The sequence below is a fragment of the Trichoplusia ni genome, chromosome 8 (assembly GCF_003590095.1).
Source record: "Trichoplusia ni isolate ovarian cell line Hi5 chromosome 8, tn1, whole genome shotgun sequence".
NCBI classification, from domain to species: Eukaryota; Metazoa; Arthropoda; class Insecta; order Lepidoptera; family Noctuidae; genus Trichoplusia; species Trichoplusia ni.
Window position 1 is genome coordinate 7,907,390 of NC_039485.1, and position 277,198 is coordinate 8,184,587.

The 277,198-nt window shown below is 34.6% G+C and overlaps 1 protein-coding gene across 5 annotated transcripts; it reads right to left on the minus strand.

The window, feature by feature from the left end:
• Positions 1–70,007: 70,007 nt before the first annotated feature.
• LOC113496878 (homeotic protein antennapedia) lies at positions 70,008–237,987 on the minus strand. 5 transcript variants are annotated; one of them, XM_026876251.1, is made up of 4 exons: positions 237,471–237,987; positions 105,622–107,331; positions 84,797–85,652; positions 70,008–71,148 (listed from the first exon to the last, which is right to left on the minus strand). In XM_026876251.1, the coding sequence occupies exons 3-4, from the start codon at positions 85,452–85,454 to the stop codon at positions 70,898–70,900; spliced, it is 909 nt and encodes a 302-aa protein (XP_026732052.1). In that variant the 5' UTR covers positions 85,455–85,652; positions 105,622–107,331; positions 237,471–237,987; the 3' UTR covers positions 70,008–70,897. The 5 variants fall into 5 exon arrangements, with proteins under 5 accessions (XP_026732052.1, XP_026732055.1, XP_026732054.1 ...); XM_026876254.1 differs by lacking the exon at positions 105,622–107,331 and adding an exon at positions 165,603–165,654; XM_026876253.1 differs by lacking the exons at positions 105,622–107,331; positions 237,471–237,987 and adding exons at positions 165,603–165,654; positions 188,271–191,591.
• Positions 237,988–277,198: the final 39,211 nt, after the last annotated feature.

Genomic DNA, 277,198 nt, shown 5'->3' on the forward strand with positions numbered 1-277,198 from the left:
TGAACATTTCGCAGTGCGAGTCGCCCCTAAGTCGTCCCTCGCTGCACAATCATTAATCAGGGCTTCGATCCTGGACTCCTTACAATGGGGAATGTTCAGAATGCCCGTGCGATCCATTAGAATAACAATAATTACTCTTCTACCGGCGCGGGTACGTCATAGCTCGACGAATCAAAACTCTAAAGTGACGGTCATTTTTATATTAGCTGATGAGTCATGATAATACTAAAATAAAAAGGTTGTAAGATTATGTAATAACTATTCTTTATTAGAATCTATAAGATTTTTATAGATTCTAGTACAGAATAGCTTCCTTTTTCAAACGGTAGGTACTATACAACAGTTCTCTTTGAATATGAAAGCCGCTGGAAAATATCTTCATCGTATCCAGAGTCTTACGAAAAAAAAATAAAAGAAGACCAGAGCCATTTAAAGAATTCACCACAGCAACCCCAAAATTGAATGTACTTGTTAAGAGTCAGAAGCAATTTTTTGAGCTTAGCAAGCTCAAACAATTGGTTACAATCTAGATGGTTATAATCTAGAAATGAATAAAACTTTAATTAAATTAGCCTAGAACATATACCCAAAAATATATAAATGTAGGTACGTTTATTGGCTTTCAATACTGTCAGTAAGCAGTTACGCGAGTATTAAGCTACCAAACTCTATTTCCAGCTTAAAAAATTCTAAACGACAATAATTTCAATTTATTTAAAAACACATTTAGATTACGTGTAAAACTAGTGATAAAACAATTCAGGAGTTGTAAATCACAATCGCAGAAGCAGCCCAGACGGGGTGTGCGTGATTCTAAACAAAACATGGTTGCCCGGCCGCTCCAAGAAAAACACCCGACGACTGATTTACGAGACAATATCATTCGAGAAATGTGGCCAGAAATAAAATTAAACGTGAAAATACCAGATTAACATAGATTTGCATAAGAAAACACGTAGAGGAACTTTTGAAAATAGTTTTCGTTGTATAATGTAGGGAAAGGAAATTAACTGGTCTAAGTAAGCTGTTAGAACTAGAATTGTTTTGAGTAATAGCAAACAATGCCAAGGATTTAAATTTCAATAATTTTGTACTTCTTTAATAAAAAGCAAGAAAGGTATGGCTCTACAAAATGAGAATGAGATCAAGTTATAGGGAAATTAGAAGAACACTAGGAAACTACTCAGTCTGAATTTAAAACGAGAACTATGGGGATAAATTATTTAAAGTTTTTTTTTTTAATATTAACGATAAATACCAAACGTTGACAAAAAGAGTAAACGATTATCATGAAAGGGTTTAATAAATATTTTTTTTTAGTTTAGATAATTAGTCATGGAATAATTGTCTCTATAAAACATGAAATGAGTTAGTAAAAGCTAAAATGCTTACAAATTTTTGTTATCAACCATCTAGTTTTCAGAAATGTGGACAATAAATCGATAACTGACTAAACATATGAAACAGTGACGAAGACTGATCGAGATTCGAGAGTGGCCGATTAAATCATTCTGTTTTTTTTTCTCGACGCCTTACTATTCGGCCTATGTCTCAGAACAAAGTTTCAGAAGAGTCGACATTATATCAATTTTACTTTGATAATGCTGTGTGTGATGGAGCTGTTTCTACTAAGCATCGTAAAGTGTAAGTTTTCTTTAAATGACAAAAAATTGTGTAGAAGAGAGACGCTGCATTACGGGGTGTAGAGCGCCTTCACGCTTGCACATCTCTAAAAATATTATTTTAAAATGTGGCTTTTTAAACTCCCGAAGATACACTGCGCAAAACCCTGAAATTTCTGTAGTGTGTTTTTAATTCAACTAATATTATTAGTTGATATTGTTGGTTTATAATTCAATATTTGTTGTCCTAACTAGGAGATAGAAAGGTCTGAAAGAGAAAAGGGAGGAAAAATCCTGATTCAAAAGTATATATGAAAACATGGTAAGTTAAAAAAAAACTTAATATATTATGGTTTAAAAATATTTGCCGAAAAAAGAGAAGAAAAAAGTTGAAGCTAAAAGAAAGTCCAGTAGAAAATAGATGAATAAAAAATAGCCCCTGACATCTCTAAGCATGTTTTGTTCGCAAACGTTCGAAGGGAAAGTGCGGTAGCCTATGAAAATGATATCACTGCCGACATAGGAATACACTTAATGTTTCTTTCCCTCCGATATCTTCACTTTCTAACGTAGAAGTCAATCGATCATGTTTATTCGGCGACAGTCGACAATAATTAACGACTGTCTAGTGATGCGTGACTCTAACTTTTCGCAGGAGTCAAAGAAAATTCAAATTGTAAGGTGTTTTTGTATTTCTTTCGGTAGAGTTTTAGATACAAACTTTGGATCTACAACAAATCTATATTCATAACGAGGCAATGCCTCTTTAATATGAAAAATAGTTTTTTGCCGAGCTGAGAGATACCACAGGTTAGGGGATGAAAACAGTAAGAGAGTTAAAGAGTTGAAACACGTATGAAATGGATATCTAGATAGCTCCAATTTTTTATCGTTTGATTTTCTATGAATTGCGTTAAGTCTTGTAAAAGCTCCGGAAAACATAAAGTTAACAGCTGGGCAAGACAAAAAGACCCCTCACTTCGATATACACTCAAGTATGTAATATTAACATTCACGCAAATAATCCTTTTCGTTATGCAATAGACGTTTCCAGACAAATTAGTATTTGTACGTAAAGTAAACGCCGGCACTTAGCTGTCTAAATGCAAATAACTGGCGAAGGCTGCAATAGATTGTACTTCAAATGGAGATAACAATCAAAGCTAGTTTGAAAATACCGCGGCCAACAATAACATGCATTTGAGTTATGTAACAAATTAACTGCCTGCATAATTCTAAGTTAGGCGATATTCGTACTCGCAAATGCATTCCGAAAAAGACCAGATAATGCTTCTAGATCAACTTTTTCTGTTGTCTTGGATAACTTAGCCTTGTCGGATGAATCTGCCTTTCATTGAATCTAGCTAAAAACAACGTAGTTATGGTCAACACATTGTTCGGATTACAGCAAATAAATATTCTGTGGCTGTCCAAATGAGAAATGCCAACCTGAAATTGCAAGTTAATCATCTATTGGAACCAAAAATTTGGAAATTGAAAAAAAGAAAAGTATACAGTTTGTACAGTTCCCAATCGATTTCAATTAAATGAATAACATTTTCACTTACTTCTTAAGCAAAATACGTCGAAACATGTTGTTATGTATCAGCCATCAATAATCGCGAAACATCGCGGGCCCGGCCGAGACGCGCGCCCACATTCACTGCAGCGTTGACTAACGACCTGCCAATCAGGCCCTAACTTAATTGGAAATCCGTGTTTGTGGAGCCACTCCCCGTTTCGCCTTTGTTGCTAAAAATTAAACGTTCTATGGTTATTTGAATAATATGAATGTATATTGAGCTAGGTATTGGCTATTGAGTCAGTGTTTTAGGGCTTATATTAATATCACTGATATTTCAACCGATACTAAATACACAGTCCGAAACTATCCTATCCTATCTTTATACAGTACTCCCGCATTGAGGAATTATATCCTTGTGTCGGATGGACAAATCTTTGCATCTTCTAAAAATCGCTGTGAACTCTCCTTTTTTTATTTGCAGTATCGTACTTATAGATAACTTTTTCAATCCGGCACCCCACTATTAGGTCTTGGGTCAGGTATTTTGTAAAAGGTTTCTAGAGGCGCAATGAAAGTTCTGACATGGACTACATTCAAAGGGTGTAAGCCTATAGAGCACGAACCTTGCCTTAGATATTTCTTTGCATATCTGTTTTTTTCGGGAGCCATTGTCTAGGATGCTAAAAGTTATCAATCGGTATTTTTCTATATAGTCTTCATATATTTCCAGTAGGAAAAAACTTGAAAATGTTTTAAGTGATTCGCTAACGATCTCTAAATCATTGTGTATGAACTCATGCAATCTTTATTTAACCTCACCCTTTGATTTGCCTTAAGGATGAGTGGCGTTAAGTGGATCATTCCTGCTTTAACTATAACTAAATATTAAGGCTAACTGCACAAGGAGTATTATTTGCAGTATCAGTAACAATATTGCGGATGCTTGATTTTTGGATCGTGGGCGTTTAAAGAAATACATTTCTACAAGTAGAACTTTTGAATTACTCTAATGACGAGAAGGAATGGTTTTTTTTCTTATGGCTACCTGCTGATAGTTTCAGTAATATCTGCTAGTATCGTTTAATCACAGAGGCACAATAATGTCACTACTCTACATTCTTAGTTGTTACCTTGTCTAGGCTCTTACTTACGTTGACAGTACAAATCTACTTGATACCATTAAAATTATGGATAGGGATTAAGAGCGAATTACTTGTATAGGTAGATCTATGTATTCTTTTGTTTAATTGCCTCCTAAAAGTCTTAAGCAATATGCTGTCCCAAATTTATCCTAACAACTATGTATAACAAGATGGAATGTTTTCCTAGAACGTACGACATCGTTGCATACCTACTATGTAACATCAATGTTTTACAACATAGCTACCACAAACGATCGTACTATCCCTTTCCCACTTATGTAAACACAATAATAGAATGAGATAGGTATAGTCAGGGTCGCCAAGTGCATGCGACAAGTGTGTATGCTAATTCCGACCACGACACGTATTCTCACTGTCAAACTGGCGAACTGTTAATGTCGGTTTCGTGTTGTCTTAGTGTAGACATGACCGTGTACTGAGGTACGGATTTAAATTTCTGTTGTAATTGTCGAAGGTTGTAAGGTTTGGAGCTGGTTACGATGGAGTTGTACTTATGCAGAAATGAAATATACGGTATGGTGTATGTTAAATCTCGTAACGATTGTATAAGTAGGTACGAGTAAGTCAATTATAAATAGGCATGTATCGCATTTGGGCGATTAAAGCAATTATTTTAAAATTAACAAAAAATAATTACGAAATATGGTGTTGTCATGATGACATCTCTTCCATCCGCATAAATTAGGCACTGAAGCACAGTTATATATCAATTTATTTTTTTCGTTGCAACGTCACAACGCCGCATCCATACTTTTCAAACACAAGATGGACTTGCCTTCCTTGTTTGGGGATATTAAAAAATTGTTCCGGCTAGCGTGGCTAATCTACGACAGCCGGCGTTTGGCCCCAAACTTACACTTCTGTTCGAATTTACAATAATAAAAGCACTTGAATTACGAATACGCAAAAATTTTTTAAAAAAAATTCAATTGAATTAAAATTATGGTAAATGCTAAGCTAAATAACTCATTGTTATATTTCTTTTTTTAATACTGGAGATAATATTTCGACACAAATGACTGTCTTATTTTATCTTCAATGTCTTCCATATATATTACTATGCATCGCATTAAATATAGTAAATGAAATAGTAACTTAAACTTTTTTAAATTCACCTTATCAAAAAACAATTACGTGATACGCTACTAACGCCATCTGTTATACTTTAAGCGAATTACGTTTACAGCGCCATCTCGGTGAGGTATTGCAAACCAGAAACATCCCTTGCTAGCTAGGGGTTGCGAAAGAAAATCTGCAAAATGGCGCCACTTGAGGATATCAGTAACATGAAAAGTGGAGGGAAATATGAAACGGGTTTTTGTAAAAAAAAAAAACCTTTTTGCGGATACTATAGAGATACCATATAGTCGTGAACCATTGGTGAAGTCAATTTATTAAACCAAGAAGGTCTTAAATTTGCAATTGTTTTATAAAATTACATTCTAACTTGTGTATTCTAATTTCAAAGTCACCTATGTACTGACTTGTTACAATTCTCACTGACAATAGGAATCAAATGGATTAAAAGAAAGCATAAAACAGTGTACCTATATTTATCTTTTTAGATTAATATCTAATACTTAAGCACGTACTAATTAGCGCTAAGTACTCACACATCAAATTAGAACATAACACGAAGACAAAAACTCATTGACGAATTACGAAACGAGGCTTATGAGAATCAAAGAGCATAATCTTTCGTAAGCCAGACAACCTTGCGCAAAATATTTTCATGACTCGTTCCGAGACTTGAATTTAAATCTTCGTGATGTAAGAAAGTTTTTGTGGAGCCAAATGGCGAGCCGAGTAAAGTTTTAGAGTTTTAATACGTTGTAATGTTGGAGATTTGTGGCGGTAACGAGGTGTCATTAGCTGAAGACATGACCGTGCCAGCAACAGCCTTAAAACCCGACAAGTTATAATTGACTAATTTAAAAATCGAGAGTTGCATTGTTTGATTTTAACAAAAGATTTGTTTTTGTTTTTTTTACTCATAGATAGTACTGTGTCGTCTATTTAGTGGATTATGTAAGTTTTTGTTACAGGTTACGTTTTTAGAAACTGTTAAGTTTGCAAGATATTTCACCGTAAATCAGATGATTTTGTCAGTATTTTGCTATCTATTCTCCTGAAACCAACGCTCCATCTCTCGGATTCAAAATAAGTGTATCGGAAATAATTATATTAGTGAAGTTTAATAAGATTACATTATTTTAATTTATTTTCAAATTGCTTGCGACTATCATCAAAGTGAACATCTTTTTCTCCAAAATTTTCGTCCGCTAGTTTGCAACAAACTTCTGCATAACACATTACCGCGACAATTACAGCCGTGTGCCGTATCTAAGGAGTTTGTAATCTGAATCCAGAATACGTAATCAACAAGCCCCCACAAGAGGTGAGAGAGGAATTAAAACCTCGAGAGAGAGGGCCGGTACACCACAAATCGCTTAGTGCTGCCGCCTGTCCTAATGGCACGCCAATTAAAAGTTTGCGCGGCTCACCCTCCGAGGATTGTTAGGTTGAGCTGTAAAACTGAACAGCTGAACATCCCAGCATAATGTAGTTTATTCGAGTGCGCCGTAGTTTTGGTATTAGCATTTTGATGTCGCGCCAGCTGATCGTCAGGGATTTGTTTATCGATGTTTTATTGATGGTGGCTTTCGTTTGGGATATGATTGTAATTGGATTTGTTCGGAACGTTTGGCTAGTAAATGAATTAAGAGAGCTTGTGTTCAGAAGGCTGAAATGTTCAAGTTTCTTAAAATCCTAACATAACTAAAGTTATCCGTGAGTTGAAACTGACTTCATTTAAAACATACTGGGGAAAGTATTTTGAAATTACAAATCGAATAGTGAAATTCTGTAGAAATGTGTCGAAACAACAATATTCTAAGCATGTACATAGAATGTTCCCTAGAAAAAACTTACAAGAATTACAAGACCAACTACTTATTTCACTAAATTAAATTTCAAACAATCATTACCCACGTCTTAATAAAGTCAGGGGTATTACAGAACAAGTGTCATTTTGTTCAACTTAGCACTCTATTATACCTGAGGTTAATGTTAAGTTTTAATAAGACTCATTATAAGGAACGACTGCTGATACGTGTCCTGGTAATAAGACGGTGTAGAATGTAGAGTCCTGTTTAGGTCCTAGTGGAATTTTGGACTGGTTGCGTTGTGCTTGTTTGTGCGTATCAGTGTAGATTGGAATAGGTTGTTTTGATATTCTTCTGTTTGGTATTCGTTAAAGGATTTTTTGATTTGCTTTTTAAAGAAGTATTTTTTTATTTGTTTTTCTCGTCTTGGATATTTAAAAAAACAACAGTTTTGAAATGCCCGGTTACCTACACCTATTACATTTGTATTTTATGTTCAGTTCAGTCTGAGTCCGAGATTAAATTTTGTGAGTTTTAATTTTTTCAGTTACAGTTTGAGTCTTAGAACTTTACCTAAATTTAGCAAAACAAGAATTTAAGTGTTATAAAAGCAAACAGTATTCAATCTAAACCGATTAATATACCAAAATATTTAAGTACACATCAATAAATTTAAACATATATAACAATTACACATGTCGTACACCAATTAATCCCAATCCTGAATAATTATCAGTGGGTTTGATTAAATCCCATGCACGACAAAATAATTTAATAAACACCCCTTGTTTTTGAGCTGTGCAACCCACGCAACCCTTTCCCAAGTTTTCCTCGAAGGCTAAGTGGATTTTCGGGTCGGCTGACGTTTGGATAACGGCCGTGCACTTTCAAATCGTTAGCAACGCTCACCTAGAATTTTACAGGGTTGTTACACCAATGTTTAAGATTTCCTCATTGAATTTTTGCGTATGTTTTTCGGTTGTATAGGCTTTGGAATTATATTAAGAAAATGAATATGCGTTTAATTTTTTTTTGCTTGTGTTTTTGGATTGGCTGGTTATGAAAAAATCCTAATAATCAAATTTTCTATTCTGTTATTATAACAAATGAGAAAATTAATAAAAGTTGCCCTGGTTATGCTTTTGTAACTAAAATACCACCAAGAAGACAAAATAAGGAACACTGAACCACAAGTATACGTGTTTATACCCCTATACGATCAGGAAAGACACACTGTTCTTATTAAACTAACAAACTGCCAGGCTGAGCATATCGCAGTCTTAAATACCGGACTGGTTTTGCTCAAATGCGTATCTAGCTAAATGGAATTTTGGGTCATTCCGCCTTTGGATAACTGTCCGAGACTCCGAGCACTTGACTGCCGGCTTGGTGACGTCACTTAGACACTTGCAGGGTTGGGAATATTTTAGTAGATTTTAGACAGGAGAATTAGTTTCGTTTCATCACTGTTGGCAATTTTTCTACTGTAAATAATACGAAGACGTTTATGTATGCCCCAACAATATCGTTAAAGATTTTATGACAAAAAACCAGAACCAAAAGAAACTGATATTGTCTTATAGTAAAAAAAAAACCAAATTAAGTCAATCATAAAAAATATATCATAATTCAAAATATACAAGTGAGTCAGTGTGGCCAGTGTATAATGTTAAAAAAATACAGTATATTATGAGTACAATTTTAAAAAAAAATATAATTATTAACAAAGAAATGGGGAAGCAGTATAGTGATCGATATCTACTAATACATGTAAAGATATACGCACAACCACAACCACATCTACAGCACATAAAGGGGTAGCTAGCATTGTTCTATTCATATTCAAAACGAAGTCCATTCGAGATTAAGCAGCAATGTCATCTGTATTCATCGTTTAATCACTGTCTAGACCGTAGGGAACTTCTAAGCCCCCTACATGTCCTCAATTTACATAAAAGGTGCAAGATTAACTCGTCAACAATTTGCATTTAACATCAAGATGTTTCAATGAGCGATCGTGTATTGTTTTAATTTTGACAGGCGGCACTTTGTTTGTTTCTATTCATATTAATGTATGGTAGAGATATGGATGTGATTGGTGTGACTTTTTTATTATGAGAAGATTTAATGTTTGGTAAAGTTTAATGCGATAGTCACCAGAGGTAGGTACAAAGAAAGTACCGAATTTAAATTCAAGATTTAAAGTCTTTCATTTAAAGGTTAAGTTTAAACATATTAAACTTTTAAACGTAATCAAGCTAAGTGTGATATTAAATTACATTTACTTTAATAAAAAAATACCTTTATGTTATGAAGTTTACCATAACTAATTTTTTTAATAGTGACAAGCAAAAGTGACAACCCTACTGTACCGTAGCCCGTTTATCTTACTGACTAATTATTAAATGTGACGAGTAAACGTCTCACTTCTAAAACTCGACACCATTTTAGGTCACACTCCAAGCTCGTGTGCTTTTTCGCGTTTCATGTCTGTTTCAATTTATTTTGGTTCTAACATGAAGTTAAGGCATGTTTGGCTTAAAGTTGTATAAAAATAGATCGATAAAATTTTTGTTTTGTAGATATCTTTAGAACAGGCCTGAGCAGGTTCTAACAAGAACAGAATAATAAAAGTGACTATTAAACTGATGGACTGACTTTAAACTTAAATGGCCTTAAAAAAACTTTTGCTGAAAGTAAAACCTTTGACTAAACAAGGTAACTAAATAAAAAATATGCCTTCCTAACAACAGTTAAAATTTTCTGGTACATTATGCACTTATTGCGTGTTATTAAACTAGATATCAATTACAAGGGGTCCAGTAACAGGAAATGTATTAAATTAATGAATAGCTGAATCGATTTCTAAACCGCACGGCTACTGGCCATCAGTGCGGCCGACAATGTTACTGTAATGCAGTGAGCCTGTGTGATACAAGTTATGAAGGAAGAGCGTTCTCTAAGAGTTTGGCTGTGGACTGTAACACGAGTAGTCAAAAAAGGAATTTATTGCAATGTCTTCAGAATTCATTCTTGTAAGTTTTGAGCTTTTCTCTACTTCATAAGTTGGAATGTCTTTTGATATGTTGAGGATATTGTTAGAGCCTGTAGAAACAAGCAAGTGACAAGCTTTACTTATAAATTACGAAAAAGTTTCGAGTACTTTATCTTTTAGCTGCATCAGGTAAAATGAAGACAGTAAAATAGTAGAGTCGAAAATGAGATATAAAGTCGATTGTAGTTACAGTTTTCTAAAAAGGTAACATACCATATCACTCTCAAGTGTTATTTATGCGCGGTAGCTCCTTCAACCTCTTTCGTTCGCACCAAACGCGCTCAACTGAAAGCGCGCACCGCAAAACGGTCCGTTTCCACACCTCATTGCAGCCCGACGCGGCGTTTACAAATAGCCCTGTGATTATAAGACATTATTGTAATGGAACCGCGCAATTAGAACAATCGACTGCACTGGCTCCGCAAAAACTTATGCCATTGTAAAAGTTGGGCGACAAATTGATGGAAGCGGAGTCTAGTTCTTGGTTTGATTGATTCGTCATTGCGATTGTGAATAATACGTACTGTAATTTTCCACGGTCCGAAGGTTCTGGAAACTTTATTTATTATTCAAGGAAATTATCTTCTGTAGCCATTGATTTAGTTTTTACAGTTGTCACAATCTATTGAGGTTTGAATTTGTTTCAATACAAAGTGTAGCATTAAATAATCAATTCAAGTTCACTGCGTCCAAAATTAACAATATAAAGGGAAATTCGAAGTAAAAAGGAAAAAGGCAAGTTAATTATGCAAAAAACTAAATCGATCGTCACAAAACACGTTTAATACAATATCGCGACGAAGATAACCTCATCAAGTCATCATCGAAAGTCGTAGCTAATAACACAAAATTGGTTCTTTTACATAAATTATGATAATGAAAATGCCCATCACATAGTCACATATACATTCGTATGTAGGCTCGTATACAACCAAATTACGGTAAAAGTTGACGCTAATGACTTTTAGGTAACGACCATTGGCTCTTACTAATGATCCGCGGGCCAGCCCACTTTTTTACCGGCCGATCCGTTTTGGTAATTTACGTTTTTCTATATGACTACCGCATGATGCGTAAAAACTATTCGGTTCGGGTGGACGATGAAAAAACGGGAAAATTTATGCCTTTCTCAAGATTTGAAGAGGGCAAATTGCATTTAAAGCTTTTCTGGGTATCTCAAAAAAATAAATTCAATTTTACGCTATTTAAGGTTATCTTTTGTTTTCTCCTTTAATTAACATTTTCTTTCTTGTTCGCAAGGTGGATGTAGTGCTTGTTGATGTGTCTGTGAAATTTTAAGTCTTTTTAGTTTAGCTCGTTTAAAACTATCGAGTAAAACATGGTGACTAAAACATTGTGGGCTACGAGCTACGAATTCGTAATGGGCAAAAATACTGATGACACCTGAAAAAATCTGTAAAAAGGTTTCATGACAACATTCAAGAAAGAAAAAATCATCAAACCGATATTTACAAAAGTGAGAACTGAAGACTAAATAATATAAATGTCCAAACAATTCTTTTATATCAAATCCGACACCCATAGCTACCTAAAAACGTTACCATCAATTGTTTCGCCGTCATACCGATTGGTTACGCATGCACGATGATTAGTTACCGTCGGATACTACTGCCTTTCACTTCACTTGAAATATTATATTGTAATGGTGATGAGGCACTATAGTATTTACTTGTAACAGAACAACGAGCTGCTCGCGGGATATTTCACGAACCGGGATATTTCCGAATATTTCGTCAAACGTTTGCAGTGCAGAGCGCAGGGCCCCAATTCTGCAATTTACAATGGCCGATGACTGCATGAATTTTGGCTTAAAATTACAATTTTCGTTTCGTTCAGTTTTTTGCACATCAGTGCACAATAATTGTAAATTCAGTACGGAACGGGACACTCAAGGTAAATACAATTAACTTCCAGTTTTGGTAAAATGCTTGAGAGAATAGGAATGATTACAAATTTAATCCAATTGGTATTCATTCCTCAGCCATGGTAAAAGGGAAGAATCGGGACCCAGGTGATGCGTTGTGCGAACTCCGAGCTTTGATTCTTCAAAACTGTTCAAGTAAGTTCTTAATTGCTGTGAACATTCTACCAAACGTTACATTACTCGTCAATGCTGTAGTGTATCAACACCCTAATGCAAGTCAGTCGGTCTGCCTTTCTGTTCTGGATTGCGTATGATGACATTTTAAAAACTAATTTCGTTATGGTTTTACTAAATTGTCTCTGATTTCTAAACTGAGGAAGTTGTGTTTCCTGTTATAATAATAAAAATAGCGTTTGGATTTTAAATTTTATCGAATGCAGTCATTTGCTTTACGATGCGTTTTCTTTTGTTTTACATATGCTTTTGCGTCACTATGTATTGGTATATGAAAGCGGGTAAAATAGCGGGTCTTGTTGAAGAGTAAGAATAAATATGAGAAACAGATGTCATTTTAAAGACATGCCAATCATTTCTGATTTGTGTAAATACATTTTACATATTTCTTGATTCCTAACCTATGTTTTATCTACATAATAAGTATCGTAACGGGATATTACCTCGGTGATTTTGTTTCCTCGTAATTTGTTTCTTGTGAGACTTCAGTAAAGTTTAAAACCTAACGCTGAACGCCCATTTACTGTTTAAGCCAACTCTCTCTGACGTTGAAGTGCTCATATTTACATCATAGAATAAGAACACTAGATGTGACCTGACTAAATTACACTGCATAATTTTTAAAACTCAAATGGTTTACAACTGATTTTGTCTGGTATTAAATACGATTATTGCAATGGTTAAACTTAAGTAATAATTTTGGTTATAGTGGAATGGGTCATAAACTAATAAGCATTGAAGTGTGAAAAAAGTGTGATAAAACATCCGAAATGTAGAGTGTAAAAAGCTCTATAACTCAGATATGTTCTCTGTAACGTCAATTTTACACGATAGGTTTTAAATAGAAACCATGACACTGTCTACTTTTAAAAAGGAAAGAGTTGGTAGGTATTTTTGACGATTTCTGTATATCCCATAAAACAAAAAATTCTAAACATCTATAAAATTCTAAAATATATCCATTCTAAGGTACCGTACGCTTTCACATCCATGCTCTGCCAGTACCCTCCAGCGGAACACCTATACATCAAGGTACCCGCGTTGCTGATGAGAAGATGATGACCGTAATTTGCGACGCACCAAGACGTCTATGTCTCGTGTTTTTTCACCGTGCTCAGGTATCACCCAAGTACGAAATTACAAGTAATTTATCGTCCGTACAAGAGGATAACACCGCTGGAGTCTGTAAATATTTTCTTTTAAAAGGTTTTGGTACTTGTGATGAAAGAAATTTTGGTGTTCTTTCGTTTTTTGGATCGAATATATTGGATGTTTGTGACTATTGTATAATTAATGATATGGTATTGGTATGAGTAAAATTACCAATTTCATATGAAACCTTTTAACTATTCTAATGTTATAACGATTTTATTTTCTGCCATTGAAAGCTTGTGGCATTTGGGAAGAAAGATATTTCACTATTACACTTTATAAGTTAGAAATTTTGAAGCATCGTTTAATATTTATATGTGCAGTAAGGATAAAGAACAGTAAATATCTAGTTAGTGGGTACAGGTACTTCAACTGTATGAAACTAGCCAATCATTAACAAATCTAGGTATAATCTGAACCATATCATGATTAATGTGTAAAGTTATGTTTGTTTATTTACTTAAATACTTTGATAAATTACAAATCCACTCTCGTTGATTATGAAAAATATACGTCAACATAATTCTAGTCTGGTACTAGCAATTTTATAGAGTACCTAAAGCAAATATAAATTACTCAAAATATGTATTTTATATATCTTCTATACTAATATATAAAGCTGGAGAGTTTGTTTGTTTGTTTGAACGCGCTAATCTCAGGAACTACTGGTCCAAATTGAAAAATTCTTTTTGTGTTGAATATACCATTAATCGAGGAAGGCTTTAGGCTATAAACCATCACGCTGCGACTAATAGGTGCGAAGATACAATGGAAAATGTGAAAAAAACAGGACGGGTATAAATCGTAACTTATATCTTCTTCTACCCACGGGAACGAAGTCGCGGGCAACAGCTATATATATATGTAATTATTAGAGTAATTTTATTTCTATGAAGCCTTTTGAAAGGTTAACGTACCGATACCGTATGTAAATGATGTTTGGTTTAATTCTTAGGTCACTACTAATGATTTGTCATGATTATAGTCACTGATACTAGTTTTAAGACTTTGATTCAGTTCTCTTTCAATGTACCTACTGAGTGGAACTTTACTATCAACTGTCAGAGGAACCGGCTTATAAGTGAGTAAATAAATAAAATGAAATCATTTTTTCTATAAGTAGGATATATCATCAAATTTACATGTAATTACCTGTCTGACTACCCTTAGAAAAAATGTCGATTCAAACTTTGACGTTGTAGTAGTAGTACGAGTATTACGTCATAACTTCGTGAAATATACAAGCATAATTTTCGAAACGACAAACACAATTACACATTCCAGTTACGTTGTTATGTTTCATGCCTATTTTGTAAATAAATACGAGTCGTTTCGGTGTTCTTCACAGGTTGATATTTTTATAATGACGGCCTTTTCATTATTTAAAAGTTACAGCCTCATGTCCATCGCGGCTCTACCAACTGTTTATTTTGCCTTTATTCCGATTCCGACACGCCGATTTCGTGGTTTTATACTATACTACATTTACCATAATGACCATTGCAAGGTAAAAATATTGGCAATGAATAACGTGACTTAAATGTAAACAACATAGGGTCGATTTTTGTTTACTCATAACACATTAACGATATTTTAATTGAGTCGATCCTGACGTAGAGTAATGATTGGATGTAACATCGATTTATTTCGACTTCTCGTTTGTGATTGGCGGTCGCGATAAGTTTATATCTATCGTGTAATGTTTTTATAATCGTCGTACACTGATTTACATCGTATTCAGTAAATTATAGCTGGGTTAACTAGCGTTTTCTGGGATTTAGTTTTTTTACTAGACATGTCATTTTACATAATGGGAGTGAGACATATCTGTTATGGTTATTGTGTAATAACTTATGTAGTACAAAGACCATCCGTAACGGCCTATTTTTAAGTATCTACACAGATTTTTGGCCGCATTGACACATATTACTGTTACATTTGCTTTAGAAATCGATTAAGTTTCTATAACCGTACTGCGATAGCGATATTTTCAGGTCATTTTCCACTTCATAATTAAAAGTTCTTTTTAATCATAAGACTTTTTAAAGATTTTAAGGCTTTCCCAATATATACCTACCGAAGTTGTCCAAAGAGTCTTTCCTAAAACTTAATTCCAGTTGTTCCTAGACAGGTCTTGAATCAAAGAGTTTTCCTTCAATATCCATTAGTGTGTCCTCGTGACGACTGGCTTCGTATTGAGACCCTTAATCCCTCGAGATTCAACCAGATTCTACCCTAATGAGGCTCTCGCTAACAAATGGGTGTTCGGGCCCGCCCTCTATCGGCGATCAGCGAACTATCTCGACTATGTCTTGATACACTTTGCACTTTCAGTCGTTTCTTATGATTGTCAGATGGTGACTAACTTTATGTATTTGAGATTACCGTTCAGTTTTTCTCGTATTTGAGTTCTACCTGTAACCTTCCATGTTTTACCGACCACAGAAAGTATAAAAATAGAAATTTCAAAGTCTTGGTCAAATACCGAATTAAAAATATATTCTTTAGAGTCTATTTTAATTTTGGCTATTTAAATTCTATTTTATTTAATACGTGTGAATAATTCGATTACAAACCTCCTTTCTGTTTTCTCGAATTACCCTAAACTCATAGCAACTTTCCTTTACTAATTAATCTAAGCCACATACCTAAAGCTATCTAAATCCAATCAATTACAGACAAACTTAACATCTACATCTAAAAATACCTCACTATCACCAACATTCACTATCTTAATTCAATTTTTCGTCATCCCACTTGAATTCAAAGTTAAATTGCTTTCATCCGTCTACACGTGAGAAGCGCGAAAATCTTAATTAACAGATAGGCGCTACTCGTTAATCATGTCGCTATGTGATAAGGTGGCGCCCCCTACTTCCAAACTCAGGTAACGATATCGCTAAGCGATGACAGGAGTTATTGATGGATAAGTGAGTTAATGATTCTTGTTGCTACTGTGTTTTTGATGATGATTCAATTATTGATCCAAACATCGTCGGTAAAAAATTCTTGAAGAGTTTTGGCAACCAAAGCTGAAATATATTTTACTGTTTACTCATTAGTATTTATCGGGATTACCAATCTAGTTTTAGACCCAACCGGAGTCCTCAATCATAAGCTGACGCAGTGGTTTTTACTTTGCTTTATACGGACTGATACACTGATTGTAGAGCTATCTTATGACTAAGAATAAAAGAAAATCGATACAGTATTCAAGGTTTAACGATCTATATGATCTATAGATAAGTAAAAAAAAATGTAATGCGGGAAAAAATGTCTTAACATAGAACAAAATATTTTTGACAAATATCACTTATCAGTTTTTAATTCCAAGAATAATTAAAGTTGAACAAGAATTAGTACAAGTTTATTACTTTGCAGCAACATTTAGCTACAAAACAGCCGTGTTGATAGGTCAAAGCGACAGAGCTATTTTAGTATTAATGATTCCAATTCTGTACTTGATACGTAGACATACATTAACCGACTACGCCTATACAGTATTCCTCTTGTTTTACATGCGATCTACCCGATATTACTTGTACAAACGATAAACGAAACTCTACCTTATCCCGTTGGTATAAGGACGATGTGAATGTCATAGTGTTACGTACTTGGATGGTCTACTATACTTGGAGCATATTGTATATAGTTTTATTTGCGTCTAGCTTGTCGGCAATAGTGTTTAGTCGATAACTGGACAATTATATCAAAGTTAGGTGTATTGTCATGGTGTTGCTTGATGAGGCCATTATAAGTAATCTAAGCCATACTTGAGTTTAAAAACGTAATAAATAAGCATTTGTCAATTGATTCTGTTGTTAGGAAATAAAGTTAAAACTCTCTGAAACGGTAGAAGAAGGAACTATCCAAAAATAACTCGGTCACGAACTAAAAGAAAATATTTTTTAGTTTATATAACGTGAAAACCGTATTAAAGCTTCCGATACCCGAAAACATATTGACTGCGAACAGAAAATCGATCTACACACGACAAACACTAACAAAATATATTCGTGATGCAATGAAATATTACAAGCAAAACATGACGCGTCAAAATTAGGCGAGTTACATTAGGGTGCTCTATAATTAAACATCAATAGCGTTACAAAAAGTAAATAAACAGGGTATGTGCGGGGGGTGTGCGGGGTGGGAGCGGGGAGGGCGGGAGGTCTCGACTATGACTAATATCCCGCGATCCGTCAGTGTCACTCGCGGGTTGAAGGGGGCGCCACTCTCGACAGGGCCGGAGTTCGGTATCCTTTCCCAGCAATATTTACCCTACGATTTCTGATATACATCTGTATGTTAATATGGATTTCTCGGGCTTGTATGTTCTTAGTTACGAAATGATCGATATCTCAAATATTTGGAAAGAAAATTAAAGATTTTATGATACAATTTGAGTCACGACTTTATACTCCTACAATCTTGCATTCCTTTCTTATTCAATTCCCGATCACTACACGTATAAACTGTAAACTAAAAAAGTCTACATGTATAACAAAAACAAAATACGCTAGTTGCTATGATATCAACGGAAAATTACTTTACAATTGCCCCTGATTACGTGTCACCCTCGATGTGCCAAAAAAATCTGAGCCAGCCGACTCTGTACTGTTTCTGGGTCTTTTGAAATTGGTTTCAGCGCAGGGCAGCGAAGTAGATACTCCGCGACACATCGCCCCATCTCTGGGGCATACCGCGGGCACAATTAGATAAAATAAAAAAAGAAACGAGTAATCCTGAGCCCAACTAGATTGCTTTCGGGACTGTTAGGGTTGGATCAAAAAATGAGATAAAAATTTGCAAAATTGGTTTTTAAATATACATGTCATGTCCATGGTTGTTTTTAGTTTAGAATCATGTGTGATTTAAGCTTTTATTAAGATCAAAAAAAGCACGGCAATTACTATGAAAATCACTGAATATTATTATTACTGGTACCTTAAAATGAAATTTATTGGGTAGTAAACTGTACTGACTAGATTTAAGATGATTTGTCTGCTTTTTTCTCAAGCCTTACACACACATGTGCAACGTTTGTATTATGTCAACTATGAAAATGTAAAAAACAATCGTAAGAAAAAGAAAATCTAATCACATAATCTTTCATGAATACATAAGTAACGTCTTTCAACAATTCTTTCCTCATTTCACATAAAACCTACGTGGAATTTAATAACAGAAGGCGGACATACAGCCAGCGAACGCCAATTATTCATACTGCTTTTTTTTCCTTTTAATTTCATCAAATTTATTTCACTCGAACAAATGGACGATCATTAATATAACATTTACGGGATACGATTATTTTACACTGACTGCCTACCCCAATACAAATGAGCCTCTGTAATGCATGTATATGTGTAGTAAGTATGTATGTAAAAACATGTTTGCCTGTATATAATACATTAAGGTTTTCCGAGAAAATGGATTGACTGTCATTTCCTTCAGTACGGCTCAATGTTATAGATATTCATTTGATGTTGTACGTGAGAGTTCCTGGTTGTTGGTTTCCATGCATGGCTTGATTGACTGGTAGAGTATTATCACTCATTATATTGTTATTTTTTAGTACTTTATGTATGCACAGAGTTGTAAATAGAACAGTAATTTTACAATAGTAAAAAGTTTGGTAGTTTTGATTATAACCTTCTTAGTTGGCCTCCTAGTTTTATATTCAGAGGTATAAAAATGTTTTTAGGGCAATAAATAAAAGCTCTGTTCAATTGAGTTCTAGAATTGTGATTAAATGAATATCAGTCTTCAAAAATACGTATGTGTAAGGTGATGACAATCTTATGGTCTATGATCATTCCGTTCTGATGTAGACAATTTAAAAAGTACCTAATATATAACATTATTATCGTAACTGAGCTATTGATTAAACCTCGGGCAACAGAAGCCCTGTATAAGTTACTATTAATTAAAATTATGTGTATTGAATAAACATGCGCACAATGAGATAAATAATTAAATTAATTAGTAACGTAGCACAAATACGGCAAGTTTTAATTCAATACCCATTGAAAGGAAAGTTTGCCGATCAAAAATCAACCGACTAACATTCTTGATAAGTTTCATTTTTCATTGCAAAAATGTTTTCGGAAGCTTACAAAATGAGATTTGGGTAGCGCAAAACCGAATGAGCTCTATAATTTTGCACGTAAATACCAATTTTGCTTAGCACAACATCAACAGAAGATTTTGGAATCTGTTTGGATGAGGGTATTGCAAAACTATCGTTAATGGTGGGAAAATAAGGTTGAGTTTTCTAAGTTTTCCCCGTTGGTTTTCCCGCCCCGCTCTTCAGTGCCTTCCCTTAGACAAATGACGCAGCATTTGTCCAAATGATGGCGCGGGCGGCGGAGAGAATGAATTTAAATTATCATTCAGTGGTACCAACATACAGTGCAAGAGTCCAAATTCGGTTCTGTGTGGGTGCACACATACTCTGCTTAGGAGCCAAACTTTATGTATATGCAGATCTCAGAAACATGTCTAGGCTATAAATGCTATATAATCATGAACCCGCAACGCAACCTTATAGGTGTCGGAATTAACGAATTTGTTTTCTGTAACAATTTATGTCATCAATCATGATTTGATTGATGACATGTGATGACACGTGATACCTACAACGTAAACTTAAAATATACATAAGTTATCTAAATGATGTATATTTTAGTAGTTTCTAGTAGAAACTGTAGAAGCAAACTTATATCATTTCCCACAACATATTCCATCATCATCATCAGCCTATCGAAGTCCACTGCTGGACATAGGCCTCTCCAAGTGCACGCCACTGAGATCGATTTTCGGCTTCTCGCATCCAGCTCCTGCCAGCCGTCTTGCGCAAGTCATCACTCCACCGTGCCTGAGGACGTCCTACACTACGTTTGCCGAGGCGTGGTCTCCACTCTAGAACTCGTTTACCCCAACGGTTATCGGTTCTTCGGCTAATATGGCCAGCCCACTGCCACTTCAGCTTGCTGATTCGGTGGGCTATGTCGATGACTTTGGTTCTCTGACGGATTACCTCATTTCTGATGCGGTCCCTCAGAGAAATACCGAGCATAGCCCTTTCCATAGCCCGCTGAGCGACTTTAAACTTGTGAACCAGCCGTACCGACAGTGTCCACGTTTCGGCTCCGTAAGTCATGACAGGTAGGACGCACTGATTGAAGACTTTTGTCTTTAGGCACTGTGGGATCGACGATGTTAGGACTCGACGTAACTTCCCAAATGCAGTCCAACCCAACTGAATTCTCCTATTCACCTCGTCCTCAAAGTTGTTTCTACCTAACTGCAATGTCTGCCCGAGGTATACATATTTCTGAACAACTTCGAGAACGGCGCCGTGTATCGCAATCGGTTCCGGTAGAACATGTTCATTGAACATGACCTTGGTTTTGTCCAAGTTCATCCGTAGGCCGATGCGTAGAGAAGATTCAGCCAGGCCGTTCAGCATCTGTTGTAGGTCCTGCAGCGTTTCCGCCATGATGACAATATCGTCAGCAAATCGCAAGTGAGAGATGTGTTCGCCATTGATGTTGATACCGCGTCCTTTCCAGTTCAGCATCTTGAACATATCCTCCATTGCATTAGTGAACAATTTCGGGGAAATAACATCCCCTTGTCTCACTCCTCGATGCAACGGTATGGGCCTTGTTTGCTGATTCTGTACTTGGACGGACATTGTAGCGGCTTCGTAAAGACATCTCATCACTTGGATGTATCGCCAATCTACTTGACAACGCTGCAGGGACTCCAGAACAGACCAGATTTCCACCGAGTCAAAGGCCTTCTCATAGTCCACAAATGCTAGACACAGGGGCTGATTATACTCTTCGGTCTTCTGTATAATCTGCCGCACTGTGTGGATGTGGTCTATGGTGCCGTATCCGCTCCGAAACCCGGCCTGCTCCGGCGGTTGGAATTCGTCGAGTCTTCGCGCAAGTCGGTTCGTGATCACTCTTGAGAACAGCTTATAGACGTGGCTTAGGAGGGAAATGGGTCGATAGTTCTTCAGCTGGGTTTTGTCTCCCTTTTTGAAGAACAGGACGACAACACTCCTACTCCACGCCTCTGGAGTTCTCCCTTCAAACAGGACGGCATTAAAAAGCTTTTGGAGCTCCCCTAGTAAGGGGTTTCCTCCTGCTTTTAATAGCTCTGTTGTAATGCCATCCTCGCCAGGGGCTTTTCCATTTTTGAGCTGTCTCAGAGCGATCTCGATTTCGCCACTGCTGACTTCTGGCAGGTCTTCGGTGAAATGGCGTGTTAATGTGGCTCTGGGATCCTCATTTCCGGGATCAGGTCGAGATGCATGCGATGCGTATAACCGGCCATAGAAATTTTCCACTTCCGTAAGGACTGCCGGCACCGAAGAGACGACTTCTCCACTTGTTGTGGTCAGCTTCGTCAAGTGGCTTCTTCCAAGAGATTGTACGAACACCTTTGACCCCCGATTCAGCTCAATTGCTCTTTCAATGTCTAGAGTATTGGAGCACCGGAGGTCGCGTCGTACGTGCTTGTTGATCTCTTGGTTTAGAGCCCGCTTAGCTGACGAAGTGACAGGCGGGTTTTCACGTCGTTTCTTCATAAGCCCTAATGTCTCTTCCGAAAGCTTTGATTTCCTGCCCTTACGCTGCATGTTACAGAATCTCGAACCTTCCTCCCTGAGGATCCGAACCACATATTCGTGGTTCTGGTTAACGTCTGTTGTGGTTTCCACGGCGGCAAATCGGTTCTCCAAATTTGACTGGAACGTTTCAGATCCTGTCATGGTTTGGAGCAGTGTTGGTCGGAGCCTGGCCTTCATCAGACGGAAACGTTCGGCCTTGAAGTTGATATTCAGAGAGCCTCGGACAAGTCGGTGATCGCTCCCGGTATTAAACCTATTGATCACGGAGACGTCTCTGAATATGTGCTTCTTGTTCGTCATGATGAAGTCAATCTCATTTTTAGTCATAGTGTCGGGGCTTTGCCACGTCCACTTCCTTTGAGGCTGCTTTTTGAAAAAGGAGTTCATCAAAAAGAGCCCCTCGCGTTCGAGGAAGTTGACGAGCATTTGCCCCCTATGATTCCTGCTTCCAAATCCATGGGATCCTACTGCCGATTCGCCGCAAATCTGTACTCCCACTTTAGCGTTAAAGTCCCCCATGACAACGGTGTAATGGGTCTTTGTAGTGAAGTGGAGGGCCCTTGATATATCATCAAACATATCCTCCACTTCATCGTCTGAATGTGTCGAGGTCGGTGCGTACACTTGCACGACCTTAAGGCTATACCTGTCGGTGAGCTTTATGATAAGGTACGCTACCCTGTTCGACACACTAGACACCTCCACAACGTTATCAGCTAGGGACTTATTAACCAGAAACCCAACGCCACCTTGAGATTGTTGGTCTCCCTCTCGGAAGTACATTAGGTGACCTGATTCGAGGGTTATGGTGTCCTCCCCCTCTCTTCGAACTTCACATAACCCTAATATGTGCCACCTAATCTTCCCAAGTTCCACCTCGAGTTGCGCCAGATGCGAGTCAAGCCGTAGCGTGCGGCCGTTGTACGTCGCAAGAGTCAGATTTGTTTGGTGGCCTCTCGTAACCCGGAGATTCTTCGCACCCCCTGTCCCGCCGTAACCACGGTCGCCACCGTGACCGGGAATAGCGGGACTGCCGGGAACTAGGGGCCGTGGCTTTTGTGTGCTGCCCATAGAGGTATTTAGCCTACTGCTATCACGCTGGCCAGACGGGTTGATAGAGGGTTTTTTTTCCGAGTTTTCCTTCTCTCGCACTGGTGTTCGGTGCATTTTGACTCCATTAGTCGACTTCTACGACACCCACTGGAAGAAGGGGTAGCGACATATGTATTCTTTAGCCGTCGCTACACGGCACATATTCCAATACTTATTTATTCAGTCATAAATCAAAACGTAGCATCAAACCCGAACACTGAAGCGTCGCGTCTCTATTCCGCGTTCTAAACGGTTGTTTGAATTCTTTCTTTGAATTCTTTTTACGCGTTCTTTTTTGGCGGGAAAGGAAATTGAGTAATGGCGGCGTCACAGATGGCATCATGGTAGATTGATAACTGGGAATGAAGAGCACCGTTCTATTGTGGCTTTGTTGCTATACAGGACGGTAAAATATTTTACCTGCCAGGAATATCGTAGGATTGATCGACAATTTGTTTTGGACAATTAATAACGCTAATACACACGCACTTTGAACATACCCTGTATAAAGTAAATAATATTTTTAGTGTAAATAAGCGAGTATCGATATCCTATGATGACAAGTCAGAGTGATAAAATAAATGATAGCAAGTATTCCCCACACCTCGGACCGCTATCGAAGGGTCACCGTCCATAAATATTATTAACAAGTATGTAAGAATTTTATATTTAAGTACACAGATATTTTTATCTCGGAGGGCTAAGCCGTCGATGGGCCTAGCCCCTGACAAATGGGCATAGAGACAGGAGAACACGTTTCCCAACTCCGAAGCTGTAACAGAAAACAATCCCGCGTGTGGTGCCCAAAGAAAAAAAACAATAGGGTCGTGATGAAGACGTAGCCATTGTGAACAACGAGCAAGCAATATTTCACGGCTTTGTATGCCTTCAGAGCCCGATTAATTCTAGATATCTCCATTCTCCTATACGTAATAGTGTGATGAAACCTTTTTGATTCGGCTGATGTTAACAACGATAGCGTAGGTTGAAACAAGCGTAAAATATATACTACAAACTTTTTGTAATCAATTCTCTACGTTATATTTGTTCGGCTAAATGCCCATACGTTCAATTAAATTACAGCTTTTTCAAATGGAAAATCAACATAAATAATCTATTTATACACTTCAAAGGACAAACGAATTGCGTTCCCATTCAGTGAGATTTCCATACTCACCTACTTTAGAAAGCAGGCGCCATTATGCAAATAAAGTAAATTGAATTACCGGAGTTAAATGTCGTATAAGATAAAAACGACGACGCAATCTACAACCCAATGAGGAGACGTTGTATTAACATATTCAAACCCCTATTGAATATTTATATTATGTAGGATAGATACTCTCCGACAACTGGTGTCGGCTCTTTACTCAGCCTTGTAGCACTAATGGATGCCACTATCTTTCCCCTGTACGCGTCAAAACAAAAACAAAAAATTAGATTAGCGGCCAACCTTTGTGGCTCTCTCCCTATCTAATTACAATAAGAAAAACAACTGGCGATCTTAGGAGAAAACAAGACATAAAAATGTGCTCTATTTTCAAAACTGTATATCACAGTACTTGGCTGTTATCTAGAATTGATATAAAGAAAAACCTATTTACTTAAGATTTTTGAATAAATCAAATGCTTTGCACTTCTTATTTTTTCTTTCGTCTAAGAAATGTCGAGTGATCTACATACTACATAAATGTGTTTCTCACAATACTTCATATAATATATCATGGATAAAGAAATAAGTTTAACACATTTTAAACCCAATTTAACTAAACACAATAAAATTACGGCGGTAACTTATGATGCCTATGATTGCGTATTTGTTAACATCGCTTCCCATATAGGGATGGTTTGATCAATGCCCAAACAATCTCTATAATGCAAATAAACTTCTGCGCAACTGATGGACATACCTATATGGACTCATATTATTGTTTTAATAATGAACGCATCTGAAATCGTTAATAAACAAATTGCCAAAAAAAACCTCAAAGAGTATTTAGTACAAACGTAAGTTTTCCTTAACCTCATAAAACCAACGTCTCGTCTTCGGTCCGTTATGGTCATTCAATTAAATTTCATGCCGGCCGCGTAAGGCAACTTATTAAAAAGCCATCAAATCGTTTACTGCCTTAAGGTTCCTTTACTCAGTAAGACCTGAAAGGTACTTTCCACTTGGAGTCATTAATAAAAATCTGATCGGAATTACGTCACAAGACTAATAGGGTTCAGTGAATGTGACTTATTAGATATTTTGTAATTATAATTCTTGATAGACTTTAAATTATATTTATAAACGATTTGTTAATTTATTTGACTAATTAAGTGTTAGTTACTGTGGTTGTGTGGGTGGTGTACCATTAACTATTTTAATTTTGTAATAAGTATATAGAAATAATGGATAGCTTTTCGATTTTTATACGCTTTCATTTGAAATTAATAAAGATTGATAATTGAAAGATTTAAGGAAGCCTTATAATAAATGTTAGTTTGTTCTCTATATGGTAAGACACCTTTGCCAAGAAATAAAATATGCACATATTTTATTGTTATTATAAATAAAAAGTGGAACGTTTAGCGCTTCTTAATTAATTAATGGTTGTAAATAAATTGTTATAAACGAATTCCTTGAGGCGTAGCTGCTCTATTTAAATTAAAACACGGATCTTGAAAATACTTTTTTCATTGAAAAAAAGATACAAATTCCAAACTTTTTTTTTTAAACAAATCGTAGAGCATTTATAATATCTAATGAAATTTGAGATTATTAATCTCGAAGCAGAGTTGGAGTTGAAGTAAAGTCAAAGTACAAACTTACCTGATACTGTCGGTGTGGTCCCAAGTGGAGCACACCTTTTCCCGAGTGCTGTAGAGTTATGCGCGCATCTCGCCTTACCCGGGGCTAGACTCGAATTTTGCAATCAGCACGCTCGTGTAACCTTTTATTTTTAAAAACAAAATACATATTAATAAAATATTAATAGCCAATACCTCGTGTAGTAGGTACTTTGTTATTTAATACTGGGAACTTTGAATAGAGGAACAAATTATTGATAATAAAATAAAGTAATTTTAATAAAGTCAATATTTTACTACTAATAAAGCATTTTAAATTATAAAAATATCCAATATTTTAAGTATTATACTTACAAACAATGGAGGATTAATTTTACGATCGACGCATGATCCCCGTTTGATCTTCTAGTAAAGTCTACTTAGCGTTTTACTTTGCTATAAAGGAAGATAATTGTGCTGATCTGTAAATATAATATAATTACAAAAAAATCTTAGGGAACTATATAAGTATGTAAAGTAATTTTATTACTCAGTCATTAACTTAAAAATAAAGAGCAAATACTTATCAAATACATCAAAAGAGTTTACTTAAACTTTACTTCAATTATTCAAAATTATCCTAAGTTGATGTAGTCACTTGACAATAAAAGCAATGCAATGGTAGGCTCATGAATAAATAAAGTGGTGTTTATGTAACGTTTGGCCGGGATTAAAATTCAAATATTCTGACAAGTCAATCTACGGCGTTCCCGGGCGGTCCCGGGAGCGGACAGCGTCATGCACAGAGTGTAGTACATGCAAAGTCTGTAGATACTTCGACGACAAAGAGTTTTTGTTTTCCAGTCAGTAAAAAACTATAATTATCAAGATTTTTTAGCGTTTAGATCAATGGCTAGTTGATTTAAGACTTCATGATGTGTTCACATTGAGCTCCTTACCTGTACCTATATGTCCTTTAAGCGACTTCACTAAATTGTAATTACATCTTGTCCGCCTTTGTCCTTTAATATCCCAAGTGTAAATAAGTACATGAGAAGTTAAAGTTTTCAATATTAAAATTAAATACGAAATAGTTAGGTCATTAAAATCTTAACACTCTCTTAAAACGATAGTGCATATTTTAACAAAACCTTAATCAGTTTAACTTTGTACATCAGAATACAAAATTGTAAAAGTTGTCTCAAATCTATCCGATACATGGACATAAAAATCCGGAATATCAACACCGTAGTCATTTATTTCCAAGCGAATATAAAAAATTGAAAATTGATCTGCAAGGCCAAATTAAATTGTGTATCATATTTATCGTTATATTTCGCGTATTCTACACCCATTAAACACATTCAGTGCATTTGCATACGTTTCTACATGGAGTAGGTACCTATGACTGCTGGATTAATACCCTGTAATCTGAATCTTAACATTAAGCTACTCCGAGATATAAATTAATTGCAAAATTAATTACACCTCTGATATTTCTGCCGAAGTTATATTTCTTTCATATAAAAATTAATGTCAGTCAGCCGATTAGGTACAAAAGTTAGTAAAACAGGTTTTTGTATTAAGTCATTTTGAAATAAAATATCATAAACATTATAGTTACAAAAAGCTCAATTATTGCTTACCAAACCCAATCTTCTAAAGTTATGCTACTAAAAAGTCGCAACAAAAGAAATGTAATTAAAAAACCAGACTACTTTATTAACAAAAATTAAAACGTCAAAATCAAACACAAAAGACGCCATATTTGGTCCGCGGGCACGTAGTGGAACACGCACCGCTAACAGAAAATAAGGGACACACAGAAAGACAGGAAGGGCCCGTGCGAGCGAGAGAGAAATATTATAGGCCCTCGGACGAAAGGGAAGGCGATAGTGACGCGATGATTGAACGCGCCACAAGAAAAATGATCACCCGTCAAGCGGCGACTGAGAGAAACTACCCCTAGCGGGGGAGACAAGGAAAGACATACTTTCCGATAGCGCGCGCGAGTGGGACAGAAAGCACCAAAATAGGGGTGACGTACAGTGATGGATTATGCTTTTCTCTCTAAAGAAGGGAGGGGCTCACAGGTCGTTATGGAAAAACTGAGGGAAGTGGGGACCGACATGTGTCGGAGACGTATACCGAACCGATGGTGGCCTTAATTGATTCCTGGATTAATCTCATTTTTTGTTATTAATTAGATTATATGAATACATGCGTTTTGAATAATTACGAACATTTATTTTGATGAAAAATTGCTTTTACCAAAAACACTTCTTTATTTGTGCACTTGAATAACAGGTGAGCTTGCGGGATCGCACAAAGTTTCGCAAACGCGTCAAGCGCATTAGCTCTCTAAATTAAAAAAAAAACTAAATCATCCAAAAATTAAAAAAAAAATCTTTACAAAATCGAACAGTTGATTAAGTCCTTTACTGTCCATGATTGAGATATTATTTAGCCAACATGCCAAGAGGCATATCAACATATTTATTGCGATAACGTAACCAGTGGTCATTCGGAATGTGTAACCAAATATGTGTTAGCATAGTGGCCACACAACCAAAGAGCCACCCCACACATATTTTTACGAGGGACATCTAAAACGCCACTCACAGAAATGCCTTTGTCCATTTGAAGGGCGTTTATTGTTTTATGCCTTTGTTGTGTTAAAATTTAAATCCTTAATTATTCATAGGATTGTTTGGCCGACAATATTTTCACAATAGGCCCCGGTTTTGCAAGGGAGGTAATCGGTTTGATTAATAAATTGTCAAGTTGAATCCAGCGTTAGAATATAAATTGTTACCACAGATATTTCATTCCATTATTATGGCGAGATCCCGTTCATTGTTTTACGAAATGTCATATCTCATTCTGTCACCTGATTGTTTTGGTTCAGGTTTCAATGGAGGTGTCTTCTAGTTTATGCTTGGAATTCAATGTATTTTGGGGATTTTGCAAGGATTTATCGTGTAGGCTTTATGTTTTGTTTATTTACTTTTCGAACGCAAAAATTGCCTTCAACGGAATAGGAGGTCAATTATGTTGAACATCAAGTGATTTTTTTGTCAGACTATTGAGTGATAAATGAAAGAATTGTACTGAAAACTATCAATTCATTATCAACGTTTTATGGATAATAAAAAGTATTGATGAGAACAGTACTTATGACTATTATTCGCAAGGGGTTATTAATATTATAATTTCTAGCATTTTGTATCTAAAAAAATTAGCGGATTGTATATAGAAATTGACATTAATGAACAATTATCTTGAATATACAGTTACACGTAATTTTACAAACCAAACAATGACAAACCAAGTCATCATAATAAAATAACAATAGGTATGTAAATATAACTACTATACTAATTTTAACCTTCACTTACCATTTGTGCTGAAGGTCGAATTTAAAATAAAAATTCGTCTACATTTTTAGTCTTTAAAACAATGTTCCGAGAGCGTTTTCAAACAAATTAATTTAGACAAGAGGAAGATGTAAAAAGTTCCAAACAGCAATTACATTTTATTGTAAGTCATTATATTAATCATCGGCAAAATTAATTTTTCATTTGGACAAATCGCTCGGTGGCTTGTGCGATCGTGTTTTGTTTTTGATGGATAGCCCCGCGTTTTCGTTGATAATTTTAATTTATGCAATTGTTGCAAATTTATTGAAAGGATATGACAGGTCGTCAAAAGTTTATTAAGGTCAGTGCCAATAATATTGAGCATAGTTATACTTTTGATACATTACGAAAAGTAAATTAAAAGTTCCGTTATGTTTAACTAACACAAAATGTAAAAAAAGAATAACAAAAGAAACTGAAGGTTCAATTAGTTAGATATTTCATTTAAAATATTACTTAACAATAAACAGTCGTTAAAAATATAACACATGCTTAAAATGATAAAATAGTTGAAATACCTGCTCAATATGGGCATCATTTCGAGGCTCATTAGCCTCCCAAACGCTCCATATTCAAAACGTACAACTGTCAAAAGCGTAAAAATCAGTGAACGCATTGTGTAATTGATTTACCGCTTATTGTCCACAAGTCTCGAGCACAACCGTCTCATTAACGATTCAACAGAGCAAATTGTGCTACCTAATTACCACTGAATGGGTAAAGACAAAACAGTATTTATGTTCACTAATTTATCACACAATGAGCCAATGTTGCGGCCGACCGACGAACATTGGACGCACAATAACCCAGAGAACCTTAAAATCGAGCTTAGAAAAACTATTAGCATTTAACAAATGTTAAAACGTCAAAAATATGACATTGCCAGTGCACGCCGTTCATAAAAACAAAAGGCGACGTTTAAAAAGTATAAAGAAACAATTGCCTTTTATGAATGTGCTAATGAGAACGTTTTAGAGCACGCGCTCTACACTTGTATGGCGGTCTGGGGTTCGACGCCGTTTCAATTAAACGATGTTGAAATTAAAGACTGCTTCCTGATTAGTTGTCTCTTGATGCTTGAGTAATTGAGAGGCAGGTCACGACTCTCTACTTTGTGTATTTATAAAGAAGCATTACGTCAGGTTTCAGTTCAAATTTACATTAATATATGTTTAGATATAACTACAAAAAACTTCTGAATATTTCTTCGTTTTGTTCTCGAGTTAAAGAAATGTAAAGTTTGACTAAAAAGTAATATTATTGTCCTTGATACGCATAAGATACCAATATTTCACATATTTCCAATACGGCAGCAGTTAATCATAGGAAACTTTGTTGACACCACGAATCCATTATACATGAGTATGCGATTATTTTGATGGATTCCATGAGAATACAAGCATCAGCACTCCCCTAAAATCTCGAAACCGAACAAAGGGAACACGTGAACTCCCTTCGCATCCGAGGCTAATGCTCACCCCACAGAGGAAGGAGATGTAGAGAAAAATGCGTATTTATAGCAAATACTCGTACTCAAACAGTCCTACATTGTGTACGAGTCAAATAAATGAGTCTCATTTTTCGTCCTGTCAAAAAAATCTGAATGGAAAAGAAAACGCGGCGGCGAAAAAACGGCAGGCTGCGGGCTTTTTATTTCGTTTTTAATGTAATACTGATTTGGGATGTTTCAGATTAATTGCGCCTTACCTGAGGCGCGGCAAGGGTGACGCCACTGAAAGAGTTCGGAGACGCTGATCGATCGCTCAGCGCAGATTGAAAGGAGAGACGTGAAAGGTAATTATTCATTTGGCGACTAGAATAGAACACTTTTGTACCTTTATCTTGGAGTTTTTTCGATACTTTTGCACGAAATTTGCAAGTAAATGGCAGGAATGACACGGTGATTTGTTTGGTCCGACGCCTTACACTTCCCACGAATTCGATTCTCGCTACTTGCGTGTGTTCGTTATAGAAATGGTAATGCGACTTCACTGAACCTGCGAAACACGTGATATTATCATATAAGTGCCCAAAATTGCCCGTACTTTGAATCTAGGCACTACAATATAAATAGATATCAGACATGCAACCCAAAATTTTAGTTTAGTCAATTTGTTTTCTGTTACGTAATGGCGACAAGCAATGCTCAAAGCTTTGCGATATTCAAAATAGAACAAAAACTGAACAATGCAAAAATCAAAAGCGAGCACACTTTCGAAAATTAAACAAAAAATTAGCATGCCAATATGCTGACAATAGGCTGCCGCAGAACCCGGAAGATTGCACAATAAAGAACAATGAACTGGAAGCACATGTTATCCTGACCTGATTTTACAAAATCCTATTAAGGGACTACTGCGAGACGCCAGGAACCTTTGTCTCCACAACCTTTTATGATTTATGTGACGTTTCTTTGATGTTTATGGCACATGCCTCATTTAAATACGTCGACTTATGCTTTGCACATTTTAACGCTCGCCCATAGAGATTTTTTCCAATAGAACTGCGCAAGTCCACAGATCCTTAGCATTTCAATGAACATTTGGTTACCAGATTAGTTTTCTATGAAGCGAGACGACGTGTGTAAACAACGAGTCACATTGACTCATTAACTTATATTCCTAATGTGTTATCCGTGGACAAAACAACGGTCACTTTACATGTCAATAAGCGAGGATACTCACTCATTTGTATGATAAAATGATGTCCGTCCCTGTGGCATTATGGCGGGCTTTCACCATCGTTATGTAACCGAAAGCCAATGATTACGGGCCTATCCTCGGCAAAAAAGGTAAAGTTTAAAATATCAAAATGAAGTCTTCAAGTCGCTCAACGTTGTTATAAAATTACAGGCAGCTAGGCGGCGAAAACTGGCAAATTATAGTCCGGGACCGCAGACATTGGCCGCGGTCATGGTGCGCGCTGGCGATACAGATCGCGATGATTGCGTGCTCGACAATTGTGGACGAGTATTATGGTGACTGAGCTAAACAGAAGATAATAAGTATTAGCCAAAATGTAGCTTTGTTTACCCGATTTTATCGAGTAGCTGTATATAGGACGAAATTTCATTATATCATCCATTTTTTTATCGACTTAAATTTTGTGCAGGTTGTGTAGGTATTTAATACTTAAATCTTAAGTTAACTTTACTCTAATCTACGCGCAGTTTACTTGTATTCCGTTACAGAAGAAGCAGTTCAAATATGGTTATCTTCCATTTGCAGAATGTAAGTGTATTAATAATACATGAATTTTGCAATAATCACGATTCGCCCCAAAGCGACTTTTGTCAGACTCCTTAAACACAGAGCACAACCTGTTAAATAAAACGAACGTTGATGTTTATTTTTTCAAAAGTTCGATGCCTTAAAATCACCAGGTTTAGTGATCCGAAACGTCTCAATACCCAAGTAACGAGTTGCCCATTAATACGGGGATGTATCGCGAGATAACTTTATTCTGGTAGCCGACTGCTTTGTATGCGGCCGTCCAAGCGTCCGTCATTACCAAACGACCACGTTAAACTTACACTTGCAACACTCAAATCTAACCTTTACAGTCTTGAGGATAAAGTTCATAGGATGTGTATCAATTCGTTTGCAAGCGCAGCCCTCTCGCTTTTATCTTATTGGTCAACCATTACTCCTAAATTTAAACTCTTCATTATAATGCCGCAGTGAGAAAACTCGCGATAACAGACGGCCACGTGAATAAAATATAGGTAATGAATTTTGATAAAGGAAGCCTTGTGGATAGATAATGTGGTGTGTTAAGTTGTTTACTGGAAATGCGATCGAGGTATCGATAGGTCCTATTGCTTATAAAGTAAATGCCTTCTCCATAAAGTATTTTCTGTTCGCTATTTGTAATAGCTCTATCTTGTCAACTGTAAGATAATTTTTCAACTCTATAAATGTGTTGCGTTTTGTAGAAGCAAAATTATGTGCAATGGTGTAAAATATAAGTTTATTTTACAATAAAAAATATGAAAACACACAGTTTCCATCAGTAACTAACAAATAATAGCCTTACTTTAAAGACAAAAGCGTTTCTATTAGATCTTGAAATCTTTTTAATTATCTTTCAAAAGTAATAAGTAAGTACATAATACATTAAATAGAGGTATCATTAAAATTAGGTGAGTTGCCTTACTTCCTCCAGTCACGAAATATCGCAAAAGTTGTATTGAGAAAAAAAAGACTGATGTTACCCAAACATACTTCACTGGCAACAACCCACACGACAAAATATCTAAATAATATAAATACGTCCTTACAATTTAAAGCTCATTTTTATAACTTGTATCATAATAACGCGAAGGCTCAATAACTGTAATTTGTTGGAGCTATCTCAGGGCTTGCAGAACCTTGATTAGGGCACGACGTCGATAATGCTGTTTAGTATCTTACAGGGAACAGCTTATAGCCATGGTTGACGTGACCTGGAGGCCTGCCACTACCTCTCAACCAAAGAAAGCTAGAAAAGTAGAAGGAGGATACCGCTCTACGATTTTGTAGAGTGCCATCTTGCTTCCACAACTGCAACAGTTTAGTTTTTGAGAATTGTGGTAGGTATGCGTAGCTCACGGTGGTCGCGCCTTAATAGCCAGTACTTACCTATCTGAACAATATCTACAGGTTTGTGATGGGTTTCGAAGACAATGTGATGTGCGATTTCCTGTTTTTTCAACCTTATGACTTCATTTTTACGATCAACACTTCACAGCTCTGTAAAAGCTGATTATATCTGCTAAACATGATGGCTACATGAATCGGCTCCTCATAACATCCCAAAGGCTGATGTCGATGTTAAAATCTTACAGTATAGCTTATACATATTCAATTAAAACATCAAAACAATCGATATACGCCCCAACCGAAATCGATTACCAACAATCGATATTCGCGTCCCGAGAGGAGGTCGGGGGAAAGGGAACGGTTGTCGGTTGTCTCTGCACCAGGCGTTGACTAATCGCGGCGCGTCCGCGTGGAATAAGACTGATTGCACCGGGGCTTGCCTATGCCTGCCTGTTATGTGGTTCGCCAGCCCTCTACCTACACAAACCGACATTATTTAAGAAATCAGCTCGCTCGAGCGGCAACAAAGGGAGTTTTTACCGCCCACGCTACGTGTTTTTGAAAGACTTATTACGTAAACTAAGTAGTGTGATTATAGAAAGTCTGCTAAAGTCGGCACGGAGTTTTATGAAAGAATCCAGCGAAGTTTAAGACCTCGAGCGTTCGAGTTTCAAATTGTTAGTACAATATTAATATCAATGGTTTCTGAGCATTCAAAACATATACAGACATAATGCTGCATTAATTAATTTCGTAACTTTTTAAATGATATATTCTGATACATGTGAACTTTACCATACTGCACACAAAACATACATAGGCGTATTTTAATACAGCTAATTTGCAAGTTATAAACAATATCTACAATATTATTGTTGCTTTTCTATGATTTCTAATTTCTATTCCAACTTATTTTTTATTTCAAGTACCTGCCAACTCATCATTCAAAATAGCAAAGCATAAATAAATCTTTAATATTGATGACTAGAGTCCCACGAGGTAGTTAGACCGCGACGTAATAAAAATCAAAATTAATTGATATCTTAATTAAGAATACATAATTTATATCCATCGCAAATCAGTATTGAAGTAATGGCGATGTAAATGATTGCTGTTATTAATCTATAATTTCCACTCAATAAATGCAGCAAGCACGCCCACTTTCCTCATTCACGTACGTTGCACGGTGTATCGGACGTGTTTTTACCGTCTCTTGTTAATTACATAAGAAAGAACGAGAGCAAAGATTCGTGACGAACACGGCAATCATGATATTACGTTATAATTGTCCGATTTAAATTGGTCTCGCGAAACAATCTACGAGGGAATAATTTACACGCCGATGTAAGAACAAAAACGGCGCTTTAATAATGAACTGTTAGATGCATTATATTTTATAATGAATGGTTAGGCTTTTTACAATTACGTTTACATCTGTTGGGTGTCAAAACACATTACTCTTCGGCGCATGCTATGTATTGCTCTACACTTGTCTACTCTCCTGGTACGACCAGAATATTTGAAACTTTTCTCGCTTATTTGATTACATTACTTGGTTTATTATTATGTTAAAACATAAGAAGTAAATAAAAAACCAATCAACAAAATATCAATATATATTGTTTCTTTTGAAGTTTAGCAGCGTTCAGCAATTAGCGTGCAATGTAATACTGTACACATAGTTGCCTTCCAAAGACATTTTCAGCAAATTTTCGTCGACAAGCTTTGATACAGAAAGTCAAATTTCCAAAATACTTTAACTGCGTTAAATGTAGAGTCAAAGTACATAATTTATTTAAAAAAAAACGCATAAAAGAAATAGAATAGATTTCTTGGACACATTTCAAAGAATTTGTTTACGACTATAGCCAATAAACATACCATTTTATTAAGTGAGAGATCTTACAAAAACATATAAAATAAATCCTTGTAATCCTTAAAACCATTCCGAAACCAAAATCTCTTAATCCTAAACAATAATTTCTTCTTGTTTACAGTTCAACGAACATTAATGGGCTATTAAAAATCTGTGACTTTCTTTCTTTCTTTAAATGGTTATTTATTGGCGATATATCAAACAACAGTTGAAATAAAACAATTACCTATTAAACATAGTAAAGGCAATCGGCGTGTCTGGGAGGTAGAGTGATGGCGAATGCGATCGATGGTGACAAATGAACGTCGACACACGAGTATTCGGCCGGCCACAAACTCCAGACAAAAATGTCGTGGTAGATAAAAATAGGCGGGCTAATGGGATTTGGGCGGCGATGGATTATACAATCAATATACTGACAATTATTGAAGCTTTTGTTTTGTTTCGAAAACTATTTTGTATTTATTGTTGAAATTATTGATAAAAATAAGAAATCGCTGGAAATGTTTTTCTTTTCAATTACATCATGCTTCAAATGCTTGCTGCGTGAAATGAAAAATACTTATAGATTCATCACTTTAAGCAATCGACATCGAACTCTATCAATTTTCCAAATAATCATCACTGGCCCAAAAACCCGAGAGAAAAATACTTCAATATTATTGCAATTGAAGTAGGTGTCATAAAAGTCGTCGGCGTACCTAAGGCCTGTTGTACACGCGATCGGTATGCGGCGTGCAGTTGTAACGAAACGCGATACGATAGCGTGCCATAGTACATGAGTCAAATGCCCGCATGCCGTAGGGTGAAGTCCCCTATTATTGGACAGAATTATTCAAGTCATGACACTCAGTGACGCCCGATTTTAATCTAACTTCCTGCCTATGATTTGGACATTGTACTTTTGTTTTGCCGTAAGATTTATATGGTACTGTGTACGGTCTCGATGTATTTTTAATGGGGATAGTTTAACTGTTAAATTTGTAATTGAACATTATTGTCATTCTTAGAATGTCACGTAAATTATGTTGTTGTCATGTTGTGTTTTTTTTTCTGTTAAATAAGTTAAGTTCAGATTCAGGATCTTTAACGTCGATATGATATGAATTGTAAGGTTTTTGTATGCTTTAATTAAAAGTGCAGCTTTAAAATCGCAAAACACTAAATTACCGCGACTAGACAAGAACAAAGACACCGCACTCGATGCTCTTTTTTATCGATACTAAATATCGAGATGTTATTCGAATCAGGCCCAGATTGATGGCCGCTTGGATATATCGCATACCTATCAGTTTTATGTTCAGGCACTTACAGCTAATGCTTTCAGAAATGCACGACATTAGTTAGCATGTCGATTTAGTCATTGCTCGTTTGCTTAGTGATGAGCAAATTGTTATTCGATTAGGCTGTTAAATGATCATTTAAATTGACGCAAATCGATTATTTAATTGATACTTATTAGCCTTGAGCGAATGAAGCTGCGTGTTAATGGACACACGAACTGTTGGATTTGTCTTTATTTAGCCTTTAATAATTGTAACCCCTACTTTTTAAGCTGCTCTTTAAAATCATAGTAGAATGTGAGCGCATATTTTTAACGAACGATCTTATGACTGCAACAACAACATTCAATCTCTCCGTATTATATAAATAAAAAAACAACTATTTCATACAAATACCCCTTAATAAGATAATTTTCCATTCACTGAGCCCTCAACAGAAATTATTACGCAACAAAGCATTTACGAATACATATCACACACTAACAAACCAGGCTAGCCCCAAAAAACGTAAAATTCGATACACAAGTGTCGGCATAACATTTATAGATAGATAGATACTGATTAATGATATGGAAGTGAGAAGGGGACGCTTCCCGCCATGATTGATCGTTCACAAACTTATTAGATAATAGTATTTCAATAGAATTAGGAGCTTTGTTCTTCCTGCCCTTGCGTCGCGGGTCAAATTCGAAAGACTTTAGACACGTTTCGTCTTAACGGTACAACTCTTGTATTTATATGTTTGATCTTAGTTTCAAGTAAAAATAGACGGCTTTAAAGACGGCGAGGAATTTATTTATTTTTTCTTTCTTTGGTTTTACTTTTTTTAGATGGAATTATATGTGTATTGACGTGTTAATGGTTGTCTATATAGTTTTAGGTTTGTTTTGAGAGAGTTTGATATAAAAAGTAGCCATATACTTATAAATTTTAAACATTACATAGAACAGACACTGAATATCCTGAATACTGAATATCCCTTCTGTCCATGACAATACAATAACTTTGAGCAAGAATGTAATGTTCAAAGTAACCGAAGCTACTTTTTTACAAGTGGGACCCAGAATTATAAGTCTTTTCTTATTTAATTTATGTAATAACAAATTCGTAGATTTCCCGCAGTTAAATTTATATAATAAAACGAAATCCGTATGTTAACAAATAGTTAATTCGTATAGTATTAATAACAGAGAAACATCTGTTATTGCGGCCAGCGTTAATGAGTTATTTAAGGTAAGCTATGCATATACAGCTATACTATATCGATTCCACATGACCCACAATTTAATTATCTAATGATAATTTTATTTAAAAATACACGGAAAGTTGAACAAATAATAGCCATGCAAATATTGAAAACGCCATTGGTAATTTGCAACATAATTATATGAATGTTTAGTGCCATGTAATGTTGAACTTAAGTTTTCCTCTATAGTCCGATAGCACAGGCAAAACTTGCTAACTACATAGCTTAGTTTAAAAACTCTACCTCACTAACATTACTTTAAGCACAGAAACATGAACAAGAGTTAAGCATTATAAAAAGAAGATATAAGACATAGATTTTTTTTTCCTAGCCTACTGTGTCCCACTGCTGGGCAAAGGCCTCCCCCAAATCCTTCCACGACTCTCTATTCTGGGCCTCATGGAACCAGCCTGGTTGGTAAGCGTTGAGGTCGTCTCGCCACCGCTTCCTAGGTCGCCCACGACGACGCCGTCCATCCGTTGGCTCCCATAGTGTGGTGGCTTTGGCCCAACGATCGCTGTCCATGCGGCTAACGTGACCCGCCCAATCCCATTTTAGCCTGGCAGCCTTTTTGCCGACGTCTTTAATCCCAGTTTTGGAACGCAGCTTGGTGTTCGGAATTCGGTCTTGCAACCGTAGACATAGATGCAAAAGTAAAAATATGTGAAAAATACGTTCATTCTTATTTGATGTATAAAAACAATATGTAGGTACATATTTGTAATCGTTTTATATTTATAGCTTAGTAGGTAATACAGTGGCACCCTTATAAACAGATGCGACTAATATAAAAGAGATACTGTTTGAAAACGGAAGGAAAATTTTATATTCCCAATAAACAGTGAATTCATTGACTAGAATTATAATTGCTAATAAGTACCAAAAGTACTTCTTTAAATAGAATATGTATTTATCATATTATAATAAGAAGTTGATTGAGACCTTGAAAAGTTTTCTTGATGTTATTACGGTATATTTATTTACTTTACTGATGAGGTTATTTTATACCCTCGTAATGCAAAACAGTTGTTATATAATTTGATGCCTACAGAAATAGTACAGAATGAAGGCAGCCTCTGCTCTCCTGCAGTGGCCCAATACTTATTGACAGAACAAATCAAAATCAAGGTTCAAATCTGAATACTTCTAGAAATACTACTTCTGACCATATCCTTGTATTCTAAAAATCCACGACGTCCTGTAAAAATAAAAAAAAGGTTTTCTAGTCACCGGCTCTTTTCATTTCACTTACAATAATTAATTGCAATAACACTTAAGGTAACCAAAGGGTGCAAACAAAAAAACGCCAGCATAATTTATTGCAGCAGAGCTGTGCAAAATTGTAACAGGTACTTTCTTTTCATGGCACAGCAAAAGAAAGTGTTTACTGATTTACAACCGCATTAAGGGCAATGCGGCTAGAAACACACAACAAATACTAAACAAGAATGAAAAAATATCGAAAGTAAATGTGTTAAGGTGTAACGAAATTCGCAAGAATGCGAGCGAAAGTGATCTCGTTTTGTCAAAGGTTTTAGACAAAAGTTTATTGTTGCTGACCACCTGCCGATTGTGAACAATTTGCATATTATTCGCACATGACAATGACGCAGTTTCGTTTTTACTTTTCGAGTTCAGTTTGTTTCTATGCTTTGGGTAAATCAGTGCTAAGTTCGTGTTGTATTTGAATATTGATGTCTAGTGATTAAGTGAATTTAAATTACATATATCATCATATAAACTCTACATTTATAAAAGTTGGTAAAGAGAAAATGAAACAGCAAGTAAGTAACATTCTCCAAAATTTTAAACTTTATATACAACTAGTTTTATGTTTAACGAAATATGCACTCTATATGTAACTAATTTCATGTACCTAAAACTAAATATGCAGTTTACTAAAATATAAAGCTCGGTACACAACAGCGAAAAATATCCGAAACTTTCAAAACAGTTGCGTTTAAGCTGCCGGCGGAAAAGTCACGCATTAAGTATACCGCAAGACATGTTTGTAGCGTTATTGATGTCAACACGAAATGCTTACTTACATTATGTTTTTCCGAGAGTGGCTTCGGCAGGTAGGCTCATATAAACGGTTTTATTTATAAGGTGGTGTTGGTAATGTGGAATGCTGTGGTCGCCGACGGTTGGACGTCGCGGGAGGGGGCAGCTCTATAGGGTGTTCATTTGAAGACGTATCATGTGATAATGTAACTCATAAGTGCTCTCATTAATATGTTGACAGTTAGTATAAGCGTGTAAGGCGAAAATCATGATAAATATTTTTATGTAGGTACTCTAGTTGAATATCAGATGATATAACATTAAAATCAATTAAAATTTATTGCAATAACTTGCTTTTGAGGAATACGATGCCATTATCAATAAACAGTTCAATAAACGCGGGTATTGAAATACATAAATCGAACGAAAAATGTGTTATGTACGACAATGATTTAGGAAGAAGCGCGAGATAGAATCGACATAAGGACACCCCGTACAGCGGAGAGTATGATATCAAGGTTAGGCTTAGCGGAACACTCCACATGTGGTCAACCTTAATAAAGTGTGATAGCCATACACAAGGACCCCGCGTGCGACAGAGACAGATATAGGAGCTTAGCGGCCATGTTGTATTATGGATGCCTATCATATTTTGGACCCGCTCCGGACCGGATTATTCTTTTTTCTTTTGCGCCTCCATCTCGAAACCGGTCTCCGAGCGACGACCACCATTTATTGTAGATTAAAGAGGCTTGTTGTCTTAATTTTAAGCCACGCTTTAATTTATGGCCACGTATTAATGTAGTCTCCGCCATTTTTTCTGAAGATAGATACGTCATTGATTTCTTTATTTGTATTGTCGTGTTTATTAATTCCATCGCACTAGTGCCGACTAATATTTACGTGCTTAACTTAATGATTTGGCAATTAAATTAAATTGTTCTCGTTGTGGTAGCTAAATTAAAATTTACAGCGATGAGAGATTTTAAGCGGTGCGCCATCGCCCCCGCTGTCGACTGTATATATTTGTCATGTCGGCGCTAAGGGAATTTGCTTCACTGTGTTTATGTTTATCGATAATAACGCGTTTTAATTAACGCCCACGTTATTTGTACAGCCTATCAAATGATTTATTTATGTTTATGCAAAAACTACGGGTTCAATGTCGAGGTCGTTCAACTGTGCGTCATCGGCGGTACAAATTAATCATAAATTCTCTGTACAAAACAAAAGCGAAATGAGCAAGTGCAAACTCCCATGTCCGAGTGAAAAAAATGACAGTACGCTCGGGCAAACCGAAAGGACGCCAGCGCAAAAAGCGCTACCGGTGAAAAAATATGATTTATAGCGTGAAAAATGTGGAAACACACGCAAAAAGGGAGAACGGTGAAAGCGTGGCGTTTCCACTAGACAAATTTATTAATCCTATCGGCCGGCCGCTTTTATTTGTGTGTTGTATCGGCTTTTATTTCTGTAGCTTTTAGTGTCGCTAAACACTGTTTCCATTTCTATTCCACCATCCAACCATTATTGAATACGCGCACGTTATCAATAAATGCCGCAGTTACCATACGCGCAATTTATTACTGCTTACCAAGCAAATGAGGGATTAGTAATTGGAGCAATAAAAATGATAGCAGATCAAACATAAACGTAGTTCGCAGTTCGTAAACACCAAATCAAAGCAAATCATATATCATTCCTCCAACGTCTGTATTCAGGTCTCTCGTTATTCAGAAGGTATCATTTCGATGATAAAACCCTTTTGCAGTCAGACGATCGCTATCCAAGCAGCACGTATTAACACGTACACATTATTTGCCGGGGTATCTCGTATTCGATCTGCAGTAGTATAAAATCAACATTGTATGGGCCCGTGGCGTTCGTACTCTGTAATTACGCTACCATTCAATAACAAACTGGTATCTTAATAGAGTGCTAAGAATGTTGCTGATGTCTGATATAATGCTGCAGTGTTGAACGTCGTTTGTACGTATTGTGATGTATGAGCATTTGTGTTAGTTTATTTTACCTTTTAATTATGTTTATACGGAAGAATGGAGGTTATGATATGACTTAGCGCCAGAGCTACACAGATTTTAATAGGTAGAATTATTCGTGTTATTAATTATTAATTGAAGTAACAAAAATGAATACATTGATTTCATATAACTTAGATATATACACCCTTCTTATATGTTCTAAAAGTATAACTCTTATAGAATAGAAAACTTTACAAAATGATAATTCCTCACCCGAAAATAATCCCAAATCCCTTTTGCAAACCGAACGGAACATCGAACAGTAAAACGATCACAAAATGTAATCCACACGTAATTAAATTCGTCGCTTCATAACCTCTGCATATAAGGCGTAGTTCACACAAACATAATATATCCGCGGATTGTATATGTCCGCTGACAGATACGGGGACGCGCGGCGGATCTTAGGCGGAAATTAAAACTAATAATTCAAAAAGTTTCCGCGCGACCGAGCCGCCGAGCCAGATTTATGTTTCAACCAGTCTTGTGAATGCTTCCTACGTTGTTCTAGCTGCTCAACGGGTCGCCTGGAAGGGATTGGATTACCTTTTTGTGGTGATGCAGGTAATAAGACTGATTTTAATTTTATTAGGCTACACTACACGTGAATATCTGTGGCAATCATTTTCAAATTTTCATCCATATTATAAACGAAAGTTATTCGTTTATTTCTTCAGCGTATATAAAATTTCGAATATACCAATCTGCCATGTCCCTAAGCGTATGTCCTAGTGTTTTTACAACTATACTTTGAATATTTTTATTTGACGATATACATATGACCTCTCTTCACATGATGAAAGTAATTTTACATAAGTCAGTTACACAAAGCACCACTATGTATTATTGCTAAAAAACTTATTATTATAAAATATTCAAGTGACAGAGTAGTGAATGGAAAGTTGTAGTCAATTTATTTAATTACGAATGAAAATGTTTTATGTACCGAATATTCTAAGCTAAGTACATTGTAACAAAAAAGAGATAACTTAAAGCCAAATATTCATAGGCGAATTTAGACGAATTCTTTATTTAAAATTTTGATAGAGCTGTTATGTATCGGCCCTTAGAGTGATTATGTAATTGACGTGAATTAAATAAACAAGAAAAAATCAACTCATTTTAAAATGTATGCTGAAGTAGAGCAGTAATATTCCTACTTTACCTAAGTATCATTAAGCAGAGCAACATTCACATTCATAATTACGTTTATCTATTTCGCGCTGACCAGTAACATCGTATAAATTTAATTCTTCGCTCCAAGTTTCCTATTACATAGTTACCTACGAAAACTTTCCTTTTTGTTTCTCGCTGGGCAAACGAACAAGTTGTTGGCCACTATTCGTTTTTCCCTTGCTAACTGTTTTAGATTGCTTTTGCTGAAATTGACTCTTTATAAACAATGAATCAGCTTTTGAAAATGATATATTTCTTTTCTACCTTTTGTTTCAGTTACTGTGTTATAATGAAAATTTTGGAACAGAATTGTATTTTCTATTTGGAGGTCTTATATTTAGTATTAAGTTTCATAGAGTACCTAACCATTGATTGAATTTCTCTTTTGTTTCATTTGATCGCTCTATTTTATTATAAACAAATTATTTATGAAAGATTTTTCTCAAAACAGATTTAAGAACTTTACACTCCTTTGCTTAAATATAATATATTGAATCAAATAACCATTTTCATTTGCTTTCTATCACCTTTCACACACTTACATAAGTACGAAATAAAACTTGATTGGGGATACTGATCATGTATTCTCAAATCAAATATTCCCTCGATGTCCAGACAGAATACAATCTAACACTAAAATAAAACTCCTTAAACTCGGACACAGACTAACAGTAGTCGACTGGGATCGCATTGACATTAGGTACATAACGATTGCAATACGTCCACCGGCGTCGGTGCATCAATCCAATGCACAGCGGCCCTGAGGAAATGCATCAATGGACTACACTGGCATCACTACGTAATACGACACACCTCTGTAAAACAATTCCTTACTCTTATTCGTCGTACATTACCGCCTTTGTTCAGTAAATATTTTTGCAGTGTAAAGTTAACAAGCAGTGGAAGCTAAAGTGAACGTTCAGTTGCAGACGGACTTATGGCCAAGGTATTTGTATCCTAAGGTCAACGAAAGAAGTGTAGTTTTCTGTCCTTCTTCGGCTATTTGTACCTGCCGTCGAATCTCGACTGTGAGAAATTCTGCATTTGTTTTATTAATATGTAGAAGTCAGTTATTCAACGCTGGTCCAAGGATTACTTGTAGATTTTGCTGTATATTGTTTTGAGGTCATTTATTTATTATAACGTTACATTATTTTTGCTAGCAATTGTTTGACGCTACTAGAAAACCATTTCTATAAAAGACAGTTTTAGTAAACTTTTTTTAGCTCACATATAATTTTACCTATTTATGAATTTGTATATACGGGTGTCCATTACAATACTACCTCAGCGTTCGCGTCAATATGTTCTATATACCATCAAACCTTCGTGTATATAAATTACTTGTTTAGCACAACAATTTACTCATAATGGAACTACGGCTTAAGCGATACCTTGAGGTCAATACGATCGCCAAAACGACGCCGACGGGTTAGACCACGGACCACTATATATTGTTGGTACGTACACTTTACACTTAGGTATATAAATATATTGCTAATATATAAAAGTTAAAACGTATATTTTACAATGTCATATTTTTTTCCTTCTTTAAATTAGGAAAGCTATTCTTTTTATGGGAACGTATTATCATCATTTCAGCACAATTTTTTTAAGAACATATTCTATAACTAACAGTATAATTACCTACCTTAACAGTCCAATCTTATATTCAAAATTAAGTCGTCAAGTAATTGTTTTACAAATTTTGTCATATCGATACTTATATATTGGCACATATATAACATAGTCTGGGTCGTAGGTAGAAGAGCTGTTTATTATTTAGAATGTGTAGCGGTGGGGGACGCGACTTGATGCTCGCTCCAAGTGGAAATCTTTGGGGATTACGCCGCCGTCAACCGGACGAGGCTGTGAGTACACTGGATGGTAGAGTACTATAATAATAATAAAATGTTGGATATATTTTGGTCAAAGTAAAGTAGAGTTTGCGTAGGATACAGGTGTTAAATAATAATAATGCAGCACTACAATCAGCCTATTATAATTCCAATTTGGTTATTTTATAGGCGAAGGTAAATGTTTTATTTCTTATTACGTTATAAAGAAAATTTAAGTTATATGTACAGCGATAAGAATCAATGGAAGCGATTCGTCTAAGGTTTTTCTTGTAAAATTATGTTTTCTTTGTCTGCAAGGAAAAAATAATATGATCTTCGTATTCTTTTTTGGCTTTTATCTTAATTTATGATTTTCATTCACATATGAAATTGAAAAAATGCAATTTTGTATTCAGGTTAAATAAAATTTACAACACAAGGATGTATAATAATCCACTTTAATCGATCCAAAATAAAATAAATTGTAATTCACATCATGATAAAATCCAGTAATCCAATCCCTATACTAATATCAAAAGCTTGCTCTACATTTCCACTCTACTAATACAAAACCTCACGAAATCTCTCAGTGTGTCCCCTCCTATACTATCTGAAGCGTAGCGCTATGATGTACGAGAAGACGACGCCTGGCGAAACCTAAACCGAAGTAAAGCCTCCATCACGTCAAATGAATACTAAATCACGGGCGGCCATTTGAATTTCAATATCTATCCGCTCTCAGTGTGCCCGCAGCCTTAATGTTTGTGGGTTTTTGATTTGGATGTATTACTGAATGTATCGTTGTCTATATTTCAGGATAAAAAATAAATTTGTAATTTTTAGTTTTGTGTATTTTGGACGCCTTGTATTGTAGGGTATTTCTTTAAGATGTTTATTTTTATTCGATAGTATGTATCTATCTTGTCAAGGCTTTTTCAAAATTAGAGTCATAACGCAAGATATAACTTGTACGTAATACTGAAAAAAATCCCTACAAAATTCCAAGAATCAAATTATCTTGCAACGAGATACCAATACCAACTCCATAATTTTAAAAATTTCGCGCAGACTTCCAAGTCTTTTTAACCTGAAAATGATGTTACATTGTTGCCAAGATACGTTTACGTCACGTGCCTCCTTTCTCAGCGAAAGTAAAAAAGCTTCCACCACTAAAGCACTTAATGAAACAAAAGGAACCCAGTTCCACTGAAATAGCCAGATACATATTCCGAGCACATTTATCAGTGGAAAAAAGAGCGGAGCTGAATCAGCAAATATTTTTTCTAGACGATTAGCGGAAACTCTCTCAAAATACCTACACCGCGACAAAGTTACAATTACATCTGGGTAAATTTTCCACTATTGACTACTCACCTCTGTTTCCAAGAATTAAGGTGTATAGTAAAGGAAAAGGTGCAGTTCACGGAGTGAAAATAAATCTTGGTATTTGGTCGTAGGTTCAGCGTGGGAACCGCCGCGTCGCATTGACCCCTCCGATGCTTAGACAAATGATTTCGAACCAAGTATTTTCTTCAAATGTTTTTGCGTTTCGATGTTATTCGGGTTTTCGTGTAGTCCGCGGGCGATTCATTTAGCTCTTTGGTTCTATCTTATATATAAATATAGTAGTTATTCCTTGTGGGCCTCATCTCATCAGATACTTAGCTGTGTACCATCACGACTTAAGCAATCACGAGTTAAGTCGAAGCAAAATAAATGACGTTTAGCTTTTTTCGCAGGTGGTCGCGTCTAGTTTTAGAAACCAGACAAGTTTAAGTAGGTTCTCTCTAGTCCATCGAATCATTGACAGAACCAAATATATATTTTATTTAAATGATACATAAATTTTTCACCCTTTGGTACATCCCAATCTCATAATAGAAAATAAATTTAATATGAATTGCAAATCTTCTCTAGCATTTATCAAACCAATCTTAATATTGAATATTGGTACATTATTTATTTAGCACCAATACCCTTTATGTAAACCAACAGTCTGTTAGGGGAAGATCTTGGACGCATCCTAACAATTTTTCTCATAAACCGAACATGACAGATTCGTCAGTGATTGATCGAGCGCGCGCAGTTCATCTGATGGGGTGCCGAATTATAATGCGAAGGGTGTTTTGGTACCCGGAGACGTTTGCGTTCATCGATGGATCTGGAATAACATTTGTGTTTTGTTTTTGTTGTTGCGAGATTGTCAGTTGTTTTTTTTTTGGTCGGTCTGATAAACTTCTCACAAGTTCCATGTTCCATATATAGGATTTTTTTATGAACTTGGTCTATCAAAAGTCATTAGGACAAAAGCTTATCGTCTGGAAACCAACTTCCGAAATAACATAGGTAGTATGCACACGCTTCAAATGACCGTCCTAGTAAATAATTCTCGGGTCTTAAAATATAACTGCTGAAGTGCTTAGACACGCGTCACATTATTGTATATTTTACATTAGCGGTAACCAAAATTCTGTGAATTAAAATAAAGTATATAAGCATTTATTTCAGACATAAAAACAATTTGATAGATGCGTTATTTTGCCTGAAACGCAAGGGAACAACAATTCTGAAGAAAAGCTTTAAAGCATTGCCGATTCTTCACAAAAACCGGTATTTGTCAAATTCCAACATTCGAAAAATTGGCTTTGTTTTTTTTCTAATTAAGGCGGTATTAAAGAGTTTAAACAAACAAATTGCATTTTAAGCTTCTTCCAATTTTTTTTCCCCAAGCGTCCAGATGAAAATCCTTCGATGGAGGGCGAAGTACCCTTAAAAAATATAAAAAGTATTATTAAAGAAGGAGACAGTTCGGGCCGCATTTGTAACTGTCGTGGGCCCTATGATGAAAAATTAGTTCAGTCCTCGTGACAAAGGCGAGCTAAACCCACTATACATGGTTATCTCACTCTATCTTACGAGATGTATAAAGCAGAAAAGAGACGGATAGACGCTGCGTTTCCAATAGCAAATGACACAGATAGCTTAGGGATGACCGTAGGAGCGAACAGCAAGTTTTTGACAGGGCCCATTTATTGTGTATTGAATATCAATATAATTTCCGTGAGAGTCGATTTTTGTCACATAGTGTGTGTCCCGGGAGTGAGGAGTTTGGGCACACAGATTACGGCCAATAGCAAATATTGTTCGTGATTGATGGGGGCGAGACGCCTCCGCGGATCTGCCATTTCTTTGCTTTGTTCTTTTGTTTTTCTTACGCAAATTCCAATGAGTTTGATCGATTGCAGTCGAATGAAGGTGACAAAGTGGTAGAAGAGATCAACAAAATTAATTTTGTTTTATTTTTAAACAAATAGTTGGTCGTTTTTGTAGTTTACTGTAAAATGAATAATATAAGCTCGAATGTTATGAAGTTTTTTCTTTTCATAAAAAATAGACCTTTACTCGATGCCAATATTTACCATCGAACTCAAATATCCGAATATTTATTAAAGCTCCAAATTTCTTTTTTATCAAAAACAGCATAACAGATACGCCTCGTTCAAAATCAACATTTCTGATGCCTTCGTCTACTTCTCAATTTCATACACCCGGTAATTTATAAAACTTTAATTTCAAATACCTCTTACCGACATTTCTTAAACAAACCTTGACCCTCAAAGGAACGCTATCCGGAATGTCTTGTACTCGTACGCAAATGGTCGGGATTATCCAGTAATGGTGAGACCATTCCATCTAAGTGCCACTACAGCCACCGTACATAATCGATTGTCTTGCTGCCGTACTACTGTTAGTTCACACAGAGAAGTGGATTTACGAAATTAGATTAAGGAAATTTTGAAATTGTATAACATTTACAAATAATTATATACCTTTACTAGCTGACCCGTCAAACGTTGTTTCGTCTAATAAATTATTTCTAGTTGTATATAATTTTTAATGCCACATGATAAAACAAAAAAATTCGTAAAAAAATTGTGTGAGTAATCCTTATCACTTAGGGGTATGAAAAATAGATGTTAGCCAATTCTCAGACCTACTGAATACGCATATAAAATTTGGTAAAAATCGGTTTAGCCGTTTCGGAGGAGTACGGTAACTAACATCGTAACACGGGAATTTTATATATTAGATATTTTTCGTGGATACAATATCTAAGATATCATATTATGATTAGAAGTAACTATTGAAACATTATTATGCAATACTTTTGATTTGAAAATGTACGTATATTTTTAGATAAGTAGATATCATTAAATATTTTTGTGTATTATGAAAGAATGACGCAACTGGAGTCCTTAATCATGAGCTGACCTGCGATAGTTACATGACATGACGATGAGAAACGCAAAAAAATATGGACTGCATATTATATTACTAGTTTACTATCATAACTACATATTTTATTAATGCACACGTCTGCAAATAACAATTCTAATAAAAATAACGTACGAGAAAATTAAATGTATCTAGATTATAAAAAAGACAGAACATTTTTTTAACGACGCTTTAATAAAACTAGTTACTAGATAACGTTTAAACGAATGTAGGTTTAGTTAACTATGTTATGTAGTACTGTATCAGCGAGACAGCAACTCATATATCTAGCTGCGAACATATTAATTTTAAGTTAAAAATACTCTTGAAATAGATATCATTGGAATTCATAAATTAGTTCGAATGAGGTATACACCAAAGAGTGATTATACATTTAAACAGCCTGCAACTATAGAACGTAAAGTACCATTACCTGAAAAAAAATGTTTGAACTGTTTTCACAGCAATATTATTACAAGTGAACAAACATGAGAGCTCAACACGACGTAGAACAACGTCTCCTTTTCACAAATTCAATAATATAATGTAAATAGATAGCGCCTTAATAAAAAAATGTATTATATAAATAAAGCCATCCAATTTTACCATATTGTTCTAATCACTTGATAAAAAAAAAACATTTGTAGGTTTATCAAGATATGCACACACGGTGTCTTATATTACATAAGCCATCCATTCCAGTAGTACAAGTCATCAAAGCAAAATCACAGTACTAGCGAGTACACAATCGGTTGACCGTCGCAGAGCAGCCGCAGGCAAATGACAAGGAATTAGTTGGTAATGGCGAGACCATTGTACCTAACTGCCTGTGGCCTTACCTACACACATAATTGATTATCCTACTGAACCCTTTTGTACAACTTACAGTTTGAATTTAAAATGTTTTTTTTTATTCGGGGAAATGGATTTAATTAATAGTTTAAAGCCAAATAATTTTATAAATAACTGGATTAAAGTAATACAAGATAATTATTTGTTAAATATTATAATGTAATTCAAATTTAGAACTGGATCACAATTTAATTACGCCTCGAATTTTAAATTATTATTTTTATGAAATATTTTTGATATAATAATATATTATAGACTTTAAATCTTGATTCGAATTTTAAATACGTCAGTTTTTTTATATAAAATGTTGTTTATGTTCAAAGAATGTTCATCGCCAAAGATGACGCTCATTCAAGTTGGGATTTCCTTTTTTATTTGATTTGTTGATTGATTAAAGTGGCATGAATTTAAATAATGTCCGTTATGATTCAAACGTGAAACTCGTATCCTTGCTAAACGATAACAAATAATGATTGTTTGAAAACGGAATCTGTCAAATTTTCATACGCATGACTAAGCATGTTAATAAAACCAATTTTAGTTTCACTTCATTAGACTCGCCATTGAGTTCAAATACATTACAAAGTCAATTTTATTGTTCTTTACTATTTTTAGGCTCTTTATGAATTTAATTTTTCCATTAAAATGCAGTGTATAATAAGGTACATTGGCGTTCAATTACTTTGCATTTTACACCTGCATCGTACGGTATGTGTAATTATCTCCAAGCCTTTAGTAAGACGAGACTGCTAACACAGCTCTCTAAGGACCCAAGAAAGTTGCGACGGGATTCCTTGAATTACTTGTTTTAAATGAACGAAAATTTTTTAATTGGTATTGCTTTCACGTTAAAAATGGTATTTCATAAAAGTAAATAAACCTAAGTATTTTATTTTACACTAAAATATGTCGTCAATATGAAAGTCCTGCATAAATATTCTTTTGCAAAATACATTTTTGTTAATTGATATTTGTAAAAATGAATTTATGTTCTATAGCTAAGTAGCTTAATGTAATAATTTAATTCTTAAAACGCAAGCACACAAAATAAATATCGAAAAGAAAAAACTACAAAATTATCATATTTAGAATCTCAAAAAAAAAAACGTCTAAGGCACATTGTGAGAATTCAGGTAATTAAATCAAGAACAAAATTCAAGGTTGGAATATGGCTGAATAATATTTATCTGTGTCAAACGCCGGCTTTTTATAAGACGGATCTGTCACAGATTATCTCAAACTATTACTCATTCCTTTGGTGAACGACCAATCTGACAGTTGTCTTAACCCTTTTTAACCAATGAAATGTCATAGGCTCACGATTTACATTGAGATGTGTTTTTTGTCCCCGCTTAGTTTATTAAGTGTTTTTTTATTGCATTTTAATATCCTTCTTTTTTCTTTTGTCGGTTTATTTGACTTCCTATCCTCTTGTTTTTTTTTTGTTTTTAACGGATGATTATAACGAATTTTAGCTAACAGTGTTTTATAATGTCTACATGATATTTGCATAGATTTGTGATAACTAAAATATGAAACATAATTTAATATAATTACAACTAATTTAATAAAAACACGTGTAAATACATTAAACGTTTCATGAAACTCTCATCAATTAAATAACAGCAAACATTAAACGCAACATCTATTACCTAAAAAAACAAGCAATAATATTATTTATTGCAACAATAAACACATTTTAATTAACGTTATCTATTCACAATCGCGTAATTAATAGCAGCAATAAAATTAACCCGCCATGTTTCAAATAAAACGTTCGAAACAAAAGTTCCTAACAAAATAAACGATACTCATAATACATCATTTGTGTAGCTATCAATAAAGCGGCCGAATCTTAACATCTCACTAACATCTCAATTTCTTGTATTGGAAACAACAATAATATTTCCTGAAACAGGATATTTATTTAAAACAAGGCGTTGATAAAGTAATTTTCTTTTAACCTTAACCATGTCTTTATGGAGTGGTCATTACTTAGCAATGGTACACAGCCCGCTCTGAGCAATGGCTACGTATTAATCAAAATGCCATATTTTCGTCTCACTCTTTTTGTACTTCCGTTCCTTTCTCACTAGTCACGGATATCTCGTTTTTATTTGTTGCCAAGTATCTTTCTAAAACCTTAATCTCATCAAGGGAAAACAATCCGTAATTGTTTTGGTTTTAGTTCTAATTTCAAGTGGATGATTACGTTGCTTGTTACGTTCTTCCTTGGTTGGTGATACTCAGGTTCTGCAGTCTTACTCTCCTGAGACGAAATTCGGTCTTTTTTTTCGTCTCTCCATCACAGATCCTTTTTTCGCTTTTTCCGAATAGACGTAGGAAAGCGTTCCTTCCATCGTCCATTTCTTACGCATTATCTCGTAATCATTAGTTTCACCATTTCCTTGATAGTATAAAAGGTTTTTGGACAACTCAATTAATGGATCTATTACTTTTACACTTTCGTTTTACGATCGTAAATAATATTGTCGTATTGAACAAACTTACTCTTCATGTACATATAAGTAAGTAATTAGTTTGCGTCTCATAAAAATAAAGATACAGATCTATTAAACAATTATAATATTATTTATTCAACAGCGACGCAAAAAACAAAGGCTGTTATTTAAATGATGTATGTGTAGGATAATTCAAACCTCTAATTATATTTCAATTTGATACCATCATCGACGAGAATCGACCAATCCCACATACGACAACTAAAGAAATCAATCTGACATATCTCAATTCCAGCTGCATAACTTTTTATATCTTTTAAATGATCCTAAGTAAATCCTTACCTTTATATGTTTATTTGTTATAAACAAACTGATCGGTTATCAACACTGCGCCTGCAGGCCCACATGTGACGTGTCACCGCTGACGCCGCGCTCTCGCCGAAGTAAATACGTCATCGCCGCCATGACACACACCTACCTGTTTCTATTCGAGGGAAGATGGTGGATAAAAATTTGAAGGAGTTTGAAGTTATTGGGAATTTTACGAAGTGATATTTTTTTATTAAATGGTTTTTAATATATACATAAAGCTTTTGAGATGTTATTGTTTTTTTCTGATTCTAAAGCTATAAGATATTCGCCAACATTGTCCTTGCAGTTTCTTTATTACTTCATTCTTGTTCGTTCGTTTTACTTCGTTAATGTAGTGAGAACATGAGGTGCAGATACATTTTTTCAGGCAATCGGTATAAGCATCACCGCTAAATTATTTTAAATCTTAAATGCCAATCAAATCTCAATGTTTAGAAGAGTGTTTTTCTACAGAAATCATATTTCTTCGAAATCAAAAAAATCCATTAGTTACTGTTCTTATAGCGCAAAATATAAGATAAGGAATCCAGATATGTACCCATTACTAGTAAAACGTGTAGGCGTTGGGCATCACTATCAAATCGAAATAATCTTTAGCTCAACTCACCGCAGAATGTGACATTCAACGCCTACACTGTTGGAGGCCTCAGGGTTCTAAAAAGAGGCTTTGGTCATTGAATTATATGCATAACATGTCTATAAGCTAAGAGTCTTTTGGCTACTTTTGTGGGTCCAAGTTGGTGAATGATTTGGCATGCGATTAATTATTTCTGTTGCATCTTCATTGGTTAGTTTATTGAACTGGTAAGTGGTCAAATTAAGAATAGGGGTTAGTGCAGTTTCTGCTGCTTAGGTGACGTGTACTAAAATCAGAAAATCAAGTTTATATCAAAAACCCAAAAGTTTTTTATTTTAAGTAGGCAGTTTTCCAGGGTCTTTTAAAAAGTTAAAGTAAGAGCGCGGATCCAAAATGACATTCCTGTGAAGAAGCACCGGAAATGAACTCCATGTATTAATAATGCATATAATAGCACTCTGCCTATAAACGCCTGCAAAGAGTAAGATGAAAGTTACATATACAAAAAAATCCAAAAAAGTACCACCAATCTTCGAATAATTCCCAAAAGTGTCAAGTAATCCATCTTCAATACCAGTGGCGTGGTATTTAGATGGTGATCAGTGTTTTATCGCGATGGTGGCCTGTTGGTACACACTGGTGAACATTTGCATATAATGGTACGATGCGATGCCATTCGTCAAATTGTGTGAGTGACACCACCTGTGTACAGGGCGTTAAAAATATTCCATAAGGTATTCAATGATGAATTAATTTTAATATTTGTAGCCAATGATCCTGATTGCTACATTATGAAGTACCTAAGTGTGTCTATAGTCAAACTACAGCTAAAAAATGAAGGATAATATCTTATTAAGGGCATTTCATGTTGAATTACATATTTATTATTTTATTAAGACACATACCTATACACTTTATTTAACTATTTTGTTACTGAATTTGAATTGTATCAAAAGGTAATCAAATTGTTTGTATGACAAATATAGGCTCTTCCATAATATAGAAGCCATATAACATATTCTGTTATTGGTTCAATTATTATCGGGTTTAATTTTTTCCCATGCTCCTGTGATTATTATTTAAAATTATATAGTGACTTCTTTTACACAACAAAGAAATACATTTCTATTACGTTTCCATTACATTTGAAAATAAAACAAAATTAATGAACCATCATTAATCCTTATTCAAATTTTATTGCAAATAATTCACTCATTCATTCGTCTTTTCAGATCTTGGGAGCGCGTCACAGCATCATCTGCAATCAAAAGAAATGTATTAATATATCTATGTAATAAAGGAACACCATGTAAACAGAAACAAGGGAAGGGTAAATAAAACCTATAGGCAGAACGCATTAAGGTATTCGGGCAAGACGCTATTGTTGTCATATCGTGGATAAACTATGACATTAATCAATGGACGACAACAATGGTACCGCTCACCTCAAACCGAACTCATCTCACCAGTGTAAGCTGAGCCCTAACGCCTTCTGAATACTGTACTAAGAATGAATATTACGGTAGACCAGATAACACAGGTTAGGAGTATCGAGTGAATACATCTACATAATGTGGGCAACAGCACAACACTAGATAACGGTTATTGTGACGACAATTCGATACTACCCACACTGGTAGCTTAGCACGAAGTAAAAGTTCCAAATATAATTTTCGAATGTCTTTAAAATAAAGTGACTTTCACCTTTTGAGATGTGTTCTAGTTTAGTTGAAATAAATTAATGAACTACAGGTGCTGCCAACCACACTACAAAATCTTACCCCAATAAAGATTTTAAAGAATATTTACTAATTGTTTTAATTATATCATCACAAGTAAATACGAGTACCACCTATAATACAAATCCTAAAAAACAAAATCTCACCAGAAAAATGGAACGTTTCACGACCTATGTACACACCCATTTTTTGTATAAAAAAGTTCCAGTAGCAGGCAATTTAAGAAACTTGGTGATGACAAAATGTCTACACGATCAGTAGCTAAAAAAATATTCAAAATAGACAGTAATAACACACTCACTCATGGCATTAACGTCGTTGTTGGTGACATCGACGATATTGTATTCAAATAATGTTACAACAAAAAAGTCGTTTTTGATGATACTAGAATTGTAATGGGTAAGAATAATAAAATTTTCGAGACACCACCAAAAATATGATGAATTAGCTATTTTAAACTATATGAAGAAAAAACTCTGGAATAGCTTGGCAAGAGGCAGAGGATACAAAAAAAACGAACTTCACAGTAGGCAAGATGATATTAAAGATTATGAAACTAGAGATAGTAGAACTCCACTAATCTTGATCAATTTCAGGATAGTCATGAAGTTTGATGCTGACTTGCTGATAGCCCCAAAGAGACTGTACGAAGATAAACGTACAGATTGCATACAAAGTGATGTTTATGAACCTGTCTAGCCAAGTTTAATTTACCGCCAATGCAACACTTTACCTTATCATAAACATAGAGAGCTAAATAGGTAATGATAGGTTGCCACTGATTGTATATCAATCAGCATTAAGCGTGCAGTTATTTGCATTTATGAGTCTTGAAGTAGTTGGGTCTGTTTGGAAAATTGTTTGAAATGTAGCCATAGACGTATCATCTAAATTTGAGGGTTTTTGGCGAAATTTTACGGGAGAGCTATTAATAGCTGCCAAAAATTCTTTGATTTTAAACTCCTGATCTTTTTTTGTTGCGCATATTCAGGATCACTTATTCCCTTCTAGAGCATTTCATTAATATCTTATGATGACATATTTGTTTCGTATAAGTATAAGTTTCATATCACATTTAGCTACACTGGAACCTAAAATCCACTCCCACCAACCCAAAATTAATTTATGATATGCAAAATCAAATTTGTAACATTCGAATTCATTCCCCACCATTTCACATTGCTCGTTAATCACGAGGGTTCCTTCAACGAAGACAGATGATTTCATTAGTAGATACGTGGCTGCGTATGTATTGGAGGCTGGGTTTACTGAAAGTTAGCATTCATCATATATAGTCCCTTTGTCTGTAATCTTGTCACTGATGTTCATATACTGTTTGCAAGCTTATTTCACTTGAAATGTTAAGTGAAAATGTTTGGGTGTATTTGGATTAGTATCTGTACCAAGACTTGAGTATATAGTTGGATTGCATACTTCGCATGTTTTTCGATGATATAGTTTGTTAAAAATTACAATCATCAATGCAATTGTTTTGCAAACTTAGTGATTATATTACGAAGATAAATATATATAAAATGAACTCTTTCAGTCCATTATTTTTGGCACCTAAGAGCCTAAGTTAAATGCCTTTTTTTCGTTTATAATTAGGTAAGTGTATCGCAGAGTTTATCACAGAAAGGAAATCAGAATACAAAGTAAGTATATACAGTAAAAACAAACACCAAATATAAGTATAATAATATTAAAAACAAAAACTCATTTCAAAAATAAGCAGGAAGCCTAAACTCAATTATATTATTTAAATTCTCGTTTCATTTCTTTTTGCTCTCGGGCCAAAGTTTCAAAATGTAGGCAAAGGAAATAAACAAAATGTGGGGCAACAAAAATATGAGGATACCCCGCTGGGCTCGTTCGAAGACACGCAGTGATATTAGAGAAATCGGAACACCGTATTATTGTAGCGACGAAAGCTTTGAGAGAAGCAAAGTGGAGGCGGGGCGAGGAACAGCGAAAAAAATACAGTCACTTGTACCCATTTGAGGACATTGTATAGGTATTATATAACTAAACCGAATGGATGACATCTCACTGCAAATTATTGTGATTTATAAACGACAGTTTTGCTATTTTTCCTCTACATTAATTTAGTACTATACAAATTCATACTCCCACTAGTAATATTCGTCAGTCAAAACATTCGAATTTTGAAAATTGAAAGTATTGGTTTCATGAATTTTAGAAAAAAAAAACAAATTTGTCCGTCGTAAGATATCTTTTATCAATGATTTGAAATAAGATTAAAGATCATTGATTTTGTTACCAAATCTTTGAATCTTATACATCTTACAACCCAATAGGTACTATGTACGTGAAATGATTAAAAATAAGCGTACATTAGTTAAATCGTAATAAAATAAACACTGCTTCTATATAAATAATCGTACTTATTAATCTTTTTAACACTTAATTAAATGATGACGTAAGAGCTTGTGTTACATATTACGGTAATGTTTTTTTCTCTTTTGATTAATGTAGATAATCATTGCAGTAATTAGCACCTAGACTACTGTAGAACTTTTCCAACTTATTTGATTTGGTAGACCGGTAGTAGTAGTCTACAACAAACCTATAAGGTTTTATTAAGATGAAATATTTCTCGTTTAACCAAATAAAGTCACTTGATTAACAGCATATACTATTATGCTTCTTTTAGATTTCTGGTTTTTCAGATATCAGCAATTGAAGGCGGAGGATAATGCTAGTAAAAATCAGGTTTTATACCCAAATATACAATGCTAGCTAGCAAAACCTAGCTTCATAAATTTTACCAGAATTGACAAAATCAAAAATCATAAAAAATATGGGTTTACTCAACAACCAAAACAATTAAACAATTAAAATCCCCATCAAAGATTCATTTGACAGCCACCTTTTATCAAGGCGAGTTCTTTCTTACCTAATTTAATAACAAATTTTCAAAAGTACAATTTTTCTCGATCATTTTTTCCTTTAGTGATCCCTCAAGACTTCCACCCACGTTACAACATTATCTATACTACTATGATTACGCTCGCCAGCCGGTATCCGCGGATTATCTTTATTGAATGCCACACGCTGCTCACAGCACGCCGTCTAACATAACTTACTGCGACTACGGACCGTGCAATAAGGGCTCTACATCGTTATTTTCTAGGTAACGGTTACGTGTGGAGTTTTTTCGAAAATTAACTAGATTGGTTATTTATTTTTTATGATTAAAAAGCTCCTTTATGAAATTAAGTTTGAACATGAGTGATGAAAATATTATTAAGAAGTTTATAAGAGAAGAACGGATTACTGAAACCATAATATAGGTGAAAAGGAATGCTGTGGAAAAGATTGAGTTAAGTATTGACGACAAAAATTCTATAAAATATAAAAAGAAGCCGGGATTATGAAGAATTAAAATGATTTCTAGCATTACAGCTTCTGGATGCAGTTTAATTCGTAGTGAAAGCAATGGTCACTTTAACATGTCTTTTTTGACAATGCACATATTGTCATAAAATCATTTGAAGCTTAACCTCATTATTGATGCTCTACTAACACTCAAGCATGAATTATGAGGGTATCTAATTATACTCTCTTAATAAATTATACATTACATTAATTGTATTTTTCTATGTATACCTGTATCATTAGCAGTCGAAAAAAAAACTAGACAGCAAATTAGACTAACCTGTAGTATAAAAGTACACTTAGCGATATTGCGATATCATCGCTATTCACCCATCACGATTCCAATTCAAAACTATTCTCACTACACTTGATTGGCAATTGTTTAATACCTACCTATCAGATTTAGACTAATGAAACATTGGAGCATCGTAACAAAGGGAATTTGCTCTGATTCGTATCAAGTAAAGATCGGGGCTATTAAATTTGTGGTGTCTTAGGAGCTACCATATCCGTCATAAACGAATTTTATATCTATAAGATTTAGATGTGGAAGAGAGAGAACGGTCATGCGGCTCGTGTCACCCTTCCACAGCTGCAATGCTTTAAAACTTACAGTAGTCCTGCAGTGATATTAGTAGTTTTAACTTGTACTATCTAACCCTCTCTGTTTTTCTCTCATACTCTTCGTTTACCTAGTCTGATTCTGTGCCCCGATTCTATTATTAATTTCCATTCATTCATTGTCCATTGTTAGTAATTGTGGTCCTGGTTGAAATAAACACTTTCCTAGGTCTCAATCATTTGTATCGATAATTATAATCAACATTATCTTTGCGCCGAATTTCATCCAAACTCATTCAGTAGTTTTTGCGCTAGAGCATGACAAACATTTGAACAATCTTAAATTTATATTATCAGTAAGATTCTGTATGAACGTAGGTAGACATGAGTCTTGGAACGCAATGAGTGGATCCGGAGCGGATATTAATATGAGGATATTCGACAGACTTGCTGCGTACTGTAATGCTTTGTGGTCAGTTTACTTCGTGTTATATAAGGAGAGTTTAGTAGTTGGAATTCCTTTGGACGAGTCCGGATTGCGAGTCGAGACGAAACAATTTTGCCTCGGTGCAAAAAAAGAAGATAAAAGAAGATTTCCTGATTTGAAATGAAGTGATACTATCTTTTCTCCTCCATTTTGAGTCGATGGTAATTTTTGTATACGATTCTTTTAAATTCTTATGCGCCAAAAAGTAATTGGCTACCTAATAATATTACAGAAAAAATATTCCAAATATAATATAACATTTTTGTTACAACAATTTGCACAAAAACTTCGTGTAAGTAGGGCAGGAGTAAAAAGAAAATTTTATTTAATGCAGGAATTTTATTAATATCGTAAGTAAAGAAAATGGCTTTTCTGTGGAATAAAATTAATGTGCTGTCCGTTTATAGGACGTGTGTTATCCATCATTGAAAGAATTATCTAATCTCTTTGATTTGGTGCCTCCAGGACACATATTCATCTTACTTAATCTTCTATAATTCTGTCACCGTCTCAATTAAATAAAAATAATACCTAAGTAACCGTTTTAAATATGTATTTACCTTCTTATGTAACAATCCCCTATATTATTTTGTTAGTAAATGAAGTATTTGAATCAATAGCAATCTTTAAGTAATTATTAATGAAAATAATAAAATATTGACGTATAGAAAATTGTATTCCATTCTTATTGTTAGAAGAGCAAGTAAACTGCACCTGGCTTCTAAACAATCCTCATCTGTTGCCTTATCCATGGTAAAATAGGTAGGTACTATATAAATAAAGTGTCACTTGTTTTAAACAAGCCATTTTTATCTGATACTTATTAGTAGCGATACTTACAATATAAGTTAAGGAAAAAAAAAATCAACTCAAGTTACATTTCTACTAGAGTTCATAATTTAAGGAATCACTTTAATTTGACATATCTATGTAGTGACCGACTTATGTAAAAGATTTTATAATATACTTTTTCTGAATTCGACTTGTTACTTCGCGATTACGATGAGACAAGCTTCGGTATGTCAGCATACCTAATCCTAGTAAAAAAATAATATACGTATGGAAAAAAACTTACAGTTTCCTAAATATTAGGTGCAACTTTATCACCAAGCAGAAGATTAATGATGAACTTGCAATCTGTAAAACAAACAAAGAACATCAGAAATTAGAAAGTGCATTTTGCTCAACTTAAGATGACATCAAGAGATCGTGACTACACACTTCGCATCGCGGGATGCCTATGCAAATGGTGTGAACCAACCTTGAGCCGACAAACAACACCGGCCATTGTATTCCAACTACACAAGAAACTAACTCTCTACAAAATAACTCGAACAAAACACAAGCGGTTTTAGCACAGAGGAACACCGTGTCGATTTGTGAGGCGCAATCATCAATCATTGAATGGATACCGTTAAATAACATCACATTATATTTAAAGATTATTAGTGTTTGTAAAACTGCTGCGAATGACATATGGTGAGATTATATGTGTGTTTAGTCTGTGTTTGTGTGTGTCTGTGTGTATTAGCATGAACTTTTGTTTGGATTAATTCTAATATTTTCGCATTAGAGATATAGTTTTTCTTTTTATTTATAACCGCTTTTATCCCGTCTACAAATCGATGAAATATTGAAAATCATTTTCGTCAGAGTGAGGTATCAAATTTAAAAGAATACTTTATTATGTTTTTTAATCTTTATTGATTCGAAGTTATAGATTCGGAAAGGTGAAAGGTACTTTTATTCTAGTCAACCTTAAATATTGAAACAGAATTTTAACTTACAAAGTTACACAAGTATTATTCAAATATGAATATGGATGAACGAGACAACAAGGGGTTATTCATTAAAACTAAATCCACCTTGTTTTAATTAACTCGAATGTACTAACTTAATTGGATAAAATTATTGAGCATACATACAATCTTGATGAAATATTTTAAGTGAAATATGTTTGACAAAATAAAATTGGATGCCTACGCCATATCTACACGTTTTTTTAATAAACTTTACCTACTCTACATTTAAAGAGTAATTAACTTGTACAGTTCGTGTTAAATATGAATATAAAAGCTGAAGAATTAAAAATAATTAAGAAAATAAAAGAAATATTCTGTGTTGATGTCTCCAAAAAAAATATTAATTGAAGCGACATTTTAGTAACCACCAAAATATCAACTGCTAGAAAAAAGCCAACATTAAAAAATAAAATTAAAAAATATTCTTCTTCCATCCTTCATGGTAGTGCCACATTTACCGTCGGCCGGCTGCCATTCCTTAACACCCGTCGGTAACAAAACCTGAACAACACAAAAAAAGAAACTTATTCCTCTCAATCAAGTACTCAGAAGTCGTTTAGCTATATAAAATATCAAACAGGTAATCAAACATGAAACTTGGCAGCTTTTCAAACAAATTGACAAGTAAATCGGAAGTGACATTAGCAATCCTATATAAATACTAACAAATTGGAGTCAGATATAAATACTTCAATTACCAATCAATAATAAGGTCAGCTTTCATTAGTTGCTAATTTGTTTTTTAATGATACAACACTGTTTAGTCGTGTTGATGTATTAATAATTCATGTAATGAGTTTATGAGTAAGGCTTTTAATTGCTTGGTTTAATGTTTATCGGTTTAGCGGTTAAACATTATGATTAGGTTGATTGAATTTTGCAAGGTTTAGTTACATTTTTTTTTAAGTTGCTATGGTTTTTTTCTCGAAAAAATATAGAGTTAGTATTAAATTTTAGTAGGCGCATGATAAGTGTTTTATCTTTATTTTCGAAGTAATTTTATCATATAATATTATTCCGTAACAACTTATTCTATCTGATCGACAGCTGCAAATTTGTTAAAGACAATAAAATACTGTAGTATTCAAGAATTCCGCAGAACAAGTTACAAAATTTAAAAAATTATAACCCCTTATTACGTTTGTCTACAAAATATTCACACACAAATTCTTTCTCTACTACCACATTATACATTAGAATCAAATCCAATATCCAATCAATCGCTACGTCTTATTTACATTAACTAATTTAAATGTCTGTGAGTAATTTATCTATTGCATGCAGATAGGTCATCTAGCAACATTAATTAAGATACGGGAACGCATCATTGACAAGTGGTATTTGGTTTTTTAAATTGTCACGTCGAACTATTTATTGGTTGATACCATTAAGTAATTACGTTACAATGTATGAAAGGGGAATGATGGCTGCCAAGTATTGTAATGATCGTTTGTAGGTGAGATAATGTTGGTGCGTGTAATGCGTAATGTGTGTGTTGTTTCGAAATGGTTTCTTATGTTTTGGAGTTCTGTTAGCTTTTTTGAGTGTGAATGTGAATGTTTGAACGTAAAATGTTTTTTGCTACTCTACTTAATAAAACCTCTAAATTTTCTTTTCATACCTGTCTTGTTTATTTTATCCGACACACCTACTTGTTTTGAATTGCCTTTGTTACTTTAAATTAAGTTTGTTATTAGCAATCAGTATTAAAATTGTGAAAGCTTTTAAGAGTGTTTAAGACGGGAATGCGGTTTTAGTATTTGTGCTGTGTTTTTTAAAATGTCTTAATGTGAATAAATTCTACAGAACCATACCATGTTTCTCTACGTTTTCTTACAAATCGTTTTATAATAGCAATGCTATTTATATGTTACATTATAAGTTCATATTAGCTCATCTGCAAGCCTACTTAGAGAAATATTCAGGTAATCATACGAATTTTGTACCATCCGTAACAAAAAAACATTTTTTGTCGTGGGTTTGAGGCGACTAAGAATAACTCTAAGAAAGTAAAGTTCATGTTGTATCAAAATAACTAAAATTTTAACTTTTAATTATATAATATATATCTATGGTTATTAGTTATAAGTCAATAAGATGTATTACAATAGGGTATTTGACAAAAAATATGTTTAGTCCGTGAAACAGGTTGTCAAAAAATAAAAGAAAAAATAAGTAATTAACTTATTTTTTCTTTTATATCTTAAACAAACAGTAAAGAGGATATTTTAGTCTACACTACCAAACGGAAGTGCTTTTTATATTCGTTCCTTTTTAATATTGCAATAAGATGAAAGATACGTATTTATATAATTAGATTTAGACAAATAGTTCTAACAGTCGGGTTGCTATTGTAGTTGGTCATGTAGATGGCCCCATAATGTGGCGCTGCATGACCAGACATCGACCAGCATTTAGTTATATAAAATAATATTTAATTAATTCTAGAGTAGTTTTCTGTTTAGAATTTATGTTATACCTACATAACTATGGACTATTATGAAATAAGTCTGAAATAAATATTATTATTATATTATTATTTAATACCTTATTGACTACGTAGAAATACACATAATCTGTAAAAAAAATGATAGTCGAAATAAAAAGGTATAAATACTTTAATTATACGATTCACAAATGTCCATAAAAGAGTAATCGTGTCTTGTTTTTGTTTTTCAACCAAGAGTCTTCTTTATGAACGATTAAGGAACGAATGATAAATGATGAATGGATTGAGTGATGAACGATGTGGGTTAGAAGGTGTGAATACAGATTTTATGGTTATTAAGAATAAATGAATAATGAACTCGTAGTTTTGAAGTAGGTATATGAGGATACCTATACCTATGTGTGTTTTATTTTCAGATAACATATTCTGTTCTGAGAGTGATATTGTTTTGTCAGCTTTTGAAGTTTGCAAGCTATGCAAGTCAGCATAAAGGCGTACCTACTGTGAACCTCAACATTTGGTTGCTTTTAAAACACATTTCTTGCAATAACTTGCTGTAATAGTTTTTCTAAGTCATTTCTGCTACATTCTTCGTAAAAGAAAATGCACATCCAAAAACCGTTTCTATTTCAGGTTTTTTCTTCAAGACTTGTATACCTATTCCATTTGTGCTCGAGTTAAAAAATTCAAGAGATCGCTACACAATATAGTAAGTTATACACACTTACCGATATACCTACGTATAGTTGATACGTGCTTCCCTTAAGTGACGTAACAGCTCCCTTGCGACCGTTGTGTTTGAAGACGAACTGACAAAAAGTGCTAATTAAAAAGGACAGAAATATATAACTTGCCATATATGGGAATAGGACGGTAGTACTGCTATCGGTGTCATCTTCGAGCGCAACGCCTGACGTGTATCTAGCGGCCACAAGTTTCGCTTCCAACTTTGATGTTAATGTTTTATTTTATATTTATTTGTGATTGGTGTCATAATTTGATATTAATTATTCATAGTATTAAGTTATAAAATTTTAGTGGAATTGTAACTCATTTTTTTTTTGTTTTTTTTAAAATGTCGTAGTATCGACAAGCTGCCATTTACACCATAATCATTATCAGTCATGGTTTGTGAAGTTTCTATATTTAACAGATGTCTCGGAATTGATTTTGTTATGGCAATAGCATTGGTATGAAAAACAATAATGTAACTTGTAACAGTGGCGTTAAACTCAACGTCCAATTTTAAATAATAACTCTCCTACACCGATCCGGTTCAGTTGATAAGTTTAGATAGTTTAATGTTAACGAATATTAATTAAATTTTGTTCAAATAACTTAATAAAAAAATGTTTTTCGGATTATAGTTATCCTTTTAAATTGTATTTAAATATACAAAATCTGTTGTATTTTTATAATTATTAAATTCTTTAAAATCTATTCCTTTGTCACGACAGCAACCTGTTGGGTTTACTGTACACTATAACAAATGAGTTGGGCTGCGTCCGAGTGGCTGACGCGTGGGAGTGGCGCCGCGGGGCGGGGCGAGCGGGGGCAACGCCTCATACAAAATGGCAGCCGCACGCGCGCCAATTTTTGAATTTCAATTTGGAATTGTCAAATAAGTTGTAACGGTTTTTGTACAAAATGTAAAATATTAGTTAGTTTCTTAACTGATGGCTATTAAAATTGATTGATAAATACCTACCTATCTAACAATTGTTTAAAAAAAAAGATGTATATGTATAGCAATTAAAAATATAATAAAGGCAACAAAACTAATAAATAAAACTAAGAAATATAATGTCATAACCTATTTTGTGGCAGGCCCAACAATAGAACATTGTTGTAAATTGATTTGTAATGTGTTAAATTTTGCTGATAACTTTAATAAAGGTAATGTCTAAGCTACAATTATGTAAATGAACACATTTATCAAAACGAAATGTCACAAAAGTTAACAAATGTGTCAAAAAGCCAATAAAATCAATTACCAAGTTGACTTATATCTTAACATAAGACCATAAATTAAAATTATTTCTACAAAGGATCGCCGACAACATGAGTATCTATAAACAAATCGTTATTGCGATTTAAGGACCCATTTAAAAGTTATAAATTTCACAACTCAAAGTAAAACGAGCTCTAAAACCAACACGATAAAGTCCAAAACCATTTGCTAAACTGCGACACCTTAGCTCTCATAAACTATTTTCAGTAACAGCTAAATGAAGAGGCGACTTTTCCATCTTGCTCACACTTGCCCAAAACGAGGCAAGTGAGAAAAGGACGGTGAATATTTACGAGGTGTTTATATCGATACAGCGGCGTTGATTTAACCATTGCTTTGGTTTATTGCAGTCAATAAAATTGAACGTTATGAGGCAAGGTCGTAAGTGAAAAATCTTCAATGATTTATGTCTTCATCTTGGGACAGTTAAACGTCGAAGGACTTTTTAATATTGTCTAATAAATGTATGTTCACATTTGTTTGACAGGACATTTGAATGTTAGCCAATTAGTCATTTGTTTTCTTTTTACTTGGCTACCGAATAGATACTACTAGACAAATGAATAAACGTACAAAATAATGAATTATTTAACAAACAAGTGACTATCAAACAGAGAACAGTTTTAAATAATGCATGTTATTTAATTAACGATACGTTCATCTGATATCATGCGAAGCGAAAACCAATAGGAAATGTCTATTTAGAATGATGACGATAAGAATCAGTCCAATTAGAGGACTAAAAATAATTTGAATTGGAGAAAAAGAATACAACAACGACAGTCCACTTTTAAATATGGAAGAAAGTATAATTTAAAAAAAAGAATAGTAAACTTGGAAGTGTAAAAAAAACTAAAGACATTAGTTAAGAACATTCTATTGATGTTTCATGTAAATATGCGAGCCACAGATTTAGAGTGATTGCTCCAATTGCCGGCAATATGTAGATGATTGTGTTATCTGCTCATGACCGTGAACCCAATCTGTACCAAGTGCAATGGCACATTGACGAAGCTCATAAATAACACTTATCGTCGTTCCCTCAGAGGATACACCAACCAGTCTACAATGACCCCTATCACAAAACAAATTGATATTAGATCCCCTCGCTATGGAAGATCTAGTTGTATTGGGAGTAGAATTTAAAGAAATTGGATTGTTTGCATCCGTTGGTATTTGATAAAAATAGTTATTGACGCCAATATTTTTTCTTTGTTAATAAATATATGCGAATAAGTCAATAATAATTGATTAATAAACACTTTTAAAAGCGGATACAAAGCAAAAAATACTATCACCAGACATTTGAAGCCAAAAATGAGATCAAACCTCTTACAACCCAAAAACGGGATTCTAGACTAATGTCCTAACAATAGTTATAATAACTTCCGGCAATCTCTGAAATCACCAGACAAAATACATCCCATTTAAAACCCTGCAAAATCATAATTGCCTCAATTTCAAACTTGTCAAAATCGCATTAGTTGAGATCGCATACGAGAATAATGTTTCGCCTTCAGCGCTCATTGGACGCAGGGATTATTTAAAACGCATTAGAGAAGCCACACCTAAGAAGGTAGGTATATAAATAACATTTGTAAAAAAAAGTAATTTCGAGATTTGTGAGGGGGTTCAACCAATCAACCGTGACTGACACGAAAGGTACGGCCGTATCACGCAAAATCATTATTTTGTCGTTAGGCTAACGTATTATAATGATGGTATCTAGAACCACGATCTGAAAGAAAGGTTTCATTTTTTATACAAGTTGAAATATATCCTGCATTAGGCTGCTTTAAACCTTGACCTTTTTGGTGTTGTGTTAATTTTGCATAATATTTGCCTCTATACTTTTTGGTGGTAAGTTGTTACATGCATTATAAGAAATATTTTCTGTAGAATAATTTTTGAATAAATCCTTTTTAATGATTACCTTATTACATGAGTCATTTTTTCACCTTATTAGAACAGTATTGGAGTTTAAGATGTGTAAACTTAAAACTAGTAAATATATGATAATGTTGCACAGAATCTTCTAAGCCATGATTAGAGTCCATTATAAGATGAGGTTCACAATAAAAATCTCAAAGTACAATCATTATGCTTTATTAATTTCATGTATTTATATATTTATGACAATATCGTCTCGCCTAACCTTATTATGTTACTAATTATAGTTATATTCCATAAATTTTGAATCGATAGGACATAAATGGTAAATAAAATCGTTTAAATTAGGTACCAATGTCTCTCTACAGACCTAATATTTGAGTTTTGAGGACAGTTCTTGACAGACTTAAAGATCAGAACTTAATGTATAAATACAACTAATTGTTTAAAATTTTACATTTCGTACTCATAGGTTTCCATCTGGCAAGGGATTGAAGTATGTGGAACATTGCACTGAGAATGTTTTACCATCTAAGAGGGTTACCGACAGTTAAGTGACGACCTTACACATTGAAGTACTTTTTAAAAGTTACAACAAATTAAAACACTGCTTAATACTATAAATAAAATTACAACACAAACATGTGAATTGAGCAATTAAAAATAATTCAACAAAATGCATCCCAGCCAGACAGCTATTGAATATTCCACCCAATTGCTATAGAAGAAAACATAAGCGAACCTAATTAGCGAATCAATAAATAAATATTGAATATATCGACAATATACAATTATTACAATTTACATTTCACTTAACGAACACAGCACAAAATTAAAAAAAAAGAAAAAAATATTTATAGAACCGGCTCACTGAGTTCTTATTAAAAACATTCACTAATTACAATCTATGTGAAAAATAATTTACAAATAGTACTTTTTTATACATTATTACGAAAAAACGTATAACTTGAATCCTGACAAGTTCAACCTTTCTATCACTCGCCAATTTTTTATTTATTAATAATATTCGTAAAACTAACGTGTTACGAGTATATATATTAGATATTTTTTTACGTATATCGGGTTTCTTAATCAATGATTTTATAAAAATACCTTTTCAAAATGATGTATTACGGGTATACCTGAAACGTCAAGCGCCCTCGTATCTACGTATATTCGTTCGTATAAACCCCAGTTTATTTCCTAACTTTGGTATACTGTGAAAATGTAACTTCATACCTACATTCCACAAGAGATTTATAAATCAATGTATTAAGTTGTGCACCTACGATATTGAAGGTAACTTTTGTTTCATTATAAATACGTGTTTTTCTCTTCCATTCGATTTCCTTTCGACGTGTCCAAGTGTTCACCGAGTGGACAACCTTCCCACAATAGAAGTTCAAAGAATATTTCTTTTATGTTCTCATTAAGTATTTTCTAAATTATAAGCTTCGATCTCGTAACATTTTACAATAATAATAGATTTCCTATGACGTTTATTATCAGTATTAATTACGTATATGTGTCATCAAAAATCGTATACATTGCACTTGTAAACTGGCCTTCCCGCACTACTAGTTACGCATATAGAAAAAAAGAGACGACCCACAAATCAAAAACACTCATACCGCAAAAAAACAAAACACGAATAATCGTTGTTCCTCAGATTAATCTCAATAATTAATTATTCACACTAAAACAATTGTACATCATATAATCTAAAAATTATCATGTATGTATGTACAGAATAGTATTTAGATAGCTTAATTAAGAAATAAAACATCAAATATATTAAATAATAACAATATGGATACTAATTGCCTTCTTATCAATGGTTAATTATAAGAGGTCCTTATGGTTTTGTGATTCAAAATTGTTAGAGATATTTTTGTTGTTTTACATAATTTCTTCCATAGTGATTGATACTGAATCAAACAATAAATTATGGACGTCACAATTTTCTTCTTTATTTATCACCAAATTGATAGTAATACCATTGATGCCAATACTTACAGTAGCTATGAAATAAATATTATGAAACATGTGGTATCAAGCACTATGCCAAGAACTTATACAAACGTAATGACCGATTGTAAATCAGTAGTTAATACCGAGAAAATGATAATTAATCAACTATATAATCACATAAATGATGCAGTTTACTAATCATATACACTGCGTTTTTGGTAATTATTGGTATTGAGATTGTTTCTATAAATTAATTTATACTTAACAACTGTAAAAATCTCTTCACACTATCATTACTCTTTATTCGAAATCACTAGGTTACGTATTAGTTATAATGTAATATTATCATGAAAAGTCCAACATACAATTTATACAAATTAAACTGTTCTAGTAACTTCGGTCTCGAGGCGTTTTGTTTCAGATTTGAGTTCGAAGCGATCGAACCTAATTCGTATACACAAAATAAAACGCGGAGAACGGAGTTTGTGATTCGGGCGAGGAAATCTGAAACAAGCCACCCCTAGCTTGGACCGCGCAAACTAAGCTAGAGGCCTTTACTGCGGCGAGGTGGGCGGACTCATGTTGTCCGGCTCGTCCCCGGAGCCGGGCTCGCCTTTGGTCTTGTTCTCCTTCTTCCACTTCATGCGGCGGTTCTGGAACCAGATCTTGATCTGGCGCTCGGTGAGGCAGAGCGCGTGCGCGATCTCGATCCGTCTCCTCCGCGTCAGGTACCGGTTGAAGTGGAACTCCTTCTCCAGCTCGAGCGTCTGGTACCGGGTGTAAGTTTGCCGACCCCGCTTCCTTTCTGGAATTAGATAACGGTACAAGTTAATAAAAGACAAAAACAACAGATTAAATTAAACACGGGGCAACCCTGACAGACGGCAGACGTTAAAAACTGCATAGGCATTTCTGATAAATGTTGGTTATTTGTAAACGGCGAACACTCCCGCGCCGAGTTAATTGAAAATTGTTTTGAGCTTATCAATTTGTTAATTGTTTTTGCTTGTTGGGTATCCCTCTTGTCTGTCGGAAATTCTGAAGTCTCGTAGAAATCAGTGTGCTAAGAGATGGTAATCTAACTTTGGGAACGTTAATTCACCATTGATCAACTCAAGAGAATTCTTATCTCATTCTTCAATATAAATTAATGCTTCTAAATCACTGTTGGTTATTCAATTTTCTTTATTTATAGCGATTTTTAATTTACACCTCTCTGCTATTGCTTGTAAGTTATCAAGAGTAATAAGAGCCAAGATATGATCTAGATCATTTATTTAATATAATTCTAGCAAATTCTCATTCGGTATGAATTATATTTTTAGCTGAATAAACTATTCATCAATCACATCAGACCTGAGAATTCTCACTACCGGCAATGATCATGCTTTGGTCTTAGTTCCATAATTACATGCAGCTATTAGTGAGACATAAGTAGACGCCTGTAATAAATTTACAGATATTTAATAATTCTGATATATTACCGACTATACGCATGTGTGTGTGATATTAAGTGTATTACGCGGAATGAGATGTACGTGTGTTTGTGAGTGAATACTCGGCCCAAACCGCTACCGAAGCCAATTAAAATAATTTAAGACGCCGCAGGGCTTTTTCATTTTGTAATCATTATTCTTCGAGGAAGATGCGAAGCCTATTATACACGGTTTAGATGATGCACTGAACTGTAATTTATTTAAAATGTAAAAAGACAATTTTGTGGATACAACTGCGTGCATCGAATGGGATTAAAATTACATTAACAGATGACAAATACAATAGGTAAGTAACAAGAAATGATAATAAATCCTTTTATGTAATTAATAAGTTTTGCTTTACTCAAACAAACAAAAGTATAAATCCAAAACAACAAAATAGGAACAAAGTAGAACTACATTCAGAATTGAAATAGAAACAGGAGTTGAAACAAAGCAAAAGTTAGCTGATTATTTTCAGTTCAACTGTACCACGCGAAACGGCTTGCTATACAAGATAAACACGCTAACTTCGAAGAAACACACAGACATGAATCGCGAATTACATTGCGAATCACACCACCAACCGTTTCTAAGAACGGGAATATTCATAAAGTCAAAAAAACGAAGGAAGTTGATGACAAACAGGACAGTTTGTTACGAGTTGACAAACGAGCTGTACTAAGGACTATAATATCATCAATATAGATAACCTCTGACCGTCAAACATAAATCTTAAGACTTCAAGAGGAATTTAACAAGTGATGTAAAAGAGTCAGGCAGTAGGGTTGGTGCAACGGATTCAAAATTATCGCCCACTTGTTGCTTGGGAAATTGATAACAACCTCATCGTGCTGGCTGGGTTTTGGGACGCATTCAAGTACTGCTCTGTTATTTCAAACGAAAACGACACATTGGTGAAGTCGGAAATGATAGATCGTTCGCCAAACCCCATGAATTGAGAAGTCGATTTCCTCTAACACATCTCAAAACTTAATCTATTTCGTATTGCTGTTTTCTACTTCTCTCTACTGACACATGATCGAACAATGAAGGCCACAATCAAAAATATAAAACCTATCATTACTTTGTGGATATGAACGTAATTTTTAACGTTATAATAGTTGTTATTGTAACGACAGCACGAATAACTCAGTATTCCATTACGCAACGAAGCGAAAACATAATCCAAGCGACCTTAGTTTTCACCCCGTCCTAGACCTTATATTTCATCAAGAAAACACACGATCTCATCGGTCATGTCGCGCCGAAAATTCCGAAACAATGTCGTATAGCGATATAGCTCATGAAATCCCCTTCCTAGAGGGCTTTATATATTACAGCAGCGGTTTCATCGCACACTCAGATGCATAAAACATGATCCCCCCGTCAGATTTAAACCGTCCGTAATAAGAGCATTAAAGAGGGCACGAGGCAAGCGAGATGCTAGCGGCTAGACGATGCTGATGCTTAATTTAAACTTGTAGAGAGTATTTAGAATTGATGTGATGTTAATTGAAACTGCGTTGTTGATTGTACCGAAGTTATTGAAGATTAGGTTCGTCGTAATCGCAATATTTATGACGATGAGAACGAGGTTCCAAAAACGATTCCATTAATTGAAAACAATGAGAACGTCATATATGAAGTGCTTCCGAACAATCTGGTAGAATCTTTAATCGACGTCCTCATCAATTTAATTTAACGTAATGTTGTGTTGATACATTTCAAAACGATTTCAAAGTTACAAAACCAAGTCATGTTAGAATAATCCCTACGTGGGATAAACTCGATATTTTCTTAACCCAACACACGGGCGTCGTAACCACAGCGTCCCAGCCGCCCGTTTGTAGCTCCCAAATGAAATCGCAGCTTTAGGAGCGCCGGGCGCAGCGCTGCATGTGTCGTCGGCTGAACATAAATCATCTCGGCCCAGGGAAGGGGCTTACTTTCACGACGATGTGGACAAACACCGGGCATTGTTGAAAATTGGCTACGACCCGGGGAAAGTGATTGGTAATGATGGCAGAGTTCCTGAATAGAAATACGATATTGATATATAGATTTCCATTTCCGTATTTACAGCTATGAGAATAAATATAAATATCTATAATAGACTATTATTGTAGAGTGTTCTAACGTGCCTGGGGCAGACACCTACGTACTGTGGATTAAACTCTCATGAATGACGTGCAGTAGATCATGGCGATTATAGTACTGCGCTACATGATTATGATGACAGTTTAAGTGTTCTGTAATACCTCAACTTTCTTCATTCATTTTAATATTCTTATAATCGCACCAAAACATTTTGGTTACGTTTTGAGCCGAGGTTTTGTCAACGATATTTGTTTGCTTCTAGTTTGAGAAGTATAAAAGATTTATACTACACATGTGGATGTCGTTAGTAATGAAGTTCACGAATGCGTTTTCCACGGCGCTTACAGAATCCTTACGACTAATCCCCTGAGAGGTAAGGTTGGTTCACATTTATCCAGATAAAGTGCGTGCTAAAATATTGAAAGGCGTGCTATCTCACATCGCATTTGTACTGATTACAGCGTTGCGTGTACAAAGGTAAAGGGTCGAAAAATGCGGTCAGCTGCCCCAAACCGGTTGGTTCTGGATAAAACTGAATTGAGTTGTATATTCTTTTTTAGACGATTGGTATACAATTGCATTATAAAGAGGGACCGTTACAACCCATAAATCTTCCAAGGATTTTTTATTAACTTCGTAGATATAAAGTAAGGGCAGCAATATTATAATATATTATGTTGAAAAAAAACTGTTGGTAGAAATGTGTTATTGAATATGTACAGTTCTGTAGAAACTATTCATGGATAAAATTGTTTGCAAAACTTTTGTTACTGCAGCAATTAAGTACGAAGGATTCTGCGGTTAAAACAGGTGTTTCTATAACTCTGCGAACTGCACTCAACTCGTAAAAACTACTTTTGATAAGTACAGAGGGAAAATTTCCCACTTGTGAATATTTTACCATCTTGAAAACTCCACAACCATTTTGATATTCAAGGATCACCATGTAGATATAGGTAAAAAAGTGTGTAAAAGTAATCTTGTAATAATAGTAATGTAACAAAATAATCACGAACATTTTCCGCAACCGCGAAGTAAAAAAATAATAACACCGAACGCGCGAGCCTAAATACCAAATTCATCAAGGGATGACAAGTGAAAAGAGCTTTTAATTTAATTCGTTGCGGTATCGCCACAGGAACACGAAAAAAAATACAGCAACAGCTTGAAGCGATATCGACAATCCATAATTCATGTCCTACAATTTCATACATTTCGACTTCACGCGGACGCTATATTTGGGCATCGAAAACCAAACGAAATTTGACTTTATTCTCAACGTGACTGAACTGTAAATGCTTCGTAAGCGTTTGTTTGTTATGACCTATAGCTATGTTGGAATCACTCAGTGTATTGCAACATCGTACATGATATCAAACGGGTATTCAGATTAATGCAATTTCTCTTAAACGCTTACACGTCGTAAATAAAATTGCTGGTTTCCAACAACTTGGTACCGAAGGTCGATCCATGTTTATAGTGTTTAATTGATACTGCAATCGTGTAAAAATATATAAATGTCGTTGTGACGATTGTTCGGCTTTTAAGCTGCCGATGAGTTAAGAAATATAAAGGGAAAATTAATCATGCTTCCCTAATTGGCGGTTTAAGAACTATGTTCAGTAAAAATCATTCGATCAAACTGTGTTGTCCTTTATATAGCGCAGACATTTGACATAGTAATGCACTTTATTCCAGATTTCTTGAGGCGTCGATATAGTACCAGATTTATTACAACTCGTTTCCTATTTACATCATTTTTTGTTGAGGCCTTACTGGAAAACCCACTACTGACAAAGTTCAAGGCTCTTGAATTCTACAACATTAATTTGGAGGTTTGTTTCAAACAGTAGCTACTAAGGTTACGTTGATTACGAGTGATATCATAAAAAAAATCTTTAATACCATTATATAAGCAGTGGCATTGTAAACCGGCATTCGTAATAACATGGAGCATTGATAAAATCCACGGCCAAAATGCGATGAATGACAAAACACGCGACATAATAATTACGAGTACCTCATGCATGATTAATGTGTCGTGTGTGTACATATTTAACCCTACATTTTAGTAAAATTATATTTTACATTTTTCATTGTCTATACGTAGGTATTTTGGTTTTATGAATATTACTTGATATTTGGAGCACGTAATTGATATGTTTAATCGAGCAGTGTAACGAACTAAAACTTAAAATCTGAATATCTTAAAACAAAATTATTATAGTATATGAAAATGAGCATTTGAACCAACATTCACATCAGGTTTTTCATAAATCGATAAGGAAATCATTAATCAAACACAAAAGGGAAAGTGACACATAGTAAAAAAGAACATGGCCGCCTTACAAGTTCTGATAATCATTAATCATCGGCGAGGTTTGGGCGGGTTAGATTATGTACAGAAGATTACCAGTATGTGCTGCCCTAATGACTTTTGTTGTAAACTATTTATGTACACGCACCTTTTTGTAATGTAGGGTAATTCTGATAACAATAAATACTTTCGTTAAACTCATTTTTGTTTCTTTTCAGATTTTGGAAACTTAGCACCAAATGGTTTGGTGGTTATACTACAGGCGACAGGAAAAAATTATTCATTGCCATAAAACGAATGCAAATCGACAAAGTACACCAAAAAGGCTTCATCACAAATCCGAGCGGATCTCAAAAAGAATTTATAACGTGAACACACAGCCATCAGTCAGTGTTGTGTTGACGCTGATACCCGTCGTGTTTCGCATCCGAAATGGAATGTTATTCACCGAAAATTTAGCTTTGGTGTATGCTAAAAATTACGCGCACCCCGCCCGGGATTGAACGAAATACCGCCCGCAAAAAAGGTGTCAAATGAAATATTCAAATATATTTTAATATAATTCATGCGGCGGGCGTTTCATTTCTCTCCCTCGTAATGGAATGCTAAATTTTCGGGCGAACAAAAAATATATATTAATGCGCGTACCTAATAGCTTATACAAACTCGTTTGTTGGGTATTGTTGCGCACAATGGGTGCCATAACTCCGCGTCGCAGCCACGGCCGGTGACGTCTTTGTTAGGCTCGCACAGCTTTGTTCTGTGCCCGACTCCGCCTGTCGACACGACATCCTATCCCGACCTCTATGTCGCTACCCACCTACGTACCTCCAGTACCTCCAGTACCTTCGCACATCCATACGAAACCATCCAACTACCGGTAACAGACATACCGAGGAATTCCCCATTATAATATATAATTTAAACCATCAATTAGGTTATCATATTTTGAGAAACATAAAAAAGTGAAATATAATGACCCGAAGCTTTTATAAAAATGACTGCCTCCCTTACACGTAGGGGGCTAATTACCAGTTTTGTTCAGGCCATTACTATAATTTGCAGTAGGAAAAGCACGAATGAATATTTGAGATGGCGATAGAAAGTGAGTAATTGCCTTGGATCACGAAGTGAAAAGTTATGAAAGGTGCCGGTGGGTGGGCGATTTTTCAACGCCCGCCCTGTGAAAACGAAAATCTTAATGAAAAAGAAAATATTCAATCATGTTACTTCAGCTTCGATATTAAAGGTCTGTAATAATGGCGCTGTAAAAACGTGAGCTTGTGTGCTCACGTATCAAAAACAAGTAGTGGTAGTGGTCTGTGGCCGCCTAAAAATTCATCTCAACATAATGCCGAGCGCGGAACGCATTAGGGCTCCAAGATGAGCTTCGCCGCGGGACAGCGTGCCCCAGGGGGCTTCCCCTGCCCCCGTAAGCCGGGTGGGAGGCGATCTCCGCTCCAGAGAATATTTGACACGGGTCTGGCAGATAGACAGGCCGGTCATGTGTGATCCCCGGGCAGGAAACGGGGGGGCTTTTTTCCGCTCCTCCATCGACATGGCTACTCCCTACCTACCGGCACAAGTACAAAGATACGGTTTATGATTTATGTGGCACCGTCGACTCGCACATGTGCACGCATCATGTGACGCTACTTTTTGTACGCATCTAATGATATGAACAGACTTAATATCACATTAATGAGTATCGAGCGACGATAGAATACAATTTCGAAATCTAACATAATTAGCTCAGTGTATATTTATGACCGGAAAAAGTTATAAGTCATACTTTTTTAATGTCTAATGGCCAGTACGCGAGCACTTATTGAATTAGAAGCTATCATTCCATAATGTTATGGATCCATTTCAATTTGGAGCGGTTAGTGTTCGAAAATGGAATTTTAATACCACATAATAAGTTCGGCTTCATCGGCTTAGCGGCGGTCAAAGTTTGATTGGCGTTCTATCCCGACGTTTAATTAATGTGGGCCAAGCTAACCTAACCTCGAGCGAGACAAGGACGAGGAGAGCGAGCTAAACAGAGAAAGACAATTTCTGCCGATGTTGCCAGTTAATTGAAGGCAAGTTACTTTTGGACGTAGTTCGGGGAAATTATTGGTCTGAACTTGAAAGAGGGTTCAAGAAAGCCACATTATAATTTAGTGAACTTCAGCTTAAGTTTTAAAACTAAAGAGTGATCAAGTTATTTGACTTAAATCAGTTAGAGACTCCAAAAAGTAGGTAATGATGAAGGAACATCTTAAAAACTTGTCAATGCGTTTGCGTAACAAAGTTAAAAATTATACTAACTTATAGACTTAATGAAGTGGTTCTCATAATAATTTGAATAAACCTGTGTTAAAAGAAGATTTTTAACTAGTTTTTCTACATATTATGAATAAGACTTATTCTATTTTCATTTAATTATGAGCACTAAAATGGTCGAGACATATTTTTTTCCACAAATTAAGTTATTAAACAATAAGGAAGGTAGCTGTAAATTAATTAAGATTTATCATTCATCTACACAAATGGAAATTATGTGAACTTTTTGTACAATGAGTTAAAATACTATTTAAAAATTATTTGAAGACTCAAGAAGGCACACGAATTAATTAATAATTATTGAGATAAGCCGGTTTTTAATAATGGCGTTTGGAATATTTAGCGAGATTTTTTACTACAATTTACACGAATAATGAAATATTTGAATTTAGTTGTTTTTTACATATTAAAATATTTTAGTAGTTAAGTGATTATTTTTACAGCAAAAAAATATTATAATATCTTCTTAAAATAAAACGGATGATAAAACGGTTAACTTATGAGAACGTTTACATTAAGTCAAAACAATGTAGTTAAATCATGTTATAAAATCTAGTTCATATTTTTTTACCAGAGATTAACGGTAACAAAAAAATCTGGCAACACTAACACGCACACAACCTTAACGCGTCATCGCATTCGACATGTCAATGTGTGAGTAACGTCGTATTCGTGAGAAGGTAATCGTGAGTGTTTGTAAATCGAGTCGTTTGTATGTGTGCGTTAGACATATATTAATGGGATTGGTGTATTTCGATGTGGGTGTATGTAATTATAGGGCCATAATGGTTTTTTAATAAGCTCCCAACTTTTTGCTTTCTTGTTTTTTGTGTGGTAGTAATCATATTCATATTTCCACTAAGTATATAGCTATACATTTATTTTGTCTATGTGGTTATGAATGGATGAAGTCTTTTTGGGTTGTTTTATTTTAAGTGAAACAATTTTCGAGACGTTTTGAATATTCCCTAATAATTTAGGTACTACTGTAAAAATATCCCAATCTATTTCAATACTTTGTTCTATTGATTCTTGTGCAATAATTAGATTAAGATAGCTTGGTACTATTAAAAGTTAGATAAGTTTTGTATGCAATATAAATAGTTTACTATAAATCGATAGTAAAAGCCAGCCCAAAAAACTAAAACTTAAACATGTTCAAAAGTTGCTTTCAACGCCATCTTGCAGGCATGTGAGGAACTAACAAGTATACGCTAAGCTCTTCCGAAGTAGCTTTAAGTTACGAGCAGATATTGACGTAATGTTTTTTTTTTTTGTTTTTGATTGTACTCACATACCTTGACTTATGTACATAATTTACAAGTTTGAATAACAAGTACCTTAAATAATTAGATAAAAAGGCAGAAGTTAAATCTCTTTCCCATGGAAAGCTTATATCGAACCCTATAAAATATGAAGTAACTACTACAAAGTTATACAATTTTTTTTCATATTGCTCTTGAACCAACAAAATTCCTGAACAAACATCGAAAAAATAATATCAAAAAGCAGTATAGACGCCATTCGTCAACGTCGCACTACCGGCGCGAACCGGAAAGTCACCACCGAACAGAATTAGAAATATATTTTTATCCCTCTACCCAACTCTACCCTACTGTGTTAAAAAAATCTTTATGCAAATAATAGCACGTGTAAATACAAGGGGAAGTTGGGGAAATGCGGGCCATCTCCTGCGTTAAATAAATAAAAACATTTGCGGAATTCCCAACTTTATCATTCTAGGTTTGAGGGCTTAATGGTGCATATCTCGTAGACAAATTAATGTGTAATTTGAAAGGACTTTTATTGGAATATGATTGAGGGTCCCACTTGGCAACTGAAAGAGCAATTGACGATCACACTGTCTCTACAGGCGTTGTGATCGTCAATTGTTTCTTTCTCTATAAGTTATTGTAGAAGGAGTTATAGTTGACGCTCATAACCAAAAGTCAAAGATTTAAGTTTGATTTTAATACTTTTGCAAAAAGATTTTTCTAGAAAGAAAAGTTTTAAAAGAAATCACATGAAAGGTAGAAAGCTCAGTACAAAAAGAAACCGAACTCCAATCTAGTGAGGCATTTATCGTCATTGTTACTGCACGACAATCGACTATCGATCAAGTCAAACGTACCGACAATGGGACTTATCGCCTACTCAACTTTGAAAATCACTAGGTTTTGTCAGAGGTGGCGAGGAAATTACTGGATAATGTTAAATTGTGAAGTGAAAACACATTTGCTTGGTATAACAAAGCTCTTTGCATACAAATAGAAAAATGATGGGAATGTCTGAGACCAGAAGAAACGAAAGAACATCTTAGGATTAAAGAAACTGCGACAAAAACTATATTGGTTTGAATCAGACTGGTCTCTAAAACACTGACAAACGAGATCATAATTGCATAATGGGGTAGATTATTGCCTTTAAAAATATTAACTTAGATATTTTCAATCAGTTCTTTAGTCTAACTAGTAATATTCGAAACTACAAAATTCGTGATATAGGTATCACAATATATGTTGTTCTACTAAGTTACGAAATAACACTTGTCTTGTCTGTCAATATTTCTTATTCCATATCTCATTTACGACCTGTCAACGGAATTCACGTTCGATGTTTGCAAGAAAAAACAAACAACGAACCGTAACACATTTGTAATTGTATTATACGTTTCTATGTTTAATATGAAACGATTGGAGCTTTCAGAGGCAAGCGGGGAAAATCAGAAGCAGGCACGAGAACAAATACTTGTATTCAATCATCTGGCATTCACAAAGGCCTCGGGGCTGATAACTGAACAATGAAATGTAACAAGTCGTCTATCCGGCATTGTATGCGAGGGGGGCGAGGGGGGGTGAGGTGGCTCGTAGGGGGGATTTCCATTATATTTCCATTTCCACCTCGATTCCCTGCGACTTATCGCGGCCTACCTCTCGGACTAGGTAAGTCTATCTTTCTATGCCGTTAGTCAGTGCGGCTATACGTCAAATCGTGAAGAAATAAAGGTGTTTTTGTGTGGATTCTGGAAATATAAGTATAACAGCTACGATATTGGTTCACGAAAACAAAGTCATATCCACTGTTAACTATTTTTTGTATTTTTAAAAGGAATCAAGTAAAATTTATTTGGGTTCAGATCCTTATCATCTTTGGCTCAATATTTGGTCTCCGTAACAAGAAAATTCTTTACAAATAGAATCAAATTTTTCTACGTTGCAATAGGTACACCTCTCGTCAAAAATATATTACTTTGAGACCATCTCAATTCGACATGAAACATTTTGATTAGCATCCTCTTGATGTAAAATAAAAAGAATGATACAGATTTATCATTAGTCTTAAATAACTAATGAGTCACATAATTCTATCACTAAACCCTGTGATATGTTTTAACACGCATTCTCATTAGACTACATCAGCTGAATAATCAAACACTAAAGTTTGTCTTTGTCAGTACAAACATACTACGTTTTCCTTCAGGTTTTCTCGCGTAAATATTATATTTTTTTGTATAGTGCTCTAAGTGTACAGCTTCTTGTCTGCATGTTAAGGCACTTATTTTTGTGTAGTACATTATTAGACACACATACACATTCTATTAGTACATAATCATTGCGTACCCGTTCTACAGTTGTTCAATGATTAATGATTCGTAAGCTTCAAACGGAACGGCGTTCTATTTTCAAACAAACGCAGGCGGTGTTCTTATTGGTCGGTTTTTTATTTCAAAATGGCAGCCGATATTTGAAGATAATTAATGAAGGAGCGTTCTCAAGTAGATAACATAAGAGCTATAACGAGGTTTCTGTTTAAGTGCGACTATTTGCTACCGTATGCTTTAAGCACGTATATTTTTCATATGCTAAATAGGCACGTCTGGTGTTTAAGAGATAATATCCGAGATTTGTTTTTTACTCGACTCGTTTTGGTGTACCCTTTTCGCTTCGTATCTGCTGTTGTGCAATTAATAATCCTGATGTTAATTGCAGTCACAAAAACATGGATACGCACTAAGATTTAATTTATGATGCACTAAATATAGATAAGGGATCATTTTTATCGGTGACTGTATATTTAGGACATGAGAACACAATTGGTCAGGATTCGAACGACAAGTAATCCGAAGAAAGAATATAATTGCTTCACAATCATCATGACATCACATTATGGTTGCATTGTGTAATTAAGCACAAACGTATAGACAGCACGTAGTTGTCTGCTGACTACATAATTGCGCATCATCATCCAATCATCATACAAAAGGCGTTACAGCTTGCGTCATTTATACTTCGTGACAATCTATCTCTGCCTCATCAAATGATATCGAAGTTGGGAATTAATTAACAACGACAGCCAACTCGGGCCAGGCTGGCACACAGAAACTAAGTCAAAATTGGCACGTCTTATCTGGCATCTAGCCGCGCTAGATATCAGTTATGACATGGGTTAGTAACAGTGCAAACTGTAAGGATAAACTTCGGAAATGGAGCTAAAATTAGATGGGATTTTGTTGGTACAGTTGCTTTGAGATTTTAACTGAGTGACTATTGGTAGGTAAGTACATAAAATTTTGAAAACCAATGGTTGGAAAAGGTAGAGTTTTCCAAACTGAAATCTGTCTTATCAGGCAGAGAATGATATTGAAAGCTATCTGTTTAAAATGATGTAAAATTGAAAATCATTGAATCCAACAAATTAAAGTGTAAAAGGAAACTAATTAACGACAATTTTGTGATAACTGTTTGCATGTCCAAGTACTAATGTAATGAACAGGTTTATTCATCAAACTAACAATTAAACTATTAAAATAATCGAGTATCTATCTCCTCATCTCTAGTCGGTACGTAGTTGGACATAGATCGGTCGACATCCTACGCGATACGTAGGGATAGTAAAAGTTGGCGAACGCTGATACCATCTTTTATGATTTATCGTAACAAGATTTATATGATTCAAAATGTTTGGATTTTGTTTTGATAATTACCTAGCCTTTTATTAAGTAACTATTTTAGTGCATGTTTTGAAAGCCAGGGCCTCTAATCATGTGAAATTACAGCTATTGAACCTCCATACTGAATCATATCCAAGCAGATAATTGTTCAATTGTGTCGCTCCTTTTAATACCTACTACATCCTCATTAACCTTTGTCGTTGGAGTTTTAATCTACCTCATATATCAGACTAGTTCAAACTCTCTGCCATCTTAGTTATTTATTCTCATAAAATCCCTATTTATTTAACTTTATCCAGTACCATGTGTGACTTTCCGTCTATTCGTGCTGTCGCTACAAAGCCGTCATGACATTGGAATGCCACTATCTGAGATTGCATTCAATGAATAAAGAACATCCTTATCGTATCGTTTGATTATGCTTGAAAAGAGGTATATTCTTACCAACAAAAGACGAAGGATGGATTTTTCACCAAAGGCACACGATAAATGCTGCACAAACGATGAGAGACTATTCGTACCCCAAATACATTGAACATAACTTAACACAAAATTTTACTGAAAGGTCAAATTAAAACGGACTCATAACTTTCGCGAATAATTACAACTCCGACACCAACCGAAGTTAAACTATCCCGCTCAAATATGCACGCAAAACTAAACTCCAAATTCTAAACAGCATCTATTTTGCGAGTGATATCGCCAATTACAATAGAAACCCTAAATCAGGCGGTACTGTCGTAAATTAGATTTCAGACAAATTCAAAAACAGTAGGAGATGGTAGCACAACTTGAGGGCTCATTGTTCGGGATCGGCGTCAGCTAAACAGAAGGTGAACGCTTTTGTGTCGGCAGTTGTAAATTTTATGAAAAGTGAAATTCCTTTTGAATACCTCTTCGACTCATAAATAATCCCCGAACAGTAGGCAGGGTATTGTTTCTGGCACTTATTGTTTCTCATCAATGCGCACGTGAAGCGAAAGTGTTTTTGCAAATTGTCGAATCTATTTTGGCTACCTGGGTTTACGTATTGTGCAAATTTTGTCGTTGACACCGGAATTTGCTCTCGCTGTCGTTGTGACGTGTTGTAAATCAATTACTATTGAACGACTTGGTTTGGTCTCTAAGGAAGAGGTCACCAAAGAGATCTTGTATCTATTATACATCGAATAGTGAGAGAATGTTGAAGTTAAGAGATTTTTTCACCTGCCTCTAATGGACGGACTTATATTTTCAAACTGTAGGTTTAACAATATTAATACGAGAAAGAAGTAATGCTTACCGAATTGACTTCGCATCCAAGGGTATAGTGGGCTGGGCAGCGAGGCATTGGTGTTTGGCGGGGGCTGTTGTGGGGGTGGCTGTTGCGCGTGCATGGACTGCTGGTGCATGGGCGGCATTTGCGTCTGATGCTGCATATCATCCACCGGGTACATAAGGTGCTGCTGGTGCGGCACCCCATGCTGCACCATGTGCTGCTGTGGGTGCATGTGATGAGGCATCTGCTGCGCCTGCTCCAGCGGAGGACTGCCCGGCACACCTCCCGCCGTGGCTGCAGCTGCCTGCAGTTTACACGAGGTATATACCGCGGGCGCTGGGGGCTGGTGACCATTCGGTCCATACCCGTCCGTCTTCGGACCCATGTGCCCCATCTGAGACGGACTATCAGGTCGATAGCCATTTTGCTCTATCTGTTGGTAGTAACCCAGCCTGTCGTAGGGCGGAAACCTCGGGTAGGGCATGCCGGGCGCCGGCTGTGCGGGGTAGTGGTGTTGCGCTGGCCTGAGCTGCTGGTCACAGCCATCCATCTCGTGCCCCTGCTGCGGCACGGCGCCATAGTGCGCGTGCGCCTGTTGGTGTTCATGGCCGCCGCCATTCCGCATGTCCGGCATGTATGCGTTGGAGAAGTAGGTCATACTGTCGCAGTTGTTGGCGCTCATCGCGGGCCCGCAGCCCGCGCGGCTCGCGTCCGTATCTTCCGTTGCAGATTCTCGGCCCCTCGGGCCGACACTACCTATCACAGTTTAGTCACTACACAAACACTTCGGATTCCATTCACTACACGACAACGATCGATCTCACTGATGAGCTGCTCGGTGTTGACGGACGGTGTCTCCTCATCTGATTCTTCCTCGAATCTGAAAAGAAAGATTGATGTACTTAGTATAATAAATATTTATTTAATTTGATCATCTAAAAGTGCGATCAGTAGCACCTTTGTTTTGGCCAGCTAGCGGTTAGCTGCGTCAGTCATGGCGAGCCGCCGTCGACCTGCCTGACAGACTGACACGTGTCCTAAGACAGGGACACACACGAAGTCATAAAGTCTCATATTCCGAGTAAAACGCCTATTAGCGACAACCTGTCTGCGACACGGGCCCCCGTTCGTCAGAGATAACTAAGCGCATTCTTAAACGCCGCTCATATTTGAAATCCGTCTTTGTCTGGCTGAAGGAAGTATATCTTGAGAAGTGAGACGGCAGATCAAATAGTGTCACGTCTTGAGATCGACATGTGGCTGACCCGCCGTCATACCCTCGACATTTCCCAGCAGTTGATGGAGCATGAGTGACAACCATGCCGCTGCCCGACGATATAACTTTACACGGACGTTAATTTGTGTGCCGAGGGACAAGTGTCACAGAAACTACCGCGTTATCACCGAATCTTGCTCTACTGGTTTAACGTAGGAAATTTATTGCGTACTTAAAACGGCGGCTACCAGAATTTACCAAGTAGCAAACGCGATGAAACAAAAAATTCAATTAAGCAAATAAAAAATGAGAATATTTAAGAATCTTAATTACTTCAAATGTGTGCGTGCGTCATATTTTGCAATTCTATGTTTAGCTATTATGAGAGGTGGATACTTCCTAAAGATCATGTTTGGAATGAAACCAAGCATCGTTTCAAAGTCACATCGGTATATTTTCGATATGCTTTATTAACATCATGTACTAAGTAAAAAATCTTTCGAGCAGTGCCGCCCCTGAGGGCTGGCGCAAGTTATTTAAAACCAAAAGCTCAAGCCTCATTAGCGACATTTAATGATGGCGGCGGCTCTCGAGACAATGTGCTGCTTGCAGATGCTACTGTTTTGTTGTGTAACAATATTGGCATGGGAACATGTAATATTATTATCCTGTACTATATTTAACAACTGAAACACTGGCGCATTCCAAAACAATATTTCATGTGCTTAACGGTTTCCATCAGTTCCAAATAGCATTCATTCCATTCCAAACCAGGTTCAATCTCCCTGTTCATGACGTATGAATTCGTGAAAATTCTAAGGACAATACATAACAGCGTTAATTAATTTTGAAGCGCGCCTGAACTGAGCGTCGGTACAACAATTGAAAGGCATGCCTACTCGGAAAATTTGCATGTACAGGGCTGGACAATTTAAATTTACGATTTCGCCACCCCCCAGCGACGCGACCCTCGCTTTTTTTTAATTTTCAATTTCCATTTGCATTCCGACAACTAACTCTCATCCTATAGATGTAAGTAGATGTAGATGAGAAGTGATTTATAGGGTTTTATTCGTTTAAGTCTTTTTTTATTTAGTACGCATCTCGAGTAAGCCAGTTTTTATTACGCCTGTTGTCGAGAACCAATAATTACGAAAGCGGGCGACGAACATTTACTTGGACCAGGACAGTATTAAAGATAGAGCTCTAATTAATTCTCTTCCAAGTATAAACAAAGACTAAAGGTCAACTTAAAAATCCGGGTACCTAACTTTCCTGGTAAAAAATATCGTAGTCATGCATTTTCGGCGAAGAGACTTTAACTTAACACGTGTAATAATTATAACAGTATCTCATAGTGCTGCTCTACCTGTGGGCACGTACCGCTAATGTTCTAGCCGACAATTACGGCCGAGATTAAAATCTCGAAGCTGAACGTCGTTCAAGGAATCTTTAAACTGACCGACGTCGAAATTAAGTCTCACGTGCTTTTGATAATTTGATAACGGACGTCTACACTTTGATTTATTTCCCAAATAACAGGTTTGTGAGTCAGGCGAGGTTCGTTCTCATGCCCCTTGGTTCTATGTAAAGCTGTGGTCATGTTATTAGGTGTGTGTCAGAAGGTTTATGCGTTGTTTCTAGGTACGTTGGGACTATTAAAGATACTCGTTGGACAAGGCTGATAAGAAACCAGTTGGGATTTGAAAATTTTGTACGAAAGCATAATAATATACTGGGGAAAATGTGGTATTGAGTGTGACAATGCTATAATCACTTGCTTTTTGAACTAGTTTAGTTTAGGACATAAAGGTTTTGTATATTATATCGAAGCTAATAAGACCACCCTGCTACCATGACAACAGACAAAACTGTGGTACAAGGAAAAAAAATGATTTAATAGCTCCTTTGACAATATATTAACGTCGAAATTGTTCTATGAAATGTTTGTAGAAATCATGTTCGTATTGAATTAATATCCGAAACGCGTACATAACATTATTTTTAAACACATTCATTGAAGAAACTACGAGTAAATCATTCAAAAATGTTTTAATCAGACGTAAAAACTGCGAAATATTCGATGGGCTATCTTCTGGCTTGTTTTATAACAGTCGTACAATAAATCATACAAAAATACATGGTCTAATAGACTAGAGACCAAATTAAAAAGAAAATTAATAACATTTCGCGACCACAAGTCGGCAGCTGTTAATCAAGCCACGATCAAAGGATGAGTATTTTGGGAAAATTCCCAACGCGTGTATTTATCATTTCTACTATTTGTCAATTAGAGAGCTATTGTGGGAACAAGGTACTTTGATTTATACACCCTGTATTGGTTTAATGTGATGGTACGTAAGAAAAGTTGCTCCACCTTGTTTTATTGCAGTGTTTTTAGTTCCGGGAAAACGGTCCCATCTATCTCAATAAAACCTCATTGTTGACGTCAATTTACATAGAATCGCTTGTGCATAGTTTTTGTGAAACCTATTTTATGGTACTTTTAATTTAAAATATAACAGCGCTAGATGACAAGCGCGATGACATTAATCGTTGTTCGTTTAGTAATTAAAGTGATTTAAACCAATTTTATGTCAACGTGCGCGAACACCCACAATATTATTGAGAGCGATAGTTTTAACGATCACAAATAATGCAGCCAGATCGTTAAAGGTGAGTGATAAATGTTAGAAAAAAAAAAGTTTTAAGACAACGCGATGTATTGTCGTCGTTTATGTTGAACTATTTTATATAGATTTATGACCCCGATTTCATTTTTAAATATATTCTTGAATTATTTTTCAGGGACTAAAATGAAGTTGAGCATTTTTCGTGTTGTGTACATCACATTGGGAGGACGTCTCAAGAAGGGAATTTTTCATAACCCGTTTCTTTAGATCATTATAGATGTCAGTTTAATTTCTGCTTCGAAAACTTTTCTTTTTAAGGTCATCGTGAACTTTGAAGTTATTTTTGGCCAGCACAGATCTGGACTGGTTCGTAATATGAATGTTCATGAATTAATCTGATATGAATAATTATATTAGTATATAAGATGGAAGATAAAGGAATTGTTTTAATTCATTCCGTTCGGCTGTGTTCCCGAGTATGCCAGACGATACCAAGCCCAGATATAGGTACCGTTCGGTCCTCAATTGCATGCCTAAAGATCGAAATCTGATATCAATATTGTTCTCAGGTATAATTATTAATCGTCGAATATTAAAAGTATTACATTCAATAACAATTTTATTAAAAACCGTTATTAATTATGCTTTTGTATGTTTCACTTAATTGTTATAAGTTAATTAAAAACAATTATGTATTTTTTAGGTGTTAAAAAAAAACTTTGAGTGAAACTGTGATTCATTCTCATTTTAGTTCTAAAATGTTATGAGAGTATCTATTGAATTTAGCAATGAGAATATATCGTTGAAAATGTTTACTTTAATAAAAAAATCATTACTTTTAATGAATGCCCAAATAACTATGTTCATACATTTCGAAAGAATTTCAAACTGGCATGCTATAAAAAATGTTTCATTTTAATTCGCCACAATTTTTAATGAAACAAAAACTTTGTTTTTAGAATACAGGTAGCCAATTAATTTAACAGAAGTATTAATATTAGTTCCAAAGTCTACAGAACATTGGTAGCTACATTTATTATACACGGCGTCCTATTAATCTAATGTTGCTTGCTCTCTGATGTTCCTATTATTGTGTTGTGTTAAATTAATCCTTTAATTAGATAGACACCATGTTTTGCAATCGAAATTTAATGAAGGGCTTGTCGTTTTTTGTTTTTGTACAGTAATGTTGTACTGTGTTGTTATTGTAATAATTACCAATGTAGAAACTGAAAAGCGTTGTGAATTGTGAATTACCTATGAAAATTGATGACGTAACTAAATTGCCAGTATTATTAGCAAATATTTTATCAATTTACTTGCTGAGGATTCATAAAGCGACGTGTAAGGCTAACTTGAATCTGATCATACAACATAACCAGATTACTACTGTAAAAACCCTTTAAAATCTCATTAGACCCACCCAAAAAAGTCATCAAGCCATCCATTATTAACACTTAAACACGTCATATTCCCCAACGTGACATTACGCAACTCTGTATTGAAAAACGGACGTATTTTTCCGGAAAGCACAACAGCCCCTGGCGTAAATCCGAGGCCACTAAGTGAGGCCTGAGTGAATAGCTATGTTCCCACTAATTACACCAGCCAACTTCTAAATTTAATCAGACAACTTATGTAATTTTCGCGGTGGGTCCATAATTTTTCATGATGGGCCGAGCCGCCGGGACGGGATTTTGTGATAGCTGTAACGTCGCACCGTGTTTTCGTTGACACGTATGAGGGTTAAATAGACTTTATCATACCTTATTATTATAATTTGCGGAACTTTGAATGTGTCTATAATGTTAAGAACTTTGTTGAACATGGTAACAGAAGCTACCCGCAAGTAAAATGGCAAGCTTCTGTGAATTTTCGTTAGTCTCTTCTACTTCTATTATTATTAATAGTTTATTTAACATTAAATACTACCTAAGAAAAAAAAGTAAGGTCAACTTGAGACAATCGTAAAAAGATTTTAAGCAGAAACTTTTTAAGTAGATCAGTGTATTCTTAAACAGAAATTAAGACTCCACTTTGAAAACGACTTCCTTAAGTCTTTTAGTTTGTGTGTTTTTATTTCTAAAGCTTTCTTCGCGACTATTGAATAGTAGACACCTTCTTCAATAATTATCAAGTTATCATTCGCTCTGTTAAAAACACTTAGATATTCACACCAGCTGTCGTTTCATAGACAGCTGTCAAAATTGACAGGTGTCAATGCCAACACTGACAGCTGTCATTAGATTTTCATTTATGTCGTTCGTTAGTTCAAATTTTCACCAGCAGTACCAATAAGTTTGTTGTGACATGGTCGTATCGTATAATTTATGCCACGTTGTACCGTGTCCACGCATAAAAGCTCTGTTTTGTCGCGGACTATGTAGTTTTTGCAGTGTTGATAAAATGTTGGATAGTGTTAGGTAACTAAAAAACATTTTATGAATGGTGGCCATTGAAGCACGCACTGTTGCTTGCGGCTCTTAAAAAACTTGGTTTGAAGAATATCTCAGGTTTGAAACCAAAAAAATAATATTCGGCTCAATAGTAGTGTTATTACTTTAATGGTTTAATTCGTTTATTCGTAAGTGCCCTTTTCCTACCTACAATTTAATTATAATGACGCACTAAGACCGTAATATAAAAATTACAAGTTAGATTCAAAACTCTTATTTGAAAATAAATTTCAAAGCTTTCACGAACCATTCTCAAACAGATTTACTCAAATTGAAACCAAAATCTTATTAAGCTCAGAGCTAACATAATAAACATCAAACCGGGCGCTCCGCAGCCGAAGGAAATAATTCATCTTTCAAAACTAATGGAAATTATATTTCTATACTCTGTACAGTTAGCAATGAAATTATGTATTCACTTAGTTCTATTATTCAAATGTCAGTGGTAACAAACGAATTGCTGAAACGTCAATGATTGAGAATTAAGGAGGTTTTAATAATAGTGTTCCTCTTTTACGATACCTATATAGTAGATCTCAATGATAAAATAATATCTGCTTAAATTTTTGCTCTCAATGCGTCTATTTTTTTTGTGTCATTAAGAGCTTCAAACTTGCTGAAACAACCGAAGCTCTTAATTTGTATTCATTAAAGAAAGATAGCTATCTTCTGATCCTATAAAATTTCATCAAGGTTGACTGACTAGTTTTATATAAAGGAGGTTGTTTAAGTGGTTAAAAATATTATAAAAGTACCGATATCTTTATTTTTACTCCCGAAGAATGACTGATTAACGAATCAACAATGAGATCAATATAAAAACAGTTCATTATCCTGTATTTTTAATTCCATCTCTGTCTTCCACTTGAACAGCTTCTGTTAAATGTACACAAACTACAAATAAGTTACATAATGTCAACGTCTAGAACTAAGTAATAAATTGAACCAGTAGATATGAATCTGATGTATTGCAATATAATGTCGCGTGCAATTCATAAATAAACCTTCGATAATTGTTTACTAATCGTAAAGGTAATCATTAACGGTAAATCAATTGATTAGCCGTTAATGATTGATACATACTTGTTTACCGCTTTTGAGATCTTTAGAAGAAAGTTGAACTTTGTTTCTTTATTTACAATGTCCTACAAACAGGTATTAAAATGCGAAAGCCTCTGTATTGAGATGTAATTAGCCTTTTATGTGGAAATTTTTAATATTTTTGTAATAATTTGGTACTAAGATTTTCGAAGCCAATAAAATTATGATAAGCATTATGTGACTGGTACTTATTATAAGCCACAAAACCTTATTTTTCCTTTATGCATTACGTGTACAGAGGCGGACTTAATTAATTATCTCTTAATGCTAACCAAAGTTAGCTTTCAGAAACAGGTGATTATCAGTAATACCTTGTATGGTACAGGAGTAGGAGACAATTGAAGGTAGGTACAAAAAATCTTCTACTACAAGTCTTGGTAATTTCAAGTCCAAAAACCTTGATCAAAATACCTACATCTACCATCCACATACATCCAATGCAAATGGTCCCACATCACCGATTACGAGGTACAGTAAGCTGGAATCTGTTAATCAAAGCGAACGCAATCAATTACGGGCATCGCAATCAAAATGGCCGGCATTCCACAATCCGCACTTCGAGCAAACGTCGCTACGTCAAATGTCCGTAGCTACCGTCGATTAAGCTACGAAGATAGCTTCGGTAGTCACTTCCCTAATGAGAAGAGAAAATATCGATTTATTGTAGATAATATTTAGGTACGACAATTTGATTGGTTAATTTTATTAATAGGTAATAAAAATAAAAGGATTAGGATTACTTTTGGTAACCATGAGTCACGGGTTTTTAAGTATCTTTACTTATTAAGCGTAGATAAAACAATGCAAAACGAAAATTATGTGATTTTTTTTCTAGTATCTAAACTTTAGATGGTTACTTATTAAAGTACCTGTCTTAAATAAATCTAAAATGTAAAATTATTTCATTAAATTACCTAATGAATACTTTTGAAACATCAAAAAATTAATTTACTAAAGTAAAATAAATAAATAAAACAACAATCAGTTTTATCTTGCTGTAATTTCCATTTAAGTGCTTAATGTTTATCGCGTGATATACCTACATAGGTATTCCAATGAAAATGTTAATTCAATTATGTACTAATTACATTAATTACACTGAATTTAATTTGCACTATAATTACGAGTTTAAAAATTATACTAATCGTTGTTGAATACAAGACCGCGTGTAACTTGTACTGGTGCGTTTAGTTCCGAATTTGGCCACACAGGCGCTGCGGTCGCCGAGTTATACCCGTTTAATTAACATTGCTATCATACCGGCTAATTGTTATATCGCGCAAAGCTGATTTATGGCGAGATACAAACGCCGACACCTTTGTAATTGCCACACGTGATTCAAACATTGCATGCATACCGCATATGCACGTTCAAACAATAGGAGCGGGGGTGAGATGTTATGACAATAAGTAGGCGGTACTGATTTTCAATTATCGTTCTCACCGTAATTATACACTATACTAGTTTTAATTAGTTAAACAATGGCTACTAGAAAAACTCTGGAAATAACAAAAAAGAAACTCCGTGTTTCATTGGATTTGAATTCTCAAATCAGCGCCATCTATAAATAATGTAATGAACTACTAAGACTGACAGCAAAGTATCTTTCAAGTTCAAAATGTACAATCGACAACAGCGTGTCTTCAAGACTAAAAAATATTTTGTTCTGATATATAAGGAACCATTTTCATAGGACTAAAAATAAATTACGGATTGAGCAACCGCTTAAAATAGGAAAGCGATTGTCTATCAAGTCTATTAAAATTCCTGTCACGGTCGTTTTCCCGCTACATTGAATAATTCGAGACGCAGTCTGAATAATCAGCGTTTCCCTTTCTCTAAGTTTACCTATTGTTGAATTAAGGTTAAACACGTTTAGGAACTTGACTTACTAACTAAATTGTTTCTTATGAACTCAGTTTGTCCCAATTTCAAGTCGAGTAAAATGTTTTAATTATTTTGATTAACAATATGAAGTATATGACGTTAAATAAATAAGTATATGTTTTTACTGGAAGGTTGTCTACTTTATTAATAGAAAACAAAAATATGACGGCAAAAGTTTATCCTGTATTCGAAAAAAACATTTTCATAAGCATGTCATCGAAACCGTAAATTGGGACTTTACATTTAATGTAACAGAAATGTAAGCGGAAACGTGTCATGGGCGGGTTAATTTACGTGCAGCGGCTGGTCTGGGCGGGCGGTATCTGAGAGTTTCCGCCCTGGCGCCGGTAGCGATGAAAATCATTCATCAAGCTTCGGTCGAGCTTGCTACTCTCAATAAACGTTCACTTGTGATAGCTACTGGATGATACCGTTGATTTACGAGCATTCAATCGCTTTAAAATACTTATCTGGTTTTGAAATCCAGATAGTTTGAGTGATTCGTTACTTATGTGGTGTCTAACAAGATGTTGATTTCTTATTAGTCTTGTGTCATGAGTCCAATAGTAGCGAAATATAAACTCCTCTGTCTTTTTATATCGATACGATGATTTTGTTACAGAAGTAAGATTCTTTAAATTATCTATATAAACTCTACTTAACATTATTCGTAACAAGTCATAAATCTCCCTATACATAAATATTAACTTCACATTTTGCTAAATACCTTCACGCACTATTAATATTTAGACGCTGTCAAAATTGACAAGGGTTAAGCTTTACGATTATGGAATTTAAATTCGACCATGTACTCGAAATGTCCTTCGAATATTACATAAATAAACATTTCTGATCAAACATTTTTGTTCTTCACTATATCAAGTAAAATCGATACTTTCTGCACAAAATAAAATTCACGCAACATTTGTTTATAATAACACCATCTGTATAAGTTTTCATGAACTAAATGAAGAGATAGTTGACCAAACTTTTAAAAACCCGCGCACTACTGACCTCTACCGGTGAGTAGGTGAATTAGTTGAAGATTGGACTTGACTTTGACGAACGATTTTGTCCGATGACAGATGGCATTATTGAGGCATGAAAAGTATTTTATTTTTCTTGAAGTTTCGTTTCTAAAATAGTATATGTATGAAGTAAATCTTAGAATTGTAAAAAAAAATACAAATGCTTTCCTACACTTTGTATTTATAAACTCCACAACGAAAACGGTTTTATTAATTCCAACAAGAGAAAACCAATAAGAGCTGTAAAAATGATTAATAGATAATCCAATACAAACACATTTGTCTAAATAAGTGGATAATAATATAATCCAATAAGTCTATTTGCTCTAGTTTTGTAAAGAAACACCTGTGACCACTGTCATGACCTTCTGTTACTATTAATTTGTAAGATGTTCAAGCATTTCTGCATTATAGATAACCTATTTACCCTCAAATAATAGAACTAATCTAAAGAAAGGAAAATATCCACGTGAAGTCTTGGCAGACAAATTATTATTTTTCTTATTGGAATTAGTTGTGCAAATTCTGTGTAGTTCTAAATAATTTCGGACGCTTTTCTTTGTTGTTCATGGGACTATCAATTAATAATATTAATATGTTGTAGGTTTCATGAATTTATTGAACTTTGTTACCAGATTCTCTAATATTTTTTCTTGTAACAAAGCTAATATCTAGTTGAACAGCCGAACCCACAAATCCCTAGTCTCCAAATAAATAATTAAAAATAAAATAAGAGATTCCCTCCATCTAAATTCAAATTTTGAATTCCACGACTCGATTTGAAAAAAGGACGGCGGCGATAGGGATGGGATGAGCAACGCCGCGTCTGTCGAGATTTTTTGTGCGATTTTTTCGACGTTATTATTATGAGAAAAAATGCGGAGTCAGTAAAGCGGAACGTAGGGTGGGGGCATGACGAGGGTTCCCCGGTTTGATTGAAGCGAGGAGGTGGGGGGCGGGGCGGTGACGTCATGCTCTCATAATAGGCCGTGGCGTGCAGTGATGGCCGCCGTTTATCAAGAACGAGTGTTAGTTCTCTGCACTTGGACTATTTCATTCTGACTAGGAATTGGTTTCGTTGTGATATACGATTGAAAGCTGACTCGTTGTGTTAATTGGTTCGTTCTGATTCCAATGTAAACGTTATTTTGAGTTAAAATGATGAAGTCATTTTGTACAATGCGGTTTTAATTTATAAACATTCTGAAGTACTGTTTTAGCCTATGATTAAAGATGGTATTTGTCTCTTTCCGGTTCGATGCAACAGCATTTCGCTATAAATAAGTAGACAGAAAGCAGAATGCACCGTTACGTGTAAATAATACTGTTTTCAAACTGTTGTTTCCTAAAATTGGAACAAATAACAAACATTATTTGTTGCACGTGGAAGTCGGGTTGTTCAATATCAAAACATGACCTGAAAGATTCGTTAATCTGACTGGTTTTGATTTCATCAGGTCCGTGTGGAAACAGAATTACTGGCATAATTAAGTAAAGTAAAAAATGGAGTTGGCGTTTCAAAAATCAAGCATTAGCGTGCGTGAGGATGGGCGGAGCGGTGTTCGCGTGACGGTGCGCAGTTAGCGCGGGAACACCTCGCGCGTGGCACATCACTAGCAACGCCTATTGCGCGCCGCCGGTTGTTGGCGGTTGGTCGCGGTTGAGTTTCAAAACGTTGCTGATGTTACATTTGTAACGTTTATTTACATGCAAAAATAACTCGATACTATTACACTAACTGTTTCGCTGAAGAGGATGCCGAAGACTGAGAAATGGGGAAGACTATAAGAACGGACTTGATCATGTTGCCAAGCCCGCATAGAATTGTCTACATTCAAACAAACTTATCTTGTAAAAACACCGAAAGAGAGTTCCACTATTTTAAGAAGAGTTATCAGTTCATCTAATGAAATGATTAAATTATGCTATAAAAAAAAAAACTAAGGTTTGGTAGATAGCAATCAGATCGTAATTACAGGTCGGTTTTCATTTAATTTTGCACCCAACGATCATCGAATATAATAACATGGCCGGATGGTTGCAGGAATCAATCAATGTCCAAAACACATAAATCTTTAGCCCGTCAGTCTCTATAAACATACATAAAAATAGACACATAAAAAATTTAAGAATATCGAAGATTCTACTAAGCATTGTCGTCAACATACCGAAATTAAACACTGGAATTGAATTTGTATATCTAATATTACTTTTGTACTACTGTAAATACCGTGGTAAAATCTTTTCATTTGAGAAAGAATTAAGTATTGAAAGATTTTTTTTTTTTGTGACTTGAACTGTTTCATTCTGAAAACGATTTCTGAACGGCAAGTTCTATCATAAAATGCCCTCTCTTATTGAGGTACATGATACCGAGAAATGAGTTGGTAATCAGAGATATTAGACATCACCTAATCGATTCCAAACATAATTATGTAGTTTCGTATTAAACATTGTAAATATAATTATGAATGTATGAAACTTATTACAATGTGTGTATTTGAACAGATGGGACGCGACATTGGCGGTTACAGAAATATACAAATTGGAAAAATGACCTACAAATTAGTTTTAGGTTATCAATTAATGCGTATTGCTTTTGTTTGATAGTTGGCCATAATACAACGTGAACGAATAAGCGATCTTTTTCAATTCATTCATATACATTGCTCTTCAGAAAATTTTAAATATGTAAAACCTTCCAAAATCTTATTCCGTAACGACTGTCTTACGTAACTTGGAATAAAGTTTATATTATACTTTACCAAAGTAAACACAATTATAATATTATTAAAATGTACAGAAAAAACTTACTAACAACATTATTTATTACTCATTACTTAGCTTAAAGTTACGCATCGTGGTTCCATCTTGTTAATTTACATTAACATTTTAAATATTTGAATTAATAATATTGATTACACCTTTTCTTTAAAACATGTGCGCAACAGAACAACGATTTAAAAATATTGTTCGTTGTAACAATGAAATTACACGGCAATAAAAAAGGGAATTTAAATTAAAGTTAATCGATACTAATTTAAATCGATTATAAATCATCACATCACTCATAGATAGGTCGTCGGATAGAATTCGTCGATCGATCCGAAATAACGCAATCTGAGATCGGACCGATTAAAAAGGCAAAGGCTGAAATTATAGAGAGGAGAGCAGTGTTCGTGGCCGCCGGGTATTCAAACTTGTGTAACATTGATGTATGAGAACTATGTACTTTGTTCTATAACACTCGAAGATGGTGTAGCAACACTAGCATTCCAATGGCCGCAAATGTGTCAACCATTTACTCGACAATTCGTGGTACAGTGTCCCAACACTAATACCAGAACAACTGTTCAGCAAATTACTATTGAAGGTACGTCATTTACTAAGAAATGCTAAATAAAACACAGCAGTGTCGATACTGCAGTGACCAGTAATTAAAATTTATTAGGTGTCGGAGAGATCAATCCATAATGTTTCTTTCCCGTTTTAGGAATGAAAGTCTTTACAAATGCACATGTATTTAAAATACTCATTACTTAGACAGACTTTAATTGGAATTCTAGTTTCTATACACAACAACTGGTTTGTAACGTCAAAATAAACGACATAGTTTTAGCATATTTATAAAAATGTATATAAATAGCTTAAATTTACAATGTCTTAGGAGTATTTTAATTTCTTTTTTTATTTAACTCCTTTACATAAAGTTATTCTAAGTTTTATCACCGATTCACTTCCTTATTTTTTATATATTTGAATTAAAAAACTGCCAGTACAGTATTTATCATTGCAAATGTACTAAAACAATCAGGTTATTTTATGTCTTGCGGTACTCTAAAAGTGATTAATATATAAAATTTAGATCGGACGTAGCTACAAAACACGTTTTTAAATCAATTAATAGTTGTCAAATGCTAATTAAACTTGTTTCTCAGTACGAAATCGCGAGATATTTTGTTGTAATTTAGTTCTTCCTGTGATACTATCTTTAATTTCACTTTTGGAAAGTTATGGAACAAATAGTTGCACTGAACAAGGTTAAGAACTTATTAGGCGGTGAAAGATGCTGTGTCTGCATTTCTATGGCTTGAAATTAATTTCCTTGCAAACATATCGTCATCTGCCTACACAATTCACTTCTGGGAGCAATAAATACTTGTAAGTTTTGACATACAGAGAAATAGCAGACGGAAAGCAAAAAGTTTACATTACATTCCTTGTAAATATCTGATGCGTCAAATAAATTCTAGTCCCCAATATGTTGCTTATATTCAGGTATAAAAATATTGATTAATTCGTGGGAGTAAATTTTATTCAAATATTAAATGAGGCTGGTTGGCTGTCGTTGTCTGTCGGTATCAAACAATCACAGGCCGCTTTCCGAATCACTTTGGTGTTTCAAGGCCGTATCATTCAAAAGTAAAACCACATTTAACAAGCGTCTACTTTTGTGGTTATAAAGTGGTCAATTGATGCAGATTTTAAAGCGACTCTACCTAATACCTCTTGTGATATTAGATCTCTTCTTGCTGTTTTTTGTCCTTGACGAAAGTGATTATAGAATCTGTATCCTAAATTTGAATTGTTTAATTTATTTATTGTAATTGCATAATATATAACTAAAATATTTATAAGAAGTCAAAACACAAAGCATTGAGCAAAAGTAGAGTCACTTTGGTAAACATAATTTTACATGCTTGTAATAGAAAACAACCTTTTAGTAACAAAAGAACGTATACTTCTAAGTGAATTTCATTAGATACAATTTACACCTATATTTCATTTAACCACACATGTTTATAACGACTATTTGAATAACTCGTTTTGAACCCAGTAACTTCATTTAATCTCTGACAAACTAACTACTGATAAACCTTTTTATTAGGTTATTTATAACGTTTAATTTTATGTGACTACATGTGTTTTCGAAATATTTATTAGTCAGTAGGTAGTAGTTAGAACATTTCCATGTTTATTATATCTTTTTGATGGCAGCTGTACTAGTTGGTGTCTATTGTATTAATATTGTGTATTAAAGCAAGACCTTAGTAACAATTATAAAATAAATAAAATTTAGGTATAGAATGCATCTTTAACCCAATAGTTTTATAAATCGAATACCTACGTTACTGTAGATACCTACTAGCCGAATGATACAGCAACACAATATTTATTATAAGTATACTACCAGATTTAAAAATTATTGAAAAAAAAAATCTTGTTGATCGGTTTACATGTAGTTGTGCTTAAGAGACAACAAAGGTTCAGTATGAATACGACTTGTAAATCTTAGTTATATTTAATGTGTTTTTCTTACTGTATTTTGGTTAAATGAACTATTAAAGAAATGATCGAAAATCCGCCATGTAAAGTACGCGTAAAAGCAACAAGCTAACACTATTTTCATCAGAGCTTGGGAAAAGAGAGTAGAAGAAGTACCATGTAATTTTATATATATAGATGACATTCAACAAAAGCTAGATAATTGAAATCCATTATCTAATGTAATCTCCACTCAAATAAACAGTATATCCAAACGAAAACAATAAAAAACAGTTGTCACCTCATCACTAATTACATTGCCATGAACTAACACAAAAGTTTGAAACAATAATGAATTTGAATACGGTACCTACTAGATTACATAATAATGTATATTTTTCACGTAATATTTTGGTTTTGTTTTATATTAGCTTTAGGTTTGTCTACTTTTATTTCATAATTATGGTATTTTTACTTTTTGTTGACGCTCATCCAATTTTTTCCAATTATTCGAATAGAAACTTCTATTCGAATAATTTACTTGACAAAGTCATCGCCTTTTGCTATTACAAAAATGAATACTACGATATTTTTTTTGTGACGGTCCATAATAACACATACCAACTTACATATTTAAAACAATTCTCTGAAAGTCTGACAAAGCTTAATAATTCATATTTAAGATGCATTTAATATTACAAAGACTATCACAGCAAACTTTCTAAATAGATATTAACAGAATATATATTACAGACAAACATTACCTAAACATTTTGTATTTCTCTACTCTTACTCTTTCTCTCTAACTTGAGGCTCTCAGCAAACAATTCAGCTCTACTCTACACACCAGCATACATCATAAACAAAACTACATAACTTATACATACATACATATATATTTATATAAACAAGTCTGCCAGAGACCGGTCACCCTCAAAACGGTCTTGTCTAACCCAACTCAAACGTTTGAGACGCAGACGCTGTATCTAATTAGGCATTGCTTACATAACTATAATTAGTTAGACATCTCTGTTGTCCTGCACTTTGATAGTATATAGATATGCATTATATAATATGTATTGTTTTATAGATTACTGATAATACCTTGGCAAATTTAAAGTACAGTATAAAGATTGGTAGAGTTATAGTTTGTATATCTATATTTTGCACGATTTAGAAAGTTTGGTAATTGTAGTTCAATTGAAATATTTCCTTTAAGAATATATTAACTTACAAGATCGTTACGGTATGTTATAAAACTTCAATTGCTTTATTCTAGTGTTCTGTTAAGCTTTTTTGTGCTCTTTAAGCACGAAAATGTAGAGTTACTTACAACTATCTACATCTAAATTATTTAGTCTTGAATGCGCTGCTCTGCCTTATATTTGTATTTGATAGAAGACTTGATATAGCGTGGCTTTAGGAGCTAAAATAACATTTATTCAAATAACGTGTATGAAAAATGTTCTCAGAATAGCGGTTGAGCAATAGAAAATAGCCCTTCTAACCGTTAGAAGCTAAAAACTAAACACATGCAAAAATAAAAAAACAACGTGGAATTTATTTGAATAAGTTTGTCCTGAAGTTAAATAATAAAAAAGGTTAATTCGCTAACTCATGGCCTACATAAATTTAAAGTAATGCTTCACATAGCAGCAGCTAGTTAAAATACCTTGGGTTTGTGTGAAGTATTTACTCGGCATTCCTTTACGTTATTTTAGAATTATTGTAACGGTCAATTAGAGCCGTGTTTAACATTGGCTTTGATAAGGTGTTAATTCTTTTACCTTCAATCAGAATTAATCAAGCATTTTTTCATAAGTAAAAGTAAAAAACTGAATATAAAATGTAAAACAGGAAAAAATCGAAGGAGAAATTGAATGAATGTTATTTAAAAAAAAATAGAGACGAGTATTATTTACTACATTTTACACAGATGTTATACCCATGTTTTATTTCATATTGATGTTGTGTAAAAAATCACAATCCTGTAAAAAATAAACTTTACAAGGCCGTTAAGTTGTTAGGTATACAAAATGATTAACGTTCGATATTTTTAAGCTATCAGAAAATGTTCGGCGGACAAAAACTCGGTAATCTAACGAGCTCGATCGCCGGCGCGGGCGCATCTCAAGATTAATATTCAAATCGTTCCTCCGATAATTTTACAAATTCGCTTCAACGATCGGGTGTGGGCCTATAATACACATTAATATTGCCCACTTCACATGTCAAACCACCAATCCACTTGTTATTATCTTTATTTAGCGCTAATTTATAAACAGAACAGATTCTGAGAGATTTTTTAACGTCAAAGTTTAGCCAGATTTGTTAGTGTCTGGGGTAATTATAGAAGTTCGATGAATGAAAGAACTATTTCAGGAATTCGATAATATTTGATCTATTTTTTATTATGACTTCGATTAAAACGATTTTGACGGGCCTGTTGGTCTAGTGGTTAGTGACCCTGACTGCTATACCGGAGGTCGTGGGTTCGAATCCCGCCCAGGACAAATGTTGTGTGATGAGCATGATCATTTGTTCTGGTGTCTGGGTGTAATTATCTATAAAATGTATGTATTTAGAAATATATAAGTAAGTTTATCAGTTGTCTGGTTACCATAACACAAGCTCTGCTTAGCTTGGGATCAGATAACCGTGTGTGAGTTGTCCCAGGATATTATAGGATATAATATTATAAAAAATACATTCCTGTATTCAAATACTTCCTTTAATCGATAACACATCGCATCGTATTAGTCATTTGTCAGAGCTAAAATTGCTCTACATTTTGCTACCGACTTTGCTACTTCAACGTGTGATAATAAACCAGTTTTGGACTAATATAAATTTCTATTAAACCTATACGGCTGTCGCTTGTAATTATCTAAAGAGATCTATAAAACCTATGTCAAAATATTACTCATATGACCACATGTCGGACAGGACATTTATATATTTCTGACATTTACATGGCCGTCGAAAGTTAATTAAAATATTTAATGAGAAGCCCGCTTTGTTAGTGGGAGCTGATGACATAAACGAATGATATTAAATTAACGACACACAAAGGTGGGCGTAATAATTTTCGATCGTCAAATGTTTGGTGACGCCGATTTTTCTTTTTAATAGACGTCGAAAAGGATTTGTATATGATTTGTAGCTTTTACTGTTTACTTCTTGGTTTTCGCTACTGTAGCGATGTTGATGTGATAGTACTTCTATTAATCTTGTTGAAATATTTCGTTAAGTTACTTTACGACTAAATGAAAATAGTTTAGGTAATAATATTTTAGAATGATATTGGGAATTATTATTTTGAAATTGTGAAAAAGTCTAAATATGATCTTCAATGTTTAAGTATTAACGTACCTAATAAGAAACGTTATTTGATTTCGACATTAACCTTAATGTAATGTAACTTTCAACACAAGAACGCAAAAGGGCACAACATGTTAAGGCCGAAAAAAATTACAGAGCGATCTCTAAAAGTCCACTCATAGAAAGTCGTGAGCGCTCAGTCACGGCGTATTATCGCACCGACCAAATCTACGGGTCTACTGAACATTACAATCTTACATGCTGCTCGCTTTATTAAGGCAGTTGAAAAAAGCAGTTCATCAGATGGTCAGAAGATAGCGGTGAAAGGGACCGTTAGAATAATAGCCGCTAGGAAATCTCCGCCTAGTTTCGTTGCGACTATGTATCTGGATTAATTTATAGAGCCGTTTTGACGGCTCAATTTTTTGCCATTGACCTTTCAGCTGATTTATAACATTGCATCGTACACGTTTAATTGGCTCAATGATTAAGTATTTAAATACATTTGTAACTAAATGTAGCAAATGATTTGCGTAACGAATGTATGAAACTAATATTGATTTAGTGACGGCCGCTGTAAAGCAACAGTTTAATACGCATTCATTATATAGATTAAAACATGTTGAAAGCGTTATTTCCATTTGTTTAATGAGACAATTAAAACCTACATTAGTGCCGAATTTGAGCGTGATGTCACGAAATTGTGTTAAAAGATGGAACCGTTTCAAATTCAATGAAGACTTTATCATTAAAACTAGCAATAAGTGTGATAGGAGTTTAATTTAGTATTATTTTGTATTTACTCTGAATGAATATGCTCGGAACAGAAATAAACTAATATTATGTTACTGTTGTCATCAACTAAATCTGGTTCAATCAATATTATTATCACAAATAAATATTAATTAACATTTATGACAGATAATAAGATGCGCTAATCATTTAAATCTAAATATTTTTATTAGGTGCAATATTATTAGGACATAAACATTGATTTACGGCCATTTATTTGACGCGAATGGACGTTTATAGTAACATAACACTTGATTGTATTAAAATAGATGAAAATTTTAAAATTAAAACAGACTTCTTGTTCATATGACGTCGTGGAGACAACTAAATGTTAGTAAATATGTAAAGAATGTTGTAGATATGTAGATAAAGGGAGTAGCCCTGATTATTTGATTAATGATCTTTGTAAGGGCGCCGGGCGGGACCACACTTCAACCACCGCACATCTCTATCTAGCTCGTCGTCATCAAAAAGGTTACAACGATTTTGATAAATGACCGCCAAACCTTTTTACCTGCCTGTCGGCGACTCCCACAAAAAGATCCTTAAGAAGTATATAAAAGAAAACAATAAAATTTATGCTTATTTGTGTTAATGTCTATATTAATCTTTGTGACATGTGCACCTTACTTTTTTATTTTAATAATATTCATTCTGGACGTTTTAGCCGACACAGCTGTTTTGTTTTTACATTTTTATATTTCCGTCTAATAAATAGTTCTTATTTTAATTTTTAGAACGTTTCTTCTTGGATTTTGTTTAAGTAAGTAACATAAAATTATGCAAATTGTCCTAAATTAATTTACAAGAGCTTAATAACTGGGTAGGTACGTGTTAAAAATAATTCATATTCGTTTCGAGTTGTAAATGTTTCAACGTAATTTTATGTATACATTTATTTACATGATTTATTTTTCTAGTGACGTAGTTTTGATTCATATTTTGAGAGTAAGGAACCACTAATACGTTAACAACTGTGGTAATTATCATGTGCAGTATAATATAATTGTTTAAGTGTAACTGGAAGATTTAAGCTACTAGCATGTTATATAGACTAGAGCAATTCATTTTGTTCATTATAACATACAAATAAATAATTTGTTCATTATGTATAACACTATATGGATGTCTACAGGTTTTCAAAACTCACCGGTAGTGTGCGCGGCAAAACAATATCCAGTGGAAGTTCCCAAACAATCCATAAACTAATCACTCAATCCGGCTAACTCTACTTATAATCACTGTTTATAAAAATATATTTATTATACACTAAAAATGTTTCAAAATAAATGCTTTTAATCAAAACTAAAAATATCACCTCTTTTTTATCATATTTGATTAATTTATTGTCTTCTAGGCACTTTAGTTAGAGTCGTGTTTATTTGTATTTTCCAGTCATGGAATGTATATTTGTTCCGTCTAGTTTCAACTGCAAAACATCCAATGATTTTTTATTCATTCCGTTACCCCTCGAACAGATTTTCAACGAGCCGTATCTAATTGTGACCATCATAATAAACGCTCCTTGAGACCGGGCATATCACAAATCAATCGTCAAATTGGGCTGACTCCAAAATTCAGGAGAAACACTGAAGTTCAAGTTCGCGCAAAAATTAAGTTCAACGTAAAACACTGTCACATATACAGGCGGCGTCACAACACTTATGTCTTTATCGTACATAAATAAAACTGTCAAATATTTCACGAAAATTACATCGGTCGGCGTATAATGAACGTCTGAACCCGCATTGAGCTAGCTGTCAAATCTACGAGCCGTCATAGTCCGCTGCCATGAGTGGGCCTGCACACATCGACGCGTGCACGTGTGCCGATGGACACCAACACACTGACAGACTCCAGCGGAGCGCGAACGTACGGGCACTCGCACATACGCAGCTCGTGATTCATACACGGGCCGCGTCTGTGTTGTGGCGGGTGGGAGTGCGAACATGCAGCGTGCTTTTAACGCGGCCAGACGAAATGATGCCTAACTGCAAAACGGAGTTGGGACTGTATCGGTTTTATAAAATGGCTGGTTATGCGCGTCTATGTGGCCGATCACATGTGAGATTAGCCGAATGCGTGCGAATGCATGTAGCGCAGCGCTACGTATGGGCGGGAAACGCTATGAGGAGATGCGCCGCTGACGCTATCATTGGGATCGAGCAATCATTTCGTTTGGTTCTTTAAACCGAGTTTCATTCACTGGCATTATTAAGTTCCGGGACTATGGTCACAAACTGTAACTTGTAACCGTTTAACATTTTTTTATTCTACAATCAATGAAAAAAATTATTAGCAATAAAAGAACTGTGGCACGCTATTAACGTCAAAACAAATTGCTTAATTTGTAAACGTTTTTTTACTCTATTTCTGTTTATTGGCATTTTTTATGAATTAAGTTGTTTCAGTCATTATAATGTGACATTTTGGTTTTAAAGTGCGTAATGTGATGACGGACGGTTAATACATGTACTGGTTATTTAAATTTATGCTCTAAAAAGCTTTATTTATTCGCCTGTGATTGTAAGTTGGTTCCAACGGCTCTAAAACGTGTTTAAATCATAAGAGCTTCAACAAATTCAATTGATTTTATACAATGTAAAGTTACCTCAGACCAAGCGAGACAGAAAACTTCCTTTTGATTTTCAGCTGTCGTACCAACACACGTGCATTATATAAACAGTTCAAGCTCCGCGCAAAATTGAATTACGACTTTATGTTAATTATCACTGAACTGATAATCGCATGGCGAACTCGTGACAAAACAAACGATCACTTCACACACACGCACACAATTCGCAATTTGAATTTCGTACATATTTTCTTAGGTTCCATGCGGCCAGGAATTCTTTCTTACCTGCAACAAAAAAGAAAACGGTCAGTTGAAAATGGAATGTCATTTTGATTATTAACTTTTATTAATAGAGATCCAATTCGACCTCGTTGACGAAATTGTATATGACTCTATCAAATTTATGATATTAAATCAATTTTTTAATACATTGAGAGATTCTGCGAGACAAAAATGTAAATAAATATATTCCATATAGTCACAAAATGCACGTGATAATATCTAATAGATTCCTAAACGAACGAAAAAAAATGTAGAACACAAAAAGTCTATATTTTCATTAAACGTTTAAAACAGCCACAATCAGTCAAAAAGCGAACGTTAATTAATTAATTAATTAATTAAAATTTATTGCTAATCCATTAACCGCACAATCTACTATTGATGAAAGAATTATGAATTAAACATTGATGTTTATAAAAATAGACTATAAACAGACACGTTCATTGTGATGCATTCTTATCGTGAATCAAGGAAAAAATATTTTCAAAAAGTCGTTGCCTCCTTATATCTTTGACCTATGACAATATTATCATTGCGGCGATATGGAGACAGGGTCAGGAGTAGTACAGGAAGATAAGTAGGTCAGTGCAACAGTACTGTACTAAGATTTTGTATTGTGGTCAAGTTCAGTTTTATCTAACTCGTTTATATTTCGTTCTGAAATCATTGTTCGGAATAACTATGGAATACAATAAATAAAATTGCTAATTATGCACATAGTACACATGAGAAGTTTAAGTTACGTTCTTAGGGTTTTAATTTAGAGGAAGTATAATATTTAAATTGACAACTTAAATAGCTACTGGCGCGTCTAATCCTAAGGCTTAGGGATATATAAATAACAATTCAAATTGACTAGATAGTTAAGTAGTACTTCTAATTAAGTGCAATCGCGGTCAAAACATTTATATTTAAATTCCTTCCGAATCAAATTACACATATTTTAGCATACGTTTTAATTATTGTAATCCTTGATTTATTTCCCTTTCAGTTAATTAATATTCAAATGTCAGGTGTTTCTTTCACGAAACTTCATCCTTTTTCGTTTTAAATATCAATTTACGGCTGCTTTTTATTCAGTTTAATCACTGATAAAGATTTCTTGTAAACGTCTGACGATTAGTGCTCAAAACTCAGGCAATTATTGTTTAAAACAAACACAACACGCCATTTATTTCACTTACATTTATCACAAAAAAATAATTAATTATTTCAAAGTTGAATTGCAAACCTTTAACACCAACCGATATTGTAAGCAATAAATTATTTAAAAATAACGCTTATTTTAAACTAGATTATTCTACAGTTAATTAAAACGATAGATACGTATTTTGTGCAATAAATTATTTGTCGATTCGATTTGTAAACAAAAGACGACGAGAAAAAAATAATTATTAATAAAGACTTATTTTATTGCGTTTCCTTCGGTTGCGTTTTAAAATAAACACTTAGATAAAAATCCGTAAACATTGAGGTGAACGGTTTCTTCGGAATTTATGGGTAACAATATTGTTTACCTAATGAAATTACGTAGCAACGTTTCGCATAGCTTTTTTCAACCTTGTGACGTCGTTTTAGATAACAAAATATTTCTTGTAACGAAATTTCCATAAATTTAATAAGTTTTGACCGAAAATCGGCGTTCAAACATTTTTTTTCAGTAATCCACTTGGTACATTAACAACCGTTGGTAATAAACCACATAATTATGTCATATAGTGGTTTTAAAACTAGAATTGACCCACCTCTACAAGTTCATTTGCTTTGAGTACACCTCTATTGTCAAACGAATTGTGGAAACTGAAATGGAGAGCTAACAAAACAACCACTCGAAACTTAATGAAGACGTTAACAATTTTCCACGATCCCTGCATGATGTATCTACCGTGAAATTTTAGAAAAATAACACAACAACTTTAGGAGCGCCCTAAGAGAATAATTACATTAATATATTTACCAAACACGCTCCTATTATTACATTTTCATGTACTCGTTTGCGCATAAATTAAAAAAGTTGTCACTTTTTCTTTTGTAACCCAACCCTTATTTGGTATTCATATTTGATACTTTGTTAATACAAAGGGACGACGCATTTTGAAACGAAAACACACGAGAAAAACCTGTTTTACCAACAGACTATGCTAAAGATACAAATTGTGAAAGAGGCAATCGTTCATGCGATGTTTCTTTATCTAGAGGTACGTCACCGGTCCACTATGGACTCTCGCGGCCAAGGAATAAGCGTCCTATTCTAATGAAGTCTCGCCGATCACTTCAATTATGGTCATATTGAATGAAATATGAGTTAAGTGAGGGATATCAAAGGGCGACGCGAGGCTGTTTATGAAATGTGAACTTTGAAATATGTACAGCAATAATGCACCCTTTTTTAATTTGTACTAAACTATGAACCGTAGCAAAATGGGGTCTCGAAAATATTTTGAACCGGTTTTTTGTCTAGCGATCGATATTTCGTTCGCAACTATGTATTATTGGATAATTTGTGACTATTTCGTTCGGAATTTTCGTGTTTCTTATTGCTTCCGCAACGAATTTCGTGCGACCCAAAAGTCGAAATGATTGAACCTATCGGGCATTCGCCGGCAGCGGCCGACTCCAATTTAGTTTTTCGGATTAGATACGGCGAACATAATAACATAATTGCTCTAATAACAGACCGTGCTGCGGTGCTCGCCGTGCCTTACAATTCACTTTCCAAATTGGTTTATTTTTTTACCTTTGCTCTGTCTAAAACTATTATGATTTATTATCAAATTTTCGTGCAGGCAAATTACGGACTCGTTTTTCATGAACGACTCTGTCCCTCTCTGACAGCATAGTTTATGGAGTGTCAGACAAGGATGCCATCAGTGCTATTGTGTTTCCTTGAAAGCCTTGCGGCGTTACATAGCTTAGACCTGTGGATGGAATGATTTACGGGGCCATTTCTAATTTACTCTGTACAATAATTAGTTAAATTAACATGTTCAGCAAGGATATTATTCAACGTCACCGAGCTTATTAAAACCTTAAAATATTAATTAGAAACTTTAAACTATTTCGGAAGCTACAAATAAAAAAGGTTGCATCTTCATTAAGAGTCTTTATTGATCTACACCATGTAATATAAGGATTGGATATGGAATATTAGGATTGGATAATTTTATTTGTAGTAAACTGAACACGATATTATTAACGATGAATTTCGAAATGATATTCAACATTTTGTGCAAATGTTTAGCAGAAACTAAGCTAACAGAAGTACCTACGGCCGTCTGAAATGGTGCAACCGACAAATGTTCATGACATAGCGGTTGCATTAAACATGAGACCTGCCACCGAGCTATATTTACATATAAAAAACTTACTTTCCACATTTCTACGGTGAATACTGTACATATAAAATATTCAATAACCGGCTTTGCGGCCGTTAACTCATTATAAACAATTATGAGACTCAATTTCACTTGGAATTGATCGCAACTTTTATTTCTAACGCACACTTTTTTTTGTAATTTATTGAATGAAAAGTATTATAAGGGTTTGACAAAAAAATAATAATAGAAAAAACACATTAAGCCAGTTTAATAAACTGTTCTTGTGTTTTATTAATTGCTATAATTATTAGACTTAGCGACACTGAAATATACATCTGTGATATGCTCACCTGACAAGAAATTATGAAATAAAATAAATAAATGACAAAATTTTAAATCCATAGAATATAAAAAGTTTTATTCTTAACTACATATTTATTTATTTACACAACGAGTATTTACGGCCCTTAGGGTTGTCACACTTGGCAACTGTATCTACTGATTATTTCATAATTTATCTACTGTCTTACTCTACTCTTTAACTAATGTTTTTACCTACATCAATATATAAGAATTTAAACCTAAGAATTACATTAAATCCTCGTTAATTAAAATTCTTATTCAAAGACACACAACCTGTATTATGTGCTATCAATATGAACTTCCAAACTCCAAACAAATTGAATTTCAGAATCGAGATACAAACTCTATTTATACAGTTTCGGTTGTGTTAAGCAGTTGTGTTCATTTATATAAAACTTATCCCACAACTCGGTGTTCATGAATATTCGGATAGAGGGCGCCACCTCTGCGAGATATCGCGCGTGGTGAAGCGGAAGAGACCTCCGACAAAGGACTGTGACAATGAGCCTGAGCCACTCGCAATAGGGTTGATAGCACGTAATAAAGCAAATATTTGCATTCGCTTATTGTTCTATTCAATAGGCGGTAAAAATATGTGACAAGGGCTTAGTTGCGTATTTTTATTAATATCGCGAAGATGAATAGGTTTCATTATGTTATTGTAAATGTTTTTGGTTATATTAATAATGTATGATTAAATAAACAGTCGAAATTCCGATGCATTTTTTGATGTATGATTTTACAAAAAAAAAATACCCAATGCTTTTGTAAATAAGGGTTTGGCACAGCCCTACGTTCGGTTGGCGCGGGCGTCCAACACGGCGGCCCGGACACGTTTCAGGATCATGAATTATGGCGCGAGCCGATGTGACTTTTCAATTTGAAATCATCAACCTGGAATTAATTTCATTTTTGAACCCCATTATTTCTGTTATCTACGCGCGAATCGCACAATATGCGAGTTTCGCATTATTGCCGTTTCGACAAAAATATTTTGTGGCAGCGCGCTCAACGGATATTGGTAATTTAATTTTGTATATAAACCTTTTGTTTTAATGCGGACTGATTATTGTGAAACTGCAGCGTGGTAACCGCAGACGATCGGTTAACAAAGTTTGTGTTAAATAAATAAATACTCAATTTATTTTGTTGTTACTTCAGCCAGTAAGGTTATTATATTATGTTTGATATTATAGATTTTGTAATACTAACACCACAGGGACATTCACTTGAATAAATAAAAGTGTGTTTGTAATAAAAGACAAACTAATAGTCATGTAAATAAATTACGTAGAAAACAAAACTAAATCTATCATTAAACCAAAAAATAGTGTTCCGGAGCTCAAAATTCATTTGTAAAACACAAATCTGTCACTGGAGTCAACGGTTAGCCGGTATCTGTAGGCGCGACTATTCATAGTCCGCACTAGTCACTTCCCAGCGGGCCGTTGACGAAAACCGAACCGAAATAGATATAACACCAATAAATTAGAAAATAAAGCTACAGCTTTATTTCTTTGAAACCCGCGACGACTTTTTATTGTGATTATCGGGGGTGTTAAAAAAAATTCTCTGAACCGTGAAGGTCAACGACCCCACATTTTTTCCTACCAGACTCTAATTTAAATTATTGAAGTGAGTCAACGTTGCGAATTAAAAATTTCATCCGACTGTAATGTAGTTTTTGTCACGTATAAACTAACGCTACTAGATAAGCGCCCACACAATAAATTCGTTTTAATGAGATCGAGTAGCTGTACTGTAAGTTAGTATTGGATGTCTGTTAAATTATTACAAACGTTTTTATTTCTTAGTAACACGTGAACATAATAGAAGTCCGTTCTAAAGCGTTACAAAGTATCTACGCAATACGCATGCATAGATACAAATGATAAACAAGTATTCAATGACAAATTAGTGTAGGTACGATTGCCAATTGTACTGTAAACAAGACTAAGAACTTGCTGAACACAGCTAAGACAACACGTATTACGAAGAAACATTCAAAACATTACTCCAAAAACTCGCGCTTAAATCCCAAAAGAGGGACCTTATAACAAAGCTAATATTAGACAATCATTTCCTGTCAAAAGGGAGGCGGGCTCCCTCCCCGACGGATCGGCGGAGGGCGGCGGAGGGGGCACATACCTCCTCGTCTCACCAGATTTCGCAGTCGCCGTGTTCCAGTGTGAATCTGAATTCTTATTTTTTGCTGTTACAGTGATGAATGGATTTTTAATATCCACTTGCAGCTGTCCGGACTCAGTGGTTCCGCTGATGAAAAATGTTAGTAAAATGGACTTTTTGTTATCTATCACAGTTTTACATCGTGCTGTGCTTACATTTGTACGTATCGGATGTTTTAAAAAAACATCGGAAAAATAAATGTCGCCGTCATGTCGAAAGTATAGTATGGACAGGCAACAAGACATCAGCATCCAGACGTCTCAATACTCGACGAGGCTTACGGTCGGCAAAAAACTTGGCGGTGGCTCTCACGGCACGACTCTATTACGAGTCGGCCGCGAATAAATAAAACATGACGGGCCCTTCTCACGTACACATATGTACATATTGTTTATGTATGTGTTGCGGATGTTAACTGATCTTGATTCGGCGTATGTGATTTGAGACGCTTTCACCGCGAGCTTTGGAAATCTTGAGATAACTGGCGCAATTATTTTCTATATAGAGACCGTAACATCGAATACATCACTTGTTAACCGCACGATCCAATAATTTTAACGAATGACAGCGAGACCTCTCCTTAAACGGACAGCTTTAATAACAAGACTTATTATTTATGTTTGACGAGGATTAGACAAGACTTCTAGACGCAGTTCTTTGAATCTAGATTCAGATCAGGTTTAATCAAAACAATGGAAATTATCGTGAATTCCGATACAAGATTGTATCGCAAATTGAAGTCGTAAAAGTAGACAGTGTTCGCCAAAACAAAATAAAAAAATGTTTCTATTCAGACAGAGTCCGTTTTACGATCTTTTTAGAATGTGACATTTATTATAAGCATCAAATTCACACCAAACGACTATAAAGCTTACGAGAATTTAAGTACAAATAATTTAAAATATCAAAGAACATTACAAACGAACTTCGACACTCGGACAGAAAGTCAGAGTAACTAGGCTACTGATGATCGATTCTAGTAAGTAAGCTTTGATGTCGTAAAGGTCTCAGGTAGCAGCGTGTGTGGCATTACCGCATAGATCGACTAATAGCTAGATGACTCTTGCGCAGACGACAATAAAAACATGCGCACGCATAGACGCTACATTAACGCGCTCGCCATAGTTGGCACCATACAAACTCCGCCCGCTGGCAACTAAAGCGCATCACAAAGTAACAGTAGTGATGGATCGCACAAATCACGCCTGTCGATAAAAAGTAACATTATTATCGATAGCCTATTAGCAACATTGGAAGCATGCAGTGATGTCCATAAAATCGAATTTGTTGCAATTTGTAGAGTTACTTTTTTGTTTGTAAAGACTAATTATTAAATGAGAAATTCATCATCATCACGACAAGTGCTGAAATGATTAATAACACAATGCGTTAAATGTGCTGTGACACGCTAAGTAGGTATAAACCGATTTTAATCGAAATATTCTACGCTTGTCATCCAAGGTGCTTTTCGATCGACGACAGTGGCGAGTGATTCGAAAAGAAACCAAGAAAATTACAGTGGCTTGAAGAATCAGATTAATTGTCCTCGCATCTCAAGAATTTAGCAGACGATTAATGGTACCCGATGAAGTGAAAGAATGCCATTAAACAGAAGCATGCATTGATAATTCGTTGCAGGTGCAAATTAACTATAAATTAAGTTAGCAACACTCTTAGTAATTTATTCAACTTACAGTTGCGTATGACGGATATACGTCGGCTTTCTATCGGCTGCAGCGATACAAATGAATCGACAAGAGTATGACACGTCACTACGCACCTCAGATACGATACATTTTAATCATCGTAGCTGCGACTTCCTTCTATTATTGTTTTTCGAATTTCGGCTACAAGACAGATGGTAACAGTGGCGGGGAATTTGTATTACAATGGCCGCCACAATCCCACCAATGAACGCTGGCACGGAGTTAACGCGGCTGTTCCTTTGCTTCACTCTACTTGGCACTCAATAACTTTCGTTGGGTACCGGTGTCGCGGGTGGCAGAATAATTTGTGAGTTCGCCACTTCTATGTGAGTAATTGATTAGGGCTTGTTGCTGAAAGATTTAATGTAAAAACAGCGAAAGCTATCAACATCAAAATAAATACTGTAATGTTGTCCGAATTTCCAATTTCCAAAACTTCAAATTTTGAAATTTTTATATATTGATGAACATTCACACCCTGCTAAAGCAGTACAGCTGAACAAAAGGAGTTTCATAACAGTAGCCAAAGCGATCCATTAACCGTGCAACGAAGGATCTGTTATGACAGTAGCATCCAAGTGGTGGCACAATATGTCAGGAGTGGATGTGGCGCTCTACGACGAATATTTATTTATTTATAACATTGAGGGGCTGTAAATTAGCAGTAAATTTACGGCGAGGCGGAGAAGTGATCGCACGCAGTTTATTTTCGGCGCATGCGCGTGATTTAAGCAGTTCCCGGTGTTCTGCCTTTAGAAATTGAAACCGAGCAAAGAAGTATGATTTAGGTAGAGTAACTCTATGCAATGGTGTCATTCGTTAAGCCAATTATAATATGATAATCACGCCGCCTCATAGGTGGTCACCAGAACCACATTCGAGAACATTTATCACAGTTTTGGGATCCCCATTTGTCATCTGTTAAAGTAATTGATTTCGAGACGCAGAATGCTCCAGTTTAAATTTATGTCGTTGTTTCTAAGCTTTCTAGAATTTATTAAAATAATGGTCTATATTTCATTAGCTTGGTCCATTAACCCAACCGCAGGAAGTTACATATCAGTTGGATTTTGTATAATTATTTATTCTGGCAGTACCTGTCAGGCTGGCTTATCAAGTTCTAGCCAAAACTGTAGATCGGCAGACACTTAGTCATCAGCTGATTCCGTTTATAGTGCTCTTCCAAAAACTTGTTATGCCTTCTACGGATACTCGTTACCCTTGAAACCTGTGAATTAATCATATATTTTCCCCATATTGTGATATGATCGCATCAGTAGTTTACTGAATCAACAAATACTTTCTGTTTTCTAAAGCTTAAAACGTTTACATTTTTTTTCAATTTAGGATTTACTTTTAGGAGCCATGTATATTAAATTTAGTGAAAGTCCTAATAAATTTATTTATTTAGTAATCGTTATTTCCAAACCTAATTATATACGTATTTACCCACATAATATCGATAGCCGATCACAAAATGGTTCCATTGTAACGAAGTCACGAAAACAACATATCTGGGTCCACTTAATATCATCCGACGGACGTGACCTCAATCCTTTCTGATTTTGGACCTTTCGCAACGATAGTCACAGCCACGAACAATCTTAATGATCTGATAAGTACATATAAAACGTTTAGCATCGTAATATAGATTATACTAACGGAAGCTTATTTTTTATTAGTTCTATTTCATTTTCAGTAGGCCATCAAATTTTATGGCACGTTTCGCTGCGTATCTTTAATCCTCTTTGTATTTTATGATATCGTCGTCATCACCTATATCCCCGTTTGCATTATAAAGTAAATACTAATTTGTTGTCTTATCTGTACACATAACTTTAGTTTTAATATGAGTAGGAGATTCACCTGCAGCGGAAGGTGTTTCCTTGATTAAGTAAAGTATGGAATATATCAATGTAAATAATGCAATGTAATTTTCTTTTATCAGCTTTCTCGAATATAATTGCTTCATATGAAAAAGTATGGAAAGCTGCTATTCCCTATGAAACGTTAACAACAATAATTTCTAAAAGTTTGCTCGATAAAGTGACAGTTATTTAAGAGGTACACTACAAAGAAATTGTGTCAATTAGCGGCCTAGGAAAGGAATAATTTAGCGCTTTAATATTTAAATAAAACTTACCAACACTTCCACTTATATGTTAAATTAACTACAAGAAGTTGTTAAACGTTTCTCTAACCTTTGCAAATAGTCCCATTACTCGTTCTTTATGATAACGATCGAAAAGAATGGTATAATCGTAAATGTACATCATTGGCCGAGCAAAAACAAGATATATGGGGGACGAGCAATGTAAATAGAACTATTAAAGAATATCGGTGGACGGTGGCAAGCATGTAGTGAATGACAGTTTAATGTTTCCTAAAACCATTTCAAACAATAAGTACTTAATTTAAACTTATGTGGCGCTCGTTATAAATGACAAATGATTAAAAACTCCCGGTAATTGATGGGTGAACGTGCGAATTAATAGTAATAGTGTTCGATAATGATATATAGCCCGTGAACAAATGTTTGACGGGTAGATTAGCGTCTATAGTTGGTTCGCGGTACGACTGTATGATAATGTAGCACCTGCTTATTGGAAACGGGCTTTGTTCGCGGTTTTTCTCGTGTTCATGTATTTGGTAAATAAAAAGCTATTATTTATGGTATCGTTTTTGTATTACGACTACAGCTTTTGTAGTTATCTAGTTCTACGAGCCATTATAAGAGTAGAGTATTTTCCATTAGAAATTAATAGTTTACTGTCACTGTTACTTCAAAAATATCATAGCTAGGACAGGGTGTCAAAAACTGTGAGATCGAAAATTAACACATGATAAAATGTATTATTGTGTATTGATTTTGGCCCTGTATTAAAAAAAGCAATGAAACATAGCTTCTTTAATCATTCAGTAAGTATAAGATATTTTTATTTATATATACTCGCCTAATTAATATTTATTAAAATTATATCGATAGTGTCACTGCACAATTTGTCGTTGAGACGTATTAAATTTATTGTAAAGGCTTATGTCTGTCTTTACGTTTCTACAACTGGTAAGATTCTAATCGAGACACCTTGCGTAAAGGTCAATGCTTTTCTTTGTTTCGATATTCACAAGTAGGATCAGACCTTAGACTAACACGGTAGTAACGCAAAAAAAATCATTGATTAGGTATAATAAAAAAACTTCGCTCTAGTGTTCGGAGGTAAGGTTCGATTTGTTCTCATTATTTGATACGTTTATAAAAAAAAAAATGTATTTTTTGTTGATATAAAAATCGATTAGCTTAATAGAGCTTAGAATTAGAGGATCAGTATTTAGTAGGGGTTTATGCTTGCTTTGTTCAAACAATTTCTTTCCGAGCTGCACAAAAGGTGGGGCATTCGACCAAAAGGGAGATACGTACAATATTTTCGATTTACCAAAAATTCATTGTACTTGTAAACACAAAAGAATATTCTAGCAAATTCTAGAGCGAAGCGCGAACACGCCGACCCGGTGACATGCTATCGGCCACGTTCGTACGACATAAATCACCGACGCCGCTTGTTTTACCAATAAAATTGATTCTTTCGCGAGCCGAACAAACGTAAACTTTTAGAATTTTATATTTCAGAATATTTTTGTTTTCCTTTCTACATTTTTCAGACCAAGACAGTGATAGATAGTAGGCATAATTCGCAGCAATCTCCGTCACAGATTAGTTGTTGATGTTAGTTTAATTTGATTTCAAAATTAGTTTTATTTTTATTTCTCCCTGAAAACTGATCAAGAAAAATGAAAGCGTGTACTCATTCCAAATTAAATCAGTTTAACACGACGCGGACTTAATATCCCGATTAATTAGAATGACCAATGATAAATATTGGCAACCGTTACGTTTTAAATTAAACTTAAATTTATTTCAAATTGATATAAATTGAATTCGATTCTGTTTACGGCTGAACGGTGTATGTCATAAAGTAGCCATATTTCATCAACGGCTCATCAAATGTATCTCGAAAAAAAACATGTATCTTAAAAAAAAAGTTTTTGAAATCACGAATTACGCGGCAAAACTATAAATCAATGCGTTCACATTCGATATCAATGGCGTCGCCCCATAAAACCGGCCTATTTATCAGTTGTACATAAAAGTGCACGCGTGCCCACCATTGATCAACGTAAAATCGTATCACTGACAATATATCCCTTATTTTCGATAATGATATATTACTATTTCATATAAATAATGTATCGATGCTAATAAACGACTGAATATCGGTTAATAGAATATTAAACCTCTATAGATCAAATCACGACTTTGTCTGCATTATATCTGCATACGTAATCAATGTGGGTTCGGTTTTACGCTCGTTTTAAGATTCGATGAAATAATTTATTATATTTGGATGTTCTGTGAATGAACAAAACTGTTCTGTGGTTGTTAACGAGGTTGTAACGTCAAAAAGAATTACGATTTTTTAATAAGTATCAGTTATCATTTTTGGTAGAACGAAGTTGTGTGGTATAAGTTATTTTAAAATTATTATACGAAGCTATAACAGGGCACATGCAAACAATTGACATTAATAAATGATTCTATCGGCGGACGAGACTTGAGTCTAATCAATGATAGAACTAAAGGTCAGTATTATAATTCTTATAGATTTTTGATAAGAGAAAATACGTTTGCCCTTTAAGCGAATTATTCAAACAGAAAGACAAATTATAATGTGAGTCCGCTAGTCACAAAGTTTTACATTCCTAACCTTCTAAATGCGACGGGGCCCGTTTGCCCCTAACGATGTGAGAGACATGCGAGCGAATGTTTTCTACACAGTCCAGTGGTATGGGCTTTATTATTTATTATACGGAAAACAGAACAAACTAACCAAAAGTGTCCACGGTACGGAAGCAGCGGGACGCAACAAAACAGAGTGGAATAAAGAAAATAGAATGACGCGTGTTGTAACAGCGAAACCGTGGAGTTGTTTTCGTGTGGATACGTATTTATTTCTTTTATTATTTTATTTTTAACAGTGAATTTAGTTTTATATTGTGTTAAGTACACATAGTTTTCTTTGTTCTTTTTTAATTTAATCCTTCAAATTTGATTAAAGAACGTTTGATTTTTTAAATGCCCTTTTTAAATGGTCTTAGTTTCCGTGTAATGTGCGAAGGAGACGGCTGTGTTTGTAAAGGAAAGCGTGACAGGAAAACGAGGCAAAAAGAGTGGCGTGTACTCGCCTCGGCATCGCTCTGCGACCCTCTGGGGACTTGGCAGGATTCGTACGTAGAAAATACGTACAATTATCACAGTAACTCAAGTTTTCCTCGTATGCAACACTTAGCACGTTTCTTTGTCTTAAAACACAGTTGAAATGTAGAAAGCCGCGATGGCTAAGAGCACATTAGTCAACATTGTGATACGTAACAAGAAGTTACTAAAATATTTTGTGATGTAAACATTTTTTATATATTCTTTCTATTTTACTTTTCAACATTACAAAATAAACTGTGCTACTTAGTTATTTTTTTTATTCCAATTAGTCAAGAACTCACTCATAAAGTTTGAAATAAAATCATGTATTCGGTATTTAAAAGTCGTTGTGGAAATACAAAGGAATTTCAACCCTTAAATGCTATGTCATGTCCACTCGGACGGCGATCATAACGCCAAAGTTTTGAGCTCGCAGCACATATGCGGCTTTTTCTTTTATTTTTCCTCCATTTTCCATTTCCACTAAAACGAAAGCGACTTTCCACGGTGACTTTTTCCACTGAAAAGCTGCGAGGAATTGTGGCAAAATAATAATAAAAAAACAATGAACGAAGAGAAATGGAAATAAAAATTTGCTTTGTCATAAATCATGAAATGCTTCCGGCTGGTTGCTTTATTACAAAGAAAGTTTGTATCAATGTTACGAAGCTTTTATTGTCCACGAGGAAATGAAAACGCTGCTAATTGTATACATACCTATTATGTTGTTTGTTTACAACATTTTTGGTATAAAGTACAAAACAACGCGGCTTTTCGGAATGGTGTCAATTAAGCGAATGAATGCCGAGATTCTGGGAAAATGTTTAAATACGAAAAAAAAGAATAGGCTGTACAAATCTGCCACTATAGGGTATTGTGAGTAAGCGGAACTGCTTAAGGCATCGCTCGACACAAATCCCAAGCGGAAAGATTCCATTAAGAAAATCAAAAAAGGTCTGTTCAGTTCACGGCTCGCGACTATTTTCATTTAGCAAAAACAACCCATAAATTGTCATCTTAACGAGATTTCTGTTTTTGCAGTATTCGCACCCTCGAGTGTTCGGATCCTAGCAGTTTGGTGACGTCCCTGTTTTGTGTTGCACGGATTGTTACGTCAGCGGCTTTTGTTTAACGACGCCGAACATAACGATGATATTTCATAACCAACAATTTTCAATATAAAACGTATGGTTCTTTTCCAGATTTCGTCATATAAATGAGTTTATCATAATATATGTAAATATTTGCAAAGCTTCACGAAGATTTATTAAAACTCCTCAATTATTTTCTTCGTCTATTCGAGTTCACAGATATAGTACGCGTATGTGCTTTGGCACGCCAAACGGCGCATGCGTGTCAAGACATCAGACGCTGCGCGCGAGTGCGTGCAACCGCCTCGGGTTATTTATTGCCTTTCTGATGAATTAGTTTTGTTTATATAGCACATTTGAGGGTTGGCTTTTAAAACGCCAATGAATATTTTATTGAAGTTTTTTTGCTTTAAATTTACATTTTATAACACAGTCGTTTGGAATCACGTTGGTTAACTAATTTAATTATTACGTGTAATAAAACTTCGTCTTTGCCACCGTAAAAACTAGGAACGAAGGCTTAATTAAAAATAGACGCACTAATTATTAAATGCAAATATGAGATTTACATAATTTAACTCACAAAATTATCTTACAGCATCGGCCTAACTACATAATATAAATTAACTAGATACATCTGTATCAAACATTCGGAAACTCAAAGTGGAATAAACTCGAGAATATCATAATTAAAGTGCCGTTTCAGAGTTCGGGTCCCGTCACGTGATACCGTTGCCCAAATTATCCGGGCCTCGTGTCATCTTGTCCCAATCCAATATGGCGCCGTAAATCCTCGCTGGGGGAGATGGGCGGTGGAGGGGGTACGTCACTCAAACTTTCTCTGTACTCCGTCTTACGCTCTCTCGTCTCGGTCTAGGGGTGGGTACGGACAGACCCTCACACGTACATTTTTTATTTTACGCGGTCACGTCGCGATGACGGGTTGAATTTTATTTTATTCTTTTGACATTTCTTTTGACTTTGGCATCGATATCGAATAAAATACAAAAAGTTTACTATGAAATAGTTTCTATAGCTAAATTTAGACTTTTTATGACCTTATTAGTATTAATATCTATAGCTAAGTTTTTTATTGATCGTGGTTAGTGGGTACGTTGTTCGGTATTGTATTGTTTGAGATGCTGACGCTACAAGCCCCGAGGTGCGGCGGTGCGCTTCGAAGAATTCTCAGATAGAGTTCGAGCATCGGGATGAGTAATCTCTTTTGTTTTTCTAAGAACATCGCAAGCGGCCGCGCGATTATCGGCATGTTTTCCACACTCAAGCTTTTAAATAAAATTGGTTTTATTAAACATCTGCTCTCATATGTCGGTATATTTGTAATTGAGAACGTATTATGTGCGTCGAAAGCTTTTTGTTTTTTTATCGAGTTTTATATACTTCCAAAGTTAAAATAGAATGCCACACAGATACAAAGTAGGTATTCGTTGGTATACAGTCAAGTTTTTGTGGTCTGTTTTGCATCTATCGGCGTTCGTTTTGCAAACACCTACATATTTGAATATTAAATGAAATATATGAGTTACATACAATTTATGATGCCGGCATTCTACCTCAGTTGTCACTACAACAAGTATAAATTAACCGACGGAATAAATATACATTTGCCGTTTACTTCAATGCCTATTACGTGTCTAGTTTATTATGTAAGTAGGTACGTACATACATTTTATTACAATTCTGTCTTTTTATTCAAGAATCTTCATAAGTCATGTTTTTTCTACAGGAAATATCAAAACCAAGTGGTTCTTTGATACTGTTCTAATGAATTATTTCATTTATTTATTTACTGTTGCTTAGTGCCTTAGAAGCACGGCATTGGCCAGGAAATGGCTTGTTCTTATCTAAAATGAAGTTAAGCAAGAAAGAACAAGAGAAGTTTATGATTAACTAAATGTATTTAGGACGTCTTGTTTCTACCTAGCAAACTATGAAATTGAATAGTTTTGTTTTTACATGTCAAATTCATTTCAGCTAGCTGGCTTCAACATTTGCTATCTGACTGCCCTGAGACGACGAACGACGAATTTAAATACAAGAGTAAATTCCAGAAATCTCATGTGTTAGTCCACCAAAATAAATTAATGTAATCCTCACAGATCAACTCTAAGGTGAACACAAACTGAATAATGTGAGTTGATATTCTGAACAACTATTCAAAGCATGCAATCAGGCCAACTAAAGACTTCCTTAAAAAAGTGTTTTATTAGAAATTTTAAGTTATCAAATCTTATGTTAAAAAATGTGTTTTACCAGTACTAAAAATCTACATGTATAACAGTACGCCAATGACGTAAACACATTGTTCTAAATTAAAGTGATGGAAAAAATACTCTACGAGCGTTAGACAATACATGACAGAAGCCCGACGACCAATATAATCTAATATTATTAATCAAATTGGGGCCCCACAGTAATCCCGCTAATACTTGCGTGACCAGCCCCTATGTGAGACTGGAATGAAACTAGGTATTGGTTTTCAATAAACTGGTCATCCATCAAGCCGTCTTAGCGCTACGGGGGGCGACTATATTAGAGAACCTTCGTCAGATGCGTCTACACCTTGAACAATGTAATTTTATATGTGGACAGATGCTACGGAAGTAATAGATACATAAGCGAAAAAGTTTGGTAACTGTAACTTATGCAAAAAACTTTTCTGGTAATTTACCGCGAATGGCAGTAAAAACGGTGAAAATCGAAATTGCAACTTCTCGTTAATACTTTTCGGTAATCTATGAATAAATACCGAGTCTTGTTTAAGTGATTTCGTTACCCTATGAGCAGTGTATCATGCTTCTGTTTAGGATTTAAACATCGCTTCAATTAAAGGCGCCATAGACTCGAAAATGAGGCAGATTAAGATAATATTTAGATACAAATGTACAATGTGAGTGTGTACAATGTAATTGTAGTTTTACCAAAGTTATATATCAAAGATATGTTTAAAAAAATACATTGTGAAAATCTGAATGTTATTTCAGTACACGGTCGATGACCGAACTACACACAAGAAATAATCAAAATCTTGCATAAATTATAATAAACCATAACTCAAAAAACCTATTCTCTTTTTCAGCGCACCAGCCTTAATTAAGTAATTAAAACATTAAATTAAAGCGCAAAATAACTACAACCAAAAAACAATGTTTCCATGATACATCACTACAAAATGTAGATATTAAATGCAAAAGAAACAAATTATTTATTTCGTTCACCATCGACATTCTGTTTAAAAAATGTTTCATGATGGCCAAAACATAGATTAAATAGGAACGAAACGAATTATTTATTTCGTTCACCATCGAAATTATATTAAAAAAAACTGGATACATAACAAATAAATTCAGGTATTGTAGATTACATTCCGCATCAAAGTAGCAAAGTTAATTGTTTAATTAACCGTCTAAGTTAGTAAAAACATTTTTATGGGGGGTTATAAAAGTTGAGTGTATCTATAACGATCGCTAACAAGCCAAAGCCAGAAAAGGTTCACCTTTGTTTACAACTTGTACTCTCCATTTTATAGCGTGATGATATTTTATGATCCTTGTTAGTTATAAAAATGGGTCTAATTGATTAAAATTGAATTAATTATGTATTATGAAATGTTGTAGTGTATTTTATTGGTAGTTTTGTTCTTGTTAAATTGGTGTTTGTGTTTTTCTTGTATAGTGTACTTAATGATTGAGGTATTAGACGTGTACAATGATACTAGTTATTAAATAGACTTTTGTGGAATCCAATCTTATGTAAATGATAAAACTGTTCATCATAAAAATTTAAATCACTGTCTTACTTGCAAATTATTAGGATTGTAATTGAATCATTTCAAATCCTAAGTAATTACTTCGATATAATATGAGGTCTTTGCACACATTCTACACATTTTTTTCAGTATAACTAACGGAAACAATAAGTTAAAAAATGTTCGAAAATAGAACAGCGAACAGTCGAGCGAATTTATCGAACGACACTTAATTCAGTTACATGACATCCATTTAATTGAATATCAACATTTAAATCATTTGTTCCTACAATGTTCGCAACCAGTCAGGTCGGAGATCCGCGATGGCAGGTGTGAACCAATATGAAGACGGTCAATGGAATGCATCGGCACGCATTCCACTGCGTCTGAAATAGCACTTATCACGTGACTGTAGACAGACTTGGATTTTAGAAATACATTATTGTTGTAACAGATTTGGTGTCATCAATTGTCAAGGCACATGTGGAAATTGTAGTACATTTGTTATTGAAACCAAGTTTTTTTTTTTGGGAAAATTCATTTGCCCAGTAGCGAAATATTTATTGAGCAATTAAATGATACATCTTTTTTTTATATTTCATTATAGCAATAATTATTAGTTTGTAGTTCATTGAGTTGCTATCATAGATAGTAATACTAAGCGTGATTGCCTATTGACTCTACCAAAATTTCATATGGTCAATATATACATATATATAGCTATATTCATGTAAATAGCATTTTATTATATATAATACTTAAAAGTCGAACATTATTAGTTTTAAAAAAATAGTCATTTTTACAGTTTATTCATAAGACGTGCTTTCTGATGCTAATATTTATAAAAGACAACCAAACTCGTGTTTTTGGTGTATGTTTAAATGATGTTAATGATCTCAACGTTCAAGATTTTTAATTTGAATTTATACACTTACATTGAGTACTTAAAAACTGCCTGCAGACGGCATCAGGTATTATTTACAAGCGCCATTAATAATTTCGAAATAACGAATTAATTTTGTGAAAAAAACACAAACGGAATAATAGCGGACTAGTAATTATAATTTTATTCTTTTTAAGCATTGTTTTGTAAATGGAAAAAAATGTGTAAGAATTAGAATGCGCGGAACAAAGATATTTTCAAACAAATCTTTTTGCGTGTTAAATGCTAAAAATAGACCTTGTTGGGTGGCAATAAGGCTCAATGGATGTGCTTGTTTAAGTTTGTAGATCGGTTCCATAGCCCGCTGAGTTTACGAGAGTAACGGTATGGGATCGTGGTCGAAGTGAGTTTGGACGAAGAATTAATTATGCAAACAAAAGCTCGGGTTATTGTTTCTTCTCACAATGCTGGACATGTTTGGACGTTTTGCGTAATTTGCGGACAAAACAGCTATGTCACATGCTAGATTTTTTATTCGAAATCCATAATAGACTCTAATTTTTGTATTGTTTTCGACCATGAATAACAAAACGCACATGTTTAAAGCTTTTAGTGTCTAAGTATTGCCTGTTTTGTAATGTTTTAAGGAAAGAGGGAGAGAGAAAATTAATATCTCCGAGTGCTACGTTAAAGTTCGAGGTAAAGCCGTATTGGAGCCCTTCCAGCTTCGTAATAGGAAAAGTCGTGCGAAACGCCGATTGACAGAGAACGAACGAAAATTCGATTAGTTCCACACTATTTTATGCAATGCTTAATGGATTCTCGCTTCAGGAAGCTTGGATCGTGGATACTAATTTTAAAACTGTTCTAAAAATAAAGCAAAAGATTATAAGTAACGGTTCAAGAAATGTGAATGGTTAATTTTCAATGTAACATCTTAATTAGGTAGTCTTATGTAAGCGAATTTCTACATTACATGCGCGGTCATCTGTGCGTGCCGTCCAAATTACTGCTGTGGCTTTTGTTACTCCAGATAATTTATGTGGGCAGTAAAAATATGATTAGCGCGACTGAACACGTCTCGTATTGAGACGTCACTCAGCGGGACTTTTATGGCCTCATTTAGACTATTCGAGGGCGCTTCCTTGAACCATGACCGACAAACTTAGCCAAGACCTCCCAAAAACTTTAAACACAGAGTTAGCGTCTAAGCGAAGCGAGGTCAAAATAAATTGGTTGACAACGTTTAAACTTTATACCACTAAAAGACCGTACCCATTTTGTTCCCGGCGTTATGTTCGAATTTTCAAACCCGGAATGAATATGACGTCGTAAAGTTTATTGCTGTTGTGATGAGCCGTGTGAATGTTTAATAATCACTTGTGTTACAAGAATTTTACAAGACGCTTTTATTAAATAATACTAAAATAATTTATTAAATATAAGAGTTACGCGCCACGTGTTAATTAGCCGTTATGTCAATGTATACCTAAAAGCTCACCAAGAAATAAGAGATGGCGGTGTTATAGAAAAAAAGACCTAATATCTCAAATGTCAAAATGTGACATTGAGTGATTTGTAGCTAAGCTCCGCCTGTCCCGTGTTTCAAACATCACCGCTCGGGGCAGACAGCTGAGCTCTAAGCTTTGTAGGGACGCAATAGAGTTGCATGTGGCCGTCCCTCTCGCACACATTCAATTTGCGTATTTCTAGTTCACACGGCGGATGAGACTATCCTATTCTATAAACGGCACTACCTATCGCTATACTTACCTGAGTGCTTTTGTAAAAGTTCAACGCTTCTCTATGCAGTTTGTATGTAAAAAGATTTTGTGTGAAGCGTCTAAACGGGAATTTTGCGATCACGTGTAACTTTATATTTTTATTATTTTCTCTGCTGTGATCTTATTCTGTATCTAATATATTTTTTGTAAGTGTTATGGGAGTATGTATGTAAATAGGTCTACATACTGTTACAAATGTTTTTGTGAGTGCTTCTTATAATATTTTCTTTTGTCTAAGCTATTATTATTCATCTGAGTTATTGAGGATATCTAGCTACAATTTTTTTTTAATGTTATAAAATACTGACCATCCTAAGAATTCCGATAAATTATGTTGCAATGGGTACGTACCTGAAACAAGAAGAAATAAATTAATATAAAATATATATTAATAGTAATAGCCTTAGATGCCTACGGCGATAATTTAATTACGCGTTCACATCGATGTTAAAAATGTAAAATGTATTATAATAAAAGTAAAACCTCATTCACACGAATTTCGAAATTTAAACCCAACATTCATGCTCAAAACCTAAGCATGTGTACCACGGAACGCGGCTTAAAGCTGCAGATAAGATACAAAGTAGCCTCGAAACGCTACACACTGCGCTTTTAATTGGATAGGCATCTGTTTTCTAATGAATGGTCGTCTATGATACGGCCTGATTTCGGTGAAGCATCGGTCTAAGTGTCAAATGTTCTCACGAAATTATAATTTATAGGACAGTGGGACGGGGTTGCGTTCTAGATTGAATAGGGCTTCTGTTTGATAGCTTGGTACTTGGGTGACCCAAAACTGTTGTCATATACTTGACTCACGCTTAAAAGTTCAAAAAGTTTCACTGAAAATCCTAAAACAAATTATGTAACGAAGATTATGTAACATACATTTACAGACTATGTTTACACTAAAATATATATCATGAAATTATTCAACTAATCTACACTAACCTACTTCCTTTTGTATAAGAACTTCATATGTACACAGTATTTCTACTATACCACAACAATAAATACAAAACTCATTTTCACTCAAGTGTTCATTAACAAAACCTTCCAAATGAGATACTTAAAACAATTCATTTAAAAGTTTTTGAAGTCTTGGCAGACAGATGCTCGGTCACCCAATCTGTCTGAGGGTCCAAAGATATAAATAGCGTAGCTTTAAGTGGCAAAGCGCGCCGACGCGGGCCCGCCGATAAGATCGCATTAGGGAGGATGAAGCGACTGCTACTGGTTTTTGTCATATTCATATATAACGTATTGATTTAGAAAGTTATTAATTTATTGCGGTTTATTCACGTGTGTGTCGAGATCGCTTGACTAGTTTCGGACTCAACTGAAGTTGCAGCGGTCCGGGTCCGAAACCAGTCAGGCTATCAATAAATAATTATGAATTCGCTTCAAGAAACTTTTTATGAAAACATAAATTGGAGAGTTTTCTTTACTGGTCTGTCATAGGATATTATTTTTAACTCGAGATTTGCAATGATTTATGTAAGAGTGCATAACAACTTCATCAATATCAACTATCACTGAAATGTTTTTCTGTTTTTTTTTTTATCAAAAAGTAAAAATATCAAGACGAAAAACAAAATTTTTCGATACTGAAAATAATGAGCAAAGATATTCTAAACACTAATTTTAGAACCGTTTTAAATGTACCAAAAACAAAAGCTAAACGGTCACGTCAATGTAAAGTAAGTAAAAACAAAAACAACTTTTGTTTTATAAGTCGTACGAAATGCAATTACTTTTAATCTACGACTTTTCAATAGTCAGCGTCTTTAGAAAGTTCTGTCTGGTCTGGCATTTTTAATCCACTTTTAATAAGCCAATATATTTCATTCTTCATTGTTCTCTTGCTAGACAAAAACAGATCTTATATCTTATACATTAAAGCTTACACACGTTCTATCCTTTTCAATTAATGACACCTGATTCGTCCTTCATTATTAAAAATGTGAGGCAATTTAATAGAATTGCAGTAAACTTCTTTGCTCAAGACGTTATGCAATACTAAATGACTAATAACTGAATTAATAGTATAATATGTGAATACCAAGACCCTTATTTATGATCTAGAATGTATATGATAAAGGGGACTAACTTAATTTTTTACTCCAGAAATTATCAAGTCATTGTAATTTTCAAAGAGTTCTAATTCTAACATTAGTTACGCTGCAGTTATATTTCTTTCATTATTTATTACTCTCATATGCATTGTAATAATAGTAGTCATTTGTTTTGTTTTGCTTAATTTAGATATTTTTTTATTCGTTATTCAAAACCGCAATCACGAACGTAAAGTCAGGAAGCGGCCGCACGTTTACTTTTTTTGTGAAATCCCCTCGCGTGCACGATTGACTGAAGGACGAAACCTGGCCGGCACACGGCGAAATAAAGAATGATTACATCGTGAAGGCGATAACTCCACTATCACATCCTGGAATCAAACACGCTCCGTACGAAACGAATGCGAACGCATCAACGATTTACTCAGGCGATTTTTTTACGTCAATTAGCATTGAATCCGAAATAAGCAGTGGGAGTGTTTCCCGACGTGTTTAAAAACATTCTATTTTAAGCACTTTGAGTAACAAACGACAAAGGAACGCTTGTTCACACTTTGATGGACAAATTTATGGCTTCGCGGAATCATCAACATAGGAACCAACGTTGGAATTTAATATCACCTGTCATACAATGTTGCAGGACATTTCTATTAATACAAATCGATATTAATATTTAGTTAACGCTCCCGATTTATAGCTTCACCATAATTCCTTGTGGCATGAACACATATGACGGAAGAAACAAATCAATACAAAGTCTATCTTACTCCATTTTAGTCTATAGACTATTGTACGAGCCGAGCCCCTAGCGGGCACCTATCGAGTGACGTCACCGGAACTAGTGTGGGCGGGAAATCAGATGCTTGTGTGCAACATGCCTTGTATAAGCACGTCTGCATCAGCTATTATGTGTGTTCTATTATGTACAGACTGTTATCGACATTCAAAGACAGAATAAACAAGAGTCCAATAATTTCCAAACGAAAACACGAAAAGACTTTATTTTTTTAACGGCGATAGAAAATACTGGCTGATATCAATTTCTTTGTCACCGTAATAAAGAAAACCGTTCTATATTCAATTCTCGAAGCTCAAAATGCGTCGTAACTTTCCGCGTACATTATTTACGCAACCTTTTAAATGTCGAACATCGCTTGGAGCGCTTATTACATACATATTGAAATGTAAAGGTGTTAAAAGTGTGTTTTTGTTTATTAATTGCTGAATAATTGCTCGATTGAATTATAGTGATTATATATAGCGTAAACATATTCATGTATCGAAAGGTTGGCCATTTTGACTTTTGGTACAAAAAAAAACTTTGGGAATTAAATAAAGATCTATTTATAAATTTAGAATAGTAAATATACATGTCATAAATTTAGTACACTGGCATTAAAATAAATGCAATGTAAAAGTAAATTGTTCGCGAAAGCTTAACATGTAAGGCATTTTGTTTCTTCATGTAATATAATTGCTAATTTTGTGTGAGTTTAATACGTGGTTATAACGTAGATCGTTTTAACCGTTAAGCTTGTTAACGCCCACTTCCTTCTCATATTTTTCTTCAGACAATATGGCGAAGCAGGTGGCCACTGGTTTATTTTCCAAACTAATTGTTTTGCTTTTGTTCTTCTAGAAATAATGCCTTTTATCCTTAATTATCACTATTGTAACTTGATTTGAAGATAAATGTTCTTTACTTTTTATCGAAGGGTGATTGATTAAAATGCGCTAAAATTTTACTATAGGCTTTTAAGTAGTTTTTTCAGGTTTTTATGCCAAACACCTTCTTAAAGAAAATCTTAATTCTTATTTATCAAAAAGTTTTCTACATAATATACTCTTAATATATCTAACTACTACTTGATTTTTTCACAACCCACTTAAGGCCTACACACACCCCACCTGGTATTGGACGAAACAATAAAGGAAATTGCATTCGATATGAGCCCCCTAATGATTACGTACCCAATCTATTTTAATATAGCCCCCTAACACGCAATGATGTGTAAATTGTCTGATTATTCATCATTATGTATCATTATTGCTTCTTATGTATATACTTAATATTTATCTTTGACGTTTTGAATGTAATTTTTATTCACTTTTTGCTTCCAGTCTCAGGTGTATCAGTTAAACTTGAAATTTTCTGAAATCACCGCCTTAAAGGAAATATGATTCCAAATAAAACCTACATTTTGAAAAAAACTATTTTTATTATCTTTCATATGAGGTATTAGGTACTATTTTGGCTTTGCTTCGAAAAATCCAGTCACCACATATCTAGTTTTAGCGTTTCCCTAAAGTCAGTTTTTGTCACATTAAAACTACTGCCGCTGTTTAGTATTGACAGTTATTCTGAACAATATCGAACCTTTTGGCTGACTGTGCTTATTTTTTAAGAATAGAGAAAAGAACAACATTCCAAATTGCTATCACTGTCAAAGTTACCCAAATGAACTCATAAATCAGTAAATCGAATACGGGTTCGTTAAAGCAAGAACTTACCTACTTGTATTCCGATATCGTATTCCTATCACATTCCTGGATCGGAGCCTTATTCCATAGGCGTTAAATCCACTAATACATTTTGGGCTCACTGTCGACATCGACCAAAAATCAGGGCGAACCATGCTGCCCTGCATAGCAAGCAGTCTGAAGTGAACCGCAACGTTATAACCCCGACCATCTACACGCTGTTTCATTACCATTGACGGTTTTGCTAGAAGACATCAATAAGAATCTCCTTTTGACTGATCAATGAATATCAAAATTTTGTTGTAGAGATAACGTCGTAGGTTTTACGAAAAGCTGTAGTACGTTAGTGTATTTTACTCACTAGTAAAGGAGTTCCTAAATTACGTACAATTTGGGGTCACAGTTAGTGTTTATGTAGAATGTAGATGTTGGTTTTTGGACGGCTGCCTTGATGTCCCCTAGGATAGTGCTAATCCGGTATAAAGGTCGGTTCTGTTTCGTACATTTCTCGGTCTTGTGTAATACTAAAATGATTCCAGTAGTACTTACTATTTATCTTACCATGTATTAGATGATAAACAAGGTTTTATATTTATAATAAATTTTACATTTTGTAGAAACGTTAAATACGCTTTACCATCGGGTGACTATTGTAATAAATGATAAGTTACAGCTACAATTTTATCATATTTATTATTTCCCACTTCACATCGTACGAATAATTTACTTTTGTCAAGCATTTCCGTTCAACATTAACAAAGCTTAATTTTATTTACATTACACATTAATACGCTGCAAAAAAAAATAATGTCTTAATAAAATTAATCAAAATACCTCGCTAAGAAAACAAAAGCATAACGCTAGAATTTATTGCGACAAAAAACGTTTAAGGACTTATGAGTATGTTCATAAATGTCTTGATGGTTACAGACGTACATACATTTGAATCCTAAATAACATACATAAAATAGTTGGCGTGTCCCACTATAGGAATTTCTGTTTGCAGTCACGCGATGGATTCCAAGTTGTCTACATAGAAATAACATCATTAGATGCTAGACAAACTAACCGCTAACACAAACTTTATAAGCTCATTATACTATGACTTATGTTGTACGTTTTAGGCATTCTTAATTGCTTTATAGCTGTTGTCTTGGATTTAAATAATGATACAGGAAATATTTTGCCAGGTTCTAACTCATACTTGTACCTAATTGCCTCATATTCCTAATTGGTAACAATTAAAAAACACACACGAAGTATTTCTGGTTGGAGATTGAACGAGTCTGAAATTCACTTGTTTTTCGAAACGATTTTTATTTCAAAAGCATAGGATTAAACTTAGTTTGTCGGATAACCTTGAAAAACTTTCACTAAACCCTATACGTGTATAACAAGGGAAACTGATTCATAATGTCCCACAAACAGTTCCAAGTCCTTGAAACACGTTGTATTCAGTGGCGGGATTCCCTCGCCAGTCAGCTGGGCTATTAAATCCTACTTTACGACGCACTTACCGCGCTCAACCGTCGACCGTTTATGCACTCGTAATACTAACCTTAATTGGCATATTGAGATTATGGCCTTGTAATTGGTTGTTTTATGCTTGTATTGAAGATAACAGTCGTTCTCAACGGCCTATTGATTTGTAAGCACATTCTTGTTCTTGTTTACATATATAAACGGCTCATTACTTGAACAAATGAAGCCGTCAAGGCAGTTAAAGGTAATACTTATTCTTATTATACTGTATTTTCTTCTGGGATTTTGTTTTTGTTTTCTTCTGTATTTAATTCTGTTGGGATTTTTTACCTGTGTCATAAAAACTTTTTGTATTTTTCTTTGCTGAAACATTTTTTTAACTTCTTAAAATAAAGTTGGAAATAGATAAAAAAGAATCTATGGATAAAAATTCACTGTGTTGTAAATAAATTACAAGCTACGATGAGAAATATCATTGTACAACGTGCAAACGAAAGCAATAACTGTTCGCGACTATTGGTTTTTAGAGTTGGATGAAAAAATGATAGCGTTTTTCAATTGCAATTCAGTCGCCATTTTCACATATACGGACAATCTAGTACAATATCTGTTTCGTGTTTTTACATCGTACACAGGCTGCCCGCGTAAATTCGAAATGCCTGATTCTGGCGTACACCAGTATTTTAATTACTCGTTTCGAGAATGATTTATATCACAACACGGACCCGAATGGCACTAGACTTTGTTGTGGTGACGATTTTATTTTTGCGTTCCGCGGTTTATTTTTATCCAAGAAAGAACATCGTACATGTATTGCCGATCGCACAGATACTGAATTAAATTTACATACATTACGAAGCAACTAAAACAGGTAACTGGAGCAATCAACTATCAAGATACCATACGAAACATAGATACACGAAATTTCGTAAAAATGTATGAAATCCGTGTCCATTTCGAAAGTGTTTCGAAATATGGAAGTCGTTATATTTATGAAGTTTAGACACGGTCGGAAAGGAAATTGGACTAGAAAATAAAAATAAAATTGTTCGTAACGGGGTCACGGCCCGCGAGTTCTCATGCCATCAGCATCAGTTGCTTAACGCGCATTTGATAAGCTACGGGTACATGTACGACGTGCCCAAATACATGTTTAATTTTTAAACATTTTGTTCGTCACAATTTGAGTCTACATGTCAGTAAGGGACAAAAGATGCCCAGTGGCAGACCTGAAATTTCCTCAAACATTAGATCTAGCATTCAAGATTTCTATACAATAATTATATGTTTAATTTCTTTGATACATACACTTACCTACCCACATAGGTTGCGTTATGAAAAGTAAAGTAAATGTCGGACGCTACCTCACGTTTTCCGTCAGGCCTCGCTCTAATTTAAAGGTAAGCTGTCCAACAAAGGTATATTGTAAACTAATAAATAACAAAGCTTCAATGAGGCTCGCTTTCACCGACCACCCCTATAACAATGCCTTAAATGCCAACACGACACATTTTGCTATCCACGATCGTGTACAAAAACATAACGATGTCTTGCGCAAACGCATTCAAGAAAACTATTGTTATAAACATTTTTGGGCGCTTTCGTAATATCGTAATGTACCGTTAGGGCCACGCGTCCAAAAGATAAAAACTAGTCTAGTTTCTTTTCTTTTGTAATTTCCGAACAAAAGGGCAAATATGATTTAGTGGTTTCCTATTCTTTAAGAATTAGATAAAAAGAGACGTTTTTTTCAAAATGAGATTTGCTTTAAGCTGTTGTGTTCGCGCCTTTGTGTTATAACGACGTTTTAAAAAAACAAAAAATGTGTTTTCTTGTCGTCATCTCTACGTGATGTGTATTGAGATACCGACGATAAAAAGTGGACATTGTAAAATTTTTACTTATTTTTTAACAAGTTTGCTAGGTTTATAATAACTTATGCAAACAATAATCTATAACGGCAGTTTTGGATTTAACTTAAAAAGAAAACTAACAAGGACCTAAATAACAACTCAGATATTCTCGCAAATACCTTTACTGCAACAAAAAAATTAACTCCCATAAGCTACCAAAGGGTAATTACACAAACATTACTAAAATATTTCTTTAAATAGTTTTGAAGTAACGCTGATTGTTTATTTTGTACCAGAGTCTAAGAGACACGTTAATTCTTACTCTTATTTCCCCGCATACTAAATTCCCATGGGTTTTAAACAACGCTAATGCAACATTAAACTGCAAATTAGGTAATATGTATGTGTGAATTCAAATTTGTGTGAGTTTTCCCTTGTTCGAAACCAGAGTCATTTGACATCACAGTTTTATTGTTTGAAAAAGTGTTACTAGAGTTATTTATCACCACTAAATAAAAACAAAACATTCCATAAAGTTGTCGTGGAAATCTTTCGCGGGAAACTCGACCTTAAGAAGTATTGAGCTTAAAGAATTTATGCATCACATTAGATGAAATACAAAACGTGGCGCGATAGCGATTTATCAAACTTTCGACGCGAGTCCGCTGCATCTCAATTGTTTGCTAAGTTTCGTGGCTATTCAAAACAATTGCAAGCCGTTCGATTTACGATCGGCATTTGTTCGTGCTAAATTTAAATTGTTAGGCTTGGGACAAACAATTTGCGGATTGCGAGCAACGGAGTGGTGTCGGTCGGCACTCGCCTCTGCCACCTAGCGTGATTTAGGAGTTTGCCGGCGCGCTTAAATCATAGCGGTGTCGTCTTCGAGACCGGAATACGTATGCTTTTTGCATTTACAAAGCTTGAATGTAGCCACCGTTGCACCGGCCATCAGTTGCCACATCGCACGAGAAATATGGTTTGTTTTGGTTCTGTTTAGACGTTCCGTATCCGAAGATATTAGCCGGTGTAATTCATACTCGCTCTTAGCTCTTCAATAATTTGTTATTAACATATATTTTGTGTTATAATTACGTACGTGTGCATTATGTTGGTTTATGTACCACATCTTGATTTATTTGGCTTTAGCCATGTAATAAAGCCGAATTTAATATTTATGATCTGGCTGGAAAGTGTAGAGCGGTGATCCTATCGCGATAATAGCGCCTGCTCTAATAAGATGTAGACGGGCGGCAGACGTATCATTATCGTCAGTTACTTACCTAGAATTACTCACGGTAGGTAATCTAAAGCAGTATGAACAGTGGCGATCTCGACTCGGCGACTTAAACTACAATCACATTGAATTCATACAAAACTGACCCTGTATTTTATTCGTATGTAAACTATAGACGCTACGGTGCCGCTATATTACATTATTTTGTACTTTAACAATAAAAAATACTAATATTTCTCTCTACAGAAGATATACAATTTTGTACTAGTAAACGAAAGAAACTATCACTGTTTGACACTCGTCCGTCTATGTAGTGGTCCAGGTAGGAGGAGGATTTGTCGAACTTATTCAGTTTCGTGCGTGGAGTCGCGCGAGTTTAGAGCGCGAGCGTGGCCGCGTGCGCGAGGCGGCGCGGAGTCGCGCGGGGCGGCATGGCGGCGGGCGACTGGCGACTGTGGAGGGCGGGCGGCGCGTCGGCCGCGCGCGGCGCACTGCCGCGCCGCCGCCGCCGCGACGCCGCCCTCACCGCGCCACGCGCCGCCGCTCCTCCGCTGATTAAAAATTCTTACCAAACTTTCTTCTCGGGATAGCCCCCAACTTCCCATAAATGGTTTCTTTGTAAGCCACTTTCTTCCACCTTGACGGCATCCCCATTTAAAGTTGCGAACTTGGCGCGTCACTCAGGAATGCCGTTTCAAACGGTGGAACGAAAGTCTTACAAAAAAAGTAATGCTTAATTTCTGACTTCATGCAAGCGTATAGCACATACGGTAGCTAAATACCACATGTACCTAATAGAAATGCTACAATTTCGGTAATTACAGCAGTTAAATTAAATTACAGTGGTGTTAGAACACGAATACTTTCTATAGAAAGTTTTCATTACTTGAAAGCTAGCAACCTATAATATGCATATGTTAGTAAACTGCGTGTTTCATGTATTTGCGTACATAAATACTGGGTATGAGGTATTTGTCGAGCGCCATTTAACATCATTAAAATTTGTAGAACATTCACGAGGCTCGCGAAGAAGGTGGTCGAAGGTTTTGTTGGCACGTAACGTTTACGTTTATTTTAGAGCGGAAAACTATAGAAACATTGTAAACGCGTATTACACCCGATTGCCCCCGCAACTTAAGTGCCGACCGGATTAGGAAAGCGCCCTATGTGTAGTCTGGAACATTGTTGTTGCTCACGATACATGATTTATTTACCAAGAAATCAATGTTCTACTTATTGTACGGACAGCTTCACTTGTGTGTTGGTAATAATGCCTAATTTGTTTGTCTTGAATTCCAGTTGCCAATATGTAATGGCCAAAAATTGGATATTTGTTGATTTTTTGAGGAATTTCTTGCGATTGTTATTTCATGTTTGGTTCTCAAGTAATAAAAAAGCAATTTAAAAAAATTCGGTAAAAAAAAGTACTAAGCACTAGGTCGACCTCTTTTTAAATACAACGTTTTAATTCAGTTCAACTGTGGTACGTAAAATAGTATTATATTACAAATTTCAAATAATTAATAAATCGAACATCAATCAATGCGCACCTATAGATAAGGCATCGGTCTGCCACCTACGGCGGGCTCACAAAAGACCCCTCTAATCGCCCCCTCCCTTGCCCCCCTCGCCGCACCCCCCGGAAAAGCGTGACGACCCACAAATATAATTTTAGGTAAAACTTTCCCCCGATGGTTATACAGAGTGGTGCATTAAATAGGTGACGTACTAGGGACGGCATGAATTAAAATTGTAAGATATTAGGGATGCTAATGTTTCGGAAAATAACGGTGATTAATTTATTTGAGTGTCGAAAGTTGTTTTGGAGATACATAAAAATTATTTTCTACTACGTATATTTTCGTAGCTTTATTTTTTACTCAAACATCCAAAGTAATATTGAGAACATTATTTTGATTTCATTGAACGATAAAGTATAGGACCATTTAAGATATTCTATCTGATTTTAGCACTGATACATTCAACCAACTAAACGAATTCACATAACCATACGTACAGCTACAGACATACAAAAATCTGATCGCAAAAGAAATACGTTATCACCCTTTCTATCAACCGATAACGAAGTCGACAAACAATTGTTTCATCAATCAATCAAAACCCATAAATAACCAATATCTTGGCTGTATTTTGTGCTATGACGTCACTCGCCGGTCCGAATCTCGTTTGACAAGCGTCCGTCATCAAATCGCGGTACAAATGTTCTACAACTGAAATTCGACGTCACACCGATTGGGAAACTACGAAACTAACGGTGTCGACACGAGTCGTAAAAATGTTAACCGAACTTAACGGCTACACGTGTATTAATTAATTTACTGGTTTAATTGAGACGTGGATTTCGAATGGCTTTGGTTTAATGTCTGTAAGGAATTGTTCTATTCAGTTTTATACTGAAATTACGAGCTTTACGCCATATTTGATTTTAGTGTTTCCTAGTTTTGCCAAATCGATGTTGACGAATCAATAAGTAAAGGTTTACTATTGCTTCATAAAAAATATACCTCAACTAAGTATGAGTTAAAAGTCACGTTCTACCTAACTTATTTTCCAATAACGAAGTCGTCTATAAGCAAGCCTATAGGCATAAAAACAAAGCGCTCATAAAGAACCCGTAAGTGGTTTAAACGCCATTCCCAACAGCGTCAAAACGGAATCGAAAACACATTAAACAAGCGCAGAACGAGTATGATAGTCATAGACGGTCGCCCGGGCTGGCATGGCGGACGGCTCACAAAATCGCGACACACTTTTTAATTTATTTCGTCCACAAAAAGCTTTTTGGTGTTTTATTTTCATTTCAACGGAGACTTGCGCTGTAGCGGGATCTCTATTTTTATTTATTCCACTCTCGGATTTTATTCTCTTTTTCAATTTCGCCCCGATCGACGCGGGACCAAGCGGAACGCAGACGGATCTCATTTTAAATTGAATTCGTCTCCTCTTTGCATTTTTCTTTGGCGTTCCTATGTAACAATTCTAATTGGTGTTGTTTGCATGATAACATTGTTCGTTGTGATTAGAAAACGCTCGTTAAACCGGGAAAAATACAGCGAGTGAAACTGATCGATATCATCGCGTGATAACGTCGGCTTTGACTAGCTGAAAAGCTCTTTGCAAATTAGATTTTTGTTTTCCATAGAGGGGCCTAACCGCCTAAGTATTTCGTTGGTAACATTGTTCCGTTCTAATTTTATTATACTGATTCGATTTCAGTATCATGTACTTCGAGATACAAAAATAGCTCCGGCTTAAACAATGTAGTAACTAAAGTAACAGTGATTGAAGGGTTCAGTCAATGATCAAACAGAATAATCGAATTTGATGTTCAGAAGTCAACTGCGTCTGCCAATAGTGCCAATCTGCTGAACAACATTCTTCTCGTTCGACAATTGACTGTATATCCAACTTTAATCGCATCCAAACGTATTGCACATCGCAACATAGAGTTCTAAAATAGATCGACAAAATGAATATTTGGACAGATCGATGAAATAATTTTAGATTTCTTGAATATTTTCAAAGCATTGACCGGTATGTCTTAAAAATATTGTAGCACGAAACTCAACACCTCACAACGCTGTTTTAATAAGTATATAGCAATTAAATTAAATCGCCTTAATAAACTCTTATAGCGTTGTTAATAGTGCAGAAATAACTAATTATTTGCAGACGCCTATAGTCTATATTTACAGTACTGTTTCTCGACTACAATGTTTCGTACGGCTTTTCTTCCGCATACAATCACATTAATACATACAGTTCCAAAACCTAATAGTGTACTAAACTGGTATGTTGATTAGACGACAAAATCGCTCAAGTATGAGTTAGACTCGTGACACTGAAGTTCAGTACAAATACGCGAAAAGCACGTATTGCAACTAATTTATGAACTCTACCTTATTTTTAGGATTTGAAGCGGCTGCAGTAAATGCCTTGTCTGTGAAAATTTCAACAGTGTAGCTATATCACAATTCATGAGGTACAGCCTGATGACGGACGCACAGACGCGCAGAAGGACTGACGGATTGAGGGCGAAGCCTTAGTATAGGGTTATGTTTTTATCTTTGGAGCCAAATACAACTGCGGCAAAAAAAAAACTTGTACTAAAATTATGATCAGACTATAAAATAATGTCTTGATCAATAAAGAATGAACAATTGATATAAAAAGCAATATTTATTTTGAAACCTGCTTCTCTATCCTCGCACAGTCTAAACGCAGCTTTAGCTCTCGTATATTCAGACAGTCGATTCAAATACAGGACACGACATCCGAACACGTGTTTTTAAATTAAACAATCGAATTCGATTTCCAAAACGTATTTTTTATCACAGCGCAGCGTAGTGTTGCGAATACTGTCATTGATAGTGACTGCGTACCGATATCGAGCTAATGAATATGTATGCAAGCAGGTGCACACCCAGCCAGCCGACATGATTAAATAGGTGCCGCCAACGATTTTTATGCCGAACATCGATACTTTATCGAAGTACGTGCTCGATTCTTTATCGATAATGAATACTTAAATCGATACAAGGTGGTCTACACTTTTGTAATGAAATGAAAGTGCGTGTTATTAGTGTTTACCTCGTTCATTTTATGTTCCATCATCATTCATGTTGCAGTCGCTTCTGGTATTAAATTAATATCGGCAAACATTAGTTCAAAACAACTTATTTAGCGATAGTGATAAATTACATAATAACAGATCTGCTGTTCATTGAACCTTGGTGGGTCCTTAAAAAACTTTGTATCGTTAAATATTCTATACGTTTGCATGTTTATGCTATATTATACCGATTAAAAGCTAATAACAACTTCATCTGCACTTTGCATGACTACCACCTTTAATTATTTAATTAGTTTCAAATAAGTACAATTACAGACACAGAAAAATTACTATTAAAAAAAAAACGGATTTTCGATAAAGCCATAATGGCGGTTTTCACTGTAAAACTTTAAATAATAATTTGTTTATTCATAAACAAATTATATTTCACTTGCAACTTGTCGTTTGCATTAATTTTAATTCAAAATAATCAAATTAAAGCTAGTTCGATAATCTCGTGTCACAACACTCAAAGCAAGCTCGTCTCCCATACTACACGAGTGACGTCACTGCCACAGTATAACCACATCGATATTTGTATCCATGCGTTAATGCCAGCTTATCAATACACTACTGCAAGTATATTTTAACCTGTAATGTAACCGGAATGACGGGATTAATTAATATGTATCAAAGGTTTTATGGAGACTAATTACATTGGTGGATCAACAACACTCATGTTGAGATAAGAAAAAACGAATCGATGTTACTGGCTAGTGATAATGTCGGTTTCACTTACTGGAATTTATATGAGAATTTAAAAGTAAAGAGTACAAGACGAAATCCTTTTTTTTACTCGAGTATCATCGTACGAATGTACTAGTATCATACTAGGTCCAATATATTTATCGGTATGCGGATTCGAAATCGGAACGCCAGTATTATGCCTGGCAATTTGGTACACATAAGTTAAATATAAATCCAATATTCTTTCAAACTTTTCAATTTGCTTTTTCAAGCCGCTATTAGCGATCATTGCGTTTAACTAATATTCGCATATTACGTTTATGATGCAATTGACATTTGCTAATAAGTAGTTATAATCGTAATTTAAAACACAGGCGGTGTAATTTGAAAGAGTCATATTTAAAAATAAGAACGAAGGTCTATTTTTAAATACAATGAAACCTTATATAGTACAAAGTGGCGCCCAGATGTTTTTATTCAAGTCCCATCGCTTAACGGTAGTGCCGCGGCCGTTTAGTTTTTTTAATCAAGATTTGATAAGGTTCCTTTTTGATAAGCACCGGATGTAAACTTTTATGGCTAATGTTTTAATAAATTGTCAATGAGTTCAAATGACAATCGACTCTATAGGAAGTAGATTGATTGAAGATATTTTTAATAGCTGTCGGTTTTCTTTGAAGATTTTGATTTATTGGTTTTATATTTTTATTTTTTTGATCATTTGCATAAAACAATTGTATTTGCATATCGTTCAGTATTTGCTTGAATACATTTCTTGATAAAAATAACTAAGAACATTGGTCACCTTTAATAGTCTTTAGAAACTTTTGATCTAACATTGACTGAAAAAATATGATACTTAAGAGAGTATATATGTAGCCCTTGTTTCACTATAAAGTATCAGTGCGGGTTTGTCAATTTTTGACCTTACATACTTATACGGAGATTAACCAACAATATATCTACCAGAAGCTATTAATTAAACAAGTATAAACATTAAGATTGTCACGCCATTAAATCAATAAAAACGTAAACACATCATTCTTCCCCAACAAATTGTTACTCAATACAACTTTATTATAGTCATTTAAAATCAATTAAATTGGATGAAATATTTTCAATGAATTCCAATTCTTAGTTGATCGTAAAGCAATTTGTTGCGATACACATAATCGAATCAAAACAATCTACAGGATGTATAAATAACGAATAAGAAAGCCTTGAGTTAATATAGATTTTAATAATAATTAAAAACAGGTTTTCCTCATTATTATTTAAAGTATTGCAATTAATTAAGTAGTTCCCACGCTTAATACGAAGCTATTAAGTTTTATTTACAGATATTTTTTAAAACATTGTGACAACTGTTTCAAGATGTTACATTAAAATTTGTCAATAAAATGTATTTTGAAATTTTATTGACAGTCTTTAAAAATCCAGTTTTCATTTTGGTAAATCAAATCAATACACTCAATTTATTTCATTTTTTTTAAACCCAAATTACAGTAAAATCGTATTAAGTACCTAATTACACTTTTGTGTTTTTCAAACCGATAAAAAAAAACATGAAAGAAATGCTTTATTTATTATTAAAAAAATAAGAAAGTTATTCCAAAAGTATTTTAACCAGTCACAGTATTCTTACTTTAAATACAAGAAAAAATAATTGCCTATCGATAACGTATTACGAGTACCTATTGCCAAAATATGTATAAGTTGCTTAAAATAACTAGAACAACAAGTCTAGCTGGCGATGCGTTCCAAAACCCGCGCGTTTCATAAATTTGCATTAATTATCTCAAAGCTGATGCGTATCGCGCGAATGTTCGCATTGATTGCGTTCATGATAATCACGAAAAATTTATAAAGCTTTTGGAGTAATAATTGACTATTCAAATGGTACTGGTGATAAGATGTATTATATACGTACATGTATTGCTTATTTTTCGTTCTGGATAAACTTTGATTGAAAATTGTAGAGTCAACTGGCGTCGATACTACCGATAAGATATTAGATGATTTATGTAGAATATACATAATGTATAGATTTTTGTTTGTTAATTATTATTTTTTTATAAGATAACATTAATTATTAAGTTGTACAATATTAAATTACCTACCTTTTTATTTACTATACTGAACTAAACGGTGAACCGTACCTTTAAATATTTTTCCTCAGAAGAGCTTTTTGTAAGCGGCTCTCATATTCACTGCAGACAAAAATTCGAGCTTCCTAATTCTAGTCTTTATTTTAAGGCCAACCATACACAACGATTTTAATAGGAACAACTGCGATAAATTTCCAAAGGGCTTCTTTTGTTTTATTCTTTTCGCCTTTGAAAAAGTTATGTGCTAGGTGACATGTTATGCGGCTTATTTCAGATTTTTCGTTTGAGATTGCTTAAATAGACTTAAATTTATGGACGGACGGAGTGCTATTTCCGTCCGACGAGTTCGAGTTGGTGATTTATTTGAATTTGAAACATGGCCCAGGACACAGAAGTCGAAGGAGAATTTAATTAGATTATTAACTCATTGTTGAGTGTGATTCAGCTTTGTAGAAATGGAAATAGATTTAATAAATCATAATTAACTCTGTTTTCAGTTGGAGGAAAATTTTGGAAAAGATGAATTACTTTCTTTCGGTGAGTTATGGTCGAGTAGATCACTTTATCACTCGATCAACAGATTCCCCTACTATTTGTCTGTTTATGTAGAGTCACCGCAACATTGGAACCGTATTAGCCATTAGCATTTAGCATTTCAGTTCTAATTCCACGTGGCTCATAACACGGCTGGTTTAATTAATTAAATTTTGTAAATTCGTGTGACAACAGTTGTGGACTTGGAAGTTATTAGCAGTGAAACTAATTTCGGCTCTACAATTCCAATATATACTGATCCATTGCTAGACGTATAAGTTTCCCCTCTCTATCTAGGGTTGATCTTTCATCTCCGAGGATCATAACTAGCGAATTCGAATCTGAACTACACAATCTGGGACCAGAAGTTTCTATTTATCACCTCTTACATTTTTACTAAACAAATATATTAAACTGACGTAAAAGAACTTAATCTTTAAACTCGAGTCGTCGTGCTTCTAAAAATACGTTAACAAGGTAAATGAGGTAACACCAAACACGATTTATTAACGCAACATACATCTTAAACAGCTCACCTTGCGCATTAAAGCTGTACTAAGATACCTATAGAAACAAAAGTAGTCTTAGAGAAAGGCCCAGACGTGGCCGACGTAAATCTTTTGTTCGTTTTGCTACGGAAAAGTGCAAGGGAGCGAAAACTAACAGGAAAGAGGAGTGGGTACGCTTTTATTGTAACACTTTGCGGTAACTAATTGTTTTACTTTGTTTTTGTTCTAAGTGTTTTTGATTATTAATTTAGGATAAACTTTTTTGGGCAATATTTTTCAATGTCTGTCTGATTCATCTTCGAGCTGATTGAGGGGAATTGGGAAATCATGATGTTTTCACTTATCAAAAAATACTGATGAAACAGTATCTCTATGAGGCATGGATTCGTCTTATTTCTAACAGGTCTCTATCATTAGGAAATTCAACACATAATTTTTCATCAACATAAAAATGACAATGCTTAGTGAATATTAGGGAACGCTTAAAACAAAATAAATTTTGGACTCTCGTAAAGCTTTCGACACTTCCCGACATCCACATTCAAGTGACGTAAATCAAAGAGTTTAGAAAAAAAAACCCGCCGAAATAAAGCTCACGTGAAAGTTTGAAAATATCAGTGAATATAATTATGAGAGAGCACCCGCTGGTTTCCGGGCTACTAGACCCCCTACTTATGTTACGAAAGTCATTTTTATAAGTGGAAAGTGTGAACTGAAGGTGGAAAATTATGTAGGTATGTAGTCAGCTGTTAAAAGCGTTTGGTTGCAAGGAAATCACGTAGTAGGAATTACGTGAATGTGGTTTCGTTTACTCACTTGTATGTTTTTGTATTTTGTTGCTGTCCCAATATGAGCATTTGAATACAGTTATCCTTCTACTTGCGATTGAAGTTTTATACAGAAAATACTTGAAAACGGATACTAGAATTTACTCTTCTGTAAACAGTTTTCTCAAATCATATAATCACAAATCACAAAATTGTTAAAGGGAGAATCTTTCGAAATCCCTTAGTAATACATTAGAGAGGGATTCTTTGCGTAGTTATAAATAAAAGATAACTCTAAAGTCCTACCTGCCGAGCGACTTCTGTCTGTGAATTGCAAATACCAACTGTCTGAAGTAAGCGTATATAAAGTAACTTCTGACTTCTGAATAACATCACGTTTAGGCGTCAAAACTTTTCTACTATTCGCTTTACGTTTTTATAGTATGTTCATTTAAAATATATCTATTTTTCGGATAGAGTTTTTTGTCCTGCGAATGAATTCGAACAATAGTGTTTGAAACGATCGTTATCGGCGGTTGTATAGCAATTAAAATGGTAATTAAAATAAGTAGGAAGCGTACCCAAAACCGGGTGTAAAGTGTAGGCGCGGGCATCGCCGCAACAACCATAAAATTCTTTATGTCGACACAGATTACACTGGATGGCAGAGAATACAAGTTCGGTTTGACGATTTGGTTTCCTGTTGTTCTTAATGAGATACAAGATGTTATAGTTATAGGTTGTATTTAAACTAACATGTTTATGAAACATGTAATATTGCTCATTTGATTATATGACAATATTAAAATAACATTGATGTCTATTTGTAGCCGAATCTAAACAAAATATCTTAAAAGTTCAATTTCTTAAAAGTTATCTCAAAATTTAATACTTTTTCGACTTACAACAGACAACCACAAAATCTCAATGATACTTCTGTACTTTTAAACTACTCTGTACGCATTTGTAAAGCCTTTTTATGATAGCGGTATCAACGATCAATTTAGTGATCGAATTCTAACAATTGAATATCCAAACGGCAAAGCTTCGATGACCTACTAAATATTCAAATTTCATTCACTTTTATTATTCAGCTAAAAGCTTATTAAAAGATAAGGAATAAAAACTAGTATTTTGATAAATGGGTAGGTGTGGGGCCTATGAATCATAATCTGTATCCGTTATGTAATGTGTTTTGATGTTAAAAACAGTTATGGTTGAAACTTGTTTGATAACGTTTGTGAGACATATAATCTAAAAGAAGAGCAAATGTTTTGCTTACGTATCACTATTGGAAAGTTCCAAGTGTCAAAGCCTATCACAATTTTCCTTTCTTATATTTAATTTCGTATATTTATATATTTATTTTCGTATATTTTATTTAATTTCGCATATTTATCTAAAAACTACTTGTCTTCCAGGGCTTCAGCCGCGTGGAGGTCGGTTGTGCCTCAAACACTTTTTGTTAATCCAGAATGTCCAGACGATATATTTTGTACGTATTTGAATAGTAAAACCACGCCTGTATAAAGAATTCTTATTAAACAAAAATAATCGTAAAATTAGCTACGGTTTAGGTAATAATTAAACTGTATCCATGCTAAAAATATTTTATGACGTGACACTCAATATCACAAAGCATTACTAAACGAAATCCATATTCTCTTAAACATTTTCACAATGTCACACTACAAAGATCATCTAACATAATTCTCTTCTACATTAAGTGTAGTAATAAACAATCCCGTTTATCCAAGAGAAAGACAAACAACTTAAATAAGCAGACCATTATAAAACTTTTAAAACGCTGTATATGGACTATTTAGAACCATTTGCTGGGAGCTTCGCAAGTTTTTCTCTAAATAAAAACCTTCAGACTCGGAGGACGAAGGCAATAGACTTCAGGTTTCTTGAGACTAAAGTTAAATATCCATTTAAATCTTCGACGCTGAGGTCTCGGGGGAATACAGCGCTGCAGCAGCGAAAAGCGCTTTTACATTGAGTGCACAAGAAAATTGGTAGATTGTGTAATGTTACGTTAGATACTGGTTTGTGGTGCTTGTAAATGTTTTAGGCGAATTTTGTAGTCGATTTTTTATTTTTATCAATGATATTAAGATTTTTATCCACATAACTTGATACACGTCGTTTAGAGTTTTTTTTATATAAAATTAAGTTCTGTGATATACATCCAATAGTCAAAGGTTGTCATTTCATTTTTTAAAGTAATAGATTAACCATCAATTTCATTTCTTTGAACGTTGATGAAAGTTTTCCTTTCAAATCTTTTGAGTCTCATACCATTCTAATAGATTCCCATTATAAACACAAATACGATTCAGCAAAAAGAAAGTCTCTCAATGTTATTCACCACACAACAGTTAATGTTCCAACTTCAGGCCATCATTTATCCTCGCGCCTTCGCTCATCCATTCACAGCTCAAAGAAAGCGCATCAAGCGACATCGGGCGATACTTACCTAGCTAGCAGTACATAGCTCCGTCGACGACGGCACTAAATCAATACGAGCCATCACGCCCCCCTACCACCCCAACCCCTGCCGCGCTTCAAGCCGCTGCTTTCCCGCCGAAAGCAGCCACCACCCTTGAAAACCTCGTGAGCTGAGCTCCTACTTCTGTTCGGCTTTTGTGGAGGTGTACTTCGAACGAGACCTCTTGGGATTTGTCGCGAACGCTCCAATTGACAGTTCGCAATTTGGAATTGCCTTTTTAAAACGATGCGGTAAGCTAGGAATTAGTACGATGAACTTAATTTAGAATACTTTTCGTACAAGGTTTTTCGAACATTTGCCAATTATTTGACCTTCAACTGTAGCTGAAACGACAGAGAAAAGTTCATACTTTGGTAGAAAAATTTTTTTTAATTTGTTATTTGAATACTATAAATGCTCTATAGCATCATAATATGTTATTATAAGTAAATTTTTAGAGTTGTATTGTAATGACTTATACATAATATATAAATAAAACAGCCACGAACTCTACTATTACTACCAACTGGAACGTTATTTTCAAGTTTTCATAATTTTATTAATCAATGTTTTCAAGCATTAAAACCATTTAGTCGCACTATAATTATCCGTAATGTTCCTACTAAGCGACTGTATAAATCAAACATGCGACGCTATTGTTCGATTCGTGTTAGATTGATAAGGTTATTCCCAAGTGTGAACGAGACAGATATCCATTGAACGCTTTCTATTCATAAGTGATTGTACAAGCGAAATTTTACGAACATTTAATCGACATTTGAATTAAGAATATAGAAGGCAGATTAGCTATAGTTATTAGTGTACATACTGGCCAGTACTTTGTGTGAATTTAATGATTTGATGAAATTAATGAAAATTTAAATTTTATTTTGAAGAAAGGAGGTATAAATTGTTGCAAAATTTTAAGTGTACTGTGAGCTGTTGGGTGAAGCCCATCAAAAAGTTTTTGTTCGCTTTTACAGTTCAGTTAGAAAACGATTTTCATTGTATTTACATAACGTTTTAACCCTCTCAAGTTATTCTTGTTTTGAATGTTCAAACCATTAACTCTGTGCCGTATATTTTATGATTAAGTGTCTTATTTTTATGTATAGAATTAATAAGTAAATAATAGCTATAAAATACCTATTAGTTGTTGTTGTAAATACATGTACGGTATAAAAGTAAAATGCAATTACCTGAAACAAAAAAACATCATTTGTTAATCACACAATTACATTGTCATTCATGACGAACTTACTTAACAAAGTCTTTTAATCGTACAAAAAGATTTATACATAAAACAACACCATTTACGTGACTATCAGAGATCATTGACATTGTAAACTATTCCTAAAATTTCAACGGGCCTGTTCGGAATCGCGGGACTGGCAATAATGAAATAAGCGCAGGACAAATATAATAAATCTCGCAGAGACGCGGGGGCGGCGCGGCGACTTCCTCTTTCGATATTTGAATTTAATTTAGCGTTTTGCATTGTTTCTTTTGTCAATTTCAATGGATTTTTAAACGGTACATTTTTGCTCTATGAATGGAATTGAATTCAAAATTCATAAATCGAATAGATATTGTAGAGCAGTCGAATGAAACTACAGTGTGTTTTGTTTTTGCTGCCAAACAAAGGAAGTTGTTAGTGTTTATTGCATTTTTGCCTTTATTTATTGTTTAACAAAATGCACAATTTTTATTCTACAGTTTAGCATATAAGCGTAGAGAGCAATTATATTTAAACGTATCTAGAATGTAATCGCTTAAAAAGAAGAGGAAAAATGTAGAGAAATTAATCATTAAACGTCCATGGAATATTAATTAAGTATTTCTGGTTTAAATCTGCATGACGAGATGATATGATAAAGAACTTAAATACCCCGTCACAATGTAACAACGGCAAATTGACCATAATTCTTGATGGTCCCTACTTTGCCCGAAATCAGATCTTGACGTTGATGAAAGACCAATAAACGACGGAGATAAGATGGTTGCCTCTTAATTTGGAATAATCGGATTCTTATTTATCAGGTATAAACGGTGAGACTCTTTTAAATATATATGCTAAAGTCGGTAAGTATAAATAATTTGTTTGACATTTGTATTGATTATCGATTGTTAAATTATTTTTGTTTCATTCATCTATAATATTAGCGTCCCTAGATATATTATTTCCCTTTTGGAAACGTAGGTAATCGCTTTTACTTAGTGAGGTAGCAACCTTTTTTCTAAATTCTTTAATTTATCTCTCTTTTAGTAATTTGCGATATTCAATTTTGTTCTACAGCCGAATTAAATAATATCTGTATAATTCTTCTAGTTATTTTCTAAGCCGCCGACCAGTAACAGGAAGATATAAACTCGAAGTACCACAAACAAGAGTCCCATCTGAAGCTTTTTAACGACGTTAACTATATGTTTAGCTAAAGTTAAGTAGCTACAACTTTACACACACGAAACGAACGAAACCCTTAGCCTTATTAGTACAAAATACCATGTAGATAAATAAATAAATATTAGTGTATTTTGACGTAGCGAGCGGGCTTCGGACGGCGATCGTGTTTCGCGTGTTTACATCCCGGATTATCAGCCGGTTTAACTCACGGTCTTAATGTTAGGTAGAGGATACACTAGGTAAAAAGGAGAGTCATCTGGAGGAAGAATTTAAGGCCTGGAGTATTGAAGTTTCAGTTGTTTTAAGGTACAGTATTCAGAGTTATTTGATGCTAGCATTAATTAGAGCTTATTTCCCCCCATTGCTTGGTTTTTGTATGTTACCAACGCTTTCAATATTGATGTTTATTTCAATGTATACTCTGTAATGTTTTCTGGAAAATTAACTTGTATGAATGCTTCGTTGACTTAATCGTATTTGGTGTATTTTAATATTTTGAATAAAGCTTGTGGTTAGTCCAAAGTAACAATAGCATTGCAATTTTCGTTCAATCTTTTATAGTTGCAAAAGACAAAGTCATTTCTATTAAAATGGCACACACTGCATCATCACTTGCATCACGTAGAAAATATGGTCTAAACTTTGCATTGATAACGAAACAAAAAACAAATATTGAACAGTTTAAAACATTAAAAAACTTTTTCGTCTTTATACCCTCAGCTTTACCCCGTCCGCGATGATAATCAGATTCGGGCGGTATCTATATACATATCTGAACTAACATACATAGGGTAGAGTAAAGTTTTTAAAGTCTCGCCTCATGGCTAGATAGCAGGATTCGTGACTTACACTAGCCTCCGCCATGTTATAATTACGTAAGATTACCCGCCGGATTAGTTGCGCCCAAGTAATGATAGGTCAACGAAGATTTAAATCCGTTGGGACTTTAGAAAAATGTGTGTGTATGTGTGGGACGGAATGTGCTGTTTGGTGGTGGTCTGGTACCGTTATGTTACATTGGCGTACGGTTATTGAAGTAATGATTTGGGTTTGGGAACATGATGATGTTTGTGGGCAAAGCAATGTTTGTAATGCGCCTATTCGGGTATACCTAGGTACCTTAGAATAGTAGTGTTACGTACTGATTCTTTTAATTTGTAATTGGTACTATTTTTATTAGGTATTACTTAGGTAGGTAGATATTACTTAGCTGAACGACTTGTTTAAGCATGTCATTCAATAAACACGCAAAAATCACGGAATCTTTTAAAGCACAAAATCAAGCTTTAATTATTAGTGTTTTTTTCTTAAATCAATCCATTTAATAGAACTAGGTATATTCCTCAAAATATCTGCAGAGACAGCCAAAAGACTCGCAATAATATAAATAAATGCAAACACTATTGCGCTATTATTAAACTCTCACCCAAAAGCGTCGCAATCCAAAATGGCATACAAAGTTCACACGAATGACGTTCCCTGACGCAGGAATGGAACACCACGCTGATGGGGTGACACACACTGTTATTATTAGTTTTTTGTGCCCGCTCCGCCCCGCTCTCCCCTCCCGAACTCGCAGCCGCCATTAGAATCACTTTTTGTCATTTTTTTTTCCACACGCGACGAGAGTTGCGCTCAGCATCTATTGGTAGTTTTACACATTCGGTATTCGAAATTTATCGATAGTTCAATTGTTTCGCTACGGCTTTTCAATTAATTAAATGACAGTGTTTAAATTATTACTATTTAGACAGGGTTGGTTTAAATTGAACATGAAGTAATCAAACAATTTATTTATTGGAAAATAAAATTTTTGACATGTATTCATTACCTTAAATCATTTATTCGTCACGATGAAATTCGTTCACTTGATAATCCGTCAACACTATAGATTTACTGATGGAAGGCACGTCGTTAATAAATAAAACATCAATTAAATTCATTTTGATTATCACTCGACGTATCGGAAAATGAGCCTTGTAAACTTCAGATAGACGTAAAAAATCGCAGGTTATCGGCCCGAAGCGAGACGTTACATAATTTATTATTTATTTACAATCCGTCCTGTTTTTATGGCCACTGCGCTACAACAATTTAAATACCGCAATATCGAACAGCTGGTAATGACGTGGATGTCCACTGAATTTTAATCGACGACTTTATTATTTTCAACAGAAATTGCACTGTTTTTTTCGTCTCGACAACGTTCGACGAGCAAGTTTACCGGACGGCAGAAAAGCGGTCACTAAATTCAATTGCGAGTCAAAAATCGCAAGGTAGCGCGGACCTTGAAATCTTTTTGTTTATAAACAAAAGGGTGTTATGCAAGTAGTAGTCGTAAATGGATCGGTGTGGAGCGTTTTATGGTCGCATTATGGACGGGCCGAGATAAAGCGTTTGTTTTGGGTCGTAAATAAGACTGCAACAGGTACGATGCCAACGGGACTCCACAATCACGTGTACGCTTTCACTTTTGCTTATTATCATTGTGAATCGATCTCTTTATTAGTATAACTTTTTGTGTACCCATATTCTATTTTTGAATGGAGATTATTAAAAACGTCCTTATTAGTCCGTGGCATGCAAACACGCAAATTCCTGACGGCGACTTTAATTAATAACAGTTGTAATTAATAGTAGGCACTTATTTGGATTACTTTTTTAAGGCTTTTACTTGAATATGAAAAGGCTATCTCCATGTATCACTTATGTTGAACGTCGACATAATTACCTTTGGCGATTTATAAACGTCGTAATGAATGAGCTTAAATAAAAACTGCTTATACCGTGGAAAGTCTGGGAATAGACTTGATTAGATCTAAATCAAGTGTTAAATAACTAATAGGCGTTAACTCTGCCTTGTCTTTTCCAATTATAGAGTTCTAGTTAATACATTACGCTTGTATTTCTAGACGGGAAGACAAAAGCGGTTATTGTAATGTATCGGCTACATGGTTTTTGTAAAGAGGAATAAGTATCGTTATAAAATGAAAAAAAAAAACATATGAATCACGACTTTTATTTCTTTTGTAGAGATGGTGACTTGTAACAAAAATACCGATGTTTCAAAAATATTTTCCAACATATCGAGTACAATTTAAATCACCACTTTTGTAGGAAACTAAATATTGTAATACTGGAACTGTATACCTAAACAAAACAGCCTATCCATCCACCTACGTTAAAGTAATTGAAGTGGTCGTATGAATAATATTTGGGCGTCACTCGAACGGACGAATCGATACGTAATTATAGAGTGAAAATGTACCCCTCATAAATATTATATCCGTGGTAGTGGGGCGAGGCCAGAATAGCCCGTGGCCTCTTTTGTGTGGACTGGAGTGTATCAGGCCATGTTAGATGACGTCACGCCGTGAGGAAGAGTCTATGAAGTAGGTATGGGTGTGAGGACGGTACTGAGGTAAGTTCATATTTGGGGTATACAAATATTATTTTTAAATAAGAATTAAAATATAGTAAAACTAGTAAAAAAAATCTTATAATTTTATTACTTTATCTTGACTCATAGGTAGAGGGTTCCGCAGTTATAAAAGCAAGCTTTTAACCATGGTATTGAGACTGTTAAATATAATCTTAACGAAATTGAAGAAACACGTTTAGAATCTCAGAAAGATGTGTATATCAAACTTTTAAACCAAAGTCTGGCAAAATTATATAAATTTTATTCATCACTTACACGTTCATTAAGAACTTCAACACACGTAAAGACGGATTATAATTAACGCAAAAATATTAACTAACCTATGTATTTCGGTTTCCCCATTCCGTAAATGTTTCTATGAAATTGTTTTGAAACTTTTATCTAATTCCCTTTCCACGCAACGGTTGCATGTCAAACAGCAGTTAAACCGTAGTTTAGATTAAACCAGTGCCAACTTCCACGAATCATAAAAATTGGCCGTGAAATTTCACCTTCGCTACGGGAATAACGTTTCAAAAAGACCGTTGTATTTTTGTGATAATCTAACGTTTAATTTTGATTGGATTCCACGTCTTGATTGCCGTTGTATAAGATTAATTGTTTTAAACCGAGTTTTACGTTCAAAACTGGGATCATGAAATATTGGTGTTATTTATTTTATTCCAAATGTTTTAAATGTAAGACGAATATCAACACAGAAATAAACGCGTTTGTAAATATCGGAGGTATTTTATTCCAATCCAGTTTTTGTGGCAATACTACAAATTCTGCTCATTGTATCGATCTACTATCCAGTTACAACAAGTTTTTGTTAACTGTGAGTAATGCGGTCAACATATTAAACACCATTTGTAATAACAGACAACAAAAAACATATCCATAATTCAGGTCTTAATACAAAGCAATAAGCTCACAATTATTAGCAATTTTCATATCGTACATCAGTTCGGAAGACGACGAAACCAATTATCATGTTATCTTGCCCGCATATCGTTAACAAAGGGTCAAACCAGTTAACGCGCAATACTGTCCAATGTAAAATGAAAAAACAAAAGCACTACCCACTTTAATCTATGAGGGTATTTAATAAACATCTGCTTTTTGGAATCCATGTCGCATCTGTTGCTATGGCGACGGCGTCGAGCCTTTTTCAAAATTTCAAATGCGCGCGAGCCGCTTCCAGACAACGGCAGATGTTCCAATTCCCAGAGCTAACTCACAAACGATTCTATACTATAACGACCAATGAATAAAACATAAAATCAAATGGACGATCAAATATTAAAAAACTTTCCCGACTTTTTTTATTCGTCCTTAAGAAGTTAGATTATGATGTTCGAATTTTATATTTGGCTGCAATTTAGGGTCTGTGGTAGTGATCGCCATAGATAACTGTAAACGGGGTCATTACTACGACCCTAACCCAATTTCGAGTTTTGTATAAATACGTATATTTGTCAAACGTCTCATTTTAAATGTTGATATCATCAATTTTATTGCTTTCAATTACTTGATAACTTCATTTTAAAAACAGTCCAGTTTTGTTTTATGTTCTACTTAGGGTAATGAGACGGGGTAAAATATTTTAACTCCGCCCTCATAACTATAATACAAAGCAATTTACAAATAGAGTAGGGAAACCCCAGGAGATTATAGTAAGCTCAAATTCTATACATTCAATATTGACCACTTATTCGCGGAAAAACCCATGAACAGAATGTGAAAACGGAAAATGAATTCAAATACGGGCAGATAGAGATAAATTTTCATGGCAAGCGCATTTTGATGCTTCTTAAACGAAAAAAAAGGGGATGTGAAGAACCATTTTTTGTAATAACTTTTTTACTCAGACTGCCAGTCAAACTGTTTACTTTATACATTATATTTTGATTTTGTTACTAGTGTATGCATATAGAAAGAGAGGTTTTGATTGATGCACAGGACTAGTTGCCAACTCTATCCTTGCATCCGATGCAACCAATTACATACAGTTTCTTCGAAAATTCCTGAACCTAATATAAATGTTCGATTTCTCCCTTCAAGTATTGAACATAACACACCATTTACATACAACACCATTGCAATAAACAAAACAACACATTTTAAATCAATAGACATCTCAATAGGCGTGTCTGTCTACGGAAGACTTATTCCTTTGACCCTCAAATTCAGTAATTTAACTTTTCCCCTCCGGATAGCATTTCATTTACCTCTTCAACCGATACGCTGCGTGGGACGAACTAATCGGGAACAAGATTACCTAAGGAGACGTCAAACTACTTAAACATGGCGTTAGTCTAAGCGTAGCTCAAAGATAGCAAGTATATAGGCACTTCCATAGAACTATAGAAAGTTCTCTTATAAAATCGATCTATTTTCTTAGTAACCCAATAACTGGAATAGTCTCAGAAGTACGAAGTAGGAAGTCAAATTACTCGCGGGACTTACTTAAAAAGCAAGTTGAACTTAGGATTAAATAGTATTAGGCTTACACTAAACTGACATACCGACGTATGTGTGACGTAAAGGTTATATTTCACCTTCTTCATCATCAAATTCCACATTACTATTTTCACTACATTCACACAAACACACAAGACAGTCATCAGTCATAACATTTTTTCCCTAGCTACCCTCTCCACTCCATCCGCAGTGCCGATAATTCCCTCCATTGATTCGTAACGCCTCCACGCCACGCTACAATGGTCGCGAGTGAGCACCGACATTTGCCATTGTATAGTCTATGCTACCCGCTATGTCCCTGTTATTTATGTAGCTACTGTCACTGCAAAAAATGTTTAGGATTGTCGTTGATTGCTTTCTGTATTCAAACGGATTTGATTTTGGATTTGGTTTCAAGGAATGCGCCTGACGATGGCTGGAATCCGGTCAGAAATATTAATATGATAAAAAAAAACAATTTGAAGATGGTTTGACGTTGCAGTCCACTACTGTTCATGGGCATAAAGGAGCCGGCAGCGACTAGACATACAAAACAACTGACGAAAGGGTCTACCACCACGTTGTAATAATATGTTTATGGTTGTGGAAGCGTGAGAGAGCAATATACAGCGTAGAGTGGTATCTCTTTTCCACAGCCGCAAGAACTTTACTACAAGATGTGGTGTTAAGCCCCCAGTCTCCTTAAAAAAGGCCTATATCCAACTTGGTTACCAATGAACATAATCAATTGTACCGGGCAAAAACTCGTTTTTTATTTTGTGTCTATATTTACCACTATAGTTTCGAACTTTTTGAAATTACAAAGTGTTAAATGAAAATACCTAATCAAGTAGATCGCATCGCAAAGGGTGACCGCTGTATATGGTCGTTAGAGAACAGTAGACTTAAGTGCGTGGCTGTCGAAAATAAACAATTATTTCCCTTATAGGGAGCAAGCCTGCGAACAGGAGCCATGGGGTGCGAACGCTCTACACGAAGAAGGGAGACACTTCAAATTGGAACGAAGCGTAATATTCAAAATTATCATCACAAGAAACAAAATATTATCACTGTAATTAAAAAAAAAACAACAGCATGCACAGATACACAGCTTGTAGCGTAATCAAAGAACTAATGATGCATTTGTAGAGCAAATAGGTAGATATGTAATTTAAATGATCATTAATACATAATGATACAGTAATTTCCAACAAGTACAACCTCCTTGCTACTATTTAATCTTCGCGTAATTGATTAATTGCAGTTTTTAACATTTATAATTCCACAGCGTTTATAATAACCGGTTATAAGTCGATTATGAGCAGATATAATTCTCTGACACTCAGTTGGAACCGTGACATAGCTCAGGATCGCAGTGCGACTGTACATTTAATTGCTTTAACAATTATATGATTTCACACTAGCTTCATTCTGCTTGTTAACCGCAGACATCAGCAGCAGGCGCTGCCGAATCTGATCACTGACCCATGAAGCAAACAGAAAGGAAATTTTCTTCCACCAAAGAAAATACGACAATATAAATAACTCCATCGGACCCCTACCTACTACTACATCACCCTATGACAAAAGAGTTATCGGTGCGTTGAAAACAAAAATGGCAAGTTGATTTATTGCGAACGGTCGCGTATTAGCCGTGTGTGATTCGGGAATTTAGCCGGTGGAAAAAAGGCAATGCTAGGTGAGTTAGGTCACGTCTAGACGAACGACAGTCGAAGGGCGCAGTTGTTTACTCCGAGGATTCCCCAACGCGCCCTAATGAGTATGGACGTTGATTTAAGGCGCCCATTCTAGAAGTAGAAGCGAAAGCTTTTAGTAGTTACGTCATAATTTTGTAGGTTTTCTGACTTGAGAAAGTTGTTCAGTATTTTTTTTCTGTTACAACTGTTACCAAGCAAATTATTATTACATTAGAAGAGGATAAGTTATTCAACTAACTTTTACTTTAAGTCTTGGTAATGAAAAATAATGGATGAACCTTTGGGATGGTCATTCAAATTAAGGACGCAGTCACGTAAAGACGCGCCACTTGAACAATGTAGAGCAGTAACTGAAAACGAAATGAACATGTTTTGGGCCTTAAAAATACAGAAAACGTTTATATCGTCCGACATAAATCCAGTTCGACGAAAGCGAAGATTAGAAAGCTAGCTAGTGAAGCCAAAACTCGATATTGGGTGAATAATCGTCGCCACTACCGGCGCGGTAGCCGGCCGGATGTGCCAGATTTATACCCTGGCGTACCCGGGTGTACCGGGCTGTGACCGGCTCGTGTACCAATTTATACCCGGCTAGGTACGCTGGTCGTATCCGTGCTGTCGTCGAGTCTGTGCTCTTCATAAAGCACCCGATATGTCCGCTCGCCTTGAGGGCTGGGATTTATGGCGTGGAAACGTCATCGGACCCAGTGTTTGGATATAAATCATATGTGTTTGCTTAGTGCATGAGACGTCTAAATTTCTCGGCGGTAAGTCGCTGTGATCGGTGGTGTAAGATTTAAAAAAATAAATTCTAACTGTTCAGATAAATCATTTAAGCTTTTAAATGCACCTAGTTTAATACAATAATACTACTATATATGCATCATATTACTAAAAAAAATATTATTATTATTAAAGCAATACGAAAACAAACCGAAATGCAAACCAAGCATTCTTATAATACGTAGAGCGGCCATGGAGAGTCAACTGTTACCATCCCATTTCATTTCAGATTAAAAGCTCTATGGGGTATTTACTTGTTGGACCCATGTTTGCATCAGCTTTCCGAAAGAGCCAGGCCTCAAGGTCTTATACAAGAGAATTTCGGTGTACCAAATAATACAAATATCAAACCATGCCCACTTACATAAATATCATAGCTATAAGAATAAAATATTGAAGTAAATATCGATCAAAATATGTTTCGTTTATTTCCTGATCATTTACCTACATAAATCCAAAAAAAAACCTACGCTACACTGATTTTAATATTTCTTCTAAAAGCTCATTCAAAACACCTACTTTGGGCCAAAGCACACCGTACTGCATTCCGTACAAAATTAAATAATAGAAGTCAAATCAAGGAAGTCAATTGCACAAAAGCTTTACAAAATAAAAACTAAACAACAGGTGAGTCAAAACAATTGAACAACTGAAGTCTAAAGATGGCAAAAGTATTCATGAATTGGGTCAAGCGAAAGATTTACGATTTTAAATTGTCAACTGTCTTATGCAACTTAAATAAACAATGCACAGAAGCAGGTATGTTTGTGCGAATTTTAATTTGCATAGAGATTTGAGCTTTCACTTTTCATTGTTAGAAATAAAAGATTCCTTTGTTGATAAACCTTTTTTGTTGACACTTTGTCTTCATTCAAATGTTGTGACAATAGTTGTTTGTAAACGCAAGATTTGGAATAGGATTAAATTGTCTTTCGATTCAGCGTAGACGAGCTTATAGGATTATCATGTAATGCCGTTGTTTGTATTATGTAAAGTATTTAATGAGATTACAAGTGACATTATTGTCAAGTTTACTCAATGGGAAAAGCAAGGATTATAATCTACATATATATCCACGACTCAAATTTATTTCAATTTGTATTAAAATATTGTTAAGTTACATTGACGAAGCTCACTTCCACCTTCCCAATGCAGCGCCATCTATTTGCGCACCCCTGAAATACCCAAGCGCGACTAAACTGACTAAACCACCCTCTAGTAGCGAACGCGGAACATTCCAACCCCCAAAGTGTGTCGAACTCAACCAAAACTCGAACCATTTCACGCAACGAATTTACCCTGCGACCATAACGCCATCTCTGGGATGGCGCACGAACTTTTACGAAAGCTCGAAGTTCAGAGCTTTGCCGCTGCGGCAGCACCATCGCAAAAGCTTTTGAATGAAAATACCTGTTTTGAGAAATATGAGACTTAGTGGATTGAAATAAGGTTGTGTTTAGATTGTAGAGATGCGGTATCGCCGAGTAGAGTATGCAAATTAACGCGCCATTACATGGTAATTTATTTGAAACGAATGACCACTTTGCGGAGTAGTGCATCCAACGTCGAACACTGAACGTTTATATGGGGACCCTGACCTTATATTGCGTCAATTTATAGCTTTAGAGCCGTTATACGCTGTTTTACGTAACAGCTGTTGTGTCTCGCGTGATGCCTTAGCATAGTGACCCTGTTTTGCATAGGACTTTCACCTGTTTCTTCAGCTGTTGGAAAGTTAACTAACTATTAATGAGTTTCTTGACCGACCGTGAAGCGCCACTTTCAAAAGGGCAGAGTTACTAAACAATGTTATCTCATAAACATTGTCAAGAAAATTGCCTATTGAATTTTGTGAACTTTGGTAAACGGCGTACATTGTAAGGGACCTATTAATTTACTATCGAACAAAGATAATTCAATTACTTTACTTCAACCTACACTAATGATAAATAAAGTTTAACATTTTCTTGAAGCCAATTTATACATACACGTATATGTTCCAGCAATTTTGAGAGCAGGTTTTCTTTACAACGTTTTGAAGCAACTTAATCTTAATAAACCCTACTCCACTTAAAACTTCAATCAAAAGTCCAGAATAAACCTTTCATCTTCATATCTCTCGGTACACCTCATTCAAGATTGCGTCCAGGTACAGGCAAATTGAGATCCTCTCGCTTATCAGACAGGCAGAATAAAGACACTGCAGTATCGCATTTATGAAATGAAACAATGTTTGTAAGTGCTGTGATTTATGAGCACAGTGGCATCATGAACACGCCCAAATAAGAAAAGATAAAAGACTGTAAAAGAAAAAGGTAGAGTTATCTTTTTTAATGCATCGATGCATTGTTTTCTTTTTTGTTTGGATGGAAATTTTAGAAGTAATCTTGTTACTTTGATTCGTTATTTTATAATTTGCTTTGATGATGATGGTTGAGCTAACATGATAAATGAAAATGATAATTAATAGGTAATAGGCAATAGGTAGTTAAAACAAACTCTACATTTATTCCTGACGACATTGTCTTGAATTAGGTGAAAAAATGGAAAATTAAGATAAAGAAAAGTGTGATAGAATCTTTATTAAATACGTTTAAACTACGATTCAACTTTAGATCCCTTTGCCTCTAACAATGTGTAGTTTCCTACTAAAAGTTATTTATCGATTTGCATCGTAAATATCCTTGGGTATAAACTTACTAGCCAGTGTCTTACGTTCAGTAAACGTGTAAAACAGTGTAGAGAATAAGACATCAGCTTTTACTTTCTTCCACATTCATGAATATTTTAACAAGAAGGTCTTTTGTGAATTCTACGAATCTGATCTTACTAAGTTTCTTAATATAGACTTCATGTGTAGAAAGTTTTGAAAGTTGTTGCAATAGAAATTTGCTCCGTTTGTATTTTTGCTCTACATTGAGTATTGTAATTGATATTCACTTCGAGAAGAATAATATTATTTAATTGAATGTCTCTGTGCCTCAATAAATGCGGAAATAAATAAGAATAGTAACAAAAAGCTGATTAAAAATTAATAGCAACAATTTGTCAGATGAATATTAAAACTTCACATCATTGGACACGACGCTAATTGAAAAGATAAAGATCGAATAAATTATCCAATTACACAATCGAATGTTGTAATGACTATAAGAGCTGACAGCTCATTACTATTAAAAAAAATATTATCGTAAGTCATAACTCGTGCGGAACGAGAAAATGTTCCGATTAAACGGACATTCGGTACATTATTTAGCCGAAGTGTGAAACCAGAAAGGACAGTTTGAAATGATAAACACTGGCACAAAATGAACTTTTTGCCATCATTGTCAGTCGCTGACTACGTGTCCACTCGCTGGTTACTTAAATTGGACATCCCGGCCGATACGGCCCGCGGTCTGTCAGAACTTCTTGTTAATGATCACGCGAAATCATTAAAAGAGATAATAAACTTAAATACTACACGAAAAACTGACAAAACAAAACATTTCAATCCACGTTTTAATTACTGCGTACAAAAATTATGAATAATTATCCACCCCCCTGATGATTAAGGAGTTATTTTACATACCGACACAAGCACGCAAAAAGCTCACACGAAACTCTTTCGCGGATCTTATTAATAATACATTTAAGAGGTGTAAATAAATCACTCGTTAATTAGCTATCATTACACAGTTGAAAGCTATAATTGAACAATGTATCTGTTACTCGATTTTTTAGATAGATCTGTAACAGCATCAGACGGCCGCGAACAAAGAGCTAAGACTACGCCAAAGAAAAGGAACAATAGTGGTGTGAATGTTACACTCGGATATTACAATAATGGTATCGATTATAATTTGCGTGCGATGCGGTCTGAGATAGGGGCGGGAGGCGACACGTAAGCGACAGGCGTTCGCAATCGGCGTCGCGATCGACTCTTGCGCACCACACCGCACAATGCTATCGTGGCGCTACGATCGCGGACATGCCCTCTCGCGCCATTACGATTGGTGCTTTCAACGTATACGCACCTATTTTATGGTAGAATGATTAGCTGCTTATGAAAGGGCTGCGTTTAAAATCGACAGGAGTTGAAAACAAAATTCCACGGTCATTTTTGGAAGGTGGAGAAAAGATGAAACAAATCAGACGCTCTTCTTACTCTATTTGATATCCAAAGGACTCTTTGTCAAAACAACAATAAAAAATATTTTAGTTTATTCAGAAATTACGTACGCAGTTTTATTCTATTTGGGAACATAAAAGCATTTTACTACTGGTAATCTTGATCTGCACACCGATCTAGCAGTAAGCATCAATAGATCCGAGTTTTAGGACACATTTGATTTAATTGACCACCAATAAAATAGTTTTACGATGATGTCATAAAAAACACAAGAGAAAAAAAAGATAAAATATTTTATTGATGTAGTTAGGGACTAAGACCGCACAGTAAAATTCATGCAAAGCAGATTCAATTCAATTCCAATCAAATTCCTTTGGATCGGACTCCGCTTAGCGACTAAATAGAATATTCCCATGCCTCATTTCTATTTAACATACGTAATTCAAAAGCCATAAAACGAAGTTTGCAAAGTTTTCAAGTTATAAGCATGAGCGGAAACCTGAATTGAATCGTAATGCTTACGATTTTTTTTTCGTCGTTCTTATTAGCATTTTCTCATAAATTATGCGTTTGTTGAACGGAAACTGCAACGATTATTTATTTGAATAATTAATTTAATCTGAAACTTCTGTTTTCTTTTTTTAATTAAATCTTGTTTTAGGTATTTTATATTTATTCAAAATATAACATAATGTTGTTATTTAAATAGCTTTTACCAACCCAAACTTACGTAAAATCCATTAATTCAAAGTAGAGCATCTTTCCAACTCAAAATTCCGGTATAAAAACCACATTTATTAAGATTAAAAAGCTCTTGTTTCCTTCTGCCGCTGTACACCGAGAGGCGAAACTGTCGGTACTGGGGACCGAAGAAGGCAGGGCGAGTAATAAACACGAGCGCGTCAATAAAAGTCACCGTCCCACCATACACATGTCCAGCGCTTGCTAGCAGGTGTACTGCCTAGGATATGGCAGTAGGGTTGCCGGTACCATGAAATTTAGAATTGAATATTTTATTGTTATGGAATATTTTTTTTTATGTTTTTGTATGTTAGTAGCGGTCTTCTTTTAAATGTGCAGCTGCGCTGTACAGGCGTTTATATCGGCTTTAACTATAAATGTTATTTTGGGAAAACTCGTGGTATTATGCGTGTCTTAAAAATATATAAAAAGTGCTTGTAAGTAGAAAGCTTTGGTGGATTTAGGAAAAAAAGAAGTTTTTTTTAGTAGAGCCTAAATTAAGCTATCTAAAACATTGATCCATAAAGTAGCAGTAATGAATACAGTTACATTTTATATCTGTGTTATTTTCTTATTCAATGACTGGAAATGCCGAAAGGCATAACTCATAACACTCGTAAAGATGTTTAAAGATTTTATTTACTCTTCCTCACTTATGCCTTTACTGGGACTACATTTTACGAGCACCAGTAGCAAAATGGATTACAGTAAAAAGTTCTTTAGTGCTGTGATAACCCTCGGTAGTCGTAAACACGTACTATGGAAATACACGGACCCGAAGACGGATGCTGTCAACATTTTCATACCACAATATTGAAACACTGGCCGCTTAGCGCTTATTCACAACCGCTTTAATTTTAAACAGATCTTTAAAATTATTCCGCTGCAAATGAGCCAACATGTTTTCACAATAAACTATACGATTTATAGTTCCTTAGTCACGCATGATTAAGACTTGACCCACCAAATGGGTGTGTCGCATAATCATTTTATTACGGTGATTTAATTTGCATGCTCGCTTACACATCTGCAATATATTGACTACACGTAAAGGCGTTATCTCAGGCCGTCAATCGCTGCGAGAACAACGCGTTTTCTTTACAATAATTGAACAAACTAACGCCAGTCAAACGCATCCGGTCTTACAAATCGTGTTTAAACTTGAGACAACTGGCTGGTGTTGCAAACGTCAATCTAACACGAAAGCTCGCAACGAGGTGTTTAATGATGCAATAATTTGCATAGGGGCCCGTTGCTGAGAAACGCGACCTATTCTCACGTCTGTCTTCGGCTATAAAGTTTCCTTATACAGTAGCAACTCTTGTTATGTGAACTTTTGTGCTAAATATCGCGCGACGACGCGATCTCGTTCCGTTCTGTTCGCACCACCTAAACATTCACAGCCACCATTCGTCAACTTACCATTTAATGACGCCTTATTGTTTATGGACTGTTGAACAGCAGAAATGGTTACCTGAAAAAACAAAGAAATCACTTTATTATACAACGAATGACAGTCGTAAACGTCAAGTGAGTGTAAACGTAAACATTAAAAAACATACACAAATTGAGAAATGAACGGAATCAATTAAGTATCGGTGGTCGGGTTCGTAAAATCGGATGCCTTATTCAGTAGGTCGGGGCGTCCCGCGCACGGGCCGGCCTGCTAAACCCCCGGCGCACAATCTGACATTTATGAGTGCCATAAAAACGCTCAAGTAGTGACTTTTACTACTTGTTTAGTGAACATAAATGTCTTTGCCTTACCCGCGCTCAACGTCGTCCGTATTTAAAAGCGCACAGTTTCGTGCACAGTTTTGCTCCTTTTTCCTCTTTTTATTTACTGTTACTGTACTGTTATGCAACTGTATAATGCTTTGGTTACTTTTCAGCGACAATTTATTGGTGTCGTCTTTTGTCTTTATTTTAGTGCCGCGAGAACATGGTTTGTTTTAGTTTTATTTGCGTATATTTGAATTGCTCGTCATGATAAAGTGTGCATAAACTATTTGAGAACATTTCCAGCGTGCGTCGCTGTAGGTTTTATTTGAAAAAATTAAAGCGCGTTCATAAATCAAGGTGATCACACGATGAATGTTTTGAGTACTTTGGTCGCGTATGTTGATTGATATCTTGACGATGTTTACAGGCATCGTAAATGTAATTAGGCACTTTCATTTGTTATGCAGGTGGCGTGTGGTCCTTGCGTACTGCTACTTAAAAATATGACAGCGATTTGATTTAGTTCTTTTTAAAAGGGTTTCTTCAAGTGTGGTTGCATTGTATGTGCGGAATTGTAAGTATCGCTTACGATGTTCGAGACCTCAGGGTAAGCGTAACACTGTTAATATGCAAGCCAAATCCTCGTAACCGTATCATAGGTCTGCTTTCTTAGACCTCCGCGGGCTGAGCTGTTGCCTGTTCATAGGTATTCTGCTGCCGTCCGCAGCTCGTTTGGCAAGTATTGACAGTTTAGTTCGGCCACCCACATGCCTTGCCTACATACCTTCAGGTTTATGATCGTCGGTCTACGAATAATAATGCTGCACCTAGCTCCAAGGCCGACTAGACAATGGTGTCTTGATTGCTTTTTGCCCTTAACTGTTTGTTTTGAATCCTTAAAATGTTGATGATGTATATTCGTGAAATGACGTAACGTAAATGTACTTAGATATTTTGAAACATGAGCTGTAAGCGTTTACATTGTTTTCTCTAGCGTAATCAAACCGTAAGTTTTAAGAACACATTCGGTTTTTCAGATTCCCTAAGGTAAAGGTATGTTTAATCGATGATAGACAAAAAAACGCTCGTACATTTACTCTAACATCCGTATATTGAGTTTACCTACGATTTTTACAAATAATAAATTTATACGTCGAATGAAATAAATTTTCAGTATTAGCATAAGTCATCTATCTTAAAGCTTTTCCGTTCAAAAACTATGAAGTATTGACAAGGGCTTAAGCAAAGCAGTTTACTCGTGGATTACAACCCAGTTTGCAGCCAGCATTCAGGAAATAAATCGTTCTTATCGGAATATAGTTGTTATACAATTATGTAGCTTTGTACTCTAGAATATTCGCGGAGCTATGCAACTGAATATTTGAACAACTGACTAAGCCGTCTGATAACGAACCTAACTTAATTTAAACCAGCAATCAGGTCACCGATAGCAGACCTTAATTCATCAAATCTTGCTTAATCAATATCAATGTCAAAGGCCTGAGCGCTACTGCTTGTTATTCCCGGCCATTGTTTATATCGCACCAAAAGAAAGTCCTTCTACATACCTCTATAATATATTCGTCTGTCAACCATACCTTGTTTTCGCTTCAAATTAGACAATTAGGAGTCGGGTTGTGACGCTAAATCTATTCAATTAAAGCTGGGTACGCACCGGTCACCTACCGCGGCGATTTTTTAATCGTATGTATGCGACGTGCGATTCGCGACTACATTTCGCATATCAATGCGCTGGACAAATTGATGAAAAAACGTTGGGCAGCGCGTGTCAAACATGACTGAGGTTAGCATTGTTCGATATTCTGAAATAATTGTTTGATTACGTGCGGTTATGTACGGTATACGACATTTGTTGTTTCCGTAAGTCGTTTGAGAAGTTTTGCTGGTATTTCAAGGTGAATAAGGAGATTATAAAATCCGGGCGTTGTTTTTCATTTTTATATGAAATTTATTTTTGTTTATTGTTTTACTCTTTAATTCCAATAACGTAAGAATTGAATTTACTAGGAGCGTCAGATGAAATAAAGTCAAGTCCTTCAAGTCTAAATCAACTTATTTCTTCGTATCACGTATGTGTTGACAAAGTTTTAGCTTAAATGTATTTTTAAAATTTAATTCGATAAACAGTTCTAGGTTAAAAAATAATAACTATTATACTTTAAGAATTCTTTAAGTTGATTTTTATAATCTTCAGAATGACTTCATGAGAATTTTAATGGATAATGTCTTACAAAGTTAAAGCGTGTGAAACATCCCACGTGCTTCAATGTTTTTATGGCGAGAATAAAACTTACATTAATATAATTAGGTTTATATGGCGGACATTTTTATTGTAACATGATGACTTGTTTAAAATATTTTTCTTAAGAGACAAGTAGCCAACGATATTAACGAAAGGTCAAATGGTCATTGGTAGAAATAAAAGTAGGAATTTAAGCTTGAAACTAATAAAGGCCGTAAGCTTTTTATAATATAAATATATGTATTAATAAACAAAAGAACCACACAACGAGCTCTGAACAAACTTATACCTATAACGGTTAACCAATAAACAGCAGAGCATCACTTCAATTGAAATCCAGTTACTTATTGATTTAATTTTAGTAACACCAAATAGGAAAGCGTATTATTTACATATCCAAGTATCCTAGTTGGATGGCCCGGCCATGTACTATCTAAACTTGAAATAATGGCCTACGTGCCACTACACACGTGCACCCATCGGTGACAGATATAAATCGTTGCGAATACCTTGCGAAACTATTCGCGAAATTTCTTCGAAGATTTTAAAAATAAAGTTCTAGAATGGTTCTGGAAGAATTAGGATATTGAAGGAAGGTTTTGGAGGTTTAGAATGTGGAAATCATCTCATAGGATGCGTAAGAGTCAACTATTAGAGAAGGTAGATGACAAAATATGTATGTATATCTATAAGAATACTGCGTTAAGATATGTATTCGCAAGTCCCTTTCCAATAATTGTAAACAATTTCATTTCAATGATTGGTTTATAACCTCATATACATACTAAAGACATATTCTGATTATATATTGAATAATTTGGAATTAGTACAAGCTGAAGCATTGGCATCTTCCCCCATAATATATGGTGATTACATTTTCACACGATCGCATCTTGCAGTAGTCTTGAAGACGGTATGAAGGTATACAACAATTGATGTTTATTGCCTGTTGTGAATACAGATTTGTAAGCAAATGACTCATGACCGGGAAGCGGATTGCGCTTTAAAATAATCTATTCTATCGCTTTATTAGTGCTTTAACATCACAATCTGAAACGCAGCCAATAATTTCCTATTAGCAGCAATACATTGCCAGTCTTAATACATACGGTGTGTAATAGAAGGTGTCTCGTTTATGAGCCGTGCCGCCCAATGACGGGCAGCGTCGCGCCGTCAAGCGTGAACCACAATTGACGGTCAGCAAAACCACGTCCATAGTGACAATATTAACATAATTACCAAGAGTAATTTATAGGACATGCTTCGATACCTTTTACGTGTTCAAATGAAGGGTTAACTCGTGGTAGGTCATCTCAGGTGAGCTAACCATCACAAGAAGTGCAATTATTTGTGTCATTAATAAGTTGTTAAGTGGAAAATTATGGATTAGTACCACATAATTGCTTGGATACCGGCGTTTTAATGTAGGATTAAAATGTATGGAATTTTGGCAAGAAGAGTTGTTTTTATTGTGTGACTCAGAAAGCAAATAACACAATTTCACACTAGATGAAATAATTAATTGAGGTGTTTGTGGAAATGAAAATTTAGGTATGTTTGTAAATAAATTGCATCAGCGAAATACACTGCAATATACTTGGTACCTACGCTGTAAGCTGTAATTTGTCAGATAGTGTTATCAGTATCACCCAGGCGCCTGGCCAGTTAGCTGTCAGCCACTATTTATCTTTCAACTACTCGAAGGTACGTGTGCGTCTAGACGCACGCTAATTGTATGGTGATAGATTAGCCACCACATTTACACGCTGCTAGCCACAACACGATTTACATAGGCATTCTTTAAATCAGCTTTGAATTCTTCCTACGAGAACCGGTGCATTTAACCTACAGTAAGTAATTGTGTGTTAACTGTCAATGCGTCAAACATCAAGTTCAGTTAGTAGGAATACTGTTTTGTGGTGGCAGAACAAAAAACAGCATATGGTACGTCGAGTGCTTCAATTACATTTCTTTCCTCTTTATGTTCGAATAAAAAATGTACAGTTGCTTCTTTGAAAATTTCGTATCAAAAAATGCTTGGTGAAGCTATAAACATGAAGCATTTTTACAAAGTAACGTGATGATTTACGAGTGCTTATTCGTAGCAGGGCAATACAGACACATTTGTGTTAAAGATTCAAGTCTGTATTCATGCTGCGTGGAAGCTAAAACTGGCGCGGCACCAGAACATTGACGAAACCCGCACACGCAGCAAAGCCATTTGTTTGCCGAATAAACAAAATATAAATCAATCCGTCAGACTTCACCGTGTTCACCCCCCGACCACGGTCGATCGGCAGGACGGATCCCGAGCGAAGCCGACTGAACCCGACCAATCCCGAATGCGACTCTGATTTAAATGTTAATCGGCGAGTGTCGAAATTATTAATTACTGTGTACATCGCGGGTACGTTACGCATGCAGATTGCTATGCTAACGAATGATTAACTATGCATGTGCACGCGCAGATTTAGATTTTATGCCGTGTTCGGATTGATGGGCAGTGTGCTGCTGAAATTGATTGCTTTACAAGTAATTTGGGGATGTATATGCTAAACACGACCTTTTAAACATTCAAAATGAAATTCCTGATCTCTTTGTTACCAAAACAATGGAATAAGGAGGTTTTATGGATCGTTTGAATGGAGTAAAAAAAATAATGAACAAGATCATTAGAACTAATAAATAAAAACGTGTTTAATATGCATTACTTCGGTACTCGACTAGTAGGTACATATATTCAGATAATTTATAGAGGTGTAAACTCCCTGCGGCTATAATTATTAAGTGTTAGTAGCTATGGTCTTTGCTTTTTTCATACCATGACCTGTCATTCAACAATATCAAATAAATGGTTCTTTGTCCGCTGAAGGGTAAATGATTAATATTTGTAAAATGTGAAACAAGTCAGATTAAACAGACATAAAACAGATCAGTCATACTTAAAACAGAAGACGAAAGTTATTTTTAAATCGCTTGAAAAGGTATCAAATTTTTCTAAGATTAAAATACAAAAATCGATAAATAACCCCTTCAAGTTAAATTATTCCCAAGGCTTTATTATGTTCCAACTATTATTTAAAACGTTCCACAAATACAAGTTATTTACCATACTAAATTATACCTATACTGGTGTCATTACTAGGCACTAGTACTTGATCAATCTAATGCGTTCAAACGAGGCATTGGGTTTGATTGTCTTGACGTAGACATTACAGTTAAATGTAATCTAATCTACGATTTAATTGGCATTTATCGTGCCATACTGGAATAGGTTTCTGGCAATTTAATGAACATAATTATAACTGTGGAGTGTACAAGGATATGGATTTATCTGGTACTTTGAGAGACATAAGACTTGCTTAATGAGACGCTGAATCTGAAACGCTGAAAGTAGATTAGATTGTTAAATTATATCTTGTAGTTATTTAAAGTGTAACGATATTTAATCATCATAAGTTGGTCAAAATTTGTATTACAGGACTAACATGTTTTCTTTGGAAAGGATCAATACTATTTTGGAGAAAGTCGTTTTTGTGGACGCATGAAACTGCCTTTAAATGTTCCTCATCATATCATACAAATTAGGAAAACCTTTATGACAACTCACCTTGTAATCAAGAAACAGGGCACTCAATAAGGCAGAGATTCCGGGACGATGTATAATCAAAAACGGCTAAATAGGACGATCCTTATACAATGTTCAATGGAAAAGCCGCTTACTAGCGCCTTTGTGTCACTGATCCACTGACATTGATTAATAAAGAATAGGAACAATCGTCACTTGTTTACTCCTTTCATATTTCAAGTTGAAACAAAAGACAAACTGTACAGAGAGTAGTTTGACCGAATTTTATTTGATTTATCTAGTTTTTAAAAGTACTATATTGTGTGATCCGATTGTCACAACACATCAGAAACTAGGTACGGACTATATATAAAGTTTCTGCGCCATTTGCCGTCAGTTTGGGCGGGCGATGCGTCCAGTATGATTTGTGATGCCTACCGTTGAAAGCTCAAACTATCCAATAAAATATATTGATTTATCGTTGAATTTTCACTATGTATAAGCGGAATAAGTCAATGTATCATAACCGATCGCGATTATCGACTAAAAATATCGATGCTGATAATCGAGTTATCATTTTGTGGATTTTAATTTCAGGAGTGAAATAGATTTTAAATTTAGTGGCTGTTACATAAATCAGAGACATTTGTAATGTCGTTGTTCTTTATCAAACGCTTTATTTGGTAAAATGGTACAAGATACATTCAAGCTTATATGTATAAGCTTCTCTAATTATTCATAGTAAGGTCTACTCTCTTTTGAAAGTAATTTATGTTAAAGAATTTTTCTCACACAACTAATGCGATACGTGTAGTAATTCGACTATCACGCCGACTTTAACTTTAATGGCATATTAATAGTTCTTAATGAACCAAAATATATTAAATCTAACAGTATTGAAATACTTCTCATAGTGTAGAGTAGCATTTTAGCCAACACCAAATCGTCATCGGCAGAAATAGGCCAGACTGGAATACTAATGGACCAATTTATAGTTTTTCTTCGATCACCGTGCCTATTCCAATAATATTTTTTTTAAAAGACACGTGCTCTACTCTTTCAATATTTGAATCACGCACGTGTATGCGGCGTTATGATTTGTTTAAATAAATAATAGTTTGCGATTGAATTATTTATGACCGTGATATCGGGTCGATAGTCTGTTAATTAAACTATCATAAGGTTGTTGACATTTTAATTATTAAAATTCAATAAAGATTATCAATTTTATAGTAGTCGCATCCTCGTTAGTAATTGCTATATAAAAGCTATTTTATTTTTCTATTCATTCGAGTGAGGTGATATTTTATATACCCAACTTTAACCGGACAGTGTTCTGAATATCATGAACTTCAAGAACTGAATATCTTATTATTATAGTAAAACTATTTATAATTTTACTTCTTCATCACAATCTTAATTCTGTCATGGAGTAACAAATCAATTTTCACAGTTGTTCACTATTTAATTACAGTTTAAAGTAAAGTAACTGCAATGCAATCGTTAACAATACATCGAATACAATTACGACTAGTGTTGGGAAAACATACAAAATGACAATCGCCATATCGATACATCCCGGAAGCAAATCGGTGTCAGTCAAGCTTCAGCCCTACATTAACATTCACTGAACACTTGATCCAGGAGTTATCACGTATCGAAAAGAATAGAGCCATAATATTTTATGATCCCTTGTGCGCCTTACCGGGCAACGTCGGTACTCGAATTTTAAACAAAACGCGCACGCATATGTATCGATAATGTCGACGTATCGATAAATAATTAGTCGAGTTTTTATTGGTTGTCGATAATGTTTTAATATTATATAACTGATGTAACATGACTATACGTCTTTATTGAGTATTCTTGAGATATTAAAACTTGTACTGCATGATGAGTTTTTAAGCATTTGTACAGACGCTTGTGAAATTAAAGCTTTCATGTTTAAACAGAACGACTTTCTTTGACGATACAAAAACAGGTTTGTGTTTTGCAAAGATGATTTACTAAAAACAGCCAAACTTAAATCAATTAGAAAGTTAATTGAAGGTGAAATGCTCCAACAATTAACTGGCTTCAAAGTGTCTAAAAATAATGTATCGAATTTTAAAATCGATTGCACAAAAGAAAAGAGTTTTTTTTTCTGCGAGTATCTTAACACTATATAGACCACATGATTAATTCATTACGTCCTTCTTGTAAAAGATCATACATATTTATTTATGTTATCGTCCTATCTAAGACACATGTTTCTTATTTTCATTAATATAAAATACCATGTCTTATAAAAAACTAGATAAGTAAGTAACTTCTAACTTTAAATGGATCGTTTATCGTGTCCGATATTTGTCTTTACAGCGAGTTGGTATCATGAAACTGATATCGAGATAGATAGGGCAATAATTCTTTCGACACAGCTCACGGTGCCAGTCTGTTCGCGTGTTAAACCGAACGATCATTTGCTGAGTACAGTGCGAACAAAAAGTATGAACTACAATGTATGCTACATGTTATAAATACGAGTTTTGAAACCGGCATTCTAGAAATGTAGAGCACAATTTTAAGTGGCAAATTATATTTGTTAACAAAATAAAAGTCACGTTCATTGCTAATGGTCAATAAGGTTTAATCCTTCGTATTTAAGTATCAAAACAAACACTGTACTCTACGCCTATTATTTAGATGACAACAAAAACAGGTGACGCTCTACTTTTTCTCATATAGAAATTTACTGTTGTCTTACACAATGAAGTTAAGACTACTTTACTCAAAACTGACAATAAAAATTGGATTTACAAAATAAACATGCGATAAATGTCGCTGCTACCATTACGCTGGATTAGAATGTCGCCGAGGGACAGGCCGGCAGCTTGCATATGTTCAAGTGATTTTTCACGGCTAAGGAACCCGTGTTCAAAGGGCACGCAGTACGGTGTCGCAATCACGATCCTCGATCACGACTGGTCCTTCTACTATCCATTTGTAAGACGTCTACGACCGAAAATCAACGCTATACCTTCCCAACTAAGGTCCAAGACAACCGCAAAGGAATATTGGCTGGTTTCGATTAAGAAATTTGCGATTAGAACATCCGAAAATGGGCTCTATTTAAATACGGTTAAAGGTTAAGCAGATTGCGAAATTATGTTTGTTAAGTGGTAAAATGTCTCTAGACCGTGTCGCTACTAGCCTTAAATGCATTAAGTTTGTTTTAGAGATAATAATCGTTGCGAATGCAAGTGCTTTGTTGTTTCAAAGATAGAGTTGTTGTTGTTGATTTATTTTTGGTCAACCATTGTTGGACTTAATAAGGGTTGGAAATATTCAATTATTATATTGTGCTAGTTATGTTGTGTACAAATGTTCTACGTCTGGAATTATAGTAGGTACCTAGGTATATCATTGTTTCATGAATTTGGTTACAGTTATCAATTTTTATGGAGAACTCCTGTCACAGATGAGTGAACTTTAAAACATTATTGAGTAAGTAGGTACATACTTATAAGCATAAATGGAATTCAGAACAAAAACTTCCTCAAAAACTTATTTACAGATACAATCAGTAATAATAAAAACTCATTTATCAAAAAGACGAAAATAGTTCAATAACAAAAATATTTCCACGAAAATAAAATAATAATAATCTAATAATTTCCCGATTACTTCCCTTCCCAGTTTTGTGTAGAAAAAAAATATCAAAACATTCACCTAACCTGGTTTTATTAAAATAATTTGGAGGTAGTGCGTGAGGCGAGTACCGATACTGCTTTCTAACACGCAACTTAACCTACAAATTTATCTTTACCGTTGACAAAATCAAAGGTAACTTATTTCTGAGTATTACTTTTCCGTTCTGAGTGGCCAGCGTCACCAGATTTTTTATTGAGCGGCTTTTTATGTTGGTGTTAATGCAGACCTAATCAGGAAAACCTGTCCTACTAAGTTATGGGTTTTGTGTATTCATAAATATAGATAAGCATTGCGTTTGAGTAACACGATGAATACCGTTAATTAAGTTTTTCTATTTGATGGTTCTTAGGTAGAGTCTGATAGATTTTTAACAGGTTTTTTTTTTAAGTCTAAGAATTGTACGTGTTGTTTTATTGCTGTGAGTTCTTAAAACAGAGCTAGTTCCACTTTCCACCCATGTACTGACTGTAAGTCGTTACTAGCAATCAAGAAACACGATAGGATATTTTCGCATTTCCAATGACGAACTTGATATAACACCGCTTAAATACATTAATAATATTGGGAAAGTCTTTTCATCAGTTGTGATCCTAATGCATTTAAAAAATTAGCTCTACAATAAACTATTTTCTTTCTCGAGATTAATTTGAATTGGGAAATTAGCTCAAAACAATATTTCCCAACAAAAAAATACACAGAAACTTTTCCTAAACACAATAAAACAATATGACACTCGCATCCCCATCTTGCGAGTATTTCTCGGGCGGGGGGTGGGACGCAGACAAATGACTAGCGCCCCTGCTGCCCCAATGAATTATGGCCACCAATCGAGCCGAGCCCGACAGCGGCCATTTTTAATTTTTAGGGGTGCGCACCCTTACAGTAATATTATTAAGTGTGCGTAGTGATAGCATGACGAATGTACGCTTAGTAGGTATTTTTGTAACGCATGCGTTTTTTGATATGAGTTTTTACTACTGTTCTATTTCGCTACATATTTTTAGGAGTTTGAAATGATTGAGAAGAATCTTCATTTTATTTTATTGAGTGTATGTTTTTAAGCTAATTTATTACATGTTTGACAATGCAGCAAACTACAAATTTTACTTTATTTTTTTAAGAAACACCACATTTAAATAAACTCACATTGTAAAGCATTTGAAACTATTTAAAAGTCTCTTTTAATTTTCTCTACATTTAAAATCTCGAACTAATAACATAGTCAACTGTAGTAATAACTATAAACATATTTTAAATCTCATTGACATACAACCGGGAACAAGTCAACCGACTTTATAATATAAATTAAGAATAAATCCAGTAGTAGAGCTCACTTCTACACTTCAATAAATCCTTATAAGTTTATTAGTACAGATTAACGCACAGCAGTACGTAAATATTTGAAGAGCCGCCATTAAAATCAGGTTTTAATACGTCGTAAAAGCTAATGCGCTCATAATCGTCGATTATAACAAATTGAACCATAAACGAACATCTATGTTGACATAAATCACGCCCTCTAACGCCAGAACGTTGAACTACGAGACATTTGTCGCTTCACTATCGTCTCAATCTCGCTCGGATGATGAACGAGCACTTTTATTGCGGTTACATGCTTGTTTATTTACTGCTTTGTAATAGAATGTCAATAAACAACGTTGATAACTGAACGCGGCAATAAAATAATAATAAAACACGACAGTTATTGTGGCGGGAAGTGGCGCTCTCCCGCGTCGGCGCGCGAAAACGTAACTACTGGTAACAGCGGCATCTGCCGGCGGATAGACGAATTAAGCGAACAATTAATATTCCAAATTCTTGGATCAGTTCGGATGTGGAAAAAGTTAATTATTTCTTAAAAGGCATGAGTATACAAGGCACGACAGTCAGACTAAATTCACAGTAAGAGAACAGAAAAAAATAATTATTGTCTAGTTAACAAGCGAAGATCATTTATCACACGCTACGGCACATCAATAATTCATTACTAATAACACAGAGGCACTGACGTAATTAGTTCAATTACTCGGCCACCCAGCAATTCCGCCCCACCGTGTGGTAATTGAATTATTTATCTTTAGCTAAATTAGGAAAGGAAGATAAGTGCAATCTTCACCTTTAGGTGTTCAAGTTAGACCACAGTCATGTAATTAAGTGTGCGTTAAACGGAACCAAGACAATAGACGCGTGACCTAGCCCTGAGATTAATTCATATGATAACAAATTTAATTTAATACGCTTAAGAGCAAAGCATTTTATGCGAAACGGAACATATTTTAATTAGGTTTTGATATAATTCCAAAATAGTTTTCTCTCGGAACTTAATACATCTAACTGTTATGTAGATTGATCTCATTTGAAAAATAATTAGTACCGTCAAAATTGCTTTATACTTTCCTGTATGAACCTTATGTACCAGAATATATTTTTTTCAGCATAATATTTATATTTAATTCAGATACAAAATTCACTAATATATTTAGAACACAAAAAGCTTCAACTTCAAAAGTACTTGTAACTTTACGATATTCCATTTACTACCAAAGTAACAGCTTCGCAAAATAATTGCGAATTTCTTATGCCTACCAATCTAGGGATACATTACTATACAAGGACAATTACAAAGACATTAGTTAGCGGAACATTCCCGGGGTTCATTATAAAGCATCGGGTGCTTCGTCCCGCGCGACCCTCGGATTGGTCCTCGCGTCCTTTGCTCCTGTTTAGGAATGTTGACTATTAGGGGGACTAAAAATTAATGTTTCCAATTTGTATACTATGAATCCTCGTAATCTAGACCAGTTGTTACTAGGTCTTTTGGTTTGTACTAGATTTACTTAAACTTCTTAATGTGTACATTTAAAAGTTGGTTAATATATATCTGTTACTGTAAACTAGCGAAATTTACTTTTCTTGGTATTATGTATATATTATATCCAATTAAATATATGAATAAAGAAATTCATCTGTTTTTTAAATTGCATTCGTTGTAAAGTCCGAACTCTACTTAGCTGTCTTTAAAATTGCGCCCAAAAGGACTATGGAACCGCTAACAACCGCATCCATAATGACATAAGCGTCGCAGCGTTTTATCTATGCGAGTTATTGTACATTATGTGGGAACAATTACACATCCATTAATCAGTGGGTCCTCCGACAGTTTATTGCGCCTCCGGCCCTGAGCCCTTGGCGGTTACAACCCTTCCCAGTTGAATTACGCCCTTTTCCCAGCAGCCTTAACTTTGTTACAAGTTTACACTTGATTAGCGCTGACTTCGGAGTTTGACTGTATTCGCTGTGACAATATGTGATAATTTATGTGTTTTTGAATTTTGTTTCAGATGAAAAATTGTAGAGTCAATTATTCGGTCTTTTTTTATAATTTTTCAGGTATTTGTAGTCTCTACATTCTTTAAGTCATATAAACATATAATTTTAGATAACATCAAGTTAAAATACGAAATAAAATGTATTAAAGTTAATTAAAAGTTTAACACCGTCTATTGTAATCATCTTTAAATCCAATAACCAATTTAAAACTTTACTTTTACTATGGTTTAAAAAATAGAATTCTTATTAGGTATTTTTAAGTCATTCGAATCGTCTTCTTATGTAAATAAGACGCCGAAACAATGGGTAAAGTGAAGACAAACAAACTTTGGGAAACTTTCCCATTGAACTCCTCTTATCGGTCAATCTGATAAGATTTAAACCAACTTAGAAAAAATAAAAACACGCGCGTATTTTTAAGAAATAAGTCAATTAAAATAACCACTTAACTCTACAAATATAAATACTATTTGTTTTTCGGTGACAGTGTTGTCAAAATAACCTTCATTACATATTTACTTAATCATTTAAATACCCTCAAACCAAATCCAAGAAACACCGAATTTTTTTTTTTTTATCAATTTTATAAATTGATTTTCAAAACATCCCCTTAACCCAGAGTTCAGTTACCCCGTCACTATCAACTATTCAACCCCCCAAAATGTATGTTTTTATTCGGATTTATTCGTACAACAATGTTAGCGGCATAAGGCAATAACTGCGTTTTAAAGAGCGCGTCGCGACGTAAGCGCAGCGCCGGTGCGGACATTAATAATTTTGGCGCGAACAAATGACGCGCCTGATTAATGATTTACGTACCCAATTCCGTGTTGTCCACAAGGGTATAGTGTACCTACAGTATGTTGTATGTGTGTATGTTGTTAGACGTTCACGTAAATGTTTCATGTTCTGATGATGATGGTTTGATGTGTTTTTGTGATAATGTCGTGTTGACCTAATGTGTTATGACGCGGTTTAAATCGCACGGTTGCTTAGTGTGATTGAATATGATTTTTAATCGTTTTTATAAATATTTTATTTGCTTATGATTACTTGAAGACCGTTTCATGACAAATATAATTATAATATTCTAAATTAGCACTTCAAACTTCGAATCTTGTTCATGTCAAAAAATAACTCTATCATCTCTACATGAAAAGCTTTTACTGACCAATAGGACAATACAAGCTAACAATACATATAATATATTTATTACTATTATATAAAATGAAACAATACATTTTTCCTCTTTCACAGGTCTCGCATCGTAAACACAGACAACACTGAACAATATTAATTAACCCTTCATTTGCGGCGCCGTTGTCACGTAATAATAGATGACATGTAAATCTACTTTCAAAAGAGGTCAATGCCCCGAACAGTTTTAAATGAAGGCCACGTTAAAACAAACTATATACACAATAAAACAAAACAAAATCACATATAAAATTTCAGAAGGAAAGTACGTGAATTGAGTTTGTTTGTTTGTTTGAACGCGCTAATCTCAGGAACTACTGGTTCAGATTGAAAAAATCTTTTTTGTGTTCAATATACCATTAATCGAGGAAGGTTTTAGGCTATTAAACATCACGCTGCAACTAATAGGAGCGAAGATACGATGGAAAGTGTGGAAAAAAAACGGAGAAAATTCTTACAACGTGGACGAAGTCGCGGGCAACAGCTAGTCACATATAAAATTTTATAAAGAAAGTACGCCAATGCACTTATGTATTTTTAAAATAGTAGCGTATGGAGTTTTTACTGATTCTTTCCTATAGGATTGGCATTTTGGAACCGTCCACCTGGAGTCAATATAATAAGAATAACAATAGTCTGTCACGTTTTTAAAGTGACTGAAAGCGGCCTACTTAAAATAAAAGCTTTCGACTTTGCTTTATATATTATATATTAATATTCTAAAGAGTCATAGTTTTTTGTATGAACGAGGTCTAATGTCTACTAAACTACTGAACCAATTTTTAAATTTCTTCACTAATGGATAGCTGTGCTATTTTTTAATGTCATAGACTATACAGAAGCACAGATCTTAACCACCCAACAAAGTGGACACTTGTCGGGTAGAATCAAAATATAGTACATAAAATACCTCCATAGAGTAGGTATCTATAGTTAGGTATGTGTAGGTCCACAATATGCGACGTCGGGTACAACTGTGGCAGGTCAGGTGCCCCTAAAGGTCCACTCCAGAGGTCCCCTCTGCCAGCTAGACGGTTTTAGATGATTAATGGGACCCTTATTGATACCCATTTTAATTTGGTTTCGTATAACCTTATAGGTATGTGGGGAGATGATATATTGTTATGTATTCAATACTTATATCTAATATTGTTGTAGTTTTATAATGTGAGTATTCGTTTATTTAGATATTTATTTAATAGTTTGTACTTATATTGCAAAATGCGGTTTAGTTTAGGTTAGGGTTACAATAGAAATAAGACAGTGCAGCAGTGTGTGAAAATCTTAGGAAAATTTAAAAGTTTATAAGAAGTTGATGCTCATAGTTGATCCATAGTTTTAGTTGTTTTTATTGCTAAACTTTTTGGTACTGTATTTTATAATATTTAAAGACACAATTTATAAAATAATTCAACATTCTCTAAATTAAACTACAATCCTTTTCAATCCGCAAATGACCATATTCATTACGTAGATAAAATGTATAACAACTTTTCTAAAAGTCCGCTCTTTAGAAGATTTACTTGTGGGATAAAATTGGCTCCCATTTAGCATCGGCACCGATATCACAATACCGACTGCCAGCCGATTTAAATTTATTTCGGACGTCGGTAACTTCCAATTTAAACCTCTTAATCCTCTATGATGTATGTCGGTATTCGGCAGGATTAAAAGTTCCACGGAAAATAACCGGGAAAACCTTTTCCGGGGTCGGATTGACCCGGCCAGGAGCGGGATTAGGCGGCCGGGATTGGATATACATAAATCTTGGACAAGGCTTTAGGGGCGACGCAATTAAGCCTCCGCGCTGATATGTCATTTTGTGACGAGTATTATCCAGATTTGGGTAATACTAATCGGGTCCAATTCCGTTTTATAGCATCAAAAATATTAATAATTGGAATATTAAAATTCAACAGCCCACGTACACAACGCACAATGGTCGCTCTGGCGAGCATTGCGTCATAAATTATTCAATTTCATAGTAATAAAATACGCGTGACCAGCGCAACGGCGTGAAAACTTTTCAGCAATTACGGGTTGAATATAACAAAAAGCGTCGGTCGATCCGACACGGCGCGGGGTCGGTGAGGCCCGCCCGACGCACTCGTAACTCATGCATCAGCTTGCGGGATAGGGTTGGCCGCGACTGCAGCGCCGATGACTTATAGTTTGTATTAATACGCTTCGAACACAGGAATCCAATCTCACTCGGATTAATTAATTTATGCGGGAAAAGGTATTAGATAATTCTATTATAGAATTAGTTGATGTTACATTGCGAATATTTAATTGAATTATTAATTAAATGTCTAATTATGATTTCTCTCTTAATGTTTATTTAATATAATTAACATAAAATTATTCTTTGGTACTTGATTGAATTAAATCGTAGGTAACTCTGATAGCATCTTATTTAACTACTTATACATACTAATTTGAATCCGTTATCATCCATATATTGAAAAGGTGATTAATTACAGTTAAAGACATTTTTGCAAGTAAAAAATTATGTAAGTTGTTGAAAAATTACGTTAAGTATACATTCAACTTAATAAAGAAACGGAATTTACTTAGAACGACTTTTACAAAAAAATGTGCAACAGAAGAAGTTTACCTAGGTCTTTTTATCTAGGTGTTATTCCATGAATTCAAACCCCATAGAATGCTAGACGCGTTACCTCAGACACATAAATACTACAAAATTACGCAGAAGTAATTGATTTATAGCAGTTTAATTATTGCAATTAGATACGCCTTATAATCAATACGCAGATAAGCGAAGCGACCTGCATTAACCGGCATAGTATGCACAGCTATGTGTTATTAGGATCAAACGATATTCCCACTCACAGCAATAAAACGTATATTAATTCATGAGAATTCTTCGCGTTAATAAAATGCTCGATGAAAAAACCTATTCCATACTTAGTTACCCGGATGTGACGAAGTAAGCAGCCATTAAAATTAGGGTTGGGCCACGAAACTTGCGACTAGGGCAGGGCCGGGGCCGGCGCGCCCTGGGGCTCGGTTGAAAAAAAAACGAAACAAAAAACACACATACAATGAATAACTGCCGGGCATCGATACAGATGAGATGAAAGATTTCTCAATGTCCGCCCGTTGTTCTTGTTACTTGTAACTCAATACGGCCCGTTTTGTTTTATTGCTTCATAATGTTTGTACGAATATAATGAACATAATCTTAATAATAAATATGTTAAAGTAAGCCGCAATGTTCGCGGAAAACGTTTAAGAGATTTGTAAGGAATCTCTCACGATCTACAATTACGGCGCGGGGTAAAAAAGCTCGGCTGATCCAAAAATATCTACTTAATAACGGACATGAAATTAAAAAGCAATTTGGTAACCGTTACTAATTTAGGCGGCGCGGCATGGAACTCTCAATTTGGGAGGGGTTGAGCGGGGCGCGGGGTAAGGGGTTGCCCTAATCTAAAAGCTGTCAGTTAACGCGGCGGGCAGCTGCGGCCGGCGCGCCTGTGTGCACCCCACCTTACATTAGGTACATCCCTGCCTAACCAGGTACCATGTATTTTTTAAATGTACTCAGTCCACAAAACCACCGTTTCAAAATTATATTACATAATAACTACTCCATGAAATTTTAATTGACAGTCGTATATAACTATTAAATTAAAGCCGGCGCTCAAAGCGTGAAATCCTATTAATTAAGTAACGCACCGTGTCACTTTGATTTACGTTCCGGGTTATGTAGGCACCTATGTAAGAAAACAGTTTCCCTGGACTGACCGGCGTCGGTTGATATATTCCGCTTGGAAAGCAAAATTTATAATAGAAAAAAAAAACTATAAGTCACTGCCCACATTCGGGACAGATTAAAATCTTTTACACGCCGATTCCTGTGCGCCTACGCAACTCTACATTTGAAACTCGAACGCCGAAATATGAATACCTTGGTTGGCAATGTTTGAAGAACATTTTGAATGGAAGTATCATAATTAGCATATGTTTCTTAGAGTGGAATCGGTTTTTTCCATACGTGGAGACGCTAATTCGACGTATCAGCTTTATGATATGAATTTCCGTATTTCGATGGAGTATTGTCAATAATTTAATACATTTTATTACGACATAAGCACATAAAGTTGTCTGACACACCTTGCCGGTGTCTGATGTCTAACCTGATATTTGCTTATATAGATTTTTATTTATTAAATTAGGCGTTAGTGAACACTTATTTTCTTATCTTAGTGTATAACTGTACATTTAAAATCAACTACTTCTTATGGAATGGTAATGAAAAATTGTCTAAAAAGTATTTACATTTGTCAAACATGTGATCTTATCATCTTCAATATAACCAAAATTGTACTTGACAACAGCCAAAAAATTCGATAATCAAAGTTACACTTTATCAGCAGCAAACATCTTCCAAGTTTCTTATATAAAATACTAGCTGTTGCCCGCGACTTCGTCCCCGTGGGTAGAAAATATAAGTTATGATTTATAACTGCCTGTTTTTTTTTCACATTTTCCATTGTATCTTCGCTCCTAATAGTCACAGCGTGATGGTTTATAGTCTAAAGCCTTCCTCGATGAATGGTCTATTCAACACAAAAAGATTTTTTCAATTTGGACCAGTAGTTCCTGAGATTAGCGCGTTCAAACAAACAAACAAACAATCAAACAAACTCTTCAGCTTTATATATTAGTAAGTAAGTAAGTATAGAGTATAGAAGTATAGAAGTATAGATATTAGTATAGATAATAGATAACAATTCGGAATACCAACAAAATTAAAAAAAAAAATATAAACGCTATCTCTGTATTAAAATCTAAAAGAAACCTACATATTTCTTTTATCTACAACGGCATTTATTTTAAACATTTATGTTTTCACGGGAAGTGGGCGTTGCCTCCTAATTAGGCCTTAATATAATAGATAATTAAAAAGTTGCAGTGTGTATTTCTTATCTATAAAATATACAACAGGTGTGTTGCAACAAAGGGAAGATATTCTACTAAATTAATTTAAGCTATGTACAGCGTACACAGATGCGTATAGGCAAATAAAAAGCGCTTTAAAAAATGAAGCTAAGAATTCTTCAATAGCGTTAGTTAGTTAATGAAACTAGAATTTTAAAAGATTGTTGAATATTGCAGCGCTGTATAATTTTCACCTGCTTTTCGATAATTAATTGGAGAGCTTAATTAGCAAGCTGAAAGTATCAATTAAACGAATGTAAGTAAATAAAATAAACTTAATTATATAGAATCTTGAACAGTGTTGCGAAAATAGCTTTAAATGAATATTACGTGAATATAGAGAGTTAATGGTATGTCTAAGTGAAGATATTAATACGATAAAGGGTGTTGCTAAATCCATTAAGAATTGACCCCTAGAAAGTGATATTGCAATTGCTTTGAGAATACACCATCAGGTCTTTACTATAACCTGCTTTGCTTAAGGCTATAACCAGGACATGGGAGGGCTGTACCTCTACTACTAACGCTTTGTGAAACACAATTACCGATGTTAAAGCGAGACACCGCTACGTGTGTGTATAACTCCGTCTCGCTTCCACAATAGCAGAAGTCTTGATTTAAGTTCTCATGGTACAGGCGTTGGTCAGTTGTTTATTACCCATTTCCTTTTCTCATGGCGTGATAATAGGTACCTTTAGTTTGTAGTCTGATTGTTTATAGTAGGAACTAGAAATATCTATCATCTGAAGCTTGGTCGTTTGAGTAACGGGCATTGGAAGTAGTTAATTTTGTAATTTATTACAGGTTAAAAGAAGAGATTTTTTATAATGTATGAGTTTTCATTTTAATGATTAACAAAAGTTAGCTTTTTGCTTGGACCAGTGATTTTTCAACAGATTAATTAATCTAAAGATTATGTAGCGATATACATAAGCATACTATACGTGTCCTCGCTCAAAGTTCTATAATCCTCAAAACTAGCAAACCTAATATTATACGAACCTAGTTACATTGAAGCCCTCAATAGCGTGACATCTTGCCTATCGCCCACGTCGTAAAACTGTCACGTTCTACTCAATTGCGTTTTACAATTTGCGCGGGAAGACAACCAATTCAGCTTTTTAAGTAAATGTCATCATTACGTAAACATTAAAGTTGACCTTCATTTAAATTAAAATCAGTTTCAAATCCTTTTCTAATTTCAAATATCAATTATGTAAATACTTATCTCTTAAATGAACTCTGTTTACATACACATAAATTTGAAACTTTAGTTCATAAAATCGATTAGATTCATAATTCGAATTAGAATCGAACATAATGTTGGCTTTAAGATATGAACATCAAATAGAGACCGGTTTTACGAACGTCGTGCCCAAAGAAATCCTAAATAAACCGATTATGCAAAGCGCGCGAACATTGATAAAACAAGAAACAAATAATAAAGGTCTGATCGAGCCCCTAAGCGATTTGGGTAACTTCCTGTATCGGGAAATACTGGAAATGAAGTTTCGTGTGAATGTTCACGGAATAGATACATTTGTCAAAATTTTAATATTAAGTATCGAATAATACTAGGTAAGTATCTAGTGGTACGTATTGTCAATAGAGACTTAAAATTTGGTGTATAAGAAGGATGATGCCAAGGTCAAGTTTTATTAAACTGTCAGAAAAAGAATACTTTCGTCCTAAAAAATCAACAAAACCAAGTAACATCTAAAAGGCACTTGTACAAAAGAGCATTTAAAAAGAGAAATTTCATTTACTCACGGGGTGCCCAGTTTTTACGGTGTTGCTCAGAATCCTTTGCCCTGGCGACATTTCAATAGAGACTAAAAAATAAACAATAGAAATAAAAACTTGCAAGGCTAAAGAGGAAGGCCGGACGAAGCTAAATGAAAGAAGTTTGTAAAAAAGTTTGACACATTTTTAGAAACATCAGGCACGAAATGCTCGGTCGCGGGGACCGATCGTAAATTTTCTGTAGCGTCAGAATGAAAAAGGGGACATCATTGTTGAAAATTTTCGAACGCATTCTGTGATTTCGTATGTAATCGAGTCGCTTTGCATGACAATAATAAACGCGTTGCTTTTTGTATTCGCATTTTAACGTCACTTATTTTGTCTACTTTATTTTGCACTATATTAAATTAATTACACTTATTTTTGCCACCTAATGAAACAAATGGCTTTCAATAAATATTTGAACAACCACATTCTTGAGACTATCATCAACAAAGGCCGAATTTCAAAGAAATGTTTTCAATTTATAACAAAACGTCGAATAGTCGAGATCCATTCAATCTCTCCCCAAATATTTAGTAGCTACGATACATTTATGTTTAAACCCGAGATTTCTCCGTGATTCCTTTTAGCAATCAGATGTTGGTTATTGCGAGCGGCTCGGCTAGCGGCTTCCCCTCTATATATTTCCTGTACGGATAAGAGAAGTGAGCTTCTTTCTCCTGAAGCACGATAAGAATTTCATTTCCTCGCGGCTGTGAGAGCTCCGCTATCTGAGGAAGTCGCTGACAAAAATACCTAAGTGATAAAAGCAGAATTCAGTACAGGTGCTGGCAATATCGTGAGCGTCTTTTATTTTGTTGTTGAGGTTAGAGCGAAGCACATAAGTGCTCATACGTAGACTACACTCGTGCAAGGATTTGGAGTGAGGCGCGGCCGCCGACCGCCGAGTCCCGAGTGCCGACACAAGCTGAATTTACTAAAAATGATAATGAAAAATGTTCGATAAAAACAAAAGAGCACGATTTCTGGGAATAACAAAACGTTTCGAATGGAGGTTTGATTTTATGAATTCCCAAAGCTAGGTCTGAACTTTTGTTTTAGTTTTTTGATAAAAAAAGTTATTCGTCCCGGTGAGGTGGGCGAGCTATATTCAACTTTGACATGTCGGGATAAGGCTGGTTATCGATTGATAAGGTGATATCAATATGGTTTGATTTCGCCTTTAGGTCTCAGGATCGGGATGACATCTTTTATCGCGATGCATTCCGCTCGACGGTCTTTAAAGAGTTTGTGTTAAGCCGCTATTTTCGTATTCTTAACATGTTTAATATTTGTAACGATGCATCAGGTGTTTTAATGTTACTGCATAATCGCTTAGTTTATTTGATTGCTTATTGAAGTATGCACGTGCTATACCTACTGTTTATAATATCTAAAAAAACTATATTAATATTTGATGTAAGTAAAATAAAGTTCTATAGCCTTAGGATTCAAAGAATAATTAAAAGGAGAAAATTACGTTATAAAAATATAGCCGAACCTACAACAAAAAATTAAACAAATAGTAATAATATAATAAATAAATAATAATTTTATTGATACTCACAATCTAATAAATCCTTAAAAATCTCGATTTAATCACTTTATTGAATAATCGTTGACACTAGAACACCAATAAACAATCTTCAATATCACTATACAAAACCACCAAGACGAATTTAATTCATCAAAGTTTCTTGTTGGACCACTATAATATTATAATAAATATAAAACAAATAAAATATTAGTATTATCTTCAAGTTGGACCGATTAAGTTCGTATTAAATTATTAGGCGCCTATCGGAACGCGTTCACTACTACGATACGTATTGCCTATACAAATCCTTATTTACAACTGACACTGTTGTCCATACTATAACAGAGTCGTGTTCTGTGCTCACATAGAGAGGAGAAGGCATCTGCACTACATTACACGATACCTATGCCACGATAAAACACCGCATCAACCGATCCAGAATATTTTTACACAACTTCACAACCCTAGCTTGTATGCTCGACTGTAAAAAAAACTCACGAGGTAGGGGAAAAATTTCGTAAGCCATTATCCGACTCTATACAAAACTTTTGACACGAACACTTTGCGCTTGGGCACAGTCTATTTTAGTGAGGTGCGAGACGGGTATAATTCTGAGGGCGACTAATCGCCGCGCGTGCGACCGAGACGGATAGATGAATGTGTGTCGCATTTGAATAAAGTTTTAGGGGGACCAAAGAATCGTGAGCCGCGGGACGCCGAGTAGGTGGTGATAAAGCATTCGTAGCGAGCTCGTTCCCAAATCGAATACGATGAGTAATAATATTTAAAAAGCAAGATTTGTTACCTGTCGACCGCCGAGAGATAATGCCCCTCGTTTTTTGGGAGAAAAATACAATTAACTAGCCAGAGAACATAAATCATTTAGTTGTACTGTACCATGCGCAGGCTCAGGTTGTACAATTATACCTCACAGTAAAAAAGAAAGGTGACGCTAATAGAACATTGTGGCGGCTAGCTGAATAGAACAGATAATTAGAGCAGAAACCACAAGTCAAAAAATAAAATGAAATTTGGTGCAGTAAAAATTAAACTGTGTATTAAGAACTCTTGCGCACCCTTGAATTGGTTACATCCTCAATTAGTATGTTTTTTCGGTATTCTCCAGTAAAAAAGGTATTGTTAAATAAATAGCCAATCAATATGGATCAAAATGATAACACTGAAACATTTTAAATAAACCCAACTGTATCAGTTGAGTTCATTGTTTTAAACAACAATTTAATGAATCTCCGAACGAAATTACTAGCATCGACCGTAAAAGCTTTTAACTTTTGCTGCAATAAAAAGTGAACACTTAATCATGGTAAATTTTAAAATTGCGACCTGCCCCAAGCATCAATTACTACGTGGGACTCGGGCACCTCGAATATCGCGAGTGCACCAATCGCTCGCATTCGAAAATTGCCCGACAAGACCTCTTGGAAATTGTCGGGCAAGCGCTTTCAGAATTGCGGAGCCGACCGACAAATCGGGACCCGAACAACGCAAATTATGGACGAGACTGCGAATCGAGCCGAGTCGAAAATTGCGCTCCGAGCCCGCGATCGGGAGGTCGTGCGCGCCCTAATGAAGACGTTAAGCTAAATCGTGGCTGCACTTATAGAATCTTATTGTGCTTATATTGATTTTTATGACAGCATCATTTTATTATTGAGGCGCTAAGCTCAGCACGCCACGTGGCTTTGTTACCTTCCTCATCGCAAAATAAATTTTATGCAAAGGATGGGGTAATATATCGTGATGTAGTTTGAAACAAAAGTATCAACTAATCTCACTATACAAATTCGGAATAAAATAAATTTCAAGACATACAAAAAGCAGTGTCACAATAATCAACACAGGCAATTTAATTTAAGCGACATAAACACGAGGCTATCTGGCACTGGCATCGATATTAAGGGTGTGCTAAATGACAAACGGCGGCCGAGAGAGAAATGCTTTAAAACGGTGTAATTTTTACAGTTTATCTCGGGATCTGGAAGGAGATTTCACATTAAAAATACCTCCGATGAGTGTTTAACATACTCAGAATGGATGCGAGCGAATTAAGCTCATCTACATACTGAAGTAAGAGACGCATACGTCGGCGATTCGTTTCGCGGTTGTGCGTAGCGCATTGATTAAAGGCTTTCGCTATACACGCTCTGAATGTTTGGATTTATTTTTAATTAATGCTTACACCGTTTTGTATATTAATTTTCATACGTGTACTATATGTTCTGTAATTTAATGGAACGTACCAAAACGTAAGATTATCATGCGAAATTAAATGAAACAACATGTTTGAACGCTACCTATTACGGCTGAAACGTGTAATTTGTGATCATCCGAACAAAACTACTGTTTTTTATTACTATTTGCGCCGCATTTATTTTTGTAATGAAAAATTAAAGATATCATCTTACGAACTACTTTCATGTTGACTTCATTAAAAAAGTAATTTAATAAACTTGATTGAGCCAAGATTAAATGTTGGTAACATATTATTAAGTTGTAAAAACAGAACTTTGATTTACACCCAAGAAATAATTAATACTCGGATGTCGTTGCGACATCTTTATCGGGCCCACGAGAACTCTGAATAATAAATAAAACGATTTATATTACCAGAATTGTGTGCACTTATATCGATAAACGAATCATTACGGAGATTCGTTCGATTGAGCAAAAAAATCGAGTACATTTACACCGCGTAGCTTGGCAAATAAAAATCAAAGAGCGCACAATATCTGTTGGTAGGCCGCGTACTAAACTATACGTATGGTTTATAAGGCACAGCGGTATAATCGATTGAACACACCTCTTGATGAAGATATTACTGCGGGCCCGGTTTAGCTTTATTTCTGGACCGGTATGCATAACCTATACATTTAGATGGCTACCTACGTACCTATAGATATAGCGAGGTACCGCGCGCTGTATTGTTAGGTCACGGTAAGAGCTCTTATTTAAACGCAGCCTGCGATAGTTATGTTTATTGAGTAGGTAATTGCTTGATCATTATAATTCAAACTTATCCTTTAAATTGATAAGACAATTAATAACCATTAAGACATGTTTATAAGAGAAAAATAGGTAAACAATTTCAATTAAAAAAAGCTTGCCTAAAATTCGTATTTACTTACTACACGAATATTTTATAAAGTATGCCTAAAATATAAACTCAAGACACTTTTAAAGGATCTTTTAAAAATGCGTCAAAAGCGTATAAAATTTAAACGAAGAAAAAATACGTGACTTAACTCAAAGAAAAATATAGAAAGCGATACTTCATAAACTACAATATTTCTTGAGAGTGCCATTAATCCCACCACCTAATATTTCAGAAGCCAATAAGCTACCCAACCCTCCAACGCGGTTGTAATCTAAACGACCTTTTTTAAAACTAATAAAAGACCTCGTTCGAAATAGCCACCGAAAATTTTTCGAGAGCTTCAATAGCGCTGTTATCTTGGATAAACAAGAGCCATGCACCCAACGGCTAATGATAAACATCCATCAAGTTCGTCAGTGTTAATACTTTGGAGCCGAATGCGTTTATTTTGAGATGTTCAGTACTATGTTATGATTTATCAATGTCTCGTACAATAAACTTTTGTACGGACTTGTTGCTTTGTTTTAAGAAAGTTTTCTTGTGTAATTGATGATGTGATGGTGCGAAATGTTTCGTTTTCACTACTGCGATTCTTTTCAGGTTTTCGTTTGGACTCGACTGGTTTACGCAAATTGTGTTTTGGGTTTTACATCTTATATCTATAGGTATATAACCTTGCCGCGTATACTATATGCCTTGGGAAATACGAGTCCATTCATTATTAACGGGAAATTTCGTTTTGGTTTTTAGGGAAAACGGTCTATTCAATGTGATGCTAACTGTAACAGTTTGGTATCACATCAGTGTGTTTTATACATGTACGTTGTAAATTTTTAAATGGTACTCAATAACATAGCCAAGACATTTATTAAAATAAACTGACCGAACCTGCTCCCGTACATACTTTATGTTTGCATTTCCACTATACACATTTCCGTTCGATTAAAAACACAATCATTCAGTGCATTGAGATATAACTTTTATAATAACACGGTGAACTGGCCCTGCGGTGTTGCAATGGCTTTATAATTCTGCACTGATTACAAAGGGGAGCCGGCGGCCGCAATTTCGTCTTGTACCGATCGTGCTGTACATAAATTATCAGTTATTGATGAAGACATTAAGCTTACGTACCCGTACAACAATTATTGAATATCGGATTTTTGGTTGCATGCGCAGGGTTGACCAGGAACAACGCAACGCAACCAAAGAGAACAAATACAATTCAAAGACAGTTAAACAATATGTAGGTACTTGAAACAATAACTTGGTAAGTAGTCTTAATAAATTAAAGTTAATTTACAGTGTTTAAAACCTCCTTAGTATTTCATAGAGTATTTATGTTACGTTAATTTGACGTCTGTGTAACACGGTATGTCTTTAATTAACATCACAATAATAACCTCTACACAACAGAACATACCGCAAAAATACCAACAATGGATAAAAGAACATTCAAGGATTAATATTACCCGTTAAATCATTTAAGAAATGTTGAATTGCTTGTTAGTTTTTATTTAACTAAATTTAATTGCGTAATTATATTTCCACGGTAGTACCTACTGGGTATGCATTCGATTTATGAAAGCTGAGAAAAGCGTAAGCGTTTTACAGGTTAAAAATAATAATTTACGTACAAGGTATTGTGTAAGGAATGGTGTGTCCTCGGATACAGAGCGTTGTCAACCCTACAATACCGGTAAAAGAACTGTTGTTGTTCGATCTGACGAGGCCCGTTCGGGCCCGTACGTGCCCCTAATGCACTATAAGGACAATCGGCATTTTCATTTCCGATTTATTCCGGCCAACCGATGTTTTGCTGTCGCCTTTATTAATAAACGATTGTTTTCGCGTCAGCTTTTGCACTTCGTTGAATCAGTAATGAGAACAGGATTTTTAAAACTTAAATTTCTTACAACTTCATGACAGCGACAACCAGTTTCACCTAATTCCGATGTTAATTGCACGAAGCACGAACAAATAAGATTAATTATACAACGTTTTGGTGCGATTATAATTAGTGAGACACTTGATGAAATTGGCTGAACCCTTCACGTCTCGGTAGAGTCGCTCTACATTATGTTTTATTGTGAATACTGTACTCAATTACGTTCTTATTCTGTAAAGTATTTTAATATAATCGATTCGATTGTAGTGAGAGACAGTGAAATGATTTATGGAACTCGCGCCTCGGCTTTAAATAATACATCGCCGTAAGCTTTCAACGTCTTAGAACGAAAGTCACGACTGTAATTTTAAAATGTCGATATGGTTGTTTGATGATTTTATTATTTGTTCACTATATTTCATGGGCTGTAACCGGAGCGTTTAAACATTCCCAAGGTTATTCGTTCTGCAACACAATATCATGGCGGATCGAATTTATGTTTCTTTTATATTGTGTCTTTGATAGAAGTGTCGTGAGTTCATATAAACATCGTGGATTGACTGCTATATAATTTCTCAGGTACCTTGGCGTTAAATAAGGGTGCTCTATATTCTAAAACGAAATTAAATAAGAAAATTATATAGACTAACAGAAGTTTCTATTAAAAATTAAGTAAACTTTCCTTACGATATTAATATTAAAAACAAATAGGACGAGCAATATAAACACAATAGGTACTAAGAACAATATAAATTTATAAGCTCACAATAATATTGTTAATCGTAAAAGTCCATTGATTTTCAATGAGCTTCCACAAAGTATTAAGTTCTACGCAATTCATACCTTCATCCGCGCAGACTTGCGACTAAACGAGATCAGCTCTGCGATTACGATTAAACGCAAGAATGACGAAACAAAATAATAAAACTGGAAATTATACAAAAATGTATTTATTTATTACTGAATAAATTATTGGTAACCTAAAACCCACGCAACGATTTCAAAGATTAAGAGATTAGAATCAAAGAAGCAAAAATTATAAATTAATAAATTAATTTAGTCACAGCTGGTTTAATTTAAAAGATAAAATACTAAGCCGTCTCTTTCCATGACATTTATAACGGTAAAACATTTTACTAAGTGATATATCAAAAAGACCACCTGAACAACTTTGCTTCATCAAGCGAAGGATAGATACTCTGGGAGCAGACCTTCATAATTTGTGATAGCTCTTCCTGCGCTGATCAGACCACGCGATTCAAATATAACCTTTAACTACATACATATTGATCAATCACTGCCGACTGTCAATGTACAGTCAGCGTGACAGTGTACAGCTTAATACAGACAGGTAGAAATTGAGAAAATCTCGCATCAAATAACTAGGTCTAACAAGAAAAAGTTTATTCAATTTTTTTCATAAAACAAAATATGCTAATTAAATGTAAGGAGAAAATCGCAGAATGGTAGAGTCACAGTCGCCGGTGTGCACCCTCAGTAAGATTGTTTACGAGCGTCATTGTTTGCTCTGCACTCCACTCGTACTATTGTGGGTTGGATCCGCTATTATTTTATTGACTTCCTACCAACTGGTCGGTTTATTGTACAGGTTATACGCTGAATTGTTTGTTATTAAGCACCAAATCGGTTTGTTAATAGTCGCGATTATTGCTTGTTATTAGATTGTTGCGTTACAAATGATGTTATTATCACCTTTTCAATTAGCGTCCGTTTCAATTACGTATTTATTCGGTGTTCGCGTTTTGTTAAATCTTCATTTGTTTTATTTGGTGTTTGTTGTTGTTTTGAAGTTTCGTGTCTAGAACAAGTTTGTGTTCATAGTTTCTGGTTTATGCGATATAAATTATTATAGGTGTGCTCCTGTCTATTTAATTAATAGCGAAGGAATTTATCCAACACTTTAAGCCATAGTTCGCTTGGTTTATAAACAGCTTTGGAACGGGCATTTAGTTGCATTATGATTTACTTAGTTTCCTCTCAATTTGTCAACAGCATGATGCCATATTTTTCAATTAACAAGTTGTATATTCTGAGCTTGATTTATAGTCACAAGTAAGTTAAATTCTAGTTTACTTGCATGTAATGCCGCGTTCGTTAGTTATGCGCTGTAATGAAAGATGTCTCATAGTGTTTGGTATCTATGTAGTATCGAGCAATTAGTCGAAAGCAATCCAGTTGACATAATGAGAACTTGTTTATGCAAAACTATTTATATTAATATTAAAACAACTTTATTTTAGCATTAATTAGTAAGTAAATTAATTGAAATTACTATTCTGAAAACACGGGTTTATAGCAGTATTGTGTCAATTGACAAAACCTACATTCCTAATACTTTGCCTTTCTAAACTGCCAGTGACTTTGTTTTAAATAGTATTCATTTAAAGATGCATAAAGTAATTTAAATTTGGAATAAAAGTTAAACGACAATCTAAATACAGAATATTTATACAAAATTGTAAAACTAAACTTCCTTTTAAGGCTTAAACACCATACAAACTTTTTACAGAAAACTACTTTGAATTCTATCGTCATTATCTGGACAATGACATCGGAAGATGTTTTTTTTTTTCTATAAACGGTATTCATAGCTTTTATCGCGAATCGGCTTTTTAACGACATCTCCAAAACCGGTCTCGATCCAAAACTTCTCGATTCAAAATGAATGAACGCACGCGTTAGTGACGATAGAAAATCTATTCGATTTATCGGTTATAAATTTAATCGATACCGACCATAAATTATTCGATGTTATCAGCTTTTTAATATAATAGAAAAGTAAATAGAAAAAGGGTTTCGCAATCAAGCTGTTTCCGGTTATGTTAATACGTTTTATTTTTAAACTAACGTAGGCAGAGACATTATTTAATTTGCATCTTTGAATAATGTTAGCAAAAAGCTGAATTAATTGGTGATGACATAGATGGCTAATTAATTATTCTAGCTGCCTAACTCTACACGTAACTTTTTTAACTAAGCCTTTTTCAAAGGGATAATGAGAATGGCAGACTAAAAGTAAAATGGGGGTATCTGAAGTACTTAACCGCCGGCTTCAATCCTCGTCGAAACAAATGAGTTTCAAAATTTAATCGAACAACTGCTTCCTTCAATCTATGCCAGCATATTCCGTGAATAGAGAGAGTTGGAGGAAAATATAGTTGGATGAAACTGTATATCTCACTCTTTTTCTGAATCAGCAAATATCTATGTAAAAGATTAATACAGAAATGTATTGGCGCCAAAATATTACCAACTTCAGGTTCTTAACACATTAAGCGTCTGACATTTGACCTTCGAAACCGATCAGATACACGATTCATCAAGATTTTACATCAAATACTTACTATAATCCGATTATAATAAGCTGTATATCTAAAACCCACGTTCCTTTCCTTAACTTCCAAATTATTTATTAATTTCTGATCAGAATCGATAAAATTATATTCGATACGCCTATTACGAAATCAACTACCAAAAAGACTAATTACGAATTGATCTCGAATCATTAATTAAATTCCAATAATCGTTCGATATTTTCAAAGTTTTTCATATTGATTACCGATACGAAGCTAATTTGTAAGCGATTTAAAGTTAAGCATGACAGAAATATGTTTGTCATAAACGGAAAAAAGATTTTAATCAATTCAGTCCAAGTTGCTCCCACGATTTCGAATTTCTGTGCTCATGGTATCATTATCACTTCCTGAGCTTTTAGCGAATGATAAACCCACTTACATACTAATCATTAATTAATTGGATTTCTTTATCAAAACATTTTTAGTTGGAAAAAAATTGCTACGCCTTTTGAATTTATTATTTCTGGAAAGAAATACCTGATTATAGCGATATTAAAGACTATTTTTATTCAAAAGTAGGTACCATATTTAGTCACAAGGAACTTTTATCGCATGCTAAATCAAAAAGTTACACAAGAATTTATCTTCGTAGGTATCTATTTACCAAAAAAGTTATAATGTTTATCGATTTTCAGCCACACAACACACAAAAAAAACCTTTATTCTTGACTGGTTGATAAACCTCTTTCAAACCTGACCTTAGTGTATCAGCTTTAAAATTTATTATACTCTGACCTTTTCAAGACAAGACCGACAAAATCCCGTTGTTGGTAAAAATATTTCCTATAGAATTCCGTTATCAAACATACCGGCTTCTATTGGAAGCGTGCTTAGCCTACGTAACTTCATAGCTATGAGGTAATACCTTACATTGTAAGCTGCATTATATGTACTGATTGGCATCCTAACCTGAGGACCTGATATGGTAGTATGGTAACGGGATATAACGGAAAACAAAGAAATGTTATTGGAGGTCCTAAGGTTGATATAAAAAACAAAGTCAGATGTTATCAAGTGATATTTCGATCTTAGTACCTATCTTATATACTGGTATTTCATATCATACAAGTACTGATGATCAGACAGGTGGTTTACGGTAACCTTAACAGATTTCTAGAACTTATAACTGAGGATTTTTATTCCAAGATAAAGATAAACTTTAAAATTCAAAAACTTCTTTCAAATCATGATGAAACTTTCAGCAATTTTGCAAATCACCATCTTTCCAGATTTCGTAAAGAAAAAAAGATATTTAAATCCATGAACAATATTCTCACCTAACCCAAAGCATCATATTTACTCTCAATGTTTATATAGTGAAACCTAACATGTTTTCTCGGCATGTGGCTTTAACAGGCATAATGGTACAAGTTGCTAGGTGCCCTGCAATAATCCATAATGGATAAAAACGTGACCAGAACGCATGTAGTGGAACAGCGCGAGAACTTTGCGTACCGATTTAGATCCGCTTAAGTGTTGCCAACTAGGGCTTTCTAACGAAATCGCGTGGAATACATGACATTATATCTAGAACGATACATATAACGCATTCTCGACCACTGGAAAACTATCTACATAAATGCGCGTCGAAATTGAAAGTTAAAATTAGACGTCAGTTTTTTTTTTTATTAGAATTAGATCTTGTATTGATTTATATTAATTACACTATTAATCCACCGCACAGAGACTAAATTAATTTTAAATGCCTAAGGCAAATATTTTGTAACATGATCTATATTTTTAGAATGTATATATGCATCAGATAAATCTACAAAACGCGACAAATATCAAACCCAAATTCTTTGAGTTTGCTCCACTTTTTCCCTAAACTGCGTATGAATTGTAAATCTAAGTTCGACCCACATACGTAACAAACAGTTTTTTATTTACTTAACCATCAATCAAAGCCAAAATAAAGACGGTCTCTGTCAATACTCCATCGAGACGCATGTTCCTGATCGTATGCGAAAATTCCCCACATTGAATATTCTCCGTATGCGTGTGATGTCAAGTGGAGGTGTGCTAGTGAATAACAAACGAGCGCAGTTGGCAGTGAGCCTGTGACGAGGAAGGCCCTACTAAGAACCCAGAGAACGAGATTAGCCACTACTCAGTGAGATTGCAGAAGCTATTACATTAAAACTTACTGAAGATACAATACGAAACCAGAACGTTGCTAACCCAAAAATACCTGTTGCTCTACGAATATTACAAAATTATGATAGTGCGAAATTATTACATTAAAATAATGCAGATGTATTGATTGGTAAATGAAGTATAACTAAAGTCCGTGCAAGTAGTCGATTAAATGTTTTCGCAATGGTAATTTGTAAACAAATTAGCCGTTTAGTTGAATCAGTCGTGTGTTACTTGCAATCAGATAAATTAATGTAGACGCTTTTCGCAACACTTCTAATGATGTATTTGTTCTCAGTTCAATAAAATAAATTAACTGACATATGCAAAGTACAGATTCTAGTATTTCTTTAATTGACTTTTTTCCACAACTTTTAACTTTAGTTAAGGGTCACAGACAAAAGTAGGTGATGTTGGAGACTTAAATAAAAATATTATAAAAACAACAAAACCAGTAGTAGAGGCGTCATGTAGTCGCAATCTTGAAAACAAGAGAATCGGAGACAGTGATGTTGGCAATGAACGGACACTGTCACATGAAGAGCCATGTCCGGTACCAACCCTGGGAACATGCGCGATGATATTAAATTTATTTATTGTTACATGTCCGCCGATGTACCGACCTCTGATGGATGGACCGAGTTTGCTCAAAAACATGAAATAATTTTAGCCTTCGTAGTTATGGAAAGTTGGACAAATATAACAGGGTAGGTCTATTAACTATATTGACGCGGTTTCATATAGGCTTATACGAACCGACCGATATTTCATCATGAAATTTAATGGTCATAAAGAAAATAATGTAATAACTCTAGGCACTCGTAAATTAGATGTTCAGGTCATCGAAACAACAATAAATCATTCACGAAGACCTTCACTTCTGTAACATTTCTCAATCCATCGGCACGATATCGTGACGGATTCAAAATCATCAGATCAATCGTTACGTGTCGACTATAATATGCACAGCACAAAAAATATTGCAGCCAATTTGTATGCCATACATCGTCAGACTTTTTATTTATTTGAAGGTATTTGGCAGCTTATAGGACTTCGCAATTGGCTATATATCTCCGGAGAACACTATCAAGCACTGTTCCAGTTTCCTCAATGCTAATAAAAGAAACACATCGTTCAATGTCTGTAGATTTAATATTCTAATTCGGCCGTTTTCCCAGGTTACGAAATGGAATCGAAAATAGAATTGCATGTTCGGATATTGCCACTCTCCTATTTAGAATTCCTTGGAGTCTGAGTAAAAAACCCAAATTATATAATGCGTTTACTGGTGAGTTGGTCTAATATCTGTTTATACAATCTGACTGCGACTCGTCTAATTGATGAGACCGTGGCGTATACAGAATGCGATTATTGTGATTCATCGTGTCACCGGTGGCTACATGATGAAATTTACTAATCTCTGCCTTATATAAAATGCAGCGCCTGTATGTCTGCGTGTTTGCACAATCATTTCTTTAATCGATGTCGTGAAGGGAACAGGATTTATTATTTTTTTGCAACGATAAATTCTTGTAGAACATATTGATGTATTGAGATTGAATTAAATTGAATAATTCTACCATTTGTTAAATAGAAATAAAGACCGTGGTAACATGACATACACATAAACCAGTTGAGTCGTTCGTTTTAATAAACTATTTTGATGTCAAGTAATAAAGGAGTTTGTAAACAAAAAACAAGACTTTCTACATTAAATGTATGTCCAAGAAGCAAGCAAAACTTTCACATTAAGGTCTTAATACGCTCCACAAATACAGACATCAAGTCGAACCGCACAAATTACCTAATGAAACACGTCGATGCGTCCTCAAACCAATAATAAAGCTTTAAACTGACCGTTATTTTTCATCCGAGACAGGTAATTTTAATGCATATTTAATGGGCAATTCTTGGCTTCAAATTCAGTAAGATAAGGTACGGCTATAATGCATGCCGTTTGCCCCCTTGCGTTATTTATTGTGTGATTTTTGGCAACAAAGCTTTAGCTCGGTACTTGGCTCAGCTAGATGTGCATGCAATCTTCATAATGCATGCACTTTTGTATGATAGCTAGAGGCGGTTTGACGTGCCCAGTGACGTAAGCACTGAGTGCTTCGGCTAGTGCATTTGGAACGGTTATCTGAAGTTCTATTGTAGTAAATAGCAGTTCGAGAGTAGACGAACATTTGATGTCAGAATGTATCAAGTGTTTGACTAGTTTGAAGCCTGTTCCTGTGATCTAGGAAGTAGGGCAGTTTATCAATAGAAAATGTATTACCGCTTGATAAGTTTTCAATCCAACTAATGCTAGTTGGTTGTACTAAATTAAATATCTCAGTCATTTGGTTATTTCCTCACCAGTAGGCATGCGTAACATGTTACGCTTTTAAAGTTATACTTCTCTTGCTTTTTTATGACTCATAATTTTCATAAACATAAAAAAAGAGAAAAAAATACATGAACTTACGAAAATTCTTGGAAATGAAGCGGTTAACCGCGTAGAAAGTTTATGACACTATTATGTTCACTTGAAACCAACGGTTTTGTAAGTACTCACATCATTACTCCCCATAAAGTAGTACCAACGGACATACCTGCGAACAATTAAAAATACGATTGAATTAATCTTTTACTTTAAAACAATAATAGAGGCGTAAAAGGGGAAAGGAGTTTTTTTTTAATGCGATGAAATAAATAAATTCCGTATTGTTTTAAACTTTGATGACATTTCGAAAAAGTTGATATTGTTTCTTCGTAAAGTTATTTTTTAAGTTCATTGCTTTCTTCACGTATCCACCTGTACCTATTGTTTGCTTTTTGAAGCAATTGTTGATGTTTTTACGATATATAAATACTTGGATTGTTGCAACGGATACGATATAATTTTTAGTACTTTAGTCATTACTTTACAGACCTAAAAAAATATAAACCAATGAAGTCCAATTAGTACTGGCTTTGCTAATAATAATTGAACTGATGACATTTTTCTGAAAACTTAATCAAGCCTTTCGTTTGGACTTTTATTTAAACCATCTCATTTATTTGTGTGCTTTTTTTGCTGTTGGAATGTTTATATCTTTTAAACATGGCGATGAGTTTCATTACAAGATTTCAGAAAAAAAATCTGCAGGAAATACAAAATACCTTTCAGAATAAATATTTTGTTGACGACACACACTAACCGACCATTCTTTATTCATCTCTACTCTCCGTCCAGCATAACTAAGCGAACTAATTACCATTTTTGCGGGGCTTACAAGCTACTGACTCTACTGAGTAACTACCCTTAGGCGAGCTTCGTTCCGTGTACTTCATTATGACAAGCCTCTAATTTGGTTGAATGACATGTCGGACGGTCGCGTCATGAATAATTCCGTAAGCCCGTGTCCGGTTCGTATCCGTACAGTAAAGACGCCTAATTGAGAGGACAACGTGTTTGACGAAAAGCGTGTGAACTTTTTTCTGTTTCTTAATAACCTCATTTTGTTACGAGGCGGCGGTTTTGATTTATGATGTTCTGTTTTTGGAGGTTATAGTATATATTTTAGACGCTTTTCGTGGACATAACTACTGCAAATGAAATAAATATAATGTTATTTGTTCGTATTTTTGCTAAAATACGTTTTTTATTTGTATTTGTATAAGAGTTGAATTGGATACCATAAATTTAATATGCATTGTCAGAAACGTGCTTTTTGGAATTTAAACAAATGCCACCTGCAGACGATATAAATTAAAACCTGCGACTGTTTACTTTTAATATTTACACTGTGACAACATTTTCGGGGGAAAATCGCACCATAAATAAATCTCAATAATAAAGAGGTGACGTTTAACGTATGATTTATATATGTATTATGATTTATGTTATATAGAGCCGAAAATACCGATCGGACTAAGCAGTAAGCACCGCCTACGCGCGGGGTCAAACATAAATCATATTGCGACATCTCAAAAATGCCAACTTCAAAAACATGTTCGCCCCGTGGCCAGTACCGCACGCACCGATGGTAAGACAAGAAAAACAAACGTAAAAAATAAATTACTTTTGTATACCTCCTTTCTTTCCCGTTGTTGGACGCCGAACAACTCATAAATCACAGAAAGATAAGCATAAAAAGATTGTATGAGGTGGGTACACGGTAGAACTAAACTTTTCGTATTTTGTTATCTCGCGTCAAGCGGGCCTACAAAAAATGTACGCCTACACCTTTCCCCGAAACCACTTAGGTAATAGACCAAAACCCGAGACCTAGCATAACTGGCGGAGTTTAGTCACGCCGCCAGATTAAGCAGACTAACAGTTATACAAATTTCTCAGTAAGTGTTAAGTATCACGCAATTTTCGTTACAACTTAGATTTTCTTATCTTAAATTCCATCATAATAATTCATATTCATTTTTTTAGTCGAGACTACGCGGTGGGTAGCGAACTAGCGACTATGCGAATAATTATTGTCGCTACGCAAAGGAATGACTGCACATATTTCACTATGTTCACCGTGATATTTCAAAAGTTACGTTTTTAAAACATACCGGTTATGTAGAATAGGAGACAAAAAATTCCGAGTGGTTCATGTGACGTAAACTTAACAAACGACGTACAAAATTTACTCGTAATAAATGTAAGTATAAAGCATGTGTGTTAGGAAAAATCCTAAATCTTCCACGGTCACCTGGGCGCTTAACAAATAGTCTGCGCGGCGACCGCATGAGGGGGGCCGTTTTGTCAGGGCTGGTATACACGAGCGCCTACTGAGCAATTAGATTTGTTAGCTTGTACCTACCCGAAGAGTTTCATCACGCCCCCGCTCAACAACAGATGCTTGGACTAATAACCTCTCGAAGTTTCCCCCTCGCCTCCCCCAGCCGCGCCCCTGAGACTCCCGCGCTACCCCAGCCTCCCCAAGCAACCCAACTAAGATAGATTGCGCCACCATTCTTGCAATTTTCCTGTCGTATCTTGCCTCGTAAATTCCTAGTGATATATAGGTTCGGATCTCTCGCGATGCGACCAGGAGCATACTCGAAATATGATAAGAGTTATTTATTATTGTTCTTATTGGTTTTCTAAGGGGTGGCAAGTAATAGTATTTTGTTATGGCTTTCTGTTTTTATTTTGATTGGACAGTCCCTATCCCCACCTCAATAAATTTTGTCTACAAATCTTCCATACAGCATTCCTATATATTGAGCTCTTGCAACTGTACTTTTGAAATAGGTACTTTCTATTTTGGGATCAATATTTTAACCTTCGGAACATATTCTAGAATTTCTCCATAAGTCCGTTAGTTGTAGGTTCCAATATTTTCTAAGACAATTTACTAAAACATGAACTTAAAATCATTGTCCTGTTTGAGAAACTTCATGCATCCTGAGTTGGCACACTATAAAGCACCGCTAATCCCTCTATAGCTTCAGTGGGTTACTTTAGACAAGGAGAATACAGACTATTTAGGTTGAACTAAACTACTCTAGAGCTAAATCTAAAAACCTATAAATTTTGGCACAAAACAAGTCTTATTAAATTCTCCCAAAAATTTTCGTTTGAAAAATATACTCGACAATTTTTTGCCCAACTGGAATACGGATTAAACAAAACAACATCTAAACCAAATTACTGGGCAGAACGCGCGAATACCATTGTACAGAAATGAAACAAGAGAATCTTCATTAATTTAGCGCCAAATTAAAAACAGCCCAGTCCCTTACAGCAGACCGCCATTTCCATATTCTAATAGCAATAAATTGTCATTGCCATCAGATGGCTGAGTCATGGTGCGGAATTCTAGTGCAGTTTTATAATTTAGTGTGTTTTAATGGGGCTTAGAATTAATTTGTCTGCTGATGGCTTTATTGCTTTGGAATCGTTTACTAAGATCGTGTTTTACTCAAACCACAAAAAAATAAATATAACCAATATCAAGATCTGAACATTGAGACAATTTTAAGGATACCTCATAATATTTGAACCTTGAACTTGTTTAAGCTATAAAGCGTATTAAAGGAATAAGGAAGGAATAAACATTCACCTGAAATGCTATCCTCGTCCCTCATTTAAAGTAGTCAAGAAAAGAAAATAAAAGAAGAAGTTTTGAACAGAATAAAATGAGAAATCAAAGCTTACGCTTGCCATAAAATAAAATATGCAATCGCACTCGTTTAGTATTTGTCGAAGGCATAAACAATTGAAAGGAAACAGTACCCTCGTAGACGACGGAAGTAAGCCGAGTGTCGGTACCGGATATGTTATTGCCGGAACGACTACTACATCCGGTCGTGTAGACTTCAAGTCTGCTAGTGACGGTAACTGTCTAGTACCTTCAGTTGATGGGATAATGCAACAGTTATATGGAGTGTTCTGGAACTCTTTGAAAAAGAAATGAATTTTAGAAAAAGGAAAGCTTAGGAACTAAATATGATAACAAAAATCCCGAGTGAATGAAGGGTATTTGTCACCGAAACCGTCAAGTACTAGCACTATATACTCATAACGTTTTTTGAAATAAAACAATCTCCTACATAATATTATTGAACCGAAAATAAAAACTATTAAGTAAATTTACAAATTTTTGCTACCAAATGTCAGCTATTTTAAATAAAAACATGAAAATACCCAAAAGTGATTTTCGAACTGCTATCAACTCTTAAAGGTGTCTTTATTACAAACAAAACTTTTTATTCCTTCTTACCGTTAACTACGAGTACACTTTATTCTAGTCTCGTCTAACTATTCCAAACATTGTTTAACCCTTGTTTCAATAAAGTGTGGATTATAAATGCTTCTAACAACACTGCCCAAGTATTTGCAGTCAAGTCTTTTAGCAGTAAATATTAAGTTAACTTTTACTTCGGATTTTCCTGAAGAAAGTGCTCTAAGCTATGTAACTGTACTAGGGAAATCGTATTGAAATATCGTAAATAAATTTCTTGGGACTTTACAAAATGTTGTTAAAGGAAGTTTCAATTTCAATTGCAGTTTTGGTTCAGAAATATTTTAAAGTCTTATACCAATTTGATATTTGTCATGATAAAAACTTTTTACACTATACTAATTATAAATGGGTTAGGTACATTAAAACATTCAATTAATCCTCCATTATTCAACCCTCTTTGACGTAATAAAGGTCTAAATAGATATTTATCTATACACACTACTATCTCGGTTCATTCTTCACATTCAAGGGATCCACGCACGAAAACCCATAACCTCAAGAATGCAAAGGACGCGAACGATTTTTAATACACTCGGCACCCCATAATGGGTGTTTTCGCACCCCTAGTCTGCGGTGACATTTCAAACCCACCGTTCTATGAAAAAACAAAGCTCGAAACATTATGCAAATGGCATTATGTCGGTATTTTTGTACGTTTCGCCAACTTTATGAGCCGAATAGAAAGGGTTGAAGGGTTAAGACAATTCGAGATCGTGAATAAAAGTTTTTGATGCCACATTGTATTTTTTTTTCAATATGTACTGTACCCTCTTTGGTTTAACCCTTCGCGAGCGTTAAATAAAACACTATTCAATTATTAATTCTTTTGTTAGAATCTGTGGTGTTATGTGTTAGATAATCGTCCATATGTCCATTCGTAATTCAAACCTTATCCTGCCGCCTATAAACAAATTGTTTCCATTATGTACAAAATAAGACATTGCACACTTAGTTCACACAATTTTGGCTTCTAATAAAACTTTAGGACAACCTATTACTGCATGAAACAATCACCTTCAAAGTAGTCTCATTTTGCCGCAGTACATCATTCAGTAGGTACATTAATGAATCTGTGTGACTGGTGTTATCCCATCCCAGTATTCATGTCAGTGACGCAAGCCTTCTTGCTCTGGCTATCATCCCAAGGCAGATCTCATCACAGATTTGTAAACGAGTCTTGATATGTGGGTTCCTCAATTTGTACGCATTGACGTTGAAAATGACGGCACTCGTCGCCTGTCAATTAATTTACCTAGATTCAGGTCACTGAACCAAGCTAAGTGTTTGTTTGAAGTCTGTTATTACATAAAGTGATGTGGATCCAGATTACATAATTTTATTGTTTCTCGTGTTTGTTCTATTGGATGTTACCAGGTGTCTGATTATGTCATAAGTAATTCTATTCACTTAGATAAAATTATTTAAATCTGGTCGCCAGCACATAAAGTCTTGAACACCATTCCTGCCCTTTTCTGACTTGATTTTATAAGGTTCGACAGAGCGAAAAAGGAATTAAAATGTAAAAAACCATTACTAAAATTTCTCTGCGTAGACTTTTTCTAAAAAGGCTCTTTTTCTACCTCTCTTTTTTCACTCTTGCAGTAACTCAGATAACTCTAACTTGCATGACTGTGACTGTCCAAAAATCTTATATCAACAATACTCTCAAATAAATTGCAGTTTCGCGAATACCGACAATGGTCACAATAACTTCGATCTGTTGAACACCCACTACTAATGTCACGTTGGAATAACATCCACCCACTGACTGTCAGTACTTATTATGATACCTACATGTCAGCCTGTCTAACAGGCTTTGATGTCGTGTTCCATTTAAAACTACAATAGCTTGTTTTATGTATGTAGCTGTTTGTTAGCTCAATGGAGTCGAAAATAGCAGTTAGGTATAAATTGTCGTGAAATTTTGGTGAATAGTACAATAATTAAATGTTTTTTTTTTGTGTTTCTTCTTATTTTTATTTTTGCAACGATTTGAGTATTGCGTATGTAGAGACCTGCTTCTATACGCTGATTTTGAATGTTGTGGAAAATAGGGACTTTGTGATAATCTATAAATAAAAAAAGCACAATAATCATATCTTATTTTTCAAATACTTTAGATTGTCACTGATGCTCACATTAAGCTTTTCTCAGCCTCATTTTCGACACACAAATCAGTCAAAACGACATCAAACCGCAACTATGTATGAAAGTAACGCGTATAATGTTCTATAATGTTTATCATCCAAAGCTGCCATTAAGAAAACAGTTTATATCAAACAATAATGGAAAATGACGTGTATACTGGTTTGCATAAATATTCGTCCGAAAGTTTCGAAACAACAGCATAATACGTAGATTTATTTATATGTCATCGCAGCGGCTGTGTCTAAAATCAAAATTATCATGCAATTTTAGTTAAACCAAAACGCATTTAGTTGACAGAATGAGATATTTCCGCAACATGAATATGTTTTGCATGCTTCCCTAATGACAGAATGTTTGATATTCAACTGCGTGTAGTACCTACGGTTAAAAAACAGTTTGAAATAATTTGGATGTGAATGTACCAGTTTGGTATATAAAATTCTGTTGGAATTTTAAGTGGTTCCAAAAGGTCTGTTTGTGAATATTTCTCATGTACTTTTGTAGAGTACTAAAACATCTTCTTTTCGTGACGATAGTACATATTTCTACCATAATAATATATACCCATAATTGGTGACGTTTAAATCCTTCAGGTGTTCACACCATAGCTAAAAATGAGTTATGAGCTTTCGAATTTTATTCGAAAAATCTTCCCGGATCTATTCTCTTCGTTACTAAATTAATTTATATACAAAACTATCTCTAATCAAGTATGTATTGTACCCCGACATCCAATACGTCATTTGCATATCCCAAGCACATGTGGTCTTATACAAAGGGTCGAATGGACCCCGTATTTAATTTTCATAAAACGAGTACGGTTTTAATATGTCTGCGGCCGAATAATAACCTAACCCTTTCTATTTCAAAATTGGCTTTGGTTGTTCGGAGCTTAATTTATTATTAGTTGGGCCTACCTATGTGCTGACCATGTAGGGTGCTTCTCCCTGCTAGATCTTATTATTGTCGGTAGATACGAAATTATTACCGAATTCAATTGTTTCCGGAATGTCAAAAATAAAAAGAAATTTATTTCATTCATAGCCATTAGAAGTCACGGTACTAGCGGCATCTTAATAAATTAATTTATCAACTGTCAACGCTTTTTGTCTTGCTGTGATTGGTTAAGGAATTTAGTTAATAAATCATAATCTGGAAACATTGATTATTAATTTATTTTAATCTTCTATTAAATTATTGAGTGAGTCGATTCAAATTTTCAATTCAGTGTCGAGCCTGTTTCTGACTAGCATTTGTTTTTACGGTTCTGCACCCAAATCGTCCCGTTATCTGTCTGTTTGCCCGCCTGTCAGTCACCAAGTTACGTATCAAGAATCGTGATATCTAGATTTTTTTATTTTGCACGGATTTTGTATATCTTATTTTGCTACATTCTTGATAACACAAACTAATAATGAAAACCTAAACCGAGTCAATGAAAGGTCTGATTTACATATTTAAAGTTTATCATCAGTGTCTACTTTTTATTCGGCAATATTTGTTTTTATTAAACCTATTTGTACTAATCCCTCAGCTTCTCGAGCCCGACTCTAAATATCTGTAATCTAAATAACAAACAAAAGCTAAACGATAAAGGTTTTATCTTGAAATCCATGGCTAGATAATCAGCGCGGGGCATCCGCGCGGCCGGGCGCGATGATTTATGCATTACTAACATTATGATACATTTGCATTTTGTTCACAAAGCTAGCAATGTATGCAGTAACGCTACACAATAGCTACGGGTTAATGTAGACTTCGGTTAGTCAGGAATGGTTATGAGGAATGATTAGGTGCTATTGTTTATGTGATGCAAATGCGGCCATTATAAATAATATTGTGTTTCTTATTTAGATTGAAACACATAATGGTTTCTTTTCTCTATTAATACTTTAACCATTGTACATAATAGAGACATTCGGTAAACAGGTTCTCTCCCGAACCGGTTTGATTTTGCTTTTGAATTTGATTACAAATCGGTAAGCAATCTGTCTTATCAGCGTCGTTAGGTAGTAATCGAACGTAGTACTAACTCGTGCCTCATCAAAAATTAGCGCCCAAGTCGGGTCCCAGAGCAATAATTTGATCCCGATCTCTGTTCGATTAAAAGCGAACTCGATTCCAGAATATGCCTTCTGTTGCTGTGACATCGAATTTCGAAACACAACCCTTTTTAATGACAACTTTTTGTCAGATATCCAGTAGTATACTTAATCACTTTACAGACACAATTTAAGACTATTAAAGAAAGTAAAAAATGCTATCATATTGACCTATCAACACAAGCATTCGAAAGTGTAATAAATATAGCCATAAAACGAATTAAACTCGGCTAGTTCCAACTCCACATGTAATGATACGCCATAAAAGTATTAATACGTGTATTTTTCTTTCATTTGCGCCTCTTTAACAATTAGATTCAATAATATCATGCTGACTGAAACACGTGCCACTGTTAAAGGTCGCATACATTCTCTTAATACTGACATTTATGTCACGAATATTGACTTTGACAACCTCTACAAGACTCTTTAAAACATTTCACGTTGTGTTCATTAAGAAATTACATTCCTTATCGCGATTCAAGCAAAAATAGGAGCATTTCATAATTGGGTTGTTGAATGGATCAAAAATATCCTCACTTATAATTTCTTCGCCCGTTACACTTCTGCATTTTACGATCGTAAACTTTCAGCGGACATAAAACAAAGTAAATTCGTTCATTTGTCAACTATCTTATCTCGATGTCACAAAGCCTACAATTCTTTGCGTCGACGATAAACACTTTTTGCTAAATTTACAACGAGCGAACGTAATTCCCAAGTATTTTGTGCGATCGTCTTTAACCTTATCGTTTAGGAAATAAGGCTTAATTTATCGGTTTTGTATTCTATTTAAAGTTGCGTATTTTCTGGTGCATCTTTATCTGCGTTAGCCAGTGGTCCGCCAATGCCGTTAAATTTATTAACTGCGATACGCATTCAGTGTCGCGAGCTAAAAGGTGACTTTAATTAATATTAATTATAGCCACACCTCTAATTAATGTAATTCTCGAGATAACCGCCGTGTCGCCTTTTGAATGTGTCAAGCTCGGTGGCTTTCGTTGTACGCTTGTCGACAGCTCGGGTCGTCAGTTACTTGCACAATGATGGATGCAGGTGCTTCCCGTGTTTAACATTGTAGTTATTCTTTAAAAAAGAAAGAAAAATACGACAAAGGTAAAAGGTTTAAAATTCTTAATAACTTGAACATTGTCATTGGAAACGAGCCGGGAAACGACTACGAATTTGTACCTAGGTATCACCCAAAAACAAAAAAAGAATACAACCCATTTATGAATACGTACCAATTCAAACTTTTTTCAGTAAACAACTATCCAACACAGTATTCATCAAGAGAAAACAAGGCAACATCACCGCGCTGGCAAGGTATTAATCAAAGTTTAAAACAATTCCATGTAGCGGGCGGGGCGGGGCGAGTCAAGACGGGCTGTGCGAGTGCGAACACACCGCAACGCACGAACATGTCTCGGGCGCCCAACATGTTGTGCTGAACGTAGTCTGCATACGCGTTTCGATATACTGATTGAACGAGATGCAATTGAATAAACGATGTAGGCTATGTTCAATTCTTATTGATGAAATAGATTTGAGCAAATCGATTAGATCATTGATATCCGATAATTGAACTGTAAAGACATATTTTAATAGACCATCAAATGCAGATGTCTAACTTATAGGATACTTAAAAAATAGGAAAAAAATTGTACCTATGTATGTAACATTAGGTTTATAAGTTTAATCATAATAAGCCTAGATACACCGTTTGTTACAGAACGATCTAAGTTAGAAAATTCAACATTTTAAATGAACACTAAACAAATTTTTGGCACATTCAGTATTAATAAAGTTAACTAGCTAAGTTCAATACCAAATAAGCAGCCAAGAAATTCATTGAAATATTTGTAATATTATCTTAAAGTTGTACCACTTCATTTGTTTAAATTGGATCAAGTTTAAAGTTGAATAGACTTTGAAGGTGACATTTCATTGTTAGGCAAGCATTATTAAATTAAATAGAAGGGCCACACGTATCGAACATGTCTAAGGCATAGTTTGTGCGACCTACATGTTCAAACAAGGTGTAATTGAATCAATTACTTAAGTGATTTTATCCTACGGAATACTTGGAACTACTTTGATATCTTTACCGTTATACATACCATTATGATTGGCACCAATAGTTTCAAATGGATAATGCCAGTCTTCAGTTTTAACTCATACCTAGGAGCCGATTCAACATAATTTTCGAAGTCTGCTTCTAATGAAACTTCATCTTGAAAACCCTATATGTTATATGGACTTTCTGCTTTTAGCCGAAATCAAAAAGAAACACAACCAAATATAAGATAAAATTAAAAATTAAAACAATATTCACCCAACCAAACAAAATTAATATTAAAACAAAACCTTAAATTCAATCCAAACTCTTTAAGTTCAAAGTTACGGAACCTGCTTTGCTTATGCAAATCAAAATATAGGTGCGCGAGTGTAGGTCGGAACATTGTTCGTAGTTACAACTTTATCAAGCACCCATGCGACTGCAAGTGATTTAGTCTTAGGCCGCTGTTCTTAGCGTCTTTATAAATGGCCGTTCACTTGGCTTATGTGATAGTCTTTAAAGTGTTCTGAATAATCGCTGCTCGGTTTCTCTTAGTTTTAGTTTCGTTTCTTTGTTTCGCTTTCTCTACTTTATTTTTGGCCTTTGATTAAAGATTGTTGTTATCTATTATAATAGTTTCTAAGACATTTGTGTTTTGTTTATAATCATTAGCTTCATTCTTATCATCTTCTTTGAGGTTGGAATCTACTAAACTCATTCCTTACTTACTAAGCTCGTTAGGATTGCTGCAAACTTTATTGCCTATTCTACTAGATCCTTCATCGTGTAATTCCTATGTAGGTAGTTACCTACCATGATTCGTTCAACAAGCACTGTAGTTAAATAGTGTAGTGATATCATATTACAAGTAAATAAATAAATTTAAACAGAATCAACAGTGTAGACAAGTTAATTGTACCATGTTCTAAGTATTTATTGCTGACATGTTATACTAATTTATTTAGCTCCTACATCGGCTTTAGTAATCCGAAAAGCTCCATATATTTCAGCGTTATGCAAGTTTACTCAGGAATAATATAATTAAAATAGTTCGTCTTTTCCAGGTATTTTATTACTGGAATTTTGACAAGTTATTGAAATATGTAACAAGGTTATTTGTTACATATTAAATGAATAAGAACGTTCAGCTGCATTTTAGAGTAATGATATCAGAAATATAAATACTCTTGTTCCGTAATGACTAATGTAGCATCAATTGAAAGATGCACCCAATCTTATTGGTCCAATTGCAGCTGTTGACAAACCCCCAACAATTAAAATCACAGCACTTCATTCGAAGCAAACAAGATCAATGGCCGGTCACATCTCAGCAGAGTCGTTGAAACTCTGACTCACTTAATGCGTTTAAAATCGAACAAAATGTACCAACATACCGTATGACAGAACATTGATATAATGCACGCTTACATGTGCGTTTAAAAGCATTTTTAGATTCACGAAAGTTTTCTCTCCAGGGGCGGCCGAAATTTTGAGTATAATACAAAAACACGTTAGGATTCTTGCTCTCTACGGGGCGCTGAGAGAATTTAGAATATTGTTATGGGTCTAAACAATAACCATGAAAGCATAATAATGCTATGTTACTAATAAAGTTAAACTCTAAGCGTATTATTGCTCTCATTGATCATAAGCAAGAAGTAGATGATAAATCAAATAAAGCTACTACTAAACTTTAGGATATCTTTGCAGCAAATTATGGAGAATCTTATTATATGCAATCAGTTTTTTTTACTTTTCTCAATACTCCACACCCAAAACTCAAAGGAGAGAAATTGTATTAATCAAAAAACAAAATTGGATGTTAACCCTACAGCATCAAACGAAACGTACGAATTCTTTCGCAATGCGTTAAAAACATCACAAAATACAACAGCCGTACATAAATGCGTACAATTTCTGGCACATAAATACAACGCACTCGCTACGTTCAAATTTCGCCACCGTCTGCTTTATATTGATATATGGTATTGTTTATGGCGCGACCGAATCAAAATGTGATATATTGTACAACACGCGGCGTTCGCGAGTAACTTTCATATTTGGAAGGGTTATAGAGTTTGTGGGGCTAGATGTGGCGGCATCGGTAGTTGCAAAGGGCTTGGAATTGATAATGTTAGTTGTTCATTTAATAGCTTTAATACAAATAGACGCTAATTAAGCGTGTTTTATTGGTTTCTAATCACGCGATCTACAAATATTCCATATACTGATAGATTTTCCTTTTGTTTTGGGTCATTTTGCGAGATTCAGTTCTAATTCATTCATGTCCTTCGGCTAGTCAAAATCTAAACTTAAGTAGAATTTTATGATACATACTAAAATCTTCACATAGAAGTAAGACACAGAACTGAAAACGAAAAAAAAGAATAATTTTTCCTCATGACTTGGAAACAACAAAACAAACCTTTATCAAAACAGTAGCATTTCTAGTTGAACTATATCCACGTGTAAGGTTACATAGATGTATGTTTGAGCCAAGGGAATAGTTGGGATGAGGGGTATAAGTTATTGCTTTCTACAACTATGTGTCTGCACCATGTGTTATGGTAGACAATGTTTTAAGTTACGTACTGAATTATTGTCGAAACACCAGACTACGATCAATCATAGTGGCAATAATCATACACCTGTAGGCTCAAAATATGTATTTGTGGTTCTTTTGGTTTTCCATTAGCAAAATATTCACATGAAGTTGCTAATGGTAAGCGAGTATTATGTATTGTATCAGATCAACTAAAAACAACTATACAAATCTGTGTCCATTTTAATTTGTGTTGAATAAATGTAAGTAGTTTTGTTTTAATTAAACATTACACAAATAACGGTTTCAGTATCTCAGATACGACGTATAATAATAACAATGCTTTTAATTCCCCAAAAATAAGACACATTTTGAACTTATTATATCCTAATAAATAAATTTACGACTCATCATAAATAATGTTAATTAATTAAGTACATTTTTCTGTACAGCGCTCTCATGGGCCAGGGCCGTACTTGGCGCAAAGTTTTAATGTGCGAGTTCGTACCTGAGGGCCCGACCGCCTTTCTAAAGTTCATCGTAAACGAGCCATTGACACGAATGTGGGAACTGAATTGTTTGTTGGAGGAAGTTTGGGCTAAGATGTTTAGATGCCTCGGGTTGGGTAAAAGATGTGCTAATTGTAGGATTCGGGATAGTATGAGGTTTATTTGGTGTTAAGTTTTTGTTCATTAGAATGGCAAGGTTCGTTTTGCTGCCATTTAAATCACTATATATGTAGGTCTACAAATCATCTATTCTAAACCGATAAAAATAAATTTGTCCACAGTCCAAACACATCAGGCGTCGTACTTCTATTGTTGCCACAATAAAAAGCCATGACGTTTTATAAAAAGCGATAGTAACTTCGAATAAACAAATACGTAAAAACAATAGAACAAAAAAAGTTCATATAGTAGGTACATGTTAGAACGCACAATACATCAGTAGGGCGTTGATACACTGGCGAATAAACGTCTGCGCCACGGGAGCCGACGCGACAAAAATAATTTCAAACATCCCGAGCATTTTCCGATCCATTTGAGCCACGTTCAAGCGATCAATTGCTCAAATGAGCTCTAAAACAAGACTTCATGACGTCATCTTGGTAATAATACGCTCAATACAATTTATATGTTGGTACGCTTGAACAATTAATATCATTGACACCTTTCACTTTTAAATGTGTCAGCAATTGTGGTAAGAGTCGTTTGTAAAAGTATATGAGGCATGGATGATAGAGATTTGGCTCAATTAGTCGAGCCTTCTTGTATATCGGGCGCGGTTCCAAACGTAAACGGTAATTAATAAATTTTCAAGTCGTGAAATCGATTAAAAGCAAACAAAATCTCGAGTTCAATTTGCGAAACTTCATCGGTACTCATTTGTTATACTTAACAGCTTAATTCTTGCTGTTTAAATCGATATCTATCATTTAGGGGGTGTAAAAATCGTCCCTATTTCAACCCTATATTTCTTAAGGGGTCAAAACGGGGACAGAACCTAAATGACTCTCGATACGCCCCTGTCTCGAACACGCAGAACAGGGAGGGCCGATAGTGTCAAAAAAAGATAAAAATATTATAAACTGCGCTTTTTCTCAAATTCTCCCCCCATAACTTATTTTTATTTATCTATGGGTGAAGATGGCGTTTATAAGTGTTATAATTTAGTCGCTGTCTCCTTAAATTGCCTTTTACATAACGTGTATGTACTTACAACCCTAAAAAGCCAACCAAATAAGAGCTATGTTGTCACAACCATACTAGTTTTAGATGATAACCTACATTCTAAATCTAAGCCAGAATTACGAAGAACATTTTTAAAACATTAAAAATCATAATTCGTTCTCACTATATATTTGAAAGTACAAGGAAGACCATACATTTCAAGGCGAGCTCTTAAATAAGCTTTATTATGAAAACACGAACGTGATAAAAATACTTAAACATGAATAACATTCAGAGCAAAAGTACGTAAATAAAGCCGAATAAAATACAGATAACAATAAAATCACAAAACAGATTATACAAATATAGGTGAGAAGACATTTAAGTACATTAAAATCACATTAGTAGCAAGATCTTCGTGGGGCCCGCGAAATTATCTCGCGCACTCGAAAAAATAAATTAATAAAAAATACTTTAAACATTTCATATTTCATTTGGTGGTGACAGAAAAAAAGTAAATTGTATGGAAGTAAAGATAAGGATGAATTAATTTGAAAATTCTGGTTTTTGTTCGCTTTACATTGTTAGATGTTTCGTTCGAGAGAATAAGTCTCAGAGGTTTAAGAATATTAAGTTGGGTTTTATAACTTGTCACGTATGTTTCGTTAATCACTGTAATTAATTAATAGTTAGGTTTTAGTCAGCTCATCAGGGCGCTGCCATCGACCGCACAGTCGCAGACGGCCGCAATTTGCCCCACCAAGGCACGTTTAATATTAGAAGTCCTGATTTATGCCCTGCCCCCGTAATGAAGTGTCTCCACACTACAAACGTGTGTGCATCGCACTAATTCACTACTACGGATTAATAGGAAGCACTCGCGATACAACGCAACATAGCTTGACTCTTCTTTAATTTAGGACCTGAAACTCGCACAGAATTTACTGTTCAAACTGCAAGCTTGTTTATAATACTTTTGATCGTTTTACAAAACTGCTTTATACTCTTAAGTGGGGTATGAATCTTAAGTGAAATGTTTTATCTTCAAAGGCATATAATTCTTAATTTATAGCCAAACAAGGCTGTCCACACATCCCGTATAAGTTAAGATGTGAACAGGGCGTTAATCTCCGCGCAAAGACGAAATACAAGTGGACCGGTAAATCCAATTAGTTTAAGAAGTCATTAAATCAATTTGTTTAGCGGACAGTAACATATAGCTATCCTCATCTCTTTGTTTTCGATGGCTGCTATTCGTTATTTCGGTGAGCTTGCGAATTCGTGGTGACTGAAAAGGCTCGCAGTTTTAACTCCGCTTTTAAGCTGACGTTGGGATTGTTAAAGACAAATTATTCACTGCTTTCTATTTGACCCGGGCTTAAAACCTTGTTTTATTTTAAAAAGAGATTCAAATAACAAATTTAATACAGTCATGTACTGACAGAAACTGTTGCAATTCTGCAGTGATATCTGTATATGATAATCACATTTGTCAAACATTATTTATAATAGCATACCTCAAGCGATATTTTTTCACAGTAATTTTATCCCTTGCTTATTTTCTATATAGCATTAAAACTCAGACCAAAAGTACCTGCGCACACTAATTACTAACCTCTAAGTGGCAAACATGTTAATCCATCTAGAAATATATTTCTCATTCCGGGCAGATCCGATACAAAGGCCGCTGGCCGTTGGAGGAGCAATAAATTAGAAGGAAAGCTGCGCGCCAGGATTTCCCTTGGGTTTATTCTCACTCAAGAGCGCTACACCTAATCCAGAAAGCCTTATTATGCTACCCTTAATACAGCGCTCAAGACTACTTGAAAATTTTCTCGGGAAGTAAACGGTTTAGTTTGGGGATTTGGATTTTTTACTTTTCGACCAGTACTTTTCGCCTAGTTTTGTATTTCTATCGTAGATACTTTTTAGTTGTAAATTAGGTTTTATATTACTTATGTTTCTTGAATAAGTGTCTTTCGAGAAAATAAATGGTTTTCCAAACGAAATCATGTTATATCAGTTAACCAAAACATGTAGGGGAGCCATCCATTTTTCTTTTCGAATAGGTAAAAGTTTTTATTTTATTTATACAGAGTCGGTATTTAGAATGTGACGGATGTCAATTTAACAATTTTATTCTTTTACGCATAACAATGCATGATACGCTATTAGCTATTTATATAGTATTTGTATTTGGACGCCAATTAAAGCTAGCAACACGTTATGATATACCTGAATACAATTATCCCTATTATGATGGCCAAGAGTTTTTATCTCGAATCTTAATCGCAAACAACCAGTTGTCGAGCCAAGTCTTAATTGAAACTCGCGACACATTACGTGTGCTGGATTGATTAGCTGCTTATTTATTTTATTGCGGCTATATCGCTTGCAATGCTATCGATACTGATGAACATACTTCAATTAAAACTTTTTTACGTTAAGAAAGTTCTTTATAAAATGTAGGCGTGAATAAATTGTTTTTAGTACTGTATGTAATTGCAATTCTACATTTATTGGTAGTTCCATGTATGTAAGTAAATAAATAATGAAGTACAAACGGGTTCCACGTTTCCTTGTAATAATATGTCATCGGTAATAGATGATGTGCCCGCACTATCTACATACACTGACGTTTGTCCGTTATTACCAGTTCCTCGAAGTACTTGGCTACCAATTTCTCCAATTTAAATTGTCTATGAGCGCCGCCCGACTGAAGTCAGCCGGCACATTCCGCGGTTATCGACGACGCGGGCGCATTTGAGCGAAAGAGCAAGATATACCGTCAAAATCACGCGCGACAAGGATGGAAGCGCAAGCAACGGGCGTTCGTTTTTTAAATAATTGAGTCAGGAATGACGATAGGCACCCGACAATTCGAAACATTTTATCGAGCTGGCAACCCTAGCACGGACAGTGGGCATTTAATTTGTTTCCTCGTGAGTCATGTTTGTATTATAATTCACATAACTGTTATGGGAATTTTATCTGTGTTTATTAATTGTCCTGGCTGTAATCATCTTTTATAGAGGCAATCGGATTTCGATAAAACAGCTTGTCCAATCTTTTATTATAATTAAGCGCACCTTTTTTCTCGTAAACAACTCTTTAATAGATACTGCTACAAAACAAACACCTTATTGCCTGTTAAGTATTTGAAAATGCGTAAGATTATAAACCTTCTGTACGCTGATGTAATAGATTAGATTCATTATAGATTAATTTATTGCGTGTTAGTATGCTAGTGCTTGTTACTATACATTTTATAGACTAATTAAATAAAATGTTTCATCAAAGCATAGCCAACCTTCCTATTAATTATAATCATTTCTGTGTACAATTTATTAATTAACATTTTCAACACAGTAGCGGTAACAAGCAAAGCTTATAAATTGTCTAGAAACTAGGAGTCGATCTAAATTCAAATATAGTTTGAGAGCTCGTTAATCATGTTAAAAACAATCAGCAAAGGCTTCCGACTCAAAACGATATAAATCAGCGAATTCTATTTTCAATTAGCACGAGCTACGGCAGTCGTTCCTAATTCGAACGCAACCTATAATTACGCGGCGGCCGCTGATTGGCCACGGCCGCGGTGCAGTCGCAGGCGCAACCATGTCCTTTATTTGCCGCTATCTAAGCTCTACCTAGTCTATCTTTAAAGTGAGGCCAGCGAGTGTGGCGACATCTTTTATCGCGGGTCGCGCTTCTGTTTTTGTTTTGTTTGTTTGTTTTCAAACTGCGGAGCCATATTGCGCCCGTAAATTATTACTGCGAGAGATTTGTTTCCATAGTTCTGCGGCTGCAATACATCAGTGTTTGCCGGATGTTAGTTTATGTTGACGCTCGTTTTGTGTTTCGCGATTTCATGCTTGTCAGGCTATTGCTTGACAAAATTTTATATCTTATTTGTTGAGTCCTATCTCACTTCATGTTCAGTGTTTTGCTCTTTATTGTGCGTGAAGTTTATATTCTGTTTGGAAGTTGTTATTCTTGGCGTACTTGTGATGTTACATATACTCTCTCGTATTATATTCATTCCACAATTCTCAATATTTGAAAAAGATTTTGTCCTTCTAATTGTAGTAACACTCTTGTTTTAAGTTGTTAATCTATCAATATTTAATATTCGTTCCAAAGTAACGTCTGTAGAGTTCACAAAGCACCACTAGAAACTTTTCCTAGCGCGAGTTGAATCAACAGCTTGCCAAAATCCCGCCACAGCCCGCTTTATCTCAAAGTAAATTATTCCAATTGAATAAAACTTATTGATAACTCTTTTATTCCCATGAGATCGTAGCATCTTTTACTATACGTAGAAACATTCACTCGATGCTCCTAAGCGGTTTCACTACCACTCTACATAGAGCTGTTAATACGATTTTCTAAAATAAAATGAAAAATATCCGACAGTTAACACATGTCCTGGGATTGCTTATTTATTGCACACTTTGTTGTCGCTTCCTGTTATTTAATTAATTTATTGGGTTAGCACACAAATTAACGATCCCAGGAAGAACTTAACGTGTTCAGATTAATTGCGTGCACCGCCGTAGGCACGATAATTAGCCTTGCACTGACCCAAAGAAATTCCACATAACTTATTTATAATTTGATCTTTCGTCATTTTATTTGTACATTCACTCGGCTTTAAAACGAACGCAACACGACCAAACAAGACAAGTAACATGTTTTTTCAAGGTATTGTGTTAGGCTTGTGTAAAGGAAACACTTAAAGTTGTTAGTTTAAGAACAACGTGATTCATGAAGTACAAATTGTGTTTGGGGGTATTTGACAGCTCTAAATGCATTCGTCGGTCCCGGCACGACTGCGTAATGTTTTACGGTATGGGGCGAGACAATAATGGCTTGCTCATAACATTACTCGTCCTCGGGCCCCCGTACTACGCTACTCTCTAGTCTCCGCAGATTTTGGTTACGGAACTACACCTCAGTTGATTTTATGCGATGTCTCTGAACGGAACTACATCTTGGTACAGAGTTTTCAAGAGCAGTCTTTTGCTGGGAACGTGCTATTTATTTGGTTTGAGAGTGTACTAAAATTACTAAGAATTAATTTCTGGCGTGTGAAAATACATTCACTCACGTACAAGTGCAGTTGATCAAAGCTGTTGTCAAACATTTCTCTCGAGGCGCCCACATAAAAACATTAACATACTGCATTGAATTAATTAATATTTATAACTTAAATATCTCGGCATAATTACTTAGTTTATTCTTCTCTACTTACTTGGTTTATTTAACTGTTTATTTGTTTAAACCTACACGAAGTTTGAGATTGCCGCGATGAGAATATCATTCATGCTGTGGGCCGGCTCAAATTTACATAGAATGAGATGCGCCTGCGCCTAATTAGACTGCGCCCGCGATGCATAAATCATCGCTGACTTGACGTCAGTCATCGTGAGGCCACAGGAGAGGACGAACGTCGCGTCGCCACCTTCTTATTTATTATGAAATATTCTGCTCTTCATTTTACGCCCTTTTCAACTGGTGAGGCGTGAAATGAATATTTATCTACTCGCACTGATCAAAGATAAAATTTACATGCGCTTTGTTTATTTTCAGATGGATTTTGGGTTACATAATTAAGCTGTTTCTAATTATGAGTAAATATATGAATTATAAATTAAAATTATCTGCTAAAATATAGAGGTGGTAAAATAATAAATCTCAAAATATTTTTCTATTACTGAAATCAATTCAACCGCATATACATCTAAACTGAGTAAAATAAAATTTACACTTGCAATGAAACCAATTGCATTTAACTTACGAGCATTAAGTCTTTATATTTAATATAATGCTCACTGTAAATAAAGTTCCAAGTAGTCGGTAAAGCAAAGGACATCGTTGATAGGGCTCAGTGACGAGTGAACGTGGACATGGCGCTTTGACCACGACACAAATAAGGTTCTATACAAAATATATTTAATCAAACATTAAATTCTATATTCAATTTTAGGTTTATCAATTTAAATTAATAAAATTAAATGATTCCGAAATTGCGCGCTCGAAATTCAGAAGAAATATAAACAGGAGGTCGATGAATTCGGTTGAATAAAACCTTCTTTTATGAATATTGTAACCTTTTTCATGAATCAAGATAAATAATAATTGAAAAAGCAAAGCTGCATAAGTAGAAATATTCCTTTTAAAAATAAAAAGATACGTTCTAAATTTAATTAACACTGATAACCTACGTACAAACGTAGTGAAATACAATCTTATATTAATTTAAATTTCTTGGTATAAGCTACTGTGAATCCATTATCTGTTCTCAACAATCAAACACGCTTTAATGTGACTCTTACCGGTATAACATAAAAATAATAATTCAAGTTCGTTATCAACATTTATTTAAACATCGTGCGTGAGTCTTAATTTCCAATGTTACATAGGTTAAATAACTAATTACACAAATTTATAATACTTCTACCTACATGTTAGGCGAGGTAATCATAAAACATTTTAATTGGGAACTAGCTATGTTAATAATAGGTGAGTTTACCTGAAAAAATGTTAGCCAAATTTTTACGATACATTTTCATTCGTAAGATTTTTTACCGTTCGTAATTACATAGGTGCATAGTCACATATATGAAATTTAATTATACCGTATCTCGAAAATTATTCACGGTGCCATGATTTGAGCATAAAACCGGTGTTCTAATACATTACTGGTTCATAAAGTTGGGTGCGATTACATCTCTGGACTGAAGTCTGTATAACTGCATTGTACGTTAGGGAGGTTTCAGATGTCGCCGCAAACTGTCTAGGAATCGAAAGTTAAGTCCGTATGATTTATACTGTTTGCGGGACCTTTGTACCAATTCTTGAATCGACCTTCCTTTAAAATATATCGATAAGATTGTATTTGATTTGCGATATACGTACCTAATACCTATGTAATAAGTTACGGTATTATAAAACTTTTCAATTCTAAATTTGAGTTTCAATTATCCATAAGAACACGCTAGTGGCGAAATTAAGAAAAAAAATACAGTGCACTGTGTTAAGAAATTACTTTCGTAATCTCAAATACATAGTAACTGCTATATTTATTTCTATCGTATACTTATTAAAGCATAATCCATAAAACTCAAGCTTTCAGTAACACAGAAAATTTCTCTTTTAGCTTTCTTACTCTGAACATTCACTTATATTATAACGAGTTTAATTGTTGATTTTACTTTAGCTTTGCCATGTTTGCTTTGGATTGTTCTTTAATTTGTGCACGGCGCGTCCTTTTATCCATCAATCAAGTGTGTAGTTGGATCAAGGGACCTACCGCTATCTATTAAAGTCGTACTGTTGTGATTGTGGAAAAGGGACAAAACGCTACGTGATGTAGAGCGGCATCTCTTTTTAACAACTGCAGGATGGTTACCTTAAGAGATCATGGTAGAGGGCAGGTTCGATGTAAACCAACCGTGATTGTGGTATTGCTCCATAGGATTCTTCCATTGCAGTTTATTCTAAGTCTTGATAGTAATAAACTTTAGTTTACTGTGACTATTGGAACCGGTTTGTCATATGCTGTTCTGTTTGATTCTATGCGAGATTTGTTGTCTTTAATGTGAGAATTACTTTTAGAAACGTATGCTATAAGTTGAAAAATATAGAGGTATATGTTTACAAGCCTCTTATGGTTAGGCAAAATTTTTAGATGTTTTGATATGAATCCACAAGAGATTTTTTTTTTGGCAGAAGTTTAGAGTCATCATAATTTATTTCTAAATCCAATACCATTTCTTATTATTTACGTAAATATAAAAATTCTACACCTTAACGAACTTCTGACCTAGAAACAAAGGCGGAGAAGTGGACATGTAACCTTAGAACCAGCTACCTACATAAACCGGTACCGTCTCATGACGATGACGAGTCGGCACAAAGCGGTCCATGATGGTATAATACTGATACCAAACGGTAGATAAGTACCTAGTATTAGTTAAAATTCCTATCCGTAGAGATTGTTGATAAGCCACAATGTATCGGAGCCACAATGCTTTGGCTTTAAGGGTCCTAATGGCTGTCAACAACGCAACTTAATATTTTTGTGTACATCAGGATTTTTCGGAGAAAAGTTGATACTAGCTTATATTGTGTTCTCTATTACTGAAACAGTTGCGTAGTATATATACATTTACGCGTATTTATAGCTTGAAATTTAGAACAAATTATTTTCAACAACAAAGACTACCGACTTCAAATAAAAACTATTGACCAAAATTTTATGATATTTCTTAGTGTGATAAATAAAAAATAATCGTCAAAATCGGTTCATCCAGTCCTGAGGTAACTAGTATAAGAAAAATAATTAAGAAACTCCTTTTTTTTTGAAGTTGCTTAAAATAGTTAGTGCTCATGTGGTTTGTAGATGTCTAATCAATAATCTAAAGAACGGAACGCAACAGCAGCAACAGCAGGTGTATTGCAAAATATTTATTCATTAAAGATAGAGTTATATTCTCTTTAAATAAATTAGATTATGATGGATGAAATACTAAATTTCTACAGCGTTTCATTCATAATAATAAAATGCAGTAATTACTTGCCTATTTTTTTCATTATTCGGAAGGAATAAGCGTTGAATTAAGTCTAAAAATATAATGATGTATCTACCTAATTAGCCAAATGAAACTCAATTTTATGACGTGAAATATCAAAAAGAAAATAATAAATTAATATAAAAAGCAAAATATATTTTATATGTAGCGTAATTTGTCTCCGAATCATAACAATAATGTTTAGTCTACTTAAGTTTGGATTAATGGCTGTCTTGTAACAAAATATGTAGAAATTTTAATAAGATGTAATAATTAATATACATCTATATATCAGTGTCTTTCCACAGCTGTGTTTAAGATAATAACCATTCATTAAAATGACTTTACAGATCACCTTTTCCATTGATCTGACAAGATCGTGCAATAATATTAAAAAGAAACTATCTGTTACCTTTAATGCCTTCTAACATACTGACACCTTTTAGTCTTTTGAATTTCAGAATCAAAAGTATCGTGGATTTTTATTTAAAATAATTTTTTAACCTTAAATTTTCTCGGAAAAAATCTAACTCATGTTTAAAAAATCATCACGCCGACCAAAGTATTTGGAGTCCAGCGCTTAATATGTTTATTCTTGTCTTATCTATTAATAGTATTTAATAGCCATAAATATGTTGAATAGTTAATATTTTCTCAATTCAATTAAAATATTTATTTGCTTTCAAATGAATTGTATGATCATTGTAAAATTTTGACTTTACAGTAAGCTCTAGGCAGAGTCATCTTGTACAAAAATATAAATAATGAAAAGCAGGTTATTTAATTCAATGCAAGCAAACTAGTGCATTACGCACATATAATTTAAGGCAATAAATAAAACGTAATTATTTAACAAATATGAAGAAAATAAACAATTTCCTCTCTTCTGAATAATAAAAAAATCAACAAAAGTGTTAAAATATAAATATATTATGAATGATGTAATTAAAGAATGAGGGTGTGAATATTCATTTAATTACTAATAAAAATTTATAAATGTATGTTTGTGTGAACTGTTGTTTGTTAATTAGATTTTGTTTACCTCTTTTGTATTCTTTTCTATAATATTATGAACAAATTTTAAAAAAGGTGGTCACTTTTCCTAAGACTGGGTAATTTTCTTTTCAAAATTATTGTACATACTATTTTTTTATGTTTTTTGAGATATTAATGGTTATTCTCGATAAGTGCTTAATTACCATTACTAAATTATGAGTACCGAAATCTTTTCTTTAAGATTTATTCAAGTTCATAATTTCAAAAAACTCTTTAATAGATTGAAAGTACGGATGTGAAAACTGAATTGAAGTAGGTAGAGATTTTTATGTTAAAATTTAAGTTTTTTGTTTAGCATGGTTATTATCCAGTCATTCTAATATACTTAAACTATTTTTATTATTTAATACGCATGAGCGCTTGCAAAGAAATAAGTTATTAGTAACGCAAGCTGTGAATGTAGGTTCGAGTCCCGATTGAGGTTAAAATTTTAGCAAAACTATTTGCATTAGTAAACATGATTTTATAATATAAGGATTCAAATAAATTCAAATTTCATAAATATTTCGCACAATAACCCTGTCGTGCTAACACGTTCAGAGCCGGCAAATTAGTAACAATTTACGGATAATAAACTAAAGTAAGGGGTATTAATAACAGTCTTTGAAAACGTCTAATGATATAGGGGTTGGAGGGTTACTTTGTTTATTAAAAGGAGCTTATAATTAATTGCAATAATTACCAGGGTCGTAATGACCCGTTAACACGATTACGTTATTTGACGTTACAAGTTTTTGTGTTAATTTTGCACGATTTTGAATTATGAACGAATTACCGACGAGTGACGTCATAATTGTGTAATGGCCGCATAGATTTTGTTTTTTTTTACGTTTGTACATCGTATGTACGCTCTTCGTCTCTACGGGATTACGGACGTATCTTTAGTAATAAAACATCTGGATGTATAGGTCGTCAGGGGAGACACCCTGAACACAAAGTGATACAATGTTGTGTGACATTGCTACAAATCGAGATATGGTTGGGATTCCGATCGTAGTATTTATTGGTCTGGGATAAAAACTGGTGTTGAGTCAAAACGCTTTATTCTTCATACAGGTTTCATTATCTAGTTTTTTATTAATAATCATGATAAAGTGTTAGGCATAATAAATTATGAAGTAAAAAGCAAATTAACGTGAATAAATTCTTTAATTGTCGGCACAATCCAAGTAACTCGACTTTCTTCAGCAATATAAGATATAAACACGAAATACTTTTTATTGCTATAAAAACAGGTATTTCATAATATGACACGCGCTGTTTCCACTCCATTTTTACTTTCATCTAAAAACTGTGTATTTAAGAAATAAATTTATAAAATTTATTGCTAGGTACGTTAAATGTATTATACAAACAATAACTGTATACCACTATCTATGCTATAATCGGAACGTTTAGTCGCCGTTCGCATTTTATATCTGCACCTTGCTCAAATAAAAACTCGAAACAATTATACTTATGCGACATAACGTCGTAACAACCAAATGGATGCCAATAAATTTTTAACATTAATCCATCATTCACAAAGATTAAATTTGTTCGTGATATGAGTGATATCGATTAAAAGACGGCATGTGGCATTCCTCGGCGGGTTTCTTTGCACCAATGCATTTTCATGGAATTGCCAGCGTTTTTCCGACACCTTACAATTGCATGACTCGAATTCTAGAAAGCTATATCGGACCGAACGGTTTAATGACAGATCTTATTACTATTAAATGTTAAAGAAAAAGTGCCACGTTATAATTGCGGTATGCAGCGCTTAATGCAATAAGTTAGCGAATTAAGACAAGCTGTTCGTTCAAACTATTTGACAATAAGAAATTAGAGTTGCATAAGTTCTTCGGAGTATAAATTATATGATGTCAAACATGAAAGCTGAGAAAACATATGTCTGTCATTAATTCCCAACCATAACCTATTAATCGTTGTCATTAATATTATTAAGTAATCGTATCTCGAAAGCAAACCGATGGAAAATCTACGGCGACGAAAATTATTGCCTCTAAGATTAATTTACATAACAAGAATGACTAAAACCAAAGATCTCCATTAGCATTGTATCATTAATTAAGTTTTTTTATACTGATAAATAGACACATATATCATGCTTGATAGATAGCGCAGTCATAAACATTAGTGGAATAGATGAGTGACAATTTAATAAGAAAAATATGTAATTTAATGCGTACGCATGTATTATTTATTCCTGGTTTTTATATAGCCTCAAGGTATACTCAATTATAATGCATAACCGCATTTATACAAAGGACAGAGGAGCGTATTTTTAAAACCAAAATAACACGACAGTCATGTAAGTCAAAAATAATTCACAAAACAATTTTAAGAATATAACTGTCCTTCACTTGCATAAGATCTTGAAAATCTTATTACGTAAAATGAAAAATAGCTCTAAAATAGTAAAAGCCACGAATGGAATAAAGTAAGGGCATAAATAAGAGGAGGTTTTGCGGCAAGGAGCTAACGAGACGAAGCAAGTTCCTAGCGGGGAATTGTAAGAGTTGGGAATTCTTCGAGTGAAGGGGGGGGGGGGGTGTAGCCTCAGGGTACCAAGTTTTGCAGGTGCGGTTTCCACCGACAGCCAAGGAAGCCAGGCGTTTTCAATTTAAACAATTATTGACTCCACTCCTACCTTCACATAGCTGTATTAATTAAATACTTGTTTATTGCTCTACGTACAAGAATTTAAATAAAAACTTTTTTCTGTTTTATAATTACTTATTTGGAACGACAGTGTAATATGATAAGTCATTAAAATTTACTGTATGATATGATACTGGGTGATATGTACTTGTACTGAAACTAGACCAATTAGGATCAGTTTTGTATGTAAGTTCAATAGGTGTAAATTAAAAGGCAGTGTTCTGTCATAAAAAGGTAACAATGATTAAGGTTTGGTCATGTTTTATCTTCAATTATCGTTGTTTTATTGACATATAATAAGATTTTTGTAATAATTATTGACGTAAGTGGGGGAAAGAAAAAAAGGAAATTTTGCAAAGTAGATAATTTTGGCGCTTATACATAATTAAGGGTTTCATTTTAAAAATAAATATAATTAATAGACACATAAATGTTGATTCTTGGTTTGAAGTCATAATTTTTTTTTTATTCTTTAATATCGTGTAACTTTATAAACGATTTATTGAAGTATCTTTGGATAGTCTGATATTTTTTGTTTAGCTGAATCATTTTTGTCTAGCGCTATTTTATCGTCCTTTTTTCATTGCTACGAATCTGAAAACTATGACTACAATAATTAAAACTATATCTAAAAATCTACAAAAAGACGTACTGTACAGTATAACTAAAGAATTCACAACAAAACCTCACTTAAAGTTCACACATACACATAAAAAAATATGCCTTTATGATTAATTTTATTGCAATCGAAAAATATCTCACAATTTAAAATTAAATGAAAAATAAGAGTGTGAGTATAGCATCCTTCAAGTGAGCTCACGTAGTGTCGTTTAGAGGTTACTGGGCTTGCCCAAGACCGGTTTGTCACATGGTGAGGACCACGTGCGGCCTCCAGACTATCCTTATAAACTATATATGAATGTACGCATACACACACACATGTAAATATGTGTGAGTGTGTGAAGAGTCAACGCATTGTCAGTAAGATATTGTGAATGTGATTTTATGACTTTTTAAATGTTTCGTTTATGTTTTAACTTATGAAGTTGTGGGTTTACGTTTTGTGTGGAAGTTGGTTTTGAATGGTAAGTATCTTTGTTTTTTTTTGCATTGATAGAATTGAAAGAGAATTGTTTGTTATATACTTTTATTACAAGATTGAGAGGGCATGATCCTTCTCCTTTAGACTTCATTTTATTTTGGTCTTAATTTATTTCACTATTTCCCACCATTCTGGTGAGAAAGTATTCCTTCAGTTATAACGTCTGTAAATACCTAAATTTTATATATTACTTACGGAACTTTATCTAATAATCAGACCATATTATTAATGCAACAAAAATGAGAGCAATAATCTCGATAAAAACAAGACTAGGTACAGAAATTAATAAGCGTCGTATCAATTACAAGTCTGCATATATTTGCTCCGATTTTCATAAGATTTTATTGCAAGATATGTTTTAATAAGCAGATATCATTGAAATGTAAAATCTATGTAGATTGCTATCTCAGAATACCTATACAAACTAGATACACAGGATGCTGTTGGCATGTGATGTCAATAAGGATACGAAATTGATTTGCATGTAGCATTAATTCATAGGTATGTTTGCGTATTTAAAACTATGATAAATGTAATATTTTAATCTTTTTTTCGCCGAAGGATTTGCTGTAAGATAGTTCGTTTTTTGTAAAGCTTGTCTATATGCAACTTTGAATATCTGTATTTTAAGTAATTTTGCGCGTACAGTAAAAAATATGAATAGAATAAGATATTTACTGTTTTTACCAAGTATTTGGCGTTTTTAATATGTATGTCTTATGATATTAACTATGAGGATAATATTTGAATACTGACGAGTTAATCATACATACTCGTATACTTTTACAAATATGTTTTTGTTATATATCTGGTCCGCTGTGATTCACTGCAAAGAAAAGGACTACCCCATTTTTTTAACATAGGTACATAATGTAATTTTTTTCTTTGTTAAATCATACACATACGTAATGATGCTTATACTGACCTAACACTATATTTAGTTTAACAACAAAATTCAAGAACATTTGATAAGATTAGAGACAAGGGGTTATCAAGATTCGGTTATCATTTTCGATAAATCAGCACTTACAATTAGTAGTATGTAATAAATAGTGTTTAAATAGCCCCGAATAATAATCAGTACTAGCGGTCGACAATTAACCGTCCATTAGTTTCAAACATAGTAATTATATTCAATTGAATTTGAACACACCTGCTGTTTAGAAGCTACTTTATTTGAACACTGTACTAAGGACTACCACTTCTTGAATTGAAACTGTTGAAGGTGTGGAAAAGAGATAGTGCTATACAAGTTATAGAGCGACGTCCCTCTTCCGCACCTACAACGTTCTTGCTTTAAGGAGTCTTAGGCTCTTGTTAAAGAAATCTATTAGTTCCTGGCCTTAGGTCAAACGGGTATACAGAGCTTCATTAAAACTTTGTATTAGAAGCTAGAAGTCTTGTTTGTACTTTTAAACTAATTGGCAAATTATCGTGCTTGTGAAGTATCTCGAATGTGTTTTTCGCCTGAGTGAGTTTTCGAGATTGCCCGGTTTTATTTCTACTAGTGAACACTGTTTAACATAGAATAGTCGTAAATTTGGGAGTACCTGAATATTCGGTAGCAACTGCAGCTATTTTCTTAAGTATTTCGAAGAGTAGCTTGCGACGGAGAAATATTATGTATTGAAATGATTTGTGTTATTTTTACCAAGAACGATGCGAATACATGTAACAGATATTGCACTTCCAAATATTGAAAGACAAAGTCTTTAAACATTGAACAAACATCCGAAATCTCATTACAGCATCAAGTGAGTTTGGGACGCAAAGTTTGATACAGTTAATATTTTCCATATCACAATAATTAACTCAAACAGACACTTTTACTTAACAAAACAAACTTCGCGTATTGTTGGTCAGAATAAACTGGCTGGAACTCAAATGAAGCGGGCGTCGCAAGTATATTTTGATCAAACTCAGGCTCAAACTTCAAAAACAAGTGGTGAGGGGGTGAAGCACGCGCGGTGGGGGGGGGCACCCCTAGCTCAAACTTATCGCATTATTCAAGCGAACGCGACTCTTGAGTAATTTTGAAATATTACAATTTTCGAGGCACGCCGCCACCCCGTGCTTCGACGGACTAACTTTGAATATGTAGATAGTAGTGGCTTTGAGGTTTTAAACTTGTGTTGTTAGTTTTCTTATAACGTCAAGCATTTTAGTTGGTTTAACCTTCATTCTTGTGATAGATTGACGAGAGTTGTTACAGCGTTTGTTTTTTAGAAATATAAGAACTGGTTGACAATAATTCAGACAAAATTATGATAAAAACACTAGTTTTGCTGACTGAACAAATCCTCAAAATGTTTTTGCTAAAAGCTAAATAAAATGAATGAAATATTATTTGAAAGAACCTAATGTATCATTTTTTAGCATTTTAAAAACTCACATCAAACTCACAAAAACAATCCAGTTTGTTTGTCTATACTGCAGTTTCAAGTCCATAAAGAGCAGTAAATATCTTAACAGTAGCAAAACGGGACAATAGAACAAAGCATACATTTGTTTCAAAGAATAACAGTAGTCAAAACAAGAACATGTGTTATATTAAACAGCATAAATATTAAGAGGAGAGAATTCCTAAAAATCGTAGCGAAACAAAAAAAATAACGGGCCTATTCTATTGTGATGGTAAACAGAGGATAGATGCAAATAGGCACCGTAAACCGTTATGTTTACGAAATTCCTTGTTTTTCTACAACAGAAAAAAAAACAAAGACGCAACGCCTCACAATGATACTGCAATAAACGTTGCACAAATTAAAAGAATAGACGGATCTTGTCACCTGAGCATTACAGGTAACCGATTATTATGGTAATTCTTCAAACAATGTATTTGCACTTAGCTCTGTTTTGGGGGACTGTGGCCAAAAGCACGTAACACCTTGACGTAATTTATTGTTCTATTTTGTGGCGTTTATAACAAAAACTCCGTTTCCGCGTTCTCTATCGAGTCTTAGTTATCTTTGACACGGTTATTTACGACGTTTTTCGTAATGTTATAAAGAAATTATCGCCTTCTTTGTTATGTAAGAATTATCATATTCAATATCTATGCAATTTCCAAACTATTGTTTTGGTTCTCTGAATGACAATGTGCATGCTTCGATATCCAAATCAAGTTTTAAAATAAAAGTCCAATATCTTCAAAATCAAGCATCAAATATCAATATCTCTCTCACAACAAAAACTTTAATTATTCAATTAGTACTATTTATACGCAAAACGAGTTATTGAACAGATGTGGTGAAGTTTATGACGGCTAATAGGGTTTATGGCTTTTTTATTGACATTAATGTTCACTTGACTTCGCCGTTTACGACCACCTCATTCATTATCGAACCGATGAGGTCGGAACATCACTGTAAATCATAGATGAAATTATGGATAAGCAAACATTGGACAATTTTGACCACTCTACTTACAAACTTATTTATGGTCATTGAATAATTACGCGGCAATTTTTAGTTTAATAAACTCTCATTTCGCGTGTCTTCGTATTTGTCAACAATTAATTAATTAACAAATAAGTTTTATAAGGAATACGCGAATCTTTCGTGCACTGCCATAAATTATTCTCGTTTACTAAAGCGTAATTAATCGGCATCAAGTTTTTATCTGCGGCCGTCAAGCAATTTATATAAACTGATAACGCGCGGCTACTTTTTTACGCAAGGTGCCGTATTATGACAGTCGGACGAGCAGCGCGGAATCCTGTACCTCACGGCGAAGACAATAATGTCGTCAGGGCAGACAATACGAACCACGCGGCCGCGCACCGCACGATTTATAGCCTATTCGATAATTATGCGGATTCAAAGCTGAAGTGCGGTGCTTTACGTTCAGGTTTACGGTACTTTACGGCTTGTTACAACTACACGACTTTGTATTTTGTTACGCTGGGGTTAAGATCTATTCAGCCCGCTATCCCCGGCCGGGAGCGAAACAATCGGCTATTTGGTTATTCCGTTGCGGCAGTGGGACTCGCTCGCCACGTTTGAAGTGACTGCAATTTGTCTCCAGCGACGTATTTCAAGTAGATATGATCGTGTGTACGACCGATGCTTGCATAAATTTCTCACTAACAGATGTTGTTTTTTGCTTGTTGCGCACGGGAGGTAACCGACTCACCTGTTACTGGGTAATGTTTGACGCTTCGCAAACGATTTTTTGCTGAAATTAAAAGTTCGATAGCGTCTGATCGACGGTACGTGCCGTGAATCCGTCCAGCATACGCACAACTCATGTCAACGTCATCCTTTACATGTTCGAACGCATCACGCGGAAATACATTTAGTGGTTGCACTACACAAACATATAATTAAATTTCACTAGACACCAACACTCATGATTTACTGTAGAAATCTCGTCAGTAAGTACGTTAATTCAGAACTAAACTAGTCGCTGAGTCGGGCCTTCTCCCTTGTGAGCCGTTAATGTTCAAATGGGACTGACCTCAGAACTTAAATAGTCGGATAAAAAGTTAGCAATATTTTTGTCATTTCAAGTTTTATTGTCTCTAAATGGCATCGGTGCGCAGGTCTACTTGTTTAAATAAATACGTGATAAATAAACATGAAGTTTAATCAAATTCGATAAAGGCAGATGCGCGGCGCGCGCCTCTTATGGCAATAACGGGTGCACGGCGACCGGTAGCGTTGGCACTTGTGCAGTGCGTAACAAAAACAAAAGTATTGCTGGAATCACTCATTAACTTATTAAGATGATAATTTATGACCGCGAGTAAGACAATTTCATGCTGTACTAACACACTTGAATGTTCCCCTCAAGTTTTTATTCGACAAGGTCCCATCAAACGTTTGTATTAAACAAAAAAGGCGCGGAAAGTTCTCGCCTCGTTTGGGTGAATTCAATTTGTCTGTAGCATCGGCTGCCCAACGAAGCGAAATAGGTTTTGTTCTATAGATTATTAACATAATAATTACGGGAAGTAGTACTGGAATAAATCCATCAATCAGCGCTTCAATTTATGGAACTTTATAATCCAAACAATGATTTTATGGTAATTTAATTGAGATTTCCATTGCCAAGTATTTTCTAAACTGATTTAAGTATTCTTTATGATGTCAACAGTTGTTCATAATTATAGTAGCTCATTCGTTATCAATGTGAAGATTCGAGATATATTTTTAAGATAGATGAGTATTATCGTGCAACAATTAAAGCAATTATTGTAAACAATAGTAGAGTTCGTTTATCACTTTTGTAAACATTAATTGCAATCAAGATTCAGCTACATTTAAATGCCGTTAGAAGTGAAAAGAAAACTAAGATGTTTAATCAAAAAATTTAATAGTTATGACACGTTGTTTGTTTTTTTAATAAAAGCCTTATTTTGCAAAGTTACCGGCCATTAATAAAGTATATTCCGAATTTGAATTTAAAATATTTTAAAATTAATACAATTTTATGTATGGAATATCTAAAGGTATTGTATAAATATACATTTGTAAATTAGGCGTGTAATTGTGTATATTTTTAAATATTAAGTCCACTTACAACTTTATTGTTGCTCCTCTTTTGGCATAAGAAGTTAATGAACTGCAATCGGTTACTACAATGTATTTTATACAAACAAATTAGTTATGTAAGTTGGTAGACATTTTAAATTCAACAAAATTAGTTTAGGTAAAACTAATTTTCTTAAAATTAAAGTAAATGAATAGTTTATTTGCATGGCTCTACAATCAGTTAAAGTTACAGTTGCATGGCTTTTAGAATATACATATTTTTATTACACATTACTTTATTCGAACCGTTAAAACCCATTGAATTTGTAAATTGTTAAAAAAAAAATGAAATTCTTACATATATCTGATGTTAAAAATTACAGGAATTTCCACTGGAGATTTAAATTATATTGTCAGTGGAGAATTTATTCACATATTATTGTAATAATTTTCATATTCAGTAGGCAAGATAGACCTCAACAATTGAGTCAGCATCGTACAAGGAAAGCTAAATATTACAATTACAAAAAGCCAGCATCACTGAATAATAACTAAAGATTGAGATCTAACAGGGTGATGGTATACGACAAATATGGCGGCGCACATGACCGGAATCACAAGCGCTTGCGCATACGAACTGCTTTTTCATTTTCTGGACTTTAAGGAAACATATCTTGTATCTGTATGAGATTTTTAAAAATAAAATTGTACAAGTTTTTTTTTTTGACAAAACATAAAATACAAGTGTTGGCGATTTTGAAATGGGCCGGTTCCATTTTTGAAGTTGATACTAAAACAGTGATTCTGTTAACATTCAACTTTTTACACACATTCAAGAGCATCTTAATGGTAACAATGAGTCGGAAAAAGATACTTTAACACTTCGTAATAAGGATTTTAGTGTCAAGTTCTTTAAATGCCTAACTCTACATTCTTAAAAATGCGTTTTTACATTTATAAGGATACTTTATTTACATTGTCTTATGTAAACGACTTTTACATGTAGATGTGTTTTTTTTTTAATTTATACAACCTTGTACTATAGGCTCACTTACCTAATAGAATTTATTTTATAGATACATAATATATCTTTACTTGTTATATAATAAGAACGCCTATTGTTTTGTTTTATTCTGTAATCATACCTTATCAGTAAGACATTTTTGGTCTATAATTCTTTTGTTTTATTATATAAAGTCGGTACTCTAAACCATTTTTGTTTGATCGCCTGACACTCTACAATGATAGAGCTTTTTATATTTATATTTGGAACTTGAATTCTATTTTTTGCATATAAACAATTAAAATTTAAAATAATGCAATACGTTGGTAAGAGTATAAATGGTTTCCCTTGATTTCTTAATTTTATTGCTATCTTGGTAATTATTGTCATAGGCCAGTTTCATTTAGATTGAATTGAAATTATTATTAATTTACTTTTCATTACTAGCATTTCAGGTACAGACTCTTCTTTGCTTACAAAATTCAATACTAATTTTATGTCTCGGTAGGACAATTTTGGTGTTTAGAGTAATAAGTACTAGACATCTCTAGTATACTACGATAGATATAATATACTTAAATTATTAAAGTAGCTCGAAATAATTATCGGAACTACAGAAAAATACTACATTATATCCTTTTTATTAATCTTTCACTCATCAGCCACTGATCTTAGACGGACCATTAAATAATACTCATTCAAACAATTAAGTGAATTCTGCATCAGTAGTACAATAATAACATGAATCACTCAAAAGCGAATCGTATCCAACAATCTCGTATAAATTTTACATATCAATCAGGTTAATTATGTGCTATTACATACTAAGTTCAATTAAACTAAGGCGACCCTACAATTAAACATGATAAATGTAGAGTCGTTCCTAAATTAATTTCAAACTATGTTGTAGGTACAAGGAAATTGTTATCTCTGTTTATCTTAGCTCAATAACTGTGTATTTCATAAATGGTAATGTTTTTCTATCACATTCTCTAAAGACACACAATACCCGACCCTAATTTTATGAAGCGAAGGCTCAAATTGGGTAAAAAAATTAGAGCCGAGCGGCAGTAAACCCGCTAACTGGACCATACTAATATTTTATTTTACTGCTACTGTTGATATTACTTGAATAAGTTTGTTTGACTTTTTGACTTTTATGGTCATTATTGTAAAATTAACTAATCGTTTAGGGAGTCATAAAGTAGAGGTTACTATTGAAATAGGTTTTGAATGTTTCTGAGCTCATTTGAACGTATTTTGTAAAGTCTTGATAATATTGATTTAGGTTTGCATTTTTTTAGTATAATTGAATCTATTTTTTTTAATATAATTCAATTGCAATTTGGTGTGTGTCATGAAATAATACTTACTACAAATTCTATGTCAGTCGACAACAAATACCGCCTAGTTATAATTTTATTATCGGTCAGAATATTTGTGTAGGCTATTGATACTATCAAATAAGAATGTAAACATTGTTGAAAACATCCGTCTAATACTTGTTAAACCGTTTAAAAAGTTGGTTTGACGATCAGTACCTTGCTGGACCCTTGTCTCGAACCTGCAAACTTGGGAGCCATAAATTGGCAATAAACTTACCTTAAGCCGGGCGGGCGTTCGCCGTCGGCAAACGCGCTCGCGCCATCCCGCTCGCTAAAAACTTCTTCACAAAACTCACAGTTCTACCGAATAAAAAGAGTTCCGAGAGTTTCACTCCGTCAAGTCACGTGTCAGCGTTTTAGATGCGGCATGAGCGCAATACGTAATGTGTCGGGCGCACGTGGGTAAGTAGCCGTCAGCCGTCAGGTGCGGAGGCAAGCACGTCGTGTTGTTTATGGCGCGGTTTGTTACGCAACGCGTAGTCGCCGAGGCGCGCGTCAGTAGAATGTGGCGACCGATGCTTTACGAGCGACGGCGCACCCCCCGCCAGGCGACGCCGAACGCCGCGGCGCCGCACTAAATCTGCGACCAACAGAAAAGGACACCACCACCCTCCGTTAATCCAACACCATTGATGTCCGAGAGACAACGTTAATCGGAGCGATTAATTGAACGGTCCGGTCTCGACTCGCGATAGAATTGTATCGGCGGTTGGCCGTAGCACGGCCGATCCGAGCAAGTGCGGCGTCGTAAAGTTTCTTCGTGTATCGTTCGATGCACCAGACGTTGATGCCAGTTCGCACGGTCTGAAAGATGCTCTACTTCGCATTATCAGTTATTCAATACAAAAATGACCTTTAACGACATATGCTAGATATTCAATGCTATATACTTAAGTAATCAGTAAAAAATTAAATTTTATCTTAAGGAAAAATATCGAAACAACTTGTTGCTTTACCAAAAATAAACCATTTCAAACCTTTATATAATCACACTGACTTCGTCGACTTTAAGAATTTTATTACGCGGTTTTTATTTCTAACAGTTCATAATACATGCGCACACGCAGGCCAACGTCATGTTACGCACTGACGCACTTATCACTCGTATAGTGCGAGACGTGCAACATGGACGTTGCACGTCATGGCTGCAATAAAAATAAAACGCATAAATCACAATATTTTTATGAACCTTAGCAGGTAATCTGTCGGACAGAAAGTAATGGATTTTTAATTAGGTGTTTTATTACTAGTATTGAATAGGATAAAAGGAATTTAACTAAGTAATATAAACTTTGTATGTACCTAAAGATGTACGGGCTTGCTCTGCAAGCTCTTATCACATTTGATATCTGCTTGAGCGATTATTATTGGTATCAAGTACCGACATTCCAAGTCTTTTTCTCCTACATTTCTGCTGTAGTACCTATTAAACCATTCTACTATTGTAAGTTTTCTCATATAGGTAAGCTATGGTGATAATAATGATCCTCAGTAATAGTGATCCTCAATCATATGATATTCTGAGAAATTTCTTATTTCACTTATTCACATCATTTAATAACTTTACCAGTTGGTACTGAAATAATGTATTTTAAGAAATACAAAGTAATGAAATAATTAAGAAGTTATATGACAAATACAGTCGCCCAGAATATTTTTTTGCTGCTAACCTCAGACTTGAGACTGAGTGATGAGTGATTAATGAAAAATTTCTTGGTATATGGTTCTTTCTGATGAAGCAAGATAGGTCGTAGCTAAACTACAACTACTCAAGTCGACTAAGCTACACTTAATACGGTCGGTCCGTAGATGGGTGATCATCTATTTGATAGCGGTTTCCTCCGTGATTTGGATATCACATTAAAATGGGCTGTTGTTTCCAAATCTTTGACAGTCGTTGCAAGTAGTCAGAGGCAAAAAGTCTACCAACGAGTCTGACTAAACGGTGGTGGAGAACCTCAGGAGGTTTTCTATCAGCTACTCAACTACATCCGGTTAGATCCCCAACAAAGTTGGGAAAAGGCTAGGATGATGTTAGTTGCTTCTATTGAACAAGCGATTAAGTTACTTATATGTAGTTAAAACTAATTGCAGGTGTACTAATACCTGACTCATGACTGACAGCTATGGGATGAAAATATTTTGAAACAACTTACATGCAATATTCATGCCGCAGAGCACTCATCTTTCTTTGCTAGTAATTATCTGTACGATTAATATAGATAAGAAAATAGTTTTATGCAACAAGGAGTGTTAGGGAACAACGAAAAATGATACCTAAGTGAGAGCATCGATGATAAACAACATTCGATATCGACTGTATTGAGGGTTTGTACGAGGATTCCACTTAACAGGGAGGATATCGTAAGAGAGAGGAGACTCATGTCCTGCATTCGGTATATAAAAGATCCCAATGTAATAGTTCGGAAATAATTGTCGAATACACAGATAGTCCATTGGTAGAGGTCCTCACGCCAAACCACGTTCGATCCCCGCGACAAGCATTTCTGTGATCAGCGATCCTTGTGCAGGTGATTTGATTGTTTTTAACACCCTTGCGACCAAGGATTATATTCCTGACCGCTTGAGTGGTCTAACTAAAACTTGAGATTCTTCGTCTTTTCTTCAGGAATTTGTTTAGTTATGTCCTTTTACGATAATTACTTGCCATATAAGGAGGCTGAAGAGAAGCCGAAAATGGTAGCCAGGGCAAGGCAAAATAAGCGTCGGTTTTACGGGAGCAAGATAGGTCGACGATATAAGTAGTTAAAGTTTCAAGTCGAGTTTGGATTAGGCTTGCACAGGGCTTTAGAAATTGGCACACGAAAAAAGAGGCTCTCTCACTATTATATTTATTTCCAAAAAAAAGTGATTGAAATAACTTACTACAGTACATTTATTAACCAGAACTTAAATTTCATTATTCCATTTATGCATCCACAAATATCTCCAACTTCTAAGCAGGTAGATACACAAATACAACCGCTCACACACAAAATTTTGAACAATATGAATGGATTACAATGAAACGCTTCTTGACCAATCAGATTCGTTCTTCGATCCGCCATCTTGTTCCCCCACCCGTTGCGACGAATCGAGACGAGAGGAGCGTCGTAGTCGCATCTGTCAACGTCAGGATGCTGTACCTACTCATATTATTAGACTAATACTTGGTGAAATGTGCATATTTGTGTGAAATACTAACTTTTGATACTTTTTTGGAAAATTAAAGGTAATGATTTAATATTATGGTAAATTGGTTGAATATTTGAAAAAAATAATAATTTAATTATTGTGAGTATAATAAGGAGAGCTATAAGTTTAAATATACCTAAATGGTTTTTAGTATTAAAAAACCGGTCAAGTGCGAGTAGGTCGCGTGACGCTGAGGGTTCTGTACAAAACGGACAGTATTTGTAAGCCATAAACAAATTTATGACCGTAACAGCCATTGCTTAAACTTGGTCTTTAACCATAGTGTTTGTTGCCATAGCGGCAATAAAAAATACATTCTAACAAGATGGACCAAAATTTAAGCAAAGCCTCTGAAATAGCCTATTTCACTAATACCCCATATACCCACAGACACAGATAAAAGCTCATCGCTAATTTAAATACCGGTTATTTTTGACGCTGTGAATTGATGTAGGTAAAACCGTTATTCAAAACATTTGGCATTTTAAAAAATATGGTTTTTTTTTTCAATATTAAAAAAAATGTATGTTGAAAAACCTTCGTGACAGTTAATTTAGTATTTTTAACCGGAAGAAGGAAGTAGTCAAAATCAAAATCAAAAGTTTTTTATTTCAAGTAGGCCGTTTAACAAGCTCTTTCAAAACGTTACAGTAATGGCTCTAGTTGCGCGGTTCCAAAGTGTCATTCTAATCGAGAAGACCCGGTAAACGGATTTCAAACCAACGCGGCTGCAATGTGACAATTTATTCTAAGTAAGCCTAATTTGGATTGATACTAAAAAAAAAATCAACGTAGTTATTTCAGTCCATACAAATGCCTATAACTTTAGTTGGTAACCTAAACTTATTAGGTAGATTATGTTACATAAATCAACTTTTTAAACAAAACAATAAATTTCATATTTTATAATAGATTTACCTTATAAAGGTTAAAAGAAGTCATAAACACTTTATTCTACCATTACAAAGCTTAAATAAAAAAGCCGCAAAAAAAAAACAATAAATGTAAATTTTATTAAAGTAGAGCCACTTGCGTAGCGATGCAACAGCACATTTCGTTCGCCACATTCCTCAGCACGTTTAAAGCATGCCCTAAACAGCTGATTTCCCCTCTATATTCTCATCTCCTTTATCGCATACTAAAACACGTAATAAAACAGAGAACACTATAGTTTATGCGCTCCCGCCGGTACCGCGCGGACGGCGTGCGTAACCTACATGCGGCCATTTCGAGATTTACGATCTGGGAATTGTGTGTTAGAGTGAGATGAGAACATTAAACTCTTGGCCGGCAGCGAACTCGAACGTAGCCCGCTCGTTGATACTCCGAGAACAAGACTTATCCAGTACATGCTAAATTCGACGATACTTTACGATGTTATACTATGAATAAATATAAAAAGTTCACATAACATACCGTTAGTTTAGCTCATTTTTTATGCATTAGACCAAAAATGTTCGATAATTTAAATACCTGAACAATCATCCAAAATTTATCTCGAAATCACCTGTATACTGCAACCTACGTCTGTGTGTGTAAATTAAACTATCCGCATGGGACCGATGAATGTTATAGCTTTCCCTTTTGTTTGTCTGAGTTATGGGTGTGTTAGAGCGAGAGGTCGTAAATCGCGGTGTGCGTTTGGAGTGACATGTTTATGGGCGGGGTGCGATGCCGCGTGCGATGCAAAGAGTGGGAAGCCCGGCAGTCGAGAGCATGGCGTCGACGTAACACCAGGCATTTTTTAAATATTATGAGAGATACCTTGAATTTTTGTATCGTTTTAAATTGAATTGTATAGAATTTTAACATTAAAACAGTCAAGGTCTTAAAAATCATTTTAGTTAAAAAATACTAGAAATTCTCATGTCGAAAAATTGTTGACAAACTTTTTGAACTTTCTTCTTAGATATGGCCGGTATGGGTATCTACGAGGTAATAAATCTGCTACTAATATTTATTCAAAAAGAAAGATAAATAATATACTAAACAGAAGACATAAAGGTAGAGTCAACACTAAATGTTATTTTAGAGTGCATTTGAAGTGCCTGTTTGTAAGAAAATTTCTATGTATTAACCAAGGGATACATTATCCACTATATTCCTTGTTAAAGTTACTGCTTTATCTAGTACTCAAACAGAACCAAGGCCTCAATATTTTCTTTTTGTTATATAAAGAAAAAACATCATCTTAATATGAAAACTCTCTACGCTATGTTAAATTGCCATTCACTAACAGTATGATGTGTCCAAACTGTCTATAACATCTTAGAGAACATTTATGAACTCATAAACTTAGTAGACACCGAACTAAATCTAATTAAAAGAACCACAAATTAATTGGATGCTATCAAAACAAGGAAAGCGAAAGTGGTAAAAAACAATAAATCTAATGAAACGGATCATGCTACAGGTGGCAAGGTGTAGCCCAGCCCTTAATGAGAGTCGCCCTAAGCTCCATAAATTAGCACTGTGTACACCGCTATGGATGCCTTTGCACCCTTAAAACTTCGCTAAACATGATAAAGATGAGCATTTAAAGAAATTTAAATGCGCTCTATACTTTCATTTCAGTATGCGACTCTACTAAAAACAGAAACCGATGCAAAATGAGACTAAAATTGAAAAGAAGGGCTAACTTTTGTTACTTATTTTGATGTCTATAATCTCAATTAAGAAGTATTGAACAAGGAAATTAATTTGGAGAATTTGATTAAAGCTCACTGAAAGGACAATTCTCATTATAAAACATTTAAATTAAAGTAAAATAAATCTAAGAATAGTAACCAAACAAATATGGATTAGTATAGTTAGTTGATAAGTTGCACACACAATTTAAAAACGATTTTGGCACAAGAAGGTGCAAAAGCAGAGCAGGGAATGTAGAGCAATAAAAAAAAGAAACAAATGCATTTAGAATTGACTTCTTTTCATTTTTTATAAATATTTTAAAATGTCTTAAAAATGTAGAGCCATTTACAAATAATACGTTTTTGTATTTCTCATATTATTTTATTAATTCCCAAAGCGCTTTACTAAACTCTCTTTCAGTTACTTAATATAAAATCAGATAATAAAAATACACAATAGATAAAATCTCTAGTCATTGATTTATAAAGCAAACAGTACTGCCTAATTAGATGTCACAGTATTAAACAGTGTTCTTTATGCGTGTACAGATACTACCGCTTTCTAATAACAGGCAGAGTTCGTTGTTTTAAAGTAGCCATGTTATGGTCCTCATTAAATGTGTTCTTAATTTAAAAGAATTTTGTTACAGTGTTTTATAGAGTTGAATTTTTGATACGTTAGAAAGAAATTGACGTCTGAAAAATTAAAAGTAGGAAGGAGGCGCTTTCCTTTTATTTGGCTAACTAGTAAGAAAAACAGGACAAATAAGTACTTAGTACTGATAACAATAAAAAGATTCAAAAGTTCTAAAGTCAAACGTTGTAAAGCAATTGCTAAATGCTTCTTGTCGAATGTGTTAAAGCTTAGGAAAAACCGCTTTCTGATGGTAGTACAATAAACAAGCCAAAGTTATCTTAACCTAGTTTATTTTGAAAAATATTTAATTAATAATTACTATGCCGTGTATTTTAGCCCGTCTATTACGTTTCATACTCTCGGACTGCACGCCTGCATTGGATGATACATTATGATGATAATTAATATATTATTATAATTGACGCCTAACAATACTTACTTTACAATAATAATGGCATATAATGACTTGGTAATGACCGTATGAATGCTAAATAGAGAGCTAAGTATCATGTAGACTACTAGATACTATTTTTATAGACGTTTTTCATTTATAATATATTATAAATAGCCTGAATATATTCTCTGGTTGATACAGTCGTTAATCCAGTTTTTATAATAACAAGACATTAATTAAAATTTTATTGCTAAAACATAGGCTTAAAAGCACTTTAGCATAGCAAACATAAATCACTAAAAACGGAAGCTCCATTAAAATTCAATCAATAGCTCAACAGTTATCGAAATCGATATTTAAACTCTGAATAACAGAACTAAAAATTACATTACCATAAATAAAAACAAAGGTAGGATCCATAAAAATACATTCATACGTGACAGTTGGAATGAAGTTAATATGCAGATTAATAAAGAGGAGACACCACGCAGCAATATAATTGGTGATTCCTCTGCAAGTCACGGTGCGCGAGCGCAGTTTCACTTATGTCATGCATCAGAAAGAAATACAGAAGGTCTATAAGAAACCGTTGCATAGAAAAGAACATGACAAAAGAAAGTCAAGTTAACGTCTAAATATACTTACTTGTCAGGATTCGAACGTTACAATTGACCTTCTTTTGTTTGGAATGTTTTTTAACATTTTTCGGAACAAACCTTTTGTTTTTGTTCTCTGTACTATGCTGGCAGGTACGCAAAACTACCGCCGCCATAGGTACGTACGAACAACACACAACAGAAACGTAGAAGTGGGTTATATTTATTTTTCGTATCTATTTTAAGTCGTTGACCATTTGGATTCCGGTGTCAATGTGTCCGTGCCGAAAATTTTAAAATTGTTCTTTGATCGGCTTCTTAATATACTGATATGGTAATGGAAAATTACTAGACGGGTATCTACTTACCGTGGTAGAATATACAAGATATATATATGTATATGATTAGAAGACAATTAATACAGGAAGTAGTGTTTGGTTGATTGCAATGATTCTTTTAGGAGACAAAGATGTCATTTAAATGGTGCCAATTAAGCAGATGTATTTGTTTCGTGATACAACAATATAGATATGTGTCGTTAAAGAAGGCGTAAAATCAATACAAAATTTTCCCAAGCTTCATATAAATAAAAATAATATAACTCTACAACTAAATAAATAATTCTAGCCTCTAATATTCAAACTAATGCTTACTCTGAATGACAAGATTTTCTAAACTGTATGCCGAGCACTTTACAAGCGAACAATTGGTGTTCTATGTCCCAAATAGACCACTTGAGTCCGACTCAATTGCTTGTACCGCCATCTGTAAAACACCGAGTAACAAATCGAGTTGACCATACTTTTTCCATTCGGAACAAATAATTCTTCCAATTTTACATTTCGTAATCGATAAATTATCGATATAGGATATCCGCAATCATTGCACCCCACTTCGAAAATCAAGTGAATTTGCACAACGAAATTCAAATTAGCCGGATAACATTTGAATTGCCGAATAGATAATTTGATGGCCCCGGAGGATAGAGCCAACTACCGTAGCAAACATTGACATTAAGATTGCATTAAAAATATTGCCTCAAAATAGAGCTGGAAATAATTGGTGCTTAGGGGCATCGAGCGCAAAATATTATAACCAAACAAAAATTGGGCTTTTGGGCTATTTAATATTTGGTATGGAGTAGAAAACTAATACATCAAAACATTGTTATAAATATTTCAAAAGAGAAATGAGGTAAATGCACACCAAAACATAGCTGATTTAGTCAGTGTTACTTTTAAATCAGAACCGAAAATACATTTCACTAAATTGTCTCAACTCGTCTACTTTTAATAGTTATTTAAAAAACTAGCTATTGCCCGCGACTTCGTCCGCGTGGTTAGAAGATATAGGATATGATTTATATCTACCCTATTTTTTCCACATTTTCCATTGTATCTTCGCTCCTATTAGTCACAGCGTGATGGTTTATAGCCTAAAACCTTCCTTGACGAATGATCTATTGAACACAAAAATATTTTTTCAATTTGAACCAGTAGTTCCTGAGATTAGCGCGTTCAAACAAACAATCAAACAAACTCTTCAGCTTTATATATTAGAGTATAGATATAGATTAAACATCGGCATACTAGATTCTATTCGACCTTTTAATTTAGCTGTCGTAAAAAGTTTAAAAACAAATACATATCCAAGAGAGATCACAGATAATAGATACACTCGCCATGCGCTTGTATGTGGATGTTTCCAGGGATTCACAGTCAAATGTTTGTGTAGCAAACAGAATTTTGTTTGGAGTCACGTTGAGATTGTTCGTGCACGTTTGATTTATGCTTGAAAACGCACCAGCGATTTCACTTTAGTATTTGGAAAATTCTGGAAAACAAGTGATGGAACAAAACAATTTGAGTCATGCGCACTAAACTCGAATTCTTCATGCAATAAAGGTACATACATTTTTGGGAAAGATGCAAATAATTTTACAGAAATAGTCTTAAGAAGAATAGTTTTTGGTATTACCTATAAATACGAGTGTTTGTAAGAAATATCTTAGTGAACAACGGTTTTCGTATTGCCTATACAAACTGTTAAACAATTCATAATATAGAGCCATCTGTCATAGCGTAGGTAATGGAGGTACGGCTAAGTAGTAAGTGCTCTCAGAGTTTTCTTAGACAAAATTACGGAAAAATCTTTTCTCCGCACTAACAATGGGCCTCGTATTAAATTGCAAACATAAATATTATTAATAACAGTGTCCCATACTGAAGTTTCATTCGTTCACAAAAGAAAAACTCCGCTCCATGTAACCTATGCATTGCCATCTATCTTTTTCCACAAAAGCCGGACATTATTGTTCGGTCCAAACACTCTTAAATCTTCGGAAAAGTAATATATTTTCGTTTTGCCCAGTGCGGTGTGGGGTACATACACAGACGCCCAGTCACTACGCTCCGCTACTTGTCTGTATCTACTAATGTTTTATACATTGCCAGTTTTGCTTCGCGCTTTTCTGCTTTAGCCGTTGAATTGGAATCAATGGAAAATAGTCGTAAATTTTTCATTGCTTAGATCGTTTTTTCTAAAACCTACGTTGTTTCGTTTACGACTGTTTCGCGCGAACATTCCAATTGTGGGAATCGTAAGTACTGGTATTGAAACGACATACAATCAATTTTCTTTTAAACAAAACTAACTTTTGTGTGAAACAGTTAGGGTTTAGTTTGCATTGCTTCTTTTTTCATAAAAGTCTTTGTCTTTTTATAAGCTAGAGTAACAATATTGGTGTGTGCAGTAGGCGAACTTGCAAATGTAGACGACTGTGAGGGATATTAAGATTGGTGATTCATATAGTTGACAATACTTCATTGTTTCGATATAAATGATCTGACGTTAATATTTATGCATTAGCTTTTGTTTGTGCTATAAAAATGGTTGATTGCTTTGCAACGACTGAAACCATTGACCTCGCTTTGCTTATATTTTTTGCTTCAGTAATTCTACAGATGGTTATGATAACCTTCAAAATTTTTGTAATTCGCTATCAATGTGCGATAAACGGGTACTAAATCATCTGCAGTGGAACTAAGACTTACCTACTAAACACTGTACTGTACCTTAATCGTATTCCTAATCTTCCAAAAATTACTATTCTTTCACTATGTACTGCAGTTAGACCAGGGTCCACAGTTTACACAGTGCGAGTAAAAAAGTCTCACGAGCCTAAAGTAACTAACGCTTAACTAATACGCCTACCTCACATCAAGGAGTACTACAAACTTCATATATTTCTTAAAAAATCTGACTTAAGTTACCTCTTTAAAGTGTTTCATTCTCGGTATTACGTAATGGACGCGCGTAATTTGAGAATAAGCTTTACTAAGGCAGCGTCAAAATATGTAAAGATTTTTATCTTTTCCGTAAAATGGCTTGGGAAAAAACATAAAGAAGGTGGTGTCACCTGATCCCGACAGGCAGGATTTATCGCGCTCAGTGTGGCCACGGGCTAAGGTCGGGCCCGAGTTATGACGCTCGGTAATAATTTAACTACGTGTGCTACCCATGATCTTGAGACGAGAGGGATTCAACCAGTTCAATTGGTGTCACAAACATACAAGTAACGTAGCGAAGATAATGGATCTATTGAGTATTTGTGTAAGGAACGAAACGGTTTCGGATAATAAATAAAATAAAATAAAAAAAGTAATAGCTTCAATTTTTTTTGTTTTTTTTTTTGTTTTCTTTTTAATAAATATTTTGTTTTTTAATACCGGCTGGAAGAATTAAAAACAAACAAAAAGTCTTTTAGCTTCTTCTTTTTTTTATCGACATTTAAGTTAGGACTTTTCCTAACTGGCTATGAGTCATGTTCCCCCTAGTTACATGTGACAAGAAATAAAAGTAGTCTCTGGGATAATGATCGTGCATGGATGACTCAGTTTTTTCATTTCTTGGATTTTTCATTTTATGATATGCCTTTAGGTCGCCGCGTTGTCGCTTTACCCATTTTTCACATACCATGTGTAATAGGCAGATGTTAAAATTAAAAATAATTAATCATAAATGAATAATTGAATTATTTATATACAACTTTATTCCGTTCTTACAGCCAGCCGGTTACAAATAAAATGGCTTTACATCCGCAAATAAATCTCCCGAAAGAAATGTTTATCCAAATTTGCTCCAGTTTATTTTGAGGAAAGCGCCCTAACACCCCTCTAACATTTTAATATCAATTCCCTGAACCACTAATCTAAAGCTGCCAAGAATCAAATTAAAATGAGAGTCACCACTAAAATCTTCTCATTACAACCAAAAGACATTAGTAGAGGGCGGGAAAAGAAATGCCTAGGCCTACGAATGTACCCCGAAACACGCAGACCAAGCCAATAACGGACTAACAAATTTTATTTACGACAGACAAAAATGTACATTGACTCGAGAGCAATAAAAGTCAGATTTCAATGAAGTGAGAGGGTAGTTAAGCCATAAGGTGTTGTGTAGATGGTAGCTCAAGTAAAGTGGAAAGCGTCCCCGAGAAAATTGGCACAAGTGGTTTTAGCCGGGCGGGCGGCGCGCCGTCGCGGGACGCGGGGGAAGAACTAAAGCTTGCGAAGATGCGACGATGACGGCTCAAGATTTATGTTTGCTTCTCAGAGGATATAGCGTGTATGCTCAAGAGCAAATCTTTTAAGTGAGAAGTAAAAAACTGGTATGCAAGAAAGGATAAACAAATTAAAAAAACGAAAACTAGAAATACACGTGTGAGAGACGAGTAGTAAAGTATATCACAATATATAGTGTTATTCTCTATTTTTTATTAGGTAAGGTAGGTTCTTCTTAATAAATAAATGTATTGTACAAATATTCAAGTTTACCTAACTTCTGTGTTAAATAATTAGACTTAAAGTAATATAGCTATAAACACAACCTGTTACAATAAAAATGGCTTATATGTACCCAAAATTCATGTCCATTCTATAAATAATTTAATTAATAACATGTCATACGGCAAAAAAAAAAAACAAACCACACCTGTCACATCTGTCAAGCCCACCTGATCTTTGACGAGTATAGGGGTGGCCGTCGAATGTTCACCAAGAGATAGGACTCGCGACAAGACGTATTGCTGCTTACGAAAAATTTTCAACAGTCGCCTCTATCCGATTGGCCCCAAACGGAAAATAAGAGGGGATACCGACAAATAAATGAACGTTGTAAATATCTCTATGACAATAATACAGGTCAGCAATAGATATCAGTGTAGATAGTAACGCATTATTAATGTAACAAAAACACAGGAAAAAAAAAAAGATTGATTGCTAAGAGATAAAATAATAGTGGATATAGACGAAGTTTATATGGAGTTTTCATGCTTATAAAGAGGCGATAGTTCTCAATGGGTTTGCACAACTTTTTCATTATCGGGTAGGAGTAAATCATATCTGATGAGAGGGTATAAAATTTAGTTACACTCGATCGTAAATTATGTAGACGATGTGTGTTTGTCAAACATCAATCAATTTTTTTGTTGCTTGTACTTAATTTTATTTTTTATGAACCAGGATCGTCAAAGCCTCGAAAAATAATATGGATTTAAGGATATTTTGATAAGTCAATGAATGTCAATTGTAACCTATAACGTACATCAAGAGCATGTTCATACCATAGGAAAAGTAAGTAAGTAGTACCAAAAACACCAATGGATTCAAAAGCTTTTAATAAAAAACTTTTTTAATATCAAGACTTGTCACATCTTTCTAGTTTAGTATTAACATGTCACACACCTTTCAACTCATCAATGTAGACCAAAAAATTAGCGACCAATAAATCCATAAACTAGATAACAGAAACCAATTCAATTAAAAATCCAAATCACACATTCCGGGAGAAACCGTGGTGGATTTTTCTTTCAAAATTTATGTCCCCGCGTTGCCTCTAGAGGGCGCTAGAGGGGGGGGGGTACGGTGGGGGGTAGGGGTGCGACTTCATTTCGCCCGCGTCGTTTATCTTGAGGAACATAATTCAGGAGCGAAGTCTCTGTCAACTTATTCCTATTCTTTCGCCTAAGCGTAAAATGGGTATGTTTTACTTTTTTTTTATTATTGTACGTGTATAGTTTATTAAACTTTTATAATTTATTAATTGGAATGTTTTCGAATTTGGTGTTTTATGGCCATACAATTTTAGAATGTTCTGATAAAACACATTTCTAATAGGACAATTTATATTATATTAATATGAATTTGAGTACTTCCCAAATGATAGTACCTAAATTGCATGTCACTTCCATATAACTACGATTCTAAATATTAAAAATATGAAGAAGTATCAGTCTTAGTACTTGATTGCATTAAGTAATCTTACAAAGAGAAAATCAAGCATACTTTAACCAAAAAATAATATAATACTAAGTACTGTCCCATCTAACAAAAATAAAACACAGCTACTTAAACAAAAAACTATCAAACAAAAAGAATCACCCACAAAACACATGTAGCCGACCAAAAATACCAACAGACCATATTTTGCTCAACAAAAACTTAGAACAGGACATATTTCAGTCAGTAACCGAATGTAATGGCGATATGATATTGGGTAGGACGTTATCGGTCGTCTGCCAGTCTGCAGATCGTAAATAAAACGAATTCATTACTCCCCCATTGAGTGTATGTTAGAAAATATTTAGTGCTGTAGAAGATAGGGAAAAGCTATTAACTTGCAATCAAATGTTACGATTTCTTTTTTTTTATTTTTGTTTAAACGGTGGATGTACTCGTGTTTGTTTTTGGAAATTGCACTTCTTTTATTTTTTTTCTCTCTAAAATTTAATTCCGGTAGAATAGATTAAGATACTGAAAATAAGAACTTTTTGAAATATGTTTGTATTTTGTTACAAATTTATAAAGGAAAAAAATATATTTTAACAAAAAAAACGGTTCACGTTTGTTGTTTACGTAACCAATTTAATATTTATAAACAAATTTTAAAAATCAAGTAAACATGTTTGTCGGTAGTTCATAACACGCTAAATGATTTAAAAACAAGTTGTACTTTGCTTAACAACAATAGGTCTAAAGTCCAATAGAACTTTATGAGCAAACGCAAAGCTTTGAACCAAACATTCTCAGCAACTCTAAGACCTCCTTAGGGGCTCGAGATTTGGCTTAGAACGATGCTGGATACCGGAAACTGTGAGCTCATTGGATTACGGGATAACTGGTATTATTCGGCACGTGCTGGCCTAAAAGTTAAACTGTTTACTCCGAATTTTGAAGAAAAAATGTTGGATTACCTACTAACTTATGGATCCACCCTTGGTAGAGCTAGTTTTGAAGCTGAAACCGAGACAGATAAAGATGCATAAAAAAATGCCCGCTTAACACCAAATATGCTATATAAATTTTTGACTGAGACAGGTAAAATTTGGTGTACTATGTACAATGAAGAATCTGATCAGTTTTCATGTCCTCACAAGAATATTTGTGAAGGCACCTGGAAACTATTTCTCACTTAGTACATATTATATTTTTATTAAAGTAGACGAGATTCAATTTCTATTAAGTATCCAAACCACGATTTAAAAGTAACAAATCACACTCAATTACAATATATTTTATCATCCGATTATAAATTATCAGAACTCGCTTCAGGACACGTTTTTCACACGTGTCCAAAGAAACAAGGGTTATTGTCACAGTTTAGTTCTAAAACAACACCTACTTAGTATACTTATTGCTAAATAAAACGCTCATTACCACGACTCCCAATGGGCAAGAAATATTAGATTAATTAACTCTTAATTTATAAGTCCGCATTTCAGGATGTTATTAATTAAAAATATTAATTATGGCAGTTTTTATAGGACACTTGTTAGTATCTATGCAAACGTTTGTTTGTGGGACAGTGTCATTTATTATACGTATTTTATGTTAGTATATTAATTTAATAAAGATTACTGTTTCATATATTCTCCTAAAATGCTCAAGTGTCGCAAATGATATTTTTTTAGAGATTTGCATATCCTTACGTACTACTCGTTCGCATAAATAAAAGGAAGCAAAATTGACGATCATTTTAAAAATGCGTATAAATTTCTGTCAAAACAATCGACTGCTAAAACTGTGAAAAGAAAGAACCTGATTATTTTTGTTCTCCCAATGTTTTGTAGCAACAATTCTTGGTTACGTCACGCGCCTCCCATCCTTAACCTATCCGTTAATACATACAACCAATACGTCATTTGACGCAATAACGGTCAAACAATAAATATCGTTTTGCGCAGACAACACGCGCAAAGTAATATATGAAGTTAAGAATAAATAGGCAATTTAGTTCGGGGATCACGTCCACCCGAATATTGCCGAATATTGCCGACGACGGGCGGCGAATTTCCATATCGTATCGCGATTCGTGGGGTGCTTTTATGGAGTAAAAATTAAGTCGGCGAACGGTTACGTGTTGATTTTCAATTGGATAGTTCGAATCAGGTTCGAACGGTCGAATTGGATATGAAAGTATGTTATTCAATTGTTTTTGAATTATGTACCTTTTTGTTTACTTGCAGTCAACGATGATACGTAAGTTTCACTTGTTATAAATATGAGGCCTGCAAACTGGAAGTCAAATGCTTTCAATATGAATACAGAAAGTAACAAAAATACAGTGTCCATTTTAACTACAAAGTTAGACGATACAAAAGCAATTAACGAAGATACTTTTTTGTAAATTTAATATGATTTTATTATGCTGACATACACGAAATATAAATAACGCTACAATGAAACTCAGTTCACCTACAAATATAACCAAATTACCTATAAAACAAAAGAACAATCCTAATTTAAGTAATTTTCCGAAATTTAAAAGTACTATTTCACAGCAATAAATCCGTCGAAGTACATTCGTATGGAAAAAAGATCTGGGATTCCGTTATAAATTCCGCGGTAAGACCCGATAGAAATGAGAGAATTCCCCATTAAATCTCTGTAACAGGCCAATAGATGGCGCTCTCGCTAAGCAGTGGGAAGGCGCCGGGAAAAACACATTTTAATAAGGGGTGTAGGTGAAAGTACCTTGGAGTCTTCGATGCATTCTTACGACACGTTTTGATACGTTTTTGGCGAAAATTTGTGGGTAATGAATAATTTTTAACACAAAAAGGGACAATAAATAATAAAATTTTCTTTAATAGGTAAAAAGGATTTTGTTAGCCCATCCAATATCTATCAATATCTAAAAATGAATTGTTATTTTTTAATATAGACAAATATTTTGTAATTAATCATTTTAAACAAACAACTAGTTTCTTAATAGACAATATAATGAACAATTTATGAAATATAACCACAATCACTAAACTTGGCAAATGAAATCGGTCCCGCGGAACGTGCCAAAGAAAATATTGGATGGACCTGTCTCCGCTGTGCTGCGTGAAAATATCTGGTTTTTGCTGAAAGTGTTTCAAACTAATCAATGGGAAGAAATTTTCTATAAATAAAAGCTTTTAATACATACAAATTCAGTTCAGAAAATGTAGAAGGAGTCTACAGCAATCGTCTAAGCACCAAGATTCTGTGAAGGTATAACGGGGGGTGCGAGCGAAACGAAATGTGGCTTTAAAAATTTGGAACACAATCCGGCTATTTGTCTTTCCAACGTTTCTTATAAATCAAGGAATAAAGCAGCCAACAATGCTTTATGGCCGAAAAAAAGAACCTACATAAGACGGAAAATAGCATACAGGGCTTCGCACATACATTATGAATGTTAGTGTTGCGTAAGAGAAAGCTTCAAGTTCGTAATGTACAGGTTAGATGCGTCGGCTTATGTTCTCCTGGTATTTTTATAGGACAACAATAGGAGTAATTGAGTAAACAGTCAGTTAGTTCTATTTTATAAGGCAATCGCTCGTAAAATGATATATTATGAAATTACAGCAGATGCAAGTCGCATTAATCTAAATAGCAAGCATTTAAAAAACAAATTAAACAGAGGTAACATTCACACAATGTGTAATTCAAGTGGGTAGAAACATTCATTATTTCAGCACGTGCAATGGGGCTCACCACTGCACACGTACAACATAAACTATTCAAACCTTTTTAACAGACATTGTAAGGAAACAACAATAAATTTGCACTTTGTGAATGTAAATAATAACAAAAGTTTTAGTCACAATTGATGTGTTTTCGATATCGGTTATTAACTGCAGCTAGCAGACACTCCAACGCTAATTTACACGACCAAAAACATTTCACGATTATATTAATGAATGTAAAAGCACATTCATACTCTTTCACCGATGACAACGTAATGGCCTTTTTTCGCAGTGTAAATTAATATATAATTTATGGCAAAAACGCATATTCGGCGGCCATTTTAATATCCAAAGTCGTTATTTAAACCGCGTCACATCCGTCCGCACTACGCGACGGTTTCGCAGAATTATTACCGTGTAACGCACTATATCACGTTAAATTTACGACAACCTGAATATGATAGATTTTCAATCCGGCCTCCATAATATACGGCGAAAAACGTTCGGATGTCAAAATAGAGAAATAAATAAACTCGTGACAACCAATTAATAACTCGTAAAGTGTCACTGTTGAGCACAATAAAAAAACTTTGGCGGGGATAAAAAGGGGCAGAAAAAGGCGATCACAATGGCGGAATGAGGAGAGGAACGCCTGTAAAAAAGCGCCGATATCGTCCATAAATTTGGACGGATTCAAAACAAATCGCCCTTATTCATTACAAGTATGACTTATGGTCGCGAGAGGCTGAAATTTATAATGCACTTATATAGAGAACACAAAGAGATGGAATCGAGTCACCTCAATGGATGTCGAGGATTTAAAAAACAACTTGTGTTGAACAAAGGAGTTGGCGCGGTTCATTAGTCACGTTTCGACGCGGCCCGAGAATCGATGACAAAAAATTAACGTCGTGTTAATCGCCTGTTTCGATATACTTTTTATGTTTAATAGAGCGTTAACATTATGCCATAAACATAACATATTAGACAGCCGTTAAACAATGATATTTCATTACCCTGTACGGGTGACTTAGGTAGATACAGCTGCCTTCAATTATACCTTTCTCCAACTATTGTGTTACTAACTTTTTACTGAGTAGCCACAATCGTAACTCTTCGAGTATCTAGTATAGTATCTTTTAGCCGTTGGTTGCTTAACGGTTAAATTATACCCCATACATTGTACTCACAGTCTACTAAACTATTGTACGATTTGCTTCTTAAACCAACTCTTTGGCTTTATTGATATTTTTTACACATTATAAAGAGATAGAGTTGTTAATCATGTATCGTGAAATCTCAATACAAACATCAAAAGCATCGAACATTAAAATAAACTCACAAAATAAGAAGGCAGCCCTAAAACATGCAAATCGAATCAAGCAACTCAAGCATTTTATTATCAGATACCACATAACGATACCTTCATCAGCCGTAGAACTGTATGGAGCGTCGAACGAAGAAATAAATGGCATTTAAAAGTGTGATCCAAGATGTACAAAAAGTGTAGGGGAAAAGGGGAAAAAAAGTCGTACGAAATGATAAATTTCCCTTTCGAAGTGAAAAAGTGAGGTTTTATTTATGACACGCCAGTGTATTGTGGCCTCGACAAAGGTCGTTATCAGATCTTGTTGGGCCATGCATTTAAAATGCACGTTTGGTGCGCTTTGACGGACGATGCTCCTTCACAGCCATACATTAAAATGAAGGCGGACAAACGAACTGAAACTTACATAGATTGTTGGTTGTTTTGACGAATGACGAGGGTATCTTTATGTACAAGTTTTTATAGTTATATACCTACCTCTTGAGTGCTACTTCACGATCAACTATATACCTACTGACTACTAATAATGTAGCATGCACAAATATTGAAGTCACATACACAAAGACATCCAGACTCGGAACATCTGTTTGTAGATCACTCAAATACTTGTCCTACCCGGGGATCGAACCTGTCACTCGTCGTGCACTTAGCAAGATGATTTATAACCAACCTTTCTATTCTTCCATCTATTTTTGTGGTCGAAAAGTAAAAAAAAACACAAATTATTTTTGTAGCTCAATAAATTAAGCACACGCCTAGTAACTAAAACAAGCCCTATACAATACAACGTTAATACACCCATACCTCAAGCGTGATTGATTAAAATGACGTCACAACCACAAAGTAACTTCGCAAGGACATTACCTAGGCAACTTTAAATTAGGCAAGAAGAATTATTCTCCAATCTCTTTCAGACCGACCACAAATCACTGCTCCTTGGAAGTAATTGAAAATACATTACGCAACCAAATTAAAGTGGAAAGTGGTACAAGTTGGGAGGCAGGTGGTGCGACATCCCCCCGCGGAATGTTTTGGCATAAAATATAGCTTCAATTATTTACGTGAAAGATTTATAGCACTTAGAAAAGTGCGCTGAGAAAAAACCGGGAGCGACCGACGTGTGCACGAAAAGTGTTTTTCTTTGAAAACTTATAATGGGTATGAGTGTAGGGAAAGTTTTTTGAATCTCTTTCCTATGGTAATTTGTTTTGGGTGCGCTTATAAAGATATTAGTGTTTGTTATACTTTATATGATATAATAAGGAGTGTATACGAGACTTGTAGTTGTGTCTATTATCATAATAAACATAAAATAGTGTCCGTAAAAAGACTGAAATGGTACGCCTATACCATGTCTGATTTTATTCCATCAAAGCGATGTCCTAGTGAAGTCAGTACTGGACTACCAAAGCCGAAAGACGTAGGTTCGAATAAAATGTTTGCGCCAATGTCTTTCCGAATTTAGGTATGTGCTTATTACAAAGTAGTATCACCATGAAGAGCTATATCTTAAGGGCTTTTCTGTGGAGTCTAGTTTTGTATAGTGTTAGATCAGGTTGCTGGTCGACTCTAAAATGTTAGGTTAATCTGTCAAAAGAGTTTACAAATAATAATAAAAAACACAACCAAAAATTATATATCCATTCCGAAAAATAATCTCTACATCCCAAAAACAGCAAGACATACAATATTTTAGTACAAAACAAACGACAAACAACGTTAATAAGTATAACATACTCGCATAAAGCTCACGCATGTTTATTTTTCATTTACGAGCGAGCACTGCAAACAGCTGCCGACTTATTACGTGTCATGATAGAAGAACAATGTCTATTCGTGGCTTTTAAGAATATTTTTGATTTTTTTCTTAATTTTTTTAATATTTCTTGAACTTTTTTCGATTATATGATCAAATTAGTAGTTTTATTGTCAAAGGTGTGTAAAGATGGTCTACGGGCGGCTTAAATTCTGACTAGAAAAGAAGAACATGGGTAGTGTAGGTATATAAAAGATTGATGCAATATTCCGTTCTTTAGATTTAGAAAAGAAGGTAAAAAGATTTATGTGGCCATATCCTGTTGGAGCCGCGTTAATTTTGAACCTTTGTGTAAGCGGTTCCTTAGCGACAACAACGGCAAAGACGATAGGAAGATCTGGATATGTGATCTTTCTGGTTTTTTTAATTTACTGAAACAAAGGAGAGTACAAAAGTATTAAACTTAACTATCCTGTGAATTTAACACTTCAGTTAGAACTGGATTCGAAACGCATGCTGTATCAAGCGCTTTAAGAATTAAAAGATATATTATGACATATTTACTATTTAAACAACTTAATTAAAGCTCAGCACTTTCAGCACCTTAAAAATTTCTCCAAAAGAAAAGCTGTAATAAGTGCCTTTAACAAAAACGAATAAAAAAGCGGCCAAAACAGTAGAACGATAAAGAAAAAATAACTAGGTAGGTACCTATGTAAACAAAATAAAAAATATCGGTATTCTTAATTCAAAACATAAACATAAAAGCGGTAATGTAATCCCAAAAAGGTTTTAATTTAATAACATTTTTCTACACATCCATAATCGGTACGTACGTCTGCGTGATAATCTTCAGTAAAAATTTAATTGAAACTCGGAAGTGGGTGCAGATGGGTCGCCGCATTGTTCACTCGACGCTGTATCCCTCGGAAATATCATCCCTACAAATTCACCTTTTTAACGTAACAAGATTTTTCTTTTTTTCCCTCGGAATATTGTTTCTAGGAACTTTATAGTAGAGCCTTTTGTCCGGTTAATCAAACACCGTTGATGTCGGATGTCAGTTTAGCTAATGGCTAAACATTGACTCGTAAACGACGGTTTGAGGTTGAACGTTAAAAACCGTTTTAAATAAAATGCTTGTTGAAAACAGTAAACATTTTATGTTAATATTTTTATTTCTGTTTCAGGCTCTTGATTTGCTCTCTTTATGTTTATAACATAATCGTAAATGATTCTCAACATTTTTTGAATAAAGTATCAACTTGTGATGTCCCGACTACGAAAAAAGGAGGTTATGTTTCTACGACTGTTGCTTAGTGTATCATAGTAGTAGTCATATATTTAATTAACGACTGAGTAGATAAAGTATGAATAGCCAATTTAAGGTCACGTCACCACGACTCCTAATTATTTTTCCGGTTCCTAACCAATAATCCAGGTACCTGCCCCAATCAACCTTTCAACCTCCAAAGCATACAATATTAATTAACAAACACAACCAACACCGTCCCTTCCAGATAGTCTTAAAACAAAATCAACAATCCACCATTCATTAACACAAACGATCTTCACAATTACGATAAGAATCAAAACGCATATTACTTTACAACGCTTAAATTTAAACCTAAAAGTGTGGAACAACAAAAAACTGTGTTCCCGTGAGCTTTAATATAATTTGTTAATGATAAATAAACACATAAATAGCCGTTGAGCGCGCGAATCTGTTTACAGCAGATCTACATTTAAGATATCACGCTTGCTTTGTTGCTAATCTGCTAAAAAGTTTGAGCGAAAATTTTTAAGCCACCATTTTGTTATGAAGAAAAATGATACAGTGTTTGGTTTAAAGGGATTTTCTGTTCTGTTTTTGATTGTCGCGTTTTATATAGTTCTTGTGGAACTACATAAAACTTTAATAAATATTTTATGGTCGCTTTATGTAGGTTCAATTTAAACCTACCTAAGGCTGCAAAAAGATGTTTTGATACGGTTGCCGTTAAGCAATTAGATTTTACGACATATTTGACTTTTCAGAGTAATAAAATTTGATCATAAATACATAAAATAATACCCAGGCATTTATAAACAGCAAAATCAAATTCAGTGGCTTGGAAACGTTGCTTAAGGCGGTTGATGGTTAATAGAATAAAAAACTCAATACAAAATTAATTAGCAAAGAGAAGGTGACCAATATAGAAACGATGGAACTGACTGTTTCCTTCACATGTAGGTATTTGTGTCACGGAACGTTATTCTGGGTATTAAATTATCCAAAATTTCGTGTCTTGACATCAGAGTTAAGGCGGGTTCTTCCATTTCATACACGTGAGCGCTGTTCCTATTTAACTCTTGGAATTTCGAACCTCATCCACATTTCAAATTAGGGATTCCTGCAAGACGAATTGCGGAAGCTTACCAGTCTCAGCGCCCTTAAGGAATTATGCTAAGGCACGTACTCGAATGTTTTCACGTATACCCCCCCTCGTCTCGGGACCAACCCCAAAATATAATATATCCAGCAAACTTTACATATATTTGTACCGTAAATCCTCTTAATATATCGCTCTATTTTTGTTGGTACACTTAAAATTTAAGGGGACGTTGCTATTTAATGAATGTTAATGTCAAGTTGCATTCACGATTGTGTTCGCGTTTTGTTTCGGGACTGTTTTACGGGTTGGAAATAGGATTTGTTTTGTACAGATTTATTTCGTGTTTTAACGAAAACAAAGAGGTTTTAAATGTGTTAAATGTTATCTTTCCCTAGCAAACTCGACGGTATCGAAATAAAGTGTATTCTGTTATTGAAACTTTCGAAAGTACTTTTCTTTTCAATTTCATCTAGTATATAATTTCCTATGTTCGTCTAGAGTCATAATTTGTAAGTTATCCTAAAAAAAACAACGACTACATCAGTTTAAATTATAAAAATATATTTTACGCAAAATAATTAAAAACAAACACCATTAATAACCGCAATATACGCAGAGTTTTTCAGTACCAAACCCGAAGTCTGTTCTGTATAAAAATTTCAAGAAAAATTGAGATTAACCGCGGCCGGGTAAGACGGATCGCAGACAATTCGTAATGTGAAAATGGCCAGGCTTCGCCGTATTTGACATCCCGGATAAATTGATATTTATAAGTCGAAGGGCCAAGGATACGTTTAAAGGGATTCCCTTTATTGCCGTATCGGGCTGAAGGGAGGTTCCTGTCGCCTCAGGTTATTATGAAATATACCAAGTTAACTTGAAAACGTCGAAGGTATATTTATTGGTCGGGAGGAGGAATTATCGTGGCGGTCGGATGTTGGGGAAGCCATTATTATCCTTTTTATTGGTATAATATTTAATTTTGGGCCTTAAGCTAGTCCACTATGATACTAGGCACATATAAATCGGAAAATTATTTAGGTCGGGATTAGGATGGGAGTAATGAAGGCATTCTGAAGCTAGGCCTGGGATAGTGTAAATGTGAAATGATACATTGCACATAATATGAGTCTTGGTAAAACATTCATTTCTTTTGAGATAGATATATTTTTGGTAACTTAGCTTAAACAAAATATTAAAGATTTTCTTCAAGCGGTATAACTAAACACACGACTATTATTGAAACCGTTTTAATTTTCAATCGGTCGTTGTCAACTCTACAACATTATTCATACGCTAAATTCAAAAGCCAGCTTCAAAACACTAACCTTACTCCTAAAAGAATACAAGCTTACCTGCCTATTAAAAGTAATCTTAACATTTGATTAAAGCATTAGTCTAAGTAAAGAGGTCACTCAATGTAAGGCGGTTGTATCTCGGGATTAGTTCATTTATTTATGTGACCGCCTGTCTTCAGGATAAGATCGGGGTAGTGTTTTGTGTGTAAATCAGGCAACGTTGACGCATGCGCCACGGACCTGACATTAATTATTGAAGATTTTACTCGCTTTTATTCTATAGTTAAACATAAGCTTTTAGATTTATTATTCTTTGAAGAAAGTTAAGTATAAATGTAACGGTTGTGTCACCCAAGCTGGAAAAAGGTACAGTAGGTAATCTAATTATAAATATTTACTCAGTCACCATTAGTGTAGCTGTAAAATAACTTTTTAATTTAATAAATTAAATTTAAAATTTACCATCTGTATCTTCACAAAAATAACTAAGTTATGCTAAACTAATATTAAGAATGCAAGCTTTTTAACGAAAAACCTAGATTGTATAAATGAATGAAGGGTACGCCAACAGCATATACATTGTGTCAGCTGATGCATGTACAAAACCCAAGTGTAAACAGTGTATTGACAAATGCTACAAATCACTGAATTAAGATGATAAAGCAACTAATTATTTTATTTAAATTTAAAACTACATTCTAATATTCACCATCCATTTCCTAATTACAAGAACTAAACGTAGTAGTTTTTGCAAAATTCCAGTACCGGGTAGCACGTACAATAAATTATTGTGATCGGCTGCAAGTTTCAGAGGGTCAGAGGTGCCAGGGCGGGGTGCGGGGCGGCCGGCAATTATCGGGGACAGATAAATACGGAATCTGGAAGGGACATGCGAAGTTTGGTTAGAATTGGTCATAAGTTACGGTTTTGAGGTGATTTCTCTTGAAATCAAGAATTTTGGATCCATATTAAGTTACCAGCTGCTGGTATTTGAAAATTTCTAGAGGTAAACTTTGTTTCAATTTGGTTTATACACATTAAGTAGTAATTGATAGTCAAGTTATTACTCTCATATAAGTACGTATCCAGATAATCCCTTCGGATAAAATGAGAATGTGATAGACTGAACAGAAAATGACTGACTTCAGACACACAATACAAATTTATAGTTCAAGACGATTGTGTCTTGGATACTGAAATCGTCATCAGAAATGGCTTGCTTCTTGTTCGGAGAGCTTAAACCTTTTAAATATAATGGTGGATCATCTGTCAAGGATTCACCGCAAATGGTAATCGTAAGGAAACCAAGACTCAATACATAGGAATCTGGAATCGCGAAGCCAGTTTACCTCACTGTACGAAAGTGCGGTTCAGTGCCCAATCCTTACTATATTAGTCCTTTGGCGAGCTCTGGGACATTCAAAGGCTGTTATTATGTCCCATCCAGATCACCTACCTCGTCGTCCCAGTAGCGTCACCCGCACACAGTAGATAAAGTAAAGGCCCGGGGCAACGTCACCCCGCGTGATTTATGCACCAACCCTTATCCAAGATTACGATGACCGCCAGCCACTTGTTTAGCTCGACTCGCAACATCACTGTTTGTAATTAAGTGGAGTGCGTATGTCATGAGAACAATGCTTGAGTTATTCTTAACGTAGTTTCATAATGGGTTGAGTACGTATCATAGGTTAATGGAGGTTCAACCCGAAACTGCGACAAATAGTACATATTTGTTGTTGAGAAACATAGTTTTATGTTCGGTTTAATCAATTTCGGGTGCTTCTATAAGAAATAGACAATTCTTTTTCTGGTTTTCAGAATCAAAATGCTGAAACGTTTAATTGAAATTTAAGTTTAAACGTTTAAGTGCATTTATTCGCAATTTCTTCGTTTAAGATTTTTGAAACATTTGAACTATTTGCAGTTGCATTAGAAATAATTAAACTGGCAGGGGAGATTCCGTCAATTATGTTTTTGATTTCTTCTTTTAAATAAATAAACTCTTCACGGGCTTAATGGTGGACCACTAAAATTCTTATTATTGTGTTAAGCAGGTTGGTACATCATGTATCACCTTTGCTAAATATTAAATTACTCCTTCTAAGCCACAAATTGCCTATCCACCTACACTTTCCATTCCCAAACATTGGAAACTCATCAATACAAATTTGGGGAACAAACTTTTACCCGACTTTCAATTCAAAACAAGAGTTATGTGTTTATATTTGATTATAGAGATCCGTAGGTATAAATTTACGAGTGTTGAGTGTTCAAAGGGTGTGTATTTATTAAAATGCTAATTTGGTTCTCCTCCGTGGCTTTAGATACTTCGCTATCGGCCCTCTGCACGCTTTGTGTGCCACCTCCAGATTTATGCCATACGGCCGAGGTATACTTTTAGTACTCGATTCGTTGTGAAAAGATTTTTACGAGAATTTAGTGAATTAGTGTTCTATAGTTGTAGGCTTTTTTACTTTTGATAGCAAAACCATCATATATGTTCAGATTTTCAACCGATTCAATTACATTGAAAATTTTAGAACAAAAGCAAAATTTTTATTTCAAGGCATAGTCTGATGAGGTTGTCTGTGATAACGAATAATTAAATACCAATTATTTACTGCAACTTAAGTCACATTTAACTAATTCGTTTGACAATAGTACCACACATGGTACGGAGTCCGCAGTAAGGGTCCTCGCACACTCGCGGTCAGTTACACAAAATTCAATCATGGTAGATTAGAGACCCCTTAATATTTTAATGCCTGACCAACGTCCGCTAACGGGGAATCGATCCGCTCACCCTCCGAAACAAAATATATATTTTATAACAATATATCTCATCTAGCCTAATTGGGGTCGCTTAATATGGCTTACCGACGTAAGTACATAATTTATTTCCTTCTCCGTTAAGAATTATGTTCTGTAGCTGTATTATAAATGTACCGTTTATAAAGGTGTGATTGTAATTTGAACTTCTGGATACATATTTGGTGTGTGAGGGATTAAATTTGGTTTTGATGATCGGGAAAGCATGGTTTTTTTGGACGGATTATTTTTGGGTTAGGTTTCAATGGAATTTTTATGTTTGTATGCAAGAATTAGTTTCTTTATATCGATGGATTAATCTGAAACTAAGTTGAAAACATACATTATATGTTATTATTTATGAATATCCGCCAATTCTTTGTTTTCAATCATTATTTTAACGCAAAAAAGGTCACTGAAATAAAATGGGGCTTATTTAAAAACAGAGGTCGGATAACAAAGTTTACCAGCATAGTTAACATGAGTGAGCTTATTTCAACACAGAGGCCAGGGCCCCGATTCTGTTATTTACAACGGCCAATGAATGAATGGCAGTTGGATTAAATTTGAAATTATTCCTATTCTTTTAAGGATTTTGCCAATACAATGATCGTAAGTTAACTGTATTGACCTTGAGTGTACCGTCCCGTACTAAATTTACAATTATTGTGTAAAAAAAAATTTAAAATCTAAATTATCATTTTAAGCAAAATTTCATTAATTCATCGGCCATCGTAAATAGCAGAATTGGGGCCCAGACCAGTACCTAGTATGCAAAATTACCTTGATAACATTATCTCATATAACAATGCTATGATCCATTGATAACCTTCCCAAACATCAAACATGACCCAGCAAACAGAATCCCATAAACAAATTAAATTCAACCTCAACACTATTAAAACTAACTAAACTACGCACATTTAAATCAGTTACCACAAAGATCTAGGCAGTTTTCAAGTTAAAGTAATCAAATACAAATACAAGACCACATCGACCGCACACAATCGAAGCAAGCGATCTCTACGCCTTTACACCGACATTAACAATACAATTAAAAAGTCCATCAATACTACACAGCGTAAACAGTACTTAGACACTCGAAAACCAACCTTAATTTTACAACCATAAGGGTTGAGTAAGGTGTTTTCTTAAGTTTGCAGCTCAAATGTCCCCGAAGCGACGCACGCAAACATACAGCATCTCAATAAGGGAGTAAAACAAAAAGCAAAGTTAAACTTCGTTTAACATGCAAATTTGAGAGTCGCCACGACAGAATGAGCGTCGATACTTAATTACTTCTTTAATCGTTCAATCTTGAAGGTGGGTGTATGTTGGGGAAGCCATACGTCTATATAATACAAGGATATGTTGATATTACTGCATGCATATTACATGGTGTTAAAGAGGCAGATGTTAAGGTAAAAGGTAGTCGCGGTAGGACGACAAAAATATTGTACCATTTAATAACGTATACGATGGCCATTTTGTATGGGAAGGAAAACATTCTTTGGTTTTGGTGTCAAGAAGGAAGAAATTTAATTTCATACACAGAACCGGCCTATTAAGGGTTACCTATCTGATGTTAATTTGAACACGCTACACGTATTTAAAGATGAATAAAAAAAAACACTGTCAAAACTTATTCAAGAGAGAGTTTGGTGCAAATTTAAAAGTGCATTATAGCCGTTAGTTCCCTAATTATTTCTACGATATAAGCCTTGAGTTTCAAAATATTTATATTGACTAAATAAAAATCACCTAGAAAATCAACACGTCTGTAAACCTTAGCAAAGCTGTACATCAACAAACTCCATCTTTAAAAACAGGTGTGAGTTAAAAAAAGCTGTAGGTATGTAAGTACCTTGTCCTGTATATTTTTATTTGTTTGGTATTCCTAATATTTACGAAGGTTGCTCCAGGTTTCGCTCGTCGCGTGCTCAGCAGACCAGGGAGTCTACTACCACCTTCAAAAATAAGACTACAGTATGTGTGGAAATGAGATGCCGCTCTACACCTTGTAATACGCTATCCCTCTTTCGCAGCAAACAGTCTTACTTCACGAATTCGTGGTAGACCCCCTTATAGCCACCTGCATACGATATCACTTTTTTTATTTATTTATCGTATTATTTGAGTAATTAGAGATAACTTTAGATAAGTCAAAAATGTAACGTCTATTATTTATTAGTTTCCTGAAGTAAAATAGTTTCCTTTGCGTTTTAATTTGTGTTGTCATAGATATTTACTGTCCTTAACGTTAATTTATTTGATATTTTATTGTTACTTCATTTTACTTTATCTAAGTTATCTATACTGGCTACTTGAATTTATTTGTAAGGTCTACACCAGCAACAAGCACACAGAATTTTTGAAATTAATTGTTTGAAAAGTGTATTAAAATAATTAATTTCGCTGAATTTATTCCTATGCTTTCACTAAACAGTGAAAATTTGTATTGATAATGAGAAAAGCATAGTCATTATTGAAATAAATATCAGAAATTACTTCATTTGTTGTTATCACACAGTGCTTTCTCAGTTAGTCGAGAGCCCCCTTCATTGAGACGATAAAATGAAATTTTACGAATTAAATCAAAATAATATAGTATTCCACAACCATTCCCTTCAAAACAACATACAAACTCAAAGTAAAACATTACAAAAGTTTAAAAATAGTGATAAAGATAAAATCACTGCTTCTACTTCAGTTTCACGTTTTTCCGAAGCGCGAATATCGCGTGAGTGCGTCGCGACGTTTATCAGATTTGTACGAACATGTTACAAGACTACCGTGGAACAAATAAACACTTATCCGGAACGTTTGATTTACTGTTTAGGTATTTGAAGTGCGTGTTACGTGGGATGAGTGAAGGTGAGAATGTTGCTGTCTTTAGTAAAAAATTAAGTCAAAATGTTTTTAGTTCTAGATTACGCAAATAGTTACTCTACGTGTGCGGTTGGGTGAGAAACTCAATAGAATAGAATGTACAAGTTATATATGCATAAAAACCACAGAATAGCTATTGGCAAGAATTTCAAATCTAAACATAAAGGGAAAAATAGTATTGAATTCGGTGTTAAATACTGACAAAACTATGCTGTTGACGCATAAGCAAAATAGTAATAGTTATAAGTTAGTACATTATATACTTGCCTGCAATAAAGAGTCTTAAATGACAAAGACCTGTTCGCACATACCTATAGAAAAATTAAAATGGCTCAATGTTCGGTCCTTCATGTCACTGTATTTGACGTCACTTTTTACTCAGTCATAATTAAAGCAAAAATATCCTTTCATTTTTTTTCGTTCCCTAATTAAACTTCCTAAATCTAACAAAGGTTATTAATTTATTCTAAATAATAAATAAAACTGGACCTAAATCATGAATTTACATTCTCCTTTGGCACAGCGACGCACCGTAGGTACCAACACTACACGGGAATTTATCTAAGGCACATCCGAACTCTGACAAAAGTAGTTTGCACATAAACAATAACACGTGATTAATGTAGCGGGATCGATTTATAGTTCATATTTGTAGTTTTATTGCAAGTCGCCAGTACCCAAACAGGGTGATTTACTAACAATACTATTCGTATAAACATTGGTGTTTAAATGTTATTTATTTTTGTTCAATTAGTTTAGTGGAAAGTTTGTCTTTGAAGAAAATCTTTACAATTGTTTTTTTTGTATAGAAGTACTCAAGAAAACATTTTGGTTTCACTTTTCTGCATTTGATTTTCAAAACTAGATAACTCTCTGACTCCGCGTTCAGAATTAACTTTAACTCAAATAAAAATGATAAATATAAAAGTAATTTAAATCAATGTATAAAATTATTAAAAACGAAATTGATGTTCGCCAAAGATTGCCACAGTAAATTTTCTCACAATGCAATAAACCACAAATTACTCTCACGAAACAAACAGCCCATACCTTCGTAACATAACATACAATTATTTCGTCTACTAAAAGAGTCTTGCCTCAACTCGTGTACCTATACGGTGCCGAACTGAAAATAATCAAAACTTTGCTCATAAAAATCCAAAACAAAAATGCATTATTCATACTCGCCACTCCGCGTAACACATGACCATTATAACAAGAACTCCACCTTCTCCCTTCAAAACAAGAATACAAACGAAAAGATGAGTGTTGAGGGAAAGTCGCGGTTCAATCTCATCTGGCCGTGGATACAACTCGGGCGGACATCGCGAGCAAAGTATGAAACTGTCTGAAAATACATAAATATTGTATTTAGGGGACTCGTATTAGACGCGAAGTATTATGGCAGAGTTGATTTGTAGCGCCCATATAATGTGTACTGATATGATATACTGCGTACATATATAACACAAGGTTTCATTCAAGGAAAAGCCGTCTTAATTTAAAGTTTTGTAAAAATAACAAATCAACGTCATAGGCAATGAAAAGATACCTCTCGTGCCAACTGCCCCAGATCAAAAGCTATGCCAAAATGAAGATATTATTTATCTTTTAAATGTACACTCCATAAATATTTCAAGGTTTTTTGAATAAACAAAAACTAAAATGGAAAATAAATAGATTTGACTTTCATTTTTAGTCTTTTGTTTTGTTTGTGGACTCTACTTGGTAGTTATTTTTTGGTTAACAGTTTCTCCTACTTTCCAAGAGACACTTGGCCCATTTATTTAATAGGTATGCGTCTTTGCTTAATAATGTTCCCCTCTGCATCTCTTTATTTTGTTAGCAACTTGGAGTTTATATCCATGGCGACCAGTATTATAGGAGATGTTCTTTCTGAAGTTACTGGCATATTTGCACGTTTGATTTATTCCCAACTATCATCCAAGTAACAAATATCCCTATTTAGAAACCCAAATGGACGAAAAAGGTCCGCCACAAGTTCAAATGTTTTAGTTTTAAGCTGCTATCATCCAAATAGTCAATTAAACATCTTTTGTTTTCACTCAAGAGTCTTTATCAATTAAAACAAAATTTAAAGCAACATAAATAAATATAGCCCAGTCGTAATCTGAACAGATCTGACTTTCATGATTCATGATGATCACGTAAGCATTCATGTAGACAGATGCAGATATCATCCAGAACTTGAGTTTACTTAAATTGCATGCCTAATAGTAATTTAATGCAGGAATTTTCTTTATGCGACCGGTGACTTTGACCGCCCTCAGAACGTTGCCAACAGATTAAATATGGTATTCTTATGGTATGTATTAATTTATATCTTCATACGGAAGATGGCGATTGTATAAAATTCCATTAAAGTAGTAATATTGTAGTTTTGAAGTAACTAGAGGATATCATGTCTTTTCTTCAAAGGTAAAACCGTGTCATCTTAAAGCAATAGGAGAGGCAAGATCACAGAGTTTTCATGATTGTTGTAAGTCATAATATTTAAGAAATAGCTTGATGTAGTAATTGGCTTGATAATCAATAAGATAATATTTGAACGAACAAATCCTATGAGCAAATTCAATATAAAAAAAAGCGTATTTAATAAACATTGTAACGAGACCAAAGCGATGACATTCGTAAATGATAGCATTTAGTTTCTTATATACTTAAAACATTTGTTTTATTATCAAAGAACAATGCAAGTGTTTAGCAAAATATTTGCCTTTCATGTATTCCGTTCTTTGGCAACTAAAGGAGTTTCCGTGACACAAAACGTGTTATTTACTTAATACGGCTATTAAGCACTCGATATAATTAAAGGTCATGAAGTAATATCGTTATAATCGAAAGCAATTACGCATTGACGAACATTGAGAAACTGTAATTAATAAAAATAGGGATGATGACAATTTTTTTTGCAGTGTCCGTCTTGTAGTTTTTTGTATAATTATAGATACGTATTTTTTAATTTATCCCGCAAACATAAATTGACCAAATTACAGTGAATGAAACTTACGCGTGACGTCACGATTGAGTATAAATTTTACTCTATCGTTACGTCACAAGCCCCCTCTCCTTAACTTAAAAGCAGTTAATCTTTGTCAATTCTAGTTTTTTCGGAAAAGGGAAAAATACGTGTCTCATACTTTTCAATTATCTAACTGAAGGACTACTGAGATTTTTTCTTTTTATACCCAGTCATCATCTCTATTATAACTGCCGCTTTTAAGGTACAGATTTCCAAACTATTAAACTTTGGGCAGACTTGTCCAGGTTTAAAGACATTGAATCCGTATCAATATTATACACAAAGCATTTGTAACAAACCGCAATCATATTTTGAATACCATATCGGTCCAGCCCTGGACCATCCCAAATTTATTACAAGGTATGCATGGGTATTTTTTTTTGGAACTTGTTAATGTTCGGAAGGAAATTTCCTAACTGTCAATGGAATGGGACGAAATGGACGACTAATAGCTTTTTATGTGACATAAAATATGACATAGTTTGAAAATTAAATAAATAGAATTCAATTATTTTTTTTTGTCTTTAATAAGTAATAAAGTACTTAAGTAATTTTAAAAACAAATTCTATTTGTGAATCAACGTTCTCTTTAAACCTTCTCGTGCTTCGTTTGTTATTTATAACAAATAATTCGTTCGGAAAAGTGCAAATCCGATACTGTCGTCCGCTAGCGTCTGCATTGCCGGTCTTGGCGCAGATTTATTCAAACTCTATCAAAGAAAAAGTTGTAGCTCCCTGGCAACCCGCTAGGCGCCCTGACATCCCCCTACGAGTAAAGGAACCTCTACAATGAACTATTTATTGAAAAGGAAATATTTATCTCGCGATATTGAAAGAATTAAATCTGCTGTTCGTTTTTTTTTTTTTTAAGTGTTATTTCCTATGATTTGTGAATAAAATAAGGGTTTGCAAAGATTCACATAACGATCTTAAAATCTATATTTATTTTTTAACCTATATTCCTATATCGTAGAAACATATCTTCATGTAAAGCCAGTACCGTTATACGTTTTATATTTGACAGTAAATTAAATTATTTTAATAATTATTATTTATTATTTACAAAGCAAAAGCTTTCCTAATAAGACATCTCTAATGAGCAGACTAGACTTTCCTTGCTCGCTAAGGATGTTTGCATTTCTGACTAGTACGGTTATTTCAGTCTAACATCTCTTAATGAAAACTGCATGCGTAAGGTACCTACTTCTTTTACACCAAAGTTATACAAATACAAAGATTTGAATATTCCAAATTACAATATTTAAAATACGAATTTCTTAACATCGTTTTCCTTCATTGTTTGTCCGGGGTGAATTACAAGAAAAAGAAAAATATCTACAAAATTTGATACATATTTTACGAGCCTGTATTTTGACCTTTGAATAGATAAGAAAGGCAAGTGTAAAACCGTCTCAATACAAAGTCTTCTGTATTCTGGCATGCCGGCAGCTGTTTAATACACTGTCAATTGCAACGTAGCTATTTGTCGATTTAAGTGCCTCGACAATATATCTTCAATATATCTCTCTTGAAATATACACTGTTGCAGTGTTCACACCACTTTCGAGATATTTCATATTTAGAAAATAGTTTTTATGTATTTTTGAACTTACTTATTTTGGATAAATGTTTTATGAAAGCTAAATAAGGAAGATTTTTTTTTTCAGATTTTTAATATTATTAGCAATTATTTTGTGAATTTAGTATTACATTCACATCGGTGTAACTGTATACATATACTGTGAGTGTTTTTTTCAATACTTGAATCTAAAAATTATATGTATTTGGTATTAACATAATTTTTATTTCATTCTTAATCTTTAGTTCCAAGACGGTGCCAGCATATAAAAAAACACATATCATTATGACATTTCCATCGGACTTAAAACAATGAAAATTGTATCCTGACATTGAAATTTCAAAACGAACAGAAAAATATGTCCGTCGGTATTTTAAAAGCAATAATAAAGACAAACAGTTCTTTCAACTTCTTTAAACAGAGCGATTAACAAAAATGATGTATGATGAGTATGATGCACGTTGACAACCCTATTTATGACTTACCTGCGTATGAAACTGTCATGTCATAATGATATGTGATGGATGACTTTAATTAAAGCCTTTAAGGTTTTATATGCTATTAAAAATGCATTCTATAGGGTCTGATAGGGTCTGATAGCCTTGGTCAGACTATTTTAAAGTACATAAATATTGTACTAACTTCTTTTGAATACAGTCTAAAGCATTTTTTTATACATGCCTCTTATTAAGAAATGTTAATGTTGGCGAGGAAGAAACAGAAAGACCGACGGATAAAAACCGATATTACAATAATTCTTTTTTTGTCTGTAGATCGTATATAACTCTGCAAACGAAAACGAACTAATGTCTGAGATTATAAATATGTTCTCTTGACTTTATAAATTAAAAAAAAAGTATTTTCGGTCAAATTGAGTTCCTTCCTTTTTAGATATCGGTTAACTTATAATATGTCATTTTTAATATTTTAATATCAAATACCGACTCATTTTTGAACTAACCTAACCTGAAATCAACGAAACACTTTATTCTTTCAAAAATCAATACCTCTATACCAAAATTTACTTCTACAAAATTCAAATACATTTATATTACTTCTCTATGTGACAGAAAACATGTACTTAACTATAGTTGTTATTTCAATGAATAATGAGTGTTTACCTAATCGCCAGTTTTTAATCGGACCGTAGAGTCGGTAAACATGTTTACGTTCTATATTCAGGCTATATTTTTATTTTCCCGTGGAGGTATTCCCTCTGCTATGTAGCTTAGCCAGCATGGTGAAGGTAAAGTTACTGGATGTGGCTTGGTACAGGGAGTTTTAATAATTGTTTATTGCAGGAAAAAGCTTGATGGATACTACTTCTGTGATGGTCTGGATTTTAGATTCAATGAGATTGTAATCTAAGGTCAAGATCACAAACCCCACCTAATAGTCATTTTTTTTTACTTAGATACTTAAACTAATATCATTGTATTTTTTCACTGATTTTATGGGATTTTTGGCTTATTACGGATAGAAGGGTGATTCTCCGGAAAAAAGTAACACAAATTGAGAACATCATTATCCTCACCACACTTTTCATACTGCAGATTGCTTGATTTAATATTATTTTTACCTAAGTTTGTAAAGTACTACGGCTATTATTAGATGAAGTAAGAATCAAAACATTTTAACCATCACAGTGAAGTGAACCAGTTGGTGAGGATAATGATATGACCTTAACTAGTGTATTTTTTCCGAAGAATCACCCAGAAGTTAAACGGAGAAACTAGTTTTTTTTGTTCTTAATTAGTGGTAATACATTTAAGATTGAAAATTTTATAAACAATTACTTCTTCACATGCAGCACCATTTTAACATGCAGGCGTTAAGAAGTTTCTTTCATACTACTTAAATAACCAAAACTATTCTCTATTACGTAACTTGGCGCTTCTAGTAAATCTCTACGGCGCACGAGTGGCGACCGGTGGACGTATTTCAGCCGTTTCTCTCTCGAAATATATTCGTTTTTGGTCGCTCTTTTCATGAGCTCGCTGAATGTGGCCTGGTCTATTCATCCTACCGCCCCGACGACGGATTTTTATGGGGGTTTAACGCGAATTATATTTGCTTCAACTCTGTTTCGAATAAATAGCCGTGAATCTATAGCTTGATAAGTGGGGGTCTTCCTTTGTTTTTGTTATAATTATTTCAATGGAATGGAAATAAAGTATTGATACATTCTTTTAAATCGGAAAAATTTCAAAACAAATACCGATCTATGTGATGATATTATGTAATGTATACTTAGCTGCTTAAGAACTTTCATCAAATCTTAGCGTAACGAATGAAGTTTAAAAGAAAAACAACACAAACTACATGAAAAGGAGCCATTTAAATTACGTTATTAAACCAAAAGTACAGTTATTTTCCGCCAAAATTACATACCAACACTAAATGCATTATCAATTAACACATGCAGTACTAAAGTTCAAAGTTACCTACTAAATAAACAGTACTTATTAAGCACATCATTAAACAATTAACCACAATACTTGGTCCACGAACCGCGTCTCGGTAACTTGGCAAATAAGTCTAGCACTTGAGCGAGAGGCGGTTTCTTTAGTGCACTTTAATGTGTCTGCCTGACCACCGATCCTTGGTCTTAAACATAGCTGGTGGTACAAGATTGTCTTAGTTTTGTACACGAGGTATATAGTATTGGTATGTTACCGATGTATGTTTGGTGCAGTGGACAATGCTAAGAATTTGGATGAATGGAAGATGTAATGACAATGCTTAGCGAGATAGTCAAATACGTTTGATACAAACTCGATTTTTTTTTAATTGACAATCCCGGGGCATTTTATGTTCTAATGAAATTATTAGTAAACGCCGTTTATGATATTATTGCTGCCAGAATATTAAATAACTATAAGCATTCCTTGTTAAATAAATCATATTTAGAATGAACAAATCTTTAATAATACAATTTGGGTTTAACCAATATTTAAAAGCGTAATATGTTAACAACAAATACCCATCGCCATATATTTTCAACCTTTACTAAAACATCCTTATACGAAAACAAGCAATGGCCCAATTTCCATTATTTCAGCATTACAAAGTTTCCTTTGGTAACAAAACCTTTTGAAATAATCCAGGAATTTATAAGCATTCGAAAGAATAAATTACTCTAGGATTTTCGCGTATCGCTAAAATGTAATTGCCAATATTTAACGGCAGTGCTATGCAATATTTCTAATGTAAATTCCGTATACGCTCAGTATTGGCTTCGACTGACAATAGCAAATACATTAAGGTTGATTCACATTTCATTGAAGTCCAGTCAGCATGTTCACTCAATTCAGTATCACTTATCTTGACAAGTAGCGTTTCTGCACTCACCATCGTAAATAGACAACTCACCAATATCAGGATATGACATTTCGTTTCGATATGTTTCGATTGGTGTCTTTGTGCATGTGATTTGAATGTTTGTGATAGCCCCACGACACATGGATTAAAATCCCTAATGCTCGAGAATGCTAAAAAAATATTAAGCCAATTTCATTAACATAAGAATATTTATAGAAAATGAAACTTCATGTGACTTTGACGTGTCCTCTACAAACATATGAGAGTTTTATATAGACGTCAACGACATGGACAGTAGTAATTTCACTTGGATATTAGAGACGCCATAGGAGTCCAATACAATAGAAAAAACATATTTTTGCCCTAAAATATTTAGTATCAGTCAGTCAGTTTTTTTTTCAGTTAAGTTCGGAATCCTAAAAATATATCGTATACCTTGCAATTTTAGTAGCTTCAATGACATGTGAATCAACCTGTATTCGGTCCCCTTTAGCGGACATTGTGTATTCCGTTCTTATTTTTGTTTGGTCATTTATCACAAATAGCTAAAGAGCCGCTTTATTAACATTCTGAGTACCATACTACGTTATAATTTATGGTGTATTGCGCTCGGAACTTGACTCCCAGTGTTTTCAACATGAATTGTCGTGAAAAGACTGATTTGTTTACCTGATGATGAATTGCAAGATTTGGTATCGTCTTTAAATGGAACAGAATTCTGTAGTCCTGAAGTGTTTAAAAAGATTAAATTAAATTTGGTAAAATAATTTGAAGATGATGCATTCTCTTTTGATCTTTTACTTAATTTAGACGCCGCACAAAATAAAAGCTAATAATCAAACGATGGATATTTTATATGTTCGTTGTGATTTTAAAAAACTTAAAAATTACAAACTTATCTTAACTTACATACAAAGAGTATGTAAAAGCATTACAACCACTTGGTAAGTGATCTAAACTAAGACAATAATCTGAACTCTAATTTTACACCAAAATGATGGTATAGGTCTCTACCTATACCATCATTGGTCCTATAATAATTCGCTAGTACCATTCTATTCAAGATTTTGCCCCAGATTTAACAAGATCAAATTAACACCCTCTATGGAAAATCCGTTACATCTAACAACTTTTAAATAGCCCGACGTCTTTTATCAAAAATATGGCTTAGTAGTCGATTCGCCCGAATTTAACTCGCCCACTACTATCCCAAAAATATATACCTAAGAGCATTCGCACTTAATTCAGCTTTAAAACAAGCTATATTAAAATTGCTTAATCTGATTTGGAACTATGACAGACATAAAGTCGGAGAAGCACGTCAATTTGATATCACCTCTCTTTCTGCGCTGAGGCTTAATAGACTTCCTCTACAACCACGTCAATTTACCTAATCATTAATCAATTTACGTCAGTAATCCGACTAACCCACGATCAGTGTTCGAGTCAGCTGTTTTGTGTCCAATACGCATGTTAAGTGTTACTCATTTAAATGTATGCGTACATTGCGTGTTTTTTTGAGGTGACGCTAAAAATAGACTAGTTGTAAAGCTGTCGTAAGTGGTGCGTGATCCGAGTTCCGTAAGAACTCACGAAATTAGTATGAAGGATTGCAACGCATTGCCATACACCGACACAAAAACGCGGATGACGTAGCACGGCGGTTCAGGTTTAGTCAGTAAAAGTCTGACACTACCCATTTCCTCCCCCGAGGGAGTGGGTGTCCATGAGGATTCACCCGCCTAAACAAAAAAATAAAAAAAAAGGAACTCACGAAAGTGGTGACCCGTTTGTAACAATTAGTCGTATTCTGTATATGTACCTACTTTTAAGTTAATAAAATAAAAAATAATAATAAAAAATATTTTTATTGGAACTAAGTTATATATACATAGTTTTTAAAGATGAGGAGTAAGAAACATAGGCGAAGAACAGGTGTTGATGAGATTTTTCTTTTGGAATATAAGTTGAGATCTGTTATCACCTAGGAATATAGGAACACTACGTTTTTAATAGGAGCATTTGTCAGATTTATATGCGCTAAATTTAATATTGTTTGAAAACTTTTAGTTTGTCAATTTAACTTATAGAGATTCT

Excerpts from the sequence above, each read along its gene's own strand:
- LOC113496878 (XM_026876255.1), bottom strand. The coding sequence starts at position 85,454 with ATGAGCGCCAACAACTGCGACAGTATGACCTACTTCTCCAACGCATAC. Across the intron at positions 71,149-84,796 it reads TTGGATGCGAAGTCAATTCG|AAAGGAAGCGGGGTCGGCAA; the intron begins GTAAGCATTACT and ends ATCTAATTCCAG.